General features: G+C 38.8%; 1 protein-coding gene across 2 annotated transcripts; it reads right to left on the bottom strand.

The window, feature by feature from the left end:
• Positions 1–72414: 72414 nt before the first annotated feature.
• On the bottom strand, positions 72415–236453 carry fibcd1b (fibrinogen C domain containing 1b). 2 transcript variants are annotated; one of them, XM_072674073.1, is made up of 8 exons: positions 235645–236453; positions 188449–188532; positions 174584–175063; positions 163089–163248; positions 160697–160833; positions 123844–123940; positions 83701–83880; positions 72415–76277 (listed from the first exon to the last, which is right to left on the bottom strand). In XM_072674073.1, exons 1-8 carry the CDS (start codon positions 235714–235716, stop codon positions 76009–76011), a joined length of 1479 nt encoding a protein of 492 aa, XP_072530174.1. In that variant the 5' UTR covers positions 235717–236453; the 3' UTR covers positions 72415–76008. The 2 variants fall into 2 exon arrangements, with proteins under 2 accessions (XP_072530174.1, XP_072530183.1); XM_072674082.1 differs by lacking the exon at positions 188449–188532.
• Positions 236454–288358: the final 51905 nt, after the last annotated feature.

The following is a 288358-nucleotide window of genomic DNA, read 5'->3' as shown; positions in this document are numbered from 1 at the left end:
GCAGTCAGCTACTTTACATAGCTTATCTAGTGCCTGTAGAGAAGTATAAGTGATAGGATAGGACTCACTGGAGCAGATAAACATAAACCTATTGGCACCATGCCTAATGCCAGGTGTGGCTAGAAGGGTATAAAAAGAGGTATAAAGGCCACCACTGGAATTCAGAGAGTTCTCTGGAATACTTTTAGGATTAGTTGGAAATCACATGGGGTGATGATCATCCAACATCCTAACTTCACTAACATTTTTGTCGCTAAATGCAATCAAATCCTCACTGCAATGCTCTGAAAATTGGTAGAAAGCCTTCCCTGGACAGTAGAGACAGGTACTCCAACAAAAGCAGTATAACCTCTATTTTAATGCTCTAGATTTTGGAAGAAACAACGAATAAGCAGATGTCCCAATACATTTGTCCATGTGTTGTACCTCATACTTCAGTCAACCTTTACTGTTATTCTGATAAAGCTAATAAATACTGCGCCCTAAGAATTACAGTGTTATTTAATTTGGTTGAACTCTTAATGTGATCAGCCTTAGGACTTAAACATAGGCTAAGTTTCCTTTTTTACACAGCCTACAATGCTCATGTCTATTCATCCTAGTCTCACCAACTAGGCACTTCCCCTCGTTTCCATTCTCCCACCATGTTAAATAACCTCAGGCTTAATTATCCCTTGAGTGGAGTTTCACACCGTTCATTTATAATGCAGAGTGGTCCTGCCAGGAACTGATAACCTTACTATTAGACCAGAGAACAAGGGAGGAGGGGGGGGGGGGGGGGTGTTGATATAGAAAGTACTACAGAGAGAGTGAGATTAAGTTCAGGAAGACAATGCAGGAAGAGAAAGGGATTGTTAAGGGGTTAACAGAAATAGAAATGAGAGTTAGTTTAGCAAGTAAAGTGGTACACACAGTAGAAACTTGTAAATGTGTGAAAGTGGACAAGGTGAGTGAGCATGCTGCATGTTCTGGTGCTCCGTTATCACAGAGAGAAGCACTGTACGTTCGTGTACACATTGACCTGCCAGTTAATCTGAAATTCCGCCCTTGTAGGTCCACCTCGCTGGTGTACAGTTTAGGGTTGAGGTGGTTTGCTAAAGTATGCATTTGAAGTTTTTGTGGGGGGTTTCATGTTGCAACAGCTGTAGTGCACCTAAATATATGTGTGGGTGTTTATTGATTGTTTGGAAATTTGGCATCGTTGAAAGCTCTCCAGTTTCACATTTGCTACTCCATTATCGTAAAAAAGCAACCTTTAACTTTCACTAGCTTATCATCGCATAAATCCTCTCGCATACAATCCTGACATAAATGTATTATCTGATCCATTACACTGTATGAAAAAAGCGACATCTTTTTTATCACAGTCAAATGAGCTCTGATATCTTAATTTAACCGATTGGGAAATATGTACCACCACCACCAGTGTGTCAGAATCAAACGCATTGCTTAGCTACTGATCTATTGCAGTTCATGATTCTGAACTATACAGACAATACTGTGCTGTTATGCAGCAAAGAAGAAAAGGATATGTTCTTAGAGCAGTGGTTCCCAACCCTGGTCCTGGAGGACCCCCTGTCCTGCACGTTAGTGTTTACACTGACCCCAAACACACCTGATTCAGCAAATCAGCTCATTTACAAGCCTTTCCTGGAAAAGGGAAAATCACATAAATGTGCAGGGCAGGACCAGGGTTGTGAACCACTGTCGTAAGCCCTATTCAGACATGATTATTTTTCCAGGGGGAGGTGGGGTAATATAATTATTACTAGAGTTACTCAGTGATTGTAGTCCCGTCTGAATGTGCCACGTCAGTCACTTGTACGGACTGTGCGCTCCTGCACTCCTGCGTCAGTAAAGATTCTGGCGCCTCTTACCTTCTGCACATAAAATGAACCTTAGGCTATATTAATCCCATGCAAATCGACACATGGGTAAATATTCCATCATGTCCAGTGGAAAAGGAGTTTCCATGGATTTTCTAAAGAATGTAGCTGCTCAAGGAGGCTTCTGGTTTCCTTGTGCATGCACAGATACTTTAGGTCATTCAGTCGTCTGTGGCAAACCTCTGGCGTTGAACAACATACAATACTCACATCCAGAAGACAGGCCAAAAGACCCCTCAGAGGTCTGATGCTTCTGTGTAGCGTAGCCTCGAGCCTACATACAGGTTTTGAACATGTATCTGCTAATTCTTAAACTAAAATTGCATTGGTACTATAATCGACTGGTTATCATCCTCCATTAATTTATCAGAGGTCACAACAGGTCATATGTGCTGAGATTTCCTATCGTGTGTGAATCTGTCAGAATTGTTACAGCTGTCCCATAGTAAAATACATTACTCCCCCTCCCCATACAAAACTAATCCTGTCCGAATAGGACTATAGAGCAAGTAAGTAAGAGTCTTAACTGTGAGTAACTGAAAATGAATCTAACTGAAGAAAAAGGTTAATTGGCCCAAACCAAACAAGGTATGGACGTCTGCCCTGACCGTAGTGTGGACAATATGGGATAGTTATAATAGGTAAGTAGGTCCTTTTATAATGATGTAAATATTTCCATGTAAATGGAGAAGGTATGTGTGTGTGGTGTTGTGTATTAGAGTGTGTGTAATAGTAAGCACTTTCCTTGAAGGCCTTAGTCTTACCAGGCTACAAAAGTGATTCAGAAGTATGTGAGAGAGAATGTGTGTGAAAGCACGGAAATGCATGTGTGAGTGTGAGAGTGAGCAAGTACGTGAGTAGGGAAGATGGATGAGCTGCGTTCGGTGCCGGATCTCTCTCTTTCCGCCGTCGGGAGGGAGGGAAATCGATGTTAATGAGGGAGATCGGCACGGCGGCGCAGGCCGATAAGAGTGGCTCCTGGGAGCGCGGCGGATCAGTTAACCGCTAACGGAATACCGCTGGAGCGAAGGCAGAGCGAAGGCAGGCCACAGCAACCATAGTCCCCTTAGGCTTTGGATAAAACACTGAGCAGAGCCTGAGATTATAGGCTCAAATGACACAGGATTAATTCCAAAACACTGCAACAGTATCGCCAGGGCATACATATGAGCAGGAACAACACAGATGTCAAACAATGTAAAACAATGTAAAAAAAATAACTGCAGGCATTCGGGATGAGACGGGGGAATGGTGAACTGTAAGTATATATATACTTTAAAAGGGCCATATCATGTAACATTGTGTTTTCTTTTAATTTAATTTAATTTAATTTAATTTAGCTTAAATACATGTTAAAAGGCACAGTGACAAAAACTGCTTAATTCAAAGGTATAAAGAGGTCATGTTAAAATAATAAGTCCTGACAACTGTATTTCTGGTAAAGCTGTAAACTTATGAAAACATACTCTTCCCCCTTATATAAAAGAATAAATTTCTAATTGATCCCAAATTGATTCCAAACTGTCTACCCAGTTTGGAAGACCAATTATCAATTCCCCATTTATGTGAACTCCCCCAATCACTAGCAAAGCCCACAACACTAGGAGGGTGAACATGTCTCCTTCGACACATGTGAAGCCAGCCATGGCCTCTTTTAGAACTGCGAGATGCAGCATCACTAGGTAGCCAGCAGGTTTGGAGTAAAACACAGTTCCCAAACTCTGATACAACAGCCAACTGACATCACTAAGAGTGATGTGGGAAGGAAGTGCCATCAACCCAACCACCCAGAGAGATCAAGGCCAATTGTGCTCTCTCTGACTTGGGCTGCTGATGGCAAGCAGCAACCCACAGATCATAGTGGCAGTGCAGTAGTCCACTGTACCACTCAGAGCCCCAGTCCACAGTTTTGTGGCATGAGTTAGCCTAGCCAAGCCTAACTTAACATGGCTTTTAAGATGGTAACAAGGACTTTTTGTAACTATTTCGGAGTCGTTGCTGTTGTCTTTTAGTCCCCTCTGTATTCAGTCGGCATGGTGTGCAGTTTGCTGGCTGAAGAGGTTCTAGTATTGTCTGGTAGCTATAGCTTTTAGCCAAACATCCCACTAGCACCAATTTAGCTGTATTTGCTTGGTCTCTTGCTCTCTCTGGCTGGTAAGCCATCGCCAAGCTAGCTTTAACCATGCTTCAACCAGTCAGTTAACGTTAGCTTTTAGCCTTCACATTCATAGTCACCTGAAGTAGCTGTTGTGTTTAGCCTCAAAGCCTTTTGCTAGAGGCTATATACATTTTGGGGGTATAAATATAAAGGGCTGAGACTTGTAGGTAACAGTAACATGTGGTTTTAGCTGGTTTTACTGCTCCATTTACTGCATTAACCAGGGCTTTCCTTTTAAAGGAGGGCACCACAGTGTCCCCAAAGTCATTAATCCTCATCTCCCCAAATGATCCCAAAAATATTGGATGGAGCATCATAACTCCAGAGAACACAGTTCCACTGCTCCACAGCTCAATGCTGATGGGCTTTATACTTCTCTAGCCCACGCCTAGCATTAGACATGGTGCCAATAGGTTCATGTTTATCTTCTCCAGAGAGTCCTATTCTATTGGTAATACTTCTTTACAGGGACTAAACAAGCTGTGTGTGAGCATTTGAATTTGCATTTGCATTTGCATTTAAAGTGAAAATTTAAATAGCTGAACTCATTATTGTTATTAAACTATGGCAACATAAACACAGTTAGTTAAACAGAGGGAAACCACTAGTCTCAGTGTAAAGATGTGCTTTGTATCTGTCTGTTTGTCTGTCTGTGCTCCTGTGTATTAGCTGTTTGTGTGGGGGAATACCAGGGGTGGTTGCCTCTGTCCGTCGCCTCTGTGTAAATATCGTCTCTTTCCTCCTTGGAGTTTTCTGTTTCACTCCAGAAAAAGAGCAGAGAAGGAAAACAAAGGGTGAGATGGGAAAATAAAAGGAGAAGAGCAGATCAAACGAATTGCTCTGCACCACTCCTCAGAGTCCCTCCTTCACCACTGAAGCAGCAACTCCACTTTCTCACATCCGCCTGTCCTCCCCGTCCTCCCTCATTCTCTTTCTCACTTCATCTAGACCCAATTGTTAAGAGGGGGTTCAGTGTGGTGTATTTCTGATCCTGACATATCCCATAGGCCCAACTAAGGGTGGCACTGGGTCATTCACCCCCTAAAACTGAAGGACACATTTCTAACTTACTTACACATTTTTTAATGTTTCCAATCTTTAAAATTTCCAGCCTGAAAAAAGGACGTGGCATGTATTGGCAAGTTATTGCGCCCTCCCCCGGGGCGATGCTGAGCCGCCGACCACAGGCCCAAATAAGGACTTCCGCCTCACTTCTGCCTTGTTTACATTCGTGTGTGTTTGGTTCAGTTCATTTGAATCGATTCATGTTCATTTGTGTTCATGTGTGTTTGGTTCTGTTCACTTGAGTTGATTCGTGTTCAGTTATAATCGTTCATTGTGTGGTTCATGTGTTACACCTGGGACTGGGGGTACTTAAGGAGCCTCTACAACGTTGTTTGCTGCCGAGAATTGAACCGTTTGGAACCTCTAGGACACCCTGAGGTTCCTTGCACGTTCCGGTGTGTCAAGGTCAGCTCCGGTGCTTTACTGACATTCAGGAGTAGGTCCCCCTGCTACTCACGCGACTAGCAAAGCTCGCTCGCTTCATGTCTGGATTCTCAGGTTACCCATGTCCAAGCAATGCTTGGCCTAGCGGCTGGTTCCCCAGCTCTCCTTATTTGTTTATTGAGCGCTGCTCTAGTTTCTGTTTACGTTAACCAACTATCACCCAGGCCCTGCCTGTAGGATTTAGTTCTGGTCCCATTTTGGTTTCCCCCCTGTTAGTATCCCTTTCACTCCTGCTTGGCTCCCGACTCCTCCCAGTCCCAGGTTTGTTGTGTTCGCCATTTCGTTTGTCATGTTTGAGTTTTGTTTGCTCTTTGTACCCATTAGTTGCTGCTCTTGAACATCTCTGCGAGTGTTCATCCATCTTGGTCTGGCCATGACAGACAGGAAGCTCAAATATCATCATCATCATCACAATAAAAATACACACACACACACACACACACACACACACACACACATATGAACACAATATATTTTGATGATATTTGAGCTACTTTCTGGTCCAAAAACACAGTCATGTCAAAATATAATGACCACCTACCTAATAGTGGGAACAACCACCCTTGGCTCAGAGGACACTAGCGAGATGACATGGCATGAACTATTTTAGGTGATGAAAGGTGTTCATTATAGAGGTTAACTGATCCATGGTGGTGCGCTGATTGCATTGAACCACTAGCCAGAGTTGTTGTTCCCTTCTGGTATTAATGGCCTGTGGGGCACCACTGTTATGCAGGTGGGAGACACTCAATGTATGTGACGTCTGTTCTTGGTACACCTTCAGCGGCTCTAGAACATCCCCCAAATTAGAGGTTTCAGAGATGCTACCACCGATTACCCGGGACGCTATTATCATGCCCTTTTGGGTTTCAGTCAAACTGTGTCCTTTGCTCTGTTATAACTTACTAATACGCTCGCTTGTTTATACATGCAGCAAAACCCAAGCAAGACACAAGCCTTAAACATGGGCTGAAAGATGTTTTACCAACAGAATAACACTACTTAAGCTCTCAGGACCAGACGCAAAGCAAAATAGGCTGTGATGCAACCCCAGAATGTGCTCACCGTCCATGTTTTTTTTTTTTCACTTCACAATTCCATGTTGTATACTGTTCAACCACAGAACATATAGATATGAATGTAGAATGTTCTAGTGGTAAAGAGCTTCATTTATCATCATGACCGGTATCTGTTCATCACTGACCTTTCATTTTATGTTTTCTCTGAAGCTTGTTAACTGCTGCAGTATTTCAAACAGCCTTCAAGTGACGTGCCTCTTGAGCGTGCTGTTGTAGGCGGGGCTGTGTGCAGATAATAGGATAAGCTGCAGCCTTAGTAATCTGAACATTCATTTCAGACACAATGAGTACATTCTGTGCTGAGCTTCAGCTCATACATCTGACACAGAGTTTCTCTCTGCTAAGGTTTATTTTAGAAGGTAGTCCCTTCCTTCCTCGCAAAATTGGGACAATGGAATTGGTACAATGGCGTCTTACATGTCTCCTTTTCTTCCCAGAACTCTAAAGCTATTGCGTTTAAAAAGCCTCAGGGACAAATTTGATCAAATAAACAAGCAGAAAACTCACTAAAATACTTTTTAATAAGGACAGTCCAATCAATAAAGCCCAAGCCTTTGAGTCTAAAGAGTGTATAAACGGAGGGCATAATGTGTACAAAAGGCCAACAATTCAGTATCTATCTATCTATCTATCTATCTGTATATATATATATATATATATATATATATATATATATATATATATATATATATATATATATATCTGTATATATATATATATATATAGAGAGAGAGAGAGAGAGAGAGAAAGACAAATCTGTACATCTGTGTCAGCAATAGGTGCAACTTAAAGTAGCTACATGCATTTATTTAAAGGGGTGTCCACAAACATTTGGAGACATAGTATACGTTAAATAATAATCTTATACCTCCACTGTCCACTTTTTCAGAAACACTTACTTTGTATTTCCCTTCACTGGCCTTGATTAAGTCCACACTGTAGGTCTGCAGTTACATACTGTTGCCCACCTATGTTCTCCATTCATCACTGCTCAGTGTTGACGTTTTATACACATCACTGTGACTGGTGGGGTGACAGCAGTCCATTATTCAAAGATATCCTGAAACTCTGTGTTCAGAAACTGATTACTGATGAAGGGCAAAAGGAGGGATAACACGAACTGTACTCCAACAGATGGGCAACAGGCTCTAAATGGACATCAGTAGAGGTTTCTAACAAAGTGGATGGTCACTGTTCCATAATGTATTCCTGCTCTTTGATGAACATCCAACCGGTTGTGATTAAAGCTCATGATTGTAGTTGTCAAGGACAAACATTTTTGTTAACATCACACAAAAAAATGCTTTGCTGATACTTAATATAGAAGTGGAATATGTTTACTAATCTAGTACGTGTAAGATGGAGCTGAAAGGCAGGTGTTTCAGACAATCTATTGATTCATCATAGTAACACATGTCCTTGAGTGAGTTCTTACTTTTGCAAAATGGAGATAACACACAGCACAGTGAACACACCAGTGAAAATGGCTTTCTAAAGTCATCTTTCTGATCAAAATTAAGGGCCCAGGACTATAAATCACATCACTCATGTTTTCTTAAGTGAAACAAACACTGATTTAAATTGAGCTCTGAAACATTGGTATGTCCAACAGGACTGAAAGTCTTGTACATTTAATGCAGCAATAAAAAGCGATTTTACATGCTGATCTATTTTACTATGTGCCGTGTGATAGCAGAGTTAAATCAGTAAACAATATTGGACCGATGGCAAGCGGGCAAACAGGAAAAGGCTACATAGCACATTTATTTCACTAAAATAACTAAATAACTAAAATAAATACAAATATTTTAACAATCGATTCTTATTCTATATATGTCTGGCACATACATATTCATTCTCTGAAAGACTTTACTGAACACCTTATGAGGCTTTCATAAGCCAAACTGACTGTGATGATGGTGGTGAGGAGGCAGGATGCAAATGCAATGTCCCCTTTTTCATATAGAGTTAAAGAGAGTTGTCAGGTCCATATTCGAAAAACACAGAAGAAACAAAACCCTGCATGTAAATGAAGAACAAAAAGCAGGCACCAATAACCTGCAGACTCCACACCAGTTCAGCTGTAAACTTTAACATTCAACAATGCAAGACAAAGGCAGTGCAAACACTGGGGTGTAAGAAGACAAGAGACAACCTGAAATACCTGGGGAGGATAACCGGAGGGCAGAGTTATAAAGCAGAGCCAGGTGGGAACACTAAAGACTGGGTGGGGCTGGGGCAGAGATGAGACCAAAACATAAACAGGGCAATGTGCAAGAGTACACATGATAAACAAAAACAAGCAGAGGACAGAAAACAGGGTGCACACAAGAGCAAGACTCTTGCCACTTTTCGGGTCTCTCAGTCTCTCTAATTTAACTGGAAGTACATGCACATTTCCAGGTCTTTGAGAATTTAGCTTTCCCTGCTGATTTACAGCTATTAGGAGTCCAAAACCTATGGCCAGCCAGGCAAACAATTATATCATGCCGTTGCTGGTTAACAATTGGTATCATTAAATAGAAAAAATAAAGAATGTATGTATCAGTATGATTTCTGTAGCGCACCTGCCGGGTATGTTGTACTGAATAATTGCATTTATTGATTGGTGATAAATGAATGCCGATTTAATTCCCTGTAGTTTTATTATAATGGCATTGATGCAGCATTTAGACCCACTTTCATTATTATGATGATGGCATAAAAATCACTTCAGTGAACACAATCTACTGTTTGGTACCTACATTTTGGGAAAATCCAGCTGGCTGCATTACACCTTTTGTTGCAGGCTGAACTGGGATTTCCTTGGCTTTTCATTACAATCCATGTTCTGCTCTTTCAGATCAGCATCAATACTCAGTACTCTGACTTTTACCATTATAACATTTTAACTGTTGACTTTAGCCTCCTTTACTGACCAGGTCCCACAGTTTACCTATTTTTATCTTCTCTGCAGATGGCAAAGGGTAAAGGTAAACTAAGGGTAAACTAGGGTTTTATTGTTGGACGAGAAAAATGCCACACAGAAGCTTTGAGGCATGGTAAAACTATTATTTACAATTAGCAGCAACAACACAATTAGGTCGGTATAATGACTGGACCATTATACCGGACTGGACCATGCCCCAAAATGACTATTTTTTTGTTTATTAATTTTAAAAGTTTTAAAAGTTTTTTTCTTCTACTGTAAAGTTACCATTTTAGAGATACAATGATTTTTGACAACATATAGTGATGAGAGTATTTATGTACAGGCTTATATCAACTACTATGTAAGGCTTACTGTAGCTTTATGAACACTGCCCTTCGGTAAAAGTGCTACCCAGGATTATGTGTGTCATATGTGTGTGCATTAAGTATGTATCAGCTTTGAATGTGACTCAGTCTGTTAGATTTTAGGACCAGAACCATCCATTTCATAAAACACCGCCATCTGCTAAAAATATAAGCTTGTGGCCCACTGCTCTGTCAGGAGAAGCTGAGACAAAGGCATTTTTTCTATTTATTTATTTAACAAGTGCCACCAAGTGAAGTTGTATAGTGCCAGAATTGTTAAATGAGCCACAGACATCTGCACAGTAGGTCCTGTCTAATGCCAGAGTATGACTGCGCAGCGCTGTGAAATGACACGACTTGACAGTTATTGAACACTGCATACACTTTGAAGAACAAAGAGTCACGTAACCTGAACGTTTCTGCCTCAATTGGAGGCGTAATTATGGTAATTCTGAGGTGAATGTCATTTTAATTGTGACAAGAGACAGCTTACTAGTGACAGGCAGGGTCCCCCACTGTACATCGACCTGAGACCTGTAATAATCTTCAGCAAACATTTATCATAATTAATTCTGTGATATGTAGATGACTAGTGGCAGAGCTACTTATTAGAGGATGTTTCTTTTTTTTGTGCCAATGTCCTCAAAGTAAGCTAAATCGCTTTTAAATAATAATCAGTATAATAAAGGCACAGTGGTACAACACTCAAATATTTTCTGGTGAGATATATTTAGTTTATAGGTAATAAATAGGTCATAAATAAATAGATGCGCAGCATTGTAGAACTAATAGGCAGAACACTGTTCTGATGATAACAGCCCATTCAGTTTACCCAGTTTTGCGTACTCTCATTGTTAGCTTTTGTGTCTGTTCTGCAAGCATAATAGACACATGCACACACACACGCACACACACACACAGTATACAACTTTAATTGGGCATGAAATTTCAATCCAGAGTCAGATATCAATGGACAACTTTCTGACTGCCTCTAATTTGACCAACAGTACCAAGGTAACAATCCAAACTCAGCTGTAGCACAACTATTTAAAAAATTCTCTCAGAGTGACAGAACAAAGGCAATTGAAAATTGAAAATGATTAAACACAGTCTACTTCAAAACCTCAGGATATGGTTTCAGCTCATGGCCATGGTTGGCTCTTGTTCACAACAAAGTTACTGATGTTAGACGATGGGTGGGATTTCAGTTCCATGGCCAGTACCTGGCAGCTCTGCGGTTGACTTTCCAGTTGCCCTTCAGGGATGATTGACCTGGCAGCGGTCAGAGCTAGACTGGTCAAAACAAGAAATAATTAGGGGGAAAAACAACAGCAGATACTACAGATAATCCCAGAAAAATAGAACTGAGAATCATGGTAAAACAGGAAAACAGGAATCTACAAATGAAGGAAACAGGAACAAATTAGGGAAAAAACTAAAAACAATAGGATAATAGGAACTAATGACCTTTGGAATTAGTAAGAAAAACAGGAAACAATTAATTGGGAAATCATTAAAAGGAAATAAAAAAGAGAAACAAACTACAACAACAGACAATTAACACATTAGACCCAGTAGCCAACTCTTCTTCACTTTCATAGCTACATTACTGTCATAATTAACATCAGTTAATTATAACTAAATAATAAACCTATGGTCCAGGAGGTGAACAGCTTGGAATAAACTGAAACTGGTAAACAGGCAACTAATAAAAAACTCAACTTACTCTTAAAAATAGGATCTTGGAAAGAGGGTAAAACAGGGAATCAGTAAGAAACAGGGAACTAGGAAGAAGGAACTAGGGGAAAGGGGGACTGAGGACCAAAAACAAGGATCTATAGAAAACAGTGAACTGGCAAAAAGTGCTATAAAGAAAGAAATCTGTCATCTGATGACATATTAGTATGCATCAGATCCTACATTAAAAATTACTGATTTTTTTGGAATGTGTTCATCTCCACATGAATAAAATGAAATAAGCTTTGTTTTGTTTTTCAGTTTGCTTGCTTTTGACAACAACGGTGCTAATATTATAGTGTATTATTAATGTGAATGAAGAGATATTGAAAAGATACTTCATCCAAATCAATCAAATGTAGAAAAGCACAATGTCCTCTAAAATGGAATGCAGAAGGCTTGCCCTCTTTAGCTGAGAAGAACTGACCCCTAGAGAGAGAGTCCGCACCAGTTCATTAGTTCTGAAGCAGAGCGTCGAAAGCTCATTAAAGGGCCGTTTCTACATGGCCACAGCAGAAAGCTTTACAGCTAAGAGATACAGAAGAAGATTGAAAGGGTGTTAATGCTCTGTGAGAGTTGTGAACTTCCATTGAACATGGTCGGTTTGGGTTGATGTTAACTTGGCAGCAGAAATCCACAGTGTTATTTAAGGCAGTAGAGCTGGTCTCACACTCATAACCACAAGGTTGCGAGTTCAAACTTCTTCATGGTACACCAAAAGCGAGGAGATTAAATGTCAGAGGTCTACTGCTTGCAATATCCCTGCCTTCCCTTCACTGTGCCATTCACTTTACTCTGCTGTTGAACCCTCAAGTAAAGTAGGCCTCAGAGTTAAAGGGTCCATATAAAGCAAAACATTGCTTTTAATAAAAAAAACACACAAACAGATAGATGTACTGTATTTCAAACCACATCTTTCAACCCTCAGTTCTTATGACTGTAAAATATGTATGGGAAAAACAGGCGGTGGTGGTTCAGTAGTAAGAGTTTAGCAAACCTGGGTATTGAACCCACAATCCTGTCATCAATAACCTAGTGCTTAGATTTAAGAACACTGGGTTATTCATGACCGGGTTCTGGGTTCGATACCCAGGTTCGCTAAGCTGCCACTCTTGGGGCCCTTGAGCAAGGCCTTTGACCCTGTCTACTTTCAAGGATGCCACTGTTTCACGGTGTGTGCTTACTCACTAGTGTGTATGTGTGTGTGTTCACTGCATGGATCGGTCTATCATGGTTGTGATGTCACAACAGTGAACACATTTCCAAATAACTGTCCAGTTTGCCTGCAGTGGTTTAGACCTGCCCAATGTGTTTATCTGCTACATAAGAACAGGGATCATTCACATATCATTAAAGGCCTGTAACTAAAACAGCTTGTTATATTTTGAGGTAGATATACACAATATTGGGAACGCAAAAAAGTAGTTTCATTTAGTATTCCAAACTACCTCCTTTCACTGACAAAGTAACACCCTGATGCAGCCAAATGAACAGTAAACAAACACACTGATGGATCTTTGCAGTATTATTAGTACCATTGTTGCTGGCTCTACATATTAGCACATCTTTGACTTACACATTAACTTGAAAGTAGCTCCTAATGTCCACCTGTCTTCTTTTGGTTGCCATCCTGACTAAGCATATCACCAAATTAGAATAATTACCATACACAAGTTGCCAGCAGTTCTGTATTACAGCCTATGGAATCATTCCTCACTTAATAATAAAGTGCACTGTCTTACTGAATCAGTATGAGATGTGATTTTTGAGCACACAGCTGTTGGATGGTGTCTCTCACTCAGCCTAAGTGCACACATAGTTGACCAAGCTTTGGATGCTTCTTATAACCACAGCCTTTCATATCTTAGCAAGAAACGGCAAAGCCATTCCTGTTAGCAATGTGGGTAAGGGAAGTGGGACTCACAGTGGAGAACGAGATCTGTTTGTGAATGAAATACATTGACAAGACGCTGGCAGATCGTTGTTTTGGATTTTTTTTTTAAACAAAATTATTGCTAGAAACAGTTTAGCAGTTGCTGAATATTGGTAGGGACATGTCCACACTGTCCCTACCCAATTCTACAACTTTGTGCACATACTATTCGATACTATGTATGTGTAGGACAGTATGGACATGTCTCTACCAATATTCAGTAACTACTGAATTGTCCCTAGCAACCATTTTGAGTAAAAAAATCCAATACAACGATCTACCTGTAAGGACATGTCCATTCTTTCCTACCCAATTCTACATGAAACCAGCAAAACCAAATGGAATAAAGAATACATAAATCTAAACTTAAGTAAGCTAATGAGGAGAGAAATACTAAATGAGCCTTGTTATAGTGGCCTTAAATAAGTGCATACATTTTTATGTATTTTATTATCTCTCTGAGGCCCACTTATAGTGTGTGTTTATGTACTAAAACAGTGCTGATTTATTTTATGATCCGTGGTGTATTAAGGAGAGGACGGGAGATGGCCATGAGTTACAGCCAGGGGTTCTTTTACTCTTGTGGTTCCATTTTGTTTTGAATAACAGCTATCCAGACATGCATAGTGCAAGCATGATATGTAAAGGTTTTGTTTTGTTGCTATAATGCCCTGAATATGTGAACTCTTAATGAGACAGAACAGTCCGTAACCTGACCCGTTCTCTCCTGTATTGAGCTTACTTTAGTTGTTCTTGCTTTTTTCTAGAGGTCACACCGTTCAGGTGGTGTCCTACCCTTGGATGAACAGCGTAAACCCTGGGGCATCCCTGATGCACCCTCATTGACTGCCTGTGCTGGAGCACTACACGTGGGAGTGTTCTCTTTGAGCACACAGGACTGGGCCGTTTGACAGCGGTTGTACAGTCAATCGCCTGATCCAGTACATCTTCTGTGACTCAGCATCCCAAGCGATCACCATGTCTCCGGTATGTAGTAATAGTGTCTCTACCCTGACCTTGGGTAGGACACTGGCCCTGTTTGTTCGATAATCATCCATTTGTTTCCTCCTCCTCTGGTATTCTGGAGACACATAGTATCGCCTACAGAGAAAGAACGATCTGCAGTTGTTTGGTTGTGGTAGAAGTTTTGCAGGTAATACTTCTCGCAGACAGTCACTGCTAAGTCTGAACAAATTAAATCCAGGTGAGTGCGTATGTGTCTGCTGAGGAACAAGTTCATAGGCAATTGGCCCGTAGAGCAATTTGGTGTTGTGCAGTACTGCACAAAAGAAGGAGAGCTTGTCCTCTATGTAAAGTGCAGAGTGTGCAAGCTTTTTCATTCCAGTACTGAATGTTTGCACATACCTTTCCACAAGGCTGTTAGTTGCAGGATGTCCAGGATTGCTTGTGGAATGAAGGATGCTTAGTTTTTAAAGTTCTCAGACATGGACTGTAAGTTTGGTCTGGTACATTTAGATTATGTCAATTAGGAGATCCAAAATGACTTACATATGTGGTTACAGAAGTGCTTACATGTGATACAGTGTGCTCAGGAAGACATAAGCAAGGGTAATTCTTCTTGGTCTTGTAATGGTGGCTTGTATGGCGATGTTAGGTATTCTAAACAGCTGCCAAGGTACCTGGTCTCGCAACAGTCTACAGAGTGGAGCTAGCATGGTGCTGTGGTTGAGAATAAATCATCTAGGAAAACTGACCAGCCCCAGAAAGCCCCCAGGTCTTTCACACCAGCTGGGGCCAAAGCATCTTCAATCGTCTTTACCTCGTCAGGAGATAGGTGGATGCTCTGCTTTTTCTCAAACCTACAGTTGAACCCTAAGCCTACTCTCTTGTAACCTCTGCATCACGCTTTCATTGACTATGGCAAAGCCTAAATACTAAAATATTCAAAAATCAAAGCTACCAGGGTGGCCAAGAAGTCCTGGGTCTTCCTCTGGCTCTTCTCCCAGTTTGCCGTGCCTGGTACACCTCCAACGAGAGGAGACCAGGGGGCATCCTTATCAGATGCTCAAACCACCTCAGCTGGCTCCACTCAGTGCGGAGGAGCAGATGCTCTACTTCAAGCCTATTCCAGAAAAAAGCTTCTGACGGAGCCACTTGACGGAGAAAACTTATTTTATCTGCTTGTAGCTGCAATCTCGTTATTTTGGTCATTAACCAAATTTCCTGACCATTTTTGAGAGTGAGGGTATGGACTGATAAATTGATAAATGCTTTATGGCTTAACTGAACCACTGCAGCCGATCTCCTCCACATGTTTGGTGTTACAGGCAAGTATGGATGCATGTACACACAGCTGATTAAGCAACATTTTTAAAATGGATCATTCGGATTTGTTTGGATTGATCCAAGCAGACTCCCTTAAGACAAACTAGATTACTTTAAAGCAACATTATGTAGAATTTTTACCTCCCATTTAAAATCTATTTGGTGCTCCACTGACTGGTGAATAGGGCGAATAGAATCTCTACTGTTGCTATCCTGCGCTTTACTCACTTCTTACTGCACTTTTGGTGCAATTTCGGTGAAGCGGGTTAATACAAGTTAATGCTTGTGAGAACTGTGTAACAGTGCCTATCCCTGTAATATTACTCTACCACCTCAGTCCACATGCTTCTCTCACATTCAGTTACCAGTTTTGTGTCTCTGAGTTTGTCAAAAAATGCATGTGTGACGCATATCCTTTATGGATCTCTCAAAACAAGACACCTCCAGCCTGTAGGTGGAGCCCAGCAGCAAGAAATGCCAATTCTCACATATTGCTGCTTTAATACAGAAGTCAGTATTGAGTGTGTTACAACACTTTAAACGAGACGTGGCCAATCAGATGTAAGGACAGAAATAGACTGAGGAGAGAGATAGCTGCTGCTCTCACATGATTTATAGAGATAAATGAAAAAGTTACCATCTCAGCACAGCCATGAAATTTGCATTGAGAAATTTGACTCTGGATGCCTTTCTTTCACTTTATCCATTTTGACAGTGGATGGAACTTCTAGTTACATTTGATACCATGTAAAATGTAGCCCATGTTTACCCCTAAACAGGTACTGCATGTTGGTAATCAATATATATGAGCTTATTAGTATGTCTATTCATTGGCCGTTACTGAGGTCACATGCAAAACAACAATGCAATAAAGGTAAGTGCGCTAAGATATGTCACCATAACTTTATAAATAGGACTTAAATACCATGTCTCACATTTTGCCCAGCGTAGCACCAGTACTGCGGAGTTTTATGAATCTGGCCCATTATGAGTTAATGTCAACCCTCCTTTACCGGGGTTGAGGTTGTGCCAGTTGAAAAAATAACATGCAGACCTACACCACACCTGATTTAAGGATGACACTTGGATGACCTTTGACCGTTGAGAACTGCCTAGGCAGCACTCAAGCTTCAGTCAGAGTTTCATCATACCGTCCTTGATGATCTCCAAAAACACACAATGATTTCTGAAGTAATGAGGGGCACAAAGAGGCAGAAGGGATGGGGGGGGGGGGGGGGGGGGGGGGTGGATTAGCTGTGATGAATAAATGATAAGTACAGTGAGAAGCTGCTGAAAAAGGAAAAAAAGGTAATTAAAAAGTTGATTAAAATACTCTCAATATTCATTAGAGTGATCGCAGCAGTCCTCCACAGTTTGTCTTCTGTGGACATATTTGCTTCATTCCCTTGTACACAGCATCTTCACTAACGCAGCCTGGCTTAATACTGTATGAATTTAAAACCATTAGGCCCCAACAATGACACACTGATCTGTGGAAGAAGTCAGGGGATTTTTCAGAGTGTGTGATGGCAAATTAATTTATATCTAACTCTAGACCACTCTCTCTTTCTTTCTCTCTCTCCCTCTCTCTCTCTCTCTCTGTCTATCTGTCTCTCTGTCTGTCTGTCTGTCTCTCGCACAAATAAAACAAGGCTAACAGTGTGTCTGCTGTGTAAGGAATGAGTTATTGGGCAGCCTCTTGGTAACAATATGAGCAGTTTTATTGCACCAACAAAAAGAGATATGGAATCTGATGTATGAGTCATAAATGTGATATAGCGCACACACACACACACACACACACACACACACACACACACACACACACACTCTCAAACACAGACAGCTTGCATTACTGTCCTTTGTGGGGTAGTTCCACTGGTGTCTGTATTAAAGCAGCATTATGTGAGAAGAGGGTATTGGGTATTTCTTGTTCTTGGGCTCTTCCTATAGGTGAGAAGTGGAATTTGCGCTTTGCAAATTGCATAGTGTAGTTAGCAGAACGTTGCGCCCAGAGTAGAGATGCTATTCTCTCTATTTCAAGTCAGTGAACTGTGACAATGATTTTGAGATAAGAAAGCTACATAGTGTTACCTTGATGTAGCTAAATACTGCTACAATAAATTCACCACAACAATCACATCATTCCCTTTTACTTCAGGAACCAAAAGCTCATTATTTTGGCTCTTTTCATTAAGACCACCCAAATTAAGCTGTCATTATACCAATTAAGGCCTATTATAAGTTAATGTCAACCCTCCTTTACTGAGGTTGAGGTTGTGCCAGTTGTAAAAATAACATGCGGACCACTGACCTGAGTCCTTATACAATAATTGATCAAATTGCATAAAATCATATGATAAATCTACAGTGGGTAGTTGGAAGTATGCATGATGGTACTGTATATTAAAATTTATTATGCTAATGTCTTTTAGGCCCTCTCCTCTAGGAAACTGTGTAAACTGCCTTAATAATTGTCCAATGCTAAATATTTGTTATTGTCTAACATAGCAGAGTGTGTCTGTTGTTGATTAGTTTGTCAATTATTAAAATGTGTATGTCTTCTGAAATAAAACAATGAGTCGACCAAAAGGTAGCTGGAGCCCATTTAAACCCAGTCCACTAAAATACTAAATTCCATAAGAAAAATACACTGATTTGCCATAACAGTAAAAGCACTAATGTTGTAAAAGTTCTCCTCCTGTCAATAAAAACAAGATCTCCTGCAGTGTCTGGCACCACTAAGACATTAGCAGCAGATCCTTTAAATCCTGTACGTTGTGAAATGGAACCTCCATGGATCACATTCAGTGAGCCTAGGACACTTAAGGCCCTGTTGCTGGTTCACCAGTTGTCATTTTGGTATGTAAGCTCCTAATTTCTTCATACTGCAAACACTCCAGATGTTCTGATTCAGTCTAGCTATCCCAATTTGGCCCAGATTCTTATGCTTCAAGAATTGACTGTTCACTGCCTAATATGTATTGTATGTCCCACTTCTTGATCACAGACAGGTGAAGTGAAAAATATTGTTCATCTCATTACAATGACTTCTTCAGAATGATATTTTTCACTTCACCTGTCTGTGGTTTTAACGTAAGTGCTATTATTAGAGGCCTTATCTTTGCATGTCCTTATTATGTTCACTCACACTATAGCTACTGTATCTCAAAACATATTGCACGTACATTCAAATACTGTACATACTGCAAGCAGGTAAAGTCATCTAGTCTTGTTAGACCTTTGTATATACACTATATGGACAAAAGTATTGGGACACCTGCTCATTCGTTGTTCCTTCCAAAACCAAAGGATTTGAACATGTTGTATTCTGCTTTTGTTGGACTGCCTCTACTGTCCAGAGAAGGCTTACAGCTAGATGAATTGCATTCAGCAAGAAATGCATTAGTGATGTCAGGATGTTGGAAAATCACCAACCCATCTCATCCCCAACTTATACCAAAAGTATTGGATGGGGCACAATTATTCCAGAGAACACAGTTCCACTGGACACAGCTCAGTGCTGTTTTTCTTTAGCCCTCTAGACTTAGGGGTTCATGTGTATCTGCTCCAGAGAGTCCTATTTTACTGACTGTGCTTCTCTATAGGGCCAAGACAACTAGACAATTATGCCAACACAAATAATAATGTTGATCATATATCATATAGTAATTCATAATATTAGAATATACTTACAACAGTCTCTAAATTAGAAGGAACATTTAGACTACATTTTCACCAATTATAGACATTTCTGATAAGACAAAATATGATTGATCTTAATTGAGATATTGCTTTTATTTCTATTTTATTTTTATTTACATTATTAATGTGTTTTAAAAGGGTCTATATGGTTGGTCATTGTTCAGGTCAGTCTATTTTAATTGTCATTTGACTGCTTAACAATGTATCTTAATAACCAGTAAATGACTCAAATATGATATAATATGATTGATAGTGACATCTGTAGCCCCCACAAAATCACAGTGTAATTTTTTCCATTATTTTGAACACTTTTGGTTCCCGCAAACACCTAAATGCACTCACATTTCTTGAGCTAGGCTCTCTAGGCATAAGGTAATATATTTGTGTGCTTGCACACATACACACACACACACACACACACACTCCTGCATACACACACACTCCTGCATACACCCTTGCTGCTGTTTCCTTAATTACTGCATCTGTGTGGTATAATTAATCTCATTTCATTTTACACAGCCACTGCAGCACCAGCATTTTCAATTAACCATCAATAAATCATTGAACTCTTACACGGCACTGTGCATATGAGGCCTATTACAAAATGCATATCAGCCTGATATGAAATCTATACAAGCTCCACAAGGTTAAACAAGTAATAGGACCTTTTCTACTACAGTCGGCCATGGCAGTTAACAGAAAATACGAATAAATACATGAAATTCTGCACATGGCCACACAGCTCCTTTTTCACATGGCTAGAAAGGAAGAAGGGAGAAGGGAGAACTAACCTGGGGTAAGATGTAGCCTTGTGCATTACCCAGCATTAAGGCATGTGCTAAGGATTTTTTTTTTTTGAGCAATGTCATAGAGGAACCACTTTTGGCTCTTTATAGAACCATATTTGTAGAAGAGATTTCCATCAAATTAAGGCTCTTTAAACCTTTAACCTTAAGGGTCTTCACACTCACACATCTCTATTACAAACATGATTCTTAATGGAACCAAAAGTGGTTCTTCTATGGCATTGCTTAAAGAACCCTTTGTAGCACCTTCATTTCAACGAGTATACTGAAAGAAAATGACTGAAGCAGCGGTGCTGATTGCCACCATCTTCAGCTCTGTGGTCAGGACAACAGCCAAGCCTCATGCTCCCCACCCATGCATGAGCAATTAAGTAAGGCAAGTGAAAATTACACTGCTTTATAAGGTGTTATAAAAACTCATACAATGCATGAACACTGAAAATAGAATAAGTGTATTTAAACAATGAAAGAGAGAGGGAATGTTTGGGGAAAAAATATTTTTGTCAGAATTTTGAATGAAAGGAGAAACATGCCTTTTGATTTTACTAGGCTTTACTGAATAACTCATTATCCAACCCTGTTCCTTCATTTATGGGGTCTGGATTGGCTGGATAACAGAGAGTTGCAATAGAACCAAAAACCTTGGATGTCAATTGTTGCTGTTTTTTATTTTCCTGACATAATTTGAATCTAACAATTGTTGTTTACATTGTGTCAAGATTTCATGATAAATGGACCTAATGGAAATGCTCTACATTTTATTTGGCTTTCAAGTTAAGGTTATTTCCTTCTCCTGTTGCTATTTTGGAGAAATGGAGTTGGAGACTGAAGATAGAGTTCAGCAGCTCTGCTGTGTCTGTAACACTGCAACACACACTAACACGTCAGCGTCACTGCAGTGCTGAGAATGACCCACCACCTAAATACTACCTGCTGCTGGAGCAGATATAATGGACAATGAGTTTAGAAACAAGGAGGTGGTATTACTGTTATGGCTGATAGTTGTATGTATGTGCAAATAAATATACACTGGCATAAAAACAAATCAGCATTGTGATTTATTGTGTGTGAGTTTAGTAGCTTATTTTTTTCTAAAGCTCTCTTTGAGGAAGGCCAGTATGTATAGTTACCATTCAATATCTAGTTTACCTAATTAGTTCTTGTAGATCAGGAGAGTTAACCCCACTCCAAGGGTTATTACACACTAAGGCATATCATTCCGTAAGTACAGGGACTTCTGTACAAACTGGTGGGGCCGTTCTCTGGGAATAGAAGTTTAAAAGAACACTTTCAGCCAAAGGATTTATAAGGGGTTATTAAGGTGAATCAGTCAGGTGAGTCAATCAGGTGAGCTGCTGGTGGAACCGAACAAATCTATACAGTGAGTTTATAGCGAAATCAGCAACCCAACCAGTGTTCCTCTAGTTGTGTTCATCTGACACATTCTGTCCCCTTTATGTGTATTTGTATTTATTTGAATATTAAAGTAGCGAAGTTGAATACTTTAGTAGAACTATAATCAAGAACATATAGATTATAGTTAATTTTAAAAAGCCTATGATGTACAAAGTACACCATACTCGAAGTACAAACTTCTGTTACCGGAGTTACTGAGTTATGCGCCTTAGTGTGTAATAAGCCTTTCTGCTTTTAAGGTGTTAAATTACTTTACTTATGCTAAGCATACAAAATATGGGACGTTTATGTGTACATTGGAAGACCAACATCACCTGCCAAGAGTAGCAAAGCCAGAGAAGTAGCAGAGAGCAGTTCATAATGTGAGCAGTATTTTAGAGGCGTTCTATAAACAGGCTTTGCATGAATGACCAAATGAAATACTATATGGCTTTTGAGCTCAAACACAATACCATTAGTATTCATGAAAAACCAACAATCCCCTGCTCCCCTCACTAACAGTCAGAAATGTATATGTTCCCTTTTCACCCTCATATCACTCTTCGCTTCCCTCTGTTTCCTGCCCTGCCCCCACTTCCACATCACTGTGCTTCTATCAAGCAGTGAAAACTGATCACCGCCATAAAAGCATCATCTCAGCCACATTCCTCTTCACATGGACTACAGTTCAAACACAAATACACACACCAAATTTGCATTCCTGAAATACCGAATATATGGGTTTGCTGGGTATTTGCAGAGCTAAAAGGCCATACAGAGACACATACCCAACAGATAACACCCTCTTTCCGCATAGTGATATAGAGGAAACCATCATTCTAGCTGTTAAAGTCTCACACATTTCACAGCTTTTACTCCAGCGGAGGGCAATATGTTATTGTAGCATTGTGGGGTAGCTAGTGGCAGCAGCATTGGCTGAGACAGAAACCAGAGCTTGTTTTGAGGCCTTCGTGATGCCAGATTTATTTTCAAACTAAACCCAGGGTTGTCCACAGAGTAAACAACAGAAAGGGGTGGACATCCACGAAAAGCTGTTACTCTCTCTGGACTGAACTAACTCTGCCCGAAACTCTGCCTTTCTTTTCTCTGCACTGCTGAACACCTCTTACACCACCCTCTTACTCATTAGATGTCTCCTCCAATAAAACTCTCATATATGCTAGAAAACGACTACCCTTCTCTTGTTTTCAGTTAGAACCAACTCTTCAGTTTGGCCTTCCTAAGCGGTGGCTTAGTGGCAGTGGTGGCTCAGCGGTTAGAGCACCGAGCTATTAATGACAGGCTTGTGGGTTTGACACTTGGGCTCAGCAAGCTGCCACTATTGGGCCCTTAAGCAAGGTCCTTAAACCTCTCTTCTCCCTGGGTGATGGCTGCCCACTGCTCCAGGCAGGTATACTCATTGTCACTGTGTGTGTTTGCTCAAGGGTGTATGATCACGGCAGGGATAGATTTAAGGCCAAAATAGGCCAAAATAGTCTTTTTTTTAAGGGTCCATGAACACAGCACAATACATTACAACACCAATGTACTAATAAATCATTCAATTATTAATATGGAGAAATTATTCTTCTACAAAGATTTAGAATTGAAGATTCTCAGAATTATAATCCAGTCTTTATTTTGAATAATTGTACTGGTACTTTTAGAACACAGCAGGCACCATAAAAATACAGATTTCTTATCTTTATTAACTGTTAATGACTACAACATGATCAAAAGTAAAATAACTATTATTAGAACAAGCGTAGAAAAGTAGAACATAGAACTGAAATGTAAGTAGTTCGCACCCACTTCTGATTGTGATGTTCTAGTTTGGGTCATATCTCCCACTTTTAACCTTCAGTGCCGGCCCATACTCAGCTCACTATTTTCCAAACTTCCAGCCATGCAATCTAGTTGAGCATTCTGGTGGGAGATGGTGAAATGCTCAGCTCCACCAGCTGCGTCCTTAGCGTCCCTGTGGCCACTGGCGATAAACAGCACAGCAGGGTACCTGAGCCTCTACCCCAGCTGCTGCACAGCACATTTAGCAGGTGCGCCTGCAGGGGCTGGAAACAGCTTTCTTATAGCATGACTGCAATGAAATCCCATTTGTTTCCAGAGCCACATCTTATCCGGCAGCTGGTATGATTCTCAAATCATATTATCAAAGTAACCAAACTATTTTTTATAGAAAGCAGAGGAAGAACTGGCTATTATCAAAGGTTAGCATCATTCAGTACTGTTAACTTTTTACTACTAAGATTGTGTCAATTAATCTTAAAATTATTTACTGTAATTCTGTTTTACTTGTTTTACTCTTTTCACAATATACATCATCGTTTTTAAAGAAATGTTGTCCAAGCACCAGTTATAAAGGAAAAGAAAACCCATACAGGCAATAATTTTTATCTTATTTAATCAAACTATAAGAGTTCACATGGCATAATGCATGGCATAGCTTCAAATTCCTCCCTTACGCATAGCTTACTTATGTAACCCACATATTTATGTAAACTTCTAAAAAGAAGTTTTGGTTGGTTTGCACCATGATATACAAACTCACATTATGTGGAGGTTCCTACAGAACCTAAAGGACCTGTTTTTTATACTTTTCACTAGTATTACCTTTCATTTTAGGGCATTTGGCTGATGCTGTTATATAAGGCCACTTCCATTTCAGCCATGTTACACAGGTGGGTAAATGTGGAGTTAGGAGCCTTTCCCATGGAGTAGTGTGGTGTGTTACCAACTACACTACACCAACCAGAGCATATGTAGTTAGGCAGTTATATCTAAATAATAATGAAATGTAAATGTAATGCATAGCAGAAGATCTTTGGATAGGAGAACATGGTACATAACAAGCTCAATTGGTGGCTGCATTTCATCTTCCTGAAGCAGGTTAGATCACGCACTGTCTGGTAGCTGGTAATGAGTAGCTATACTCTCATATTTGAATAGAAACACATAACTGAACAGGAGCTGTAAACAGGGGTCAGCTTAATTAAACTGAAGCACATTATGTGTGTATCAACTGACAGCAAACAATGAGCTCCTTGAGCAGCACTTTCAACACTGTCAGTTATTCCTGTGTGATTACTCTCTATACTGCCATTTACACTGAGTGAGCTAATCAATACCAGCTCTGTCAGTTTGCGAGGTGGAGGGGAAACTCATCATACACACCAGTGTGGATTTTAAATTAATTGGATTTTCTGCTGCATCAGGAATAGAAAGTATTGATCTTGCCCATAATTTCTTCTTCCTCATGAGCTTTATTTCAAATTATTGTACTGTTTTTTGGTCAGTTTGTATATAATTTATTTGTACGCCTACATACTTTATCAAATCAATCCTTGTTACACATGAGGAAATTATATTTAAAAAGCTATTTAGAGGCCCCAAGTGGTCCAGCGGAATAAGGCATTCTCAGTATGACCAGAGGAACTGTAGTTCCCAGTCATGCTGCTAGCCATCGGCAGCCGGGTCCCCGAGAGAGCACAATTGGCCATGCTTTCTTGCTCTCTCCTGGGTGTGTAGATGACACTTTCTCCCCATATCACTCCGGTGCAGCGCTGGACAACACTAGCGTCTGCTGGCCAATGCATCAGAGCCGGGTACATGGCGCTTTCCTGAACGTGCTGGTTGCCTGATGACAGTGTGTCATCAGCAGTTTGGAAAAAGAGGTGCTGGCAGGCTGTGCACATGTCGGAGGAGTCTCCGACATGTGTCTTCACCTCCCCAGTGCCAGGAGCATTCCATGTGAGAGGAGGAGAATATGTATGGGTTGGGTAATTGCGAATCCAAATTGGGGAGAAAATGAGTAAAAGTCTCTGTATAAGGAAGCCCACTAAAATCATCCAACACCAGGTGTGGTGAATCAATACTTCATTAAGGTAAATCAGGTGAGCCACTGCAGGTGGATTTAAATAGATCTGGGTGATGGTTGATGGTTAGGAGCGTGGTGAAGAAATCTGGGACAAAAAAAAAAAAACTTTTGTTTTCATCTCTACTACTTTTATCTTATCATATTTTATTGCATTAACATTAACTACTATACTACTAACTACTATCTACTATAGTGTTATATGGTGTTTTAGTCACTAGTAAATTACTAATATTGCCCAATATTGACATAAGAGCTAATTCCAACTAACCTCAGTTAGTCATAAAATATGCTTAAGGTGAAATGACGCCAAGGTAAGCCTTTATGAATGTTTATGTGGTTTAATATCAGTTGTCATTAAATGCTTATATAGGTGTCATGTTGCCTTAAAAAGCTCCCCTTCAGAAAGGAGTTATATATCTAAAATTGGTTCCTCTATGGGCACAGAGAAGGGTTTCAGCATCTTAACATGTAGAAATGTGCCAATAAAACATCTCAACTCAAAGAAACACTGCATTCTTAAATGGTTCTTTGTTTGGTTAAAGCTTTCTTTAATTAATGATTTTGACTGAATCATGTTTTGGTATCTTTGTATTCCACACACTACACAAAAACAATTCAATATAGTATTGAAAAGGGATACATTGGCTTGTAACACTGGTAGACTTTTTGGTGCTATATAGAACCATTTAAAAAGGTTCTGCTGTCAGGGTTTGATTGCATTCAGCGACAAGAGCATTAGTAAAGTCATCCCCAACTCATCCCATCATTCCACAGCTCAATGCTGGAGGGGCTTTTCACCCCTCTAGCCCAAGCCTGGCATTTGGCATGGTGCCAGCATGTTCATGTTTATCTGCTCTAGAGAGTCCTATTCTATTGGCAATACATTTCTACAGGGACTAAAGAAGCTGGGTGTGTGTATGCATATGCACGTCTGTGTCAGCAATAAATGGAATTTAAAATAGCTGAAAGCTTATTTATTAGAAAGGGTGTCCACAAACATTTGGACATATAGTGTAGAAGATTTCCTTTTTTTTTAGAAAGCATGTGGTTCATTTAATTTTCCATTCAAGGAAAAGAAAAACACATGCCTGGATTCTGAGCTGAGTCTATTTCTCCAGGCGTAATTGCCTCAATTAGCTGTGTCCTTATATCTCTCCAGTCGTCTCACTTCAGCTCTAAAGGACTGCTGCTGCAAAGTAATTATGAAGCATGGGACTCAATCAAATCTCTGACTAGTATATTTAATTACTGTGGTAATGATTGTTAATCACTATGCTGATGGATTCACCAAGAAGGCTGGGGGGTGTGGAGTACTGGGAAAAGGCACACATATGGAAAAAAGCATGTGTGCACATGCATTTGCTTTCCATTAGATAGAGGAGACATATTGGGCAGCACATAGGCCTTGCTGTAGCCTAGCATGGGGATTTGGTGTATTGGATTTGTAAATATAAGAGATTTGATTCAGCGAGTGCACTCATCCCCTCATGTCTTTATCTTCCCTTAGCCTTGTGAGCACAACTAAGCCATCAGCTTCCTTCAGCCACGCTGAAAAAATCCCTCTTTTTCCTGTTCGTTCAGTCGTACCTCGTTCTCTCCTTAGACTAGGACCTCAGTTGAGATGAAAATTCCTCTCTCCGCTTTGTGCCGCAGTCGGCTTTTCCTTCTGTTTGCCCAGATTTTTACATCTCTCTGCCTCGCACCTTCATCTGTGGTTTTAATAGCTTGGCTGTTTAGACATTGTCCTCTCTTGAACGTCAGCAACTCCAGACTTAATTTTCTGACCCTGTTAATGATTCCTGACCCTACTTTGTAAAGACAATTGATTGCTGTAAAGAATGATGCATGGGAGACACAGGCAGGGCATCTTGAATCAGAGAACTTAAATATTGGATATTACAGTAAACAGCTGTTTGCTGAGCACATTGGGGAAGTGTCCAGGACCGTCTCTGAATAGTATAAGGACGGACATGGCGTCTGTATATTTTGAATTTAAACAGATGTGGTCATGGAGGCCAGATCAAGGCTGGGTTTTCTAAAAGCACAAAGATGATTCTTAAATGGCAGAGCGAGCATGACACTGAACACTGTCTCTACTATTTAAGATGGTCTTCAGACTAAAATGCTGTTTGGAAACAGGGCTCTTTTTGATTAATGGATGGTTTCCCTCATCTAAAATTGGTTCACATCTCTTTAATATTGGTGTAATACAATTAATACAATATAATGCATTTTGTAATTCCAGTTTTGGAAGGTTGGTGTCTAATTTGGTGTGCTCAAACACACCTACAGAACATGGCAATTAATAGATGACCTTAGCCTTTGTGGTGTTTGAGAACAGAAATCGCCAAACTGTGCTGTACTTGAACTGTCCCCTCCAGGATTGTTATGTAGAAACACTGATGTCACAACCATGAACCTATTGATGTTGGGCTGTTGGCTATTGGGAAGCAAATGTATCACTGTAGGCTGAATGGGATTTTGTGCGAATGTTAAGTGAGGCTCATCAGACCCCACTGTCTGTGGGGTTTATAGGTGGAGAATGGACAGGTAAGTTCCATTTGTGGCATTTTACATTTCTGTATCTGTATTACGTCTTCTGAAATTGCTAATTGTGCTAAAACTTTTGACTGGCACTATGTGGTACCCCCGTGTCCCAGGTTGTGGCCCAAATAAGCCTTCCACTGATTTCCAATTCCACTGATTCCCGGTGCAAATGAGGCAGGCAGAAGGAATGACGAATGAGTGGCACAACAGACTCATCTGTTTCATGGTAGATGGACAGAGCAGGAATATGTGTGGGTGGATGTCTCTGTTTGTCTGCACAGACATTGAAAAGCTGGAAAGCTGGAAATCCCAAATCCTGTTTCCTTAATTCTAGTGTGTCTAGTGTCTTGCTGGTTGAGACATTTTTTAAGAAGCTTTCAGTATGGCTGCACATAGTATTAAAGGGCCAGAAAGGCAGAGAGAGATGTGAGTACTTGTTAGAAGAGAGTAACTGAGGTGAGTGAGGTGTATGAACATGATGTCTCACTGACGTTGCTGCATTTACTTCACATGTGGTGAATGTGAACTAACAAAGCTGAGGAATTAAAGCCTGACAAAACCCTGACCACAAACACACACACACACACACACACACACACACACACACACACACACACACACACACATATATATATATATATATATATATATATATATATATATATATTCATATTCAGTTCCATTCCAATGCACAGTATTTGTATAGCATGACGGTTCACAAAGCAGCTTTACAGAAATTTTGCTCACTTTGGCACCACAAAAGCAAGCCAAAGTCAACAGTAGCAAAAAAAAAAAGTTTCTAAGTTTTCAAAACTGCCCCTGAAAACAAAAGATGATGATATGTTACACTGGAAGACATTAATTTTTACAGATGGGTTTTAACAAAATGTGTGGTCATGCAAGATTAAGACAGATGCCTAAAGATAAATAAAATATATTAATTCTATTATTGTATTTACTATTTTAGCAGTCTGTGTGTTCTGTGTTTTTGTATTTGTATATTTATTTTGGCAAACTTAAGCACCATTCTGTAAAGTTTATAATTGTTTCACAGGTTCAAAACTAGCAAATAATAAAAGCCTCGAAGTGAATTATTGTGTCCTATGTGCTACCTCTTCTGTAAATCTACAAATAAATAAACAAAGTGAGTCCTAATTATTCTGAAAAATAATACCTGCGATCGGTCCTAATCACCTCCTTGTTTATTCTCACACCTCATCCTAACTGTGATTGGTTCTAACCACCACCTTGTTTATTCTGAATCCTCCCCCTAACACCTGATCATCTGACTACCCCCTATCAGTGCTGTAAATCTGATCCTGCCCATCAGTTACTTTGTAAATGATGATGGACCTTTGGTGAAACCCACCTTGTGTAGCCATTTGGTCCCAATCACTGCATCATTTGAAGAATAAAGTTTATTAAATCAGCATTTTAGAGCAATTGTCTTTAAAATAGGAGCCTAATCACTAAGCTGCACCACTAAACTGTAAAATGGAAAATAGCATCTCTATCATTGCTTCTCCAGGCTTGGCACGCTGCTAACTGAACTTGGTGAAGCAGGCTGGACAACACTCACAAGAACTGTGTAACACTGCGTAACTGAGTGATAATTGTGTAAAATTCTGGAATATTACTCTAATACCGTCCACATGCTTCTCTCATTTTATTGACTGTGGCCAACGGTAGGCAGCTAGGCTCAGCATACTGCTGCTTTAATAACCAAAATGCATCATATTTGAAAATTGAAGATAAGACTACATTTGAATAATTAAATATTATTGACTATTGTTACTAGAACACTTTGAAAACAACACATTAAACATGCTAGGCTATACTACTTAAGTACACTTTATAAAGTAGGACTGAATAAAATAACATAAATTTATAATATAGCAAGTCATTCCAAACATCTAGCCAGTAGTGCGTGTGTGAGAATACATGCATGGTTATAGAGGTCAAACGAAGTGGAATGAGGCAAATAATGATGCTGTTGATAAACACTGTCCGTGCAAAGCATCCCTAAGCAAGCTGCAGGTGAGAGAACATAAAATGAGAGTGCTGGATCAATGGGCAAACTCATAGAGATTAAAGTGAAGGTGAGGGTCCGCTTATCTTCACTCAGACTGGGCAAACAGATGTAGGACACCACCGCGGTCATGTCCTCATTAAATTCCAGAATTACACTGCCTCTTCAGTTTAAGGGGCAATTCCACTAAAAACTTGCTGGAGAATTTAGGTTGAGGTTTATGTTAGCTGGAGGTAATATTACCTTGCACCTGTATAAAAACAGATGCATGTAGACCTCTATATTACCAATGAAACGCACACTGTTCCAGCCAAGTATTTTACTGTGCAACCTGACCAGAAGTCATTTACATATATCAGTCTTAATGACGAAGTAAGAAAGTGGAGAAAATAAAATGCAAATGTGTCAAATTATCAGCACAGTAAACAACAACAATACACATTCTTTGGAAAGGTTTAGAGTCTTTTTTGACAGTAAATACATTAGCTTGTTTCAGTGTGTACAAGACTGAAACAGATAGAAGAGGTACACCACAAAAAGTAGCCTAAGTAAACTTAGACAATATGGTGTTATATTGTTTTGATGTGAAACTTAATCAAGTAAATTCAAAGAACTATCGTAGCTTGGGCTCGCTAGTTAACTTTCCTTTACCACTTTTCTTTGACTTACAAAGAGAGAGAAAGACTGCAAGGGAATTATGTGACAGAAAACGTCTACTGATCAGACCCATCTGAGAATTCTGTGGCTGTGCTTTTATTATTATCACTAACTACAATACAAAAGTGTGAAAAATGAGTAAATCCATCTCTTCAATATAGGCAGCTGGTGTAGACCCCATATTATTATGGTCTACATTTAGATAATGCAAAAAAGTCCCTGCAAAACTAAAATACATACTTATATTATATTATATTATATTATATTATATTATATTATCCAGCTTTGGGGTGAAGTGCTTGTTATTTTCTCTTTTTTTGTAACACTTGTGGCCTAAGGTCTACTTGGCATTAAGAGTGGTCAATCAGGATGCTTTCTTTGTCTCTCTGTCACTTCATATCTCTCTCTCTCTCTCTCTCTCTCTCTCTCTCTCTCTCTCTCTCTCTCTTTCGCCTGCTCTCCAAACAAAAATAAAATAAAGATTTCCGCTATATACTGAATATCATTTGTAGGGAGTCACTGTCTATATATGGGCGACTCACAAAATGTCCAAGAGTGGTCTGGGTTTTATTTGGAGATGCCTTGCATGGCTAGTTAAATGAATATACAGACAGATGGACCAGCTTTTGGTTACGAGCTGTGGCTTAGCTTGGGCTCGCTAGTTAACTTTCCTTCACCACTTTTCAAAACTCACAAAGAGAGAGAAAGACTGCAAGCGAATTGACTGTTCTGTTGAATTTGAGCAGAAACTGGGCAGAACAACCGATACCTGCGGTGTACACAGAGAGTTTCTTGCTCATTTATTGGTCTTTGGAGTGTTATAATAAATGCATATTATTTGCCTACGAGTGCAAAATTAAACCAATTACAAAGAAAACACGGATTTAAGTTCCCTTCGGATTTATTCATCTATTGAAAGGATCTTTCTGGGAACCAGAAATGAATCTTCTGTGGTCAAAGGACCCTTATTGAATTGGAGTACGCCAGAGACGTGGCACTAATGAGGTCCCTTCTGCACAACAGAAACAGCAGTTGAGGATGCAGCTGTAAGACGTCTCAGCTGCCAATTTCATTAGCAAGTCTCTCACTGTCCAATTCAGTGTCACCTTACATTAGCTTCATGCGTACACATTAGGTTTGTTGCATTTTGAAAACAAGAGGCCGCCTTGGTTTCTCCTCTCTTAACAAACTAAACAATAGAATACCATATACTGGTCCATTCCCCATGGCATTCAGCACCTTTTTAAGTATATGTCTTTCAACTCCTCATCTCAAGAGCTCATTTACTAGCTTGCTCAAAAGAGGCTCAGACCCAGATCCCTGTAAAGCTGCTTTGTGAGAATGTTTGTTGTAAAAAGAGCTATATAAATAAATTTGAACTAATACATAACACATATTATAATACATATAGTACATGTAATACATGATGTTTCAGACATCTCCTCTGCTGCATTCTCCTCACTGGCTTCCGGTAGCTGCCTACCGCATCAGATTCAAAACCCTGACGCTGGTCTACAAAGCCAAGAATGGACCAGCACCTGTGCTCGTGCTTGATGGCAATGGTCAAAAGCCGATTTGTACCAAGAGCCCTTCGAGCTTCAAGTACGGCTCGGGTTGACCCGCCATTCTTCATGATGCAGCTCCAGACTGCATCTCTGTCCTGCAACGAAGTGGTGAAACGATCTTCCCCCAGGTGACCTAACGCCAGACTCGCTTGCTGTCTTCAAGCACCGACTGAAGACCCACCTCTTCCGAGAGTACTTGGGCGAAGTAGTAGTGCCGAGTATCGTGGTCTCCATACTGACTTCTGTGTTTAGTAGCATCTAAGCTTTTGGATCCTAGTCTATAGAAACTAGCTAAGGGTATTTTCTGAGTAAACAGTGAAGCACTTGTGTGAAGTCGCTCTGAATAATAGCGTCTGCTGAATGCCTAGATGCAGATATAATGAAATGCACTTAGTTTGCATTCTGTATTGAGAGGTTCGATGCAGCAATTCTGACATGGTTATAATGTGAAGGATGTTTTTTTTCTTATTTGACTAGACTATGTGAACTCCGGATAGACCGGATTCATAAAACTAGATAATAATGCTGCGGCACGCAAACTGTGCAGCATGGTATTTAAGTCCTATTGATAAGGTTGCAGTGGCAGGTCTCAGATTACTACTGCCTTGTTACATGAGTATTTATTTTACCTTGGAGAGTAATAATACAGGATTTTACACAAATATGACTCAGGTTACGCAGCGTTACACAGTTTTCACAAGAGGTTTCATACAAGCTTCAGACCCAGAGAGGCTAGAGATGTTATTATCCCTATTACAGCCAGTGTACCAACAAAGTGAATTTGAAGCTGATATTTGAAGGTAAAATTGTTGCACATTTTTGCTTTAATTCATTCTGAAATCCCTCAGTTTGTCACAGTGGCAGTTTATCATAATGTTTAATCCAAATATTGATCACAAGTTTCCTCCATGATGATGCTACAGCCCTACCTTTTTCCTTATCACTTTTCATTTTTATTTATTTTTTATTTATCAGTTTTATTTATTTTACCCATTTTCACCCATGTTCTCCCCCATCACATGCCATGCTCCCGACACTGGGAGGGTATCCTCTATCACTTAACACAACACTAGTCAGTCTAGGCATCTGTAAACTGATGTACCAGAACCTAAATGTTCTCCTTCAAGCATGTTAATCTGTTTAATGACACTGCAGTAGAAGCAGTCTGAAAAGTCTTAGGTTGACCTCACACTACTGTTGCACTGATCACACAAATCTTCGCAAAGCCGGCATGTGAAAACACAGAACTGCTTAGAATCATGCATCCAACTCCAACTTGTGGCAGACTTAAAGCTGCTGTACACTATTCTAGTGAATGAATAGCAAAATAAATACACCCCTCCCTTTAGTGCTCCTTCAGAAGCTCCGCCCCCTAAATTCATGCTTGCACATATTGACACTAGGCTTGTAGTTGGGAGAAACAGCAACAATAAGTCAAGCAGGAATAGAGCAACATTCCCATCACTTTTCATGCCTTTTAACGTCTCTTTACTGCTCAGACTCCTCACCAGTGTTTACATGTTTCTTTTTGGTTATTTCTTAGCCATCTCGCTTTGAAAACGTGCTTAGATGAACATGATGAACAGATGTTTCACCCTATCACCCTATCACCCCTACCCCCTTCCTTGCCCTGTGCACGAGCCCCACTGTTGCTGATTGGCTCGGTTCAAGCCACTTTGCATGTTTTCCATTTACGGAGCCAGGGCTGAATACGAACACCAGACTTTTTTTCCGACACGTGAACAGGTCTGAGAGCTAGGGGACAATTTTCCAATTTTTAAAGACATCACAAAAAGTGTATTGGATTGAAATTGTATACAGAGCCTTTAAGCAGTCAACTTTTCTTCTTTCTGGTGCTGGGTCTGTCAGGCCAAATAGGTGAATCATCAGCACATCAGCTTTTTACCAGGACATTTACTGACAGGTCATGAATGCGCTATATATAAATATAAATAAAAACTTTACTCTCAACACAAATGTGGTATCAATAGAAAGCTTATTATTGGAAATACTCAGCAGAAGTTGCTCTGCTGGTTTCAATCACTCACAATGGACAAATGATCTCTCTCATTGCAACATGCTTTTGTTATTGCCAACAACAACAAACTTTCAGGCAGCCAAAAAGGAGTTTGAGGTAGTTAAGACCTGGAGAAAACTGTAACTGTTCAAATTCACTCATTTCATTAGGGTGTTTCGGAAGATGTGAGTGAGATGTTGGCGCGTGACTGTGTTGATCACAACTGTGGTGCTGGCATAGGCCATGGGGTCCACACACACACACACATGCACACAAAACCAGCATGATGACAGGAGAACACCCACTGGTAGCTTGACTTGGGGGGCACACATCTGCTCACTCTGGCTTATCTGCCAAAGTGTGACAGCACACTGTCGACAACGTAACAGTTCCACCTCCTCTCTGTTCCCTGCTTACCTCCAAAGCCCTGTCAGCCAAATGCCATTCAGTTCTAACTGCCAGACTAGTTTACATTTACAAAGGGCCCAAACTCATATTCATATTACATATTATGATTATTTGCAGGAGTAGAAATGTACAAAAAAAAATACAAGAAATATTTAAAATAAGTAAAGCAAAATATCTGTATGCGGATTTAACTCTAGTGGTAGTTGATGAAACCTGAAAAATACACTGAAGGTGAAACATTTACTGGGCTCTTTAATCAGCACTTCTTGCATATGCTTGTAGGATTCAAGAATAATAGGGAGTTACTTAATAAACAGTTACTATATGTTTTAAATGCATTTATTTATTTATTTATTTAATTATTTATCGATGTATTGGAGACCCCAGGAGAGCTGCAGCCCTGTGGCTGTATGGAGGACGTTTATGAAATACATATTAATCTGAAAATATGTGAATGAAACATTTATGTGAATTCTCTTGTGTACTGGGTCAGTTTGCAGAAACATATGGTTTAATTTTGGAGCTCAGCTTGACAAATTTTAGGTCAGACTACTGGACAAAATGCAAACAACTGAATTGTCCAGCTGAGTCTGAATACTGATTTTGTCTGATCTGGTAGCCATATGGATCCATTAGTTGATCAGCTTTGCCACTATATTTACTGAGGCCATGAGCTAAAGATCAGACAGAATCAAGGAAAGCAGACGGGAAAGAAAGTTTCAATAAACTTTTTTGACACAGGCATGTGGAGTTTATGCTGGTATGGAGTAGAATCAAAACACAAGCACGTCACAGACTGTTTCACTGGAACCTATTTGTTCTGAATTATGCATTCATGTTTGTTTACAGGTCCCGAATGTACACACATCTTAAAGCTTTTTTACACTGCTTATAGAATGGGACACTCTGGAGGTCAAAATGCCCAAAGCCAAGCAGCTACAGGGGTATTAAGGTGCCCAGCAATTGGCCTGTATAGTAGAGGACCTGTATTCTCTAGAACAACAGATTTTATTCAAAACCTTTGGGATGAGTTGGGGTGCAAGAACTAATCATCCAACATCAGTACCAGACTTCACTCATGGCCTCGTAGGTAAATATTTATGGCATCTAGCTGACACCCTTTCCAGAGTGACTTACATAGTTACCTATATTACAGAAGCAGGCCAATGCAGTGTTAGGAGTCTTGCCCAAGGACTCGTATTGGTGTAGTGCACCCAGACTGGGAATCAAACCCTGGTCTCCCACATGGTGTAATAGCTCACTGGCAGTTAGTGGTTTTATCTGTTGCACCACACCAACCACACATGCAACTAGTGTGGCCTTCCCAGATGATTACAGGGTGTCTCATATCATTTATTAATAATTTCTAAGTGGTTTTGACCAGAATACGATGGTCCATCCTTGTAAATCTTGATTCCATGCAAGGTTTCTTGCCACTGTTGTTATTGGGTTGCTCACTTTTCTGTGAAGCTGCTTTGTGACAATATCAGGTTGTAAAAAGTGATATTCCAATAAATCTGACTTGACTTCTGAAGTACAAAGGGGACAAACTCCCTACCAATGGCCTTGATTTGAGAAGAAACTTTGGATGATTAGGAGTGCATGAACTTTTGGAAATACAGTATAATGCATATATGAAAAGCCATCTGTAATTGGACTGGATGACAGTCTGTGAAAATTAAACCACACTGTGGTCTATAAACTTCTCTAAACTAATCATTAAATGCTTGTGTCACTTTTATACTTTTTATTAACACCTTTGAACCAGTGAGGCCACTCCTCCTCCCGTTCACATACGCATACAAATGCATCAAAGTGGATGCTGCTCGCCTTTACTCAAGGTTACTATTCATTTGTAAGTCTCTGTAATTGCATCCAGGGAAATCAGCAACTTGAAGAAAAATGCCCAAGCTGGGCGGGCAAATGCTGATTAATGTTATTAGAATGATTAAGGAGGATCACAGACTTCGTTAAGCTACCAAATGAAAACAAATAGTTTGCCAAGACAGAGACAAACATAATTTAGCACCTCTTAGAGGCTCTAAAGTAGCGTGTTGAATGATGTAGAGACACGAGGAGAAGTGAGAACAAATGCACACACTGAGGTAGGAATGGCATACAAATAGATGCAGTGTCTACTGCAGTGGAGAACTGGCGGCAATAAGTAGAGTAAGCACCTGCAGGTGCATTTTTGATCTGGTGGTTTGAGGTAGAGAAAGGAACCATCAAGGGGATAGAAAAATGCACACAGACCCACGATACCCAATGTTGGAAGCTACAATGTTAGAACACTGGTCTCTCTGGACCACTCTTCTGTGGCACTACTTTAACAAAAATAATAAACAAATAATAACATGTATAATATATAATGACTATGCAATATTCAATATACATCTATCTGTGTCTATCCCTTTATCTGTGTCTATCCATCTATCCATCTATCTATGTCTATCCCTCTATCTGTGTCTATCCCTCTATCTGTGTCTATCCCTCTATCTGTGTCTATCCATCTATCTGTGTCTATCCCTCTATCTGTGTCTATCCATCTATCTGTGTCTATCCATCTATCCATCTATCTGTGTCTATCCCTCTATCCATCTATCTGTGTCTATCCATCTATCCATCTATCTGTGTCTATCCATTTACCTACTGATCTATCATTATATATTCATAATTATTGATCTATCTGAGTCTAGCTATCTACAGTATCTATCTACCTATCTATCTATCTATCTGTCTGTCTGTCTGTCCATCCATTCATCTACTTACCTGCATGCCCATCTACTCATATACTCATCCATTCATCCACCCCTCTATCTATCCATCCATCCACCCCTCTATCTATCCATCCATCCATCCATCCATTTCCCATATTGGTCTATCTACCCATCTGTCTATCTTTTTATTGATCTATCTCTCCGTCTATTAATATGACTAAATATAACCAAACAGTCAAAAAGGTTTGTAACTTTATCCATAAATTTTTAAAACAAACTTTTGCAGTTTAAAGAAGGACACCACAAATAGAATAGAATACTTAAACTCTAGTTGAAACGTATAAATATTCAGAAGTCCTAGTCTAAAAGAGTAAAAGCTGTCTTTCCACTTTTTACCTGCATAGTAGGTATGGTCAGCACATTCTTGGTCCTTAGATGTACAGTTCTGTTTTTGTCATACCCAACCACCCCCCCCCCACCACTTCTGATTCAAGCTGTATTTACTACCAGTTCTCTTTCTTCTGCTGCTTTTTCTTTTCTCCTTACTACAGATCCTTCATTTAAGCCTTTTTCTCAATAAGCTGTTCCATTAAACCCCAATCTATGGGAATTTACTGCAGGAGTAATGTTATTTAGGCCTGTAAAGGTGACCTCAGGTAAGGTTGAGAAAACCTTTTGTGTATGTGTGTGTATGTGTGTGTGTGTGTTTCATTTTCTTGCAGTTACGACTGTCTCTAAGCCTACAGAGTGACAAGGGGACAAGCATGTATGTGTTTGTCTGTGTGTGAAGCAACAGCACATATTCAGTGTCAGTTGCTCTGTTTATTGGCCGAATTTTCTTCACAAGCTGGGTGGGTTTACTCAAAAAATAAGCATCGCCTTCAATTCAGCACCGGCAGCTTCAGTGTGCAAGAAAATAAATAAATAAACAAATGAATAAATAAATCCTCCCTCAGCTGCAGGTACCACCAACTCATATTATGTGTAAACAAAACAAAATAAAATCCAAAAGTTTAAGTCAATGTCACACTCAGGGATTCAGATCAAACAGAGGTTTCTATTCAATCCTAATTTCCCGTGGTACTGTAACTAGAAAAAAAAGAACAGCCGGAAAATTGTCATGACAAAAGAAAAATAGTGTCATCAAGTTTTTTCAGCCTGATGTTTTTCTTTTCATTTAAAAGTCAAGAAAGTCTGTTCATGATTGTGCATTGCAAAGCACCATTATTCTTCATTATTCTGCTGGATTTCCACTGCAAAACACATCCAGGAGTTTTCATGATATCGACACAGTTCCAACTCCAGATTGTTTGGTCTGATTGGTTGCGTGATTCAGGCTTGTATACAGTGTATGTACATTTCATGCGTAGCAACTGATTTTTGTCCCATAGAAATGAATGGTAGCGTATTTGTATCATTGTGACACTGAAGGGGGCGCAATTGTTTGCACCTTGTAAATATCTCGAAAATACGAATGCGCTAGTAACTCCCGACCATCAAACACTGGGTATTACACCAACTACTTGGCTACCTGAGCACCTATCTGAGACACCATAGCAACCACCTGGGATACCATAACAATCACTTAGCAACATCATACCAACTATATAACACTATAGCAACCACTGAGCAACCACTTAGCAACACCATCGTAGCCACCTGGAATACCATAGCAACAGTAAATCAACACCACAGCAACTATGTGGAATACCATAGCAACCACCAAGTAGTCACTTTGCAACACCACCAACAGCATAGCAGCTGTCTGAATGTGAGAACTCCTTTAGCTCTTAACTTTTTAAGCATTTTGTTTAGAAAATGCACTTTTCTAGTTAAATTATTGCCGCCTGGTGTTACTAAATCATCTTGGTCTGCGACAAACAGCATCATGCAATTTTATAAATAGCTATAATTACTTTATCAGGAACCCTCTACCTTGTACCTCCACTTAGCTAGTGTACAGTTAGAAAATATAGCTCTTCTGTGGTCATTGCAATTTAATGGCCATCTTTTCCCCCTCTGGCTAAATATACTGGGTTCTGTTATTATAGAATAAACATGTATTGGCATGTTACTGCTGTAATATATCACCAACTAACCTCTAGCATGGATTTGTCCTCCTTAAAATGTTGAAATGAATCCTGAAGTGAAGCCAGGTGAATGTAAAGACTACATGATCTTTCCCAAGTGCTGGATATTGCTGTGACCACAGTTATCAATATTAGAAAAGTTTAAGACTGTAGCAAACATCCCTGGACATGGCTGTGAGAGTAACACTGATTTAAGATCAAGATTAAAGAGGATGATTGTTCAAATTGTGGAGAAAGCACAGAGTAAAATGGCTCAAATTAAGGAGCAACACCAATTGCTGTGTGAGTGTAAATGTGCCCAAAAAGAGTAACACAAAAATGCACAATGTGCATTTTTGCACTTTTTTGGGGGAAATCACAGCAAATCTTCACAAAAATCATTTTGTAGCATTCAAAGAAAAGAACACCATCTCAGCAGTAAACAAGGAGGAAATGCACTAATGTTCTGGGTTTGCTTTGCTGCCACTGGCACAAGGTAGCTTGAATCTATGCAGGGCACAATGAAATCAGAAGACTATCTAGGCCATTTGAAGTGAAACGCACAGCCCAGTGACAGAAAACCATGTGTCAGTCACAGGTCATGGGTATTCCAACAGGATACTGACCCAAAACATCTCAAAGCACCCAAAAATGTATGAGAAGAAAAGACAATGCTACAGGTCCTGATCTGAACACCACTGAGCAGCTGTGAAGCACTGAAATATGCAGTTGGGACAAGTATCAGTCTCATTCAGATCTACAGAGAGTGGTTTACTGCAGCCTCAAAAGGCCATGAAAATAATGAAAATAGGCTCCCAGTGAAATACTGACCAACCTGATCGGACAATTGAGCATAAAATTGGAAATTGAGGTTTTAATAATAACTGGTCAGAGAACAGAGGCTAACAGTGAATGATACATGGGAAAACAACGAACAGGCCAAACTTTTGCGCTCGGTATGGTCTGATTCAGTGGCAATACTTTGCAGAAAATGATACAAACAGTTCAGTATTTATAAAGAAAGAAACTGTAATTAAAATTGGCGTGAACTGCTACTATTTTGATGACGTGGAGTGCTGAAGTGTATTGTAATTGGCGGACAGACGTGAAATAGATGACACGTGATCTCCTATGGAATACTAGATTGACAACAAATCAATCGAGCAAGCAGGTTAAACAAATTAAGGCAGATCCGGATCCATTTTCATTTGATTTCTTATTATTTTAAATAATATTAACATGAAACAATTCAATGTGAAATAAATGCAATGATTAATTTATTAAATTATACAGTTTTAAATAAATGGGTACAGATACTTCCATAGTTAGTAGTCCCATAGTTAATGTGTTCTCTACCACAGATGGGTAAAATGCGGAGAACCCATTTTGCTGTGCATAGTATAGTGACTAATACATGCACCTTTACCTTTACCCCTTTAGCTGTGCAAACTTTCTGCATTTTGCTTCTCTAGTTAAATTAATGCCGCCTGGTGTTACCAAATCATCTTGGTCTGTGACAAACAGCATCATGCAATTGTATGAACAGCTATAATTACAAAACAGCACTCCAACACTACTGAAAGAGTACTTTTCAATGTATCGCTCAATTTGCACTGATCAATAAGAAGCATTTAGCGATGACCGGTAGAAGATTTGATTGAGCTGCTTGATTACCTATAATGTATTAGTGTGTCTGTGTGTGTTTGTGTGCTGTGCATGCATGAGAAGCAGCATACGTGCCACTACTTCTGATTACAGATGTATGGACTGGGTGTATGGAACTGGTTATTTATTAATACATTGATTACTGATGCAGCTGCCAGAGCTGCTGTGGGCTAAAATGAGTTCCCACTCTCGAAGGACCCATAGGTATTGACTGAAGTGCCTGTTACTGCATGTGATATATGTTTTTTTTCTTCATTCGTTCAATGTTAATGGTGTTTGCAGTAAGTTAAGCTCACCAAGACACATGGGATTCAGTGTAGTGAAGGAGTGTGTTAAATCAACATATATCTGAGGGCAGACCCTGGTGCTGTGTGTGGGTGTGTGGGTGTGTTTGTAGACATGCTGGTAAAAGAGAGCATCTCTAAACTAAATTATTCTTTAGATATTGATGACTCATTTGCAAGACATCCTGCCCCCCCCCCCCCCCCCACAAACACATCAAAAATTATATTTAATGAATTTGATGCCATTGAATGCATTTAGTGAATAATTTAAGATGTTTGTTGATGTGGAAATAGTAATTATGTGACTTTGTGTTGAGAGAAAAATGCTTAGAGGCAGTTTCACTAGCCTATTTACCACACATGAACATTGTAACTGTTACATTGTTGCTGTCCCCTTGGTGTCCTCTATCAGCATGGTGTGGGGTTAGGCAGCTTAAGCAACTGTAGCTGGTGGGTAGGCTAGCTTTAAGCCTAGCTCCTGGCTTTTGTTTTTGTTGAGCAGTGCTTTTGAGATCCCTTCTGAAGACACTGGCACAGGCAAATCTGCAAATGTTGGAGAGAAGACATGTTAAATCTCTACTAGGCTAAATCTACGACTAGGCTAAATGTAGTCATTCAAGATTTGTCATGGTGAGGCTCTTATATTGAATTCTCATTATTCAGTTATGCCAAGGTAAATAGAGTTTTCCATTATATGACACCTTGAAACACTGCTTAGTAAAACTGAATGGAAAAAAAAGTCCAATTTGTAGACGTACATCATTCATAACATTTTTTCTGTTTCTCTATATTTGACAAGCTGTAGTAATACACTTTTGAGAAAACAAGAACTGCATAAAGCACACCATCGTCATGCTTAAATGGAGGAAATGGATGTGTAATTCACTTATAGTAGTGGGATTTTAAAGACTGATACTAGTATCAGACTACAAGAATTCAGCTTGATTTTGATGCGATTGTTTTCGGTGTCCGGCAGGTGCAACATAAGCAGTGCAACATAAGCAAAGAACAACAGTGTGACGTCTGTGACATCGCATGACACCCCAATGGAAAGTCTACTATGCCAGAGTGTTTTGCCTTTTTCTGCCTAGTTTGACATGTCCTACATTATTTTCCTTGACAGTGACCAATAGGCTGACAGAGTGCTCCCTCTTTTTTTCTCCTTAAGCAAATGTATGTAATGTTACTTGACATGCTACCTCAAGTTCTCCTTTAAGGATAGACAGCCCATGCTGTCCTCTTTGCGTCACCAAGACACTTGTCCACCGTCATTTTTCCTTATTATTCTTTTTACGCAAAACCTCTAGCATCACACACAGTGCTTTTATTGCCACGATATGACCTGTGAACTCATGCAAGAACGTGAGCGATGATTGGTCGCTGTTAAACATGTAGTGTTGCCTTTAATCTCCCATTCAAAACTACAAAAATAATGTGTTGTCTGATCCTTTCATTAGATCAGACACTTCACACCTTAACACTGTGGAGTGTTAAGTCAGTTGACCATAAATTGAAATTTGTAGGATATTTCCATTGAGAATTGTTTTACTGTACACAGATCAGTCACAACATGAACACCTCCCACCGAATATTGTGTAGGCCCCCTTGTGCTGCCAAAACATCTCTGACCCCTCAAAGCATGTATTCTATAAGACCTCTAAAGATGTCCTGTGGTACCTGGCACCAAGACATCCTTGATGTCCAGAAGCTTTTAATTCTGTAAGTTGTGAGGTGGAACCTTCATGAGCATCAATAACGGAAATCACAAGACCCCACAGGACCTGATGTTTTGTAGATGCTCTCACCTAGTTGTCTAGCCATCACAATTTGGCCCTAGTTAAAGTGGCTCAGATTCTCATGCTTGCCCATTTTTTACTTTCAGCAGATCATTGGAACCAGATTATTTTTGGAGAGGTGCAATTCAGGTAGAATAACAATGTGTTCAGTTAAGTTCAGATGTCTTCCATTTGATTTTTCATGTTTTCCTTCATCATGCAGTACCCGCAAAGAGCTCAATACATAGCCCCTCCAAACACACACACACACACACACACACACGCACACACACACACACACACAATAATACATGAATCCTCTGTGGCTGTGTGACTTCAACCTTGTTGCAGACTTTATTGGATGCTCAGAACCTCATTTTGTCTGCCGGACCACCGAGTCAGCTATTTAGCCACACACACACACCTGACTGTTTGACACCAGTGCACACTGGAATGTTGTTTAAAAGCTCCAGGCTGTGTGATCTGAAAGCCTTCTGAAAGAAAGAGTCAGAAAGGACAAGAGAAAGGCACTGTTGTCAGCAGCCTGCTAATTTACAGCACAGTGCGAGATCCACTGACTGCCGCCGTCATGCACGCACACACACAGAGAAATAGGCATTGATACTAACATTTATATTTTAGTTAGTAGTCTCTGTGGACTCTTTATCTGCAAAAACAGCCAATTCATCACTTCCTCGTAATTACATCTCTTGAGTGAAATCAATTCTTGGCTAATTTTGAATGGATCATAGCTATTCTAATAACACCCCATGTCTCCAAAATTGAAACTTTTCAAAAGAATCAGTGCTGGGGGGCTTTATTTCTCTGCAGCAGAATCCTGGCTTTGGACTTGGCATTGGGCATGATGACCTTCAAGCATTTCATTTAATTAGCACTGCTTTTCCACAGAGATTAAACAATTATATACAACAATACATTTTAAACAATATATGTCGTTTAGAAGGACATTACCCAAGCCTAGTTGTACTGTATAGTCCAGTATAGGCCTGGTTTTGTATCACTGAAGAATGCTATTCCATTACACTGTACACTTGTGTACAGGCAGGACAACCATGACATTCTGCTTGATCTTAATCATGATGACTGTGTTTGAAACCCTAACGGTAATGTGCAAAGATTTAGAGAGAATTTGGACTGTGACTTAAGCCATCACACATTTTGGCCACCACCTCTAAACAGCTGGAGCTGAATTCATGTACAGCTGGCAAAGGGCTGTAGCAAAACTGCTCTACCAAGAGCTAAACAAACTGCTCTACCAAGAGATAATAAAAGTTCATATCCTTCCATAATATACACTATTCATGATGAGCAACAGTCTGGTCTCTTGTCTTATGACACAGCCATTGATGAAAACACTGGTTAAGTTACATTTGCTTTTACTGACCTTCTTACTGACATTTGAATAGAAATGGATGGGGAAAAAATGAAGCTCCACTCTCAAACAGGTGTTTTATCCTTCCAGGGTGAGATGATGATTTAGAGTGGTGAGCCTGAGAGGACATGAAGAAGATCAAGAAGCCCTTCCTGGGAAAAGTTAACAGGCAAAAGAGAAGAACGTTTGATCACCTCTCTGACCACCTCAGAGAGGCCAGACCTTAACGTCATTAAATGTGTTTGGGATGGCTTCAATGGTGAGAAGCAAATGAGGCTCTGGCTTCTATGCTAGAATTTTGGAGGTTTAGGAAAGCCTCCCTGCTCCCTGATTTCTTGCAGAAGCATGCGAAAGCGGTTCTCCTGAAAAAATCTGAAAGACAGATGGTAAAAAGCACTTCCTAAACATAGCTGCAGAATCAATAAACAATGTTACCCAAGTGTTGAATAAACAGATGAATAAACATTAGATGGAAATCAAGCTGTGAGGTGCACATGGTTAGACGGTTTGGATGTGGAAAGCACTTCTCCATGTCATTAGCGTAGCGCTAGGCCAAGCACTGAGAGGAGGGGAAGAGGCTATAAATCGGCTTTAGAGTGGAGATCATGGAGATGTCCTGACAGCTTTATGACCCCCGCCATTGCAAACACAGTGGACTGTTCCACGCCGCAGCTTCTCTGAGTCATATTTATGGATCCTGACTAACAGTTGCCTCAGATCACACTCTCAGCATTAAATCTGCACAGATTTCTATCAAGATGGGAGTGCTCTCAGAATATCGGCAGAAAACCTGGAAGCACTGACTACTGATCAGCTGGAGAGGTGGAGCAGTAGACATTAAAATGCACTAAGAAGACTCTGAAATGAACAGCGGTTTTGAATTTCTGTTGCCTTAGGCCAACCATTGTATGACCATCTACTGTATATGCTTATAATTACTGCATTCATGCAAGTACGTGCCTTATTTCATAACTATTTAACTGACCTTGTAATTTATTCTGCATTTTTCTGGGACAAACTGAAGTGAGACAGTATTGCTACAGCATAGAGATTAGGGACACTGGCATTAGGGACACTGGCATTTGGCACCCATTTTGGCATCTATTTTTCCAGATTTTAACATATCACCTTCAAGAACTGGCTGTTCACTTGCTGCCTAATATAATATATCCCACGCCTTGACAAAGGCCCCTGTAGATAAAGATAATCAATGTTTTTCACTTTACCTGTACTAATGTTATGGCTGATTGGTGTATACATGCATTTACACCCACCATTGACTCCATCATTGACTGCAAAGTCTCAAGATATGAGCTCACCATGCATTCACTGCTAGCTGCCTTCATTTAATCACAGAACACCTGGGGAATGTTAGCAAAACTTCTCCAAACTTCACATCCAGGTTTAACATAATAAATAATGGATTTTGTTTGGAGGACTCACTTAAATCATGTTTCGCTGCAAGAGCTAAATAAGAATCAAACAGAATGGTATCTGTAGAGAATAGCAGGGAGAGTAATGAAAGGTTAAAGTAGGACGTTTCGCACAGGAATGCTAGCGTAGCATATATTTAGCATAGCACTGAATAAAAAAATAAATAAAAAAAAAGGTTGGCGCTTCTGGTTGAGCTGTTTAAAAATGAATGTGAAAGGGAAAAAGACGGCTGCCAGTAGAAGAAAATAGTAGAGACTGAGTGTGTTCTGTGGCTCCACAGCAAACAAGTTTTCAAGTAATGTAAGGAAATGTGACCTATAGGACGACGGATCAATGAAAGCCTTGGTTTAGCCAGCTTAATGCAACAGGATTGACGAGAGAGCAAAAAAAGAAAGCATGAAAGATGGATTGAAAAAAGAATGCTTGCAAAGAAGATGGTGTTGGATGCACAAAGATTTTCAGTGCATCATTTAATATACAATTTGCAGCTACTGTACATAATAAGAATGGTTTCACCAGAGTATCATTCATTCTACATCTTTGGTGCAAAATACATGGTACAAATGATATGTTGAGATAATGACAGGAACAGCACACAGATGGAAGGATGAAAGGTGGGAGGGGGGAAGAGAGAGACAGGGAATAAATAGTGATAGATGTGTTCCACTTGTTAAAAGAGTAAAAAAAAAATGAAAGAGGAGAAAGAGCAAGAGAGAGGCAGATCACGACAGGAGCAGCGAAGGGTGCCATCACCCAAGGCACATCAAACCCTGCCAAAGCACACTAGCGTGCGCACACACATTTTTGAAGTACTACAAACACTGAGCTGCAAACACTTCAGATACCAGCTCAACTTGAGGTGCCAAGATTTTTGGAGATTCCAGTTGTTGGAACATGAAGATGTGCATGCTGTGTGGGAATACATTACTGTACACACTTCCACTGAGTATATAAACTACTTTGAATATACAGTGGGTTTCCAACATCTAATATTGAATTGAAAATCTGGGTTTTGGTTCCTGGAAATAATTAAAAAGGTCTGAAGCAAGGTTTGACATAAAGAAAGTCTTTGTGCTGCGAATGTCTAAGTGTTGGTCCCATCACCTGTCTGGGAGTCCAAAGATAATAATTGGCCTCGCTGTCTAGCGGTTAACAAGATCTCATAAAAGTTGTACTTATACCACTAAAATACGCACTACAGATCCCATCCACTGGTGCCACTGTTTTGCCACAACCTGTCTGCCATGTCCTAGAATAAGAAGTGAGAAAACAGTGATGCCACAGCTACATTTATGCTGCTTTTCTCCTTAATGGAGCTTCTAAAGACCTGTGTAGGAATGGTAAGATTAGAGTTAGAGTATAGGGTTAGAGTAAGAGATAGGTTACGTTTAAGTTGGATTAGAATGAAGTTAAGTTAAGGTTTAGGTCATAGTTAAGGTTAGAATTGGCTTTAGGTGTAGTAGGTTAAGACAAGACAAGACGACCATACTCACCATTTGTGTTGGACACAGATGGAATTTGGCTTCTGCCAGTGGACGGTGAGCACAAGTGCCCAGAGCGGTGAACAGCCATTGCTGCGGCGCACAGGGAGCAGAGAGGGTGAGGGACCTTACTCAAGGGCCCCAACAGTGGCAGCTTGCCGAGCCCGGGTATCGAACGCACAACCCTGTCATCAATAGCTCTAACCATTTAGTCCACAAAACGTTAAGTAGGTTATTAAAATAATATTATATTTCAATTTTATACCATAATCATTCACAACTAGTTTAGACAACTCTCAAGCAGATTTGAATTACGCATCAGAGAATTTGTTCAAAACTTATGTGCACTCTGTCAGTACCTATAATTCCTATAATAATTCCTTTGACTCCTTTGGCAAACTGAAAATAATAACACAAACAAGCATTAGCCCAGCAGCTTCCATTAAACTGAATTTTGCTGATGAAATGTCTTTATAAAAAAGCAATGTTGTTTTCTGCATAAGAGCATCACATATGTTTAGGTTTATCAATTTAAAGCAGTTGTGTTTGACATGTCTATCTTTAATTCATATACATTGCAAGGTTTGCAACTTGTTTATCTTTTGCTTCCCTGACATTACCATTAACTTCTTTTCAGAGTAGAAATCGGTTGGGTGAATGTTTTTGGTGCTGGTTTAAGTCTGCTGCCACAGAAGAGTTTGTGGGCACATTTTCACAATGCTTTCATTTTAGTTGGATACACTGCGTTTTTTTTCCTGAATAACCATGCAAGCTCATTCAGAGACCAGTTTGGATTAGCAAGCACATTTGTTTTTTCATTCAGAGAAACAATAAAATACACATTATATGTTGCTTATATTTCTCATTCATATTAGAAATTAATTCTCCTTTTTATTTAAATTAATCTGCTGATGAAATAATTTGTAGTGGATGCCTTTGTATTAAATTTCACTACAGTGGAGGCAGACTTTTAGACCTCACTGTATATAACCTGTACACTCACTGGCCACTTTACTACAAACACTTCCCCACATACATGTCCAGTTAGACACTACAGTCTGGCAATCCTCCATCCTTTATAAGTTAGTTGACCATAGAGTTGCTTGTGTCTGGATATTTTTGTGTCAGGACTGCTGTGCTGAGAATAGTCTACAACCCAAATAATAATATTTTATAACCAGCAAGGTTAGTATTCTTCTGAGACCTTTATCAGTTTTTAATGGTCCTTTAGCTGTTGGTTTTAGGTGAGTTTCAGTATTAAGGCTGTGTGTGAAAGTTTCGATTGAGATTTTAGGTTTTATGCTAAAAGTAAAAAAAAAAACAGGTAAAATTCATAATTTCTATATACACATTATGTACTGTTAGCAAGATTCATATACACAGTTGTATACACTGAATTTACTGGCATAAACATGTGCTTAAGTCAGTTACACAGGCTTGCTGCCATCCTCATTTTTATGAAAACCTGCACTGGTACGTCTTTGTGCATTGCTGTTAGTGCACCACTTCTATCAACTCACTGAATGAACTGAAGTGGGTTGGTGTGTTTGTACAGCATACACCCTTTTAGCATTACTTTTAGCACTGCAGCATCTGATTTAGTCAAAAAACACCTGGACTGTAGTTTTGTTGTAGCAAGGCTACATTATCACAGCAGCAGATTGGCTGCAGCTTTCATTTAAATAAAACGACACAGAGGCGATCCGCTCCAAAGCTATCCTTAAAACAATCAAACTACGAAAACTAGCGTGACATTATAGTGTTTGTTTTTCAAATAATTTTGATTAGTATTTGTAGTCATTGCTGTTTTTTGGTTTAGTTATAGTTTAGTAGTAGTATTCATTATTATTATTATTATTATTATTATTATTATTATCATGTAGTACAGTGTGAAATTATTTTCCCCAATATTTAAAGTGGCCAGTAAGAGGCCAGTAGGAGGAAGCACAAGGCAGGTGTTTCTGGCCAGTAAGTATAAGTACTAAGAAGGTATTTCCAAAAGGTGAATGGTGAGTGTGCAGTGAGAGATGTGCCATTTTTTTCATGGTAGTGCCAGGATGAAGTTTGTCCTTTGGAGTGAATCAGATTTGGACACACAATTCCAGTTTGCCGGAGGCTAGAAGGGGCTGTAATTCTGATGCCAGTTTTTGTCCACTGTGCCAGCATTAGTGGTGCCAGCGGGTAATGTCACTGTCCATTGACTCAACTGTGCCTGGGCTGTTTGGACGTGTAGCCTCACATGCCATGGTCATCATGACTCAAAAGGTCTTGTGCTCTCTCTTTCTCTCATATATTGACAGCCAGCTCACCCACACATACACACACACAGAATAAATTACCAAGACAAAGCTGAGAGCTCATTTTGCATGACCTACAGATTTAATCCCATGAAGACAGTAGCACATGCAAGTATACGCAAGACTTGTACAATGATGTGGATCAATCTTTCCTTAGCTTTGGTAGATCTCTTTTTACTTGAAGCACATTTTGCAAACAATACAATTTAATTTTGCTGTGAATTCTGCTTCAAACAACTGAAGAACCAGCACCAGGCAAAGCCATGCAGAAACCATTAATCTAATTTTTTGCCATTTTTTACATAACATCAATCTGGCCATTTTTTTTTTGGCCGTTTTATTGTGCCATTATAGAGTTATATATAATATATTGTGACTTTACACTATAAACTGAACGTTAGAAGCAAATGCAAACTGAGCTAATTATATATATACACCCAATAATCTTTTAACAAACAAACAAGGAGATTTTTGGTCACTTTCATTCAAGATGTGTCTGTGCCTTTAAAACATATGTCTGGGTTTTCATTTTCCTCCCAGCTTCTGCTCTCAGAGGTAGAGGAAGATAAAAAGCTTTTCTTTGTATTCTAACTAATAACAGGAGGAAGACAAAAAAAAAAAAAAAAAAACTCAAAAAACAAAACAGAGAGCGAGCAACTTCAAAACAGGAAGTGAATTCATTACGACCTAGCATGATGTTAATTATGATACACAAATGTGAAAAGATTTCTAAATACCTGAGAGAAAAGGCGGTGGGGAGCGAGCGCTGAGAGAGCAATACAGAGAGAGGCACGTTGAGTACAACCTAAACGGAAGTTGTGCTAATTGAGGATTATGATAAGGTATTGTAATTAGGAAAGTGTTTTGTAGTGTTTAACAGCTCTCAAAATTGGTTTCTAAGTGCGTCTGACTGAGAACAATATGTGAAAGACTTCCTAATCATTTATTAGCCGGGTGTGTGCAGGTGTGGTAACCAGCTAGCATTTAAGATAAGTAAATAGAAGGTGATTAGACATGCTATTAATGAGGAATGCTGCTTCCAAGTGTATCGTGTTCAAATTCGTATACAGTACCTTGGCTCTGAAAGTGGATTTGTATTATAATTGCGACGTGGCACATTGCTAAGTGCTGCAGAGACTGACTAACTTAACCATTCAACTAAACAGCCAGTTGTCATTAACTGTAAGAAGCTGGTCAGGCATCTCAACCTCGGCAGCACCTGAGTACTGACACCTGTGACTCGTGGCCCCCCCCATCCTTAACTCTAATATACTCCTTGTCTGTGTTTTCTCTCAATCCATAAGCCCAAGCTTAACTTAGCCTTAGCTTTGTCGTTTGTGTTTATTAGTGGTAGCCATTATCTATAATCAGCCCAGAAGCCTTGATTGTTTTAGGCTTAGCTTTAGTTCTTTTCCTTTCTTTAATTTCTTCATTAATGTCTGTCATAGAGTGCAAAAAGAAATCTGCTTGCAATTGTGAGTTGAGCATTAGTTCATTAATTATATTAATTATATATATATATATATATATATATATATTTTTTTTTTTTTTTTTCTATGCGAGATATTTAATATTTTGTGCTGAACCTAATTGTGCCTTTGCAATTTTGTAGTTTGTTTAAAAGACAGGTTAGTCTACTTGCACATTCAGTTAGAGACACAATGTTAAATTATAATGTAACAATTCTCATATATTCTCATCTTTATCTAATATCTTATTTGCATCTCTAAATTTAACCAGCTATCCCTGTTGAAAAATCTAGCTTAAGACCAGCTTTTTGTCGGTAGCTGTTTTGGATGGTCTTAGCTGGTCTTTGATGGTCAAGGTGGTTTAAAAGAACATAACTCTAAGCTGGTTAACCAGCTTAGCTCTTGCCATAGTGTATATTTTCATTTAAGTTGGGTTGACTAGCTTGCACAAAACCATTACCTATGCCGGTCAATAGCTAGGTTGGTTATCCAGGTTAAGGTTTTTTTTTCTTTTTTTTTTTTAAACAGGAATGGCATTACCAATGTAGCATACAATGCTAAACCTGTCTGTTTAGCCTATAATTTTTTCTCTGAAAATCTTAATTACACAAACAAAATGAGATCATTACACACTTTTTATTTAGGTATTTTGACCTAAGTCCTAAAATAAAGTCTGTCACAATAATGTTTGCAATTATTTATACTTCTTAAAATCAAATGAGCAGTGCTACTTCTTCATGCCTTCATCCCCCTCCCTCCCTCAGCCCTACTATCCTTCTCACTCTATATATCTCTCACAGCCTATACTGACCTCTCTGCAAAACTAAATTCGCTCCAGGCACTTACTCTCACCAGCTATTGCAACTCCTTTATTTCCCATTTTAGAGTAGGAAAATGGGAAACCACCTCACGATAAGCCCTCACGGGGCTCGTGTAATGCCATTACTGCCGAGGCTGATTAAGGCCACAAAGGCACCGTTTGCGTAATAACCAAGCAATTGTCGTCACCGTTCCAGGAGAGAGGGAGAAAGAGTGTATGAGAGGGAGAAAATCAAGAGGAGTTGCGCCTAACTAGCTGCTCAATGGTTGCAGTAGCTAAAAGACACATTCTTCACTAACCCTCAGAAGGGCAACATAGCAGCTATACTTCTAAACCTCAGGAAGCACTTTAAGAAACGCTTAGAACGGTTAAAAATCAGGAGCACATAGTCAACCTTTGTCAGCATTTTTTTTTAAAGCCATCTGTTTTCCGGTTTGGACTACAGCACCGTCAGAATTTCCCATGTAGCCAAGCAGTCTTTTCTTTCATAAAATAAAATATTACCTCCTTCAAGACAAGACATTGCAAAAACTTCATGTAACTGTGGGCTTTCAGGGACTTTTTTCTACCTTCTGGATTGATTATTACAAGTCTGCAGGACCATCCTAATAGAGCAATGACCGTAATGACTAACCTAAGTGGTGTTTTGACGCAGTATTGCAAAGGTAAATAGACCTGCTCAGACCCCAATATCTGTGTGGAGCAACTCTACCTGATACCAAAGTGGCTCCCTTTTAAAGGTCAAACTGAAGAAGCTCTAAATTGTGGTACCTAGAACTTTTCGTTGTACACAGTACAATTGGTTGTACATCAGGTAATCTAATCTTATCTGAAATTGGATTTTCCTTCTGCTCGTTAAAGGCCAGATTTTTTTTTTTTTTTTTTTGATGACATGATGACATGACCGGGCACAGTGCGTCTTGGAGATGAAAAGGTCAGTGCCACCTTGAGAAGAATATGGCACTAGGGCTGCCACATTTTAGGTGGGGCAAACCCTGACCATTATGCATCTGTTTTTTACAGTTCAGTAATTGTCTGTGGTTTATTCTTTTTGTTTTTCAAGTGCAAGTGGTGTGTTGAACTTTAATTTAAAATCTAACCATAATCTATGTATTCCTTATTGCTTTCTTGAGAACACAATTGGTTCAATAAAATTGACCAAGAAAAGAGTAACTCTGTCAGTGTAGAGTACTTTATGCTGTATCTCAAGCCAGAAACTACCATACTAAACAACTTGGAGAAGCGGCACCTGCTATGTCCGTGTCGTTGGATCCATCCGACAGGGATTAAGCTCACTTCTACTTCCAGTGGCAAACTCATAGGACGCTAAAGTTAACCAATTCACTACTTCTCCTTTATCCATTAAGCAACAAAGTAAACAAACAAAGTAAAAAACTAATGAAATAAAAACACTTTTAATCAAATATTTAGATTTTATCCATTTTTATGCAAAAATTCAAAATTCAATTTAAAGACATAGATGGAAAACCCTTCAGAGAGTGTGAGAAGGTTAGAGTTTACCACATGGAATACCTTCAGTGTGAATACCAACCAGCTAACAGGACTCAAAATCAGCCTGGACACCTAACAACCCTTGTTGTCAATGTTTTGAACTAGAATTATGATCCCCCTGTCCATATATTTATGGCAGGATTTACTTATTTATTTACTTTTTTATGCCCTGGCCTATGACCTTCAATGCACTTCTAATGAATTTTTAGTCCAGCTACAGATTTCATGAGCAATGCTGGCTAAATTCTTCCAAACTGTTGTCATGGTTAATAATCCTATTTTAATTTATAGACAGTTTTCTAGGAAATCAATCAAACAGCTACTGAGACGTGACAAAGTGTGATTTACTGCTGTGCTGAGTTATTTTCCGTCATGCATGGTGTGTGCTACCAATCAGATTCGCTCCACTCCATTCCAAAACGAAAGTATACCATCTCCAGATGTCATAGCGAACTAGAACTGGAACTGAAAGTGGGGTTTAGAAAGTAATTTGGTATCAAGGAGGATCCTCTCCAGTAGGACGCCCTGTAGAGGGTTATATTAGAACCCACACTATACTCTCAAAAAAACTTCAAAAACATAAAGTGCTACAAAGTGAGTTTTTTGAGAGATACCTTAGAAACACATTTAATTCCATAATGAACTCATAATGGATTTCATTATTGTGAGTGTGAATACCCTTTAGATAGTTAAACAATTCTGTAATCAATTCAAAGATTCACCCCAGAATCTCATTATGAAAAGGTTCCTTAAAGTCAAGATGTTTTAGTAGCAAAACGTAGTTTCCTATGGTGTCGTATAAGAATTTTCTTTTTATGTGGAGGTTCTGTAAACTTTAAAAGGGTTCTTCAAATTTATTCTGTACCTCTTTTTGGGCACTTTTACATACAGCTTGGTGTCAAGAGGAATGTGTACATGTATGAGTAAAAAACCACTTCAGATTATTTATTAAATATCATATATTATTTATCAGATTATTGAACATATAGTTTAACCCTCATACAGATGAACAAATTACTTACAAACACTTACTAACTCAGACACACAGAAATCAAACAATTTGAACATGATTTTTAAAAAGCAACCAGTGAAATTTTATTACCAAAACCTATAACCTAAACTTACTCTTACCCTAAACATAAGCATGTTAGAATGTGAAGTTATTACAGTTTTTGTTTATTAATTCCTTTTTTTGAAGATCCATAACAGAGAAAAGAAGAATGATCAAGTACATGATCGCACCACGAGTAGACGGGAGCTCCATGTGAACTGTGAATTGTTAAATATAGTAATGTACACAATAATCGGACAGAAGCTGGTGCAAATGTTACAAATATCTTGGGATGAACTTTAGCATATATGTATGAATAGTATAAGATTTTTGTAACATGTAAAGGGCTTCACTTTTCAACAGTTTAGATGGTTTGGTAACTTTTATCAATAGTTTATAATTAGTTCTGACCAGAAGAGGATGGGCCCCCCTTGTGAGTCTTGTTTCCTCCCAAGGTTTCTTCCTCCAGCTCTGAGGGAGTTTTTCCTTGCCACTGTTGCAGTTGGCTTGCTCACTGGGGGTCTTAGATCTTTTATGTCTTCCTATGTTATTTCTTTTTTCTGTCATTTACTAATTACTAATTATGTAAAGTTTTTTTCTGACAACAACAGTTGTAAAAAGCTATACAAATAAATTAAAAATAAAATATACAAATAAAAACTTGACTTGACTTTTTTAAATAAATAAAATACTATTATTAAATCTACTATACAATTATAGCAACTTACAAAACAGCTTGTTTGAAATACCTTGTTTTCGAGAAGTCACCAAAACCAGAGCTACATTTATCCAAAAATGTACATACTCCCTAACCCATAAAAACTTGTTATAAGGAATGTTTCAAACCAAATTGATTTCTGAAGGAGTTACTATACAGGACAGCCTATTAGAGGTAATTTGTAATAGGTTATAATATATCAGAATATTCTGAATTTGAAAAATAATGAAGACTTATTTACTTATTATGTTTCACACATAAGATCACACATACATAAAAACTGAGATGTAAACTACAAGAAAGATGTAGGATATGGGCAGCTTATGAGTGTGTATGAAAGTATGTGCCTTTCAAAAGAATGACAACATTGTGTATATTCCATCAAAACCCTACCAATGAGAGGTTTTTTAGAGTAGTGGTTGAATTCTGCAAGAGTTCATATTAGCACTTTTTTATAGTATGTTTCCGGTATAATTCTCACTAATTAAAGTAACACTCGTGTCAGTGTCAGAATTTGAACTTTGTCTCAGTGTTGGTCTAGTTAATATGGTAGTGTTAAAGACACTCCAAACAGTGTTGTTTTGACACTCAGCAAGTGTCAAAAATATATTGTCTGGTGTCAGTCATATCACGTTGAGTTAACATCGCTAAACACCAACTCCCAAAAAGTGTTGGGAAATCAGAAATACACATCAGTGATCAATCTAAACTTAAAATAGACAAATACACTAATAATATTTAATTAATGCACTCAGCTACTTTAAGTTGCATTGATTGCTGACACAAATGCACACATACAAAGCTTGTCTAGTCCTCGTTTTGCCAGTATTGCCAATAGAATATGATTCTCTGGAGCAGATAAACATGAACCTATTGGCACCATGTCTAATTGTGTACTACTGTACTACTGTACAGTAATTGCCAAAGTAAGGTTTATAAATCTACAGCCATTTTGTATTTTTTTTATACTTTTTAATACTTTTGATTTTTGTCCCAATCATTTTGTCCATATAAAGGTATTGTCTACCTTGTATTGTTTTAAACTAAGAAACTTCCCCTCCCCATTTTATAATATATAAAGAATAAGAATGCTTAAAATAACATTAAATTAAAATAACATGTAAGTAAGTAGTGGATGATAATCATGTACCTAGAGAATTATTACTGTTGAGAAAAAAAATGAATCTCAATATTGTTTCACTGGTTCCTGAAATCTTTCTTCTTAAACCCCCTATGAGAAACAGGAGACATCAGTGCTCAACTCTGAGGGGTTCTGGACACGAATGAGAAAAGCATGAGCCCTCCTTCTGCTCTAATGGACTGCAGGAAGATATCTGAGAAGTAGAAGAGGGCCTTATAAGTAATGAGGAGATCTTACACTTGTCCTATATGAATCTTATTCAGCTGAAACTGAGGTGAGATCAGTCTGACGAAAAGGAGATTAAGCCACCTGTGAGAAATTAGTTTGATCAAAGTAAGAAAATCTTTTCTCAGAAGCTGAATTTCAAATAGTAAAAAGTGCTTAAGGGCATTTTTACACTGAATACATAAGTCCGCTCCCAGGACTGGGCTCATTTGGGGGATGGGTTCATTACCACTGGTTTGCTTTCACACGAAAGAATTCCATTCGAACCATGGTAGGATTTTGGTATTACTGTTTATTGCTTTTTTCTTATTTTCCATAAATACAAAACTTTAAGTGGTAGAGAAAAGCACTTTTTCAAGTCATAGAATTTCACTATGCAGGAACACCTGCAAACAAGGAGCTGTTCTCATAGGAGGTATTTGGCCATTTAATACACACAATACACAATACACACACTCGCTCCACAAAGGTGAGCTTATCACAGTGGTGGTTTAATTAGACATGTACCAATAGGTCCATAGCAGTCCTGTGACAAAAGTCAACTAACCATCCAATCATGCAACCTCACATGCAACGACAATTAGCTGCTGCATGTGGAAGCTAATTGTCGTTGCTCCAACTCCAAGCCACTGATTTCAGGAGGACCAGAGGTCGGTGCTGTGGACTGCTCCCAGGCTGGAAAACAACAAGTGATTCTAGGTCTATATATATATATATATATATATATATATATATATATATATATATATATATATATATATATATATATATATATATATATAAATGCTACAACAATTTTCAAAGAGGACTTAACATCAGTGGTTTGCTGACACATGCCTCCTCTGACACGTGCACCTATTTTTCTTCCGGGCAACCAATGCACTCAGAGGAAACCGCTGTGTACCCAGCCCTGATGCATTGACCAGCGGACACCAGCACTAGCCTGCATTGCACTGGAGTGATGTGCCATCAACCCACCCTGGAGAGAGCAGTTGTGAGCAAATTGTGCTCACTCGGGGCCCCAGCTGCTGATAGCTAGCAGCATGACCAGGATTCGAATAGCAATCCTCTGGTCATAGTGACAGAGCCTTATTCTGCTGGACTGCTTGGAGCCCCAACTGCACAATTTCTAACATCACTATTCTGTGCATATTTTTACAAAATAGTAGAACCTAGGTTCATCCGTTTATTACTTTTCATTACTTTTCTAAAATACAAAAACTCAAGCAGTAAAGAACACTGTTTTCTGAAGGCATGACATTTCGCTCTGCAGGAACGCCTGCAAACAGGGAGTCGTTCTTGCAGCCGTGTAGGTAATAAGTCAAAGCAGTCATGTGAAAAAACTAACCAATCACGTAACCTTACATGTGGGACTGGGAGCAGAATGATCCTGAAAACAGCTTTCACACAGTGAAAGCAAACTCTCACAGGGTGGGGGTAGTGTGAAAACACTAAGAGAACTGAATGAGATTCTGAGGAGATCTTAATTAGAACATCTTGTTCCTCTCGTTCCTCCTTTTATACCCTTATCTATACTCCAATCTTGTAAATGCTGGTGTATTATCATGTTGTCCAACCCAGGTAAGGCCTGTAGAAGAACCTGGCTTAGTTATAAATACATCATTCATAAAGGCAGGAAGGAGATACAGTAGAGACATGATCTATGTGACAGAAGGAGAGAAAAATGGAGAGATGGTGTGACAGCATATGTGTGAGTGTGAATGAATGGGTGACAGTCTGACAGTGACACAGCAGGCTGATTGTGTGTGATGAAGGAGATACGTGTCAATGGGTAGACGACAGCATGTCTTTGCAGGGCTTTGTTCTGTCGAGATATGGGTGCAGTATCTCTCTATCATGAGCGCAAGTTCATTTAATGCAATCCCCGTTTCTCGTAGGTGTCATTTTCCGCTTACACACACACACATATGCGTGCACAGTATGCTCCAGCAGTTTCTTCTATAGCCACCCACTGAGCACTTTGATCGCTCAAAAAACAGCAGCAATTACCTCTGCTTGAAAAGAAACTTTGTATTTGTTTTTCTCTCACACCCTGAAGTGTGTGTGTGTGCATATGTGTGTTTCTTTACCAAGAACACTATGGCTGACTATGGTCTAATGGAGCTATTTTAATCTTGCTGTTTTAGAGCCACCAAAATATCAAAGCCCAGCATTCTCCCTCTCTCTTAGCCATGCACACACACACACTTGGGCTCTTTTCACGCTGTCAGTGTGAATTAATGTACTAATGCAAGTATCAGTCTTTAAATAGTGTGTTTTGAATATATTAGACTTTCAAACTATATGTGCACTACTGTTCAAAAGTTTGGGATCAGTTATATTAAAATGATATTAAAGGGCTCATATCCTCTCTATCCTCATTTTTATCAACTAAGGTTTTGATGTAATGTGTGTTGTTTAACCTTCAAAACATGCCTCTCCAGTTCATATATGAAAACTAAGGTTGACAGCTTTTTTGAACGAGACAAAATTCATCCAATCAGAACAAAGGTTGCCTTTACACGCACATGAGCTTGAGTGACATCCCACTCTTAATCCATAGGGTTTCATATGACATCAGGCGGCTATAACAGCTTTGACTCTTCTGAGAAGGCTTTCCACAAGATTTAGGAGTGTGTTTATGGCAATTATTGACCATTCATTCTTCCAGAAGCACATTTGTGAGGTCAGACACAGATGCTGGACGAGAAGGCCTGGCTCGTAGCCTCCGCTCTAATTCATCCCAAAGGTGTTCCATCAGGTTGAGGTCAGGACTCTGTGCAGTCAAGTTCTTCTACACCAAACTCACTCATCCGTGTCTTCATGGACCTTGCTTTGTGCACTGGTGTGCAGTCATGTTGGAACAGGAAGGGTCCGTCTCCAAACTGTTCCCGCTCCCGTTGCGAGCATGAAATTGACCAAAATCTCTTGCTTCCTTTCACTGAGGGCTGAACCAAACTCCTAAAAAACAAGCCCACACCATAATTCCCCCCTCCACCAAACTTTACGCTTGGCACAATGCAGTCAGACAAGTATCGTTCTCCTGGCAACCGCCAAACCCAGACTCGTCCATCAGAGTGCCAGACGGAGAAGCGTGATTCATCACTCCAGAGAACACGTTTCCACTGCTCTAGAGTCCAGTGGTGGCGTGCTTTACACCACTGCATCAGAGGCTTTGCATCGCGCTTGGTGATGTAAGGCTTGGATGCAGCTGCTCGGCCATGAAAACCTATTTTAATAAAGCTCTCTACGCACTGTTCTTGAGCTAATCTGAAGGCCACATGAAGTTTGGAGGTCTGTAGTGATTGACTGCAAAAAGTTGCGCCTCAGCATCTGCTGACCCTGCTCGTCATTTTATGTGGTAAAGGTTGCTGTCGTTCCCAATCGCTTCCACTTTGTTATAATACCACTGACAGTTACCTGTGGAATATTTAGAAGCGAGGAAAGTTCATGACTGGACTTGTAGCACAGGTGCATCCTATCACCTAGTACCATGCTGGAAATCGCGAGAGTGATCCATTCTTTCACAAATGTTTGTAGAAGCAGTCTGCATGCCTAGGTGCTCGGTTTTATACACCTGTGGCCATGGAATTAATTAGAAGACCTGAATTCAATGATTTTGTGATATATTAAGGTATATTAAGGTATAAGTGTATATTAGAGATTGGACTGATACATAACAGATGGATGTTTTTAATAAAAATGCATCCCAAATGGATAGGAGCCATAATATATACATCATAATGCCAACAATATTATGACACCTGCTTAAAGCATTAGTTCTTCTGAAATCAAGACTATTTAAGGGGTTATCTTGCTTTTGTTGGAGAAACTGTTGGAGTCACCATCATTGCAGAGAACACAGTTTCACTGCTTCACAGCTCAACGATGAGAGGCCCCTCTAGCCCATATAAAGTCCAAGATTAATCTATTAAAAGTTAAAAGTATCCCCCAGATTAATGTCTGTAAACAGTGCATTCACTGTCTTCAGTCTCTTTCGATCAGTCTTTCATTGACTCTCTTCTTGTCGACTGGCAAAAGAAGCAGAGAGGATGTCTGACAGAGGCAAGGGAGGCAGAATTCTTAGTTGAGAAGAGATTATTGTGTTGTGGCTGCAGCACCTTGCAGTGTCTGCAGTCTTATGCCTATATTCGTCTGTTTACAGTGCCTGAGTCACATAGTTTTGTCGTAAGGTGTTGCGGTGTCATCTTGCTCTTCTTTGTTCTCCAAGGTGGGAACGGGATGGTGTCCCACGCCCGCTATAAGGAGAAATCTGTAAGATGCTAAGTATGTTGACCCAGAAGATCCCCCAGATAAGGACTTTTTTGGTGAGCTTATTATTTAGAAATATGCTGTCCAATTCTGGACTGGCGGTATATTTGACGAAGATGTGGAGTTATACCTGAGCCGGTTCTGTGAGATTCTGAAACCTGTTATTAAACCAGTGGATAATTTTGGAATTTGGTATGGTGTATGTAAATACCAAGTGAAAAGGAAGAGAGATGAAAACGGTCAGGTGATGATCTTACTAAACTCTGTTTCACTTGGTTTGTACAATAGTAAAATGACTTACCAAGTCCAAATAATGAGAGGTTTCATTTGTCAGTCAACTGAACATCAAGTTAAAGATTGCCAAGAGGTGAAATGCTGGCAGTGTGGAAAATTTTGCCACAAGTCCAACAATTGCAATGATACTGTGGCCTGTAGTTTCTGTGGTGACACGGGACACCACTTCTTTTACTGTCCACAGTCATATACTAACAAATCCAGAGTAAATCCACTAAAAGCCCAGGTAAAAAAAGCAAATCGTGAAAAAGAGTTGTTTCCAGTGAGATTGGTATGACAGGTATCAAGAAACGGTGGAAGGAGAATCATATGAAAGTGTCACTAAGGAGTGGTTTAGTGCGGATTCCTTAACTTCCAGTCAAAACAGGTTCGGGATTTTAACAGGTTTAACAGGTTCGGGAAGCAATCGTGGCGACTGAGAAGAAACTTTACAGGAATTTAAAATGGACGAAGAGAAGCAGAAACGGAATTCGCCATCTGAAAAAAGATATGAGGAGCTCTGGACATTTAAACATGGTTAATGGAACTTTATGGGTTGCCACAGCATAGCAGTTGCTAGCTGTAATGTACAGGGAATTCAATCAAAAGTAGCTTAACGTTTTGATGAATGAAAAGTTTGGCCCCTCTAGCTCATGCCAGGCATTAGGCATGATGCCAATAGGTTCATGTTTACCTGCTCCATAGAGCCCTATTCTAATGGCAATACTTCTCAACAGGGACTAGACAAGCTGTGTGTGTGTGTGTGTCAGCAAGTAGCTGAATTAATTCATTAGAAGCTGTGTCCACAATGGACAGTGTGTGTGCAAGAATGTGTATATTAAAGATCTTAAATCATCAGTAACACAAAAATGTTGGATCTTGATGTCATTTTTTTACCTTTATGCATGTTTTGAAAGCTCTGGCTACCCTTTATGTTGCGTAGATGTTGACATTTGTTTTCAGACAGCAATGAAATGATAGATAATAAACTGTAATTCTCTGTTTACAGTTATTTGTAAATGTTTTTTGACTTAAGACCTTTATGGAGGAGTTCCCAAATTACATCATCTCACTTTGAAGCCTTTCGTACTCCTAGCAGTGCCTCCTACCAGGTCTTGTGGTAGCAATGTCATGGAACCACATTACATCATGGAGAACATAAAACAGATGAAAGGATGGTGTAGGCAGCAAGAGTTCATTAAATGGAAAAAAAAAAAAAAACAAACAAACAAAAAAAACAGTGTCTTCAACAATGCCTGGAATAACAGGAACCGCTGGCAGGGTTTAAGGAGTGTATCAAAAGAACTGACTGTAGCCTTTATGCATTTGGATACCACTGGTGTTAACTCAGTCATTTGTAAGAGGTGTCCATGCTCTGCTGACAAATGCATATTTTCATAGCAGCTGTTTAAGGTTTTATACCATATTACCTAATGAGAAGGGGTCCCTTTTACTTAATGACGAGTTGAATTGCTTGAATCAGTTGAGGGTGATGATTATACATGTCATGAACGGCGATAAGAGCACATGTGAGTCCAGTTAAGGGCATCTTTGAGTCACAAATCAGTTAATGGTGAGTCAGCATCAAGCTGTGGATCAGTTAAAAGAGTCAGTAAGGGAGTGACAGTCAAGTGCCAAATAGATTCAGGGTGAGTCAAAGAGTGGAGTTGCGAGTCACTTGATGGCAAGTCTATATTGAGTGGCAAATCAGTTAAGGGTGAGTGTGAATGAGTTAAATAATCTTAACCATCAGAAGGTTCAAGTTAAACCACAAGTTAACAGCGAGTTGGATCTGAATTTCAGATTCACAATTCAGTTAAGGGTGAATCAGCTTGATTCGAGTTGCAAGTCAGTTAAGGTTGAGCTTGATTCATGTCACGAGTCAGTTAAGGCTGGCTCCTTTTAAGTCAAGAACATCACTTTACAGCCCATGGGTTTTTTTTTTTAGACATATTTTTGAATATCGTATTAAATATTAGATCAAACATGACTCAGGTCCTTCAGAGTCATGCAAACAGGCCAGTCAGATATTTCCCTGAGCAAGCAGTTTGTATCTTGTGTATGTTGCATAATCACTGACTCCATTTTGGAGGCTGGCTTTGGTTTAGAGCGTTGGGTCTTGCAGTGCCGCTAATCTGAAAACACCGAACTGCTGCTTCTCCCTTTGTTGCAACTGCTGACAGAAGACAGGGGATGGGGGATGTCAGAGTGAAATTAAAGGGATCGTAGTACAGTGACAGCTGACTGCGCATGCTGCCGGGCTTGATGTCTGTGCATGAGGGACCTGCATTAGCATTAGACCCTCCACCTCTACACCTCTGCAGGCTATTTCTTTGCAGTGATGTTGTTTTTCTTTAATTTGATACATACCTACTAGCGGTCTCTGTGGCAGAGAAGAGTAAATGAAGTCACCCATTTGGCATATGAGGAGAAAGGGGTATGGGTGTTTGTGTGGGTTTGTTTGTTCAGTAAGTCTATACCTCTGTGCTTATAGCATGTCAGCCTAAGGAAACAGGATCAAAGGCTGCTGTCATTTTTTGCGTATGAGATTTTACAGCGGTAGCCTCCAACTATGCTCCTGGAGGTCTACCTTCTGCAATTTTCAATTCTTACCCAAATCTAACACACCCCACTCAGCCAATCAAGCACTTCTGAAGGTGGTAATTAGCTGGATCAGTTGGAGTGGATTAGGGTTGGAGCTAAAGTCTGCGGGGGGCTTACACTGTAGGAGCAGGGTTGGAAACCACTGCTTTAGAGGCTCATGTCAAAACATTTGTAGCAGGGAGGAGCATTTTCTCACGCAGTAGGGGGAGTGTCCCTTCTGGTACACTGTAGCTCTCCCTCAGTAATTAGTAGCAGGTGGCCAATTTGTGACTGCGGGTTTGCTTTTAAGATTATAGCCTGCAGTTTGACTACCCCAGCATTTCGTTCTTTTGGTTTGATGGAGACTTTTAACTGAACTTTTGCTGCATTTGCTTTCAGTCTGAGCTCTTTTTTTACTTTTAAAAGTGATTTCTAAACTAAAGCTACATGGGCCTGGTGCTTGGTAATTGGCCATTTTGTGGGTCACCCATTAACTTAATAGATGCAGTACTTCTGCTTTGCTTAATGTTAATTGGTTCCCAACTTGTTTTTCCTCTCCTATATGTATCTAGACCTACATTTTACATTCCAACCATGACTATGGTAGCAGCAGCCTGCTGCTGGCCTTGCCCAACATCGCTACTGTGGCAATGTTTATGAGGTCAAGTCAAGTCAAGTCAAGTCAAGTCAAATTTATTTGTATAGCGCTTTTTACAACTGTTGTCGTCACAAAGCAGCTTTACATAATTATTACTTAATAAAGAACAGATTACTTAATAAAGAACAGGTCCTGTTTTCTTTCCAATTCATTTTGAAATAGAGCACATTATTTGGTCCCAAACTCCCCATTGTTGAAATTCTATTGACAAAATGCTAGCCCAGCAAAACTAGGATTGCCTGTTTTTTCTTTGGTGTCTCAAAACATTGTGCCAAGATGCCAAATAAAGATGAAGTAACACCATTGAGTAGTGGTCACCAACCCTGCTGCAATCAGGAGCTGTATTTTTTTACTTTCTGTTCAAGGAGGATTCCTAAATATGCCCAAGCTGTTGACCCCTTTTTTTCATTGCTGCACAACCCAGTCTTGACCAAAAACTATATAAGTGATGGTATCTGTATCGAGCTGATTCCCTCGGAAAATGCTGACTTGGATGTTGTCTGACCCAGTCTTTGACTCATCAGATTGAATTACTTTTTTCAATTTGTTCCTAGGTCCAGGGCTTGTGCTCCTTTCAGTAGGTTATGCATTTTGCGCCTTTTGGCCGTGGACACAGCTCTGCTATAAATCCCAAAACTACATTTTTTGTAACTGATGTAACCCCCTGTAATTGTCCCTGTAATTTTCTCATTTTAAGAGGTCAGTTGTTTGTACTGATAATTGACATTCAGCCTCATTTGACTCTGTTTATTGCATAAGTATTAAGTACCAAACCAGGGCGATCTCCTAAGAACATTTCATGTGAGTTGCTAGAGTTGCAGCATGCACTTGTCATCTTGATTGTTTGGTGTAAGGTGGTCAGGATAGCTGTCTTAACTCACCTTAATGACCCAAACCACAATATTGTAGTCTTGGCTCATGCAGATTGAGACACATGCTTGCCTATATGCTACTTGGGTGGGCCAGAGAACACTGACCCTTGAGAACTTTTGGACGTACATAATGCAAACATTGTGACATTCAAGGAGATTAGCCATTGGATATTTTATTGATCATGGCAGAAATGAGCTATTGGGACAAGCATTGTTGTCACTGCAGCAGCAAGGAAGTGCCTTTCCTCAAACCTTTCTGCCATTGTGATCCTGCTGAGTGCCTGCATTGCCCCTACTGTTTTTGTGTGCACTGCACCTTAAATACACATAGCATTAATTTCTAAGGACGTGTACAACCTCCGTACCAAACAAACACAAAATACACAAGGCAGTACTTAACATAGCACAGTTAACAACATACTACAACAAAGTAAACACATGTTTAGTGGCGGTGGCTCAATGGGTTCAATCCCTGGACTTGGCAAGCTGCCACTGTTGGGACCCTAAAGCAAGGCCCTTTAGCCTCTGCTCCCTGGCACCACAGCAATGGCTGCTGTTAGTGTATGTGTGTTCACTGCATGGATGGTTTAAAGGTGGAGGCCAAATTCCATATGTGTCTAACACAATTGGTGAATGTGCTTGTCTACATTATGAATGTAACTTCACATGCTTGCGTTATCGCTTGTGTGACTGGAGCTGAGCGCTGTTTTGTCTTCCTAAATGTCTTAGTGAGGAGCCTATAAGGAGCCCATCAATTCAGGTGGAGTTACATCTGTAACAGAACTGAATTTTAAACTTCTGGGGGGGGGGGGGTATCACACTAGCTACTAAATGCAATTTATCACCATACAATTGTGTGTGGAAAAAGTTTGTAAATTATCCAAAAAAACAAAAAAACAAAAAAAAAAAAAAAAAAACTTGGCTCCCTGAGGCATAGGCAATGACCTTTTCATCTTCATTGACAATCTGCAGTATTCCAATATGACTGGCATCCAAATGAACCTGAAAAGGCTACAGGAGATCAGGATGCACTAGCAATGGGGCCTGTTGAAAAGCCGTTTTCAGCTTGTCAACACTTTGCTGGCATTCAGTGGTCCATACTCATTTAACACCTTTACATTTCAGAAGGTTCAAATCAACTAAGTGGGGAATCAACTCACAATACCATCCCAACAAGCCAATAAATTGCTGCAAGGATGGTAGATGGTAGATTGTGAGTTGGACCCAGAGAAAACATAGTAGATATTTTTTTTGGGTCAACAGTGACCCCTTCACTTGACCATGTGTCCTAAAAACTTTAGCTCAATACATTTTCAAAAAGTGGCATTTCTTTAAATTTAGAGTGAAGTTGGCTGTCTCGTCAAATACTGTTTCAAGGTCTTCCAGATGTTGCTGTTTAGTTAGGGACTAAATGAGGACATCATCGACATAAACTCTAAAAGAGTTCCACCATCGCCTCCAATCTTTGATCCATGCATTCTCAGAGAGTGACGTCTCTGTTTGCAGCACTTTCACTTGCTTCCCCCTGTAAAGCATTCCTCCTGCAACCTCAGTCTTAAGAGCTTGAACTGACTGGGCAAGGATCACTGCATTGTCTACAGAATTCCTATCAGCACCTAGGAAAGTTTACTCCTCTTCTTCACTTTTTCCCAGCATCACCGTCAATGTACAGTACATTAAGTAAAGAGCTGATTACACCACCACCACCACCACCACCATCAGGATTAGGATCAGGACTAGCTTCTCCCTGGTGATTAATTATTGAATTAAAACATAACACCACTTAAAATCACAGTGTCTCAGTACAGGCCAACATCTGTAACAGTTTGACAGTTGGATTTTACTTTCCAAAGTTACTAAAATTCTGACACTGCTGGTGAAGTTAATTCAGTATTTTCTTTTATACAAACAAATAAATCAGTAACAAAAAAATGTCTGTAATCCTTTGTCTTTTGATATCCCCACACAAAACATACTTCCTCAGCAAGGCAAAAAACTAAATCCCCCAAATAATCTCACCCAGCTTTATGAAAAGACCACAGCTCCATGAATAGTCTAGCCACAGAGTCCAGAACAAAGGTGGGTAAAACATAGTCTGAAGGATATATTCCCTGGTGGTTTATCAGCCATGGGGCAAACATTTTCCCAATCTTGTAAATCTTCTTCTCAAAATGGCTGCCACCACCATTTCCTGTCCCAAACTATTTTTTTTTCATTCAAAATAAAAGTCTCTGCTTTATGTGAAACCAGGAAAAAAAGAAAATGTCTATATATCAGGGAAATAACCCCTCCAATGACCAGTTATATTAGTCATGGTTGACCCAGGACTTTAAACATGACTTATTTTGATGAACACATTTAAACTCAGTGCTACCTACGGATCATTATAAAATCATATAAAATCAGGTCCCAAGATGTGGCAGTGTCACAAGTTCATTTGCACTTGTATTGCCACTCCCTAAATCACAATAAGACAAAGAAACAAAAAACTAAATCTGATCTGACTGGTCAAGCATAGATAAATGTGGCTTGAAGCCGACTGGAATAGTCAGATTTCATGTGGCTTTCTACCATTCAGACTACATATAATGTATCCTGCTCAAACATTACATGCTAAAAAAAATCCCATTTCAGCTGTCAGACTGAACAAAACCTGTTTAGCCTTAATATGTTTTTGTTAGGCAGGAAAGTACACAGAAAAGCCAGCAATTCACGTATTCAACACCCATGCATACAAACACACATACAGACAGTTATACACATACTGCACAATATGCTACACATTGTATCAACAATCACACTTCATTTTTCCAGTTATTTAAAGCAGATAGAGTGATGCAGTGTTCTTGAACTGGTGCATTTTTGCTTTGAAATATCTGTAACATAAGCTTGATGGCAGTCACAGGCAGAGAGGAAAAGCGTGGGCGACTAGCGTCCAACAGAAAAGACCTTCTGACCGACCTGTCAGCTCCATGCAGAACTCCAATAACACTGCTGGACAGTTCTTGGCATTCCTGTTCTTCATGCCAGGATTCTAGAACCAGCCCATGAAGGCAAATGCACGAATCGATTTAGAAAATGACCCGTGAAAGAATGTCGTGGTGTTTTACTCACCGCAAAACAGTTTAGTTGTCAAAGCAGGGAAGCCTTATTGCCCTTTGTTGCAGATTTTGTCCGTATTGAGGTTGAAGGGCAGCTTATTGCCTGGATATTCATAATTCATCACTGTTTCCACACTGTGCCCTTCTATCACTGTTAGGAGAGGAAAGGGTGAGTGGTATGAGTGTGTGTGTGTGTGTGTGTGTGTGTGTGTGTGTGTGTGTGTGTGAGAGAGAGAGAGAGAGAGAGACCATTTTTAGAGCTACTGGTATGGAGAAACAACAAGCCTACTACATATTTTAGTGCAAAAACAGTGACTCTCTCTCTCTCTCTCTCTCTCTCTCTCTCTCTGTCACACACACACTATAAGGTTTTTAATTAGTTTTACTATAGTTGTGAGCATACAGCTATCATTAAATTATAGTTCACCCAAAGAGTAATCATTTTCCCAATTGTTTACTTTCCCCTTTTTTATAGTCAATCCACTAAGACATGTATAGTGTCTGCTTGCTCCTGTAGTTTTGCACTGGAGCTATAATGCTAATGTAACATAGCTTTAATGAAGTATTCATTAAATACACTTTTCCACTTGTCAAGTTTCCCTCATTGTTTACTCTTGTTCATGTTTATGGACATGCACTCCATTGTTTATGTCTTGGTTACTTGGTTGGTAAGTTTCTGCCTGAACCCTGCCTTAACATTAGTGTTCCCACATGTGTGTAGTTTACTACCCCTCCTACCAAGAGAGTTTCTAGTCTAATCTAAAAGTAAAAGCTGTCCATTTGGTCGTGTTCAAACTGTACGCAAATCAAATTTGCTTCTCAAGTCACATCTGAATCGAAGACTGTCCGCATTGCTATTTGCAAATGATCGTATCGGTTTGTGTGTCTGGACGTAACAAACCTTTCTGTGTAGGTTGCTGTGGTAACAACGTATGTGCTAATGAGCTGCTTTCATAAGCGGAAGCAGGAGAGATGGAGGTTGCTCTGGATTTGACAGGGTCATTGTTGTCGTGTTGCGAGTGATGCAAAGGAAACTTGGATTGAGCATCCAGAGTGTCTAGACGGAGACACATCTGCACAAATGGTACTGTACAATTGTAATCGCATTATTCATAGATTATTGTACAGCTGCTTTGTGATATCAGTTATAAAAAGTGATATATAATAAATGTAATTTAATTGTATTTAATTGTATGGCTAATCTATTAAACTGGACAATTTGATGTACTAGTGTCTTTTGTTTATTGGCCTCACTAACGCTCTTGTCACTAAATGCAATCAAATCTCTGTTTTTTTTTTATCTAAGACCATCTTTCCACTTAAAAGCATTTATGCAATTTCAGCTGTCTGAAGTTAGAAAAAAGGTGACTCTCATAGTAAGCTAGATGATAGATTGTTTGACATAGGCTACAGTGATAGGCCACTAAATAGTGCTTATAATGACATCACAGCATGTGGTTTGAGCTTGCGAAGACTAATTTAACCATCCAATTATTTAATAATTAAGTATTTAATGATATCACACACAAATAAAACCTCAAAGGTCTTAAAAAGCTTAAAAACTTGAGATAAACTTGAAAGTTGAATTAAATGCTTCATTTATTTTAGTGGACGGAATTTCACCCTTAATATAGTGCAGAAAAATGACAGTTGAAAATGCCTTTTTTGCAAAGATTCTAATGAATTGCTCCTAAATTATGAAATACACTGCCGTTTTGAGAGTTTCTGATTCAGTGGAGTATTTTAAACAGCAATCAAAGACTTATCTTTTTAAGCAGACATTTGGAAAATGTATCAGATTCACTGGGTTGTATGTTATGGGCTTATGACATCCATTTTAGGTTGTGTAGTAAGAGCTGTGTATTAAACATATAATATGGTATTAATCCCCACATCCTCAGGACGTTCTACACTTGCACTGTGAAGAGTACTCTGATGGGACTGGAACTGTACTGAACGTGAGAAGAAAGATCTACATGATGATCTGATCCCAGCACATCATGTAGGTTCAGCTTCCAAACCTTCTGAATTTATACACCAGCCACTGTCTGAGGAAATTCAGGAGGATTATTAAGGACTCCACCTACCCAAGCCACTGCCTGTTCTCACAGCTGCCCAGAAGCATGAAGTCCAGACCTGCCGGTTCCAAGACAGCTTCTACCCCCAAAAAAATGGACTGCTAAACAGCCAGTAGTACAGTGAATCAGTCCAGTCTATCACAAGCCTATCTCACCAGTCTCATCTTACAAGATACCTCATCACACCTTCACCCCATACACACACACACCCACACACACACACACTCTCTGCACCCTGCACTTACTTACCGGAACTGTGACCAGCAGCTCAGCCACACTGCACCCACCAAAGACTTCTCCCTACTCACACTACACCTGAATTCACATCTTATACGTAAGTTATTGTAAAATAGTTTCTAAGCCATTTAGAGCATTTTTATTGGTCTATTCATGCCAAATTATTCACACAGTGTACAGAGCAACTACAGGGTTCAAGCCATGGCGACAAACTGAGATACAAACATATATTCTGTTTGTGTGTACCATATTACATACAAACAGAAAAAAACAAAAGTCGGGTTAATAAGAGTTAAACATGATATGCCTTGGAATTCAGAAACACCCTAGTTCTCACTTAGTTGTACATTTTTCATAATCAGTATGGACTGTTACATTTATGATAAATGACAGCTCAGAATTCTCCTACTTCCTATCTGAAAGGATTTCAACAACTTGGCTGCTTGCGGTTGGGTAGAAAATGTAGGCCCTAGTGCTTGTTTGTCTGCTTTGTGTATCAAAAGTTTTTAAAAAGCATTTACATTTAAATAAAATAGAATTCAGAATAAGAAAAATGCACTACTGCTGTTTTCATTACAAACTTGAGCTCAGAATTTTAACTCCCTCCTACCCTCACACTGCCATGATTCTACAGCTTAGGCCTACTTGAAACCCCTTAGCAAGAACATCCTAACCACAACGGACGCTTGTGTGTCCTGTTGTTTGAAAAACAAAATATGGTCACCCTACATTAGGTAAATTACAGAGCTGATTTGTGCATTTTGACATCGAAATTTACAATAGCACCTTAAAGACGATCACTTTGCTTTGCTAAATGATGTCAGATTACCATTAACATCGAAACATTTTAATGTTCCTAACCATAAATTGATGCAAGTAGACCTTAATTATCACAGTGCAGATGACATCAGTTCAGTTGACGTCAATTTATGTCAGTTGACGCCTGCTACCTTCCACTCATTGTTAGCCATGTTAGCAAGCTTGGTTGATCTGTTCCTTTCAACATCTACACTTTTTTCAAAACCTCTCAGAATCCAGTTGTCACCTCAGGCACATTACAAGGGCACTTTGATTAAACTACACGCACTGTCTATTTTTCCAATGCAATTACCGCTCTTTCTTCACTGTTTGCACACATTCAGGGAGAGAAACTCTTCTGCTGTATCATGGTAAACAGCAGCCGGGGGCTAGCGGACCAGTAGGTAGTAAACAGTGATCGTTTTTTGCATCATTAAAAAAACTTTTTTCAATGGACAAGTAGCTATAGCCAGCAGAACAGAGCCACAATGGACCGAATGGACCAAAAGTACTAACAAAGTAGTTAAGAACTGAATGAGTTTAGACAAAGAACACAGTGTGAAGTGCAAGTGTGTAAAAAGTAGAGTTATGCAGCACCAAAGATCATTAGTTTATTCAGATGTCATTTATTTCAGTTCTTTAGTCGTCTGCACACAGTATGAAGAGCCAAAGTCTTACACAGAAATAACGGTTTACTCTTCTCTTTTACATCTATGTTCACTTGGTTTGTTCACTCGCACACATGTTCACACATACAAACGCTCTCTATCCCGCTCTCACACATACACACACACACACACACACCCACGCGTATCTTCAAGAGATCCAAGAAATTCATTACAAATAATTACAAAGTCTGAGCTTGTCTATTGTGAGCTGCACATGACTTATCCTTCCCTCTCTTCATCTTTCCTTGAGACCATCTTGCTTGATTATTACATCATTTAACACCTTTCTGTACGTTGGCGCTTTAGCAGGCAACCTTCACCCTAGCAATGCGTTGGTTAAAGTTGATTGGCAGGCGAAAGAAGGGAGAGGGAGGCAGCTTTGAAGCCAGCGTTGGCATGAAGAAAAAAACAACTGATTGAGATGTAATCCAACAAAGAGAAAGAGCAAGAGAGAGAGAGAGAATGCAAGAGAGAGGGAAAAGCAAATAATAGAACGGCCCTTCTTGCCTTTTTTTTGCAGCACAGAAGTCCTAAATGCACTGAGCTCTCCACAGACCAAACCAGACAGTTTTGAGCAAGGACAAGCACTTTGAAAGTAAAAAAAAATACTTTCAGTCTATTGTGGCAGCATCCTTTGAGTTCAGCTCTTTGTTGCTTTGCAGTAAAAATCCCACTGATGAAATATCCACTGTGTGTGGGTGTGGCCAAACCCACAGGCTCCATCTCTTTATTTACGTCCCGACCCACCTTAAACCAGACAAGCCAACCAAGCTACCAGAGTTCCGATCAGAATGTTGGCTTGGCTCAAAAACTTGAACCAAATTTTTGAGTTTTCATATTCATGTTCATTTTTCTCCTAAAATCACTGTGCTTTTGTCCTTTTTTAGGGTTTTTGGTATTTACATATCTATATATATATATATATATGTATATATATATATATAAAAACATTTCACATGCGCTAAACATTTCTATAACACACACTGTACAGAAAAAATCTACACGTCTTAAAGCTGTCAGTACGTTACAAAACAGAGATTCTGTTGCAGATCAAGGAGTTGCTGCCTTCAAATCCATGTAGGATGGATGAACCGATATCAGTGTTAATGTCACCTGTTACAGGAGACCAGTATTTCGGAGTTGTCAAATTTGACCTATTTCAGCAATTAACAGAGTTGGTATCGTTCCACCATGTCCTGTCAGTTGGTGGTACTGCTGCATTATGTGAAAAATGAGATAAATAACCCCAATGTTCCTTGTCCATCCTTGACCAATCGTTTGCTGGATAGAGCTTTCATGGTGCAGGTGGAGTTGCATATTACAACATTTTGAACTGAAAAGCTGTGTAAAGCACGTCTTTCTTAGAATTTCTGCATGTTTAGATTAATTGAATTTTTGTCAGTATTACCAGATTTTGAGAGTCCCACAGGGCTCTATGTTAGGGTCTATGAAACTGAGGTAAATGACTACAGTAATGAAGTGTGGGCTTACATACGAAGGTTAAAGGGTTTAAGAGGTTGTCATGAAACACCCCATTTTCCAACTGTGTGAAATAAGGGATATGAGTAGAGAAAAGTAGCAGAAACAGGTTCCTGCATGATTCTGGGTAAAAATACGTTTTACTTTGTATAGAACTTTTACATCAGTGGTTCTCAAAATGGTTCTCAGGGTCCCCATATGGTCCACACTTTTGCTCTATCCCAACTCCCAACACAGCAATAGACCAAAAATGAGGAATGTCCCTGAGGAGTGCTTTGAGAACCACTGCTTTATATTACATTTAAAGTCTTTAAACTTTAAAAAGATTTCTCACACTCGTATACAAAACAGAGCCATTGTTTGAGAACAATTCATGCCAAAGACCTCTTTTCGTGATCTTTATTTTTTAATGGGGGGCTGATTCCTTTCACTCCCCCAAAGGATGGCAGACGAGAGAAATAAGAGAAGTTAGCAGAGACTGGCTGAAGCAAACTGCACTAATCAATTCTTCAAACAAGAAGAAAGCAGCAGAGTCTGTAGACTGAAATACATTTTCCCGATATCCGTGCCAACATCAAGGTACATAAGCCTGAGGTCAGACACAAGCCCAGGTTAAGTGGTCGGATGTAGAAGGTTGGGTGTTCCATAAGAGGCTTGCGCTCCTTCAAGTATCTACCGTTTATAGAGTCAATTAGCAGGTCAGTGTGAAGCACCTTAAGACACGCTGAATTATTAATACACACACACAAACACCATCTGCAAAAAAGAGATTTGCTGGCTTGTGATCAGTTGGTTCTGGTGATCATACAAACCAGCCAATATGTTCGGTAATGGCCTGTCAAAGGAATCAACCCGCCCCCCTTTGATAAACTCCAGCGGCAGCACCTCAGTTTCCTCATGTGGCACTTTCTTTTCCTAGCACTTTCATGGTCATCTTTTCCTAGAGTCTCTCCTTTCTCTTCATGCTTTTTTTCTTCACCATTTATCCATTCCCTTTCTCAAACTGTAGTCGGTTCTGGCAAAGGGTCCCCAGTAGAATAGTGGTGTGAAGATCTCCGCCGTTCAAAGCTGTTACCCGACTTACCATCGCATAGTGATCTTTGTGCGTCAGTGCTTTCAAGAGACAAAGCAAGTTTTTTCTCCCCTCTCTTCTCCCTCTTCCCTCATTTCCGTCTGCTATCTATCCTCTTTTGTGGCCTCTCTCTCTCTCCCACACTTTATGCATGTGTCTAGTTTTTTCAAGCTATATGCCATTTTACTTGGAAAGGATTTTACAATTGCTCTGTGTGTTCTTGCACTCTCCAGTCACCGGTCAGCAACATAAGGGCCAATCATTACAGCAAAATGGAAACAAAAAACACTGTTGTGGTGTGTTTAGTCAGACAAATCTCAGACCTCCAGTTGGACAAAGGTTAGTGGCACCTGGTACACCATGTTGGGATACCTTCATTATAGAAATCACTATCATCCAGGGATTATATAAGTTCTTTGTCTGTATCCTCATCTTTGTATCTTGCTCACTTGATTGTACTTGAATGGAGCTCTTTCATTGGCTAGATGGATGTGCATGTGTTCAAACAATTGTAACTTTTCAGTTGAGGCATAAAATAAAGCACTGAAGAACCCAAAAGCAAGGAACAGTCTCTCTTCTTCCTCAACCGAGTACCCCCAAGAACTCACTGTTGGTTATCACCAGGTTCTGGTCTTTTTAATTTTCCTGCTGTTTCCCAGCCTTGATTCCCCCACATTTGAGAGGGAATCAGTGGTGTTCAACTTCAATCGCTCAACCAATCCATGACTTGAATGGAGCACTTTTACAGGGTGGGTGGAGTTTTACATGTGCATACAACTGTGACTTTTCAAATCCCAAAATAAGAAGCAAAAGAACCAAAAATGTGACCAACGTCATCTCTTTTTTCCCCCCAAACTAGCCAACATGTCACTGTCACTGATAGTTAGTGGCAATTCCTTATACATTTTCAATGGTGTTTTTTTTCTACAGTTTCCTATTGCAACCCCCCTTTTCATCTTTACACACTCATCCGCTATGCCATCACTTGCTTTCTCTTTCCTCACGCGTGGGCCGTATCTTCATTTCAGTGAACTTGAGCGAGTACTGCCAACCGGTCCAGGATGACCACTCGATGCCGTCTGCGTAGGAGGTGTGCTGACCGCGCAGGTACTGGCCATTCAGGTTGGACGTGTGGCAGTTGCGGTACCACCAGGCTCCGTGGTAGAATGAAGCGCAGTTATTCTCAGAGTGGTCATTGTCTCTGTCCTTGGTGGTGAACTTCATGCCATTGTGTTTCAGCAAGGAGTCACCTAGTGGTGGGATGATGAGCACACATACGCACACACACACACACACACACACACACACACACACACACACACACACAGGAAGTAAATGAGGGCAGGGAGAGAGGGAAAAAAAAGAACATCCTTTGAACAATTGAAATGCTGACTGGCATTTTTGTGCACAACTTCATGTAACTCACAGATGCTGCCGCAACCTTAAACACACTTACAGACATCATATGTAGTAATTTTACAGTAGAGTGAATCATTTTAATGGTCAGGCATGGTCGGATACTTCATTATTTCATGACAAATAAAGGAAATAAAATGTCTGGAGTTGATTCCAGGTATTGAATTTGCATTTGGTAACCATTCATGAGATCATATGAAAATATACAGCCCACAAAGGTGATGATGCAAGTAAAACAGGCCACAAAATAAACCTTAGTGAAATAATAATAATAAAAAAAAACCTTTATAACATCTACTTAAGCCAAGCATGTCTTAAAATAAAAAAAAATACTTACAATATACATATCAGTGTATTGCAATATACTTATGAAAAATACAGCTTGTAGAACCACCTTTACTAACAGCAATAGTTTGAGGTACTGGTTTTCTATACAACTTTGGCCATGTCTTCTTTACAATCACATCATTCTGGAGAAATTTTGACCCTCTCTTCTTTACAATCTTGCTTCAGGTCAGGTACTCTTAAGGTCTCACTACAGCATTTCAGTTGTATTTATGGTCTGGACTCTAACACCTTGATTCTTTTTTTTTGGCCATTCTGTTGCAGATTTGTTGGTGTGCTTCATTTGTTGGTGTGGTCATTGTCCTGTTGCATAACCCAATTTTACCCAAGCTTTAGCTGTTGGATAGATGGCCTCATATTTGACCTAAATACTTTGGTATTTTAAGGAGTTCATGGTCGACTCAATGACTGCAAGATCATTCCTCCTTGGCAATGTGTTAACACACACCTGAAACCAGCAAACCACAAAACCTCTGCTTTTAAAGGTGGTCACTCTTGTTGATGATCAATTAATATAGGGCCTTTGATTATGAGCAGCACCTGGCTGCTACTTTACCCTCTTATTTCCTATGGAAGCAGAAAGGGTGCACTTAATTTTTCACACACTGGAATCTGTTGTGTGTGTTTGTTCATCTCAGGATGTATTTACCTAATTTTTTTATTGTTTTATTATTATTATGACCTAGTACATAAAACCATAGAGTTCAAAGAGAGTGTACTTTTATTGTTGTTTTTTAAGTCTTGGTCTTGAGATTGCAATCTCTGTTCTATTGGTCTCAAAATGATTGATCTCAATGTTTAATTTTATGATTATTGAAAATTAACAACACATTCAAACAGATTAAAACATATCTTTGTATGCATAGTTGAGGTCCAATCTGCACACACATTGGCTAACAGCATTGTAGAGTAGTCCTATTTTTCTCTTGGCTTTTGGTCCTGAAAATGTATGAAAACACACAGACCCACAAACATGTGCACACACTCTTTACCCAACATGTATATGCCCTTATCGGCCTTCACCAAGAACAGCATTTTATCTCATTTCAAAGTGATTAATGGATGTTGACTTTTATCAATAATGTAAATGAAGAAGCAGAGATGAGAGAAGGCGAGAACTCGCTGCCTCCTTCCACTCCTGACTTAAAAAAGGAGGGATGAATCATTTTGTTGAGGATTTTATCAAAGATAGGATTGACTTTTTTATCTTTTTATACAAGCTTTTGAAATCACCTCCCAAACTTGCTCCCTTTAACACAAACACACACACACACACACAAGCGCATAATGAGATGAACCAACATGCCTTGCAGGTAATACACGCAAGAGCCTACCGACATCTAGTCTTAACGAAGCCGCTGACTAACGATGCACTTCAAAAGCTAACAGAATGAAACAAGGTGGAAACAGCCCAGAGATGATCGGCAGCCAATCAGAGGAGGGCGATCAGAGAAAGCCTGGGTGAGCCATTCTTAATTAATGTCAGTATGTATTACATTAAAAAGTCATTACTTGTTTTCCTTTGTCTTATATTCAATTATATTGTCACTGTGAGAATTTCACAACAGCATCAATTAATGTAACAACAATACTTTTATTTGTTTGTTGTTGTTTATTGTTGTTTATTTGTCACAAAACAGAATGCTCATCATCTGTTTTTCTAATATTTGTGTAGGGGAGAGCAGGCCACAAGCTAATGCAGGGTAAAAGGCAACATGGCCTTTTTTGTAGGTCCAGGTTGAACATGCTTCATGCATCTTCTTTTCCAATTCCCATAGCAGCATCATATTAATTACAGCCATTGCATAAGAGAACAATGGAATTTAACCACTGTATTTAACCCATCCATTTAAGCATGGCAGTGAACACACATACACTAGTGAATAGGGTGGAAAGTAACCCCCTCAGCGCCCCGGGAGCAATTAGGAGCCGTGAATGTTGAGGGAAAAGAAAGCACTGTTTCTTCACTTCCCTGACCCAACTTCCTGCCAGTCCAGGGGACTGAACCTATGACTTTCCGGTCCCAAGCCTGCATCTCTAACCTTTAGGCCATGGCTGCCTTCATGGAAAATATGGATTTACAGCAACCTGACAGATATTTCTCCATATTCTGCAGAATTGTGTGTATTGTTCTGTCTTGTGTGATTTTTATCTTGTCCTACTTCTGCAAGATTTCATCTGGTTTGTCTCACTCCCACCCACAAATTAAATGTTATAGCCCATTCCTGTCCATTCAGTCTCCAAGAGGCTAACTGGCATGAAGTATATGATACTAAATGATTTTTCAGCTAAAATAATGACATTTTACTATGAAGTAAATAGTAAAAATTATATAGTAAACTTTAATAGTAAACTTTACTACAGGCTTTTTATTCTCAGTCAGAACCACAGAACTTTATTTTGGTAGACGACACCCAGCTTTGACTGTCTCACCATTTTGACTGTCTCTACACATCTGTGGTCTACGTCTGCACCCAAAACCACACTCTTCTTTACATACTATACAAATGAATACACTTCTAATTGTACTTTGTTTTGTCCATATTATTACTATATATAGTGTAGTAGTGTTCAGCTGGAATTCAGCCAACAAGAATGTAATTGATTAATAAGCATGACTTTTTCTACATGTATGGGTTAGTAAGTAATCGCCTGCTCCAGTGACAGGATATTGTGGTGGGTTGTGCAGATTTCTGGTTCGAAAAGCATAGTGTTGCATTAAATTAATTGTGTTTGCATCGATTTGCCAGACTCTTAGCATTTGTTTCAGCTAGTCCTTCTATCGGTCACAGTTAATTAACCCTGCCTTTGGGGTAGGTCGTAATTTACTAGTTCAGACCATGCCATCAGCACATGATAATTTGGGAGAAGACTGAACTTAGCACTGAGAATTTAGAAAACTTTGGTCTGGAGTTCAGGCTGCTTCTGCTCGTGGTACAAAGCCAGTGCCCCCTCCCAGATAAGAAATGAGAAATGACATAGCTAAAAGGAGGACTTTATAAAGGCCTTGCTCAAAGGCCCAAAAGAAGTAGTAGACCTGGGTCAAACCCACAACCCTGTGACCAATAATCCAGGGCTCTATCCACCAAGCCACCACTGCCTCTAAAGCATTTAGCAAACAATGTGTAGTTCATGCGTTACATAAAATAAAACAAAGGCATTGCCTCTCCCACATTGCATTGCCATGCATTCCATTGCCACATCCTGTTTTGTTCAATAATATCTGACTAGTATTGTAATAATGCATAAAACAGCACTGTGAAGACCTAGAAAGAGCATTAATACAAGGCCTCTCATAGAAATTGAGTCATATTCCCTGGATATGCAAACAGAGGAGTGTTGAGGTGATAACACAGCTTTGTGGGATGCATAAAGAGAAGTAAAGTGAAAAGGTTGCAATTTGGGGGATTTAGAGGGTTATGGTAGTTACAACACCGTAAACACAATAAATTGAGAAAAAGTGGAACACAGTGTTTCATAAGAGGGAAAAGGTTGAGTATGCATGCGTCTAAGAGCAAGAGTGAGAAAGGCTACTTCAGAGAGGTAAATGTCAGGTGGAATAATCTATTAGCCCTTCCCTCGTGGTGAACAAAATCTCATCAGAAGCATTAAACGCAGCGCATATATTTCAACAAATGACGGAACAAGGTAAAATCGAAAACACAAGCCAGTGTAGATAACATGAAACTGATCAGTCAAGTCATCAGTGAGCTTTAAATGTGTGACCATGTACTATGTATTGGTACAGAACTCATTTTAGGTTGTTGGTACATGTAGGTGTTACCTATAATGCAACCCTTAACTTGAATAAAGTAGCAATTATTATAATGTCAGTGTACTAATACACAGCAAATATGCTAGTGTTCAGTCAACACTGTTAGTATTACTCACAGTAACAGTGTTGATAGTGGCTTATTTACTGTGCAGTATACTTGTGAGTGGACTATTTTAATACTTCTTGAGAGTAAATCAGTTTACTTTACAATGTATAAAATTATATTTTGCAGGACACTTTGAGAGTAAGAGTATTAAACTTTGAATATACAACAAGTTTACATTCATACATCTTCTTATCCATTTCTTCCTGAGGCACAATATTGCATTGGCCAATTAACCAACCATATGCATTTTTGGGGGGTGTGAGGTGGGATACCTGGGGGTGGGAAGCCAGCATACCCAGCAGAAACCTGCACAGACACAGGGAGAACATACCAGCCATCGCCACCTAGACTACATTACATTTATTTTTTTTTAGTTTTAATCTAGTTTTAGTCTAATTTGATCAGTATTTATTTTTAATACTTAATCAGGTATTAGCCACATTCTGGACAAAATCACATATCCATATGTCCATACCCTGTCCATAACCAGGACAGTTGTTAACAGGGGTTAAATTGTAATGCAAATAGTAAGTGCATAAAAACGTTTGATACAATATATTTAAAAATGCTAAAAAAATGTATTAGATTAGATTAAGGTGTAGATTAAGGTGTAGCTTTAGGGCAGGCATTAAGTTTAGCTGTAGGTGAAGGTTAGGTTAAGAATGGGTTAAGGTGTAGACTAATTTGTTGGCCATAGTTAGGTTAATGTTAGATTTTTGTGTAGCTTAAGGTATATAGTTCAAGATTAGGTTTAAGTGTAGATTAAGGTGTAGGTTAAGGTTATATTAAGGTTAGGAGTAGACTATGATGTAGTTTAAGATTAGGTTTAGGTGTAGGTTAAGGTTATGTTAAGGTTAGGTGTAGATTAAGGTCAATAACTCACATTTTACATTTTGATACATATGGTACATATATGATACATTTATCTTTTTTTAGTGACAGGAATGTTGGGTATGACGAGTCAACTGAGTTGTGAGTCGATTCTCTGTTGTGAGTCAACTCTAAGAGGAGTAGCCTGTAGTCTTTTCTTTGTGGCAAGAGATCACATTTCCTCTGAACATGGCAATGAGTCATTGTACAAGACAGTAATAAAAAAATAAAAAAAAACAATGTGGACATTGCCATTAAGAGATCAGGCTAAAATAGTCTAAAGTGAAAGAGCTGATCTAGAATCAGACCACTGATCTCTTAAGTAAGAAAATATCCCAGAGCAGCACAGTATAAAAACCAAGCAGTTGTTTAGCTTTCCTGACAAAGCTAATCCTCACCTCTCTGTCTTGACTATTTCTTCTTTCTACAGCCCCAGTCTACTTCTTCTGCATTTTCAACTTTTTGTTCTTATATTTGCTATGTATTTCTTATTGGAATATTAAACAACAGGCCAATGGGACCATGCTTACTCTTTTCTGCCAGCTTTGATTCATGGCTGCTACAGAATATTTTTGGGTTAGGGATTTTAACAGTTAATTTTTTCTCCTCACTACACCTCTATCTTTCTTCCCTCACTTTCACTTTATTGCAAGCCTTTTTCTCCCCCATTTCCATGCTAGCCATCAAACTGCTCCTCTCTTCTTTACCTCATGCTCCCAGAAGGCTTCGCTAAATTGGTTCTTTGTCATGAGGACACAGTTGTTTATGCTCCAGGTCAACGGCAGTAATTAATTGGGAGTCATTTAATCTCTTGGTGTTCGTGTGTGTGTGTGTGTGTGTGTTTGGAAAGAACTAGCACAGCACTAAACATGCAGTCACGTGACCCTTTAACTTTAGCAGAGGCTATATTATTAGCAAATTTGCATTTTTTCAAAATTACAGTGTAGTTCAAGTTTATTTCCATGATAAGGTGAAAATATTACAAAACGGTAACTCAGAGGTAAACAGAGGTAATCAGTTCTGCGTGGATTTGTTCCCCGCCTTTTAAAACCAGGTGTACATTTATGTGGCTCAAAAGCATTGGGCTGTGGAGTAGTGAAACTGTGTCCTCTGAAATTATGGTGCTCCATCCAATACTTTTGGGATAAATTGGGGAGTTAGGGATGAGGTGGGGTTGAGGTCATCTGACATCCTGACCTAACTAAAGCTATTCGCACTGAATGCAATCAAATCTTTACAGCAATGCTGCAAAATTTAGTAGAAAGCCTCTTCTCTGGAAGCAGATGTCCCAATACTTTTGTCCTTGTAGTTTTCTTTTTAACTAGTGATAGCGTAATACCTAACTGCTGCAGTTACATTTGACTTGATTCAAAATGTATAGATTATATTTTGTTAGTGTCAGATTATCATATATTTTATCATGACCTAAAGGTTAGAGAAGTGGGCTTGGGACCAGGAGATTGCCAGTTCTATCCCCTGGACTCGCAGGAAGTGGGGGGCGGGGTGATTCGAGGCTGAGGTCCTCTTGAGCAAGGCACCTAACCCCAATTGCTCCCCAGATGCCGAGGTGGCTGCCCACCACCACAAGTGTGTGTTCTTACAGCCCCAATTCATTAGTGTGTGTGTACAGATGGGTTACATGCGGAGGTTGAAATCTGTTGTACTATTATGCAGCAGCTGTAAATTGTGTCTCTTATTTTAATAATACACGGTTAATAATCCAACGTGTCCTCAAAAGGAGCTAGTTCACCCTGGTGATTAACACACTGACATTGCTCTAATATGAAGTATCATATTGATCTTTAACCACAAAGCCCTAGCAATATATTGGGGGGTCCCAGCATCTCACTTTGAGAGCCATGGTTTCGTACAGCTAGAAAGTGCTGATTCTACACATCTATTTTACTATGCAGTGTGACCATGCACACATTGTAACTGCTATGGTGGCGGATTTAAATCAGTAAAATATATTTAACCAGTCTATTTCCATTGTGATGGTCAGAGTGGTCACCAAGGGGCCTGTCGAAAAACAACTGTTTATTCATCTCATTACAGGCTATTCAGTTGTGAATGAATAAGGTACTGTTTTGATGGCATCAAAACTGGTACCAGTACAAAAAACAAAAATTAGCATTGATCCAACACTAGCATGTGTATGTACCTGCAGTGCCAGTGTAGTCACCAATGGTCAGTGGGTAGCCGTCATCTTCAGGGTCCACTGAGAACAGTCCTACTCCAAACATGCCGTACTGTGCAAACGCTGTACTGTTCTCAAAATCTTCCAGATCTATCCTCAGCTCATAGTTGCCCTGGATGGACAAGGCATGGATCTGCCTCAAACCTACAGAGAGAGAAAGAGAAAAAAGAGAGAGTTAAAGAAAGCTAGTGAAATAGAGAGAGAGATAGAGAGAGAGCCACCGCAAACACAAGCAGAATGTTAGTCATGAAAAAGCTGTTACAGGAAACATCAAAAGCTGCACTTAAACTAAGAAGAAAAGCAAATGGGAACCAATTTTTCCCGTGCAGTCCATCTCAGCAAATAGGGGAGCAGCACTGATGTCCTGAGGAGATTGTACAACAACACCCGAGGGGTAAACCTACTTCTTAGAATTTTCAATTCTTTTCTTTTCTCTTGCTGTTTAAGTGGCTGATGGACAGCAATCACGTAGTTCTTGGCGCTTAGGCCATTAGGCACAGGCAAGGCTGTCAGGATCCGTATTTTACGGTTTATTAGCCTCGATTTTCAGGGAACTCTGTCGCCTGGATCTGCTGTATCGCAGAGCTGTCACAGGTCCTCGTTTTTAGGGAACTTTTTGCTCCAGTACACAAATGACATACCCATGAAATGACTGCATGCAATTGTTACATTACTGATTTCATCAGAATCCAGACAAAGTCTATAGTTTGGTTTACATTCAAATTTACACAATTTTACTTCTACTCCAAATATGGCTGAAAAAAATACAGCACTAGCTAAAAAAGAAAAAAAGCCTATAACCCTACATGGACAAAAGTTTTGAGACAAATTCATTGTTTCTTCTAAAATCAACGTTACTAAAAAGAGAGTTTATCTGGTCTTTGTTGGAGTAAATATCTACTGTCCAGGGAAGGCTTTCTACCTTTTTTAGAGAATTGCTGTGAAGATTTGATTGTATTTAGCGACACAATTGTTAGTAAGGTCAGGATGTTGGATGACCGCCGCCCCATCTCAGCCCCATAGAACTGGATGAAGCATCATCATTCCAGAGAACACTCTTCCAAAGCACCAGAGCTCAATGCTGGGAGTCTTTATACCCCTCTAACCCACACCTGGCATTAGACATGCCAGGTACATGTATATCTGCTCTAGAGTCCAATATTCTATTGGCAGTACTTCTCTACAGAGACAAGCTGTGTGTGTGTGCATTTGCACATCTGTGTCAGCAATGGGTGCAACTTGCAGTAGCTGAATGCATTCATTAGAAGGCATGTCCACAAATATTTTGACATATCAGTGTATGCCTGTTAAAAAGTAGTCTGTTTCCAATATTCTGTCATATCAGACCACATTCAGAAACGGCCTGAGACAGATCCTGCCCACATTTTACACCAGTGTGAATGGAATGGCGACCCTTTTATAGGTTTTCTGAACGTGTCATATTGTGATGTGTCATATCATATAAAAACCAGAGGGGTACAAATTACCCTTAATTCCTACCCTGAGGTAAGGGGAAAGTTATGTACACTCTTAACACTCCAAAAGTGTTTATTCTGTGGCAATGCTCAAAAAACATTGAAGGCACTGGTATTTATAAAAGTGTAAATTAGATTTTTGGTGGAACTGTAGCTTCAACCTGGGCTCCTAAAGTTACAAGGCTTTGGTGTTAAAGTGTTCAACAGAAGGCAGGGTTTGAGAGCTCAGGTCAATCAGGCTTTTTAACACTGAAGTACAATCACTCCGCTCACAATCACACAAATTCCACTGTAATCCATTCCACTACAGAATGGCATCATATCCAGACACATTTCCACAATCCAAAGGGAAATGGGTCTGTCAGCTTATGAACCTCAGCAAACAGTTCAGCATTGAATGCCATGTTAAGCAGCTAAAGGGTAGGGAGAAGTGAGTGTAAACATGTATTCATCTCATTGTAAAAAAAAAAAAAACACTTCAAAAATAGGGTGGGGTGTGGTGGTGGGGGTGGAGGGGGAGCTATTTCACACTTCTTAATATTCACAGCACAAGCACGGTTGAAAGATTCATCGCTGACTAGGATGTATTAAATTTGCATGGAGGGATATGAGGGCATTGGGGACATCCCATTCTGTTCACGATTTGCCGTATCTAGCGCTTTGACTCCAAATCAGCGCTACAACCCGTAGCCACCTGACAGGAAATGATGTGTCCTCCTGTAGGAGATGCTTGTTTTCCTCATTTGGGCCCACTGCCTTGCTTTCACACACACAGAGAACTCAACTTTCAAGTATGAGTGTGTGTGTGTGTGTGTGTGTGTGTGTGTGTGTGTGTGTGTGTGTGTGAGAGAAAGTGCATACTCAGTGTGACGGGTGATTCAAAGCTAATCCAAGGACAAACATTTCATGCTATTGTTTTGATGTGGTGCTGTTGACGTTGTGGCTAAGCTAACAAGCACACCAGCAAAGTAGCACATGCAGACTGTAACACACTGAGGCCTGCCAGCACGAGTGCACTTCATTAGGGCTTTCCTATGAAGCTTTATCAGCAAACATCAGTAAAGTCAAGAAACTGACTGACGGAACCGTGTTGGTCTTATGTACATATATATATGAATAGCATGCAAGAACAACATAGTCTTAGAAACTTGACCCTTAGAAATAACACAAGAGACAGTGACTAAGGCAATGTTAAGCATATCTTTGCAAAGCTAACACACAAATGCTTGCTTCTCAATAAAGCTGAAATCTTCGTCTTGCCTTTGTGTTTTTCCCTGGTCTCTGGTCTCTGTCTCCCTTCTGCCCTGCCATGTGCACATTAGCACATGGCTCTGTTTGTAATTTGTCCTTGCCTTCTCCGTAGTCCCAGCCTTTGTCCGTCCTGTAATTTTGTCTCGCAGGTGTTCAAGTACAACTCCATTGTAGCCCTGCCCCTTTGTTACCTTTTCTCAGGTGTTCCACGTTTGTTTCAGTAGATATGTGGTACCTTTGTTGGCTGTGGTTCTTGTTGGTTGGTTGGTTGGTTATTGTGTTTTTGAGTGCATGTCTTTTGTGCTCCTTACGTTTGGTCTCCAGTCAGTTATCTGTAGTATCTGTAGTCTGATTGCTTTCTCTGTTTGTTCCAGTGTTTGCTTTGGTTATTTCCTGCTTTTGTTTTGTGTTTAGCTGTCTTCATTTAAATGACCCTGCACTTCTGTCCTCCTCATCCCTGCCCGCCTCCCAAACGTGATAAAAGCAATTATCGGGAGTTATTTGTGCTAAACATGATAATTGTATAAAACATATCTCTTAGCCAGGTTGTTGGAGAAAAACAACAACAACAAAAAAAACTAAGAAATAAAAATCACTTGATTAATGTTTTGGACTTTTGGGAAATGTCAGAATCAAGAGTTTAGCACGTGAAAACATCTTAAAATCTATTAAATCCATCTCACAATTGTCATTTTGAGAACAGAATTACAACAAGGTTATAAGACATGTTTTTTCCTCCTATCTAGTATATTCTACTGGCAGATCATTTTACTTGATGTGAGAAATAATTTTTTGTATAACAGAAAATAATTGAAACATATGGAAGACATTTAGAACAACAGATGCTCGAATACTAAAGGCCAAACTCCACTTCTGAGTCTGTGGATCTGCGATGTCCTTCCAACATACTTGCACATACTCTATATGTCCAAAGGTTGTGGACACACCGTCTAATGAATGCATTCAGCCACTCAAAGTTGTGCGCATTGCTGACAAGATTTATCTTGTTGAGAAGTATTTTCTGTAGAATAGGACACTCTGGAGCAGATAAACCTGACTGTATTGGCACCATGCCTGATGCCAGGTGTGGGCTAGAGGGGTATAAAGCCCCACCAGCATCTGTTCTTTGGAATGATGGTGCTCCATCCAATAATTTTGGGATGAGTTGGGGAGTTGGAGGTGAGGTGGAGTGCTGATCATCCATCATCCTGAACTCACTAACACTCTCGTCACTGAATGCAATCCATTCCTCACAGCAATGTTCTAAAATCTAGTAGAAAGCCTTCCCTGGACAGTAGAGACAGTTACTCCAACACAAGCAGAACATACTCTTTTTTTAAATACCCTTGATTTCAGAAGAAACAATGAATGAGCAGGTGTCCCAATACTTTTGTCCATGTAGTGTATTTTAAATGAGCAGTCTAGGGGGCAAACCAGAATATGCTCTACAACTTGATTGTGCAGTACTCTATAAAGAGCTAAAGTGATTTTTGATTTTAATCATTATACAAGAATTGTGTTTGTTGATCTAACCTGTTTATTTTTACTGTTTTCAATGAACTAAAGCTGTAGCATTGGTCTATCGCAGATTCACTCTGCAGAAAACTGGTTCACGCAATTATCACACTACTTTAATGCCATGTGGTAAATCTTCACTGTAGCTTTACTCTTAGAATAAAGACCAATAAAGACATGATAATTTTAAATTATAAATGGTTGCATTTATACACAGAAAAATGAACATTTTGGACAATCCAGTTTTACTTGCTGTGTACAATACACAATTTAGAAATACCCATCAGAAGACCCTTAATCTCACCTTATTCCTATGCTAGCCTATTTTAACGAATGAATGTTGACAATGAATTATAAAATGTATAGTAACTGTTTCTATACATGGGGATTGCTATATACATATATTCATGGGATATACAGGGGAGTTCTAAATGTGTTACAGTGCATTTCAGTAAAAATAAATAAATAAATAAATAAAATAAAAATGTATTTCTGACACAAACTGTAATTTAAACATTATTGAGTTTTAAAAATGGAACATATTGCCTTTGTTAATAGAGATAACACACCAACTTTATTTACAATAGTGCAATGTCCTTTACTAGAATGTGATGTGTTGTTTTTAACAGTGTAATCACTGATTAATAAATAATAATATGTCCTTATCCGGAATGACTTAAACCTGTTACAGAAATGTATAAAACAGGTGTGCGTGATTGTGGGAAGAACAGCACATAAGGACCTAGACCACTATAGAGGGCCATTCATCCCACTTAAGAAGAGTATACCAGTGTGTATAACAGCTATATTTCCTACAGCACTGAAGACCTGATCTGAAGACTGCTGAATATTTCTTATTATAAACAATATCACAAACAAACCCTCATGGCAGATGCCAGTTATGAAAGTGAGCTGCGGCAGGTTCAATGTCTTAAATAAACTTGTCAGGATTTTCTCACCTGGCACTGTTTCTGAACACTGTGCCATCAATATGAAACATATTGTGTTGCCAGATCTTGAAAAAAAGACCACAGCTAAAAACGTCTGGGATAAGGCAGGGAGTGATCCTGTTCTATTCTGGGAAGTAGCACACTGTTTACTCAGATCACCCAGATTTGTGGGCAATGAGCGATATCGTTCCAATTTAGAGTCCTTTTTTATTTGAAATGATGAGTGAAGAACAGAAGCTTAGAAGTCTGGGGTTATTGTTATTGCTATACAATGTAATAACATAGCTAGTTAAGTGATTAGTCATGTATTTTTATAATTAAAATGAGTGACATGGCCAGCTATGGTAAATAATTAATTACACAGGTACATAATTAGCTGTGTAATTATTTATGCAATTATTGACATATATAGTCTTCTAATGAAAACAAAAATTCAGAATCATAGCCCAGCATACCACATTGAGGGCTATATACATTATACATTTTTTCATTCATCTACTTATCTGTCCGGAGCCAACCTGAAATAAATGGGCATAAGGCTTATGTACCATATGTTTGAGAGGTGTTACTAATAAGTGGCCTTATTAGTATAGACTTATTAGTAGAGTACATACAGGGTAGGTGTATCAATAAAGTGGCCACTGAGTGGAAGTACAAGAAAGGGGTTTCTAATAAAGTGGCCAATGAGTGGAAGTACAAGATAGGTGTTTCTAATAAAGTGGCCAATGAGTGGAAGTACAAGATAGGTGTTTCTAATAAAGTGGCCAGTGAGTGGAAGTACAAGATAGGTGTTTCTAATAAAGTGTCCAGTGAGTGGAAGTACAAGGTAGTTGTTTCTAATAAAGTGTCCAGTAAGTGGAAGATAGGTGTTTCTAATAAAGTGGCCAGTGAGTGGAAGTACAAGGTAGTTGTTTCTAATAAAGTGTCCAGTCACTGGAAGTACAAGGGAGGTGTTTAAAATAAAGTGGCCAGTGACTGAAAGTACAGGATAGGTGTTTCTAATAAAGTGGCCAGTCAGTGGAAGTACAAGGGAGGTGTTTAAAATAAAGTGGCCAATGATTGAAAGTATAAGATAGGTGTTTCTAATAAAGTGGCCAGTGAGTGGGGGTACAAGGGAGGTGTTTCTAATAAAGTGGCCAGTCAGTGGAAGTTACTTATGTAATTAGTTACAAAGGTGATCATGTAATTAATTCCATTTGCAATTCATTGATATTTTGTATGGACAGGACTCTATGGGAGTCTATGCTGTTGACCTCTTAAAGTTTGTTCTGATGTCAAGGAATAACAAAAAGAACATAAAGAACAAGACTGTTCACACAACTATAGCTCTATATTTTACGTTTTACTGAGAGAAAGCTGCAGCCCTCAGCCCAAATTTCCATATCTTTAATTCTGACTTAATTAAAGCCCTTGAGAATCTCCCTGAGGCTCGTTTGGAATAATTAAACGTAGAGAGATGTGTTTTCTTCTATCTTTCCATTTTACTTTTTTTCCCAGAGATAGGACTGCACCACTGTGTCTGAGATTCAGACACTCAGGTGTGCCCCAATTTTAATTAAGCACGATTGTTAAGTCTTTCTAAAACTGAGGACTAAGCAGCATTTTGGTTTGAATTATCATACTGATTGCTCACTTAGCTGGTGAGAAGTCGGTGTATGTTTGTGTGTGTGTGTGTGTGTGTGTGTGTGTGTGTGCGTGCAGGTGTGTGTGTTTGAATTGCTCCACTGGGAAGGCGCTATTTTCTCCTTGATGAATTTTAACTAAAGCTGAGAGAAAAATAAGAAGTAAAACTTTTGTTACCCTAAAGATATTTAAAAGGTGTGTAATTGTAAATTGCAGTGGTTAGTCACAAAGTATAAACACCATTATCTTTGACGCCACACAACATGGAACACACAGAACTTCAGTGATTTTTAAACAAAATCTTGAGGGTTCAGAAGGTTACTTAAAAAATGTATTCTGGTACAAATGACTAATTACATTTTTAAACATGTAATATGGAGCCCTGTGTGGCACAGCTGTCTAAGCGTTGGCCCTGTCACTGAGAATTAGCAGGTTTAATGGGTACCTCAGTGCTCAATGTCTCGATGCTTTATGTACCACAGGCATGTGAGAGAGCTTCTATATGGGTTGAATGAGGAGCAGTTGTACAAAGTAGATGTTTGGCGATTAGCAAATACCAACTGAGACACTAGTGTTTGTTACCTGATGTAACAGAATTCCAAGTAAGGGTTCTCCTTGCATTCAGCTATCCAATGATGCTGCGTTAGTGAGAGTTTAAAAATAAACAATTGACTGGCTTCATGTGTTTTGGAACAAGTGCAAATGCTCGTCCAAATGCTAGAAGTAAGAGGACAGTGCTAGCTACTGGGAACTGGAAATATTTATTAAAGGTGACTTCATTGCCAAACACTGTACACACAGTAGATACCAAGCAATGTTATTTCTTTCTTTATTTATTTATTTGTAATTGAATTACATTTTTTTTTAGTAATATTGTTCATCTATAAATGGCTAAGAATGACATAAAGTTGGCTGTTTTTTTTTATTAGGGAAAAGTTAAAGCAGCATGGACATTTTCTCTTCCTTATGTAGGAGGTGAAACGTTTCACTCACTGCTCAGAAAAACGGGATGGCTCCTTTTGCTGAGCACAAAAATGGCAAATCCTGAAAATGATACAATATATCAAAAGTGTTTGCTTTTCATGAACCTTTTGGACAACATTCATATTTTAGCAAACCAACAGAAGATCAAACACTGTAGGAATGAACATCATTTGCGCCTTACAAAAATGTGAAAACGGCATTTACTATAAACCCTAACATGAGGTCAGCAGACCTAAAAACACAGCAGAGAGACACCAGCTCCAAAAGTGCCATACTTTATTTATTGGATATTATTAGGTGGTGGACCATTCTCAACACTGATGTGTATAACAACCTGAGAAACACCACTGTGCCTGATTCCACATACACACACAGTCACTACTATTGTCACTGCTGTCCTGAGAGTGATCTACCACCCATCAAGATTATCTGGTTGACAGCATTTTTTCTTTGATCAGAAACTGGCCAGTGATATTTAAGGTAGCAGGGTAGCTGACGATTTATGCATGATGGAGTATTATGTGTCACACTACATCTATATAACAGATCTGTGGGGTAGGTGGACCTCATATCGTGGCCAGAGAGTGAAAGAACAATCTAGTTGCTTCTAATGAAACAGATAGCTAATGTGATATTATCATTAAATTAAAAAAATATAATATATTGTTTTTTTTATTTGACCCAACAAATACGCTTTTGAAAATTAAACCAACAACTAGGCACATAGAAAGGAAGAATATATTGCTGTTTACAGTTTCTAATATAAGCATGCTTTCAAAGTCCTGCTCTGTGTAATATCATAATTGCATTATGCAACATTGGTGGGCGTTTAATGTGCATTCTGGGCACACATCATTAACCTGCAATCAACCTTTCATCAACAAGCATGTAAACAACAACATGTTCTATGGCAGAATGTATTTATGCACAACAAATGTTTAACACCCAAAATTATATACAAAAAACAAACTATCTGAGGTTACTGAAACAAAATCACTGAAAAACATGCACAGCAGATGCTTGTAAATGTTTCATATGTATTATTTGTATAATATAGGTTATCTGTTATATATTATACTTGCTTTACTACATACTTTCAGAGTATGTAGTTACACAGTGTTAGATTATACTTCCAGAAAGCCACTCTGTTTAACCTTCAGCTCAGTATCTAACAATAGCTGAGCAACAGATGATTGAACACAGTAGAAATGAATTTCATTTGCGCCTTACAAAGATGTGAAAACGACATTTACTGTAAACTCCACATGAGGTCAGCAGACCTAAAAACATAATAGAGACTCATAAAACGATTACTTAGCTTCTTTCTAACTTTTATTTTTTTAAATATATGTTTATGTGCCTAAATCATATATATATATATATATATATATATATATATATATATATATATATATATATATAAAAAGGTAAAAACATTTGGTTTTTCTTTATATTAGGATATAATATAATATAAATAATATAATATAATAATATCTAATATAAAAATTCTAAATGCAACCTTCAAAAACACACATCCTACTTTACATTGTGCAAAACATTAAAATGAAGACTACGTTGTTTAACCTTCAGTTTAATATCTAACAACAAATAACCTTAGTTTTATTCCATTTAATAACAACCTGTTATTGGTTATTTGTTTATTATTTATATTATATGTAAAATGTATTCCGGTCATATCATGGCTATCCACCTTGTAAAATTACAAAATGAAATGTACAGTATTTTAGATATAATATTTTGTTCTGAACAAGGACAAAAACATATACCATACTCATCACTACAAACTGAAGCACTGAAGCACCTTTGGGAATTACACCTCTGAGTGTTTCTAGGTAAGTCCCTTCCAGTGTGACATAATGATTGATTCTCCAGTTCTCATGACAAATTTGCTCAAGCTCTCTTGGCCAGGTCTCTTTTGCTGAAGTTACTCAGCCAAAGCTAATAGGAGGTATTCCCAATGGGATTCTGTTTAAGTCCACTTATTGTGAAGGCCAGTTCACACTGGATGCATTTCTGAAGCAGTTTTTAGTCAACCAGAGTTGCCAGGTTCACGATTCTCTGCCAAATTGGGCTACTTTCAAAATGCAGCTGCGGGTGAAAAATGTAGCGGGTGCAGTTTTTTGGGCTACTTACAAAATGTATAGTGGCCGCCAAAGAAATAGACTGTAGACAAATGAATTATGTTTAGTGCATATTGACTCCTGGTTTACATAGCTGGAAGCCTAAAGTCTGACAGTCAGGCAGGTACAGCAGACAATTGTGGGAGAGATAGAGAGATAGAATAAGAGAGAATGAGAGTGTCTTTGATCTACATCAATAATTCTAAATGTAAAGGTATGACAACATGTACTATCCCAAAAAACATCTCAGCAAGTTAACGCCTAAATATGAAGCCTCCTAAGTTTGTTTTCGATTGGATGTGTACCATAGTATAGTTCTACCAAACTACTGCTTTATGTAGAGGTTCTTTAAACTTAAGAAATGCTCATCAGGCTCACACAAGGGCATTACCTCCACCTCTGAATATTATTCAAATATGAAGATCAAATGTCCATATGTTTACATATGTCAAAAAGATAAAGATTTTCATGGGGTGTCTTAACTTTTTCACATGACCGTATGTTATGATTTTTCCAGTTTTTCTGTAATCTGCCCACAGACAATACAAATATAAATAATAAATAATGTCCAGCTGCTGTGTTAAACAGACTTAAGCAGTCCATGTGGCCCACATGCACATGCACTCACACACCGCCTGGACCAACAACACCCTACATATGGCACCCTTCTGAATTGAGCCAGGTGCAAACTAGGCCACAGCCGTCCAGAAGTCATTTTGAAACCTCATTCTTCAAGCTGGACACTCGCACGCTCAAACACACACACACACACACACACACACACACATTTAGGCACACATATAGACAAAGAAGTCTTTTATCACCATGCATGTTGGGAAATAAAGTAAGGGACGAGGCCCAATAATACCTTTCCTTTGAACCAGTTTCTTTAAATAAATAAAAACAAAATCAAATTAAATCGGTTTAGTTTGTGACATCCACAGTACAATTAGCAGTGAAATACTTTGGCGACTGTCTGGTCACATTAAAATCAAGAAAGAAACAAAAAGGACAGAAAATAGTAATATATAAAGAAATATAAACAATTGAACAAATTGCAATAATATAAAACAATAAAAAAATGTATTATATAGACATAAACCTAAAGTAAGAAAACAAAAGTATGAGATAAGTAAGAAGTATAAACGCTGAATCAAAGTCTAAACTAGATATTTCATATCCATATGGTATATCACATTCTACTGTTTTAACTATGCTGCAGCAGTGGAGTAGCCAGAAACACATTTTAGGTCTGTAAACAAAAAGCAAGTAGGACACTGTTTTGCTTTGGAAATGGGTATATTCCTCCTTAACGGGTGTGCCACTTTGGATAGATTGGAAAATGCTAACAAAAAGATGGTAAATAAGAAGCCAACCAGAATTAACCAGAATAAAGCCCTATTCAGAGCGTAAATAGAGTAGTCTCTCCCATCTCAGTCATAACATAGAAATTTCTTATTTGTTTAATTTTACACGTCGTAGTAAAATTTTACTTGTAGTAAAAATATATTACTCCACTTCCCCATGTAAAACACATCCTGTCCGCATATGGGCTTATGACATACTCTGCTCTTTCGGGGACAGTATTTCAGTCAGGTCTTCCAGTCAGGTACATCTTTTGATCTGCTGGAGCTTCAAATTCAATCACTGGCGTGCTGATAAAGAACTGAAAGCTTTAGGCAATGGCAGATAGCAGCTCTTGCTAAGCAGTGATTGGAATGTTGAGAGGATAAGATTGAGCTTGGGAATGGTCAGTTAAGCCATACCGTACTGCATATTTAGGAATGATGCTGAGAGCCTAATGATTTTCCTTACCTGTAATACAGTGACTATGCTCACTTAAAACAAAACAGATTTCCCTTTCCTAAAATAGAAAAGACTACATAACACAATTTCCCCTATTTGATTGACCAGGCCTGGGTATGCGCCTGACCTACAGCTGCAACATTACCTGAAAAAAAAATAGCAGATGTTTCCTTCTGTCTTCTGTCATGTGCGCTTAGAGAGCGGGCCCTCTACTCTAGTGAGTGAAAGTAAATGGACATTAGACTAACTCCATTATACATGAAGTAGATGAAAATAAAGCTGACTTGACTCATGAATTAATGAATCACTGAACTGGACACTGGACAAGTTGTTATATTAAAAAATGGGTTGGGTGAAATTAATGGAATGCCCCATACCTGGTGACAGGGTTCTTTCAGCACAAGGAGAACCTCTGGTACCTCTGGCTATATGGTTCTTTAAAGACCCCTTTAAAACTGGTTCTACATAGCACCAAAAAGAAGTGAGTCAAAGAGCACTTTTCTGTACTACATGGATCTCCTTTTGGCTGAGAATATATTTATGCTTCTACTCTTTCTTTTCACTGTGAGAAGTGTAAGATTCAACACTGTGGGTCTGAAAGGATGTGGAGCTGATCAAGAAGCTTTTACTGAGAAAACCAAACAGACAAATAAAGTACCTTTTATTAAACCGGACTGCTGTAGCTGCAGGTGCTCTCAGAGCAGCGGGAACATGATTAGTGTGGTTTGGCGCTCTGTGCTTTTGAGAAATGGGACTGATTAGAAAACACATGGATACACACACAAGCACACATGACACCAAACGTGAACTTTGGGTGGGGTGGGGATTTTATCTGACAATAACTGTGTGGGCGGAGCGTCTGAGAATGAGACTACACTCTAAAAGTTCTTTACCGAAACACGGTTTATTGACTCGTCATGACATTGTAACCCTTTTTGGTGCCATATACAAACAAATTGATATTTACAGGTTCTTTAGTTAAGGCAACTGAAGGAACCATTTGAATGCTTAAAAGTGGTTGTTCACTGAGCCTTTTTAAAGGGCTATAAGGAAAATATAGGTTTGCCACCAACGACCTGAATTCAGACCAGGTCTTCAGCTGATGATTATTTGGGAGAAGACTGTGTAGTGTATTTGTTAGCTATGCAGATGTTCAGAGGCCTGAAGGAATGGTATGGAGTTGATGAATAATATAGTGAGGCCTATGGGTCAGACTTGGGAAAGGAGAAGCAAGATCCATTCCCAGGCCTAATTTGATAAACTGTACATGAACTAAGTAAATAAAGACTATTGTGTAGACTGGACATACTTTCCAGTGTACGTGACAGGGATGTTAAGGGGTCAAGCTCTGTCTTCAGCACGAAGACCATGTATGTTAAACAATGGTGGGCGCTGGTTTATATCCCTTATGGATAAGATGTAGACATCCTGCATATGGGAACAGTACAACAATATATGACGTGTAGTAGGGTATAAAACGTGAGATGTTCCTCTGTCTAGGGAGAGAGAGCAGAGGGGCACCTTGAATTGGCGGACTCTCTCCACATTGTACTTTTGATTGGAATAAAATGTTTCATTGTCGCAACTGAAAGACGGTGGTTACAAGTCTCCTTTTCAAAAGAAGTCCTGCAAAGAACACCACAACTGTAAGAGAGGGGTAGAGCTCAAAGGACTTTTAGGCTGGAGTTCGGGTGGCTTCTGCTTTGTGGTAGGAGCCAGTGCCCTCTTTTGATATGTGGAGCCAGAAATGATGATAGGATTAAAAGGGATGTGACGGGGTGGTAAAGGGAAGCGCAGACTTGTTGTAAAAGACAAAAAGAGAAGGAAGAGCATCTCTGTAAGCAGGCGAGGCGTGTACACGCTCCGAAACTCTACAGGGACTGTTAATTTGTCTGCTCGTGTCCTGTCAAGCCGCTCTTTTGCTACGTCAGACAGACAAACAGTGAAGTTCTGACACTGATTAAAGTGGCGGCGGCGTCCATTTCTGTTTATCTTACCTCCGCGTATCTAATGAGACTGACATCAGCGTCTGACGCATAAAAAATTCATCCAGTCGTGCAGCGGGATCGCTTTATTCTTCATTCCGTCACACTAAAAGGTTCAAATATTAATGTTTTATTTGCTTTGATTCAAAAAGTATGTTGTAGCGGAGGGGAAAGGATTGTATTGAATGCTTTTAGGCTTCTTAGAGGTGGCACAAATATGTTTTTTTTGTTTCTAAAGCCGTCAGGAGAAGCCAAAAATAGGGGAAAAGGAGAAACTGGCACAGGGCAAAGAAATGCGGCACTATTTTCTTTCTCCCCTCCACTTCCGTCCTCCTCTCGCGGTGATATTTTTGCGAGTTAAAATATTCATACCTCTCTTTCTGCGTGCCCCCCTCCTGTACGGATTGGCAGGAGGAGGAAGAAAGGAGGGAGTGAAAAGGGGAGGGAATGTCTGAAGGAGGAGAATGAGAGGAGGCAAGAGGGAGAAGCGCGAGGGCAGAAAGTGGAGCCTTTTGAACACGTTGCCTGTTTTTCTCTGCTGCTGTCAAGAGGAGGCGCGTGGAGAGGATCTCCCACTGACTTCAAAGGGAGAGGAGCATAGGGGGGCAAAATGCAGTGTGTGTGTGTGTGTCGACGCAGACAAAATAAAGGTGCACAAGGAAGCCAGGGAGCTGACTACAGCATTCGGAGCACACTTGAGCGCGCACACGTGCACTTTCCGTCTTTTGGCTCAGCTGGTCTTAAAGTTCATTCTCATTTCTCCACTCCCCCGCCGAGATGAGTGTATAAAGCTCAGGGAAGATGCTGAACTTCTGACACCTTTGCCTCTGCCTCGCCTGCTCCAGAACCACTCATAGAGTTTTCACTATGCACAGAGAATAGGCAATATACTACCACAGCCTCTACTACACCGATCAGTTCATGTGTAAGTGATTCCAATGCAAACACTCCTTTTACCTGTCCTTCAGATACGCTTACATTAAATGTTCCTCTCAAAGTTTTATTCTCACTTGGCCTAGCCCTCCTTTCTCATCTGCTCATACATTTTTGGCTTTTAGCGTCTGAACTATGAATTATGAATGCTCTTTGAAATGATTGTCCTAATTGATCTTGGCAAATCCGTCTGGAGTCAAAGGTGTAAGAAGTCTAATGGGCACATTTAGATTGGTGGCAAAGATACATCAATATACTTCTCAAATAAAGAAGGTAACACAGTTCTGAAGAGGTAGCATCATTAAGAATGCTACACTCACCGCCCACTCCAGTGCCTGGTGTTTGCATACACTCAACATGAGCATCAGTGTCATGGTTATCAATGATGTCTTTGATATGTTCTTTTTCTGGGGCAGAATGAGTGCACCACATACATCTTTAATATTTGAAATCACCTCAGGGACAACATTATACATAGAGAACACATACAATTTAGTTAAATCCCACTTTTGCATAGTTTAACCTTGACCAGTGTCTTTTGGTAGCGATCACCTAGCTTCTGTCAGAACTGGGGTTGAATATTTGACCATTCGTCTAGGAAGAATTTTGCCATTCCAAAAGCTTCTTATTAGCCTGCTTTGTACATTCCACAACTACCTTTGGTGTGAGTTTGGGGTGACTATCCTGTTGGAATACCCATTTGTGTTCAGGTTTCAACCATCTAGCTGATACGTTGAGGTTGTTCTGAAGATTTTGACAATTTTTTTAAACCTTTTTAACCTATTTTATATTGCTAATTATCCAACCCACTCTGTAGTACTTCTCCCCTTATGACATGTAAAGTAATTCCCCTGACCCATGCAGAACCTGTTCCCACCTCTTTCTTTTCTAACTGCCATCGATGCAATGTCACTGGGCAACAAACGTACTCAGAGGAAAGCGCTGGATACCCAGCTCCGATGCTTTGGCTACTAGATACCCATGCCAGCCAGCATAACACTGAAGCGATATGGGTTGAGAAATGAGAAGTGCTATCTACCCATATGGAGAAAGCAAGGTAAATCGTGCTATCTCAGGCTCCGCCCACTCTGAGACCCATTCCACTTTGTGCAATGTACCAGTTTCACTGCCAGCATAAACATTCCCAGAGCATGATGCTCCCACCAATTCATTTTCTCTTGTTCTCTTTGAAACAATTTTTTTGGCTGATGATGATCTACATACAATGCAGTATTATATACTACAGACCATTTCATGTCATTCACAGTTTGTCAGCCACCCTTCATACCAGTCAGTTTAGGTCAGTTTAAAACATTGACAGATTGGCAAATACAGCCCTTGGGACAACTGATGCTTATTGTAAATAAACCCTTATATTTGTATTTGTGTAAGTGTCTGCCATTTTTACTGTCAGTAAAAAAGTGTTGACTTATTGTCTAGTGCCAATAAGTTCTGATGAGCAATTTTGCCTATATGTCATTTACCTTAATAATAAATAAAACTTTCCCCACGGATACCATAATACCAGTTATGTAGAATATTTGAGGCATACGTATGTTAGCAGTCAGAGTTCTATATTCCAGCCTCAGTGAAAACATGCTTGAAATGTCAGTCTCTTCCCTCCATAGTGGTACTGGGACAGCACAGCCATCCTCAGAAACTAATTAAGCTAAATCTCATGTTCAAATAAAGGCTTGTTATATGAAATGTCACGGGCAACAGTAAACCCGCAAGTCTGAATGAGGAGAGGAGCCATCAGTCTCGAAAGCACGCTCCGTGCAACCGCGTGGCCATAACAACCAAGAGGTGAATGCAGAGATAGGAGGTGATGATGTCACTGGGGCCATGTTTACAAGATCAAAGGTCATGCGGGTTAGTGGCAGAGACAGAGGGAACATCAGAGAGAGAAAGGATGAGAAAGAGGGATCACATACTAATGGGGGTTATTAGAGCAGAGAGAAAGGGAGAGGGAGAGGGAGAGAGAGAGAGAGAGAGAGAGAGAGAGAGAGAGAGAGAGAGAGGGCGAGAGAGGGAGATTTCTGTTTTCATTAGTGGCTGCGTACCTTCCGACCAAAACAAAGCTTTGAAGCATAATGTTTGGTAAGCAATTATCTCAGATGGCATGCACCGTATAGATTGGATCACAATAAAGAGATGCTTTTTATTCTTAAATTAGCTCGGCATAATTACAGCCTGGGTTGCGATCAATGCCCAAGTCCTGGTCTTTTTTAATTTAATTCAGAAATGTCTGTCTGGACCGTCATTGCTGCTGCGCAGGAGCATAAATCTCTAATCTAATACTGATTCAACAACGGTTCTTTAAGAAACAATTCATATAATTATCATTAAATAAAGCAATATGCAATAAAAGAGAAAAATACAGTGGCATGGTTAAAATCGTATTCGTAAGTTCGGAGGCACCTGAGTAGCTAAGCTTTGGCCCATCACTGGTAATACCACAGCTCTGTAGTGGGAAGTCAAAGAGTGCATAATTGGACTTGCAAAATGTGGGCGTCTGCTTGAAGACATTGATTTAGATAACATTTGAAAAGATGCAGTGATGTCTTTAATAGCCATCAATGCAGCATTATGCTCCCCCTGCAGTCGGGAAGCGGAATTTGCTCCACAGCCTTCCCTACCCACATGCATTTCTGGACAAGTTGAGAGGTACAGAACCAAGAGGCATGTGGATTTACACTTTCCCACAATTCAAACAGAAACGAAGGAGCTGCAGTGGAACACATACAATGAAAACAAACTAGCATGTTTCTTTTGTTCTTTTTTATTTTTATGTTCTATTTTGGCCAGGAAAATTGATATCTTTTACTGAGTAATATTCTAATACTTCTTAAAATTGTAAAACTCATACGGTTGAATCTTCCAGATAACTGCGTCATGTCATAACACATCAATGCATTTTACACCCGTAGTGTTTGTTGATCAGAAGCTTTGAAGTGGCAAGTACAGCCAGTAGCGCTTCAAGAAACACTGCAGCAACCAAACAGTAATGACAGCGCTGACAGTGAAGAGTGTGTGTAAAGCATATAAATGATGGATGTAAGCTGCACAGTGTTTTGCCACAAGTCTCTGATTTGAGAGGCAGGCGTAGCATGGGGTTGCAGCTAATAGGCCGACTGGAACCAGGCCAGTTCAGTAGATTTGCCTTTGGCTCAGATTCTACTGCCAATTTAGAGATCAAGCAACTTGTAACTGCTTTAGATTTTCCACTCTGTGTACAATGCTAGTTACAAGTTTGGGCCTACCCCTTAAAGTGTTGTCTTTATTTTGCTGCCTTTTTGAGTATTAGTAAAGTCATCAGCATTGTGGAATGCTGTTTGTGGAAATATGCAGTAAAACATATCAAGTCATAGCTTTGAACTCAAATTTATCTTTCTTAAATTTGTCCTCTTTCTTATCTTACATGTAGTTATTCAGCCAAGACATTTGGAATCTGTAGATTCTGTGGATTCATGTTGGTACACTTGATGTCAGAAGCTGCATAGCTAATGTAGTTAACAAGTAATGAGAGCTTTTAACCGCTGAACTGGATATCTGCACTTTCTCTGGTCGTGATGGAAGTCCAAGTATCTATTTCGTCCATCATAACACTATAAACAAGTGTTGCCACTTGTACATGATCAAATGTGTAATATAAGGTCTTTAATAAAAGGAGATTTAATGTATTGTAGCACTGGTGCCCAAGTTGCTCCAAACAGGAGCTGAGCTCAGGGATGGACTACTGACTGGGCCAGTGGAGCTTGTGACCAGGGGCCTCTGACTTCCAGAGACATCAAGGCCTCCGATAAGAAGAGGTGGCTCAAAAAGGTGGATCAAATACTTCGGAAAATGCACTGCATATATTGACAGTACATGAACAAGTAGTCCTTGAACATATTCAAATGGGGCTAAGAGGGGTTAGAGGTCTAATGCGCCCAATGGCCTGGGGGTCATGAGTTCGAATTCCAAGCCATGCCGCTTTGCCATCAGCGGCCAGAGCCAGAGAGAGCACAATTGGGTGTGCTTTCTCCAGGCAGGTAGATAATGCTCAGTTTTGGTCGGGACTTAATCTCACAGGTACTGCTCAAGTTTAGGTTTTACTTCCATGGCCATGTAGACCTCTAGTGCATAGGACTACTTGTGTGTCGGCCTTACAAGAAGGCTTAAAAGGTTTGAGTTTACTTTTGGAGTGCATGGGGGCTTGAAAGATGTCTGTGCTCTGGTGACTTTTAAAACCATGATGGCACATGTCACAGGATGGAGTTGTATCAGAGAAGTTTTGGGAAATCTCAACATTCATCCAACTTTATGAAGCCACTCCTTACACCAAGATTGTGCTAATTGTTTCCACTCTGACTTACTTACTTAATTACTTAATGTAATGCAACTGGAGCTATTAGATGATGTAGTCATGCAGTTTGCACCAATGCTAACCGCATGGCTATTGCGGTCTTACTCAGTCGATTTGGTTAATTTCTCAGATCAGAACTGAAATTCTCAAAGCTGTTCATTCAGTCTCCACATCCCTTTGTCACTTGTTCACATCATAAAAGCATTTTTCATTGTGTTTAGCAAACGCTTTTGTACATTCATACAAATTGTCATGTAAAATTGTCTGCTGTTTTTTGCATTATCAATAGCTTCTGTAATGTTTATCAAAATTTGTTCTACTGATTGTCTGTTGAATTGTCTTACCCTTCAAAACATGTAGGCTTTAGGTCATTGCCTAGGTCATTACATGCAAAAGTGCTGAACATGTCATAATCTCTCAGGCATAATTTTTACATTTCAATGAAACAGAAAGACAAAGCCATGTACAGGGTGAACAGCTAAGAAGAGGGGTAAGGCTGCATGGTGGAAGGCTGAGGGGACAAAACAGTGGAAGAGGTAGGACAGTCAATGCCCATACGGTTTAAAATAGCTAAGATTTAAGATAGGTAGATGTATGGATATATGGAGAAGACAAGACACTTTTCTCATTAAACTTAAAGTCAGCTGACACCCACAGTCAGTGTGAATGGTGCATTACATTAAGTGCACTCACTTTGTAAGTGTGCATGCATGAGAGAGAGAGAGAGAGAGAGAGAGAGAGAGAGAGAGAGGGAGAGAGAGAGAGAGAGAGAGAGAGAGAGAGAGAGAGAGAGAGAGAGAAATGTGTGAAATATAGAGATCGTATGGCTCTACACAGGTAATGGATGCTCTTTGGTCAGGAGCTATAATTCATGGAGGTATAATTGATCAGAGAGTGAGAGAATTTACAACCAGAAAAGAAGATGAGCAAATAAAAGAGAGTGCACAGAGGACAGAATGAGTGAGGGTGGGGGAAAGAGGGAGGAGAGACAGAGAACTATGGAAATGGTAAAATGCATGAATAACGACCATCAGATTTTCCTCTCAACTTCTTTAAATCTACCAACCTGTCAGGACCAACAAAATAAAACATGGACTTTGTAACAGTAGAATGACATTTTTTACTCTTTCTTCCACGCAAGGCCATAATGGTCGATTTGACCGTAAACAAAATACAGACATCTTGTTTCCCTTAAGCTTCTCTTCTTGCGATTCTAGCGCATCTGTGCTTACTGGCAGTGCTGCTGTGTCTGAAAATACCGTATTTTCCAACTTCACAGAGTACAACTTTACCAATTTACCAACTTGCATCAATATTATATAATCAGTCATAGTAATTAGTGAAGTATCACAGTTAATAAGCTAAACTAGATCAGACAGGATGATGCAGCTCACCAGAACAAGTTAATAAAACATATGTAAAAATAACATTTTAATAAAATAAATAACTAGTTCAAGTTTTATTAAGTAATAAAAAATGACCGCTATGGCCATTATAGCAGTTATGGAATTCCAGCCTTTCTAGTAATAATGCTACATTAAATAGAATGCATGTGGGACATATTACACACAGGGCACACATGGTCAAAAGAATATTGAATAGTGGATTTCACCATGGCAGCCCCACTTACTGCTGAAAGGTACATGCTATCCAGCACACAGCCCTGCAGTCTTAATAGACAAACAGTAGAATGGGTCATCCTGAAGAGCTTAGTTGCTTTCAATGAGCCACTGTTCAAGAACGCCACCTCCAACAAGTCAGTCTTTCAAATGTGTGACCTCCTAGTGCTGCCCAGGTCAACTGTAAGTGTTGTTATTGTGAAGCGGAAACTAGGAACAACAGTTGTAGCACAAAAGTACTGCAAGTTCAGCATATATAAAAAAATCACCTGTTTGGGTTACTTTACCTTAGCAGCCTCACACAAATCTAAAGCAGTTTTTACAGAAATTTTCCATGTCAGACAAGGGGCAGCACCTATGTAGTGTAAGCAGACAGGATATGAAAAGTATGCTGCCGAAATAGCAGTGTTTGTTTACAGCAACTCTGCGATGGCGAATAAGTCTACCGACTCGTCCATAATGATGTCATCAACATCCTCACTGTGAATTCTCCAGTGATTACCTGCTCTAATCACACATGGGTTCACTGAAACATTACATGGGCAAAAAATGGGTAATGCCTGGTACAACTGATCCGTGATCCGTTTGCATTCGCACATACAGATTCTCTGGGTAATGGGGCTTTAGATTACCATGCACAGTAAGATGCGTTTACTGGAGTAGCTGCTATTGAGCTCTGAAGAAACAGAAACACATTGTCTGGAGTGATGAATCACGCTTCACCATCTGGCAGTTTAACAGATTTGTCTGGGTGTGGCGAATAGTAGGAGAGCACTACCGGCCCGAACACATAGTGTTAATAGCCTGGAGCTGTTTTTAATGGCAAACATACAGTATATGCCTGTGTTGATATTCTATCAAATGTTTGTTGTGTATAAGTTTGGTACACATTGCAGCAATACTCTCATTTTATTAACAAGCTTTCAATGGAAAGGTTAAAATCCTAACACAGTAATCCAGGAATGAACAGGAAATTGTCCAATTACAACACTGCATCAGTGACAGTGGAAACCTCAAGTTAGGCCTCTAAAAGTCTTAGGCCTTTTTTTTCACTGCAGGGTCATTTTTTTGCTAAGGACACACCATACCGTTCTGCCCCAGTGTGGACTTGTTAAGGTTAAGGTGCAAGTGTCTGTCACTGTACTATGTACAGCAAAATGTGTCCTCCGCATTTGACCCATCTGTGGTAGTGAACACACACACTAGTGAACTAGGGTCAGTAAGCACACACACACATACACCCAAAACGGTGGGCAGCCAACTCCAACGCCCGGGGAGCAGAGAGGGTGAAGGGCCTTGCTCAAGGGCCCAACAGTGGCAGCTTGTCGAGCCTGGCTATTGAACCCACAACCTTGTCATCAATAGCCTGGAGCTCTAACCGCTAAGCCACCACTACCCAGTTAGTATAGTCTTTAGTCTACAACTACAAGGCTAATGCAGCTGGCTATTCTGTTAGCATCATGTAATCTTCATGCATTTATCACACACGGCTCAAACCACTTAAAGGAGGACATTTTATAGATGTAGTATGCCAAGTAATGCTGGAGTCCCCTTAAACAACTCTGTTTGAAACTAACTCGATGAGGTTTGACGTGAGTGTGTGACAACTTCAACATGAAGTTAGCACTATGGTAAAGGCTAACTAAAGCCATGGTTGTGGCATGAAAGACAGATACACGTACAGTCACAAAAAAAAAAAATGTAAACAGTCCAGCATAGGTTTCCAGAAACCTGCCATTCACTTTTAGGGGTTTGCCTAGTGAAGATAGTGCTAGTTTCCACTAAGCGAGACAGGCCATGCTAACACTCTGGTAGTGATGTTGGACGAGTCTAACGCTAACCCAGCAACTCTAAAATGTCTGCAGCCAAGGGCAATATATGTTATCTGTTAAAAAAAAATAAAAATAAAACATATATTTTACAAATGTGTGTTTTTAACATACCATAGAATAGCCAAAAAACATTCTCATGCATTAGCATTAGCTTAGTACATACTAATTCTCATCAGGGTTCCTAGCACAGAAGTTTATACATTTATGGCCCAAATCCATACCAATAAAGATACATGGGTATGCCAGTGTATGTATGCAGTGAGGTTCACAATAGATATGCTGGGCTTCAAGGCATGCCCCTAGCCAGCTTTAATGTATTTATGTAAGTGGTTGTCTGTCTCTGTGTGTTGCGCATTGGCAACGTCAAAACTGTAAACTGCTGGCACTGCGTAACTGCATGTTTTTTGTTGGAACATGACTGCAGTCCTGATGCCCTCCACTGATAAATCTAACCCTTGACCACAAGTGTGTGTTCTGTGTTCATGTGTGAATGAGTATATGCAATATCATGGTTTTCTTGTCTGTTCTGACTGCAGCCTCCACCAATTTCATGGTCACCTTGTGAACGTGCATACACACAGGTGCAACCACACACATATATCCTGAAAATAAACTGCAGGAGCTGCAACATTAGAGATTACCTCACTTCACCTCCAAGTAGCCTTGAGGTGATGATTGATATTATCAAATATTGTGCTAATTTAAATTTGGTATTTAGTATCATGTATTTTTTACTGCTCTCAGCAAGGGTGCTGTTAGCTTACAAGCTGCTTGTATCTGTGTAAAGGAACAGCCATGAATCAGCAGAAGCTCACTAACGATCAAAACAAGTACCATCGCCAGTCCAGAAACAGTGCAAATGTGTGTCTCTGACAAACTAACATGCTGGCACATCGTTCACTGAGGAGAAAACATCTAGACATTAAGACTACAATGCTTCCTTATTAGCATGCACTCTTACTGTCCAAAAAGACAAAGAACATGTATATGTAGTGTACATGTGGTCACATAGTAGGACAGATGAGTTTAGATATCTATTAACCTTACTTTCCATGACAGCAATGGGGGAGATCTTTGACTACTTACAACAGTGGATCTGTTGGTGTCGTAATAATTGAAAGGAGAGGAGAATTTCACCATATAACTTATATCCACTGTCTTCTATGGAAGAGGACCTGTGTCTGTGGTTAAAAGCACTACATTTAAAACCTTAGAGCTTTGACCCTTAATGCATATGCAGTTATAGGAGTTATGATGCCAGTTGCTATGCGTTGCTAGTTTGTTGTGGACAGACTGTTAACACATTGTCTTAACCTCTTGAGACCCTGTGTCCTCATATGGGGACATTACATTTCTGCTTCTCTGCACCATGATACTTAATCCTCATATGAGAATATTTTTTTTGCAAAAAACAAAGACTAAGTTTAGTCTGGCAGGCTTGCTCAGCCGTCCAATGTGCTAGCTCGCTACATGTGACTTGAAGGAAGCGTTGGGATTAAATAAATGTGGTCAGAAACTGGCTGGACTCTGTACTAGACTGGATCCTCACCAGCAAGAAGCAAGGTTTTGTTTAATAATCTAATGGTCAGTGAACGTAGAGTCTAGTGACACTGTGAGCGCTATGGTTTCTGTTGTCTTAATGAGGCAGACAAAGAAGATATGAGGTCCTGTACACACACTCGCATACTGAGAGGAGAATACTGCAGGAACAGCAACAGTTAAGCAGAGATGTGGGCTCCGATTTCAATCGGGGTCAACGCAGTGGGATCCGTCCTTCCACGCAGAGATTATTTTAACACAGAGCGCTCAGGATTCGCACAGAGCGCTTTTGTGTGCTTAATTATTGATCATAAAAAGAGAGAAAGCTAACAGAGCTCGGGCAGGTTCGCAAAGTCTTACAGAGAGCCGGTGAGAGAGCGAGATAACAGATGTGCAAGAGACAGAAAGAGAAGGAGAGAGAAAGTGCCGAATTATTGATGAGATGGGAAGTCGGTGATATTTTTCTCTGGCGCTCGTTGTGTCGAAATAAATCACGTTGAGTTCACATCTGTCTTTTCTTGTATGATGCCACATGGTACATGGCGGGAGATGATAAATGCGATTGGGCTGGAGACGCGACTGATGTTGATGTATACACACAAAAACACACCAGAGATCAAAGCATATCATGTGTTTGGAGTGTTTCACATGCGTTTTCTTGCCTAGCCGATTCAAATGAAGTTACCATAAACACCTGTGAATAGGACTCCACATCAGTCCTGTGGCAATGGGGAACACTGTCTTTAATTAAATGTAACAGACTTTAATTCCATGTCATTTTAAATATTTCAATGCTATTTCAGATATATAATTTATTATGAATGGTTCACATGATGCACAGCTGGTGTTTTCAAGTGATGCAAAACAATCTTCCTCCAGGTTGTCCAGCCCCTCAAGCAGCACAACAGCTAGGACTATTTGCATGCACATATACATAGTGAAAGGCTTTTTACACTCATAGATGGAAATTTAAATTATAATTCATATTATTATTAGTTTAATATTACTATTTTCACAGTCATATCAGAATCTTACGACCACCCCCGGTTTGGCACTAACTTTGCCCTTTTTATTGGTGGTTTCACTGACCAAACAGGAGCACTTTGTTTTTCTATAATTACAGACTGTGGTCCATCTGTTTCTCTGCATACTTTGTTAGCATCCTTGTTAACAAACCGCCTTGTTGTTACCCTGTTAGTTAATGGTAAGGACCCCACAGGACCACCACAGAGCAGGTATTATATGGGTAGTGGGTCATTTTCAGCACTGCAGTGATATTGACATGGCGGTGTTGTGTTAGTTTGTGTTGTGCTAGGACGAGTGCAGCAAACACAACAGCAGCTGCTGGCTGCAAATGACTGCATATTCCAGTCTCTAAGATGTATGCAAAACCATGCAGAGTGGTTTGCTGTAAAATGTTTATTGTGAAGAAACATAACTGGCTCAGATTTCTTTATAGCGGTGGTGGAGATTTATTCACTATATGAACAAATGTATGTGGACACCCTTTCATGAATTAATGCATTCAGCTACCTTAAGTTGCATCCATTGCTGAGTGTTCTCTGGAATGATGGTGGGCGCTCCATCCAATACTTCTGGGGTGAGTTGGGAATGAGGTTGGGTGGCCTTCATCCAACATCCTGACCTTACTAACACTCTTGTTGCTGAACGCAAATCAAATCTTCAAAGCAATGCTCCAACATTATTCCCTGGACAATAGTGGCAGTTATTCCAGCAAAAGCAGAATAAACTGTTTCTTAATACCCTTGATTGCAGAAGAACCAATGAATAAGCAGGTGTCTCAGTACTTTTGTCCATATACTTTTGTGTATTTAATTGTTGTTATTTTTAATATATACTGTAGATTCAATGCACACAGTTCAAATATTACCATGTGTTTGCTGTGCATCACTGGCATTGCATAAGTAAAGCATTAAATTCTTATCCACAGAGAGAGAGAGAGAAAATAAATAAAGACAGAAATATCTGAAATGTCCCCCGATGGCTCCATCATCAAACAGAGCAACATGAAGTGCAGAAGACATGAGGCAGCTGACAATTTCTGCTATAATACACAGATGATCTCAGCGGGGCGTTTGCGATACAATTCCACTGGCACAACTTCTGCACTTTAGGGGTCTTATTAAGCCCATTATAAAAAGAAAGGGACTGAAGCAGGGGATCTGACATCAAAAGAAAAGCTTCACTTTATGACCTTTCCCTTTGGCTAACATGACTTATCAAACAAGCTGGCATGAAAACAGTGTTCATTGTGCATCTGTGTGTGTGTGGCAAAGAGTGTCAAGTGTAGATAGAGGAGGCAAAATATACATCAGAAAGTTAAGCTCTACTTTACACAAACAGTGACTCAATACAAATTTAATAAATAATAAGTTTTAACCTGGGATCCCAAGTGGCATAACTGTCTAAGCGTTGGCCCAGAGATTACTAATGATATCACAGAGTGATCCTTATGAAGAGTCCATGAAGAGTGGGCAGAATGGCAGTTTGGAAATGAATGGCCCTCATTCTCCCCCACTTATCACACAGTACAATGCTAGCTGACTAACTAAATGGTTTAGCTGACAATGTTGCACAAGCTGCAGTGGCTTGCTTCATAAGTCTTAGACTTCATTCATCCTAGGTAGTAGCTGGGAAATGCCAAAATTGGGGAGAAAAGAGGGAGAAAAATGGTGCTTTTTGGTAGATGTTGATTGAAATGAGATATTTGGGAACTCAACAGCAAAAGATAAGACCCCCTTTTTTAAGTGTTTTCTCTACAAAATCTAAAAAAATCTATTGTTTAAATTAAATAAGGACAATGCAAATAAGTTTGCCTACCGTTTGCAATTAGCAAACGGATTGCCATCGACTCAATAAAGTATTGAGAAAATTATGTGGAATCAATTCCAACAAATCACCAGAGAACCAGCGTTGACTCCAAAATGCATGCAGCCTAGGCTAGAATGTACAAATGCTAGTGGTGTTCATCCATCGTCCTGACCTCATTAACGCTCTTATCATTGAATGCCATCAAATCCTCACAACATTGATCCAAAATCTAGTAGAAAGCCTTTCCTGGACGTTAGAGACAGTTATTCCAACAAAAGCAGGATAAACTCTTTTATAAATCCATTGATTTCTGAAGCAGCAATGAATGAACAGTGTCCCAATACTTTTGTCCATTTAGGGTATCTCTGATGTGGATCAGTGTGTGTGTGTCAGTGTCTCTTTAGTATGCTTTGCTGTTCTGCTCTCCTTTGCTCTCCTTCTTTCTGTTTAATGAGCTGATGGGGTCTTTGGTCCATTAAAACAGAAAAACTGAAGAAGAAAAAAATTCTCGCCACGATCGATTCCACCAGGTTCCCTTCTCTCTCCACGCTCACCTCTAATTGGTCCTGAATTATGATCTTTGACCTCCTCCTTATTCCTCCAAAATCCAAAGTGCAGAAATGCAAGATTTATTCATTACATCTTTACGGACTTCAGTAACATAACCAAACAAATTCACTGAAAAAAACATACCCTGCACCATAAAGTATCTAAAAGTAGGGAAGAGCCTTCATTAATAGTGTTTTATAAGGATAGGTCTTGGGGGTCCTAATTAGGACCTTATTAGCACAGAACAGAGTGTTTGGAGTAAAGCATAATGTTAATGGCTAGATCGACAATTTAAAGTGAAGCATAGTCAAAAAAAAAAAATAAAATAATAATTCCATACCTAGAAAACTCCTTATAACAACATCTGTAACCCCTCATTCATTTATACCACACATGCTGAATGTGGTGACCTTCCAGAATTTAGCATTTCAGCATATTACGTACACCTTATTATACTGTATGTAGTAATCTTCTCACATGTGGAAGTAGCTAGAAATATAGAACAAAAAACATAGGAAAGCAAATATGTCATTATGTGTTTTTTGTATTTTGTCTGGAACAGCCAGTTCCATTGTTTATTTATATTGTTTACATAAAATATAATTTTATTTAAAATATAATCATATTTATAAAGCTAAGAGAAAAGCTGTGTGATTTCATGCTACTGCATCATTTTTTTGCGTACATTTTTTAAATTCACATCCAGGTTCCTGGAGTGATGCTTTACTCCGTTGGTAGTTTGGTATCAGAGCAGTCTAGTTTTCCAAATACTATGCACAACTAGTCGGAGGTGTACTATGGAGGTCAGGAGATGCAGCACTAAAAAGATATTCAATGCAAAAATAAATGACAGAAATGTTCATTGATTAAGGGCCTCAGTTTATCTATTTTTTTTTCTTTCCTCTTTAGATAGCAATTGAGAAAAGCACTGGAGGAAAATGCTGGGTACCGAGCTCTCATAGCTGAGAAGGTTTTTGTTGCTGTGGCTGACTGTTAGCTACTGTACTGTTAGGCAGAGTAAACAGAGCTACAAGACTGTTTAGTTAGCTTTCTAATATTAGGTATTGCTACTATTGCCATTTTTATTGTAAATGTAATATTTTTTTTTTAATAAATGAAAAATGGTCTATATTTTGCAGACAATTTGTTTTAATTGTTAGTCAAAAGATTATAACAGCGTAATATAATCGTAAGGCAAACAGTAAGAAAAAGTGAAGGAAACCGGTGTAAGAGAACACAAAATAAGACATTCATCAAAAGGAAAGGTTTTCTTTCACATCCCTGTCTTGCACCCAGCCAGTTTGTAACATGCAGGGCAGTCGCGACAAATCACCAGTCCCAGACACAAAAATACACTTTAGGGCCCCCTAGACCTCTGTGCTACCAGCAAGACAAGCAAACATAAATGGGCCTCGGCCCAGACCAACATGCTTACAATCATTATGCAGAGACATTGCTTTTCACATCAAGTTTACACACACAGGACAAGTCAGCAAAACTCAGTAATTACAAAGCTTACTGTTCCACACCAACCACGTTGGTTGATCCTTTTCAACAGGGCTCATGCACAAAATAGCAGCAAACCAAATGGCCAACCCTCTGTTAAAAGGCTGAAGCTAAGAATATGATGGCTTTTGGTTGGATAATGATCCAACATATACTGCAAAATTCACCATGGGCTACGTGATAAGACACATGGAGCTTTTGGAATTAGCCTAACAGTCCCCTATGCTTAATATGATAAAAAAATGTGGACAGACGTTCTGCACAGATCAGTGAAGAAAATAACCAACAAGAACAGAGAGACTTTTAGCTGACACAAAATGCAGTGTGAGGTCCAGGCTCTGTATGGCGTCCAAATTGCATAGACTATATTGATAATTTAGATTGAAGAAGGAGTAACTGTATTAGGATTAGCTGAAAATATGTGTTTAATGTTTGACCAATTCGAGGCTGTGTTTACTACTTCTCAGTATAAAATGATAATAAAATATATAATTTGTCTAAGGGTGTCACTTACAGCTGTATGGATTGACCCCACATACTGTAGATGGGCTTATGGTCCTGGCAACATGCAGGAGAATGAAATCTCAAGCAATGCAAGAGACACTGGTATGGCAGTATTTCTATGACATGTTCTGCAATTGCTCTAGCCCGTCTTGTTCTTTTCCGTCTAAATCCCGACCATAACTATGCACGAGAAATCACACAGAAAAACTCTTATGCATGCAAGGGCAACTTGTATTAATACCATAATACCATAATTATTATGTGATTTTGGCCCTTTGTGGCACCCCACACTGACAGTGGGTCAAGGGTAAAGAGTAAAAATGGGATGGGTTTTTGTCGAGAGGATTGCAATAGGAGCTTTATTCAAATCTCCAGAGTGGTCAGCGTGTGTGTGCATGTGTGTGTGTTTATGGGTGAAAGACAGAGGGAAAGCAAGAGAACAAGGTTCATGCTGAGACTATGATGTTGCTGTGGTATTTCACATAGCCTGCAGGGAGAGAACAGAACATTATGATGCTACGTGAGGGGAATGGCTATTCTCTGTTGCACTCACACACACACGCTTACAGTATGTGGCAGCTGGATGGATGTATTATGTGATGAGTAAACATGTTCTGTATGAACAGTAAGTTCTGACTCAACGGCCATCTATTAAATCCCTTGTAAGAGTGTTTAACCCATTAAACGCCAGATTTACTACGGTCACATAGCTCTATTATTTATGATTCCACACTGGCTGACCTGATTGTAATTGGGAGGGACAGAAAACTTTTGGTATTAAAGTGGGAGAGTGTTAAGAGTCTATTATTATTATGAGTCATTTTAGTTAATATAATTTTTAATATTTTTCATTACTTTAGTATATTAAAGCAACACTATGTGACATCTTTACCTTAAAATAGCAGCTTCAGAATCATTGGGATGCTGCACTGACTTGTAATTGGGACATGACTAATTGCACTATGTATCTGCACTAGGGAGAAGTGAGCAGGACAGTGCTCGTAAGAACTGTGTCACGCTACATAATGTGGGTTAGATTTGTGTAGAATCTTATAAAATTACTATTCCACGTCAGTCCAAATGCTTCCTTCGCTTCCAGTGATGTTTTAGTATCTCTCAGCTTGTCCAGAAATGCAAGCAAGCATGCTAAGCAAAATGTGACTTTAAGCAGTCAATAATCCAGAGGGTCATTTGAGTTGTCATTGTTCTGTATATAATTACAGAATCATTGAAGAACCCTGTTTCTAATGGTTTAAGTAGCTATTTCCAATCAAGTAATCTCCCTACTACTTATGTAAGTCAATGTTTTTGTGTCAGCAGTATAATGTATTATTTGTATTAATTTGGTGGCAATGTGAATAGAGATAGCTGCCCAAATTATTAAAAAAGGGTTTGTTCTTCCTTGGACTTATTGTGATTCTTTGTAATATTAAAGAACCCTTAAAGATGTTATTTCTAATAGTTTAAGTAGCTATCTCTATGCAAATTGCCTTCCTACTACCATTATATGGAGTTACTTATGCCATGTACACACTACATGACTTCCACAGTTGTCAAATCACTGTACTTTTCTTTGTACTACACGTCTTGACTTTTAATAGGAAATCTTTTAGGGGTTGTGGTTTGCATACTACATGACTAATCAGCAACACAGGGACACAAATTACCAGATCATTCACCAGGAGGAGTCTGTGTGCTCTCCACAAACATGTTTTGTCACCAAAACACATGGGAAAACTGATGCAATGCCATACACGAGTTTGAGAACATGTTTTTTTCTATATAAATAGATGTCTGTACGAGGTGAGTAATAGAAGTTGTCTGTGTGCTGATTTGCAGTGAATATGGGTGAGAAAATGGATAAACTCCATCCTTAGCTTTCTTCTCATACTGTCTTGGACTCTCATTGACTATAGCTGATAGCTGTACAAACTTTCATATTAAACCTGCTAGGTATTTGTGGGGGGCTTGCGAGGCATCAGTGATCACTAGCATTGTGTCTTTCAGCAGTACACACAGTGACTGAGCCAGAACCTGAGGCTTTTGCTGGCGATCTCCAAAAACTGTTGGCGACTCGAAAATCAGTAGTGTGAACCTGGCATTAGGTGACACAGTTTTGTTAATTTTGGAAATGCCAGATCAACACCATTACACATCTAAACTAATGAATTTCTACATGTAATTTAACTACTTCAGAAATCTGCCTTCCACAGTGCTTTTTTTTCTTTCTTTATTTATTTTTTTATGAAGAGTAGATTATGAGCCTTTCTGGTTGTCATTCGAAACGGCCGCTTGATGTGTGCATACATTACGAAATTATAGCGAACAGCTGCTCAGGAACATTAACACGAGAGCCTGCAGAAAAAGCTTTGAGAAAGCTTTTTGAGATTGCCCATCAATGTAATGTCTGCTCAACACTTTTGTAATACCCTGTTTAGGCCAACACAGTCCCCAGATTACATATTCAAAACAGACGGCACATGAAACTCCAATTCAATCTGTGCAGCCTGCGATAAACATGCAGTCCTAAAGTCCTGAAGGATAATTTTTAAGAGCTTTACATTATATTAAAAAGGTTCAAATGCACCTGCTCAAGATCCTCAGATACACTCTTGTATGATATACTTGTAATTTACAGTGTGTTTCTAATATACTTTATCTCCTGTGTGCACAGAAAGAGACCATGCACAGTTCCTGCTACTCATCCTCTACATTTACATTTACATATATGGCATTTAGCAATTACAAAAGAGCTTCGCTATTTACTCAAGAATGACTTTAGATAGTTTGAATAGACTAGAATTCAAAGATATCTCTAAGCTTAGACACTACTAGACACAAGTCAATATGAAGACCATAATACTCTACACTACACTTCGCCCAAGTACTCTGAGAAGAGGTGGGATTTCGGTCAGCGTTTGAAGACAGTGAGTAACTCTGCTGTTCGGACACCCATGAGTTTGTTCCACCACTTCGATGCCAGGACAGAAAAAAAGCCTGGTCTTGTCTTCCGTGATTCTTAAAGGATGGCGGGTCAAGCCGAGCAATACTTGAAACTCGAAGCCATACCTCTAGCTCTAAATCAATGGTCAGTTTTAGATGAGCTTCATCAACGGTAACTGTTGACCTGCATCAGGTCACTGTACACCCATCAGGTTAGCAGACCTCATAATGCAGTGTAGGTAGATGTTTCTGGAGTTTCTGGAGTGGCTGCCATGTGGACATCAGCATTCTAAACACACCCAATCCTTAGAGACACATTCTCTTTGTTACATTCCAGTGGCAGATAAGCGCCTATGCTAACCTAATTAAAAATTGTATCGGAACACTCGGAAATGGAACCACCAGCCTACATACACAATATGGACAAAAGTATTGGAACAGGAATGAACGCTCATTCATTGTTTCTTCTGAAATCAGGGATATTAAAGAGTTTATTCTGCCACCTCATCTCAATCTCCTCAACTTAGCCCATTAGATGGAGCACCATCCTTCCAGAGAACACTGTTCCACCACTCCACAGATCAAAGCTGGGGGGCTTTATACCCCTCTAGCCCACACCTGGCATGTTTATCTGCTCCAGTCCTATACACTTGGTTATACTTCTCTACATGGATTAAACAAGCTGTATGTGTACATTTGCACATCTGTGACAGCATGGATGCAACTTTAAGTTGCTGAATGCATTCATTACAAGTGGTGTCCCCTCTGGAGCCTATGAATGTTTCTTAGTGTTGTTATTAATTATTAATTATTAATTAATATTGTTGTGATAATTCAGCATATAAATACAATTCAAACTCCTGGAATCCTGAATCTGTAGAGTCGATCCTTTAGATTCCATCTTCCATCTTGTTTGTAGTCATGCAAATGCCAGGGACAGGCTTTAGTCCCTGTAGAGGCGTACTGCCAATAGACTCTGGAGAGCAGATATACATTAACCTATTGGTACCATGCCTAATGCTAGGCACGGGCTAGAGGGGTATAAAGCCTCCCAGCACTGATGGGGTACTGAAACTGTGTTCCTCACAGCAATGCTGCAAAATCTAGTAGAAAGCCTTCCCTGGACTGTAAAGGCAGTTAGTCCAAGAAATACAAGACAAACTTTAAAGACCCTTGATTTCAGAAGAAACAATAAATTAGCATGTGTCCAAATACTTTTGTCCATATAGTGTACATGGATGTATGGTGGACGTGAATCCACATGGCTGCCAAATCAGGCAAAAATCAAGGAGATTAGACCGGCTGAAGAAGATTCATTCGAGTATTTGGACACAGCCTGGCATTTGTGATTCAAAAAAAGAAAATAGACTAACCCATGCCATATTCCTTGTTTTTATTAATAGTTTCTTCCCTCTTAAAGACATTTTACCTGTTTTCTCAATATGTTTGCAGTATTTGGGCAAACTTTCCAATAAATATATTGCATCATATTCAGTGATTATTTAGGCATTTTCCATGCTGAGTAATAGTGGACCTGTATAGAGAACCTAAAATGTGGGCGTCGTGGAAGTACAGGGTAGATGTTTGTAATAAAGTGGATGGTGAGTGAAATTCGATTTGATCCGAGTACATTCTAGTGTTCATTATAATCTCTCTTTAGCTCATGTCCTCGCAGTCCTATTGGCTCACGTATCGTTCTTTCTCTCCTCCCTGTGTTGTCTCCCTCTCTTTCGATCAGACTCCCTTATTTTCTGGCACCCTGAACTCCATTTATCCTGAAATGCACTGAAAAGCCTGTCATCTCTGCTCATCCCTCCACACACACACACACACACACACGCAAACTCCTAATCACCCAGTTTAAACCTCTCCGCAGTGTCCTTCAGTAGGAGAAGGATGTTCCAAAACAAAACAGCACGTACCAAGCCGGTAACTCACCATGCAGCGACCATCGCTGTAGGCTTGGGTGACAAAATAATAAGGATAATTACTATAATCAAAACATTATCTGGGTTTGAGGCACTTTGGCCAAGAGGGTTACGCTGCATTGTTCCTCAATCCTGTACTAGCAGCAGAGCTTTAAACTTTGAACAACTGCTACTGCTACGGCAAAGTTTTCCACTTAAAAGTCTAGCCATTCACTCACAACAGCATACCTGTCTTTCAAGACAGGGAGTGGAATTGTTTTAGCAGAGATTTGCTGCATGTCTCATCACGCTGTTTTCGAGATATCAACACCATTCCAACTCCAGATTGTTCGCTCTAATTGTGTGATGTGGGCTTTTATACAGCCTTTGGATCAAACACACAGTTTCTGTGTAGCAGCGGATTTGTGAGAAAATTTCCCATAGGAATGAAAAGCGTGCAAAATGTTGGCATCCTTCAAATGTAATGAGGATACAAGCAAACTTGTAACACGCAACCATCAACGTATGGGACAACAGCAACCAATTGACAACACCTGAGCAACCACCTAAGGGACAACAGCAACCACCTATGCCTGAAATACCAAAACAACCACCTTGCCACACTGTAGTACCATCTAGCGTTAACTTAAAAGCAACCAAGATACATATCATAGCAACCCCCTCAACTCCATAACAACCTCCTGGGATACTATTCACACTTTCCAGATGGCGCAATTTATCTGATTTTTTTTTTAACGATAACAAGCCAGAATGAAAACAAACCGAAATGAAATAGGAGTAACGAGGCTATTTATAAAATGTAAGGAGTAGAAGGAAAAAGTCGGCTAAAAATTATAACTCCAGTAAAGTAGAGATGACCAAAGTTTCTACTTAATTTCTAAGTAAGGTAATGAAGTATTTGTACTTTATTACCTGACACCTCAGGAAAAAAAAAAAAGAAAAGTACGGGGAGGAAACAAACATTACACCACAGATAAAAAAATGGTACTAACCAAGATTTGGATGATTTGTTGAACCGGAACCAAGGTATATGCAATCTGACCAAAATCATAAGATAATACTACTGGAGTAATTCAAAATTTTACTTTTACATTAAAAGACATTAATTACAGTGGGTACAGAACAATTACTGCAATGGGAGAGCAGTTAAACCAAGGTTATACCAAGCACATTTGAGAAGATGTCTCTAGCTTATTAAAAATTTAGAGATTTTACATTTCAGATATGTGAGGTTTTGAAATGATTACAAAATTAACATCTTTTTGTATGTCACTTTATTTATTTGTGAGTTAATATACTCTATAATCTTTCAAAAATGTGATTTTATATAATGTGATATAATATATAATGTGTGTTTTTTTTGTATCATCTGTGTTTCAGGTTCCTATATATTTTTCTCTTTTCTTCTTTGGGATCCTACTGCTTCTCACTCCAGACTTGAAACAGCGCTGATGCAACCACAAGAATGAAGACCTCCTTTGTTTGAGGGGAAACTTTCTCACCTTGCTTCCTGTGCTTCATGCCCTAAATCTCTGTTGTGTAATCTGGTTAGAGAGTTTAGTCTTTGAAAATTTAATTTGCACTGCTCTTATATTGATTACGAAGTAGACCTGTGGGGCCTCCATTGATCACATCAATAAGTTTTGGGCACCCAATGACCCTGACGCCGGTTCTAGACAGGGTCATAACAATTATTTCTCCATACCGTTTGATTTAATATGTAAAGAACTTCATCTGTGTCAACAATAATCTCTTGCCAATCAAAGAGTTTAGTGTCCTCAAAGTGCATCCACTAATATTCATTATGCGTCTTTAATCTAGCGGCAGAAAACACACTAGCAAATAAAATGCTCTAATTCAACATGCTGATCTTTTTTCCATACCCAATATAGGTATGAAAACCTCTGCAGTCATCTCAGCCTGGTCTCAGGAGGAAATCGTACACATGTGACTAAAAGGCCATGTTTTGATGAGACACAGAAGCACATTCAGTGCAAGACTCATTCCACCTAAATGCACCACAGAGCGCCACAGGAGGTAATTCCTACCTGTGGCCTTCAAACTCCTCCCTCAATGTGTGACACTATGGTTAATACTTACTAAAGCAACCCAGACAAGCAGAAATCAAACAATTTAAACAGAGAATGGTACAAAGCAGTAACATTTTATTATCTACATTTTACCTGCTACATCTAAACCTCATTTTAACCTAAATATAGGCTAAACTTACCCTAAACTCTAACCTTAAATATAACCATAGTAGAACGTGAAATTCTTTTGCAGGAGTTTCTGTCCACGGATCCCTTTTTTTAAAAAAAAGCCCCATGATGGAGAAAAGCAGAATGCTGTGACATGTCACTAACTAATTTTAATCAGAAACACGATTTGGACAACACATTTTATTTCTGCTATTTATAGCTGCTGCTGAATTTAGACAACGCATGCGTACATCACACAAGAACATTATTGCAGCCCTTCAGAACCTTGATTGCACAATCTTTATAATTACTTATCACACATTTAAGTGATGTTTGTTCCTAATAAATAAGCAATAACTGATAATCAAAATGTGCAGCAGTGGCATCACCATGGAAAACAAAAACACCCCTGCATCAGTAGCAGTGCTAGTGTCATAAAAGACAACAGTATCTAAAATGTTAGCTAGTGATGTTATTTACCCTTTCACAGGTGAGTCATGGCTCTCTGTAATGTTCTGCACAGAATCAAAAGGCAAAAACCGTGCAGATCAGATTTTCAGTATTTTTAGTATTATAGCCATTTTTTGCAGACATTAATTCACGGATTCAACGCATTTACTATTCAAAGGTTAGCTGTATGCTTATCTCGTACTGTGGTGCTATTTTAAGGTGGAGTTTCAGCTTCATACTAACTTCTAATGTTAGTTGTGTGGTGGCCATGTAAATTCTACCACATTATTTAAGGTGGAATTTCAGCTTTGTGCTACAATTGTTGCAGCATGAAGCTGAATTTCCACATGAAAATAGCACCACAGTTTGTTGAGAAAGAGAAAATTCAAGTAAGAAGCTGAAGAATAACATTTGTTTCCAGGGTCATAAGCACATTCTGAAAGTTGTTAAAATGTAGCAGAAATGACACTTCTTTTTTTCTTTTGATTTGATTGTTTTCACAATTCTTCTTCAAGTACACAACAGGCTGGGTTGTGAACAAAGTAAGTACGAAATCTCGGATAGGAGCTCCTTGATCTTCGCCCAAATGTTCCAGAAATTGTTCGGGTTCAAAGAGTCTATAAGATGTTGTTGGTCATCTTTAGCTCTTGCTTGTTTTGGGGCCTTGTTTCTCAGTTTTTTCAGCATTTAGCTAGATAGAACTACATTTATCATTAGGAAATACATTTACTAATGAAAATAATAATAATGATATGGAAAAAAAGCTTGTCAGAATATGTTGTTTTTTGCCATGCCACTCAGAGCTACATCACCAAGGTTCTTTACAGTCTTTTTTCAGTCCTTTTCAGATGTCCTTGGTGTTCACCAACCTCCCCTTACTGTAATAAAGGAATGTGCCCAATTCCACACCCACAGTGATATGGGAACAACTTTTGTCATCCATTAAAATGCCCCACGAATTAGGCAGGCAAAAAAATCCAGCACGGTCAATTAAACCTGGGTCGCTGGACCAGATGGGGAGACAGAAACAGCAGTGTAAAGATCAGCCGGGGACAGCTTTTAAAGACATGCAGGCTGAGCCACCCACGCTGGATGGTGACACCGCTGGGTATCCCATTGGGCATAGTCGTCAGGGAGAGAAACGGAAAGAGGTGAATCGCAAACACAGAGGCATCTGGGGATATGCATGATCAAGACTGTACCGCCTACACCAAAACCAATACTTCACACAGCACGTCTGTAAACAGCAGTGCGCCTCAACAGTCACAGTCGGAGCTTTAAAAAAAGGAAAGCTCCAACGCTGGAGAAACAGTGTCATCATTGGACGCAATGGGTTGCCATCTGCAATCAAATCTGGCCATTGGTATGTGTGTGTTTTTGTTTTTTAAGGCTAGGTTGTCCTTTTGTTAAACATTAAACTCACTTTACATAAGGATTTACATATCACTAATTAATGGTATTATATTAATTGCATAGTTGAATACAGTGGAGCAATGTGATTTTGCCTGTCAAATATGACATTACGTCAGAATAAAGTAAAAATGCAAATACAGCACAAAGTAAGACTTTTTTGTCAGTAATGGCATTGATGTTACACCTCTCCTTAAACTTCAGACACTGTATGAATTAGTTGAGTTCACAAAATCTGACAAATAAACTCTGTTAAAAGTAAGTGATAACAGTCTTAATACTTTTACTGCAAACATTTAAGTCAGTTTAATGATTTTTTATAAAACTGATACTGATACAAACAGATACTTTTTTGCTTTAAAGAAACACAAGATGACATCACTTTTTTCCAGATGCAATCAGCCAGATAATACATGTTTGATATCTGATGCTTCTTTACTTTAGAACAGGACACTCCAGAGTAATGTTGCTATCAAACTCTGGGCTTAGACTGTTGCCAGTCAAAATCTCTCAAACACTGATCAAAACACATCCAGCCCTTAATTTATTTCAAGCAGATAAATCTACTATATGACTTATACTATATGAAATACACACATCAAGCGATTATGTTGCCTGGTAACCAGAGCCTACTGTTAATAAATTACACTGCTTGGCTGAATAAATGTAATTATTTATTGAACAATGGGGTACAAACAAATGAGTTTGGTTCCCTATAGAACAGGTCAGTGAACATTTCTTTATATAACTGTTTTTGTAATAGGAGATGTGAGTGTGAAGTGTGTGTTTTCAAAGTTTGTTTAATGTATTAATAATGTAAAGTTTCTCTGACACGGGAAGTTTCTTAGAAAATTATGTGATTTTTAGCCTGATTTGTATTCTGGACTGTCCATGCTGGTTTCCTGAAGACTGCAGTCTGAGTATTTTCTTATTGTTAAACTAGTTTCTAATGGTATGCAATGGTAAATCCAAGGAGTGATATGAAACACCGGAGTCAGAGGAACAAGCTGTCGCTATTGGAAACATTTGTTTCCAGTCAAATCTTGACGTGTGTACGGGCAACACTGATTTCTGTCCTCATGTCCTCTGGACCCTCAGCGTCCAAGAAATATGTCCCTCTTCCTTCTCTTTGTCCTCTTGACCCCTCCCACTCATCTCTTTTCTGGCATTTTTCATGCCATTCATCCTGATACAGTAAGAAAGGCCTGTCATCTCTACTCAACCCTCAAATATATGCAGAAATGCACATATACACACAGACACATACACACACATGCAAACACATTCACACACAGGGTACAATCAGTCCGTTTAAGTCTCTCTGCAGGGTTAAGGGCTCGATTAGAGGCTTTGACTGTCAAAAGCCGGTCCAGCTCACAAAAAAAGAGAGAGAAAAAATCCAGTTTATTACATGGAGAGAAAGGAACAATAGAAGAAAGAAAGCAAAGGCACCCTTTTCACCCTTGCCCATTTTCCCCTGTGGCTCCTAAAGGGCAAAATGATCAACTTTTACAACTAGGCCATGAGTCACTCTTTTACCAGAAAAAGAAGGGGAAATGCTGCATATTATAACAATAAAACTGGCAGCAATTTTGAAGTTGGTCAGCATATAAAAGGCACTCTGAATATGAAAAGATTTGATTGTAAAGTGGGCAGTGCAGCCATCTAAGAATCTTAGCTTTTTAGTTTTAAGTCAATAGTGAATTGTAGACCACACGTTTCTCCGGTTTCCAAAAGCGTGGACAAAGTTTGCTTTTGAAATTGTATGTGAACAAACAGAACTCACCAAGCCAGTGTTCGCCAGTTATCTTGCCAAATCCATCTCTGTAGGAGTCCCATTCCCTGAAGAAGTTTACAGACCCGTCCTCGCGACGCTGAATTACCTGAAACAAAATTAAAAGGTCAGGCTTGATGAGCGACCAGGTAGCGAGATTAGCAAGTAACACATCCATCAGGGCACTGGTCCACACCAGCAATTCCTGTCCCAGAGTCATTAAAGTAAAGCTGCTTAGTGTTGACTGGAGACAAACAGACAAACAGACATATAGATGAGTTTACAGAAAAACAGACAGACAGATAGATTGATAGATATACTGTGCTGTGGAGCAGTGGAACCGACTTCTGTTGAGTGTTAGAGCTCCAGCCAATACCTTTTTGAGCTCTAACTTATCAACCATTATCAGTACCTGATGTCACCAATGCTCTCATAGCTGACTGCCGTCAAATCCTCACAGCAAGTGTTTCAAAATTGAGGATAAAGCCTTTGCAGAACAGTAGTGTTGTTACTGCAACAATTGAAAAAACAAACTCCCTATTAATACCCTTAATTTTAAAAACAACTTTGGAGGAGCAGGTGTATACAAAGTTATAGTGCATCTTATACACAGCTAAAATCTAGAGTACAAGTTCCAAACGAAGGGAAAAAACACCACTGCTTAACGTAAGCGATTTTAAATCATCCTCCACTCCACACTATTGATTAGTGCTGGGCTTGTTCATAAAGTCTTTCCGTCAGGCTTTCTTGGACTGAAATGAACCCTCAAAACTGGACTTCACAGCTTTCTTAGCAAAACTCTAAAAAAGAAAAGGTCCCTACATGGCTTCCAGCTCTGCAGTTCATTACATGCACTTTATATGTGTACACATACATTCTTGCACATCTAAGGGTGTTTTCACACCTGTACTTTTTAGTATTTTCAAATAGGAGTCTGTTTTGTTTCCAGCCTTCCACCCTGCTTCATTTGGCAGGTGTCTCGCACCTGTCCCATAAGAACTCTGGAGCAGCTTGTTTGGGGTGAGATTGTGATCCAGTCTCAATCCGACCCAACTATCAGGTGTGTTCTACGAGTTTGAGCTAAACGGTAGTTTAACCTGTTATATTGCCCAGATAATAATTACAGCTATAATTACCATAGCTATGACCAAATGCCATCTCTGCCGTTGTCAGGTCTGATCAATAGGCAGAGAGAACGTTCTTATGTGGTTTTTGTGAAGCATTTTGGTGTGCTTTTTTTCCTTTGTGAAAATGCTCCAAGTTTTCAAACTCATTAACTGATTTGGACCAGAGCAAACCAACAATAGGTGCGAATATGCCCTAAGGCTGCTTTCACACCTACCTTGTTTGCTCCAACCAAAATGGCAGGTGTGAAAGTTGCCTCTGACCACATTCTAAACCAAAGGATCCAACATTTGGTCTGACCAAAAGAGGTGGTCTTGGTGATTCAGTTGGCACTTGCCTGATGGCACTTGCTCTGAGAGTTTGGTATGTTTGGTCAAGTGTGAAAGCTGATTTCGAGTCCGGGAATTAATCTCTTGGTCCTCCTAAAATTGGTGGTCTGGGGTTCGTTTCAAACAAATTTTGGTTTGGTTTGCTGCTTGTGTGGAATCAATCTGCTCCCAGTGCCACGGGTGGGGTTGTGTGATTGGTTTATTTTTTCATGTGACTGCTTCAACATACTGCCTGAACAGCTGCAAATCTTCTCCTATGACTACTTGTTTGCAGGTGTTTCTGCACGATAAAATGCCACGTCTCCAGAAAGCACTGTTCTTCTTTTCTTGAGTGGTTGTATCCCAGAGAAATAAGAAAAGCGATAAACGGATAAACCTAGGTCCGACCATTTGCAAAAATGTGCACTGAAAAATGATGTTAGAAATCAAACATTAGCAGGTACACGTGCAGCCAGGGGGCACTAGACCGTAATGTTAGTCAACTGCTGTAAAGTCTTGTTGACTCTATAAGAAAATATAGTCTAGATAGAGTTGGATCTGTTTCCTATAATTTTTGGCAAAGAGATGTGATCCCCTCAGAATATGAAATATTTCCCACCCATGTTCTCTATGGTTGGTTTAGTTTACTGCTCATTTTTGCTTGCTAGCATGAAGAGTGCTGCCTTCTGCCCCTTGGTTGTGTGTGCAGCTGTGATGACGTTACACAGAAACCCACCTACACAGTTAAAGGAAAAGATCATTGAGGAACCTTTGAAGGTTCTTTAATGTGAAACTGTGGAGAAAACTCTTAATATGCCAGAAAAAGTCTTTGGATTAAAAAAAAAGGTTCATTGAAGGTCCTTATACTTTTAACAGTGTATGATGAGACTAACTAGCAGAACTAACTAGATCAAATGTTTATAATGTAACAAAAATACCAAATTCAGAAACAGGGTTAATTTGAAGATTATTTTGGGAACCAAAATTGGTTTATGTGTGGTTTGTTTCAAAGAATCATTTCTCACACCTTTATGTTTGGGAGTGTGTGTTTGTCCATAAGATACATCGTCAAGCAAAACTAGTTTCTTCTACCAATTGTCAATCCACTCACACATCTGTGATTTGATCTATTTTTCATGATCAAACTGCCCTGAATTCTGAAGCTGATAACAAATTCAGGGGGAAGAACACTGAAACATAGTTCAAAACACACCTTTTTTATGTGAAAACACAGGCAGAGATTCCGTTTTGATGCTTTTAACTCTCTGCAAAATCCAAGTCAGCTTCGACATTGATTGTGATGTGCAGATCTAATCTGGTTTTTGCCCAGCGGAAGAGGAACGCAACTTAAAAGGCGAAAGGCATCGCTTCTCTCCTCCCTTACAGGATGGTTTGTGATAGTCTGCCACTTCTTTTCCCCCCTGTTTCTTACTACATGTGTGTGATACAAGAATGCAGTTTCATGTGTGCTGTCACAAGACTAATTTGTAGAGAGGGGAAGAAAGATGGATAGACAGACAGAATTCAGGAGAAACACAAACAGAACAAAGAAAATTGGTTATTTCTGTGTGTAGGCCTTTTTTCTTTTTTTTGTGTGTCTGTCATTATCTAGTTAAGATAATAACCCCTTCGTTATGTCCACTGCATCTACTCCTACAGGTTCATCTTCATTTGTTCGTCAGAGAACTATCTTTGTGCATGAGAATAGTTAGTGCTGTGCAGTTAGTGCTCTGATCCATTTCACTATGCTCTAGGTGGACATCAACATGAAATAACTGCTCTGAGGGAAGATTTTACAGTTTAAGGGAACAAAGACAAGGTTTCTGAATGTACCACCACTGAGACGCTAAAATTTGAAGCACAAATAGATAAAATGTCGAAACCCATCAGTAGATCCTCAGCTCAGATGTATGTCCTCCCAGTGTATGATATGCCTCATTTAACCTATTTTCTCTCAGTACTCTCCTTTGCAGACTGGGAGAGTGTGAAGAAAAACTCCATTTTAATGCTTCCTTGGTTTCTTAGCCCTATTATTCTCCCCCTGCGCATGAAGGCGATTAAGATTTCCTGACAAGAGGGAGAAGGATATCGATGTAAATAGAGTTCAGTCAAACGTGGAACTATTTTGCACTTTTTTGCACTTTTCTGATAGCTGACAGAATTGTTGTCTATGTTGTAATTTCAGAGAGAATACATTCAACAATTAGAATCACACACAACTACACAAATATCTTTAAGGCCATTTAACTTTACACGCATTTGAGATATTAACAAATGGCAAATTCTACCTAAACTAGTTAGGCGTCTTTGTAATATGCCGTATGTGTTTACTATGTGTCATATTTTACCTCTTACCTCGGCTTGATCTACACTACTTCTGCATGATACAGATACAGACCCACACTGTACAATGAGAGATGAGAGAAGACTGCATAACAGACAAAGAGAGAGAGAGAGAGACAGTAAGAAGAGGGCAACTTCCAAAAAAATACATACAGGGTCATATATTTATCCTTCCCAAGGCCTCTTAACGCCCTGTTAGTGATGATTAACTCCAGCTTCTCTGTGCCAAAATAAGAAGGGTATGTTCAACAGCACTCATTGAATTGACCAACACACAGTATAGTGTGAAATTAGAATGAGCTCTGTGCAGATCTGAAGGATAGATTTACAATTCAAACAGTTGTATTTAAGCTCAAGTTACTGAGAGGTGTAGCTTCTTTTCCAATGTCTGAAAGAAGAGCCAAACATTCACCTTAAGCTGAGAGGAAATGAGTTTAGATGGTCAGGAATAACCCAAAAACCACCAAATAGCTGGCTTGTCATGAACCGGAAGCTGCGGGAAGACCAGTAACACTGTCTACAGTTAGGCGTTTTTACATTTTCATGGACTGGGATGCTGCCATCTGAATAATAATGCCCTGCTCCAATATCCACACCTTCAAGCTCGACTAAAGTTTGCAGCTGACCACATGGACATAGAAAAAGCCTCCTGAAGAAACGTTTTATGATCTGCTGAGACAAAGATTGAGTTGCGCAGAGGTATGTTTGAAGGGGTAGAGGTGAGGCGTTAAACCCCAAGAACACTGTACCAAATGTTACGCATGATAATGAAAATATCATGCTTTTTAACAGGGATATTGCACAAAGCGCAATATCTATTAGGCCAATGAGAGTGGTCAAATATCCAAAATATCCAAGCTTGCTTTTGGCTACTGATAGCATCTGGTCAAGGCACGACTTACTTGTAGACATGTAACCAAATATAAGGGGTATATATTTTTGACCCTGTGTTTTTCAGAAGATTCAACAAAGCATTCAAACTTGTCCCCCAAATGGATTGACCATAATGACAGTATGCAAACTTCCGACTACTTGTAAATGTAAAATCTAAATGGCTTCCAAATGCTAGAATATACTGACTGTACAGTGTCTACTGTGGAAACATGTAATCAGTGTCATTTCTCTGCATTTTAGCCCCTAAAGTGAGTTAAAAAGCATATGATTATACATATTACATTGAAATGCGTTTAAGTGTTTCTAAAAATCTCAACTTGATGTGAAAAAGAAGGAACGGTTCCATCAGAAGAACATATGTCTATTATATAGTTGTATAGTCTGAGATTTTTTTTAAAATAAATGTAATGAGATTTTAATTAATTCCATAGTTGGACATATAGTGGGTTAAACTGTTTTTACGGTCCCAAAAGTAACTACTTCACTACTCCACACACTACATTATTGTTTCACCACATTCAGATCATAGCAAAAGGCTGGCAAAAAAAAAAAAAAAAAAAAGGGGGGGGGGGGGGGGGCTATTAAGTTAAGTAGCACCAGAAACAGAAGTGAATTTGGACACTTTCTCTTATTCATCATGTGTCAGCCCTGGCCACATATACAAACAGGTGAGTGGCTGAGACTGTGTTTACTGTGCTGCTCATGGAATAATCTTTGACTGTTAATAAGCCTTACATTAACCAACTACATGGGAAAATATGTGAAATTCACAATGCCCAATGGCTTATAACTGTCACGTGCTTAGCTATGTAAGAATATGTCATCGGCTCTAGTGCGCTCCACTGTCTTGTTTCTTAGTACCAAGAGACTCGCAATGCATTCTGGTTCACATTCAGCAGATGTAGTAAGTGACGAATTCCACTTTATGATTCGGGACATACTCAATAGAGCCCTAAAACATAAATAGGGAGCCATTCGATCTGAAATCTCTGCTTGGTTTGATGAGCAATGAGTGACAAGTAATTCATATAATTTCCACCATGATTTTATTGTTGTCAATGTTAACCGTGTTTACTATGGTGCGTTTACACCAGGCAACAAGCTACCAGTCATATCCTGAAGAAGGACGCAGTTTGCTGTTTTGATTATTTAAATCATTTTGAACTGAGACATTAAATACACATATTAAAAACACAGAATTTTTTTGAGTACTAAATTTTCTTTTCGGAAGCTGGACCTTCTACATGCCCACACACTACAATGCAAGTGGCCTCCAACACACCCACAAGAGACTAACCTGAGGCAGCGTAAGCGACTTGTCGCCTGCTAGTGTGAGTGCAGGGTAAGAGTTATAGGGTACTGCCCCCTTCACTGTACTGTGGCCGTACTGACCGCCCCAGAACCTTCGGGGATATCAACCTGAGCACAAGAGTGAGTGAACCAAAACAGGAGCCGCTGTCAAGGTGGAAACCAGACTCTCTCTCTCTCTCTTTCTCTCTCCCTTACTCACACATACAGTTCTTTTGCTTTTTGCTGATTCAAGACAGGTAAAAAGTGAAGGTCAAAAGGGCTTAACCATCACTGTCTGACCAGAGAGAGAGACAGAGAGAGAGAGAGACAGAGACAGAGAGAGAGAGAGAGAGAGAGAGAGAGAGAGAGTACAAAGGAAATGGAAAAGAACAAAAGAATAATTCTTCAAGCGGTTGCATTTGTTTCCCTACTGTCTGCAGTCCTCATTCAAAAAACAACAGTTACACAAAGTATATACACACACCACACTCACACACCACACTCTCTCTCACACACACACCTCCCTCAAGACATACACATTAATTCCTTTCCTTACACCAAAAGGTTCAGCTGTTCAACTCAATAGAACTTTGTCAATAATTGTAATTATATTAAATACTCTGCTGATTTAATGATGAAAGGAAATTTACATTTTAATTGCTTAATATTATTTATTAACACACATTCACTTAAATATCAACAGTATGTGTTCAAATGTTTGTGGACACCATCTAATGAATGCTTTCAGAGTTGGTAATATTGCCAGAGTGGAGGGACTACACTGCCTTTCATCTCTGGATGGTTTCAAATGCATATTTATTTTTACATTTATTCTATTTATTGTTATTTTTGTAATTGTTGCATAGTATTACTGTGCTGCTGCTTTGTGCAATTGCTACTGGCTGCTATCTGTCTGTCTGTCTGTCTGTCTATCTATTGATCTACCTGACTACTTGAATAACCACAAGCTCAAGCTTCTGGTTTGGGTCACAGTTTTTTGATTAGACCTAAAAAGAAACTGTGCAGCAAGACGACCCAAGGATGTCTGAGGTAGAGGCCTTCTGCAAAAAAGAGTGAAAAATAATCCAGCTACAAGAACTGAAAGACTTTTAGCTGCAACAAAAAGCATATGACGCTGTGATGTCTCTCAAAAAGGCCGTTATGTAAGTCCTGATTCTGTGTCCATGGTACCCAAACATTTGCACAGACCACATTGATTATTATTATTTTTTACATTTATGATATAAAAGATAATTAGTGTTTGCTTAAAATAGTATGCTTCATGTTACAGATGCTGTGTTTACCAGTTACTAATTTGTCATTTGGCCACAGGTCCTCAGATTTTTGCACAAGATTGTATATAGTGAGACAGTTGCCAGTGAGTGAAAGTACAAGGCAGATGTTTCTAATAAAGTGACCTGTAAGTGGACGTGCAAGGCAGATGTTTCTAATAAAGTGGCCAGTGAGTGGATGTACAAAGTAGGTGTTTGTAATAAAGTGGCCACTGAGTGAAAGCAAAAGGTAGGACTTTCTAATAAAGTGGCCAGTGAGTGGACGTGCAAGGCAGATGTTTCTAATAAAGTGGCCAGTGAGTGAAAGTACAAGGCAGGTGTTTCTAATAAAGTGGCCAGTGAGTGGAAGTACAAGGCAGGTGTTTCTAATAAAGTGGCCGGTGAGTGGAAGTACAAGGCAGATGTTTCTAATAAAGTGGCCACAGAGTAAAAGTACAAGGTATGACTTTTTAATAAAGTGGTTAGTGAGTGGAAGTACAGGCAGGTGTTTCTTATAAAGTGGCCAGTGAGTGAGAGTACAAAGTAGGTGTTTCTAATAAAATGGTCACTGAGTGAAGTATAAGCCAGGTCTTACTAATAAAGTGGCTGGTGGTTAATTTCGCCAGATTAAATTTCTTCTCACTGCATTCCTTCTTTTGTGTTGCGACACCGATGACATACAGAAAAGCTTTCATCAGGCTTCAAACATTAACATCATCTCAAAAACATCAATTAGCATTAATTACTGGTAATGAAAGATAAGCTCTTACTCATGAATGCTGATTAGGGTTAATTACTGTTAAGATTTTGAATAAATACCTTTGTCCAATGACATTCTTATAGCCGCTAACAGTGCTTTATAATGCAGTGTGTGTCAGCATGAGCATATCCATTAGTACTTATTTAATAGATGGATATCTTTTTGGCATCAAGGCGTTGACAGTAACTAATGTGGAACACTGACTGAACAATAATTTATGATAGTCGCTTTGAATACTTTCTCTAAAGATCCATTGAGTTGCCATTTCCCTGCAAATGACAATCATCAGGCTTGAGAAATGTCAGCCCACACCATCATACTAATTAATGCTGATTTTCCATTTAATTGACGCTAATACCTAAAGACTGCAGATGCTAAAGTCACTGCAGCCAAAGCTACTTCCACTGCTGTTTGTTTGATTGATAAAACTTTGAAAATGAACTATGGCTCAAACATAGCAATGGTCTGTGCTAATTTGGATACAACACTAATCCAAATCCATATTATAATGACTTAGCTGTACGTGTGTTTGCCAATATGTCATTTAGATCCTCCAGCTACTTCTGTTACAAAGCTTCTGAAAGAAGAATTGTTGGAAAAGTAGTGTGTTGCATTTATTAAAAATTCACCAATTGTAATCATTACTCCAAGGATAAAAGTTAAGCAGTATTTAATTTTAATTGAGTGCTCGGTGTGTAATGAAATGACTATTTCAGTGTATCTTAATGAGCTTACATTTTGCCTGAGGGTCTATTTCTTTTCTTTTTTTTTTAAATAAGCCGAGGCGCTAAAGTGTGTGCGGTACTTTATTGTTACTGCAGTCAATGAAAACCAAAGGTATTCACCTACAGTAGACACGCATACCGCTGTGTTTTCTTCATTTTTAGCACATTACCATAATGGTAAAAAACGTCAAAGCTGTAAAATACCACATATGGAATTATACAGTGACCAAATAAGCGTAGAATAAGTCAAACTGTCTTCTGTTTTAAATTCTTCAGCAGTAGGTCTCTGTTGCCTTAATTCAGCCTTATATACTTTTGCCATGTCACGTAGGTTCAAATTGAGAACATTTGGATGAAGATATTTGATACATATATTATGATTCAAAAGGAGCTACTGTCCATTGGTTTGCCAAATACACACAACCCAGTTGTCATGTACCTGGAGAATAAATGAGAAAACAGTGGCACCACAGCATTCTGATTTTCTCTGTTATGGAGCTTCTACAAAAGAAATTCACATTCCACTATTATTATATTTAGAGTTAGGATAAGGGTTTTGCTAAATTTATGTTGTGTTAAGGTCATAGTTTAAGGTTAGGGTTAGGGTAAGAGTGTAGTTAAGGGTTCAGTTAAGGATGTAGTTAAGTTTAGGTTAGGTTATAGTTATAGTTATGGTTAAGGTTAGGGAATGGGTTCAGTTAAGAATTCAGTTAAGTGTAGATAAAGTTAAGGTTATGGTTAAGTTATGGATAGAGCTAGACATAAAGTAAGGTTAGGTTCATGCATACATACAACGGTCAACCTATATTTAGTCACATATGTACAAATTCCTCATAAAACCAGGCTGCAATAATACCTACAATAAATAGCAGCTTAAGCATTATCTAGAAGTTTGTTAATGACTGTTATGCTATGGTATTGTTATGTAAGCGTTGAATTATGTAGCAACATATAAACCTTAATTTTAACGATATATTAAAAATAACCATTATTCTGAATATAGAAACAATCAATATTTTTTTGTTAAGATTGAGTGAATAGTCAATCAATACAATGTCAGGCCTGTGTTGTCTGGCGATCCCTGGACTCTGCCCCCAAGCCCAAATAAGGAACTGGGGATTCCGGAAGTTAAGCGAACAGCAAACACCTGGGACTGCGGCTTCATAAACCGAGATCTATGGTCTGCTCAAAGGGGAAGTACATAGATCTTGCTATTTCATGTTTGGTCTGATCTGTTGTCATCATTTCCTTGTCTGCCCTGTGTTTGTCACTGTTTCTAGCTCTCTTGTTTTGCCCGTAGCCTTGTTTTGTAGTTCTTGGTTCATTGTTTTGTTTTGTAATCATATCCGAAGCCTTGCTTCGCAGTTTTTGGTTCATTTGTTTTCCAGTTTTTTTCCAAAGCCCTGCTTCACAGTTTTAGTTCACGAGTTTGTTTTCTTTTGTAGCCCAGTCCCTATCTCTTAGAACATGTTTGTTGCGTTTTATGTGTTCCCTGTTATACTGTTCAGAGCCCTCCCAGTCCCAGGTGTCTTACATTGCCAAGACTGTGTTGCCAAGTTCAGTTTGTTGTTTTCGAGTTCTGCCCTTTAGATTGCTGTACCTCTGATTAGGCTCTTCTTGTACTTTGTTTCCCTGTGTTCCGTTTATTATTCTTTTATAAGTCTTGCATCGTCCAACCCTGCAAGTGCTTCCCTGTGTGTCACTGCCACGCCTGACCCAGCATGACACACAGTTACATAGTGGCAGACACTGAATTTATAATGATGAGCTACTACTTAAGGACTGTCTGCTGTGAGTTATGAGCATAACTAAAATAACCACAGTGATTACAAATGAGGGTTAATTTATTAAAAATAATAATTTACATTAATAAATTTACCACTAAATAAATGGTTATTATTTAAAATGGAGATATAACTATTACATTTAAAAGCCAAACAAAACATTTGATAATGCTTAATTTGCCATATATTGGGGGCTGTAAGTATTACAGTTCTGCATTTACACATCTGTGTCAGGAATGGGTGCACCATAAAATAGCTGAGTGTCCGCAAACATTTGGACATATAGTGTTAAACACTAGTACACCATTACCATGTCAATATTCCTTTGAGCTGAGAATGCTCCACTACCCAAACAATAACTTGTCAGCGATGGCCCTGAGGCCATAAAGGTCTTTGCAATCTCTTACTATTGGGTGATAAAATGCAATGAAGATGCCCCATTAACCCAATTAACCCTATCAACTCCATTAACTCCACCATCTCCATTAACCCCATTTACTCCAGACAGGTTTCTACCTCTAGCTCCTTTTCATGATACAAATACTGAAGTAGCTGGAAATGTTCATCTGTAAACCCAAGAATAATGCATGATTTTGCTTCACTGTTAGCAGTGCTACAAAAGGAGGGAAAGTTTTAACACTCCTGTATCTGTTCACTCTCTCTGACACACACACACACACACACACACACACACAAGGTGGATGTTTCAGGTATGTCACCCAAAAGAAAGAAACAAAGCTTCCCCAAAGGATTTAACTTGAGTAATCCTGCTTTAAGCACAGACAACAGGCACTACTTAAGCCTCTCCCTCTCTCTCTCTCTCTCTCTCTCTCTCTCTCTCACACACACACACACACACACACACACAAACACATCTGTTACAGTCCCCCAAGCAGAGGCAGGCTTGGGTGGTAAAACATTTCATGCTAATGAATGATAAAGATTTTAGTGAATATAATGCATTTATAATAATATTTTGTTTATAATGATAATGATAGTTATTAAATAATTTTTATTTTAATATTCCCTTTTTAAATTGAATTCTGTTCCTTAACTCAGTTTTAAGACAATATACCCATATTCTCCATTTGTGTTGGACAATGGAATTTGGCCTGAACACACATGTACATGTACACACAGTGACAGTGAGCACACATACACAGTGGGCAGCCATCGCTGTGGGGCCTGGGGGGTTTAAGAGCCTTGCTTAAGGGCCCAACAGTGGCAGCTTGCAGAGTCTGGTGCTCTACTAAACCACCACTGCCCACAGTAAAATAATTTAAAAAAACTTTTAGCAGTAAAACTTTTAGCAGTAAACACTGACATTTTACATTAAGCTTTAATGTTGTTACTTCAGTAAACTAGATAATGATGTGCACATTGTACTCCATAGATGGAGAGAGAAGAGGACTAGCCATTCACTTACAGCAGCACAAATCAGCAGTTTAGCAAAGCTTTTGTGAATTATATCAGTATAAGCCATTTATAAGTCATACATAAGCCTTTGTTTTCCTCATTGTTTACATTTAGAGAATAAGGGTAGAGTCCATGTGGAGCCTATATGCTTAGCCCAATTGGGAACCAGACAGTTTTTTCCTCTGATTTTATGATGGCCCCATATATGGATGCCCAACAAGGACAGGGATAAGGGTCAAAAAGAGGTTTTGCATGGGCTTTGTCTGGGTCGTACAGTGCAAATGGGGCCTAGATTGGGCCCATGTGAGATTAAGGTGGGCTGTAATAATGGGAAGCCTAACTGGGTCCCAGTAACAGCACATGTACAAACCCACTCAGAGCCCATACTGGAACCTACCTACCTAACCCATGCCCCACAAGAGCCTGCTGGCTGAGTGTGTGATGTTATATAGATTCCCATTCTGAATGTAATTAGTGACATAATAGTGGATTAACATATCTCTGCCTCTTCAGCCTACAGCTGCTTAGCCCCACCTCCTCAAAGAGAAGTTATAAGCAGCATTTCAGTCCAGACTGCTTTTTAATGAAACAAACAAGGCAGCCAGTTAGAACACAGATCATTTACATATATAAGACTTAAAGGCAATGCAAATAAAATGAGAAGTTGGAAAATGATCAAGTCCAAATTATTTATAGAGTTCACAAGTACATAAACCCACACAAATATTGTCAGGTGAGGAATAAAATGCAAGAAATATGTAGAAAATGGGCTCTTTAATAATTGCTGCTATCAAATGATGTGGAAGTACAGTTTGTGATTAGGCTTCTGGGCCATATTGCTTAGCCTTAGGTGTTAGAGTGACATGCATCCAAAGAGATCTGGCCAGATCCATGCCTAGCACTTTAAGCTGCTTTTCTGACATGCGGTAATTAGGTTGATCGCTGTTTGATCTACAGCGATACAGGCAAAGAGTGAGCTGCCATCGGGACACAATGCGAATTTCACAGACGCTCAAACAGATGCCTGGCACTAAGCGAGATGGCACTGATTATTGCCACTTACAGCTTACACAGTACAGCAGGGGGGAGGGTGAAGAGCGAGAGAGATAAAGAGTAAGTGGGAGGGAGAGAGAGAGAGAGAGCTCAGAAGGCCAGATGGAAGGAAAGGAGAGGATGAATGAAAGTGACAGAGAAAAGAGTGTTTAGACAACAGCTTAATGGTTTTCTGACACAATCTTGTTGCACATCAAGGTTAGGGGTGAAGTCATGAAAGGATGGAGCATATGCTGTTTTAGTGTAGTTATAAATCTGACACTCGCATTGCTCTGCTTTCTGCCTTGCGGTGCCTGGTCCCTCTTTCATTTCTCTTCTCGTCCAGATCTCCCCCCTTTGTAACACAGTCACACATACTTTCTCTTTTCTATGGTGTGTCACTGACAATCACTTACTCTCTCTCTCTCTCTCTCTCTCTCTCCTTCTCTCTCTCCTTCTCTCTCTCTCCTTCTCTCTCTCCTTCTCTCTCTCTCACTCTCTTTCTGTTCTTTTTCCTAAGGCATCCTTATTTCAAAGCCTTGCTTTTAATTTAGCACACACACACAGTCTACACACTAGGGGTGTAAAGCAGTGCAATTATCTGCCTCTGGGTCTGTTTAGTGATCAAAATATTAGCATCTGTCTTTGGATTTAAGCTGGACGTGGGCGTGGCCCAAACCTGAATTCTGCGATTTAGGCTTCCCTTATACCTGTATGGTTTACTAACAAAGCAGAGTGGTGAACAACATGCTTAATTTTCTGTATTATTCTTTATTTATTAAGTTGAGAACCCAGCAAAGTTCTGTTCCCATGCACAGGGCCGCTGGAAAGCGTCCAGGTTTTTTTTTTTTATATATAAAGGAAATCTTAACCTAAAATTGTTTTTCACTCAGTAAATACAAAAAGGATGCATGCATTGTTTGTGTCTTTGGGTCAGTTTGTGTAGAAAAAGGGATTTATTGTGGATGGCTCAGTATGGCTACTGGGGCTGAGTGCTGTGACAACTGGCTAACGTGTTTTGTAAAAGCATCTTAAAATAGTAGTGATTCAATAATAAAATATCAATTATTGGGCCACTGTATTAATTGCAATGTTAATATTCTGCTGCTGTGTGGGCTCTGAGTGGCTTAGTAGTCTAATGTGCTACCACTATCACCTGGGGATCACTAGTTCACATATTGAGCCATGAGGATTTGCCATCAGCAACCCGAGAGTTTGAGAAAGCACAACTGGCCGTTCGCTCTCAGGTTGGTAGATGGCGCTCTTTTCCCTCATCACTGCTAAGCCAGATGATGTTGGTTGGCACAGGTATATATGAGCTGGTGCAGTGGAGTTGGGGACCCTTTTCCTTTCCGAGGGTTTCGACTGTCAGGAAATACCACAGTAGTGGTGGTTTGAAAGGAGGTGTCGGCTGGCTTTAGACGTATCGGAGGTGACATGTGTCCTTACCCAAATCTACCTTCATTTCTGTGTCTCTGCCTTGGTTTTAATGGCAGTACGGACAATCTCCTCTATCTTCTCTTTTATTGCAGATGTTTTAGTAAAAGTGAAACCAACTAAAATCTAGCTAAACTACAGCTGAAAACTGAAACAGACCCCTCTACGTTGGGTATGGGTTTAATGTAGATTTGCTATGCCGGTTGTGCTGTCTCTTTGGCAGCTGTGGTTTTCAGGGCACTTGCTAATGTTGCTAATGTTTACATGGACTAAGTTAGTGGAGTCAAACATGCAGGAAATTTTTTCTCCTCCAAAATAAAGCTCAGTAAGTGCGAATCTGTAGGCTTTATGGGGCAACATAAAGAAATACTGCTCCTTCTCTGCTTTGCAAAACTTGTTACAAGTGGATTCCTAGTGGATCAGACTCTTATACACGCCACCATCTGAACGTTGCTGCTTTCCACACTGAACCTGTTCACCTCATCATTCAGTGATAAACAGCATGCTGAGGCAGACGTGCAGGGTCAAACATGTTTTGAACTTTTGCACAACAAGCTTTGACCAAGTCAAACTAGCTGGGGGGACCTCCAGACAGGTTAACTACCCTGCTGTTAGCTGTGCTGAATTCCAATGAAGATTTTTGAGGGAAGTTAAAAATCAGCAAGCGCTCTGTTAAATGGTGCAGACTGAAGTTTGGTCACACTACTATGCAGAGCCGGACATGACAACACAGTCACTGTGATTAAGGTCTATTATCTTCTCTTAGAAACTTAGCCATGTATGGCTGTGGCATCAAATGCACAATAGGCACACCACCTGGAACTCCTGAACCCAAGAGCTTTGGCATGCAGAGAGCAGCAGCAGTGTTACCCACAATATATTAAAAAGTGGATGATGATTTCGATATGTAACAGCATAAGTGGAGTTATGACATAACAGAATTTTGGGTAAAGTACCAAACCCCACCCCTCTTGGACCCCAACACCCTTATATATCTCCACTTCTCAGTTCAACTTGTTAAACAAACATTGCACCCACCTTCACCCACCTTCACCCATCTCCTCCCTTTTTTTCCATACTTCCATCATTTACCAGCTTCATGCCCCAGACCACAGGAAAGCACCCCCCTTCCAAGCCAAAAATTATATCTGAGTCTGCCCTGTTCCGTCTCAGGGTGTGAGCTAGCAACTACCACTAGCACAGTATAGTATATGTTAATACTGTGCAGCTCTAACTAGACTGTTTTTTTTTTTTTTTCAAATACTGCAATCATTATCACAGAAATACACAACATGCACTTAGTACACACACACAATGAGCAGGGAATTAAAGGATTTGTATGGCATGATGGAGCAGACAATGGCATGTGTGATGTTTCATTTGGAGATTAATGGACTGACACTGAACATCATTATAGTAGCAGTCTGGGGTGAGTTAAGTGTATTATGCTCATGAATAATAAAATATAGTGCCAGATAAAATATAGTAAACCTCAGATCTTACTTCATCTCCTCACCAGTCTACATTAACATGTGAAATTGCTACATTCACATTCTAAGGTCTTTGCAGTGCTGTTTCCCTTGACATTTTCAGCACTGATGATGTTAATCATTGAAACTCATCAGAAAAAGCTGCTGCATTTTATCCTTTACTTTAAAAAGGCTCCCTTACAGTGCTTCTACAAAATGCGATAAACTTCAAACTCAACAGGTAAACCTATTTTTTGCCCATTTTAAAAATGTTCAAAATTGTGAGCAGATCATTACACAAAGAATCATTACACCTATATCAAAGGATGGCGTAGGCAAGCCATATGAATCTGGAAGTGGGGAAGCAGTAAACTTGTTTATGGAAGGCCACCCTTAAGAAGATCCCACCAACAGCACCACCTTTTTTGTCCAGTGTTATAAACCCACAAGACCTGTCTGATGGTCTGACACAGTCATCTAGCCAATATAATTTGGTTCTTGTCAGTAGTGTCTCAGATTCTTATGCTTGCCCATTATATTGCTTTTAACACCTTCAAGAACTGACTGTTCACTTGCTGCCTTATACAGCCACCCACTGAACAGACACCAGCGCTGTGAATGCTCACCTGTAAGTGATGATAATCAATATTTTCTGGCTGATTGGTGTATGTATGTTTGTATGAGTGTCTTTTTGTATGTAAGCAGCTTCTAAATATGATTGACACTTCCACCATGAACTGGATTTCTGAAATGACTAGCCTTCAAATGTGTATCTTACCATAAGTCTTTTTAGTTTATGTGAGAGTAATCTCTATTCTGATTGGCTGCCTTATATAGTGCCTTTCTCAAAATCTGTCTTGCTCACCAAAGTGAAGACATGCATTTAAAAAACACAAAAGTGAATTATACACTTGACACTAGCTTGACACTAGTCTAACATTGCAAGTTGTCTCCTAATTTGTAGTCTTGTTACAAGATCACGCCTGGCATGCTTGTGTGTGTGAACAAGTGACAATGTGTGTATTCAATGTTATTATATTTTAAAACAGATGTTGTATTATCAGTCTCACTCCTAATAGAACTGTTAAAATGCAGCATCTTGTCAGTGCTGTGGATGGCTTCTTTATTAATGTTATTAAAGCTAGCAAATCATGTTCTGCTATGGCAAAACCTTAGCAATGCATAGGTCTAGGTTTTAAAGCATGCAAGCCTTGATTGCATTAGGTTAATACAATATACATGCATATGGATAAAAGCGAGATGTAAGTGTCAGAAGGAAAACTAAATCTAACTGGAATCAATCTAAAAGCACCTTGTTCAAAATTTTAACGTATTATCTGCATATGCTGTGTACTGTAATATACTGTATGTTTGAAAATGTGTGTAGCTATTAAGATGCTAATAAAAACAGTGAAGTATCTGAATTGAATTGAAAGGTTGTAGTGTTAGATTCCTTTTTTGTGCTATTTTTATACAAAATATCTATCACAAGTTAAAGTGCTGGTAAAAAGTATAGAAATCATGCAGTTATGTAGACACACAAGTACCCACTTACTGAAGATGTTGAAGGTTTACTATAGCTTTAAAAAAGTACTTGGGTAAACATGTTAGATGAGACATGTATAAGACATACTAACATAACTTGCTAGTAATCACTAGCAAGGATGTATTAGCCTCTTGAAGCCAGGTAGGGTTACAGTTTGCAGTAGCTAGAAAGCAGTCTCAAGGACAGTGGTGGCTCAGTGCTTTAACCACCAGGCTATTGATGACAGGGTTGTGGGTTCGATATCCAGGCTCGGCTGTTGGGCCCTTGAGCAAGGCCCTTCACCCTCCCTGCTCCCCAGGTTGCCGCTCACTGTCACTGTGTGTGTGTTTGATCACTAGTGTTAAGGCGGAGGCCAAATTCCATCTGTGTCTAACAAAAATAGTAAATTTAATGTGGAATGGAAATTATTATTTGTTCTGTGGTTAAATATGCAGCTAGAGTATTTACAGAGTGTGCATGTTCACACGTCATGTGCTACCATGGTTTTATTGCTGTATAAAACATAAATGAGACTTTTGTTCTTGTTGGATACACTGTGTTTTTTTTTATATAATTTGAGAATGCAGAGTTGAGTTTCAGACTCTTAGCTGTTCCGTGTTTTTTCCCAGTCAAAACAAAACAAAATCTTTATTTTGGAGTTAGATCACATCCTCCAGCTTTAACAACTAGAAGCAATCACAGCCCACTGTTTAAAGCTTAGTCACAAGAATGTGTTGAGTGGGAATAATTGGAAAGTTCACTTCCTTCTAAACACTGAGTAGGACATGACCCCTCTCTCCCACCATCCACATGAATCTACACTTAAAATTACTACAATTTTTAATCAAATTGCAGTACTCAGTCCAGCCCAATTAAACCCTTATGTACACATAAATGCAGCACAGTTTTCAATGAAGTAGAACATGTACAATTTTAAACTGTTTCAATGTTTTAATGATAATTAATCTCTTAATGATTAGGGGAAGGGCGTGTTAAGAGTGTGCATATGTAAGTAAAAGTGGAGTGTTAACACTGATTGTTCTAAAAAGATCATGTCCAGCACAACCTCAGATAAACTTACATGGCTAAGTAAAAAAATGCTTTCATTTTCTCGCACTGTCGCTTGTTCTATACCCACCCATCTCTCTGAGCCTCTCTCACACACCCACACATCCATAAAAACACATGCACTCTCCACTTTTTGGCACTCATCTCAGCCCTCATCTAAGCACTCATTCATACTGACCATTAAACACATGTTCAAGCAAGAGCTTCACAATATAGTTAAATGCCATTTTGTCAGTAGACTGTTGCTGATGTGAAATGACTTGCAATAAGACATGACCATATGACTTGCATGGTTAACATCTGGTATTCTATGAGACATAGTTGAAGATTAAAAGCTTGATTGAATAGGTTTGCCAGTTTGCATGATGCTACTGGATATTCTGACTTCTCTTACAGTGCAGAACAGTCTCATATACAGTCAGACATTTATTTTGTGATTAATAGAAAGGCAAATTTCCTCTGAGGAAAATGTTAGGATACCTCACATTTATTACTACTACTACTGCCTATAAATCATGGTCAGAGACTTTTTAAGGGCCTTATCTAAACCTCAGATGTTTAGTGTGGTTTGCCCTTGATTGTTGAAGTGAGTGAGATTACCATTGTGGGATTCAAATAGCTTGAGATGCCTTCAGAATGAAGGCTGTAGATGCATAAAATTGAGGAAATGGAAATCAGACAATTCACTGTCAACAACTGCCAACATGATCTCAGACAATCCAAAAATGTCATCATGGGACACACACGTAGATCTTTCCACAGTTGATGTCAAAGTATAGCATTTACCATCAGAATAGTTGGTTTTTAAAAACCATGAATTCAGCACTGTTCACATAAAAAAGGACTTTCCTGAATGATAACAAACTATAAACAATATATAGTATATAGCCAATGCTTAAAGTTCACATTTTATCTTTAATGGGTCCTTGAAGCACCATTTCATCACATTTATATGGTTGAAGAATGATAAAGATTGCCAAAAAAGTAGCATTCAATAAATAAACATTCAAGTAAATATATTAAACATGCAATTTTTATTGTATAGCAGTGTTTCCTTACTTCTGAGAAACTCTGTATATATTTATTTACTAGAGACTGCAGCAGAGATATACTGCCTGCCTGCCTTGGCTATATGGATCAGCGTCGCAGCTGGGAAGTGACAGAAGTACATTTAGTAATTAAGTATGTGAATTTTTAAAGATTTATTTGAAATTTTACAGTCCTTAGATTGCCCCTTTTTTTCTGAAAGAAAGCAAGGTACCCTAACAGGCCTAAGCCATTTGTGATGTTCATAAATCACGTCATGTCAAGTAGAACAAACAAATGGCTACATTATTTACGGACGTAATTAACATAGCCCACTGGACGAAATAAGGACATAGCAGCTTCAGACATGATAAAATGTGGCATTACCAGCCGACAGGGGCTGAAAAACAAAAAAGAAAATGCGCAAGGGAGATGAGAAATCAGAATAGTTAACATGCAAGTGGAGGGCTAAACGTCTGGGACTGGACCTTGACACTACAGTTTGAATACATCACCTATTATTTCATCACTATGTAGTCCTGATGTCTTCACAGACTTTAAGAGGGTTTTTTCATCATATACTGTGAACTCTGTTCTTTTTTTTTAATTCTTTTTATGTATTCAAAAAGGAATAGCACATTCAACCCAGCAAGCCCAAGGCAACTTGTATCAGGGACAGTTTTGTTTGCATGATTAGAACATTTAATAAATGTTCAAGGTCTTTCTCTATTCTGTGATGCTGACATATCTGAAGCCTTGCAAAGCAATGCAATGACTGCAGTCATGTCCAGGTATAGGTTCAATGTATTTTTTATTACCCACACTGAAATCTATACTTATATAAAATACAGCTCAACAGCAACATTCATGACTGTACATTCATATGTATGTCATAATCTCAGTTCCTTTGTAAATGTGTATCTATACAGCATTCAATGGACCTTTCTAAGACCACATTTGACAAACACTGCTATGGAATCTAAACCTATTGGAAAAAAGTGACCAAAGAATAGAGCATCAAGATGTTTTTTTCTGTTCAGCATCATCCTGCAATTTCTTTTTTGACCAAAAACTACATCTGTTGAAATATAAAATGGAATATATGCCACATATTAATTCATTTTTTTTAAAGTTAGGTTAACATTCTAATGATATATTTAGTTGAATCACTAGTATCTATTGGTTTAGCTTCAAGATGCCACATTCAAAAAAAAATGACTGGATTTGAACAATCTCCTTTACTGATTTTTCTTAACAAATGCAAATAACTGAAACAAGTCAGTCATGTTGTTTCAGTGAACTGAAATATGTATTATGTGATAGTCGGTCAGTACAGCTCACATTTTTTATGACTCCTGGCACTATGTATTTGAATATTGCGTGACATCCTCCCTCTTTACTGACCATCTGCATGTTGTCATTTCTCCAGGCTGCCTTCCCCTGTGTACACACTTATGTTTTATATTTGGTCTGTCTGATCTTGTCTGTTGTAAGCTGTTATAGCAAGATACCATAGTCCCTGGTGCTTGTTTTTCTTTGCTGCAAACATAGCTGTTAAAGTACATAGATCATTAGAGATAGGGTTTTGAGTATTGAGTATTAATTAATTGAGTATTAAGAATTTAAGTTACAGATGCATAAAGGTGCTTAAAGGCTTAGGTACACTCCCTTAACACTTAAAAGCATTAAATTACAGTGTACTTTTAAGCAATTCTTTAATGAAAAATCAATTGTCACAATTTTCCCTCAATATGTTGTTGATCAGCTAATACGCATTTGGTGTCTGAAGCTTGCTTCTTTAGTTTTAGACTGAAGCTACAAAGCCAATGTAACTAATAAGTCATGGAAAATCATGACTGGCAAATAGCATTGTGCCATTCTATTTTATTTATATTAATATTAATATACAAGCCATTAGCACAATGCTAACTGGTTACTCCATGTTTTAGCTATGCTATGTCTCACAGTTTCAGTGCAAAGACAAAGAAGATAAAGAACATTTTACATTTACATTTACATTTACATTTACGGCATTTAGCAGACGCTCTTATCCAGAGCGACTTACAAAGTGCTTTGCTATTTACCCAAGAAAACCTCAGCTAGTTAGAATAGACTAATAATTTAAAGATACCTCTAAGCTTTAGACATTACTAAACACACTACAATAAGGTGACCATAGAACTATTTTACACACCAAACACGACTGAGGTAGGAAAAACTGTCTACATGTTGTTGTTTTTTTATATAGGGAATATTCCAGCATGGGCATTTCGTGCTTAACCATGGTTTTGCACCTTGGCTGTTTATCTAAGACTTAGTCTTTTAATATGGATAACTCTGGTTTGAAAATCTGATTGGCTGAGACATGTTTGAAGCTGTTGTAACACATATACATCCACCTATGACCACCTCACAAAAACTGAATTCTGTATTAATGTGCCAAGTTCATGTTTGTGCTGTTAATGGAATATTAAGCTGCTCATATGGTCCACTGAGTGTACTAACAGATGGTGTTGGAACTCATTTATGTTTGTTTTGACGGACTACCGATTTTTTTATTAATTTAAACAACAATATTAACATATACTACTTGAATGACATACATGCTTTAAGTGATTATGGTTAGAGTTGTGTTAATCAGCATTAACCCTCAGGCTAGATGTCAAATTCCTACTCCCCACATTGTCCATTGTGTTAGTAATAAAATGTTTTATTTTGCACCTAATCTGTACATTAAATATCCTGTAATTGTGGGCATGTCAGAATAGCAGATCTCTGTCTTAGATGAACTATGCACAGTTTAGGCATTGTATTAACACTTTAGCAAGTAGGGTCCCCACCAGTGGTTTCTACTGTGGCTGGTCCCTGGTTAGTATGGTCCCACGGGTTGGAATGTAGAACGTTCAGCTTAGAACGTGATGCAACAATCAGCTTTAGTTCCACTAGTTCATCCAACCAGCTTCCTCCAGCAGACAGCAGACAGTGTGTCTCTACAATACTGCAGAAACATGGCAACACCTGAGCTCCCCACTGTTTTCTCATTTGGGATGTGTTCAATTTATGAGGACAATGAGTGGTTTCTGTGGTTTGAAATAACATCTTCAATCTGATGTAGACATTTTGTTAGGACAAAAACAAATATAATAACATTATTTTTCTTAAGAAGGATATTGTTGAATGAGGACCTCTGTTCCTATGAACACCCTTCTCTGTAATCAAATCACTTTTTGCAATGTACAGCTTCTCATGGGTTATTGCTTTGATGTTAAAAACAAATTTCAACATGTAGAGGTGAAGCAGTTTCCATACTGCAGGAAATACTAATGGTTCAGAAAAGTGTTACACCAACGCTGTACCTCTGATCTACCATTGCCATTCACCTTACCTGTAGATTTTTGCGGATTATTGGCTAAGTTATAGAGAATACGTATCAAATCCACCAGGGTTTATGCAAGCAAAGGTTCTGATTTGAGGGATTTTCTGTGATTCCCAGTGTTATCAGTGTGTGATGGGAAAAAATGTTTAACAAAACCTCACAGGCGGCAATCCACTAATAGGAACAAATTCTATATACTATGCTTTATTGCATACAATTTACTCACTGACAGGGAATATAGTTAAAGTAAAATATGTATAAAATAGTAAACATAGCAATTCCACACATAAAAATAACACAACATCCTCTTGATGCACTTCTATCAAATTGTTCTATCTAATTGTTTTTAGTAGAATAACTGAACCTAAGTAAAGAATAGCAAAGCAAAAACTTTCTCCTTACCCCACCCAACTACCATACAACACACCTGACTCAACAGACTGATTGTTGGCAGCAGCCATGCATCATCATGTAAACAACCAGCCCCAGTGTTAGTAAAAAAATAAAAAAATAATAATAGATAATTATTGGGTGGCACAATTGTCTAAGTGCATCATCAGGACATCACAAGTTAGATCCATAGTAATTCCACAACCATCCATACCCGTAAGTCCAAGAAAGCATCATTGATTTTTCTGGATAGGTAGGATGGCCCTCCCTCTTTCCCCAACATTCAATACGATGCTAGACAGACATAACTGACATAATTGGCAGTAAGCATTCTCCTCCAAGCGTGTTGAGCTGTGTTGAGTTGTGTTAGTGGCAGTAGAGAAGAGATGCAGTGGCACTTTGGGTGACTTACAGGAAGCACATGCAAACCTTTACCTTCCAAATGCTGGGGGATATAAGTGATGATGTAATTAATTTAATACAAATTAAAGTAAACAAACAAACAAACAAAAATAAAACATTTCATGCACACCATAGGAGGGTCTAAACTGTGACTGTTGAACTGCACTAGTTGAACTGGCTCAGAGCTGCAGATCATGCTGGTATGGTGCAGTGTACATTTCTGGATATTCACAGAACACGGAATCAGGTTTCCCACAGATTTGGCTCTTGGAAAACACAACAGTTGTGTTTCAGCACTCTTTATTATTAGATCAATTACAATTTCACTGCAAGATTATACATAACATGCTATTACAACTACAGTTTTTATGGAACTCTGCGTTTACTATGTTCTTTTTAATTGGACAAAGATTAAGCTTCCACAAGCCAGTACAGTGTTTGCTCCCGCTGCTGGTTCTGAGTCTAGCAAAACAACATCGGGCTGCTTTGGGGCACAGAGTTCCATGCGTTAAATCAACACGTGCTAGGTGAGGAAAAAATCAGCGTTAAATACATGCATGCAGCATAAAATTCAGAGTGCACCGTTACTCAGGGTTTAAAACTTATACATGCACACATATGAATTGTTATTTGAAATAGCAATATTTCAATATTTAATTTTATTTACTCAAATAGCAGCTTCAAAATCATTGTGATTCTCTACTCATGTGTAAAAGGGAGAATAGCGTCTTTATTGCTGCTACTGGGGGCCTGGTATGCCTCACTATGTAACTTTGGTCATGTAAGCACCCATATTCTACCCATATATGTGTAAAATATTTATCCTGTAATATTACTCTGCCGCTTCAGTCCACATGCTTCTTTCACTCTCAGTGACCGTTCTGGATCTCTCAGCTCATGCAGAAATGCATGTAATGCATGTTGGTTCTTTAAGGGAGGCTCAAGACACGAATTTCCACTTCCCCACTGTAGGGGGAGCCCAAGAGCAAGAAATACTAATTGTCGCTTAATATCTATAGATGCTGCAGCCCCCTAAGAACCCACATCCTGTGTCCCTGCTGGTCATTTTATCTTGAGGCTAAGCCTTTCTTGTGTTCAGATAGAGGCTGCAAAATCAGTGTAAGCTATCCTCTAGCCCCTCATTAGCGGTCAGTTTCTGACCACAGAACTGCTCTCAGCTCAGATATTCCAAGAAGATGGGCCTACCTTAAGGGTGATGTTTCTGCTGAGGGTGTAGTAGATTTCAAATATTGCGTAGATGTTAACACTTATCAACCGTTAAAGGCACAACGCGTTGCTGAGAACATGATCACTGTGTCATAGAACTGTGAAATATGCATACTCAGTACAACACAATGGTGTTATCTCATGCTGACAAATCTGGTCCTACATTTGTAATTAATGAGGCATTAGTGAATTTGACTCTGCCCTAACTGGTTTCCTGTACCTATTAAGGCATAATGTGCTCAGAGTATTTCCAGTGCGCCGCCATTAAGAGCACCATGATATTCGGTGACCTTGCAGCGCATTACCCAGATTTCGAACATTCACAAAGCTCATTTATGATTCATACTGTGGAGATAGAGCGAGCGCAATCTGAAATAAACTTCGCTCTGGACGCACAATTCAAAAAAACATAACGTGAGTTTTAAAATATAGATGGGTAAAGAGGAGAGAGATAGAGAGAGACACTGAAAAGCATTTGAAAAAGCATTCTGAATGCACTCCGATTGAACAAAAAAAAAACCCATAAAAACAAGACGGCGTGTCAACAAATCGCAGCTCAATCTCAAACTTTTACATTTCAGTCCAGAGTCCTTTCTTTTTCAATATTTCAGACAGTGCGCTGCTGATAAAAGCACCATCTGATAATGTGAGATCACGTAGCACTCTAATAGATCAGCTCCAGTAAATCATTTATAAAGCATTGGGTTTTAGTCTCCGCCTTTTAGCAAATAAAATAATAATACTCAGATACATTAGCTTAGCCAGAGCCATCAGCAAAATGCTGTACACCACTGCACTGCTACTGCTTTCTTTCCCTCTCTCTGTCTGAGAGAGAGAGAGAGAGAGAGAGAGAGAGAGAGAGAGAGAGAGAGAGAGAGAGAGAGAGAGAGAGAGAAAGAAACTGATGGAAAAGGAGTGAGAGAGAGAAGGGAAAAAGAGAGGGGGAGACAGGGAGAGTGAGCAAAACACATTACGGAGAGAGAAAGAGGGGGGCAAGACAGAGTAAAACACCTGAGAGAGTAAGAGAGAGTGAGAGGAAGAGGGTGTGTGTGTGTGGGTGGGTGTGGGGGGAGAGAGAGAGAGACAGAAAGGGACAGAAAGAAAAAGAGAGAGAGTGAGAATAAAAGAGGGAGAAGGAAAGTGAAAGAGAAAAGGAGAGACAGACAGAAAGAGAGAGGATGGGAAAAGGAAAGAAAAGATAGAGAAAGGGAGAGAGAAATTGTGGGAGACTGAGAGAAGGAAAAGAGGAAACTGTGGAAAATGAGGAAGAGAAAGAGAAAAAGGGAGGATGAGCAAGACAGAGAGGGAGAGACAGACCTGAGAGAGAAAGAGAGAGAGGGAGAGAGAGAGGGGAAGGGAAAAGGAGGAGCAAGAGCTACACAGACTGTGAAACAGTGGGGGTGAGAGAGGGAAAGACAGAGAAAGAGAAGAGGGGAGGAAATAAATAAAGAAAGAAGAGGAAAGAGAGATGGATGAACGAGAGGCAGAAGGATGCAGGGAAATAATGAGAGAGAGAGAGAGAGAGAGAGAGAGAGAGAGAGAGAGAGAGAGAGAGAGAGAGAGAAAGAGAGAGAGAGTTACATAGGATCTAGAATTAGAATCATGTGAAATGTCTAACCTAACACACACTTCTCCTCAGCTTTCTCTGATGTGTGAAATCTTTCCCAAACTGTAAAATGTGCCTGTCTGTGAGTGTGTGTCTGTGTATCTGTCTGTATGTGTGTGTGTGTGTGTGTGTGTGTGTGTGTGTGTGTGTGTGTGTGTGTGCATGCACATGTGTGATACGGTCTCGGTCTGCGCTAGTAAAATATGGCAGCATTAATATGGAGGGAAAGTGTCAGTGTGTGTTTTAGTGGCTCATGCTGTCTGACAGACTCGTCTCTCCGAGTTCTGCTCCCTGCTGAAAACTTGTCCTTAAGAACAGAAGCAGAGCGGGAGAATGAGAGGAGTTCAAGGAAAAAAAACGAGCACGACAGACACGGGAAGAGTCCCCTGAGAGGTTCGAGACTCAAATTCTTTCTGTAAATATCTGATTGGAAACTGAAGCAGTGTTAAAAACAGCAGTGCTGATGGGTGTAGACCACCACATCGCTGTCATGTTCTCTGTCAGTATATAAAGGGAGAACTATGCTGCTGTTGCTTCTTTTTCTGAGTGTGCACACTCCAAGCCACATAAAAACACCTGGTTTAGCTAAAATACGTCATTAAGTCAAATTAGGTATGCAATTACAGTCAAAATTGTGCAGATGCTTCTCAGTCTGAATGCTCTGGCCCCTCAAATCGTATTTTAAAGTGTCTTTTGTGCAACTCGTAAACACGGCAAACCCCGCAAAACCCCAACCACGTCAAATCCAGAGTGACTGGATCCAAGAAGAGTTCCACAGATGTCCAGACACGCAAATCCAATCTGGTCACTTGCAAATAACACTGCAGACATCTTACAAGATCTGATTTGAGAAACCAATCCGAATTGCCCGCAATCTAAACATAGCTGTTTTGAAAATTACATTTTAAATATGAATCACTTCATGCTTGTTGATGTCTAACTAACCTCTTGTGTCAATTCCTTAATACCAAACAGTGTTGTATAAATTTTGGCTCAGTGTTGTATTTACACTCAGTTTAAAGGTCAGTGTAGACCAGTCAGCTGTTAGTATTTAGTGAGCAATTCCTTTCAACAATGCAATTTAACCTGATATAAGCAAAACCTTAACTGGAGCACTGGTTTAAAATCCTGCACAGTTGTAAAAATAAATGGATGTTTTTGCTTGAAGTTTTCCATTTTTCAACTAAAGCTATTTATAAGTTCAGTGGGGTCAGCCCTGTGCGATGAAATGAGTAGGGATGTGCTTAAGTGTTTGAAGGCAGTGAGTTGGAATGGTCATTCCCTGCCAGGGCTCCTCTGTTGGGAGGTGCCCTGAAAAAAGTGAAGGCTTTGCTTTGACCCATTTTTCATTTTTAATGTGGAGGAATGAATGGGTTGATGCTACCTGCAAAAAGCTATACATCATCCATGCCACCAATTACCAGATGTGTGTGTGTGCGTGTGATGTCTCATCCACGAACACACACAAACTCATGCAAGCATATACACATCCACACTACCTTTAATAGAAAAATGGCATAAAGTAAAGTCATAAAGAGGCCAATGCATCAGTAAGAGGGTTTTCATATGTGGATAATTCTGAAAGCGTTTTCTAAGAGAATGCACTAACACTCCAAATCAATCTCACAGGTCTGATCACCCATTGTAAAGCAACCTGTGATAGAACTGCCAAAAAACACTGTCATAGAACAAATAACCCACTGTAATAGATTCCATTCACATAAATACACTTTATGTCCAAATTTTTGGACATGAAGTGACAACACTTCTGATGAATGCATTCAGATACTTTAAGTTGCTAACATAGGTGTGCAAATACACACGCACAGCTTGTCTAGTCTCTGTAGAGCAGTTCTGACAAGAGAATAGACCTCTCTGGAGCAAATAAACATGAACCTATTGGCACCATGCCTAATGTCAAGCATGGGCTGGGGGGGGGGGGGGGTATAAAAGACCCCCAGCATTCTCTGGAACTGTATTCTCTGGAATGAGGTGGGGACGATGTGGGGTGATGATCATACAACATTCTGACCTCACTAACATTCTAGTTGCTGAATGCAATCAAATCCTCACATAAATGCTTCAGATTTTGGACAGTAGACACAGTTACTCCAACAAAATCAGGACTAGACTGTTTTTTAAGACATTTGATTTCAGAAGAAACAATTAATAAGCAGGTATCCTAATAATTTTGTCCATATGGTGTAGTTCAGATCAACTACTGTACTAGATCAGATTTATTTATGTGGACAGACTAATCTATAACAGTGGGTAAATGGATCTATGACATTGTGAGATCACCAATTGTACATAGATCTGATCACTCAATGCAAAAGATTAGATCAGATCCATTATATTAAATCCAGTCCACGATGTTAGATCAGATAATGTACAGTGTGTGCAGAATTTTTAGGCAAGTTGTATTTGAGTGGATTCTTTTTATTATTGAACAATAACTATGTTCTCAATCAACCCAAAAGACTCATAAATATCAAAGCTTAATATTTTTGGAAGGTGGAGTGGGTTTTTTTTAGATTTGGCTATCTTAGGAGGATATCTGTTTCTGCAGGTAACTATTACTGTGCAGAATTATTAGGCAACATAATAAAAAACAAATATATACCCATCTCACTTGTTTATTTTCACCAGGTAAACCAATATAACACAAACTTTAGAAATAAACATTTCTGACATTCAAAAACAAAACCAAAAACAAATCAGTGACCAATATAGCCACCTTTCTTTACGATGACACTCAAAGACCTCCCATCCATAGATTCTATCAGTTGCTTGATCTGTTTACGATCAACATTGCGTGCAGCAGACACCACAGCCTCCCAGACACTGTTCAGAGAGGTGTACTGTTTTCCCTCCCTGTAGATCTCACATTTTATGAGGGACCACAGGTTCTCTATGGGGTTCAGATCAGGTGAACAAGGTGGCCATGTCATAATTTTTTCTTCTTTTAGACCCTTACTGGCCAGCCACGCTGTGGAGTATTTGGATGCATGTGATGGAGCATTGTCCTGCATGAAAATCATGTTTTTCTTGAACGATACTGACTTCTTTCTGTACCACTGCTTGGAGAAGGTGTCTTCCAGAAACTGGCAGTAGGTCTGGGAGTTGAGCTTCACTCCATCTTCAACCCGAAAAGGTCCCACAAGTTCATCTTTGATGATACCAGCCCATACCAGTACCCCACCTCCACCTTGCTGGCGTCTGAGTCGGAGTGGAGCTCTCTGCCCTTTACTGATCCAGCCTCGGGCCCATCCATCTGGCCCATCAAGAGTCACTCGCATTTTATCAGTCCATAAAACCTTAGAAAAATCAGTCTTAAGATATTTCTTGGCCCAGTCTTGATGTTTTATCTTATGTTTCTTGTTCAAAGGTGGTCGTTTTTCAGCCTTCCTTACCTTGGCCATGTCCCTGAGTATCGCACATCTTGTGCTTTTTGATACTCCAGTAACGTTGCAGCTCTGAAATATGGCAAAACTGGTGGCAAATGGCATCTTGGCAGCTTCACACTTGATTTTCCTCAATTCATGGGCAGTTATTTTGCGTTTTTTTTTAACACGTTTCTTGCGACCCTGTTGGCTATTTGCCACAAAACGCTTGATTGTTCGGTGATCACGCTTCAAAAGTTGGCAATTTCAAGACTGCTGCATCCCTCTGCAAGACATCTCACAATTTTTTACTTTTCAGAGTCCGTCAAATCTCTCTTCTGACCCATTTTGCCAAAGGAAAGAAAGTTGCCTAATAATTAAGCACACCTTATATAGGGTGTTGATGTCATTAGACCACACCCCTCCTCATTACAGAGATGCACATCACCTGATTTACTTGATTGGTAGTTGGCTTTCAAGCCTATAGAGCTTGGAGTAGGGCAACATGTATAAAAAGGATGATGTGATCAAAATACTCATTTGCCTAATAATTCTGCACACAGTGTACTGTGATAGATCACATCACCCACTGTGATAGATAACATCTCCTCTAACAGTATAATCAAAGGTCATCCTGTTTAATAGATCAGATCTTAAATTCCCTTCTATGAATGATCTCCTTCTTCAAAGGGTGACTACACTCAGAGACAGCTAGTGTTCTTGTATGCTATGACAATGCCACAATTGATTCTGTATTCAGTCATGATCAAAATTCTGATGCCATAAGATTAGGTTAGGATTTAGCTTATTAAACCACATGCTTTAGGCATCAAATTGCTTCCTGTCAACAGGAAGCAGTGATAATAATGCTGCAGCTCCACAATGCTGCCTCAGCCTGCTGTCACTGTTTTTAGATGTGATGCGGCACTTTCTGTACCTGAGTGTCAGACCAGATTTCAGAAGAATAACATCATTTTTTGTTGTTGTTTTTATTGTTTATTATTTTTCTGAAACAATTATTTAATGAGAGCCAGGCTAAGAGTTAATTTGAGTTTAGCATGTAGAGCAGGGATGGCAGTTCCAGTCCTGACTCCATTTTGCTGTTCCCGCTCAAGTAAACCTCATTCAACCCACGTCTTAATTGCTAGGTTTAGTAGGTCTGTTAGAGCAGGGAAATCAGCAAACTCTGCTAATAGAAACTCTGGACCTCAGCTAGATTTCTCTATAGGAGACATGAATGGGTACGCCACTGGATGCTCTGAACTTTGTTCTGAAGTTTGTTAATAAGAAATAATAATGCTACATTCATGCTATAAGCATACTAACTCTACTGCACACTGAGAATGTTGTCATTTTAAGTACATCAACTTCAATACTGTCATATCATATAAGGAACTTAAACTGTACTGTACTAGTGCCAAAAAACTTCACTAATCTCATTTGTCAAAGGTTGCTGGTGTGTTTAGGGTTGTTTGGTGAGGTTGCCTGTCCTTATGGTCAGTTCAATGCTCAGCAGTGTTAGCTCACATGTAGAAGAATATGTATTATATCTCATAAACAACCTTATATTTCAGAGAATCCAGTGACATTCAGGGGAAAAATGCACACAGGATGAAATATTGAAAAGACCACAGTATGCAGTATCAAGCAGTTTTCAAAAAATATCCCATTCTGTTCTACCATTCAGAAATCCAGCTTAGACCCATGAGTTCCTATATGATTTATCTATGTTTATATTATATTATATTTATACTTATAAGATGAATAGCCAACCTCATTGGTATATTCATGACCAGAGCAAATAAAAACAAACTGTATTTTTGTCATTTTTGACAAAAACTAAATTGTGACATGTCTGTTGTGTCCATTTTTTGTTCTGTCTCTATCTAATACATGGCCAAATGTGTACTTAAGAGAGGGTGAGGGTGATGCCTTTGTGGAAGCTCACTGATCGGTGGGGAAAAACAAGCCCACCATAGTTGTGAGTTTAGCAACATGCTGAGTTCCATTAAAAGGCAGAGCAAGCAAACCCCGATTAACCAGTCTGCTAAATGTGCCTGGAAACAGTCGAAAACAAGCCTAACTCTCAGCTATGAGGCTTCATCCTCTACAGGTGTGTCCTGAGCAAAAGTTAGCTGCCACATGGTCTGTGCTGTGGGATTTTGCATGCTAGCTAACTTATCTATGCCTGGATAGCCGGCTACGAGTCCAGACATGGCGGAACCTGTCTCATTTCGCCTTTCCGTAACTCCAACACCAAACGCTAGACTTTGCTTTCTTAAACACCAGATTTATAGTCAACTCTTGTGTTGGTAGCTTAGAAGTTAGACAACAGCAGATGTAATGGGCTGTCTGATACTCTGTGGAGCAGAGAGTAGCTTAGCGAGTAGGCTACAGGTGTCCTTTCAACACCAGTCGCTTGAATCATTCTGGTCTAAACGTTAATAATTGTGGTTTCTATCAGCGATATTTAGATTAGTTCTGTGGTGAGCAGATTGTTTTCCTGCTAACTAAGCTAATGCTAACTATTTTGTTGCGGTTTAACACTTGTAATTGTCAGACTGACAGTTAAACATTTATTCAATGACTGATATAAATTGTGTACGGTTTTCATTTAGTCACGTAAACATAGAACATTTAACTTATGCTTCTTCCTATCCCTAATAATATCCTGTGGTATTATTTTGAGACGTTATGATTGGATAAAGCCTAACCCTAAAGGGCACAATAATATATTGGGCATAATAAATAAGACTACAGGCTACACACAAGTGGGGGTTATGATAAGGAGGAGGGACAAGGTCAGAGTGACAAACCAAAACACAGATAGAAGCAAATGAAGCAAAAGGGTGATTCAGAAAAAAAGATTTTTCAGTTTAGCCGGATGATTTAAGTCTAACATCAAGCCTGTTTAATATGCAAAGAGCAGAGCGAGATTCCAACTGGACTATTCTCAAATGTGGGCTTAAGATATGATATGGCTAACTGAGAAGATTAGATGTCAACAAGATTACACTGAGGATTAGTGACTGTGTCAACAGTATAAGGTGACGAGGCCTGCCTGTCATATCCCAGAAAATAAATAAGAATTGCAGAAGAGTGTTGATGTATGGTAATATTTATTTAATGAGCTCCATCTTTTACAGACATGATTATGCAACTGTTCCTCTTTTCAATTTCTATTTATCTTTTAAAATTGTTATTCTTATTTATCTCCCTCATCCTATATGGCCAACTTTGTTAAGTTGTTTTTCTGTTTCCTCATGTGTGTCCCACTGGAGGTACAATATGTCTTTCTGCTCTGTTTCATTTCCCCTCAACACACACATGCACAAACACACATATACACACTCATGCACACTTCTGGACAAACACATCATCATCACCACCAGCTCTCAAATGTTTTACCCCTGCTGGTCAGATTTCTGATTAGCATGCTAATCATGGGCTCACTTACATATGATAGCGAGCATTTGTGTATGTGAATTTGCATGTGTGTGTGTGTGTGTGTGTAGGTCCCAGGAGAAAGAAAAGTGGGACTGTTATGAGCAACTAATAGCGCAACTGCTTGTATGCATCATCTGTCGCCTGAAGCCATTTCTTTTTACTGTTGTGTATGCACACACACATACACACTCACACACACCTCTGTCGTTTACGTCAGCACACTTGCAGGTTCGTAATAATATTAGTTTTCAGGCTCTCCCACACATACACTCACACATGCAAATAAGTCACCCCAACATGGCTTTGTGTCAGCGCTTACAACAATGTAATCTAGATTAGAGACTATTACAGTCCTAAACTCTATTACAATGCAGCATCAGTTTAACACAGTAAATCCAGTGAATCAGTGAGAGCATCACCTGACACAAGCCGTACAGATCTCTAATAATGGTAATATTAGTTACCTGTCTCTGCCACAAGAACTCTTGTATCTTTGAAAATATAGATATATCTTCTTATATATCTCAAAACCTCAATATCGTTACGTAACAGTCCTAACTTTAAGTCTAAATGTTTGTGGACACCCCTTCTAATTAATGCATTCAGCAACTTTAAGTTGCACCCATTGCTGACATTGAAGTGCAATTGTGCACAAACTCAGCTTGCCTATTACCTGTATAGAAGTACTGCCAATAGAATAGGACTCTCTGAAACAGATAAACACGGACCTACATACCCAATGCCAGGCAAGTGCTAGATGGGTATAAATGATGGAATTATGGTTCTCCATCCAATACTTTTGGGATAAATTATGAGAGTTTTGGAGCAAAAGGGAGTTTGTGAGGTGAAGTGTAGGGTGATGGTCATTCAACATCCTGACCTCCCTAATGCTCTTGCTGCTGAATGCATTCAAATCCACACAGCAGTCTTTCATAATCATAAGCAGAAAGCCTTCTCTGGACAGTATAGACAGTTACTCCAACAAATACAGAAATATATATTTTTTTAAATACCCTTGATTTCAGACAAAAAACACTGAATGTATACATAACAGGGTTGTAAATATCAATTTACAGCCCCCCATTGGAGGCCCAACCAGGTAGTTTTAAGTAGCAAAAACGGTCACAATTAACATTTTTCCAAATGACCATTTTCCAATCTCATTCTATCCATCAACATTAGGCCAGAAAAAAAAATACCTTACGCAAGTATGTGAAAGCAGATTGTCCGAGCTATGCAGACACTGTAATTCATAACGCAACACAAGCTGCATTCTGAGTGAGTCAGCATGCTCAGTACTTCATTGTTGAAGGACTATGTGACTGCAGTGCATTAGCCAAGCGGTATCACGTGTTAGTTTATTTGTGGCAGTTAGTATCTTTCTGGTGTCTTTAAGACCAATATACATGAAGTTCTCTGTTTTGAATGGGTGTCCTGTACTGTGCTTCATTCAAAAAGCAGTCTGACACTTTTTGTTTTTGAATTTTGCTGCAATTTATGTGTTAGTAAAATTCACTGTATTTCCAACAGCACACATACTTAATTGCAGGCCCTCCGACATAACAGCAACTGATAAAACGCTGCAGATCAAAAGACAGAATGCTCTTCCGGCATGATCAATCTGGTAGCAGAAACAGGGTGATTACCTGAATAGCACCGCACACTGAGTGCGTGAACATCACTGTTTAAAAGCCTGAAATCACAAGTCATATGAACATTTGTGTGTCTGTCACAGGTCTATCAAATGACATCTTCTTTAAGGTTGTTCACCATTGTTTATCATTCCTTCCTAATCATAATGTCCGTTACTGTGAATTGTAAAGTAAGCAAATAAAGATGAACTGACCCCCCAATATTTCTTGCAGCATTTTAAGCAAGACTAGTGCATTATCTTTGCACTGTATAAAAAAAGAAAAGGATTACCATGCAAAAGGTTGGGCACCCCAAGAGAGTAAAGCTCTCAGATAACTTGTACTAAGGTCTCAGGCCTTAATTAGTTTGTTAGGGTAATGAGAAAAGACCAAGTAATGCAAATTTCAAAGCTTTACAAATACTCTGACTCTGCAAATCTTGTCTTAACAATCAGCAGCCAGAGACTGACCTAAGCAGCTGCCTAGCACTCCAAATAATTTATGCCCACAAAGCAGCAGAAAACTATTAGAATATATGAAAGCAATTTCAGGTTCAACAATTCCTTTTTTCATTTTTCCATTTTCAACAATTCTTCATTTTCAACAGTTTGTTATGTTCCTTCGTGAAGATTTAGGGGACTCTGGAGAGGTGGGGCACTGTTCTACTGTGCAGCTAAACCTGATCAAATACTGCATGACTTTTTTTTTTGAAAGAGTCTTTAGATAAAAAGCCTTCCTGCATAGTCAACATGTAATATAGCATCAGAAATGAATGTTTGAAAAAAAGGGTAGAGAGTTTCATGAAACAAACACCTTTTCAACTGTTAGGCAGGACAGACTGATCATAATTTGGGCTTGTGTTTCAGCCAGTGGCACAGGGAACATTTCAGTGTTATAGGGAGAAGAATGGATTAAATTAAACACCAGCAAATTATGGAACCAAGCATCCCACCATCTGTTCAAAAGCTGAAAATAATGCATGCTTTTTTTAGCATGAAGATAATCCTAAGAACACCTCAAACAACAACAATCGAATACCCTAAGAAGTGCAGGATGGGTATTTTGCAATGGCCCTTACAGTCTCATAACCCAAACAGCATCAAAAATCTATTAGCCCTTACAAGAGTGGTCCATGCAAGGAATCTTAAGACCTATAAGCCTTTTTCACACATTATTGCAAGGCAGAATGGGTGAAAATGCTCCAAACAAGAACTGAAAGATTCTTAGCTGCTACATAAAGCATTCACAAGCTGTGATATTTGCCAAAGAGGGTGTTACTAAGTAATGAACATGCATAGTGCCCAAACTTTTTCTGGCCCTTTTCCTTTCATTGTTATATTTAAACTGTAAAGCATGAGAATGAAACAGGGTTGCTTTAAGTATTAAATATATTCTTTAACTTTATGCATTTTGGAAACCAGATCAAATTTTACTCACTTATTTACAGTAAGATATTATGATAATCTTTGACCCAAACTGCTGAATGCACTTTATATTTCATTCTGAATGTCAATTAATTTTATTGTTAAATTCATTCTCAAAGTTCAAAGAGTGTTCCTAGGTATTTGCTCTGTTTATGATTCTGGGCATTTATACTGTTTCTTAATTTTTCCAGTTTTCTACCAAATGGAATTGAATAAATGAAACCCATAACGTAGAGACCTAGAATCCTGTTAGAGCCTATTAGAGTCAATACTATTGAACACAGTGACTCCCAAGCTTTAAACATTACTGTGTATACTCAGACTGAGCGTAAGTGTGTTTGAGAAAAGTGATGACGTGCATTGAGGGATTATTTTCACCTAAGCAAGCAAAGGTATGCAGGGCAGAGTACGTTTACATAAAAGAAATGCTGAGTGGTGGACTGTGCGTCACTGTGTAGAGACAGTGTAGGGGGAAGAGCGTGTAAGCGCACATGTGTATGACTCACCGTCCAGCCCCCTCCGTCCGTGCTCATATCGCAGTAGACCTGAAAGCCTGCGGGGTAATGAGTGGGAAAAACAGAGTAGATGCCATCTTCACGCTGACCACTCGCATGTATATCGCTACAATCACGAGGACGAGAGCCTGAGATAGAGAGAGAAAGAGAGAGAGAGAAATAACAAAAGATATATGATTATCAATTGGGAATCTTCAGGGCCTTTTATCTGCAAAAAGAACCTAATCATTTCTGAAGACTACACGAAGAATCATATATTGCATTAATACTCCTGTTTTATTGCTATGTCTTAGTTTGAAAAAAAAAAATGGGTTTAATTATTGAAATGACACATGGAAAATGATCCAATTACAATATTGTTTGCAGGGAAATCTAGTTAGATACAGCTAAGTGAACTCTTTGATTGGATAGGTCTTTAGGAGCTGGACTAAAGGCTTAACATACCAGATTAACTTTCAATACACTTAGAAAGTAATAGTGAAATCAACCAATTTCATGAGTTCTGAATTTCATGCCCTTCTGGAAGCTCAAGATACGTTACTGACTATGAATGTGAGCGGCGGTCTAATCAGGTTTTTGTCAGTTGTTAGAACAAGTAAAACAGCAGTGGCAGCTATGCGTCAGGATTGACGACATGTGACAACAGTGACAACATGAAACTGCAGCATACAATGCAAGGGTGCTTTCACACCTGTCTTGTTTGGTCCAGACCTTCAGACTATTTCGTTTGGTCCAAACCAAAATAGCTGGTGAAATAGGTGTGAAAGGTGCCTCGGACCACAGTCTGGAAGAAGAGTTTGTAAACTTGGAGAGTTTTCACAGTGGGAAAAATTGAAGCACACTACAATGCAGCCCTGTGAGTTCCTGACCAGAGCAGGGTGAAAGGTGCCTAACAAAGTAGGCAGAGAAACAGATGGACTACAGTCTGTAGTCCTAATTACAGAACTACAAAGCCCACCTATATGGTCAGTGGGGCTGATATAATGGACCAAATTCATTCCATGAATTGGCATGAATATAAAACCACAGATGTTTCTGTATAGAATTGGTTGTACCATGTCTTAAACCGTTGTACCATGAACAATGATCCTGATTTAAAAAAAAAAATGATCTACTTAACAGACCTCTGCTTTACTGCACAAAAATCTTTTTTCAAATGCACGTCGAGGAAGAAGCACATCTGTGCCCCAAACAAAAACATTAGGATCCAGTAAAGAAAAAAAAAAAAAACTTTCTCAGGAGCCTCATTTCAGCTTCAGTGGCTTTTTTCAGCCCCCCAGCTATTCTGCTAATGGTTCAGATGGGGCAAAGATGGGAAATATAACAGAATAATTACTCACTCACTTTAGATGCAGTTTTGCATGAAATTGTCCTGACGTTCTTCACTTTGCAGAGTGTGGCTGAGTTAATAGTGAAATGATTATGAAGCATTTACTTGGCTGACGAAACTGGAGCATGGATTAGAGTGTGTTTTAAGATGGCTGGAAAGATGGAGGAAATGGTGGGGAACAATTCAGAATATCTTGGCTATTTTTGACTGTACACTGCAAGGAGATTTAATTCAGTATATCAAAAATGAACAGATGGATGAACCAGTGGATGGTTGAAATGATTAATGGACAGACAGGTGAACAAACAGAGGAATAGATAGATGGATGCGAATACATGGATGCGTGCATGAATGAATGGAAGGAGGAATGCTTGGGTAGCTGGATGAGTAGCCTGATGGATGAATGAATGAATGATTGGATAATTGAACAAATAGATAAGTGGATGGATGGATGAGTGGGTGGATGGTTAAGTAGTTGAATGGGTGGATGGAGTAATAGACAGAGGAATGAGTGGACTGATGATTCGTTGTTCGATAGATTAATAGATGAGAGATGGTAAGTGGTAACAGGATGGTAAGTCCAGCAACAAAATAGGGAAGATTAAAAATGACTACTAAATACCTGTTGCCACAAATAGTATCTGTCCAGCTGAAATATATTAAGATTTGTTTTCAATTAAAGTGATGAGTTTTTGCAAGCAGGCTCCCTAAAAAAAAATTTGTTTTCGAAAAAATATCCTCCTTAAAGCTGTGTGATGTTGGGTAAAATACTTTTCAGTTTAAATTGGTGGTTGGGGGATGTATGCAAGTGACAACGTCTATATGCCTTTTGACTTTTTGGGTCTGGGTTTGGGTTTGAGTTGTTATATGTAAAACCCATCTGGTGTTGTCTAGGGTGGCAACATTTTGGCAGAAATAAAAGTGCAAGTACAAAAAAGAGACCTCTGTTGACCTCTGCAACACGAGTGGACACATGAGAAAAGTTGCTGATGAAAGATTGGTGAAACAGAATAACAGACAAACAAACAAGCAGAAAGTTGTTGCAGGTCTTACCGTTGGCGCAGCCTTTGAGCCGGGCTCCTCTGACTGGAGCTCTCTGCAGATCCGCCTTCACCCGAGCCTTAAGGCCTCCATTCTCTTTCTGCATGGAGTTCAAAGCATCGCTTACAGAGTTCACCACTTTCACCATGTTAATCTGGCTCTCTGAGAGAAGCTGGAAAACACAAATGCACATATAAGCACTGCTGTTACAAGGCTATTGTGAAATGAAATAACATGTAAAACAAGTCTCAAAATTCTAAACAAGATTAAAACTTTAAAGATGGACTAAATACACATCATGTGCAAATGTACACAATAATGAAAGTCCAACAATTTTAAATTCAACTTACAGAAAAAATGGGACACATGAAAGTAACAATATATTTCTTTGCATTATTTAGACCTTTATATACCTTTTTTAAAAACTTTAAGGGTTTTTTTAGTGAAGGCAGTGGTACTAAAAATTATTGTGACAACTTAAAGAACAGTTTGAATCTATATTATTAATATGTAACATATATTAACATGGTTCTTAAAAGAATCCTTTAAAACATGAATGCACTATTGCTACGGGTCAAAGAACTGTTTTCCTGTACTGTATAGAATCCTTTAATGTTTAGACTGCATTAGCTTATCATTCTGTTGGAAAGTATTTATAGTATTATGGGCAACACTTCTGCTATTCATGTAGCAATAGGTTTAAATGTTGATATAAATTACTACTTGGCACTTGGCACCACATACAGCACTGGCAACTCCATATTACCTATACCTGGCCAAATATCAGCACCGTGGACAGCAACAACACACAAACACCGGTGATGTTGACAAACTTCAGCACCACGGACAGCGACATCACTGCAGCTGCAAGGGTGAATATCAGCACCACTGACAGTGATAACTCTGTTTCTAACAGGGCAAATGTCAGCAACATGAACAGTGTCTGCCCCACAGCACTATTGAGACCAGGAAAAGTATCAGCATCATGGGCAGAAATTTAAAGACATTGAGGAGCATTTTTTCCTGAAAGACCATCTCAGCACCCTGAACCCTGAACTTGGAAAATTCCTATGGTTCCATGGACACTATCAAAAGCAGAGATAATATTAGCACCATGGGAGAATTTTGTTTTAAAAAAAAATCAATACAACAAATTTTCCATGGTGCACCACAGGTCATGCTCTAGTGATGGTCAATATGTGCTGTCATGCCATAATAATGTCATTTTGTCAGACAGCAATGTTCAGAAGTGTACATATACTAGCAATAGTCGTCTCCCATGGGCATGTGCACAGTTAAACCGACACACACATGCAGTGATGGCTTTCCACTGAGTAAATCTGGAATCTGACCCATTTTAAATGGAGAGGAGTGTGTATGTGTGTGTGTGTGTGTGTGTGTGTGTGTGTGTGTGTGTGTGTTTGTGTAAGTATGTGTTATTCAGTATAATAAATGAGTTGCCTCTTTTGGTCTCAAATTGGAGTTAAACTTAGTGATTTTAAAAGGACCTTTTACACCTGCACAGTGAAAAACTAGGATGAAGGACCCTACACACACAAGCACACACACTCTTGTTGATTACTTGACGGACTTAAAGACAAGAATAACAATGCAATCAGCCTTAGCATTCCTTCACTTTCTCTAGGCAGGAAAATAGCACTGATGTAGGTCTCTAATGTCAGTGTGCATGCATGTGTGTGTGTGTGTTTATCTTCCAATGAATTTAATTGCATTTAATACATATAAAACATTGAAAATGTCCCCTATAGTAAGAAATCATTGTAGCACAGCAATGCTACATTTATGGGAGGAGGGTAAAAAAGTGTATGTGTGTATTTGTGTGTATTTTTGTATGCTGCATGCTTGAACCTATGCAATATCCCAGACTTTGGCCAAGCGAGTGTCGTCTATCATCCTCAATGTTTTGGACAGGCTACTGGTCTGTTACGTCAGACACACATGAAGTGGAAGCATTCTCATGGGAGAAAGGCAGAAGCTAGGGCCATTACTAACTGTCATCAACCTTGTAATGTGCCACACTGAATCACGTCCCTTTGCCTTTGGCAGAAAAAAAGTGAGAAAACGAAGCACGCATTCATATACAAACACAGACCAGGGAACAAGGGGGACTCCATGGAATTTGGTATGAATTTCTAATTTTACTCTATAGACATACTCAGGTTTCAGGTTTGCTGGGACTATTATATTTATGACTTTATATTTTCAGTTTATGCTTTTCTGATCACATGATGCTACCAGTACTAGGCATGTAAAGGCTAGCATGTGATCCACATTAAGCCAGCCAACCACATCTTTTTGAACTACTGCTAAAGCAATGTTATTGGACAGAGGACAATGGTAACTGCCAGCTCTTTTACATCAGCTAACAGATGCCCATGCTGGTTAGAATCATGCTGAGTGACCTGGAAGACAGAGGTCCATCCTACCCACCCAGAGCTCTCTGGGACTCTCAGCCAATGATGGCTGAGGCATCACCGGCATCACCCAATTTCCCAAAAGCATCTGCTAAGATCATCTTAACTGGTAGAGAGAGTGTTCAGTGTGATGCTAATTCAACCATTTAAGCATACTTTTTGAGCTGAGGTTTTCTTGGAAACCTCTACCCTGAAAAAGTTTGAAGTGCAGACTCAAAGCTGTGCATACTGAACAATTTGTAATTTGAAGGTGGATGTGAGGCATTGTGTAATTCATTTGAACTTCTTCTCATTTACCGGCAAAGATTTTCTACCAACAACAACCACTCGTGTTCATATTTATCTGGTAGTCACTAAAGACATTTGCTTGTTATTCTTTGTGATAAAATACAGAACTGTAGGCTTAAGAAAAAAACTTATATAACACTGTTAGCAGCCATGACAACAACTAAGTTTTCTTTCCTTTAAATAAAATGATTTTATTTACAGCAGCATTATGTGAGAATTGGCATTTCTGGCTCCTGGGCTCTCTTTACAATCCGGCAGTGTAATTCATGTGTTGAAACATTTCATGATAAACATGCAACATAATGTGGCTTTAATGAAGAATGGCCAATAGAGTTTATCTAATCAGTCCACTGGTGGATCAGCTGGTGGAACTCAACAAATCCATACAGTAGTTAGAGTTCACAGAGAAGTCAGCAACACATTGGGCAAATAGCATGTTAGGGTTAGCCAATCACGTAATTTGATAACACAATATAAGTTCTGCAATCTATATGACCTAATTTTAATAATTTATCTGTTAACTATCATTCCTGGAATGGTCTAGGGAATTTCCTTTACACAGAAAGGGGTCCTTTTTAGCAAAACTCTTCTGAACCTTTTTGGGGCATTTCATTTAAATAGTGTAGCTGGTGGGCTTGGTAGGGTTGTGGGGGAGGGTCTATTTCTAATAATCTAATAACACAGTGAGGGGCCCTGAAGTTATACACCAGAGAAAAGGGGCTAGCCTGAGGGTTTCACATATTGCACTGGGAGTGCCTGAACGTCACATTGATTGGCAGCACAGAATTAGTTTCCTTAGTACAAGGGTATAAATGAGCCACTGGTGACACAGGAGCCAAAATGGGGTCACACTAAAGGTCCAGGAATTTATGCTTCATCTCTCCAAGCTACAGCTAATGTCATTTACACTGAGGCAACACAGAGGTAAACGTAGTAGAATTATACATTCTGCCGGGCTGAGCACATTTTCTGTGCATTTAACATCACACAGAAGAGGCAGTGATAGATGGATTCATGCCAGGGGAAGAAAGAAGACTGAAGTTCTATTTGTTCTACACTGAGGGAATCCACTTTATGAAAATTGACAGTATTTCTCAGAGCAAGGACTCAACTGAAAGTACAGAGATTCTTTTAAAATACTCAAAATAGGCCTGCAAGCAGACGAGATGTGGCAGCAAATGCTTTCTGAAACCAAGATGACTGAAAGATAACTGGACATATTTTGAAGACAAAAATGCAGGGGAGAAAGAATGTGGGGTATAAACACGGGGTTCAAGCAGAATGTGCTTTTAGTCATCTACGCATTCTCATTGCAACATCATCTGCACTCCATATTTCACCCTATTTTGACAGATATTTCTGCAGATTCCACCAAAACTGAACCATAAAATAAACTTTTTTTCATCATGAGTTGTTTTGATTACTGAATTGTGATTAAATATACCGAATTCATTCCTATATCTTTAATCTCCATCTTGTATGTTTTATTATGGCACTGTTTTAAAGCATGTAAACAATTCACAGTTAGTTAGAGAGCTTGTCAGGCCTTTTACACCGTGGTTAGTGTTAGTTTAACACAGTGGTGCAACTAATCCTCCCTAGAGAAACAATACAATAAATCCATATATCCATACATCCCTCACATACGTTCAGTTAAATGTAAAATGTTAATTCAGTTAAGTTCAAATCATATCAATTTGGATGCATAGATTTGTGTTCAAGCTTGGATCACTTGGCTCATAGAACACAGAACTTTAACATGATCTCAAGAAACGTCCAAATATGTTGAGTCCAAAAAAACAACCTACTTGGTAATTTTTTCACCCTTCCACTTGCAGCACTTTTGAGCAAAACGCACTCATACAACCTGTCTGACATGTACATGCTATTTATGAACTATACTGGATATTATTAAAGAGGAATTATTGGATCAACATCAATGGAGAAATGGGTAAGGATTCATAGTTTCACAATGATTAGGTTAAGACTGGGTTAAGGTGTAGATTAAGGTTAGGTAAACGTATAAATTTAGGTGTAGGATAAGTTGTAGGTCAAGGGGTAGGTTAAGGTTAAGGTTGGGTTTAGGTGTAGATTAAGATTAGGGGTTAGGGTTAATGTAAGTGTGTAATGTAAAAGTGAATCGACTCTAAGAAGAGTCACCTGTAGTATTTACTTCGCTGCCAGGTGTCAGGTTTCTTCTGACCATAGAAATGAATTGTTTTACAAGACCAGATAGATCAGATATCCTGATGAAAATAAAATCATTCTGTCAGTTGTTCTTAATCAGCAATTGTGTTGTGTTCCCTGTTTATGCTAATGTAGAGAGTTCAACCACTTGATCACCACAATATCAAAACAGCAACATGCCAGGATCATGCTGTTACACTGTATTTGCAATTACAAACAAATAGGGCCCATGTTGACATTAAAAATGAATAAGGTACAAAGAGCTGGGTCAACTTTGCCTCATGGTGTGAGAATGTCATCTACCCACCTGGAGAGAGCACGGCCAATTGTGCTCAATCAGACTGTGGCCGCTGATAGCAAAGCAGCATGGTTTTGGGATTTGAACTTGCGAACCCTGGACCATAGTGGTTGCATATTAGACCGCTGAGCTTAGAAGAATCTTTGAACGCTTTAAAGAAGTGGAAAAGTTGTAAACACACACATCTCATGCCCTTTAAGAGTCAAGTGCGATCTGAGCGGGGTTTATGTGAGTTGGGCACGCGCCTGTGTTGACAATTCACTGCTAAGATAGCAATGACCATCTGACTGTTGACGTCTGACTAGGTTGTTTTCAGTCAGTGGCACACCTGTCTTTTCTGTTGCTATAATAGAAATACACCAGAAATGTACCTGAACATACCTCATTTGGAGACCACCATGCCCACTGGCGTAGATATATTCGCAAGATAGCAATGAGCATCGCAATGCACCTTGGACAGGGTGTAAGATTGGGCCTAATATGTCCTCTGTAGTGTCCTTATATTTATTTCCTCTGTCGCTTCCTCTCTCACTCTGTTGTCAAAGAACCTTTCTCACCCAAACCCTTACAAAATCAAAACCAACATTCAAACACTCAGAGCTAAAAACTGTACATTTATGGACACAAATACATACTCACACACATACAAACACACACTCTCTCAGGTCACCACCCTTGTCAAAAAGTTATCAGAAAATGAGGGATTACTTTCCATTCGGGGGGGATTTTGTAGCTGCTTTTTTAGGCTGCGCAGGTGTTTTGTAGTGATAAACAACTCCCTTTCACTCGTGTGTGTGAGTGTGTCTGTGTGTGTGTGTGTGTGATGGGCTTTAACGTGTCAGAGCTTGTCAGTAACTCGCATGAGAGAAAAAGGGTGTTAATCCCAAACCTTAAGTCTAATTCAGATTAAACTTAGGCTTTAAGTCGGTGGTAATTCACTTAACATGAGGCAGCAGACAGCACCTGCAAATCCAGTGATTAGAGTTTTAGATTTCAGTAACATGCAGACGGGTGCTAGGTGACTTCCATTGTGCTCATGTTTATCCTCCTATCACTTACTGCAGTTTATTATATTGCAGCATGTTACAGCTGTAGCGACAGCAAAACAAATATTCATTTTTCAGGATTATGGACCCACAACTATAAGCCACATGTATTACTTACTGAACTAGTGAGCTACTGGATGTTTTCCTTAACATCAATCTAGGCTTTTGTATACGTCCAATTACTAGGATCATACATTTAATATATTTCTTAAAGGGACTTAATTAATAGGTAGGTCGACCATAAGACAGCTGTGAATTCACTTCAGTTTAGTTACAAATCATTGAGGCATAAGTATACTTTACAACAAAGTTTCACTTATTAAGTTTACTTATTTTTTAACTTAAATAATCAAAGTGTTCATAAATTAAATAACAATATTCTCGCTAATATTGAATATTGAGAAATCTAAACTTCAGAATGTGTTTACTGCTGTATTTTAAAATGAACAAATATGTTTGTTGTGAAATTAATTTGTAGACTTTACCTGAAATTAACTTGCAAATAAACTTATGTGTAAGAAAGTGAGGCATTATGCATCCTCATGAATGATCCTTGATCCATATGATGCGTGACCCCTGCAGTTCGGGATGCATGTGGACCATGAATTAATCACCAAAGTTTATCACCCATAATAGTGTAGAATACAGTTTTACTGCCACTGTTACTTTTAACAGTAACAATTTCCTCAGTCTGGACACAGAGCTGTAATGAAAACACACCGACTGAGAAGCTGACAGACAAAGTGGAGCATGAGGATAAAACCATTATGGTTTGTAAACATTGAGCCAGGAGAGCCATAAGGCAACAAGGCCACCCACCTGCAGCGACATTACTCTGGTGTGTGAGTGGAGAGCTGATATGGACATAAGCTGAGTGTAAACAGGAGGAATCTTCAAGTAGGTCAACTTTAGAATGATAGACACTTTTATCTGTTAATGCGGAATGGGATGAAAGAAAAAAAAACTGCTAAACTCAACTGCTACATCACTTACTGACAACATCAAAATAAAAGTCACTAGTTTCATAAAAATGAAGCCTAAAAAAACAACAACAAAAAAAAAGCTAAAATTACTGTCTCACATGTGTCTCTATTTTTTCTTTTTTTGCTGATCTAAAAAAAGAAATCCAAGCTAAACCGTGAGTTTTGTGATCTGTTACACCACTAGTTATGGCTAAAGCTCCACTTTGGAATATGAAACATATTTTTAAGTATTAAGGACTTTTTAAACTCTATTTAGCTCTAAACAAAGTACTATAATGAAATAAAGTATTATATCCAGAGGAAATAGAGGAATCAAATGCTGCCAAATATGATGTCATCAGAGGATAATATGATGTCATCTGTGCCCCTCTAGGATTTGTTTTAACAGCGGTGGCAGATGTCACATGTACACAGTTAATATTTAATATGTGCATTGATTTACCAATAACTATTTTATTACAATGCAGTTATTAGTTAATTTATGAATGTTTATTATGAAGCTGTTAAGCTGAGATTTGTTTATTATTTATGACTGTAATGTTTATTCTCTTATATGTTTTGGTGAAGTATGGGATCAGTAACTGAAACTGTTAACTATCAAGTAATCCCTTAATGCTGCCTTGGCCAAGAGAACAAAAAAGGTCCAGTGTTTTAGTGGTATCAACTCTGACAGCCTTTCTGAGTTCTTTTGTCTCAGATAACCATAACATTAATATTAAATGGGGTTAAACTATTTCAGTTAATGTTGTGAAGCCATCTTAAAGACATTACTAAAACATTTATATATAAATGTAAAATTTAAATGCAGCTATTAAGTTGCTGATAGCAGCTTTTTGAAGCACTCTGAATAGGTCAAAGTTAATCCAATAGGACAGTAGATGGGCCAAGACCATGTAGCTAGCATAAGTTAGTACAATCTTGTAATCAGTCAGTGGGCCTGTATACAGGGCTGCTGTTTGGTGACATGGTGTGTACCACACTCAACATGGACCAGAGGAAACAAAGGAAAGAGTTGTCTCAGGAGATTAGAAAGACAATTATAGACACACATGTTAAAGGTAAAGGTTATAAGACCATCTCCAAGCAGCTTTATGTTCCTGTGACTACAGTTACACATATTATTCAGAAATTTAAGATCCATGGGACTGTAGCCAACCTCCCTGGACGTGGCCGCAGGAGGAAAATTGATGACAAATCAAAGAGACGGATAATATGAATGGTAACAAAAGAGCCCAGAAAAACTTCTAAAGATATTAAAGGTGGAAAAATGAAGCATATTAAGAAAACAACACTGTTCTTGTTGTGAAACACAGAGGAGGTTCTGTTATGTTCTGGGGCTGCTTTGCTGCATCTGACACAAGGTGTCTTGAATCTGTGGAGGGTACAATGAAATCTCAAGACTATCAAGGGATTCTAGAGAGAAATGTGCTGCCCAGTGTCAGAAAGCTTGGTCTCAGTCGCAGGTCATGGGTCTTGCAAAACACCCAAGAATGGCTAAGAGGAAAACATTGCACTATTCTGAAGTAGCCTTCTATGAGCCCTGACCTAAATCCTATTGAGCATCTTTGGTTGAGTTGAAACATGCCGTCTGGAAAAAACACCCTTCAAACCTGAGAGAATTGGAGCAGTTTGCTCATGAGGAGTGGGCCAAAATACCTGCTGAGAGGTGCAGAAGTCTCATTGACAGTTACAGGAATTGTTTGATTCCAGGCCTGTTTCATAAGTTTATTTTTTAAAAATAATTCTGTTGAAGCATGACTGAAAAGCAATGTCTGGCTTTCATTGGTTAATTTTCATAGCATTTTTATTTATTATTACTTTTGTCAGATTCAAGTTATTTCTGTGGGTTTTTCTTTCATTAATTGAGGGGTACCAACAATTTTGTCCATGTGTGTAGAAGACACAAGAAGGTCCACTTCTGTTGGCCAAGAACAGAAAGCTGAAGCTGCAGTGGGCAGAGGCTCTCCAAAACTGAACTGAAAAAATGTAGCCTGGTCTTTTGATTTCGGCTTCTGCAAAGGCACACAGATCCTAAGGACTTCCAGCATGATAATGCACCATGTCTTCTCAAAATGGTTTCAAACTGTCTGGAATATGACAATGTTCTGTATTCTTCAGTGGCCATCCCATCTAGATTTAAATGCCAAATGCTAAATGCCAAAGCATTGCATTTGACACAACCCCCTTACATTTCCATCACTGTCAGTGACACCAGCTTATAGCATTAAAGGGTCTCCATCATGGAAAACTGAAGTTTGAATTACATAGGCCTACTCTTTCTTCCCCAGCCTAAAATGGCTTGTTTTAAATCCCAGTATCTCTCATGTCACAAGATCCAACTCATTTACATATCTCTGCTCGTTCAGTCAACCACAGTTTATCCCTGATCATTCACACTGCAGTTCTCAGGAGTGTTTCAGCTCTAAGTGCTTTTTGCATGAGGAATAAAGTACAGGACAGCTAATCAAAACAGAGCCCACTGATATATACCTAGTTGTCCTTTATCTGGGACACCTACTGTATAGGTTCACTTCATAGGCTCCCAGTCACTGACTTTAACCCATCTGTAACATTGGGGCACACTTACTGGCCACTGTGTTACACATACCTAAGCACCCCAGATAAATTTAGTCACATGCATAATTTCTTCTCTGATAACTGGTCACATGTCCTCTTGCCTTATTAATGGTGTCAATCCTATCAGGTACAGATTGCACCAGTCCCCTGGGAGGTTCCTGTCAATTTTAGCCCACTCCTTCACTGACTCTGTGCTTTATGCACAGGCAGAATGCAGCACTGACACTCCTACATTCCAGGATGACACATGTTGGGTAAATAGGGCTAGATTTGTGTATATGCCAGGTTCAACAGACATGATGGAACATTGAGATGCAGTGGGACTACCCAGCAAAATCACCACACTTCCCAAATCCTCATTCTTAATTTGGAACAGCAGGTGAAATTCTGAAATAGGCAGACTTGAACTCTAGCTGAAATGTTCACCCAGGGGTGAATGAAGGGGTGGGCTAAATCAGACAAGAAATAGCTCAAGAGACTGGTGTAATCTTTATAGAACAAGGCCGATGCTATTATTAAGGTACAAGGGTGCTTAACTAAGTTTTAGAAAACAAATGATGCATTCAACTAATTGTTTGTTTGGTAAGCTTATCTTGATAGCGTTTGATACTGTGGCTTATCTTCTTTCTTCATCAGTCACTCTCTTCCTGGATATTTTTAGTTAGTGGCCTGTCCTCAACTCAACAGGGATTCTGAGGTGTGCAAAAATGCTGCTGTGCAGCCTCATACACACCATGCAACTACCATACCTGTCACTGCTGCCGCCCAAATAAAACACTATATGGCCAGATGTTCATAGACACCGGCTCACACAGTGTTTTTCTTAATATCAAGACTATTCAAAAGAAATCGGAAGGTTTGTGGACACCTACTCATCCAATGTTTCTTCTAAAATTCAGAGTATTAAAAAGGAACTGGTTTCCCCTTTGATGTAGTCTTTTCTCAATTCTCAGAGAAAGGCTTTTCACTAGATTCCACAACATTGTTGGAAGGACTTGCTTGCAATCAGCCACAAAAGCATTAGTGCAGTCAGGCACTGATAACTAGTGATAAGCTCTGGATCACAACTGGCATCCCAACTTATCCTGAATGTATTGGATGGAGCTCCACTACTCCAGAGAACAATGTTCCACTGCTCCACAGTCCAATTCTAATAGAGTTTTACCTTCCAGTTTACACTCCTCCAGAGCGTAATGTTTTATAGAGATTATACAAGCTGTGTGTGCAAGTTTGTGGACATTTACTTATACAATGTTTCTTCTACAATCTAAAGAATTAAAAAAGGAACTGGATCCCAACTGGCACTCCAACGCATTCTTAAGGTACTGAATGGTCTTCCATTGCTTCCCAGTAAAGAGCAAGTGCAAGAGGTTTTGTAGGCCTCTAACTAATGCATGCCATTGGAGAGCATGGCCGTACATGCACACGCATCTCCTCTAGACCATTCCACTCTATAGACACCTATAGACATTATACAAGTTCTGTAAGCACAACTGAACACTTGTGTCAGTAGTCAGTGCTTTTAAGTAGTATTATTAGTAGTATTGATGGATGATGTCATTGGCTAAAGAAAATAGTGCAGCAACTCATTCGTCACAATCAGTACTTGAAAACCTCCCAAATGCACCTATGTGGCATGTGTATCTGATCTGACACTATACATATATAAGCATGTGTATGGGTGCACATCTACCTGTATAAGCCTTCCTTGTTCACTCTGCAGCGCATTGAGGTCCTGTCCAAGGTTGCTTTGCCCTCTCCTCAGGGACTCATAGTCCATCTTCAGTTGGCCAGCATGGGCTGAAAGCTTGGCCACTTCCTCAGCCAGGTTGACCAATAAGGCGCGGTCCTGGCCTTTGACTGATTTGAGGTCTGAGTCATGGTCTGTGAGGGAGTGCAGCAGAGATGTCTGCACCCCTTCTAGCCGCAGAAAGTTGCTGTTGTAGTCTGGGCAATTGGGGTCGATGAAGATATTGATGCGTGACCCGTCGCCCCTCTCGACAGTCACCAGGGCATTGGCCTCGTCCTGGTTGGTGGTGATGTGGGGTGGGCCATCTGACATGGGTGGGGCCTGGTAGTGGTTCATGAAGAGGATGGTGCCGGTTACCGTGACAGCGAGGAGGACAGCCACAAAGAGAAGGATGGTGCAGAGCAGGTAACTGCAGCTCATTCTCTACAGGGAGAGAGATAGAGAGTGTTACATGTAAGGGTGGGTGATATGGCTCCTGAAGGCAATTTTAGGACAGGACATTGATCATGATAAAATAAAAGCAGGAGAAAAAAAAACAAAAATATGGTAAAATGATAATAATAATATTAGTTCTCCAATCAGCTACTTGTTTCAATGTGGTTTATGCTGTTACTACACACTGGTTGTACAGTGCAGCGTATCCATAAATGCACTGTTTTAGAAGCTGTTAGAAGGTTAGGAGCTTTACAGTATGCTGACAATCCATTTCCACCATTTACATTTCCAGTTTTTAATTTCAAATACTGCAATAACAAGCTGTGCTATGTTGCTGTAGTCAACTACAGTTAACTAGGCACAGTTTCTCTATGGTAAGAGAAAATTGCACATTAACAACTATACACGCATATAATGTTGACTAACTGTTATAAATACAATACCTTATGACTCTATATTCATTCACCAGCCTCCCCAAGAATCATTGGGTGCAAGTGCAGGAACAGCTACTTCCTAGCCAACATGCTCACGTGGGGCTTACATAGGCGGAAAGTGTGCAGTGTACAACCTCGTTGGGGTCCGTGCTTAACCCCTCCTTGACCCATCACTGACCCTGGTGGGCATTCATATTTGGGGCCAACATGGAACCTGAGGACAACACTTTCTGTTTTCTGGCTACCCATACGGGTGCCCGTATGGACATGTTAGTTGGGATAGACAGGCCGTCAGTACATCCTAGGGTACCACACCCATTTACACCTAGGGAGAACTAGCATAGCCAGGCCACCTACCATCTGTGTTTTTGAAAGGCTGGAGGAAACCCACGAAGACACATGGACAACACAGCACTCACAGACAGTGACCGTGATGAAGGTCGAACCCACAACTCCAGGCCCCTGGAGCTGTACGATACAAACACTATCTGCAGCATGCACCATGCCATGTAACTGCCATGTTACCCTCTGTAACTCTATAGTAATACTTTATAAAGTAATACTTTAATCTGTATTATTTCACTATACTTTCAACAGTCATGTTACACTATAAATCTCCCTTTGATCTGAGCTATACACAGTTATTGTGCGTCATCATGACAGTAAGTGTCTTATTTATTAATGTCACTAACATTAGCTTTTATATATAACCCACGTTACTGTCCCCCCATGATATGCACTTCATTACCATAAAGCTTTATATTTATTTATATACTAAGACACTAAGCGTCTCTGACTGATTTTCTGCATGTCAAAACTTATCCTTACACCCAGAAGTTGCCTTTGATGCTAAAAAGGTCCTAACGTCAGGTTTGCTTTTCTTCATTACCAGTTGCATGCCCAGACTTTCGATCTACTGTTGTACAGAAGATGATTATATATCAGATAGCAATAAAAGATGATTATATAACAGATAGCAATACACGGGTGTCATCCAGACACACAAGTGTACATTTAGATGAAGAAGCTATTTAAATTTACACTTATGGAATTTATCTGACACTCTTATCCAAGGAGACTTTCATTTGAATTATATACAGGTAGGTTAATACAGCATCCATGTAGAGTCTATTTGTGTAGAGTGGTGTTTCTATTCCAGCAGGGGAATTCTAGTTTGCCATAGGAAAGGCAGTTTGTTACACACTACATTACACTAACCACTACAGATACATGGCATCTGTTAGAAAGGAAATCTGCTAGACCAAGTAAACTAATAAGCTCAGGCTATTATAATAAAGACAGTATGCTGTTTTATCCTTGGTGGTTACTATGGTTTGCTAGGTGGTCACTACTGTTTCAAGTGGTTGCTAGGGTATTGCTATGCGATTGCTTTGATGTGCCAGTTGTATGCTAAGTTGTATGCCAATTGTATGTTAGATTGCATGCTATGTTGTTCCAACTAGCAGTCAAATGCTTTGATGACTGCCTGGTTACTAGAAATGACAATATAAAATAATAAAAAAGAAATACTTTATAAAAAAACATAAAGATCAAAGTAAAAAAAATGCAAAGACATAAAATGAGATAAAAAAACAGACATATGTACAGAATATATAACAGAAAATATTATGACAACTCTTGCTTTTTATCAGCTCCACTGACCATATAGGAGCACTAGTTCTAAAATTAATGACTGTAGTCCATGTAGTTTTTCTGCATACTTTGTTAGCCTGCTTTTACCCTGTTCTTCATCGTAGAGTATGTCGTGTTTTAGTGGTGGCAATGGCACTGACACTGACATGGTGTATATTGCGCTGGTATGAGTGGATCAGACACAGTAGTGCAGCTGCTAAACACTGTGTCCACTCACTGTCCACTCTATTAGATACCCCTATGTAGTTGGTTCAACATAGAAGATGTAAAGAGACAAAAGCTCATCTGTTGATGCACAGTTTGTGTTGGTCATCCCCTAGACCTTCATCTGTGGTCACAGGATGCTGCCCACAGGACGCTGTTGGCTGGAGGTTTCTGGTTGGTGGACTGTTCTCAGTCCAACAGTGACACTGAGGTGTTTAAAAACTCCAGCATCACTGCTGTGTCTGATCCACCTGTACAAATACACACACACACACACACATATATGTATATATATATATATGGTTGGTGGGGTGCAACTAGTTGCCTACTCTCATGGTTACTATTGGGCCAAACACTATTGGCCATATCACACTGTTAATATATAGTTAAGTTACAAGGATGTATTGAGCAGCAGTTACTGGGAAGGACACAACCTCTTCTCTTGCTTCAAATCTACGCCTATGAGCGATAAGAGAGGCACACAAAGAGTGAAAGATGGAGATAAAGGAGATAAAGACGATGAGGAGAAAGCGATAAGGAAATGATAATGAGAGATAAATCGAGTGACAGAGGAGGAACAACAGAAGGAGGACGGTGGGGGGAGGGTGGGTATTAGCCCTGTCATAATCATCAGCATAACAGTTTCGACAGCAGGGAGAGTGATTTTTAAAAGCCCCTGGAAGCAATTAGCCTAGCGAAGTCCGACGAGGCAAGGAAGAGAGAGAAGAATAGATGCAGGTGCGCTAACCATCGATCCATCGCTCTTTCGCTCTCCGTCTCCCAGATGCTACCCAGCAGATGTGCCCTCATATGGTACATGGAATAACATCTGATTGCAAAACTCAGAAGGATCATCAAGTCTGTGACTGTGTCGAATGATCATGTATCACATTTATTTCTCCTTTCCAAACTAATGCAAGCGCTGATCATACTAAAAACTGACTGCCACATCTCAAAAGTAACTGTGCCAAAAGTCTGCTTTGGAATTATGCCACTGATGAACCGATAATGATTTCCTGAAAAAAAAAAAAAAACCTTTAGTAGGCGAGATGTGTGAGTGTGAAAAACCTTCAGTGTGAACGTTCTCTACTAAAAAATTTACGTAGAAGCTTTACATTATGTGTAGGTTCCTTATACCTTATAATGGTTCTTCACATATACACTTCATTTTAGTCATTGTTCTTTGAATTAAGAGTCCTTAAGAAAATAACATCTCTGACAGATGTTTTTAGGGTCTAGGTAAAAGTTTTATGTTTTTATGTTAATGTAAGCTCGCTGGACAAATAAAAAGTCACCCTGTGCGTTTAAGGTGGTAGTAACTTCAGGCTCCTGCAAATGAATACCTGCTGGGTGTGCGGTGGGATTTATAGATTGAGAAGAGGAGGTACAGTGAAATGAATGTGTGTGTTCCATATGTGAAAAATGGGTCGCAAAGCAGATGCTATTGATTGTGAGAAAAGAGTGATTGCATTTGGGCATGTCAAAGATCATAGTGTGAAGGAAGTAGCTGAATTTGTAGGTGCATCAAAGCATATGGTCATATGGGTCTACCAGCAGTGGCAAACATCCCAGTCTATAGGAAACAAACTACTTCCTGGCAGGATTGCTTCTGTCACCTGATAAAATTACATGCTGGTGCATGCCATATGAACAGTGAGACACTATGTGCCTAATTAAAGCTCTCATTTCAAACACACACCAATGAACCACTGTACAGCATCAGCTTAGCATTAGTCACAATACTGTCTCTAACTACCAGCATGTCGCCAAGTCATCATTTCACTTTACCTGTGACCCTGCCTTTTCACCTTCCTCTCCTCTGTCTAAGCTACTACACAGTCAGGTTGTTTCTGTCACCAGACAAAGTAACACAATGATACAGCCTTTTGAACAGAGAGCAAACACATTTATAGATTTGTTGAGCATTATTATTACCATTATTGCTGGCTCTACTCATTAGCACTGAGATTTATTTTTCTTAGACTATGACTTTATGTAAAGTAGCTTAAGATTCTACAATGTCTAAGTTTCGTTTTTTTTTTTTTTTTTTTTGGAAGCTATCCTGACTGAGTATATCACAAATTAGGTTAACCGCCATACATAATCACACACTAGCACACACTATCATTTAGGGTTGCCAGCAGTTCTGTAATCCATCTGCCAGAATCGTTCCTCATTTAATAATAAGTAATAATAATAAGTCTCTTACTGAATCAGCACAATATGTGATTTTTGAGCACACAGCTGTTGGATGGTGTCTCTCACTCAACCTAAGTGCACATCTAGTTGACAGAGCTTTGGTGCTTCTAACAACCACAACACTTCAGTTGGTTAGCAATAAACAGCCATGCCATTTCTGTTAGCGATGTGGGTTAGGGATGCGGTAGAGAATTAATCTGTTAGCCGGTTGTGTGCCAAATACATTGACTAGATGCTGGCAGACCGCTTTAGGACCGCTAAGGACAATTCAGTAGTGGCTGGGTATCCCTCCCTAATTCTACACCCTTGTGGCAACAGTAGAGCATTTTCAATAGCTACTATCAAAAGGTGATAAACGACAATGACAGAACAGACTTCTCCAGTTCACAGAATGCAGGGCGACTTCACTTCACATTAGAATCTGTATTGTTGTGACCATTAGGTAATATTCATTTTTGCAAATGTTTAGTCATCTTTTTTATTAGAAAATCTGCCTTATTAAAAGTTTAATTCTCTGAAACTGTAATTATAATATATTTGCCTAATCACTCTCTGTGTTCGAACAGATACTGGTGAATTATTCAATCACTTCATTACCTGCTTCACACAATTAATCTATTCTCCTTCTTTGCTCATCATCCACCTCAGTTAACAGGAGGGGAAATTAAACCACTGTGTGTGAGTGAGAATGTGTGTGTGTGTGTGTGTGTTTATCCTAGTTTCAAAATGTTTTCTAACATTTTGTATGTGTAACAGTGTGTATTAACCATGAATGTGTACTTCGCTTAATTAATACCTGTGCATGTGTTCCCTTGTGAAGATGGCGAATTAATATGCAAATTAGCTGATTTGGCTTATTGGCCCATGCTAATGGATGGATGGTTACTGGTTCGCAATTTGATTGGCTTTTATGAGCAGCGCTGGGAAATGAATGGATTTCTTGGAAGCACTTATGAAAGAATTGTTAATGCAAAGAAATCTCTCTCTCTCTCTCTCCCTCTCTCTCTCTCTCTCTCTCTCTCTCTCTCTCTCTCTCGTTCTCTCTCTCTCTCGTTCTCTCTCACCCCCTCCTGTTAAGTGGAGTTTTATGATGTATATTCCTATATCACAAAGAGCCAAACCAGATCACATATTGCAAATACTGACATGGGTGTTTAAAAATAACAGTTTATTCAATATAATGCATGGTGTGTCACCTCATGCAATATGTATGACATCTGTGGTTGTTATAATGAGGGGAGGAAATGGCCTTGACTTAAAAATGGCCACATGCATGGCAGGTGACATGTGGTCCACAAGAAAGTAGCAATGAGACTTTGCATACTTTTTCACTTCATAGCAATATGTGGGTAGTTCTATAAAAGTGGATGTTGATGTATTTGTGATGTATACATGTTCAGTACCTATTAATACTTCTCAGTATCTCTCAGTAATTAAGGATGTGCACACATGTTTAGACTGCTCAGTATTTCAAAGTGGATATATTTTAAGGACATATATAAGATCACAATAAATTTTCAATACTTAAGTACATAAGTACCAGCTTCAACAGTAGAGAATTTTCAATAGCTGCTAACAAAAGGTGATAGACAACAATGACAGACTTTTCCAGTTCACAGATTGTAGGATGCTGAATGCAGGATGTATCCTTTAATCCTTTAAAAATGGCATACAAGTACTTTTCTAAATTTTATTATGTATGAATTAAAATGTTGATGTATTTTATATTTCAACACTTTAACAACTAGAGTATTCAGACTGTAAATAGTAACATTATTTGCTTGTTTATTTGTGTCTATCATAACAAGTAAAAGTTTATACAGTAAAACAAAATATATATTTGAATAATGTTCTCTTTAGTAGAACTTTGGAGGGGAACTGTTTTTTTTATTTTTTTTATTTATTTATTTATTTTTTCTCTCCTGTGTTCTCCTGTGTCTAGATTTTTAATTAAAAATGTTCTTCATAAGGGACTCATTTTGGCATGTATTAATCTATTTAGCATATCTGCATTGATGCATGCCAGCTTGAGGCATCACATTACGGGTCTTATTCCTCAATACACACTTTTTATTCCTCAGATCTAACTTTTCTGACTTCATGGTTCACATTTGTGTTGGTAAGTAACTGTATCTGTTTATAGTGTGTTAAACTAAGACCCTGCCCCAAATGATTCTGTACCCCCAGGACACAGTAGATTTGTGAAACAAAGTTCTACATCTAAAATGTGAACTATATGTCCGGTAGGGATCTGTGCACATGGACTGAATGACTCTTTGTTAGACATGTAATGCACTTTTTGTGTCGGAGTGCTCCAGACTTGACAGTGAGTTCTCGCTAATGAGAGTGCCATTATTAGAGCAAAATAAAGGTGAGTAAGTTCATGCACTTCTTTTGCAAATACTTCTGGCATTAACTTTTAGCTAGGCGCTACTGACATGTTGATACTTTTAATTAAAGTTTTGTAGCCACAAATTGCATGTGTTTCCACTCTAGGAGCACATATAAATGTGGTCCATTCAGTGTGTCAATTAGAGATACAACCAAATCTAAATATTCTATTCACAATGAACATGTAATACTTTCTGCATTCTTTACTGAAGGTCCTATTTTTGATGACCAGGAAACAACTTGCTACTTGTATGGCAAGTCGTTTTGTCCCAAAATGTCATCAATTATACAGGCCATTCCTCAATTTCGTCTAGTAAACATATAGATTTGAGACCTAATAGAAATTCTAATTTCTGATATCGACTATGATATCAGCTACTACTCTGACTAGTTATATTGCCAGGATGACATATCCTTAATGTAATTCTGACTAGTCATATGTTACCACTGATTCATTCAGAATCTCATTCTATCTTGTCTACAATTACATTTTAATTAGTAAAAACTCCACTTGAAGAGAGCTATAATTTTTGATGCAAGTACAAATTGTAATTCCAGATATCCACACTGTAATTCTGACTGGTAACAATCCTGCTGTAGATCTGTCATTATTCTCCTTTACAAGTCACTGTTAATCTAGCTTCTTACTCTTTGCGCTGGATTCATTATGAAAGCCACAAAAAGCTTTTATCGCTTGACGTAACTGAATGCAGGGTGTAGAAAGGTTTATTTTGAAGCGTGCATTATCCTCTACGCCCTGAGGATTCACTAGCATGAAGCAGCTGCTTATTCGTGCTGACGAAGAACTACAGTACTTGAATCATGTGTTAATCTTCCACTCGAAGGACAGTGAGAGGGTGAGCTTATTATAAAGACAAAGAGAGGGATTTTGCCCTCAGTTTGATCTTTTTGTCACTTTGGGTTTTCTTTTTTTTCCCCTCATGCTTTTGCTGCAACTTCCCAGCTGAGACTCACTGGACTGAGGGCTATTTTTATTCCCATCTGTTTCCTTGGTATTTTATTGGGAGTGAAAATAGAAAAAAACATAAGGGAATTCAACCCTTCCCAAAAGTGTGCCATACACACATGTGCTGTATTTACGACAACATACATATAGTGAAATATGAGTCAACACTGTGTGTGTTCAGCAACTATCTGAGCAGATGGGGGTGTGTCTGTGGTGGGTGAGAAACATTTTTCCTGCTTAAAATATTCATAAACCTTGGACACTTCAGCTGTTATGAGATACAGTATAATTCAGGGGGGATGCCTTTATTGAAAAACAGAAGATTAAGTGTGTGTGTGTGTGTGTGTGTGTGTGTTATGGATGGGCAGCAAATTGAATAAAATGAGATATTATCATATATAGTATTTAAATAACACTGCAATAGTCTAAACTGTTGATTATTGGCTCTTGATACTTGACACAGCAACTGCATCCTTTAATGTATTACACACCTCAGTAGATTATAGAGGTTACGAACTAGTAGTGCAATAACGAAAGATCACAAAACACTTTCCCAATTACTGACAATATAGTGAGATGCTGCTGCTATCAGTGTTGCTTGCACTAGAGTGGAGGTAATGGGTGTTAAGTCTCTTAATAATAAAAGATCTAACATTATACCAAAGTGTTTCAATTTGAATAGGAAAAGTATTTAATTAGTATAGATGCTTCTCATGATTTAAAGTGTGAAAATATTACTGGATATAGGAAGCCTGCAAGAAGTTACATGGATATTATGTCTGCACTATTATACCTGCACAGCCTCAGCAGTTGCTGCTCAAATCAGCATCACCACTTGAAGCACAACCCCATGATCCTCACTCACGCTACACAAGCTGTGGTTCTCATGGAAAACTGAGTGCCACAGCTGTTGAAACCCCCGGAACCCTTAGATTTATTATTCAGTTATTTACACTAATACAGAGACTATTGTGAATTATTGGTGACAATTTGGATTAGTATCTACTGTGGAGTCCCACAGGGTTCTATTGTAGGGTTGAAATAGAAACTGAATTGAAACTGATTTTAAATATGTCAGTAATGCAGTTGTGAAAATGTGTAGGCTTACATATAGGGTCTAAAGGGTTAAGCATTGGCCCGGTCATCAGGAGATTGTGATTTTGATGCTACAGCCATCCATAGCCAGTAATGATTAGATGATTGTGTCTGTCTGTTAACATTAGGGATAATGGTCTGTAAGCATGTTGAGGCTGTTGGCTTTATGTAGCAAAAAGAACTTCAAGCACTGAAGACATCTTGTGTTTGATAGCTGGAATCCTAGCTAGCGGGTGGGAAGTAGCAATGACCAAACTGGGGAGAAAATTAAAAAGACAACAAAATAAAAGTGGTAGTGGTTCTCACATTACATCCATCAGAACCACCAGAAATGTCTTGTGCTTTCTTTGCCAGTTTGAGAACCAAAACTTTAGAGAACCATTCACTGAAATCCACTGAATTTGAGATTCATATGTTTTTCTTACAAGCTTTTACAACACATGTGTTGAAAGTAATTGAACAATTCTGCTATGCAAACACTAGTGTAATCTCTTTTTAGCTTCATTATTGACTGTGCTACAAAAAGAAGGAAGGTTGTCAGGCACACACACACACACACACACACAGCTCGCTTGTTCTTGCTGTCTCTGTCACACACTGGTAGATGGTGTCAGGTACGTTACCCAACTAGAAGTTAACTGTATTGGTACGTTTATTCAATGGACCTATACAGCACAGACAGGTGACAATTACAACATTAAGTGTCTGAGAAATGGGTTGGGCCACAGTAGGCCCACCAGAACAGATTCAGTGTGCCTTGGCATAGACTGGGATGCATTCTCCCAGAAACTTTTGTTAGTTTTGATGATGGAGGTAGAAAGTGTTGTCTAACATGTCAGTGCAAAATCCCGTAGAGTTTATGAGTTGGGTTAAGATTTCGGGCCTTATTTATAAAAAAAAGATTTATAAAAACCATGCATTTGCACACATGCACACTGTTTTCTGCTTTATAAAACACAGTCTTTAAAATAGTAAAAGGTCAACAAAAATTCCCTCATGAACACACTAAAGAGTGTCCTATTGATTATTAAATGACAGTGTGGCGAGGACTGCAGAACAGAGGTGAAGAGCTTTGAAGAATAAAGGCTGGGGTTCTTTAGCAAGGGGTAAAGCAGCAGCTCGATTGCATAGCCTAAAGGTAAAGCATTAATCAAACAGCAGCATGCCATCAACACTTGGTCTAATCTAAGCACAGAGGCTAAACTATAGTATTTCCAATGTGAAGTGTTAAGAAATGTCTGAAATGCACTCCAGTTCCCCCATTAGTGTCCTATGGCACAGATCTCAAAACAAAGAGTCAAGTTACTTACATACATAATTACATATATACAATTTAATACTTAAATGCATTACTTATGGAGGAACACTAGGAAACAGAAACTTTTTTCCAAACCTAGGGGAAAACAATAATAATTCTTACACTACTTTAGATTTGGTGCCTCTAATTTTATACTTTTCTGTGGGAAACAAATATTGGCCCTACATTTTTATAAATAAGTAATGCCATGTTCAGTAAAGAAACAAGTTTGTAGTAGAGACATACAAGTGTGAGAAACCTTTAAATTGGTAAAAAAAAACAGACCCACGGATTACTGGGTCGAATCTCGGGTCACTCTGTGTGCCATCAGCAGCCGGGGCCTGAGAGAGTACAATTGGCCTTGCTCTCTGTGGGTGGGTAGATAGATTTCTCTCTCCACCGTCAGGCCTCTGCAATTGATCCAGAATGCAGCGGTATGGGTCGTCTTTTAATGTTACTAAGTTCAGCCATGTATCTCCGCTGTTGTGTTCTCCTCACTGGCTTCATGTAGCTGCTGCCCGCATCAGATTCAAAACCCTGACTCTGGCCTACAAAGCCAAGAATGGACCAGCCCCTCCATACTTAATGCCAATGGTCAAAAGACGATCTGTACCAAGAGCCATTTGAGCGATGTATGTATGGCTCGGCTTGAACACTATCCTGGCACCGAAGTGATGGAGCAAACTTCCCCTTGGTGTCCAAACCGCAGAGTCACTTGCTGTGTTCAAACACTAACCGAAGACCATCTCTTCCAAGAGTACTTGGGTGAAGTGTAGTGTCGAGTATTGTGGTCTCCATACTAAGTCACTCTGGATAAGAGCATTTGCTAAATGCTTTAAATATAAATGTAAAGTGAAAGGGGTGTAGATGGGTTAGGTAAATTGATTAGGTAATTGGCTACCTAAAATTGGGAAGGTAAAATAAATAACTAAATAAATAAATTAAATTCATAAACTTTATATCAAGTGGACAAGCTGTGACAAGCTGTGTGTGCATTTACACATCTGTGTCAGCAATCGGAGCAAGTAGCTGAATGCATTCATATTTGATACTAAACACCCTTCGTTTAGTATAACCTACTTATAAACCGTTTTAAACAGTAGTGTTGCTATTTCTAATAAAGATGGTGTAATCAACAAAACAAACAAACAAACTCACAGCAGGCAAAAAAGGCTACTCCCATGGACGTACTGAAGTTAGAAGCACAATTGTATGGAGACATCAGGGTTTCCTTTACTCATGAATTCTACTTTATTTTGAGTCTGGAACAATTGTATGCATTAAGCTTGCCTTAATAAAATGCATAGAAATTAAATGTAAGCTCTGAATCCCAAATGGAAGGGCAATGTTCAAATCTCTTAGCTGATATTGTTTTCCTGTGCCTTTATATAAAAGCGAGAGAGAGAGAGAGAGAGAGTGTGAGAAATTGAAAGAAAATGAGTCTGCCAAACAGACCCCTGTGACTCAAAAAGAATATTTCAGTGGAAACAAACAAACAAACCAACCAACCAACCTTGGTTAATCTCTGTAGAACAATGTTTTCTTCAGTAAACACCTATTAGAGATGGAATTAGGCTCTGGAGTAAGAACAGAATGTTGTGGGTCTCTCTCTCTGTGTGTGTGTGTGTGTGTGTGTGTGTGTGTGTGTCAGAAAGAAACCTTCACATTTTCCAACCAAATTATGAAACATAAGATGTACTAATCCTTTTCTTTATAGAAAGTAGAAGTTCAGTAATTCAGAAGCATTGTGGCATAAAATGTAATCCTTCATTTAACATTCACTGTGTATGTGTATGTGTGTGTGTGTGTGTGTGTAAGAGAGAGATGATCCAATGCTAAATTCATTACATGTAAATTCACAGCAAAATCGCCAGTGTTAAATTAACTCTGGAAGTGTTTACATATTATTTCACTATAATTTCACATCTTCAGAGCAGTTGCGTCCTCTAAGAACAGTACATTTAATTACAGAGCTTGCATTCTTCTTCTTCAGGATCAGAATCTTTTCAGAATTTTTCTATATTTCATACTTCATACTTTTTAAGATTACACAAAGCATTCAAACTGCACACAAATACACTAAACACGGACACTGTGGGTTTAAAAAAGAGCAATACTCACTAGTAGTGTAGCTAGGTAGATTGTACAGGGTACATTTTGCGGTTTGAGACACTGAATTAGATCAGCCAATCTGAGGGAGCATTATCTGCTGCACCATTTAAGGTATGTGAATACAGAGTAGGCAATATGAAACAGTATTCAGCTTCTCACAGAAGTATGTTCTTTATATTTAGCAGCTTTGGCAGTGTGTGTAGCAGTGTGTTTAGCCATGATATTAATATAACCTGTAACACTGCCTTTGTTTTGGCTGCTACTTTTAACCCTGATGGTGACATTATGAACTGTTTCCTCGGCTATTCTGACTAAAGGGTGCAGTCTGATGTTGTTCATGCAGAGGGATGACTGATGGTAATTATTTTACCTTGAAGAATATTAATAAACCCAGGTATTTCTGTCCTCTTCATCTTAAAATGAATGAATGACAAACAGCAATAATGGAACTGTGGAATAATTGCAATAACACACTCAAGGTTCATGCTATGATGTGGGATATTGGCACTGGTGTACTGTGCCAATATCTCATGTTATAGCGCTGCCTCTTGTGTTTTTACAGTGTTTTTATTGGCACAAACATACTTGCTGATGAAAGACATTTTGCACAGTACTGTACTAGTGCACTTATGCACTGAAAATTTAAGGAATGTCATATTTATATATTTATGTACTACTGAAAATTTGTTTTTTTTTATCTTAGTGATTTACAAAATATAAATTAAGACATCAGATTTTAGACTTCTGCTGACATGCTTACATACTAAATATCAAAATATACATGTATTTTGTTTTTGCTTATATTTTGTAGTAAGGATTTTTGGAAAATGTGCTAAAGATTCACAACCACCAACTCGGCTGGAGTGAGCTGAGTAGCCATCAAATAAATATGTGCTCTTCTGACCGACATATCAATAATTTTATGGAACAAAATAAAGTATTGTTATACTGTGTATTTTAATTCTTGTCTATTTCTTGCGGTCTAAGTTGGTTTGAGATTGTGTGGTGGGTAAACCCTTACCTTGGGCGGTGTTTGTCTGACTGTGTCTGAGTCTGACCATCGGTGTTTGAGCTGGGAGGAGTTGGGTACGCACTCACAGAATGTCTGCATCAAACAAAACAAAAACAATGTTGTTTTTGCTGTCCATGTTTGGTGCCAAGTCACAGAAATACAAATGAACTGATTTGACCTTTGAAGTAGGTTTCTTTTTTTCTGACCGCTGGTTTCTGGCCATAGAGGAGCCCCTAAAACAACCTTTCTGTGCACAGTTCTTTAGAAGACCCTTTAAAAAAAATAGATGCATGGGTGAAGAACCTGTATGGGCATTTTCAAACCAGAGCTTTTTCTGGACTCAGGTCTGCTTGCTCCATAAGTTGGGTACATTTGGTCAAGTGTGAAAAATTTGCATTAGATTTTAGAAGAGTTTTTTTTAGCAGGAACTGCATGTGTGAAAGCTATCTGCTCCTGGTGTTGTGTGTGGGGTTGCAGGATTGGTTCATTTTGTTTGCAGATGTTCCTGCAAGGTTAAATGCCACACCTCTAGAAAGCACTGTCTGAGTGTTTGTATCCAGGTCAGAATAATGAAAAGCAGCAACCGGAAAAACTCCCTAGGCTTTACCATTTTGCAAAAAAAAACAAGTTTCCCAAAACAAGCCCAGAATCGGTCCTGAATACAGAAAATGACCATTAACATGTATCAATATGTATATTATGTGGTAATGGGGTTAAACCTTTAAAATGTCTCTCAAACGTTTTGCAGTCAATGACTCCTTTCCTAAGTACATTTTATAAGCCTAATTCTGCTGTTTAAATGTAACAATTTTTATTTGATTGGAGAATGAGGTCTACTCCAGTGATATGTGCTGGTACATATACTGGTATGATCCAGGTTGTTCTGTAACCAGCTAGCTTAGGTAGCTTCATTGCCAAATTTTCTAGATCATTGAGACAGATTATATTTTGTTCCACTGTCCCTGTTCACACAAAAAACTAACTTGAACTTCTCATTAAACTTGCAATTGGGTCATAGCTTGGATGCATGTCATGGACCACTATTTGAGAACCAAAAGTGGTCCTTGTATTTACACTGGAATGACTGACTTGGAATGACTGACTTAAAAGTTTTTAATCTGTGACATATTACCAGACAATACCTTCACTGATATGATGTGAAAACACTGGACCAGGGATGGGCAACGGGGGGACAGAGTCTACAATTTGTTGAGTTGCCTGCTCTAACAGACCTAATAAACCTAGCAATTAACAAGTGAGTTGAATCAGGTGTATTTGAATAATTGGCCACCCCTGCACTAGACCAATGAACAGCAACCCTAGTTCTGGAGATCTATGCTCCTATGCTCCTATCCTATGCTGTCTAGTTCCACCCTCAACCTGCAGCAACTGTACTAATCAACCGAACTAATCAACTCCGTCAACAGTCTCTGATTGGCTGGATCAGATGCATTAGTGTTTGGTAAGAGGAAGGCAGCAGTCCAGAAGTCCAGTCCGGTTCTGCAGTCCACATCTGTGCATGCCCTTGTTGACCTTAAGTGTTGTAGGGTGTCCTATTTCTTATGTTGGCAATCAAAAAGGAGTGCTCACATGTCCTCTACACTCTTTGAGTAATGCCATAGATGAATATGAATATGAAATATGTGGGAGTGTGGAGAACCTTTAAATCGATAAAGAACCATTACATTGAAGGCTCTTTAGACCTTAAAAGCTTATATCTCTATTATAAATAAAAGTGGTTATTCTATGTCATGGCTAATTTGTTCACTACAGTGGCACAATCACAATACAACCCTAAAGCAGTGACTAGTTAAAAAAAAAAAAAAAAAAGAAAGATATGTATTCTTTCAATGTTGGCCAGACAGCTGTGAACAAATCCCTCCACTGAGATTGGTCCTTACTCGTATCTAGAGGAATTTTCAGTAATAGGCCACTTCTGAGTTTACATAGAAGGCTGCAGTAAGGGTACATAGAGGGCACTGGTGAGAATCCCCTTGATCCCCAAAATAAAAAATGGAACACCCTACAGCCTCGCTGTTCTTGCATGCACATGCAAATGTGGATTGCAGGACAGCAAATGCAGCATTTGGGATAGGACAAATTTAAACTCAGCTGCAGCCTCAAAACATTTTGTGGCAGCCATGGGCCAATCAGAGTACAGAGGTTACAATACGCCACTGTAGGTCAACAAATTAGCATAAACAAATTATCAGTATAGAACATGCAGAACCTACATGTCACATGAGGCTGTGCATTTTTACCAATGCCGTCAAGGCTTCTTGCCGTATAGATATGCATGTTGTTTACTTCACTTAAGTGTGGACTTTGATGAGGGCCGCAGGGCTTAGGGTGCCGTTTGGGACAGGACTGTAAATGTAGGTTGGAACTAAACTCAGCAGGAAAGAGGATGTCCAGGAAGAGGTGTGAGAGAGTGAGCAAGGCACCCTACTTTTATAGGGTGCTACAAAGGTGCTACAAAGGGCTATTTCAGCAATGGCATTGAAGAACCACTTTTGTTTCTTCTATGTCAAGAAGAACCATGTTTGTACAAGAGATGTGTGAGTGTGAAGAACATTTTAAAGGTTCAAAGAACCTTCACTTGATGTAAAGGTTTCTATATTAAGGTATAGGACCTTCACACTCACACAACTCTTTGTAAACCAAGCTTGCACTGGTCAGTACTAAATTTAAACTAACAGTACTAATAGTGCCCACAGAACAAAACAAAACGTTTTGAAGTCTGTAGACCAGGTCAGCCTGGTCGTATCCATGTTGCTCTCTATTGAAGTAAGCATTTCAGTGTATCACTGTGCAGTTGTAACTAGCTAAATGCTATCTAAATGATAGCTGTATATGACATGGCCTTCATAATAACTGAAGCCATCCTTATATCCAGTGACTGACATCCAACTTGAACTTGAACTGGTAAGATTTTGTATGGATTATTGGTCTCATGTTAGTTCCCCCAGGAGAAGCTTTAGTGCTTTAGTGCTTACAGCAAAAGAACAGTGCACAAAGCAACAAATGCAGGGATCCCAACAGTGTTTTCAAGAAATATTCTTAAAAATTGCAAATTTTGTATATCAACAGAGATTTACACTGTGTGCATAATTCACGACAGGTGGAACAACATGATCTCACATAGATCCATATAACTGGATTGTTCCAGTCCAAAAAAAAGGAGCACTGTGGAGTGGAATACATACAAACACACACACACACACACACACACACACACACACACACAAAACCTGTCTCATGTACTCAAAGAAAAATAACAGAGCTGGAAGATAATGTTGGAGAATTCTGCTGTTTATGAATTTTTTGGAGCTTAATGGAGAAACTGTAAGAATTCATCATTTCACCACAGTTAAGGTTAGGTTTAGAATGAGGGTTAAGATTAGGTTTAAAATAAGGGTTAAGGTTTAGGTTTAGAATAAGGGTTAAGGTTTAGGTTTAAAATAAGGGTTAAGGTTAGGTTTAAAATAAGGGTTAAGGTTTAGGTTTAGAATGAGGGTTAAAGTTAGGCTTAGAAGAACGGTTAAGATTAGGTTTAAAATAAGGGTTAAGATTAGGTTTAAAATAAGGGTTAAGGTTTGGTTTAGAATAAGGGTTCGGGTTTGGTTCAGAATGAGGGTTAAGGTTAGGCTTAGAATAAGGGTTAAGGTTAGGCTTAGAATAAGGGTTAAGGTTAGGTTTAAAATAAGGGTTCAGGTTAGGTTTAGAATTAGGGTTAAGGTTGGGCTTAGAATAAGGGTTAAGGTTAGGTTTAAAATAAGGGTTAAGGTTTAGGTTTAGAATAAGGGTTAAGGTTAGGTTTAAAATAAGGGTTAAGGTTAGGTTTAGAATAAGGGTTAAGGTTTAGGTTTAAAATAAGGGTTAAGGTTAGGTTTAGAATAAGGGTTAAGGTTTAGGTTTAGAATAAGGGTTAAGGTTTAGGTTTAAAATAAGTGTTAAGGTTAGGTTTAAAATAAGGGTTAAGGTTTAGGTTTAGAATAAGGGTTAAGGTTTAGGTTTAGAATGAGGGTTAAGGTTAGGTTTAAAATAAGGGTTAAGGTTTAGGTTTAGAATGAGGGTTAAGGTTAGGTTTAGAATGAGGGTTAGTTTTTCTAATACATTTAAAGGTTCTATTTTTTTCCAGTAGTGATTTCTTCTTTTTCTACTCTTCTTTACAGATTAAGTCAATAATTCTGGGGGGCGCATGTATAAGATAAGCCATTCAGAGGCCAAAGTTGCTTCTTTGCCGGGAGCACTCCAAGTGAGAGACAGGTCTGGCAGTCATTCATAATTCGCAAGATAACAAACATGTTAGTAACCAGCATCCAGTTAGAAAAAAGCAACAGAGCTGTCAAGAAAGTGTGAATGCCGATGGCCTGAGTCTCTGTCTGAACCTTTTAAAGGTTAAAGAAACCTTTAGCTGTTGAAATGTTCTTTATTAATTTAAAGGTTCTTCACACTGACACTTCTACATCACAAACATGATTCTTTATAGGACCAAAAGTGGTTCTTCTGTTGCATCTCTCAAAGTACTTTCATATTTAAGAGTGTACATTAATATCATTTACATTGACTGGAATTGACCAGTGTCATGTTCTGGCTCAGGAAAAATGGGACTTGCCAGAGTTTACCATTTGTACTTATGACCAGTTTCCTTGTTCTTAGAAACTCAGAAAAACACAACTTTCCATACAACTTTCCATCAGGAAACACTGTAACTGCTCTATTGAATCAAAATGCTGTTTGGGACTTGAACTGTTTGGACGATGAAATACATTGTGGTTAGCCGTGATGATCTGTTCTTGTTTCAGTAAAAAAAAAAAAGTCCCTCCGAACTTGAGACAAATTAGAAAGCTCTTACATTGTGGGGATATGTTGTTGTTAGCTGAGAGGAAAAGTAAAAGTAAGTGCAGGAAGTGTGACTGTATGTGTGTGCTGGGGCGATATAACGTTGACCTGTGAATCACCCCTTCACGCTCAATGCTCTTTTTTTCTAGGTGATGTGCATGCTCTTATCCTACACACACGCGGTCAGCTTACACTGCTTCCCTAAGCACATCCGATCAGATTTGCCTCTTTATGTTCCAGCCAATAAAAGCAGAGACGATTCCATTAGCATTAAACCTTAATGGGGCGAGAATTAGATCAAAGAAACATTAAGCCGTGTCTGAGGAAGCATGCTTGTGTGTGTGTGTCTAAGAGGAACAGCCAGAGTGTTTTCAGGACGTTATGTATTTTACTGAAGGGAGACTCTTTTATATGTTAATGTGCGAGTGACGTCTATTGAAAGAGACACTGTATGTGTCTGGTAAATGTGTGTCTGTGTGTGTGTAATCAGGCTGCTCTGTAAGCTAATTAGAAAAAAGAAGCTTTCGACATATTCTTTTCCCCAGGAGGTGTAAGAAAAGACAGGCAGCTATAAGGAAGAGACCTGGTAGACTAGCCATGGGTATATACATATATGTCTACTCAGGCTACATATTTATTGTTTAGTTTACTTTTTTCCCTTGACTAATACTTGTGTATAGTCTGTATGCTTGTTAAATGTCATACTTATGTTGCTCTCACCAAGTACAATTCCATGAATATGATACATACTTGTCGACTCATCAAGATTCTGACTCAGATTCCTACTGGCCTCCTAGTGGCCATTTTGATTGCCACTCAGATATTTGTAATTAATATAATCAAATAAAAAAAATTCCCTTGTAACTGTAACTCTTTTGTAACTATTTTCAGATTAACTTAAACCCTGTTGGATGTGTCTACAAAATGCTGCAACTGTGTTGAGCTGCCAGTGAGCAATGAGGGGAGGGCTAAGAACCCCCTGTATGAAAACAGGTCATATCTCTCCACAACGAAAGCCATACTGAGATGACAGAACTTTCATCATTCTGTAAGACGGCCACACTGCAAAAAATAGCATTTCAACACAATGTTGAAATGTTGACTTTGTCTTTTGTGAATGTCAGTGTTCGCTTCTGGTGTTAAAATGCAAATTGTGTGTGAAGTGTCTGTGAAGAGTTAAAATGCTAACGCATGTGGATAATGAGGACAGTACACCGCTGCCCTGCAAAATCATTTTGTGAAGTTCCCAATATTCCATATTTTGAAATCCCATATTTTGTGCAAACCACTGTAAAAATGTGATCCTACCAGCAGCAAACTAAATCATAGTTCATGTAAAAGTGGGCCAGGAACTGTGATTTTTATGCTGTATTTATTCACCCAAGAATGGTTCAAAGCGGACTGAACTCGGATGAAGGTCCATAGTCCACATGAAACAAGAAGCATTCCAAAAGAAACATTTTTGTAAATGGAATGTGTAAGTGCTTTACAAGGAGCCATGGGGGGCCCTTCTTCCAGAGAACAAGAAAACAAAAAATCCACGTAAGCTGAGTGCTTGATGGCTGCAGAAAATTATTTTCTTGGGGGGGATTTAAAAATGTTTTAGGAGGGGTTTTACATTTGTTTTTGTTTGTTTTCATACAGCCTATATTCCAATTACTACATATATGAAAAATATGTCACATCTTAAACTGTTGTAAGCAACCAATTGCTTTTATACCATAGAACATGCTCAAGTCTGTCTAAATGACAGCACATATAAGTGTTTAGACAAGAATGACTTGGAACGAGCGTCTGGTGCTGGATAGACAAAAAGCTCAATTTAAAGTTGTTATTTATTTCATGGTGTTGGTTCTGTAGTCCACTCGCTAAGCCAAATATCCATCAAGTATCAGACAGCTCAGTGCAGCTGTTGGCTTACTGACATGAGTATTGACATATCCAGCCAGCTAGGCTCAGAGAAGTTAGCTAGGTATCTAACAGGCTAAATGCCACAGCATAGACCATGTTCCAGCTACTTAAAGCTCAATTCCCACACGTTTAGAGGATAAAGCTTCATACCAAAGTTGAGGGAAGAATCTTTTTGACTGTTTTAAGGTACATCTTACAGACTTACAGGTTTATCCAGGTTTGCTTGCTTTCCCTTTCATTCAATCTCAACACATTGCTAAGCTTGGAATTACAGTGGCCTTTTTTTTCCCCACCTGTTTTTAGAGCATAACTTTACCAGTCACTGAGCCCCCGCAGTGCCCTCACCATGTGGCTCTATTAACTAGATAGACACAGAACAGAAATCTGACACGTCATAATTTTTAAATACTGTCCTCATGCTTTTTTATATAAAGCAGTATACTGTGTTACCTTTTTACAGCCCAGCCATACATGTGGCTCAGTCAAACAGATCTTAGAGACAGAATTATTTAAATAAATAGTTTACATAATAAATAATTATCTTTATAATTATATTATAATATAATAATTCTATTATAAATAAACTATCAATTTTATAATTAAACTGTGGTGATGGTGATAATAAGCTCAACCCCACTGTAGGTATGACATAACCATGGTACTGCAGTGTTATGATTATCATCTAGCCACTTTTTGTACACACCTTAGCTACTTCTTGTAGAAGAGAATCTGAAAAGCTGTCCATGAGTGAGAGGCTCTCTCTCAGCTCTCTCTCTCTCTCTCTGCATCTTCTCTCTTACAACAGATGGAGCAGCACATTCAGTTTGCACGACAGCTCACACTGATGAATGTGCACAGTGTTGCGCAATGTGTTGCCAAAGACCAATCACTAATCTGTAGTTCGCTCCTACTTTATGTTTAGTTAATTCCCATCCCAACTTCTGAATTGAACATGTTTGTGGGACTCATTCAAATGCATACAGCTCACTTCTGTTAAAATTGATTTATTTGCATTTGCATGTGTGAATAGGCACGTAAATGCTACTTGATATCACAAATATCCAAATTACCACACTGCATCTTTTTCAAACAGGACTTAGCCACTTTCCTCTGAAAACGGTTGGTAGTACTGCTTCTTTCCATATATTAGAGGGTAGGTGTCCTCACCATGTATTAGACAACTAGACAACATAGCACAGCTTTCACATTAATAGACATTATGTGACTAGTTTGTTGATGTGTGTTTTTTGTGGTTTGTCTTAAAGCTCATACATTGGTCTTAAAGCTTCTAACCATTAAATGCCACCAAAAAGCATTTAAGACACTTCTGTCTTTGGTTTTTGTCTTCTTAAAGAATTTTGAAAAAGCTTCCCTGGTGGCTCCTTGTGAAACTGCTTGAGAGTATGCCAAGAGTGTGTAAAGCTGCACCAAAGGCAAAGGGGGATACTTTGAAGACTCTAAAATAGAAGATAGCTTTGATTTGTTTCACCCTTTCTGGTCATTGCATTATTCCTTAGATGTGATCTCAGACTGAGTATGTCTTTTTATTATTCTGATTGTTTGGATTTCTATGACATAGTCGATCCATTTTAGCACAGATGCTGAAGGTTGGCAATTAATATGCATTATTCTATTAACATGATGATTTTAATTGGTTTTCACTCAAGGTATGTATAAAAGTACTATTACAGAATGAATGGAATGGTATGCTAAGCACTACATTGTAAAATTTTGAATAGGACTTACTACTTTGCATTTTGAGTTTTATGACTCTGCACCATAGTTGGATCTGAAGTTCTTACAAATAACTGGCACCCTTAATGAAGATGAGTTCAACTTCAAATTTAACGCAAGAATGATCTGGTTAGATTTTGTATGGATGTATACTCTCAGGTCAGTTTATGTTTTACCTTATTCTTATCTTACTTAGCATTAAAGGAGAAAATTCAATGCCAGCAAATGGGCAGTACACAAAGCATTGCAAATGTTATACATATCATTGCAAATACTGTATTAGTACATTGTATTATATTTCATTTATTTTAAGTTTTCTTTCTTCATATACATTTTTCTGCTCATCTGTACAGATGGAGCCAATTATTCTGGGGGGGCACTGTATAAGATAAGCCAGTCAGAGGCTAAAGTTGCTCTTTTGCCAGTAGCACTCTATGTGAGACCCTCTGGTAGTCATTCATAATTTGCAAGATAACAAGCATATGTGAGTAACCAGCATCCAGTATACTTTGCCTGATGACTGGCTAAAAGGTCATGAGGACTCAGGGCACAATTGCCACAGAAACAGGTCTCAGGATGTTTGGGCTCTATGAGGGTTAGATGACCTTATAATAATACAGAGTAATAACTGTAAGAAAAAAACTGATTAAAGCATTTATTTTATTTGGAACACATGCTTAACACAAAGGCCTTTTCTGATCACTTGGCCAGTCAATGTAATATTCATCATCATGGTTAACTATTAACTTCTAGCCGCTTGAGCTAATCGGCTAGCTGGCTGACATACACTGGAAAACATGTACATTTCTTAAAAAACAAAGCAAAAGTGCATGCCAGCCAGCCAACCAACTATCTTAAGTAGCTAAAAGTTGTTAGTTAACTAAGATGATAAAGATTATTTTGTTTATTTATGTTTAGTCGGCTAGCTGGCTAGTATGTTCACTATCTACAGCTTGTTTACTTGCCACAGAAAAGCTTTGCCAATGTAAAAGGGTGCTAAGGAGTAGCCACGCATGAGTCTAAAGCTACCATGCTCAATGCCATCTGGTAGCCCCACAGCTCTAGGGGTAGGTTTGAATTTGGCATTTTTGCTCTATAACTAATTATCCAATATCAGTACTTGACCTTCCTAATGCTTTCATGGTCAGATGCCATCAAATCCTCACATCAATGTTCCAAAATCTAGCGTAAGGCCTTTGCAGAGGAGTCTGTTACTGCAGTAAAGGGAACTCCTCATTACTACCCTTGATATCAAAAGAAACTCTGGACAAGCCAATGTCTACAAATTTGTGGACACATATTGTACTTTTAACATTTCTGTTGTATTTCACCAGTACTGTATTGCTCTCCTTGCGATGTGGAAGGGGCGGCCCTAAAAGTGGGTTAGGTTTTTGTCAGCATACCCCTGACCAATCACCAGGCTAACCTGGCTAAACCCTCTCTTTGAGTCTGAGCAACCTGAAGAGCGACAACTAGGGGAACGGCTGCCCTACGTGTTCCGTTGTCCTTTACTGGATGCATGGGAGGTCTTGACGTAGCACTGTAGCTGGGGAGATCTGCTGGACGTCTGTCACTTGTGCCCTGCCCTACCAGCACAGTGCATGGCCAGCCTTCTCTGAGAAGTGCATTTTGGATGTGCATTTTGGTGATTTTTGAGGAGTGGTTTATCTTATTTCTGCTTTATGTTTTTTGCTGAATGCTAAATTTACATATCTCCCATGTGTAGTATTATACATAAATTCAGTATATCAAAAAGTGGCTTTAGTGGCTTTAAAGGTAATCAATACTTTAGTTACATGTGTAAATTAACACTGTTAAGTAATGTAACCATATAGCTGTCACCTTATTAGTAAAATGTTTTAATGTATTCACCCCAAGTACAATACACATCTCACAATGATAATGCAGATGTTTTTCATAATATAATTTGACTTGTAACCCATTTTCTAGAAGCACAAGCTGTGAGGCAACAGTTAATCTACATGGCATGCAGTGCATGCATGGAAATATGGATATATTACAACAGGAACTCCACTAAACTCCATTAAAAAATCCATAAAAGGAAGATTTTGTTCCCTGTGTAAATGGTTCCATAGCCAGTATAGTAGGAAGGAGGAAGATGCACAGAGTTACAGAGTACAGAGTTACTGTACGTAGGCCCAGTTAAACCAGTTTCTGTGAACTGAGAACGGAAAGCAAGAAGAAAAACAGAAGCAATACTTCTACACAGATAAGACCCATTTTAAACTAGTCTTGAAGTCACTCACGGCTCTTTTGCCAGAAGGTAGCTTCCAAATGACAGACAGGTCTGGCGGTTATCCATAATTCACAAGATCATGGGCATATTTGAGCGACTAGAGTCCTGTTTCATTTTTCTAACTGCTGGAGGTGAGGCTTTGGAGGTGTGAATGATGACTGCCAAGGAGGCCATGAGAAATCAGAGCACGAAACGGGTCATAAGATCTTTGGTCACTATATGTTGGAGGTGACCTTATAGCCTAATATCAACAACGAGAGGTCGACTCTACTTGTAAAATGAGTCTACAGCCAACCTCATGGAGAGTGTCCTACTGACATAAAGTTAGAAAGTATTTCAAAGGATAAAGGGATTTTTTAAACAACAGATATGACAGTGAAGTGAAGTAGATATGCCAGCTAAATATAAAGACCGCATACTGAAAAAAAATGAATTCTATGAATTTGTTGTTTAATCAAGAAAATGACATACACAGTTAAAATGAATAGATATCTTAGATGTTGAAGCACAAATCCAGCAACTCTAGCACTAATCCATCAATTAGCAATATCCCTATCTGGGTAATATGTCTATAAATCTGTACAAATATAAATACAATAATAATAAATAATAAAAAAAAAAACAAGGATTGACTTTTAAACTGCATTTTCATTGAAAACCCAGGAAACATGCATAATTTGTTGCACTGTTCTTCTCATCCCAAAACAAAGCATACCTATATAATGAGTGCGTTATATGCCAGTGCCTGTATATGTATCTGTTAATTGTTGAAAATATTCTTCTGTATTTAGATTTGATCTGAAAGTGTTGGTGGACTAAAACTGAAGTTTGTGCTTAACCTTTGAGTCTTTTACGCAGAAAGAATGACAGAAACATTCACAAAGAAAATTTAAAAATAACACACTTACCAAGAACTTTATTATGAAGACAATACTAATACTATGTAGGGCTTCATTTGCTCTCTAACCAGCTTGTTCTTCATGGCCTGAATTCCTCAAAATGTTGGAAACACTCCTGCTGATCAAAAGCTCTTTCATGCTGTGAATCTCCCAATCTGCCACTTCCCAAAGGACATAGATTCAGAACAGGTGACTGGGAAGGCAACTGAGAAACACTAAACTCATTGTCATACACGAAACCAGTTTGAGACAATTTTTGCTTTGTGACATGATGCATTATCATGCTGTAAGATAAATTGTGGTCATGAAGGGATGCACATGGCCAGCAGAAATACATAAGTAGGCTGTTGTTGGTATTAGCGAGTCTAAAGTGTGCCAAGAAACCATTTCCCAGCCCATTGCCCCACCTCCACCAGCCTGATCTGTTGACACAAGGCAGGTTGAGTTTTCTTATAATTCTGAACCTACCAGCTCTATGCCTCAACAGAAACCAAGATTCATCAGATTAGGCTTCATTCTCTAGTCTTCAGCTGTCTGATTTTTTTGTGATCTTGTGCCTACTGCAGCCTCAGCTTTCTCTTCTCGGCTGACATTAGTAGAAACTGTTGTGACCTGCTGTTGTAGCCCATGTCTAAATATGACCTGCAGTGCATTCTGCGATGCTTTCTGCTCACCACAAATGGTTACCTGTGTTACCATAGCCTTTCTGTCAGCTTGAAACAGTCTGGCTGTTCTGAACAGACCTCTCTTGTCAAAATGTGGTTTCCGTCTGCAGAAGTGCTACTCCATTGAAGTGCTGTTTTTGCACCATTCTGAGTAAACTCTAGAGATTATTGTGCTAAAAACCACAGGAGATCAGCAGTTCTAGAAATCCTTAAAGCAGCACTGCAGATAATTGGAATTTCTTGCTCCTGGGTTCAAGTCAGGCAGAGAAATTTGTGCTTTGAGCCACCACTAAGGGACATGTACTTCTGGACAAGCTGGGAGATCGAAGCATGTGGACTGTCGCAGTAGGGTGATATTACAGGATTTCACACAATTATGACTGATTTAGAAGCTGTTAATTTAAGGTAAAAATAGTACATTGTGATGTTGTAAACCAGCCCATCTGGCACCAACAAGCATGTCACACTCAAAATGACTGAGATCCCATTTCCCCCCTATTCTGATGTTTGATATCAACATTACCTGAAGCTGCTGGAGTTTATGTGTGGTTTTGAGTGAGTTTAAAAAAAAACAAGTGAGCAACAGGGTGTTTCCAACCAATTATAAACTGGGATCCACACAAAACAAACCATGCTCCTGCTACACATATCTGTACTTGAAACTGTTCAGAGCATATTATCTGTTCATTCTGAATAATGTATTCATATTCGGTTACATCCATAACATTTAAAACCTCTTCCTATTTGACATACAGTATAGTGCATTGTGTAGGCTGTCAAAGCCATTAGCTTACACCCTGAGGTCATCCTAGACACAATCGCCTAATGAACAGAGCTATTAAGGATGTGAAGAGAGTGGTCTGGTATCGCAGAGCTGGTGGAGTACGTGCATCTGGGTCACTTAGCATGAGGTGTGTTAACATAACATTGAGGTACTCTGGAAGAAGAATATAAATGGATGTCTGGAAGTGGGCTAATTTTCAGAACTTAGATTGAAGACCATTGGTGCAAAGTTGACCATAGTATAGTTGAAGTGAACTAACTCATAAGTAGAAACAAAAATACGGACACAGGTTCTAAAATTGGGTCGAATTAATTATGGACTATTGTTTAGGTGCTATGAATGGCTGAAGGCCATGCAGTCACACGCACTGGAAGTTTAATGTGCAGTTGGAATAAAAGCAGGACATACTGAAAAAAAAGAATAAATGAGCTCTGTTGACCGAGTCCTCTCAGGAAAACAGTTTTTTCGAGTTCTCTTTATGCTATTACTGGATATGTAGCTACACCGGAAACATCCAGTGGTGAAAAGCAAGAAATCTAGAACTGGATTTTCAGACACAGATTAATGCCAACCCTGGAGTACGGGTCTTCTCATTAATCAGTACAGTACATGCTCCCTTTTGAGCACATGAAGAGACCGGCTACTTTAGAAACAGCTACTTTCCTGGTGTACAGCTAGATACTGCAGCCCATCTGCTAGTCATCCTTGAGCCCTTCATCAATGGTCAGTTTCCACAGTGTCCACATGAAATGATTTTAATTTAAAATGAATGACTGAATTGGATCTGCCATGGCAATGTAGCATATCTCTTTTACATGCTGCATCCTAGAGAGATGTGATTAAACCCTTGCAATGTATAGTGTGTAATTGTGCACCTGTATTGTGAGGTTTTAAGGTAAGTGGAGCTCAGTAAGTGACCAGCGAGTGGAAATAAATGATAGATGAGGTTGGTGTTTCTAATAAAGTGGCTTGTGAGTGGACATACAGGGTAGGTGTTTCCAGTATGTGGAAGAATAACATACAACACTAAGCTATGTTTGTAGATATAACATATAGATCATACAATTGTCACAGTCACTTTGAATTGGTATAGAGAAGAAAATATTCCCAGTCTAAATAATTATTCTTACATCATAACTGCAAAAATGTAATTTTCCAAATATATTGTCCTCTTTTTTTCATGAAAAGTTGTTCAGAGTGCTATTTTGTGGAAAGGAAAAAAATTCCTTTATCTTTGCCATAGTTTGACATCGAAACGTAATGTAAATGTACTTTTCTTGCAAACTTATATAATAATATGCATTGAACATAATTGATTATGCCTTGTAATTTAATGTAAGTTTAAGTATTAAATATCAAGCAAATATCAAGCTTATATTGAATAAAAATGGAATTCATTAACTAATCAATTTGATATGGCTGCAACAATAAGTTTAACATTGTAATATCATAATGCAAAACTGTAACATTGTGCAAGGTAAAGAACAGAATTTCTGTCAATTATGATTTCTTATAGAGCTGCCTTTTTATAAAAACCACCAGCATCAATCAACAAGCCCCTTCAGTACGGTCATGTCATGTGCTTTACTCCTCCTGCCTCCCAGATCTGGTCTCTTTAGTGGATTATGCAACAACATGATTACAGTATTGATTTTTCTTCATTCAAATTTTGTTTAAAATATCATGACAGTATCGACTTGTAAACCCATTATCGTGGATGTAATCTAATCATGGGCTGAGTATATTATTGCACCTCCTATATATTGGAATACAACCGGAAACTAATTATGGATCCTGACAGAAAGAGTAAACAATCTTTTTAAATGGCACTAAAGAGACCTTTAAGGACTTACACAGAAAACAGTTCTAGGCGGCTACTGTTTAATCCTTAGCTGGATGTTAACACATGGTCTTAACTATCAAAAGAGTGTTTGTTTATCTGTTTGTTTTTCTTTAAAGAGAGCAGTATGCCTAGGGAAGCATTAAGGAGATGAACATCAAGAAGCACAAAAATAACCACTCTTTCTTGATGGCAGCCAAGGCTTTGATTCTGACTCCAAGGCAAAGGCCATGTATTGACTGGTTTGTCAAGGAAAGGCCAAAAAAACACACACACAGCTTAAATGATGCTGTTCTACTCAGCAATTCCTCCGTGATCTATGCTGCATTTATACTAATATATACAGCATCAGTGTTTCGTGTGAATAATGCATGTAATAATGTACAGAAGAATCAATACCATGTGACCAAGAAGTTAAACCAGACTCAGACACATATCACTTTCTCCCTCTGACCTTGAAAGCCTTCGCAGTCCTTTAATGTCTCCATGTCATCTTGAAACTCAAGTATACACTTCCTTTTATGTCACTTATGTCAGCATATACATTGTGGAACAGTTGTATAGATGAATTTTAATACTTATCATGGACTTGTCTTGCTTACAGTAGCATAATAAAGCACAAGGTTCATAAGGCCATTGTATGAAGGCCTCTTAAACATGGGAAAATTACACCTCAAGCAGACTGTTAATCCATTTTCCTAGTTTAAACCCTCAAAGCATCCACATTTCTAAGCTGAAGCATGTATTTCTATGCATTGAAATGGTTAGATCTTTCCTAACATTCCTTGCAGTTTTATTGCAGTTTTTTTCACATTAGTGTTTTAATGTTTGCATTGTCTTCATATCCAAAGGATACAAATGCTTTTCCTGTTTCAGTTAACTAGTTCATCTTGTGGTGTTATATTTAAATGGGCAATTGAAACAAGGCCCCTGTTAGTTTTGCCTCACTAAAGCTAATAGCATTCACAATATTACAATGGATGGTAATAACAGTAAAAGTAATAAGAATTTCACATAATCACATGACTGTGAATTATAGCATCAGCATAGTACAATGAACTGTCCTATACTGGAGAAATGCCAGTAAATGACTGCAATTCTATATGGTATTTTTTTACAATGTGGACAATGCTGTCAGGAGAACTTTAAATGAATCAGTAGAAAGCAAGTTACCAAAGACAACAGCAAAGGGAAGCTCCGGGTTGTTCAGTGGAGAGAGTCACATCACATAGATCACTTAAATTCCATCACCACACCTGATGCAACACACTAGTGCTAATTAGTCAAACAAGATGTTGGAAGATAACTACAGCAATACTGGGCCCTTATATGAAGAGTTTCAGAAAAGGTAAACAAATATGACGTACAGACAATCACTACTTTATTTTATATACAGGGAGTCTTTGGAGCAAGCAGCCACTGTTCTTACTGGACCCTGGAAGGTGTGGACATCATGTGATTTTCATTTACAGGTGTAGAAGAATACAAATGATACTAAATGCATTCTGATGAAGCATATTTAGTCGTGTTTTTAAATGGAAACAAATATGACAAATGCGGTTAAACCTAATAAATAACAATTAATTATTTGAAAAGTTTGATATAAATATCAAATATCCAAGAAATGTATATATATATATATATATATATATATATATATATATATATATATATATATACATTTCTTGGATATTTCTTGGATATTATTGTATTTTACAATACTGTTTTCTAATACTTTATCGTATTGTAATAATAAATTGTGCCTAACAAACCTAGCACACCACATTTGCAGTAAAATCACAAATCACTATAATGTATGGCCTTTTATGACTTATGACATATTGCTTTAATTTAAATGTTCTACTATCTTTTTATTAATCTGTTATATTTCTTTGTTGCTCTATTTGTTCAGAGCTGTTGTGTTGTAGCTAATCTTGCCATTGCCTAGTTTTATTCCTTTATTAATGTTATATCTGTATTAATTTCAGTCAATGTATCTTTATCTGCATTTTGTCTGTATTTTATGTGTTTTATGTGTTATGTGCTATACTGTATTTCTGGCCTCACTGTATGTGTGACTATTTTTAACCCCACACTGAGCTGTGGCTAGTAGATCTCACATGATATTGGGTGATAAGTGCTAGAGAGCAAGAACTATGAGAAAAGAGAATTAACCAAAGACACGCATTCACACACACATTTGTTTTTATACAGTGCCAGGACATGGAGTCATAGACACACTATATTGACAAAAGTATTGGGACACACCTCTTAATCAATGAATTCTGGTGTTTCATTCAATATCATTGCCATAGGTGTATACAATCAAGCACCTACGCATGCAGTCTGCCTTTACAAACATTAGTGAAAGAATGGGTGGTTCTAAAGAGCTCACTGAGTTCAACAGTGCAAAAAGTCAGTTGGTGAAGTTTCTTCTCTCCTAGATATTCCACAACTATGAGTGGTATTACTGAAAAGTGGAAGCGTTTAGAAACCACAGCAACACAAAGTGGTAGACTACGTAAAGTTACAGAGCGGGGTCTCTGAGCGCTGAGTATCATGGTGCATATAAGTCAACAACGCTCTGCTGACTTTTATAACTGCTGAGTTCCAAACCTGCTTTTAGAACAGCAAATGAGAACCAACTCCATGTCAATTGCCATAAACGCTCCTGTGGATGTAATGTGTAGGTGCGCCAGTACTTTGTCCACATAATGTATGTCCCATATATAGTTGGAAGTTTTCTGACAGCATACCTTTTGTCTTGAAAACATACTAAAACAAACACACACACACACATATACTTCTCCACTGGCACACTGAACTGCCTGGATAAGCCTTCACTTGCAAAAGGCTTTGGGAGAATGGGAAAAAAAGAATATTTGCACGGTCAGTCCTTTAAAATCATTCTCAGCATTCAGAGGGAGTGTGTTCAGAGGCCAGAAGACGAGGTATAGATCCATGGGCTGGATGATGTTCTTTTTAGGATGTTGAAAATGAGCAAGGGAGTATTGATGACCCTTCAGCTTAGGTTAGGACAAAAAAGCGATGAAAATTTTCCACAAGTAGGGCTTAGCTCTGCTTAGTCTTTAGAGCTTTAGTGAAGGTGTGTGCATTTGGGGATCAGAAAGTGACACTCAGGCTGAAGCCTGCTGGCACCAAACGATGCAGCCATACAGCACTAAAATTGTACTGACTTTCCTCTTTGACATCCATTCTAAATCCAGAATGAACATATGCCCTAGAGCAGCGCAAATCAGGCCTACAATCAAGCCTTTTTTTAAACAAGAAAATACAGGGTTTAAGTTACAGGGTATCGTCATAGGTGGGCATACTGTGCCTTTACAAGGACCCCAAGCTAACAAAGGACCAACATTTGCACTTCATGTCAACAGATGTAAATATTAATATATTTTTAAAAAGAATAGGTATGTTTCATACAGTAAGAGATGTAAGTGTAACTGTTTTCAACCATTCAAAATATGTTTCGGGAAAATATTAATTTAATGAATCTCAAATGTATTTGTTTGTTCAGGAACATGACAGCTTTTACTTTTACCATACTTTGTACCTAACTTTTATTTTTTAATTGTGCCAAGTACAGTAGTAAAGGTTATTCTTAGCACTTAACACAGTCAAGTCACTGTTATTTTGCTTGGTTGTCATGTTTGCTCTAATCACATGGCTCTGTGTCTCAGCCCTTGTCCCACCTACTCCTCAGTGTGTCCAGCTGTTCTCTGTTAAGGGTGCTTTGTTCTATGCCAGTATTTATAGTCCCGTGTATGTGTTAGAGGTTTGTCTGATGTTGTAAGTGTTAAATGTCCTCATACATGATTTTCCTCCTTTGCATTTGTTTCAAGTCTCCTGAAAGTCTCCTGATCATTAAACAGCACTGTATTTTTTATATAATAACACATTAAAACTAACAAACAAATCTGATGGATGGGGACCGCTGGCATATTTTATGGCTTGTGAATGAAAATTGCTTTTAAAACTAACAATACTTCTAGGAAGAACACTCTGCAGGGTAAGAACATTCTGCAGGGAACAGCATACCATGAACATATGGAGCAGAGTGGCATGCTAAAGGCATTTGACGGCCCCATTTGACATACGCTTTAAAACACCTGCAAATGCAGCTACTTCCTTCACACTATGGCCTTTGACACGCCCAAATGTAGTCACTCCTTTTTGCCAATCAAGACATTCTCTGCAATGCACCACCACCTCTTCTTAATCTGTGAATCCTATTGCATACCCTGCAGGTACTGATAACCAGATCATCCTTGTGCAACGCCATCTGCAGGAGCCTCAAGTTTCTACAACCCTTTAGGTGACTAATATTTTCTATATATAAATATATATATACTATTATATACTAATGTACTATTCAGGTGCTACTATGAAATGAATGTTAACTAAGGTTAGTTATGAGAGTAAGGAATTTAGTTAGGACTCCACATATGAGGCCTGCCCCAGTCTTGCAGGATGTTTTTTCACATGGACCTCCATTCACAAAGCTGGAGTGCTTCTTTGACGGGAGAGACGTAAACAAACATGGAAGGTTCTATTTCTTTGGACATCTGTGTATTATTTTCCTTTCAATCCCTGAAACTGCGAATTTTCTTTACTCAACAACCATAATTCCCCACCCTGTCTGCTGCCATTTCCTCCTTTTCCCCCTACCTCTCTCCTAAGCATTTATCCAAACCTGCCTCTACTTTCAGCTCCTGAGAGGACGCCTACCTAGCTGTGGGCGGATAAGTGAATGGTAAGAGTGCTGTGTGTGTGTATGTGTGTATGTGTGTGTGTGTGTGTGTGTGTGTGTGTGTGTGTGTGTGAGTTGAAGCAGTGCTTCACCCACATGTCTGCATTAAACTTTGCCTCAAACGGCACAGGAACTCTTTTAACTGGCATGCTGGAGGCTAGGACTTGGCCCAAGCTATCACATCCTGGGGATTTTTAACTGAATCACCTCTAAATCACTCATGTACACAGGCTGTAAGTGTCGGAGGCAAAGGAACTGCCACTTTGTCAACTGACATGAAATTACGGCACACTGCAAGAGTCATATTCTATAAAACTTTAGATTTGTCGCTGGCAGACTGTGGTGGAAGAATTCACCACAGTGATTAAACCAGAGAACTGAAGAATTCATCTATCTATGCTCTGTCCAGAAATGCATTCTTTCATTAAAACTGCTCAAGGTTGTTTTACAACAAGCTGCTAATAAAAATCTAATTCAGCTGAATGAGAAGCACATTGACATTCACAGTGAAATTCATTTTAAATGATGTTTATGATGTATGTCAAATAGACATCTTTACTTAGAACAGAATAGAAACAGATTATGCAAGATTAGCTTGTTGCACAATCAAGCTAATGTTAGGCTGCCCACTATTTCAGAATTAAGTCTTTAGCTGCTCCCTATTACAGAAATAGTATACTATGTAGTGTGTCAGTATTTTGTTTTGTAGTGTTGTAACATTTTCCTCGCTATATAGTTCACCATCGAACACCCATAATGCATTGCAAAATGTAGTGGACAGACAATGCAATGCAGTGGTGTCTTACTACTAGAAGAAAGTGTTGTGTTGTGTCACATGCAAAGTCCTTTGGCGGTCCCCAAAGGCAGTTATTTCCAGCCACAAGAGGCTCCTTTCATTGTGGCTTAACAAGCAAGCTGACTGGCTTGTTGTTGTTGTTTTTTTTTTTTTTTTGGTTCCCCTTTGCTGTTCCTCCCATTCATATTTCAACCAGTGGCCAGTCTGCTCATTAATAACGCGGTCAGACTTCAGAAATAAACAGATGGCCCAGGACTGCAGTTTTGTATACATTATGTAAGTAGATGTAATTTTCATTTAAATAAATAACAATGCTTATATTAGTGAGTGCTTACTTATTAAGCTATCCGGAGAAAAAATCCATATAAAACTCCTAAATCTCCTCCAATATAAAAAAACCCTGAAGCACAAGTATTTGGGTTCCTTCATTTAAACATAACTTGTGTATAAAGATAAGATAAGATAGGATAAACCTTTATTAGTCCCACAGTGGAGAACTTGTCACAGCAGCAAAGGGATAGTGAGACACTCAGGTACACAAAAGTAGACAAATTACCAGTATACAATTTCAATAATAAAAAATAGATTATGTACAGATAATTGCACATTGATGCTTAATTGCACATGGGAGTGGAAAATGTGATAGTGGTTAATTACAGCATGTATTTTCCAGAACCAAGTACCAAGTAACGGTTGGTCACATTCACATAGTGAAATACCTCACTACTTCATATGGCTGTGTATTTGTAACTGTGCCAGAATATAAATGCACACACAAATGTCCATCACTTTTTTATGAGCCATGTTGCTGAACATAGTGTCTAAAAAGTCTTTGGGTTGTCCCCTCGTCAGTTCACTATGCAGCACATGCTATAAAGTGAATACGGAATGAGTGAGCCATGCAGAATGCAGATTTTGACTTCCAGGCTCTTGACTTGTCTTCCCAAAAAGGACCCATTTCATGCAAAACTACATTTTCCTCTGTTTTAATAAAGGAGCATTTTAAGTGCAAATGGTGAAATTTTCCAAAGAACACAGGCCATACATGAAAAACACTATGCTGTTTCAAATTGATGTCACAAAAGCATAAAAAGTTACATATATCTGCACATCTGCCTATTCATCCACAGCAGTTGAACCTTACCAGTTCACAATGTTAGAAAGCTAGACGTGTATTAGCACAATACAGAAAAGACAATCAGAACCAACGCCATTTGCATATATCAGTCTCAAAGGCAAATAAACAAGTATAATGGATCTTGATTTTGTTTATCTATTTTTATTTATTGTACATTAAACCACACAGACATCATAGGTGGTCCTCATGGAAGTAAACACAAGGGAATGTAGGATATGAGCCCTTTAAATTCTGAACATGACTGTAAGGGCTGATGTTACAGCTTTAGTGTCCTTGCTCCTCAGTGGGGGAACAAACTCCCCCCTGAAGACCTGCCTGCCTTTAAATAACCTGGTTTGCTCAAATAATTAATTCTGTTCATGTTCTTTTTTTTTAAACTGCACTAATAAAAAAGACAAAGATCGCCAAGGGTTATTTAAAGACACTTGTTCTATATAGTACTATGAGAATTTAGAAAAACAATAAAAGTCTAAATGGCTGATATGAAAAGCTAACTTCTGAGACTTTTATTATCTGCTAAGGTTGGTTACTCAGTGATAACATGACTACAGCGATACACCCTTAAAGTTTACCCGAAGTATTTTTAGTACAGACAATGGTTCTATGTACAACTACAACAACACAGAGAATTCTATCAATTGTGTTCAGTGGTTTTCCCCTATGATGGAAAATCTCTTATACATGTTTTTAGGAGTGAAGAATGAAGGTCTGGAATCACATGAAGTTCTGAGGTGTTTTAGGAGGTTGTAGGTTTCTTCAGATTGGTGGAAAACCTTATGTAGGACATTTTCAAAAAAGAACCCAGTGTGCTTTGAACACTTTGTTCTCACAAAGCCAAATGCAAATCACACCATTAAGTTACAGATGTAACATATATCAGTCATGTGGAACTGATGTGGAAAGCACCCATTGGCCTGTCCATGGCTATTAAGCTATAAAGCTATTAAGATCGATTCAGCCTGAACTGCCTTTTGAATCAGACATTACGCAGGTACATCCTATCACAGCAGAGCTTCTTTATATACATCACATCAGACATAAAGGCACAGTAATAAAAAAGTGAAGATTAAATTTAAAAAGATAAGGAAAAGTTGGAAAATGGAAAAAAATAATGCAAAAATAGAAAATCAAAAAGGATGATAGATATGGGCACTTTAAATGCAGAAATGATGCACATAATTAAAACAAGTAAATTCAATGCATCACTTTTTTCAGTCTTGTCATACTGAAACTATTGCACCATGTTCATCTACCACAGCAGAGAGAGAGAGAGAGAGAGAGATACAGAGAGTGGGTAGGGAGCTTCGTTAGATGAAAATGAATACTTGTGTGATGGTAATTATACCTTTAGCAAATACGTATTTAACCAAACCGCTTTTGACTCTGCAGTGCCATCGGCATGCGGACACGGGACACACTATTAGACAAGGTTATTATGAGGTTGGTGTTTTAATTGGGGTTTAGGAGAAACCAGAAGCTTATCAGTACATGACAATAGCTTACCACACACATGCTGTGCTCTGACTCCCAAACATTGTGTGATAGAGGACTCCTGGGTAGGGGGTGGTAATTGGACACAAGTAAATAGGGGGTGGGATGGAATGGCCACATACACGTGGGCGGCTTTTATCTGCTTCTTTCTAAAATCATATACAGCATACGTCTCTGTGGTGTTTTCAGTTGAGCAACTCAACTGTTAAACTAACCCGACCCCGAAATGTTCCACTTTGCTGGTAGATGTTACTTCATTCCCCTCTGATGTATCAGCGCCTGTACACACAAGCCCTCCCTCCTCTGTATTACCCAGCAACTGTACAAGGTCTCGTACAGGTAAATTGTCAGGTCAACTTTACTGGGTTTTGACTCCAGCTTGTGTTCACACTTAACCTCTTCCAGCTTAATCAATGTTGAGTACTGTTGCAAATGTCAGAAGCCACTTTCACACATTTTCATACATGTGAAAGAACTTGTATGGAATGTAAATGTAAATCCTTACTACAATAATTGTGTTACATTACTATACTTAAGTATTACTTAAGATATGTATTTTCACTCAATTATTACTAATAACATTAAAATTACTACTATTTTATCTTCAATTGACTTTTTACTTATTCAATTACAGGTCCAAGAGAACAAATACACTTTTTATTACTTATATTTTAATACTTTCACTTCAAAGTACTTAAGTAGATAAAAAACATTTCTTCTGTTTTATGTTACGTATTCACCAACCAACTCTCTATCTGATGCAATCTGCCAGATGAGTAATAGGGTAGAAGGTGGGTGACTAACTGTGCATGAAAACAGAAGGCCTATTGTGCGTAATTGTACATCTATACAGTGACTTAGAAGGTAGGTGTTTCTAATAAAATGGCCACTGAGTGGAAGTACAAGGTAGGACTTTCTAATAAAGTGGCCAGTAAGTGGCTGAGTCACATGACCGGAAAACCTTACAAATCCCACAAACACACACAGACCACAATGTGACGCCACCACAAACATCTATTTATAGGTTGTGCCACACACTGCAAACCCCACACATAAACCCTCAATGCAGCCCTGAGTTCTGTCTCTTTTAAGGACTCCTGTCTTTAGCCCAGTGCCTCTAGACTCACACACCCAGTCCTTTTGTCTATCTCTGTGTCATCTCTGCCTCCCTCTCTCTGTGGGTGCGCTGGGCTTTTTTGTGTATTAACAATACAAATAAGTGTAATATCATTTATAACTGTTGCTTTAACCAACAGAAGTGTTTCTTTATTTAGTGTGTGGGTGGATGTTTCATGTCAACAGCATAACAGCAAGTGGACGGTAAGAATGTATCAGTTGTTAGTAGTTTTAATTAAGGAACTAGCACTTTTGCATGACTGGTAAAGAAACACAATGCAGGTCATTAAGAGTTGTGTATTTGTAACTCCTACTAATACACATTTCATTTGTACATAGTGTAGGGAATAAGGTTGATGAGTTGAGTGTAGGCTGTAGTTGTAAATAGCACTGCATCTTGTAAAACTGAATGGCTTTACCACTAGCTTTTTATTACTAGTGGTAATTAACGCATAGTTATTAGTTATTAATTTTAATGAATTCAATATTATCATAGATGAAATCCCATAAAAAGTTGTTGAAAAAGATGTTGAAGTGTTGAGTGATAGAACTTGGTGTTCTAGACAACCAATCAAATATGAAAGGATATCTATGTGACCTTTACCATACCCTGGGAAGGTGCTTAGACCAAAAACACACTTAAACAGCTGTACAACCATCAAATAAAGCACAGTTGTCAGAGTGCAGTATAATAAATGTATAGCTTCAGAATTTCCACTTTTCTGCATTTTACACTTGTAGCACTTGAGACATGATAGTTATACATGACCTTCACATACAGTCCAGCGCAGGATCATAACCAAAGGCCTAGTCAATAATGTCAAAACAGACAGCTTTTTGCGCAAAGATAAGCAGTTTGTTTTCCGACTGTCAAGTCAAAGCCGTGCTGACTAAGACACTCAAGAAAGAACAACAGGACCAGCAGAAGGGTAAAGAGATTTGTCTGGCATTTATAAAAATGTCAAAATTGGTAATATCCAGGAAGAGGCTAATGCACGTTGAGGCTTCAGCAGTGGAGTCGGATTATATTTATTTACAGAGGTGATTAAAAGGAAAATGCCTGAGAGGATTTTGACCGCAAACCATAACAAAACCCTTAAAAAGTCAAAGCCAAGGCTCTTTGCACCAACTTATTCCAAACAGCCAATACAGGAACTAAGGTCAGATTAGATGGAGACTTTAATTTAGTTTTTTTCAGGCATCTATTGATTCTGAGGTTGTCAAGGAAACCTTGCTTAAAAATTGGCTTACCAATTCAAATTTCAAACATTAATCACTTATCACAACAAAACCACACTTAAGCCTTTATTAAAGGATTAATAAAATGCACATGCCAATGCCTGACATCCGTTCTGTCTTTTCTGGGACATAACTAACAGCTAGAGCAGTGTTAGAAAATAGAGTTATTAAAGCATGTTGTCCTCGCTTTATGACCAGAGTGAAGTGGTGTTACATGGTCATCTATACATTTGAACAAATTGCTTTGTAATGAAACAGTGTGGGCTGTGAGACACAGCTAAGAAAAGCTGCCAGTTTAGGTGAAACACCTCCCTTATATGCATATTCACAGTGGCCAATTTATAAGAAACGCTGAAGGTGTGTATCTGTTGCTGCACAATTTATCTGCCCTCCTTTACCCCATCAACCGGTGGAAATGGATGCTTATAGAATCCCAGATGACCAGATATTATTTGAGTGGTGGGCCATTCTTAGCATAGAAGTGACACCGAAATAGTAGAAACACTAGCCACATTGGGGCACAGCAAGCATCTGCTGGTGCTAAATCAACACTGTTAGCGTTAAATTAACACTGTGATGGTTATGATTTAACACTAACAGTGTTGATTTAACACCAATGGTGTTGTTATAACAGTGGCAAATTTGCTGTGTGTGTGCTGTAATTGTTACAGCCTCAGTATTTACCAGTGTAATAATGTTATTAACCATTCATTTTGATAATTGGTAATCAGTACATTGTTTGTGACAACATGTCACAAACATGTTATCATGTGTGATAATGCAATTAGTAATTAATTCATTGATCATTCAAAGTTCAATATGCAATTGTGATAGTATTGATTTATTTTGTCTTATTATATTGGTAGAAGAATAAATAAAAATAAATAAAAATAATATTTTTTTCTGCCTGAAAGCTTTCTAGAAATATTCTAGAAAAACATCGTGATTTTTCATCCAGAAATAAAGGATCCGCCCTGTTTTTTTTAGATTTTATAATGCCTCAGTTTGGCAGAGGTTTATTTTATTAGGGAATTATTATCATTACTATATTATCTGACAGTAACAAACACTACGGGCCCTATCTTACTGCTCATTGCTATCTTACACCAAACAGTCTTTTTTTTTTTACACCTTCCGTCTGCATCGCTTGAATAGCAATGGTGTTTGCGAATATATCTATGCCGATGAGCGTGGTGGTTTCGAAATGAGGTGTGTTTAGGTTCATTTCTGCCATATTGCTGTCTTGGCAACTGAAAAAACACAGGTGCACCACTAAAAAACAACCTAGGCAGACGTCAACAGTCAGACGGAATCGCTATCTTGGCAGTGAACTGTCAACACAGGCGCGTGCCCAACATGGGTATACCCCTGCTTTGCGCCAATGAAATAGCAATCCGACAAAGTCTGCACCTGGCTCTTAAAGGGAATGGCAAGTGACACCCTGATTGTTTTTTTGCACGTTATGCTCAAAACACACCCATGATTAATTAAGAGACTAAGTACATGCCTTTTGTGTGTTTCAAGCCGCGCAAGCCATACTTTTCCCATCGTTATGATAGCAAAGACACACTGACACAAGCTGTGCAGTGCACAGTTGACCAAAAGAATGCTAAAATAGGGTCCTTAGTACTGGTAGTAATTAGCAGTCAATATGAGTGAGTTCAGTTCTTCAGTTGTTTGGTTCTCTAGTCTGTTACTTTTGTAGGCTTTTACTGCTGGTCTCGTATTTTATGGCTTTAAGATGTATTAAATCTGTTGAGAAGAATGCTGTTGTCTTCTTGAGTTGTTCTCAAGTAGACGCCCGATAGTAAGAAGTTCAGTCTGACAAAACATATTGATGGGTCAATTTCCCCCTTAACGAGATGTCTGTGAATCTGGCAAATTAGTCAGAGTAGTTAATGATCACATTACCATTTGACTTTTCTCTGCTAATTAGAGTCATCTGAAATCCCGACAGCGTATCATTAAACACTCTCTGCATCCTACTTTCAGTTCAGCTGAAACATCTCTCTACTTGCTATCGTATTGAGATTATACAAAGGAGAGAAGGGAGCCATCAATGCAATGTGCTGTTTCAAAAGTCACAGTGAGACCATTTCAGGTAAACCAAAAGATTCTTGTAGAGATTCGTGTTCTGTTCTAGTTCCTAAGTGGATATCATCACACCTTGAAAGGTAACAGCTGTTCAAGTGTGAATTTGCTTCCTTCTTCCTCCCAGTAGATCTCTGAGGATGTGCATCATTTTGTAGTTGCAGACAGACATGTCTATAAGGACTCTGAGTCCAGACTATGCTTTGTCTGTGGAAAGAGTGAACGACTTTTTAGAATATCATGCCTTTTTTAAAACACAACAAAAACTGTCACAGGACTTTCTGGATGATTGGGTTAATGAGGTGAAACAGCTGAATAGGCATCTTAATGTATCTTTGACAGTTGATTTACTTTTTGATGTTTTCATCCAGGTGTGCAAATGGTATTTTATTTAATTAATCATGCATGCATTTATTTAAAAAAAAAAATCAATCCTTTACAACATCCATCCACCCAAAACTTTAGGTAGGTCTAGAGCCAAACCCGGAATCACTGGGCGCAAGGCAGGAATATCCTCTGGACAAGGGGCCAGTCCATGGAAGAGTACCACACACACCCATTTACTCACACCTAGAATGTGTGTTTTTGGAAAGTACAGCCTTTAGTGTGGCTAGAATTTATTTAAAAATCAAGGTAAATTCAGTAGAACTCTAGATTGTATAGTTCTGAATGCATTCAGGTTTGGCATGGTAACAGTGTTTTAACTGTAAAATGCAGAGGGATGTAAAAAAAAAAGTCAGAAAAAATGTGCCGGAAAAATGTCATTTCAATCTAGGAAGCAACACAGTAAAACCCTAACACGGTCAATTTTGTCTCTCTAATGGGATTGTCCTCTTGCTGATATGGGTCTCCAGGATCCACCCCGAAAACCCCCCTCCCCTGTTCCTATGATGTAAATTCCTGTGATGGGAGGCAAACAACAGGAATAGTATAATCTACACATTAATACACAAACACACACACAATTGCACATGTTTTTGTGAGACCAATTTCACTCAGTTAGAACCATTTTCCCTGCTCTACCAAATGTCTGCATAGTCAGCTAAAGCAGAACTGCTGACCAGTGCTATAATTCTTTAGTCACTATTTGAGTTTCCATTGCATCATTCTTGTGTGCTAGCACTTTTAAGTGTTTTAAAGAGCCCGTATAACAAAAACGAAACTTTCCTCATTTTTTTTTGCAATAAAAGACTTTGATCTCATTTGTAACTGGTAGTAAAAAAAATATTGAAAGTAAGCTGTTTTGTTTCTGTGATGTCACAAAAATGAACCTTTTTAGATCTGCCTCTTCAACCTACAGCAGTTAGGTCTGCTTATTCACTCTGAAGTCTGAAGTTATAAGAAGTGTTTCCGCTTTTAATGAAGCGTAATAAAAGGCAGCCAATCAGAATGTATATATATATATATATATATATATATATATATATATATATATATATATATATATATATATTAAAGGCACACAATTGATAAAAAAAAACCCAAAGCAAACAAAAGTAAAAGTACCAAAGCACACCTATTTTAAAGGAGGGGAACTTTAAGGAAATTGCAGGATTTTAGTTTAAAATTTAATATGTTGTAATAAGACTCTATATTGCAATTTCCTTTCAAATGACTTTTTAGAAAAACTGTCAGTATAAAAAACCTAATATACATATAACTGCAATAAAATATATTTTCCACAATCAAAACAGTGGGATCCTAAGGCTTATGTCAGCCATCTATGTAATAGCTATCTAATACAGAGGCCTTTCTGAGCCCAATATCACTCCGTTAGAACCATTTGTCACTCCTGCACCTAGCTTTTGCATAATCAGCTAAAGCAAAACCTGCTGACCAATGCTCTAATCTTTAGGTTGCTGTTTGAGTTCCCATTGCATCATTCTCGTATGTTAGAGCTTCATGGTGAATTAAAAACGGAGAATGTAGTTACACTCAGGCTCTGTGGATTCATGAAAGCGTTGTGATACACTGTGAGGTCATTAATTAAAACAGAGAGAATGGGGCGAATGCATAGTGAGAAAGATAGCTACAACCATTGAGAATTACTTCTACCATACCCACACTTCCCACCCTCCCACCCCCCATTGCGTTTTGCTCCTTTAGCATTTAGCAGCTGGGTGCGTCAGGGCTTTTACAACCAGAATTTGTCCTGTTTGAAATTTTTTCCCCTGCTCTGCAAATCATACACTGCATCACACCCAAAAAAAACATATTTGTGTTTGTGTATATGTGTATTTTCACCACGTAGCAAACAGAACAGATGTGCAGAACAGTTTGTATTTCCATGTATTAAAAAAAAAAGAACCAAAGTGGCTTGATTACTGCACTTACAAGCAAGATTAACTTATTTTTTTATATTTTATATTGGCCTAAGTTATTTTATTTATGTACTGTACGTAGAATAAGACACATAACAAAGGCTAACTGTTTCGGATAACAAAGCAGAATATGCTCTGTCATGGTTAAAGAATTAGTTTTTTTTATTTAGAGTGGTTCATCATAGAGAAATCCACTGTCTTATACTTCTTTATACTGGTAGTGATTCTGTAATATTCCTCTATGTGTCGGTCCGCAAGCTTTTTTTTACTTTCAGTGAAAATTCTTTATCTTCTAGCTCGTTCAGAAATGAATGTAAGCGTATCCTTCTTGAGGGTTGGCCCACAGTATAAATTACAGTTCCCAACATAATGCTGCTTTAATTTAACTAGCTAATCAACTTGTTAAACTAACTGATTAGTAGTAAATATGGTGCACTAACAAGGCCATCCTCTCCACACAACCATCTTCCATTTTATTACTCTGTTTTATTCAATTGTCAGTTGACACCATGATTACATTTCTATTATTTAAATTAAGAAAGTTGAGAGATATGCAACTGTTTCAGTGGATGGATTTTTCGGATATAACTTTCAAACAACTACATTAACTTAGGAAACTGGCATAAACCAGTTTAACCTGGCCTAGTGCTATTGTAAACTACACTCTTAAAACAAGGAAGGATCCTTTAACAACATCAATGGTTCTACATAGAGCCATGACAGCTCAAATTACCATTTGATTTACATTAGTTTGATGGTATGAAGGATAAAGGTAACATTTCCTTAAAAATAGAAACAATATAGGTTTAATTTATCTGTTTAATTCATGCAACATTTAACACTTTTTACTTAAAAGTAAATTTCACACATTTTTTGGAGTGCTTGTAATATATATATATATTACAACGGTAGTACAGCGGTAGTACAGATTGTTCTGCGAAACTATCAGATAAATAAAGTGCAGTACAGAGAAAGAAGAGTAAGAGAACATCTGGATAGGATGTATGTATGTAATAGACTGTATTTAGAATGTAGTGTTGTAATGTTCAGCTGTTCATGAGTGTGATGGCATGTGGGAAGAAGCTTCTCTGTAGTCTGGAGGTCTTGATCCTCAACTGGATGAAACACCGACCTGAGGGAAGATACTGGAACTGGATATTTTTATTATCGTTTTATTCTTTTATCATTCTAAAATAGATCCAAAGCTGCAAATGTGAGTTAATTAATACAACACAGAATATCTAATTAAGCAAGGATATGTGTAGTGGCTTCATATAGCCATTGATGTAGCATAGTGAGTATCAACACTGCCGTCATCATGGCAGACTGGGGTTCTATTCCCTGGCTTTCTTCATCTACCTACATAACTTGAATAAAAATAAGTGGGTCTGAATGAGAGTGTCAGATTTTATTGTGTCATGAACACTGATATGACAGGAAAAATCAAGCTAGGATACTAACTATGCTAGCTTGTGGAATAGGCTGCATTTTTTCATCACTTCATGAAAATGTGATGTTGCAATAAAAAAAAATCTGTTCAGAATTCACCATCAAAGCCAGCAAAGAAGCGACTGTGAGTCACTCTGATTGCATCTATTAATTGCGATTAACAGCAGATTGTGCACTAAAGTGCTGTCACACACTCTCCACAGGAGTGGCACTGTTCATCACACTGCTTCAACACCTGTGTGATTCATCCGCGCACAACACACACGTAACGCTCAGTGGAAGCACCAGAGATAGAGCAGCATGCTCACAAACCACACAGCTATTAAAGAAGTGTTTCATGTGTTTTTTGTCCTATTTATAACTCATTTGATTGTCTGTTACATGGAAGGTGTTAATTGCAGCCTCTCCAAATGAACCAACTGTACAGGACCCAAGATCATGGTAATGTTCCACTAATTGTGAAGCAGTAAAGAACATGCAAAAAGAATGTGCTATTTCAGCTACAGCTCCCTAAAGTCTTCATATCTCTTATTTGTTAAGTCCCAAATGTTCTGTTGTGCTAACTCTGCTCCAGCACAAGTCCATTTACATGTCATGTCTGCAGATATTTCTGTTTAAAATCTGACTGGTTGAGAAATACTCATTAGATGCACACCTGTAAACACATTTACATGTAAGGCATTTAGCAGATGCTCTTCTCCAGAGCGACTTACAAAAGTGCTTTGCTATTTACCTGCTATTTTAGGCTACAAATTCAGATACCTCTAAGTTTAGACACTATTAAACACAAGTCAGTAAGGGGACCACTCTGCTATTCGCCCAAGTATTCTCGGAAGAGGTGGGAAGACAGCGAGTGATTCTGCCATTTGGACATCCAGGGAAAGTTCGTTTCACCACTTCGCTGCAGGACAGAAAAAAGCCTGGGTGCTTGTTTTCCGTGGATTTTGAGGGATGGCGGGTCGAGCCGAGCCGTACTTGAAGCTCGAAGGGCTCTAGGTGCGGATCGGCTTTTGACCATTGCCATTAAGTATGGAGGGGCTGGTCCTTTCTGGGCTTTGTAGATTTGCCCCAACTACTCCTATAGAGAGGCTGCAATTGCTCATTATTTCCTATACTATGTTTACTATGGCACTGATACACCCATATTATTGTGTATTATATGTCCAACAATGAATTGTGAACACTGCTGTTTTATTTAACATATTAATCAAGTTAATCAAGTGAAGCAAAATGTACTGTTTGGATGCAGGAGCCAAATTATGGTTAAGGATATTAGCATGATCATCAGGTCAGTGGTAATTTATTATTACAAACTTTACTTTAAACATCTCCATGAGACATTGCTATATTATGATATTTCTTATGATATGACAAAACAATGTAAATGTTAAAGAAAGACAGCACCGTAGAGAGGTTGTATGGCTACAGTAGCATACAATAAATGCATTATTTGCATTACTTGCTGGAAAAATGTTTTATAGTAATTTGTACTACTAATAGCTTAAACTGTTATTTATATTGAACCTGTTATTTTTATTTATAAGTCCGCAAAATGCCATTTAGGCCATGAGTAAACATCAATTATTTATGCATAAGGTATTAGGCGCTCATTAGGCTTTGCATCATGCTTAAAAATACCCCTTACCTTTGAGAGAAGCACAGAAATGCATGGCATCCCATGGCTTACTGCTTTAGTATTAAAAGAAATCACCAATTGATATAATTTCATTATCAATTGATAAACAGATTTAACATTTAATTAATCAGTGAAACTTTCAGCAGCACGGTTTCTTCCCAAACACTGTATCACTCCGCTGGGCGCTGTTAACTAAATAGTAGCATAACTGCCCTGACCAACAAAAAACAAGAATGACCTAAAACAACACTAAAAGAATGAAGACAAGAGTACACAATAATAAAAAACAGACAGACAAGAAACAAAGACTGTGCAGTGAGTGGAGTTCATTACCGTGACGTAGCAACAAGCTGCTGGTTGGAACTATAATTTTGAGGAAAGAAACGATTTCATTAAAACATATTAAATGCAGGCATTAAAATGGCCTGTTACTCCCTATGCAGTTCACTGGATTGGTCTTCACTAGATTTGTTGTTCAGCCATATGTTTCCCTACTAAATGCATATATATATATATATATATATATATATATATATATATATATATATATATATATATATATATATATATATATTGCAAATAAGTGCAGTATTTGGGTGCAGCCCCAAAATGATATAATAGTGTACTACATAAAGAGTACAATGTCAACTGGAGATGCAGCCTGGGTGTAATATTACTTCAAGCAGATCTTCAGAAGCTGGTAATGCATTGAAGTAACATATTCTGTGTGTTTTATAGAGTGCAGTTATCAGCGAATCACTGAGAAAATACTTATATTTTAAGTCTTAAAATCTATGTAAATAGAGGATCTGTTTTGTAGCCAAGCTGATCAGCCTATATTTCCTTGTTAAATAAATAATTTGTTAGTTCTTCAATTTCAACCACACTGCGCTCTTTCCTACATCACCTGTCAATAGACTTGATTGTCCACATGAAGAAAAAATAATCTGAAAAAAAAATCAACAGTAAATTTAAAATGGCAAAGCTACCATTATGTCTTACAATTTGACAGATTTTGAAGTGTTTCAAAATCTGTCAAATGTACAGGAGCCTTGTTCTTGGAAAGAAGACCATGATAAACAACACAATTAAACACAAGTTCCTATGGATTAGTTACATATACAGTCACTCCTTTCTCCTTTATCCTTTTCTCCTTTCTCCTAACACTTACTTCATATTTTCACTCACTCCCTATGAGACCAGTTTGTCTTATGAAACCCACCCTGCATTAAAAGCATTTTGATTTTGAGTTACTAATGAAAATGTACCACAGTGAAAATAACATCAGAGCAAGACAAGATTAATCTGTCCACAGCACACTGTTCCAGACATCCTGGTCTTAGTAAACTTTTTTTTTTCAAATCTCTTTCTGATGGTAGATGCTGTACTTTGACATCAGCTGTGGTAAGAGCTACCTGTAAGTCTTGTGCATACATTTATGGAGTGTTGGAGACTTCTTACCGCATCTTGCTTTTGGGCTGAATTTGATAGGGTAACCTGGACATGCTGGCAGCAGTTGTAAATTATTTAGCAGACAGTGGAACATCTCATTTCTAACAGTTCTGAGATCTTTTTAAATCCCATACTCGACATCTACAACCTTCTTTCCAAAGGCTTCAGTGATCTATTTGGATCTTGCCATAGTAATCTTGCTCACTCCAACAATCAAGAGCAAACCAAAGGAAATGAGGTTAAAGTAAGGTTTGATCCCCTCTAAAAGTGTTCTAATCTTTTGCAGTATTGTACCTTGACTCTAATGTTATGACTTTTAAGAAGTAATACATGTGGCAGTGTAATTTTTAAGACAAGGAGCAGATCTATTAGGCAGCAGTGATAATGATGAGTTGTTAAATGGTGATGATTTTATGGCAAGCATAAAAATTTGAGCCACTCTGACAAGGGTCGATTTGTGATGGTTAGATGACTTGGTCAGAGCATCTCCAAATTAGACAGGTTGTGTGGGTGTTTTGTGGTATGCAGTGGTCAGTACCAACCAAATATGCTCCACGAAAGGACAACCAGCGAACCAGAAACCAGAGATCCAGCAACAAGTGAGCCGGTCATGGGCACCAAAGGCTCACTGATGTGATCCATAGAGGCCCCACCTCACAACTTACAGGACTTAAAGGATCTGCTGCTAACATCTCTGTGCCAGGTCCCACAGACCTTTGGAGGTCTTGTAGAGTCCCTGTCTCGAATGCTTAGATCTAGTGTGCCTAGTAAAATAGACAAACTTCCTGAATGACCAAAACTTTGATGAGTGGAATTCATAACATCACAACACTAAACACAAACATTTGTATAATTCAGTATTACAACCTGTTATGAAGCCATTACATACATGTACAAAGTAAGTGTACGGAGCACACTGGCGTTTCAGGGGTTTATACAAAGGTCACTGTCACTACCAAGTTCAGAGTGGTCCACCATGCAAAAATACCCAAGATGCTTGAATCTAGTTTCCAGTTCTGGATCCGACAACCATTGCATTCAAAAGATGTGGAGGAGGAGCTACCGGTAAGTGTTTCTAATAAAGTGGTCAGTGTGTTTTTTGTCAGTGCCCGTGATCTCTTTTTCAAACGAGGAACGGAAGAACTGAAGAACAGAAAGACGTGTTTTTTTTTTTGTTTTTTTGGCCTGACTTTTTCCTCTTTTTGACTCTTCTCGCCATCCGCTCATCCCAGCCAATCCTCGCCATCCTCTTCTCTCGGCTCCTCCTGATTGATTTGATATTTGAATAATTTAGTGTTTGAATGTGGAATAACATCTTAAACTGCTCATTTATTCATCTGTTCACTCCTTATCCTCCCTCTCGCTGCCTGCCTGCCTCCTGTGGCCCGAGGAATTGCACTGTGTCAGTTAGATTGACTTTAGATGCGACGTAAATAATTCATGCTTTGGGTAACTGTTACTGTGAGCCATGAGGATCAGCAATGACTTTCTCTCTCTCTCTCTCTCTCTCTCTCTCTCTCTCTCTCATTCTCCCCACACCTCTCTCTTTCTTGTGTTCATGCTCTCTCTCACACATTCTTTTCACATCCCTGCTCTTTTTTCTTTACCTTCTCTCTCTCTCTCTCTCTCTCTCTCTCTCTCTCTCTCTCTCTCCATCTGTTTGTCCCTCTTTTGATTACTCTGAAACAATTGCTGGGAAATTTATTTCCCACAAGACTTCCCTCTGTCCTCTCACTGCTAGGCTATGTGTCTGTGTTTTTGTGTGTGCATTTTGTGTGTACGTGGCTGTAGTGTGTAGGTGTGTGTATGTGTGTGTGTGTGCATGTGCACAACAGGTCAAGTGCATCAACCAACAGATGCAAACACCACACACTTCATTCTCTCTCTGCCAATTCCTACCCACCCACCCCCCTCCCCCCATTTCTCCCACCCCTGACTGTAATTAGTCCGGTGATTAACCTTGACACTCTTGATCACATCAGCCCGCCTTAATGATGCTATAACTGCTAGGTTCTAAATCAACTCACCCACCACTACATACACTTTACACTAGCTACAGTATCTGTAGTATCCGTAGCAGTATCTGACTCTCTTTTTGTTTTACTTTACTTAATTTCATTTTGGTGCTATTTTGTTTTACCATTTATTCATTTGCTGTTCATTTACCTTGTATGCACTGCAAATAATACTACTGCTGCTTCTTCTCCAGATAATTATTGTTTATTCCAACATATTATTATTATTATTATCATTATTATTATTGTTGTTGTTGTTGTTGTTGTTGTATATAAGTCATATTATCATCAACATGCAAATCCATTGTAAGAAAAACTTTTAGAACCCCTTTTAAGCTGTACCCCCTTAACAAAGAATGGCTTATTACACACTAAGGTGTATTACTCAGTAACTACAGGGCTTCTGTATAAACTGGTGGTGCTATTCTTTAGTAATTAAAGTTTGTAATAACACTTTTTTCCTACCAATGGTCCATAAGCTGCTTAAGGGGTTAAAACCTATATTCTGTAGTCTCTGTGATACACTGTTATACACCTATAGGCTGTATTGTCTAATATGGGACACTTATTTAGTGTAGGTGTTCCTCAAGTAAATGAACGTTTAAACAATAGTGCGTTAACACATGCGATAAGATGTGATCAAAATCACCTAATGTCTCAAATGGCTAATATTAGATTAGAATGGAGTCATTTTCAAATAGGAAGCACTCAAATGCCAAAATTATTCAAATTAAAAACATTTTTGTTTTTCAGCAGTTACAGTACACTCCATAATATCCATAATAGGACAAAAACTGTCTGTAGACATTTCTTGATGTCTGTATTCATAGACATCACCAGGTGCAGAGTATCTTCTCTGATGATGCTTTGCCAAGCCTCAATAGTGAGGATTCTTCTGCCATCAGCAGTGGAGGTCTTCCTTGGCCTACCAGTCCATTTGCGAATAATGATTTAATGATTAATGATTTATTCTTGTTTTTCAGACTCATAGTAGCTTCTTTGACTTTTTTGATTGGCAAAGCTCTTGTCTTCATGCTAAACAGTGGCAACTACAGACTCCTAAGGTGTTTGAAAGCTTAGGAGCCAGCCTAGGGATCTTATTCCTGCACTATTGAAGCAAAACAACACATTTGGGTAATCATAACACCATATAAACACCTGTGAAGCCAAATGTCCCAGACATTGTGGTGCCCTTAAATGAGGGGAACCGCATAAAAAGTGTTGTCATTTCAACATGGTGAAACTGAAATGTATGCAAATAGCCTTCAGTGAAAGTCTGGAATGTGTACTTTAATCAAGCCTGATTAGTTGGACAGGAAACTGTGGTGCAGAGGGATATATCAGGCATAATGTGTCTTTGTAACAAACATAGCGGAGGGCAAATGTATATTTCCTGCTTGTTTGCACTGAATCTTTCTATTGTGTCATTGAGACTATGGGCATGACAGTCGGGCCTCATATCAGCAATGTAATTGGTCACCACTCAACTCATTTGCATACCATTTTTCAGAAGGAGAGAACACAGTGTGCAGGCTACACAACAACAGGTTAATGTGTCAATAATATGTTTGTTCTGTCATCTCTCGTTACATTATTGTGCGCAAGGACACATTTTATTTTGTGTAAATAATCAACAAAAAAGTTCACAAAAAAGTATTTTGCATGATATCACAGTGAACGTCACATGTCTGACCACCACCCAGCACTGAAGATGACGCATGTGATTAGTGATTCCAAACTTTTGAACAATAACATAATAATGTTAGCCATAAGAACAATCAAATTATCTATTAATCTATTTTTATCACCTGCATCAAAACAGTCAAGCTAAGAGACAGCTAATAGCCACAAATGAATTTCTTTCACTTTTCACTGGGGCCACATTGCAGCATTTCTTCTGCTCTCTCTCTCTGTCTCTCTCTCTTTCTCTGGGAGATTAAACTTTGTCATTGTTCATAAATGATTCAGTTATTGTGCTGTATTAATTAGTTCCCCTATCATTGCTGCTCAGGGGGAGCTCTCCGCTGCCATCCCTATTCAAATTTATCCTCGTCGTGTGTGCATGTATGTGGCTTCAATGATTAATGGCTTGCTCCGTTAATCAAAAAGGCCATGCTCTGACATTGTCATCAGTGAAAGGCTTGGCGAGGACGCTTGAATCAAGAGCAAAGCTGCTCCATTACTTTGGCTAATCGCAAGGAGAGAGAAACATTTGTGTTGACAATTTACAGCGGCCAATAACAAGCAGACGGGGGAAAAAAATTAAGCTTTTTAACAAAATGTCAAGTACAGCATTCTGGCATTTCACCCAGAACGTTCTTCAGAACATTAGCTGTTGGTGGTATGTACTCAGCGGAATAAGTACAGTGGCATGTACTCTTTGAAGTTTTCAGTGGATTTTTTGGGTGTATTTGTATTAGTTTTTGGGATGTTTTTTTTTTCAGGGAAGTTGCCATTCCATCTTTTTGGACTGTCACTATCAATGTCACTGCACAGCACAATTGGACAGAGGATAAATCGAACTGTCCAATTCCATTGGCTAGCATCGGGAGAACAAAGGCCATCACCCAGAGAGACCAAAGCCATTTATGCTTTCCTGGGCTCTTGGTCATGGAAGGCTGTGACCTCCCGGTGGAGGAATGACTGCCATTTGGGAGTCTGTTTGCAATGCAAATAATCTTTCTTATCTTTACATTCTTTACTGACAGATTCTGAAAATAAGATGGACATTTCTGTCCTAAAAAAGACTGCACACACTGCAAAGTAATATTTCATAATTTTTTTTTTGAATCATAATAAAACATCTCCTCCAGTAACATATACTAACACCATTTTTGTATCTGGTGGTAACTGCAAGTGATATGATGCTGCATAAATCTTGTGCTAAGCCTAGAACAATGCCAGCCCAGCATCTTGGATCATACATACACGCTCAGTGTGTCTTCATTTCACACTTTTTATTGTTTGTAATTAGTAAATAGTAATAGCAATTACTGTAGAAATTGCTGTAATTAGCAATGGCATTATTAATGCTGTACTAACGTGGCAGTACACAGTAAGGTACAGTACACACAGTTTCAGATGCACCTGCAGAAAACAACTACTCCTGGACTGAAAACCCCTAACAGTATGAGGGGGCGGGGTGATCTCTGAGATGATCACTTGAGATCAAATCACAATCTGCACAGATGGGTGCAGTAAAGAGAGAGAGAGAGAGAGAGAGAGAGATAGAGATGCAATGACAGGGCTAGAATATAGATAAACATATAATTGCCAGAAAATTCGAATTCCAAAGAATTCCAAAGAATTACCTAATGTAAAAACACTTTGCAGATATGGCTTGTATTTTGTTTCATATTTGATACATCCAGATTTCTTTCTCAAAGCAGGTTTTTCAAACAAACTAAAACATATAACACTTAATTGTTAAAACTTAAAACGTAATTGTTTAAGCCTTTATATCACGAGAGGCCTTTAAAATTTTACAAACTTAAAAATCTGCATTTATTTGCCTGGTACATACAGTGCAAGGATTATTCACCACATATCTGAAATTGTTTACATATTAATGTAATTGATTCTTCATTATTTATTCTTTATATTTGTTATTCTTTTTATAGTGTCAAAAAATTTGTACTGGCTAATAAATAAAATGAAACCACATTCATGATAATGTGTTATTTCATTAGCACACTGATGTTGCAGAGGCCTCAAAAAAATCTGTCAAATATGATACAATTAGTTTTAAATAATTAAATAAATGGGATGTAATTACAAAAAACAAAAAATACAAACACTGGAAAACAAGGCTCAAAACTGGACTGTCTGGGTTAAATCCCTAATTCCACATATTCGTATTGTTGTTTATTCATGTTGACCTTAAAGGTCCACTAAGTGTAATTATCAGTCAATTGGATCAGTTTAACTTCTGTGTTTTGTACATTTGTTGGACACTTTGTTAGAAACCCCTACCTTCCTGCTTCAACTTGCTGGTATACAGCTTAAACTGTAGCCCTGTATGTCCTCTAGCTTTTCATTGATCATTTACAACATTCTAGTCTAGACTCTGAACACCAGCAGATAAGCTATGGCCTTTACCGAAAGAAGAGCCAGATAAAGCTACATAGTAAGGTGGTGGACAGTGTGAAAAGTGGGTCTATTCGCATCACAGGTTCTGTAACGAAAATTGCTGACAGAATGTTAGTTTAAGACAAACATGTGCCTGTAAGGGTCATCTGCACTACTTCATTCCCCGTTGTGTCAGTATTAGTGTGTGCGTGCATATGAGAGTATGTGCTTGTAAAAATCATATGAGGAACAAACACACAGTACACAGAACATATGTTTGCTTAGTGTGACTATGTGTGTGTGTGTGTGTGTGTGTGTGTGCTTACGCCTAGAGCAGATCAGTCTATCAGTGTGCACGGGCACGACTCTCAGGAAACGATCAGCAAAGAAAATCTCAAGCCTTCATTTTACCCCCCCTCTGGATATGTGTGTGTGTGTGTGTGTGTGTGTGTGTGTGTGTGTGTGTGTGCATGTATGTGTGTGTATTATGACTTAATGCTACAAAGACAGTGAAAAAGCAGGGCTCTACAGAACAGTTGGAGACAGACAGATTGCTAGACAGATAGGTAGGTAGGTATGCTATATGTCCAAATGTTTGTAGACACACCTTCTAATGCATGCATTTAGTTACTTTTAGCTGCAGCCGTTGCTGAGACAAATGTGCAAATGCACGCACACACACACACACACACACACACACACACACACACACACACACACACACACACAGCCTATCTAGTCCCTATAGAGAGGTTCTGCCAATAAATGCTCTTGTTGCTAAATGCAATAAAATCCTCAAAGCAGTTCTTCAAAATCTAGTAGAAAGCCTTACCTGGACAGTAGAGACAGTTGTCCATATAGTGTATATTGTTCATAGTAGAGCAGAGTAGAGAGGGAGAGAGTATATGATGTGAGTGAAAGGTGTACAGGAGGTGAAATGAGTGAGGTGAAAGACAGGAATGAGAAAATGAAAAGAAAGAAAGCAACCACAACCTCCCTGGGCCACTATCGACAGAACTGTCAGAGTCTGACCACATGGAGAAAGAAGGGTGAGGTGGTTGAGACAGATGGATCAGAGAAGGAGTGTGAGTGAAGAAGGAGAAAGACGCACAGAAAAAAACAAGAACGATTTCTAAATGGACTCACTTAATATTTGTCGCCATCACAAAACAACCTCTGAACTTCTGCCTTTTACATTGTCTGATAAAAACGTGAATCAATAAACTTCAAAGTAATGCATCTCTTAAAGTATGTACGGAGACACTACATGATATATAAAAAAAACAGAGAGCAATTTCTTCTTTCTCAAGGAGGTTTTGGGAACTAATCAAGCAATGGCTGGGAGTGCAGAAAGAGTCAGTTGATAAGAAGAGGATGGGTTCCACTTTTGAATCTTGGTTCCTCTCAAGCTTTCTTGCTCTTGATCTGAGGAAGTTTTTTCTTGACACGGTCACCACTGGCTTGCTCAGAAGAGGCTTGGATCCAAGCTCTGTAAAACTGCTTTGTGACAACATTTGTTGTGAAAAGAGCTATATAAATACATTTGAATTTTGAATTTGGGAATTTGGAAATTTGAGAGCCGTCTCAAAGACTTTGACCGTGATATCAACAGCTGGTATGTATTTTACTTTACTTACACGATGAATTAAAAAGGTGAAATGAAAAATATTTAACCCAATAAATGTGGCTCATACTGTCAAGAAAGTTTTCTATACATGCACTTTTTGCTTTAGCAATGTTGTGTCTTTAATACATATAATATAACTTTACCCTCAAAAGGTACAACATGGTTCTACTACCTTTAGTATTCCAGGAGAAATAGTGTTTATCTGTAGGTCTAAGTATATTAGGAGTGTATATTTACCATCATATATTCTAAATAGAATAATAAAATAAAAGGTATAGAGTCAAGACTGTGTATGGGGTAACTGTCTTGCTATGCCCAAATAAAATTAACCTGACATCTTGTGTTCTGATGCCTTTTAATCTTTCTTTAACAACAAAGTTGCCATCAGCAGCCAGAGCCCAGGAGAGCACAATGGGCCTTACTCTCACTGGGGGCTCTTTCCCCGCATCACTGTAGTTTGATGCTGGCCAGCACAAACATCTGCTAGCCGATGTATCAGAGCTAGTTACCCAGCGCTTTTTTCTGAGAGCACTGGATGCCCGGTGTTGCTGCTTCGGTGGTATTTCGAAAAGAGGCAGTGGGTGGTTGCGCAAATGTCAAAAAAAGTCACGTGTCAGGCCTCGCCCTGCCAGTGTTGGGAACATCACATTTGATAGAGGGAGAGTACTAACGAGTGAGGTGGGTAATTGGCTGTCTAAAATTGGGGAGAAAAATTGGGTAAAAAAAAAACCAGACGGATCAAATAATAAAGACGGATCAAATAGCAAGTCTGATTTTGACAATCTGCTCTGACTTTTTTCATGCTCTTAAAATTGCCCCAAAAAAAGCCCTACATATATGTGCCTTGTCTGCTTTGATACAGTATCTCAACTTTTCTCAAATATTCATTTTATTTTGAATTCATTTTTAATATTGTACAGCTTTCTCAGCTTTTCTATTTATGACCCTGTCCTTACCAGAGGCAGGAACCCTCACGTCATGCAACAACATGAGGCTGACCTGATTGCGTCCCATTGAACCACCACAAATTCATATTCATCACTTAGATTAATTCCATTCAGTTGCCCCAACGGACCACTTTTGCAGAAATGCAGGTCTAGACCAGTAACGAGCAAGCTGAGGAAAACCCCTACAAGCATGGGAAGGAAACACTAAGAAGACCCACTGATTTTTTTCAGACAACAAGTAATACGAGTTTACATTTTACTTTGGCACTCAGATCCTACCAAAAGATCTGTGAAGTAAGCTGGGTGCCAGACAGGTGGCAGACAACATATGGTAACTGGTGGAGTGATCATTTAGTTTTATGTCACACAACCATGGTTTAAATGCAAAGCTATTTTCATCTTTCATATACACTGTTTTATTATATAGCTCAAACATATTATGAGCATGTAATTCTACACAAAAAAAGTGCCACAAAGGGTTTTTGAGGGATGTCATGGAAGAACAACTTTTGATTCTCTTAAGAACCATGAGTTCAAAAGAAATTAAAAGTTTAAAGAACCTTTACATAATGCATATGTTCTACACTAATTCTTCCTAAAACCTGTACTTTATCTTGTACAAAATGTAAATATAAATATAGAATAATTAAATATGACTATAATATGACTTATTTATCATTAAACCCTACTCCTCATGGGGTGAGTGGCATGTACATGGTGAGTATTTCCAGCCAGTAGGTGTGCAGTCTGTAATGTAGATGAGAACTTTAAAGGAATTTAAGTTTGTTATGAGTGTAAGGCAGGATATTACAATGTACAACAACCAGGTTATGATTATATATTGAACTCCACCATGTTCATCTTTCAGAATTATTACAGAGCACTTTTGCACACTGGCATTTTTCTATGGCCCATTTATGCAAATGCTGAACTCTTGAAACCGCTATAGTTGTAGTATGTTATTTTAATCACTCTGCTGCATCATATGTGCACTTTAAGCACAAAGAACATTTCCCCCAACTCTGATCCTAGCTTTGGGAACACTGAAAGATAATAGACATTGAAAATGGAGGCTGTAATTTTGGGCAATGGCTTTAATAATTAGGTTGGGAGGTATCAAAAGCCTCAAAGCTCTGCATGGTGTTGAGTTAATACCACATTATACAGCATTACCAGGGCAAGATTTTAGAGGTAAGTTTAATAGCACATACAATTTTGATTGAATAATACACACAATAACCACACAGAGACTGCCTAATGCATGGTAGGCACACTCCTGAGGATCAAAGTGTATAGATTAGTGCGTAAAACTCACCTCAGCATGGCTAAAAATAACTTTTTTTTTGTTAAAGGTCTCTGCTTTGTTCTACTATTACTACTGTTATAGTAATTCAGATCTGTCTGTGTAACACTGTTTGTAGTTTTATCAGCACATTTGAATGCATCCACACTACTATTACAAACCTTTAGCTCAAACAGTAAACTGTGAGGAAGAGCTTGTTTGATGCTGGGAAAGATCTTACTTCTGGATTAGGATAGAACACAGTAGGTTGTAATTCACATTGTAATGCCCAAATATTGTCTAATTACTTAAATTAACATATTGGAAAATAGTTAAACATGGAATGTGGCATGTTCAAAGCTTGTGTCAGTTGTGGTTAGTTTAGTGTAGTGGGTAACAACATCCTTGGTAGACTAGGTAGACTAGGACTCGATTCCCTACTTGTGTAAGCACACCATCCTACACCAGTACGAGTCCTTGGGCAGGACTTCTCATGCTACATTCAAATACCTGTGTTAAATAATTAAAATATAAGTTGCTCTGAAAAAGAACATCAGCTAAATACCACAACAATTGTTTATATTATGTCTTTTTTTTACAATGTGTTGTGCAAAGAAATGTTTATTTTCTGTTAAGGGCCATTCCCTTATTTTTAGTTAAAAAATCAAGAAAGCATGCAATCTGTGTGGCATTTGGGGGGTGTCTTTCATACAGCGCTATAGATTTTCAATCATAATTCCATAATATTAAAATATATATATTTTTAATTCCTATTTAGCATAAGACTTTTGTTTACAATGAGCCTACTGTTACATTCAGAGCATGCAGGCACTGTCCGTGGTGCTGAATTAGCTTGTTTTATTGTGGGAGCTGTCTGTTATTCTGAGCTGCATGCTGTAGTTGTTTGATTCAGATATTATTTAAATCATGAACAGTGATGCTGTGTGTATGTAAGTGTGTGTGTGTGTGTGTGTGTGTGTGTGTGTGTGTGTACAAGCAGGTGGTAGGAGTCTTGTAAAAAAAATCTGTCTGGAGATCACAGCAGGAATGCATTCCTTTAGGAAATCATAGAGCCAATGAACCAAGAACACCCCTGTGCCTCAGGGGGAATGTGTGTTTGTGTGAGTGTGTATGTGTGCATGTGCGTGTGACTGTCTTGTCCAGAGATTCTGTACCATAGATTTTGGAATTTCCTCTGGAGTAAACCTGTTTTTTTAATAAACGGGTAGAGTGCCGAACAATGACTGAACCACAGTGATTGTGTGTGTGTGCTCTCCTGCACTTATGATTAGGTGAATTAGGTGAAAACCTCCTGCTCCATATTGATCTGGGCACCTCATTACTGACCAGATATTGCATTCCGTCCATTCTGATCTTGCACAGTGCAAGCATTACAGTTTAAACTGATCCAGAGACAGCTCTCTCTCTCTCTCTCTCTCTCTCTCTCTCTCTCTTTCACCCGCCTCATGAATACAGCACCTTATCTCCTCCAGAATGAGCACAGAGTGCTGCAGAGGCAGTATTGTAGGCTTGAGAGCTTAGCGCTCTTATCCCAACAGCCAACAAACCATTACGGAACGCACACAATAGCCACACGCACATATTCCACTCTGAGAGGGGGTATGGTGGGGGGTGGGTCCAAAATAACCAATGAAGGAAGAAAAAAAGTGAGTAAAACAATTGGCAAAGGGAGAAGGGACACTGGACATTGGCTGCTTCATCTAGTGTGTACATGTGTGTGCATATAGTTGTATAATGATGTGGGTGTGTACTCAGGGCTGGAGGGCTTTAAAAAGTGTTTAAGGTGCATGTTAGTTATGCATTTTGGGGATGACTAAGTAAGGCATCCAACAACCAGTACAGAAGGGGAGGATAGGGGGTGGCTGTGTGTGTGTTCCCTTCCTTAATCACCCCTTAAATCACACACACACACACACATATATATATATATATGCACGTCTTATGCGCGCCTCAACCACAGCAATACTGCTTGACTGCTCATCTCACTACTAAACCATTAAACCCTTTACTGGTCCAATACGTTAAAATAAACAATGAATGGCTACATGAACTGAACTATGCCACCCATTCCCATTCATATTGTATAACATAGTCATTTAGTGGAGCATAGACATATAGTATAGCAGTACTTCGCATAGGCAATGCAGTCACACACTGTTATCTCAACGTGGTAACAATTACAAGTCCAATAAACGTCGACATATTTCTCAGTTTATAAATCAAATCCTTGACTGGGGATTTTTAAGCTCTACACCCCCCCCCCCCCCCCTCCCCAAATCTAATCTCGTCTCAGAAACCACAGAGGCAGACTAAGCTCCAAACGAGCAGCCTTAAACCACCTCACAGCATATGGCCCCCAATAAACAGCCAACAAGTCGCGTTTCAAAAGCCCTGGACCGGCACCAACGAGACCCAACCTGATCTGCGGCTTTGCTCATACGGAATGACAAGAACATGACTCTAATGCGCTATCCACTGGAGTTGAGAAGTGCACTGCACACGAGCACACACACACACACACACACACACACAGACTCTCTCAAAACGCCATATCAAGAGAGCCACCTCAAAACCCACTATACACACTCCCCCAATGAATCGATCCAAAGTTAACTTTGGCATCCTTTGTTTTTTTAAAGCAAGCGTAATCCAGGAGACTGGAGTCGCACAGTACGCGCACAAACGCGCATGCATCCACTTAACCAAGTGGTGCGTCAAGAGATCGCCCAATGCTCTATCCAAAGGGCTCATCCTTTCAAAGTTTAGTCGCCTATTCAGTGGGGTAGAGCCCACAGGAATCAGCTATGCGTTACCTGGTTTTTACCGCGCGGTCCATTTTCGAGTTCCGAAGAGCTGTTCATGATTCCCCATCGATCATTGACCATCCTCCGGAAAAAAGTGTCAATCCAGAGCCGCCTGTTGGTTCACAGACGAGAGAAAGAGGAGAAACACCGTCTTTCAGTCGTTTCTACAGCGAGCTATTCCACAGAAAATAAGAGGGATAAGCCGTCGACTACTGGAGAGGAAGAAGGGTCTACTCCGGGACCGTACGCGCCACCGGCGCCCTAAAAGAGGAGGCGGGGGGTTCTAGTGGAAAAGGCATGGTGGGAGCTTACGCACACGAGAAAGACGAAAGAGAGGACGGGAAAGCGAAGAAAAACAGCCCCAGTCTTGACTGCCTCGAGGACTCAGAGTTTGCCGTTTGCCGTTTTGGGGGGCTCCCTCAGCTGGGACCGCCCGTGTCCTCTGAGATGATCCCTCACCACAACCCCTCCTCCTTCTTTTCTTCCTTCTCCTTCTCCTCTTTCCTGCTCTTCCTTCTCTCTACGTCTTCAGAGTATGAGGGATTAGAGGAGCTGGCGCGGCGGAAAACGGCATGAAATGGCCTCGGCGGATGCGCGAGGATAATCCCGAGGCATGGCGCCTTGCGTTTATGGCGTCTCGGAAAAGAAATAAGGAAATCAAAAAAAGTTGGAGCTCGAAACCCGAAATGTGTGACTGATAAAAACACAAAGCCTTGTTGTCTTTTTTTTTTCTTGCAATGGAGTGAATGGCGGGGGGGGATGATGTGTATTCCTGCTGTGGTTGTTGCACCTGTCCGGGAGAGACGGGGACTGGGATGCTGTCCTAGTTGAGAGAGAGAGAGAGAGAGAGAGAGAGAGAGAGAGAGAGAGAGAGAGGGAGAGAGAGAGAGAGGGGAGGGAGGGAGGGGTGGATGGGGATGGGTTTCGAGCTTCCTTCAGCAATCTGGAGATGTCAGTACTCAAGCGCGCTCCCGCGTACGTGTGTAAATTTGGTGAGCGCTCGTACACTAAGAATCTTACTTGGTTCGTGCACGTACCTCGTCTGGAGATCCTGTCATACAGAGTATCTCCATGGGGGGCGAGAGACGAGTGAACGAGGGAAGAAAAAGGACAGACACGAACGCGCTCTCTCTCTCTCTCTCTCTCTCTCTCTCTCTCTCTCTGACTTCTCTCTGAAGTCATTTACTACTCTTAACGTCATGCATTCATTTACACCACATCTCCAACCATTGCTGTAGCATTTGAATGCATTCTGCCACAAGAGCACTACTAAGGTCAGGTACTGATTTTGGATGGTTAGTTCTAGATCACATTGGATGGAGCTCCAGAATACACAGTTCCACTGATCCACAATGCAGAGCTATCATATGTGCTAACATGGTACAGTCCAGGCGGCCCCACATTTGTGGTGCGTGAGCAGGGCATAAGCAGGTGGGAGGCTGAAGGCCTGCACCTGTATCCTCTGTGTTACATGAAACCAGCCACAACATCTTTAAGAGCTGCCACCGGCACTGCCAATGTCATTGAACAGCTCAACATGCTTGAGGGAGAACATTAACTGACAGTTCTGTTACCTCAACTAACAAACACCTGTGCTGGCTAGCACTGTTTTAAATAACGGGAGGAGCAAGGCAAGTTAGGTTCCTCTTAACCCGCAGCTACAGATGGCAGGGCCATTGCTGAGAATCAAACCCAAGATCTTCGGATGATAGATTTCCTGGATTACCAGTTGTGATATATCATCAGCCAAAAGGTTCTTTGGTAAACACAGCAGAGCAAGCTGGTGCAGGCCAATTCCAGCAAGTTTACTTGCCAAATACAAACAACAGGGAGTTATGACTTATTAGCAGTATAATAATTTTCTGACTTTGAGTTGGCAAGGACTCTCTGAAGCTACCAAAGCATTTCAGAACAAAAGCTATCCCTCATTATGGGACTGAATGGTGTCACCAGGTACTTGTAGTTTACACCATTAAATAAATCCACAGTGTTCTTTTGTCTGATGCCACAAAGTGCCTTTCAGTTCATGGCTCTTTTAAGAACAGTTGTGATATAAAGTGAGATAAATCATTCCTGTTTTGTTTACTTATTAGTTTTTACCATGTTAGTAGACCTCCCTGGTTGTACTCAGCACAGATCCTCTCATTTCGAAGACAGCATTCTTGTATACTCATAATCTCCCTTGAATGGTGGCACTTAAAAAAGAAAAGGTGCCAAAAAGAACCGAAAGTGGGTTGTTGGAGAAATGCCATAAAATAACTTTTGGCTCTGCAAGTAAATGTTCAGTGAGTAGTTCTATAAATCATAACTTCTGTAAATGAGAATGTGAAGGATCTTTAAACTTTAAAGACTACAAAAGTTCTGTAACTGTACACCCAAGTCAAGAACCATAAATTTAATTCAGTGCAACTTTATTGTCATTATACTAATACCGGCTTGTACAGTACAACAACACACTGTTAGGCTAAGTCTCTGGTGCAGAATAGGGAGGACATACAGCAGTGCAATGACAAGGTCAACAGACAAAACACGTGACAGTGCGCATAGACAATAAGTACAAAGACAATAAATACAATAAATGCAAAAATATACAAATACATATATGTGCATGTGCAAATGTATGTATGAGGCTAAGAGAACACTCTACCTTTGTGCATAGTACTTTATTTCAGATGCTAGGCTGGGATACTCATATCAACTTGCTGCAGATGTAGAGTGGCAGCAGGGGAATAAAACATGCTTACTTCTATGTTTATGCTGCCGTGTGCAGGTGTAGCCTGCTGGTGTTGGGGTGGGTGTAAACCTCCCCAACCCCCTGCTGTGATAATGAGCAGGCCATGAGCAAATGCCATAATTACTGCTCTTCACGCAGTTCTCTAGTGCTGAGAGGGTAGAGGTACTTAGGTCCCCTTTAGAATCTCTCAAATTCACCCATGTGTTTTATAGGCGTACTGCATTGTCAGAAGAAAAGGACAGAAATACATCTACATTGTGTTTGGGAAGCTTTGTGAGTTATTCACTGATTGAAGTGCTTACAAACATTAAATGCAACTCACATTTATGGCTGGATAGGAGCACTCCTACATCCTACAAGTATTCCGCTTATCAGCATTTATGGAACTCCATTAAGAGCAATTAAAAAACACAAAGGTGCCAGATATGGTCAATTGGAGTGAAGAACCTTTCTCCACTCTAGTTCCAGTTCTTTAAAGAGCCATTGCTGTAAATGAGATGTGTGAGTGTGAAGGACCCTGTTTAATATTCAAAGAATCTCCACATAATATAAAAGTTCTATACTAATTAAAGGTATTGCCAAGCCCTGGACCATTTAGCAACCTTTATTTTTAGGTTTTGGAAAAGCCAACGTTCTGATCCAGTAGCAAGAACTCATTTCATTTACATTTCCTTCCTGATCAACGATTAACAGAAAATGTTAGTCAGTTAAAAACTACATTATACAGGAATCCATTATGCAAAACAAATCCATTATTTCATCTGCTTAGGAAATCCATTTCATTCCACTGAACAACTTTGGGAACATCTTAAAAGGAAAGAGCTGAAACAATTTGTGCCATCTCAGGACTCTCTCTCTCTGGGGGTGAGCTGGAATAATCTGCGGTTCTGCAGAAACTTGAGCTTTACAGAGATCAAGCTGTGACTAAGACAAATGTAGATATACCAACTATCAAGACATTTTGACTCTCAGTCAGTGTAAGGAAAAAGGAATGTCATTTGAGACATTTGACAAAAATGTCATTTCTTTCAACTGTTGAAATTTAAATTAGTTTTTAATAGCAGACTCAGATGTTTAGAGATTACCTTATTTTTAAATTTACTGTAAGTCTTTGTGTACTGAGGAGTGTGACCCAACAGCATCCCAAAGTAATCAGTCTTCAAGAATGTAAAAATTGTGACTATTGAGAAGTTCTGAAGAACTGTTTTGATTGGGTGGAGATATGTACTACAATCTATGAATCATTGTGCTGCATTGGGAGGATGCTTTGCTACTTATAAATCTTTTAACATATACAAAATACTGACAAAAGTTTTGGGACACTTGGGTATCTCTTGCTTTTGTTGGAGTACCTGTCTCTACTATCCAAGGAAGGTTTTCTGCTTTTTGATTTAATTGAATTCAGCAAAAACATTAGTGTAGGTGAGATCAGGATGTTGGATGATCACCACCCCACCTCACCCTAAACTCCCCAAATCTTCCAAAAGTAATGCCAAAGAACACAGTTCCATTGCTCCACATCTCAATGCTGGGGGCTGTCTGCTCCAGAGAGTCATGTCATATTGCCAATAAGCTCCACAAGGACTCGACAAGCTGTGTGTGTGCATTTGCACATCTGTGTCAGAAATGGTTGCAACTTAAAGTAGCTGACAACATAACAAAGAAAAATGACAACACAGCATTGATGTTATTTTAAAAGAATTTTAGATTTGCCCAGAATCATTAGCATCTGATGATCCGATAATAATTGAGAAAACTGAATGAAAGAATAAAGCTGTAATAAACGGATATTCAGAATGCAATGTATCTAAAAGGTTGGGATAAAGGGCAGAAATGAACAAGAAACCTTTTGGCACCTGTTTTCTCAGTTCAGTCTATATTCTATGTACAGCTTAGTTATAACAATGTTATAAAGGTATAACAGGTTTATGAATTGAATTTGGAAATTATAGGATTTTCCTCAAATTCTTGATAATCATGTCAGGATGGTTGAAGCTGCAGTTTAGTTTAGGTTAGAAGTAAGATAAAAATATATAACAGTAACCTCACCATGTATCATTTTGTCTAAAGGTGCTTTTGCAAACTGTTTTGTCTCTTATACTGTGATAGTTAAAATGCAGAGAGCATACTGGCTTGTTTCATTTTAAATGCCAGAAGTGCACAGATCAGAAGAGAAGGAGTGACCCATTCAGCTGCAATCATTCACCCAGAGAAAGTTCAGATTAAGTTCTCAGCAATGACAGACACTGAAAGTCCCTTATCTTATGCAAAGCTCAATTTTATGGGTTTGACTATGTTTCTTTTTTCTCTTGTTTTCCCTTTTATATGTAATGGTGTAATAATTCCAAATTTACAGGTGCCTGGAAGGATAGGCTCGTATTCCTAATGACATTGAAGAGTCATTTCTGAATGCCATTCATTAAAAAAAAGACAAAACATATGGCATGTTTTTTTCCATGTGACAAAAAAGGAACCCATGAAGCCTTTAAATCACCCACCAGTCACCAGTTACCCAGTTATATTGGGATGCATGTCCATGCCTTCATTAGGTTTGACAGATGTTTTGGTATTGTCTTGGACCATGAACCTTTCCTTTCCTTCTGCATACTCAAGTTTTATTCAAATAATAATTTTTCAGAGCTGGGCAGGATTTTGAAAGGTAATTTGTAGCAGTCTAATTTGATCTTTCTGTTTTAAAGTGTTTTACCACATGTTTGCAGGTTATTGAGGTAAACTCTGAATTTGCTTTTATGAAGGCATCTCTTGATTGTCAACTTTGACAATGAATGTAATGAAATTCTGAAATGAAAGAATTCTGGGATCCTCTGTTTTAATCATCATGTTGTTGCTAAGCTCACTGGTGTATTATTTTTTGATTGGTACCATTCTTAGTGTTGTAATAAGTTAATATTTCATCTTAGTTTTTTAATTCTGTAAGCAGTTAAACTCAATATTTAAGAGGTGTCTTTGACGGTGACAGATTTTTAAAAATATAAAACCTAAGACTGGTTTGATGTGCTAAGAGTTGCACCACCACAAAGATACTGTTAAAATAAAGGTGCCAAAAAAGTGCCAAAAAATGAGTTATGTCTATAATGAAACATACAGTTAACATTCCATAAAGTGCACTTCATTGGGTGGTTCCTTATATCCCGTGGATCCACTGGTGGTTTCTGGCTTTTTTCCTCACTGTTATCTCATCCAGTTTGTACTGCTTCACATTTAGTTACTGATTAGTAATCCTTAGAGTGCAATAAATGTCACAGAGCATAACGGGTTAAAAACAACAAACATAAAATAAAGGCGCTGGACATGAAATACATATCATACCACACACTGCTAAAACTGCAGTGTTTCATCAGGCAAAATACCCAAGTGAGAAAGAGCAGGTATTTATGGGGGCCAGCTAGAGATATCATCAATTACACCTGCCAGTAAACAATCACATGACTGGAGACATACCAGACAATTGCCTAATGACTGTTAATTAAATAATTAAATAAATAAAATTCAATAAAAACTAAAACAATGACATACTAAGCAACACATTACTTAATGTGTTATGCTACCTAGAACACTAGACAGCCAAATAAACCATTGAGTCATCTTAATATCAAATTCCTCATTAAGACCACATGGTAATACAGTAGTTAAGATGTACACCACCCAATAACACTCCCATTCTAGAAGTTTTCATTTTGCTTTCTGAATCACCCATGAAAAGTGCACACATTCATACAAAAACTTTTTGAAATTGATTTAAAATATGAATCAAACTTCTTTTGACACTGCCTATTGGATACAGGGAATGGAGGGTGTGTGCATGTGTTGGTTGGAGATTCCACTGAGAGCAACAGCATCTCAGCATCTCAGTGTAAGCAGTAAACATCAGAAAGAGAGAGAGAGAGAGAGAAAGAGAGAGAGAGGTGTAAGAGGAGCAAAAAAAGAGAAAGTAAGAGTCAAATAGAGATGTATAGGAGGTAAGAGAGAGACGAAAGAGGGAGAAAAGTGAAATAGTAAAAGACAGAGAGAGAGAGAAAGTAGGAGAGAGAGAGATGTATAAGATAGAGCGGGGGAGACAGATGGAAAGAAACAGGAAAAGGACAGAACGTGAGAATGAAATAGAGAGAAAGAGACGAGACAAAAGAGCAGAGAGAACGAAAGTGTGTGTGTGTATGTGAGAGAGAGCTAGAGGGAGAGGGAGAGAGAGTTGGAGAAGTAAAGAAACTGAGAATGCAATAGAGACAAAAGACAAAGAAAGAGCGAGCACATGTGAGATAAAGAAATAGAGAGAGAGAGACAGAGAAAAAGAGAGAGACAGAGAAAAAGAGAGAGAGAGAGAGAGGCTTCACTTTTAAGCAAAGACAACAAGTTGATCTCTTTGATTAACTCTTTCTAAAATATGGTCACTAGCCTTTGTTTAAATAAGTGTGTGTGACCATGGATGTGTGAATCTGCGTTACGGTCGGTGCTTTGTGTGTGCGTGTGTGTGTGTGTACTGGCTGTGTTGTTGAGTTTTCACGCATGGTCGAGCATGAGGATAGAGGCAGAGATGTGTGAAGAGGCAGTGGACTGCGATGCCCTTCCTCAAATGGCATTTGTAAAACGATTGGGAGACGGAAAAAAAGAAAAAGGCAGGGCCGGCAATGATCGAAGGAGGGGAAAAAACACAGGAAAAAAATCACAGGAAAATGAGGGGATAAAAAGAGCACTTCCTTCACTTCTCAAACCTGCATGTTAGAAAAACAAACACTGTGTCTTAAGTTGTACAAAAATGGTCATTATGGCAATCTTCACATGTTTGTATTTCTGTTATTACACTTTCAAACATCAAACATCTATCTGCTGCACCTGTATCACACAGTCGATTACCACAGACCATCATTTCCCTATACTGAGAAATAACAGTCATTTTATAATAGCATACTCTTAACAGAAATCAATGAGCAGGTGCCGAAAACACTGAAAACACAGTCAATGAGAATCTATTATAAGCGAGAGTCAAATAGTTCTTCGCTATTTTTATTAATTACAGGAAAACATGCTAAAAACAATCTGCCTGACACTTCAGTGGCACACAGTCAATGCAGGCTCAATCATTTCAACACTCTTTCCTATACAGAGAATCCCATTGATCTGGAAACAAATTTAAAATAGAAGCTGTTGAGTAGTTCGTTTCAACTCATGTCCATTGGCTTCTGTTATAAGTATATTTAACAACAGCAGTGCTTATTTTGTTAATGTTTAAGCACAGTAACACTACTGTGTTTGGTAACTGGCTGCTACTATAGATGTGGCTACAATTAGGTTTAGAATGCCTGAATATTCCCTCAATCCATTTCATGCATTTTAAATAAGAAATGTTGCTGTAAAATGTAAACATTGGCCCATCTCTATGGCTGTTTGAAGAAGGCTTTAGTCCCCCTTCTAATACCAAAACAGCTCCACCATTCTAGGGATAAACTTTGTGAGACATCTGAAAGTGTCCCACAGTATCTGGCATCAAGACATGAGCAGCAAATCCTTCAAACCCTTGGACTCTAGGTTTATTATTCACTATTAATCTTATGTAGAAACTATTTTTAATTATTTGGAAACTGTTTGGTTTAGCATATAGTTTAAGTCCCACAAGATTCTATTTTAGGGCCTTTGAAATGGACCATGTATGTGCATGACCATATATGACCGTAATGTAGGTATGAGAGTGAAGAATTGAATTGTGGTCCTACCAACAGGGTTTAAGGGATTATGCCATTATGTTCCATGCCTCCATGGTTTGCATCAATGAGCCTCTTGCACCCATGATCTCTCACTCTCTCTCTGACTGTATCTGGTTAACCGGTTGGTCCTTTCTTAGAGCACTTTTTGTAGATACTGACATCTGCATACTGGGAACACCCCCACAAGATGTGTCTGATGTTTAGGAAATGTTCTGACCCAGATGTCTAGCCATCACAGATTGGTTCTTGTCAATGTTTCTCAGCTCTATACATCCCCTATATGTTCTGATCCAACACATCAGTGTCAAGAACAGACTGTTCACTTGCTGTTCATTTGCTTTATTTTTCAGTTGTTTTCAAGTTATGGCTGATCAATGCATATCAATCTAACACATCTGCAGAGAGGCCAGGAGCATTGGGTCCTGAAAACAATTGGTGTTTTTTTCCTGAAGTCAGGGCATTTTTGTCCTCAAAATGTACAATAACAAAACACACACACACATACACTCACACAAAAGATATTTCACCACCAAAAACAGAAAATATAATCAAAGTGGACGGCACTGTACTCGCTTTCAAACAGTGAAAGTGGAAAAATCAATAGAAGGCCCAGGTGTACAAAGGAGGCTGTGAAAGACTTCAGCTCTATTAATATATAATGATTGTGGGGAAGGAGAGAGAGAGAGAGTGAGCAAAGACACTAATCTAAACAACAATAAAGTAAGACAGTAAAGGAGTTGTAGAAAAAAAAGGAAAAGAAAGAGAGTGAAACGGCTGCCTTCACTGAGGGAAGAGAAAGAAGAAGAGTGAATAAAAGAAGAGAGGGATGCTGGGTGCAGAGTATTGGCAAATAAATAAAGAAATTGAGAAAGAGAAAGCCTATTGATTCTCTTTTGCATTCATTGCTTTCACCCCCTCTCTCCGTCCACATTCCTGCATACAGACACCTACACGGTAGCTCTGAGTAGAAAGGTGACATTCACTGATGGAATAATTAGGGGATGGCTGATCACGTCAGGCCAGTGATGCTGATAACGATAATTAGGTGAGTGATAATGGTACTGAGCAGTGTTATGACAACAGATGACAATGACGGATAGAGAGACATAATAATAATGTTGATGATGATTATGATACTGTTTATTGTAAATGAGCTGCTTATAATCATTGAGAAACTCATAAGAGCAGTTCATTTACTGGTGATCAAACGAGAGTCTAGTTCTGAAATAATTGGCTGTTCATTGAAGAAATAAAGGCTTTTAAGAGGCTAAATAACATTTCATTGATATAAAGGTGCTTTAGCAATTAAAAGGTTCCTCACACTCACATATCTCTACTATTAACATGGTTCTTCATTGAGTCAAAAGTGGTTCTTCTACACTGTAAAACTTGCTGAGTTATCTTAACGCAAGTGGTTTTAACTCCTAAACACTCCAAGGGTTATTACACACTAAGGCATATTATTCAGTAACTGCAGGGACTTCTGTAAAAACTGGTGGGGCTATTCTTTGGAAACATGTTAAGTGTTATATGCAGTTAAGTAAATTAAGTCAATTGTAGTTACTCTGTTTAAGTTGATATTACTCAGAGGTCTTCACAACTGGATCGCAGGGGATGGCAATTAGAGTGATAGTCCAGCACAGTTTACTGATTTCCCTGCTCCCTGCTGAACCTAGCAATTAACAGGTGAGTTGAATCAGGTGTGCTTGAGCAGTAACAGCATTCGTGCACTGGGCACATATGGGAAGGTAGCCTGGGGGGAATGAATACACAATGATGGTGAACGTGGGGAGGGTATGCCCAGTATGCAAATACATGGTTTTACTCATCAGGTTTGCACTGCCCAAACATAAGGCATACTATATCTCTAACCATGGTGCGGAAAGTGAGAGAGATAGAGAGAGTAAGAAAGAAAAAGAGAGAGAGCGAGCAAAAACGTTCAACAACCATAAATTAAAAAAGTAATTTTTTAATAAATTAAAAAAGACAGTAAAAAAGTAAAAGGGAAAAAAAAGAAAGAGAGTGAAACGACTGCCTTTACTGATGGAAGAGAAAGCGAATAAGAGTGAATAAAAGAAAAGAGGGATGCTGGGTGCAGAGTATTGGCAAATAAAAAAAAAATAAAGAAGGAGAAAGCAAGGCACAACCTGATGCCTTTAGGCTAGTGCTAAATAATTTGAACAATATCTATACATGTATTTTTTTTTAAATATGAGCAACCTGTACATCTTTACTACAAATGAACGAACTTTGTTTGGAAGCAATTCAGCTGAAAGGAACAAGTTCAGGTGTTACTTCTTACTACTAAATGCTACTTGGAGGGAATGTGATTGCCATGACAACAACTTGCAACCTACTTTTGTTATAAGTGCACCCCACAACCACAAGACCTCTACATTCATTCCACTTTGTCATTAAAGGTTCCTGTTTATCTGCTCCAGAGGGTCCTATTCTATTGGCAATACTTCTCTACAGGAATTAGACAAGCTGTGTGTGTGCATTTGCACATCTGTGTCAGCATTGAGTGCAACATAATGTTGCTAAATGCAGTAATTAGAAGCAATTGGACAAACATTTGGACATATGGTGTTAATACCACCTCTCGTCAGACTAGCTTCACCCACAACTTAAGAAGTATCTTAGCAAAGGTGTAGCATTTTTTTTTTTCTTACAAATGCCAGACCCGCTAGCATTATGTCAAAGCTAATAGTTAGGCTCAGTTGTGAGCTGCAGAGACCAGCACAAATCACTACATCACCTGCTTCCAACCCCCGAGTACAAAAGAGCTGAGTGGATAAAGTTTATTTTTGATGGCAGGGTCCCAGCTACAGTTTGCAAAAACCCGCAGGCTATGTGTGTGCTTACAACTTTGTGCACGCCAACCTGGGTCAGTTCAATGCAAGACTGGCAGCAAAACTTTCCGAAAAGACTAGAGGGATTAATAAACTGTCTGTGGCAAAACTGCAGATAAGGGAAATGTATTCTTAATAATGAATTATGCTAGCCATGTATTTTTTGTTCATTTTGCACTAGCTAAGGCTAACAGCTGAGGTAATATATTAGAAGTCATTTTCGAGAAAGTTAATGGCGTTTCTTGCTTTGTAATGTTAACCAGGGTGGTTCTTTAGGTCTTGTTGGTATTATCATTAACATTAGCTTTCCTGTTGTGGCGCATACAGCAACACGTTGCCTATGTGTTTTCAGCTTCGCACTGTGAGTTCGCACTGTGAGAATATTTTTGTTTTGTTTACTGGTTTTAATTTAACTCTGTTGAGTTTACTGAAGGAGTCAAAATTCAAAGTTCACCACTGTTGACTTGCTAACTTAGTGTCTTACTGGGGCTAACATGCAAATAAAAGCTACTTTCAAAGGAAGAGGACCAAAGCAATTGTTGATATTTTCTGACATACAAAGCCACACCCATATCCTGCCCCCTCTCCTAGGACAGACATTGAGAGCACTGGTCAATGATATACAAAATCAACACCCTCAAAATGACCTGTTTGAGGAGTAAATGCCAGAGTAGAACACAATTCAAACCAGAATCAAAATCTTTAGAATCTAAAGTAAAATATGTCTAATTTAAAGTATGTTAGCTTGTGGATCTGTGCTTACATCTGAATAGTAAAATTAGTTTTCTTCATCTGTAGCCCATGGCCTGATATACTAGCAGAACTGACTAGATCATAGATCCACATAGATATAAAATTATGGCTCAATTACATTAGATCCACATGTATCAATTAAGGGTCTACATAGTACTGAAAAGAGTTATTTAATTTGTGATGCTATGTAGAACTATTGTTTTGAAAGTTAAATATTAAATAAAGTATTACCGTTGGGCTTTGGCTACACCCATGTTCGGTCCAAATTTTTATTTTAATATTAAAAAGTTATTGTTGTCAAGCAAAAACGCAAAAACACTTTCCTCCTTAACATTTTAATGCTAAATCCATGATGAGAGGACCAATATAAATAGTCTAAAATGAAAAACGAAAGTGGATAATTGCATAAGCCAAGATTCACAGCAATAGGTAATCATTTCACATAAAACACATTCCGTTTACACTTGTATTAAATGTGGACAGAGATTCGTCTCTGATCACCTTCAAATGTAGTTTGACTGATCCGCTTGTTATCAGATCACAATGCAGCTTGGGGGTGTTTACACGTGGCTTTTAATGCAAGTGAAACCCAGACATGATCTGATCATCAAACACACGTTAATGCCTGGTGTAAACAGGCCCTTATACTTATATATTATATGCTCTAGTACTTTAAATAGAAATGCAAGCTTGCTAAATATGTACTTGAGCCATTCTCAAGTAGCACCACTGGCAGGCGAGTTAGAGCTGTATAGTCCCGCCCGAATCAAGCAAATGAGATGAGATGAGATGCTATGAGAGGCTTAGTTGACTCGCCAGTCATCTACACGTCTGGAGGTTTCCTGTGTGCTTCTGGCTAGACAGCCTTGTGCTGAGCAGTTGGTAATTATCTGTGGGGTTCCTCAAGGGTGTGCTTCAGGGCATTTGAATGAACTGGCTTTCTTCTCAGTGTCTGCCTATCAGTGAGGCGAGGGGGTGGGGGTAGGTGGGGGGATTGGCAGTGTAAATAAATGGCTGTGTAAATGAAACCTGAACAAATCTACAGTGACTGGGGTGAGATCTGCTCTTTAGCTCAAGACAACAGAAGTGAACCATCTACGTTTAGCGTTTGTCTTCTAGCGTATAGGCATATGTCTTCTCGCATTGTTCTGCTCCAAATGCTGCACCCGCCAGATTGTTCTTTCCTATTTTACTTTTATTTTTTGTTAGGAATTCTTGTATTACTTTTGCCCCTTTCTCAGACCACAGTCTACTTGCTGCTTTCATTTTCTTTTTTACAGATAGCATTGCTGATACTAAGATTTTAAATCATTTGATTGACCCATGTATACAAAGAATCATCAAGCTTGATGGTTCCTTTCTTGATCAAGAGACTTCAATATTTAATGCTTTCTTTTAAATTGGTACAGTCTGTGCTACATGGGCTAGCAGGCTATTAAACACGTTTGAGTTTCAGACCTTAAGTAGCTAGTTAGGGCTATTTATTGTGCACAATCATCATTATAAAAGGCCAGGTCATGCACAAGCTGTATTAATACTCAGACTAAATGCCCCCACCCTCCATGAGTATAGGAATAGGCTAGGCAGCTCCTGCAAACTGTCATGGTGATGTAAATCAACTAATTAAAGTACATTTGCATTTACAAGCGACTTACAAAAGTGCTTTGCGATTTACCCAAGAAAAACCTTAGCTAGTTAGAATAGACTAATAGTTCAAAGATTACTCTAATCTTTAGACATTACTAAACACAAGAGAATAAGGTGACCATAGTACTCTGCTATTCGTCCAAGTATTCTCTGAAGAGGTGGGTCTTCAGTCTGCGTTTGAAGACAGTGAGCGACTCTGCAGTTCAGACACCCAGGGAAAGCTCGTTCCACCACTTCGGTGCCAGGACAGAAAGAGCCTGAAAGCTTGTCTTCCATGGATTTTGAGGGATGGCGGGTTGAGCCAAGCCGTACTTGAAGCTCGAAGGGCTCTAGGTCTGGATCGGCTTTTGACCATTGCCATCAAGTATGAAGGGGCTGGTCCGTTCTGGGCTTTGTAGGCCAGCGTCAGGGTTTTTGATGCGGGCAGCTACAGGAAGCCAGTGAAGAGAACGCAGCAGTGGAGAGACATGGCTGAATTTAGGAGCATTGAAGACAACCCGTGCCGCTGCATTCTGGATGATTTGCAGTAGAGCTTGTAGGTTTTTCCACGAGACAACTATAAAAGGAAAATCAGCATGTTTTATTCTGGAGCAAAAGAACAGGTTAGGCATCTAAAACTAACCAAAGTCACATACTTACTATTTATACAGCAAATGACAACTGAACAACTGAAATCTTTGGCACCTTCCATGCATGGAAGTTTGTAACTGGAGTTTCATTGTCTTTTTCAAGTAATAATGTTTTTCTAATTATTGGTAATTTTCTAATTAAAAAAAAAATGAAAAAAGATATCCACCACGTAAATTGAAGGAAAGTCATATAGGCTCAAGTCAAAGAGCACATTCTTATTGGCACAGGCATGAGCATCATGAGTTTGGAAAAAAAAATAGTCGTAGAAATTGAAGTAGACCTGTAGAGGAAGTAGAGGAACCTGAGGAAGGCACCAACCCTCAAAGGTTGGCAGCAATAATAGAAAGTGGTAAAGAAATAGAAACTGGTTATGACTAACCTTGCAGGAATAATAAAGGAGAGCACATTTCAAGACCAGGTCTAGAAGTATTAGCTGCTCAGTCACACTTACATAAAGGAAAGCAAAATTACATTAATATCAGGAAGTTGTCTTCTTATGACACACACCTACACACAGTATGTGTCAAAGTACACAGTGAACTCTTGTCATAGATGCCTCTGTGGGAAGAACGCCAGATGAAGCCTCTCGTTTGACTCCCTTTCAATCTCTCATACACAGGCAAGACTCTATAAAGTTCATAGTTCTTCTAAAGTTAATAGGCAAAAAGTTTCCAGCTCCTGACTCACACTAAGTGTGAGAGTATTATTCATGGTATATATTCACACTGAAGCTGTTGTTCAAAAGCAGGTTTGACTTTGATACAAAGAAACTACATCTATATGCTTAAATATAACACTGCCATAGAAGAACCACTTTTGGTTCTCTTAAAAACCCATTAAGTGGATGATTGTTTTAGAGAGCCTTTTTATTACATTCTACAAGGAAAACAAACTGCTTGCACTATATTTGAATGGACACAGAGTCTTGACTGAGGTCTTCTTCTTTATTCAATAAAGCTAGACATTTTCAATTAACTTGACATGTTTAAATAGTTTCTTGACTATTAATAATGATTTATTCATTGTGTCTTGTACATACAGTCCAATTAGTTGGGGTCAAATGTATGTCCCCTTGAGCAAAAAAAAAAATCTTTTCTGTTTTATGCAAGGTCTTTTATAAGTGATCTCAACATTTATTTTATCAAATACAAGTTTAAGTCTGAACATAAGTTTTAATGTAAGACATTAATATTATAATGTAGAATCTAATAATGTTGAGTTTTAGTGGTCATAACGTTCTATATTTTCCATATAGAAAGTATATACATTATTTTACAGTCTGATTTTTATGTCTACTCTATTATTTCATGTTTTAAAAGAAACAAACTTATGTTATCTGGAAATCACTAACAATTCTATTATAATTTATACGTCCAAATGTTTGTGGACACTCCTTCTAATAAATGCATTCACCTATTTTAAGATGCACCCACAGCTTGTCTGAATAGGACTCTCTAAAGCAGATTAACATGAACCTATTGGCACCATGCCTAATGCCAGGCTAGCAAATATCAACACTGACTCCTAACATTAACTCATAAATATAAAAATATAAGTTTAAAAATTGCTGCGCATTCAAGGAGTAAAAGTTGGAGACGTCACAGCATGTGGTCCACTGACACCAACATTTCTGTACTCTCCACATTTGTTTGTGATGCCTACAGTGTGGACAGAAGGCAACATTTTACACTCAGAAGCAAAAAGCCAAGATTCCATAAGCTTAGCTGAGTCAACATTACTCTTCTACTTATTTTGTAATGAGGGATTTTCCATTTAATCTCTCCAGCACTAAATGTCCACTAACTGTTAAGCTGTGTCATGAAAAACCTGACAGGTAAAGACTGATTAAAGTGTGGACTCTGAAGTCCTGTATAACCTTCCCTGTTAGAAATAGAATATATGGATAAAAGTATTAGGACATCTGTTCATTGATTGTTTCTTCTGAAATCAGTGGATTTAAAATAAATAATGTTTATCTTGCTTTTGTTGAAATAACTGATTTTTTCAATTGCTGTTAGGATTTTATTGCATTCAGTGAAACAAGTTTAAGTGTCAGCTAGCAATGCATTTATCAGTGCTTTGTAGATTTGCAATGGGTGTGTTATCAAAAAAAAAAAAAAAGAAATCAGAGACAACACTGATAATCTGGATTTTTGAATGACAAAAAAACAACATTTTTAATTAAAAAAATGTAAAAAACGTTCAATAAAAAAAGGGAACTAGGAAATTCTAAAATACATAAATGCAAACTAAAAGCACCAGCGTTTTTCTAGTTTAAACCATAACTTTGTTTAACAAGTATAAGTATGTCTGTAGAGATAAAATGATGAAGGAAGCTGTTCTTGCCTCAGCGTCAAAATGCAGCTTCAACCTCTTTATGAGCACAAATGATATTTTGCTTGTCTAATTTGCACAAAGCGCCTAAAGCATTCTCTTGTAGACACCGACCGTATGCCCAGAAGCACACTTAGAGACAGTCTGTGGGCTATTTAAAATTTCTCTAATTATATATCTAATTGGCTCTCTTATAGAATGCACCACATTTAACTGATTTTCACATATTGACATTTTGTTTTGCAGACTACAGGGCCACATAACTGGACATTTCAACACTTGATTAAAGGTGCATCATAAAGGTTTTTGAGTAATTTTCCCTCACATCTCAGCAACAGATATTCATGATTAAAAAGTGATAGTCATTTTGATTCCAAATGCTATGACAAAGCAGAAGTCAAATTTAAATGATTTACTTTCAGACTTTAGATTCAACTTATAGGTGCCTTAGAATGCAATTACACAATGCTTAACTTGCTATTTAATGTATAGAAATTATGTATGTGACTTTGGTTGGGGCAAGAAATGCAGAGATTCAGTTTTAAACTTTTTATCTTAAATGGTGGATGAGCTCTGCTCTGATTGGCTGGTCTACCTTACCACTACAGCTCACAGTACAACAAGATCTCATAAAATGCATAGATATACCACTAAAATACACCCCAACAAACTGGTAACATTTGCAAAAACATATTTCTACATATTTTACCATTCATTTTACATAAGTTTGTCAGACAAATCAAACAATATTTGAGCCTTATTTCCTCAACATACAACGTGCAGACATATATTTTTTTAAAGCTATACAACACCAGTTATAAAACAACTTCAGTGACAGTTCGCCAACCAGTCAGCACTCAGTTGCAGTAATGCTAGCGTCTCTATTGCCCCTATTTATTTCCTTATTTTTATCTGAATTGCCTCTGATGCAACATCATTGGGCAACCAATGCGCCTGGAGGGAAGCGCCACATACCAGCACCATAATGAGATGATTTGTGCTGCCAATGGCGAGCAGTTTGACTGGGATTCGAACCAGTGATTCTTTGATCACAGTGACAGTGCCTTAGTCCGTTGGACCACTCATTGCCCCTCTTTGCTTGTTTAGTGAAATACATCATTCTACTTTCCGAAATTAAAGGAAGATCCTTGGATCTTCATGCATATGTACGTGGGTCCAACCATATGGTCTTATAGTCACATATGTACAAATGCTTCCTGAGACCAGGCTGCCTGGAACCACATAGCATAGTCATTAGCACAATTCACATTGTGCACCATACTACATGGCTGAAAAGTTAAAATAGCTGCTTGTTTGTAGTCTCACACAAGAACATGCTAAACATCCTATAAGTCAAGTCAGGTCAAATTTATTTGTGTAGCACTTTTTACAACTGTTGTTGTCACAAAGCAGCTTAAAATAATTAGTAATAATAAAAAATAAATAACATAAAAAGATCCAAGACCCCCAGTGAGCAAGCCAGCGGTGACAGTGGCAAGAAAAAAAACTCCCTCAGAGCTGGAGGAAGAAACCTTAGGAAGAACCAAAACTCACAAGGGGGACCCGACCCATCCTCCTCTGATCAGAACTAATTATAAATTAATGATAAAAGTCACCAAACCATCTATACTGTTGAACTGATCTAATCATAATTATAATATAATAATCATGGTGTAGTATAACTTATATGGTCATGGCAGTGATGGTCAGAGTAATGAGAGTAATGATAGTTAATAGTGGTAATATTAATAGTGGCAGATTGTTAAGAGTCCATTTAGGTTTTAACATGGTCATTAGGTAGCAGTGGTAGGAGGGTGTGCTGCTGGTCTGGCATGGGTGGTTGTGGGGAGTCAGCCTGCTGGTCGGACTGGTAGGTGGAAGCTGGTCTGACGCAGGTAGAGGGGACCTCAGCGGGCAATCTTCCAGCAGGTCAGGCTGAATAAGTGGGTAACCATTTACTAGTTAGTTCTGAATGAATTTATAGAGAGCATAGAATGTTAAGCAGTATCACTGCTGTTCATCACTGCCTAAAAAAGAACTACAATAATGAATGTATCTGTTAGCTATTGGGATCTGATGATGATCAAAAACAGTAAAGGGATCTGCTATGTACGTATGTATTTTATTAGTTCAGGTCCTGATCTCACTTGGATCAGTTATGGATCACAATGCATCTATTTTCATCAAGTATTTAGTTTGATACATCAAAGCAGGCAAAAGAAGCCTAGCTGTTCTCATTAGTTATGACCTGGGCTGTGTTCTTTATACTAGCCCAGAAGTTATTAAATAATATTTTCAAAATCAGAATTTCTTGTAATGTTGTTCACAACTATTCTCAACAAGGGTTGCTTGTATTTGAACCTTTAAACCAGGTAAAACCCATTTATGCATTTACTGATTCTTTGAGTTACCATGGTTCTATGTAGAACAATTGCCTTACTAAAATACAGTTAGGAGTGTACAGTCCAAGCAAAAAGGATTCCATATAACACTGAAAAAGTGTTCACTGACTCATAACAATAGTAAAACATTTAGAACTGCTGTACCACACAGAACCATTTGTTAAAATCCTCTATTAAGAAACTTTTACAATATATTTTTCCATCGTAGCAAAGAACCATTCCAAACATTTCTCTGAACCATTGCAATGGTTCTACATAGACCTACATTCTCTGTACCTTTCCAGCTGTAACAGGTCCTACAATGACACTGAAATCACTTTGAACGCTGTACAGAGGACTCAGGACACAGCTGAAGCAGCATCCAGGAGTCCAATTGGATCCAGGATTAAACTGTGCATGGAAAAATACCACAGAGCAAAATCTGAATGGTGAATTTGAGGCACACCTGAAGTGATACATGACCATCCAAGTGAATTGACCAGTTTTACACAGTTGGAGAGAGTGACTGACAGCAGCTTGGTGGTACACCAAATTGAAATCAAGGCCAAGCTAAAAACAACTAATTACTATGTCAAACCCACCCTCCTCCTTTCCCCCTCTCCCCCCAGCAATAGTGCCTTTTGTTTTTGCTGGCACGTCTTTGTCTCGACTGTTTCCTCCTCATCTTTTTCCCCCAGTGGTTAACACAAGGTACTCTTTTCCAGCAAATCAAATGTACTGGAAATAACACATTTCCATTTTAAAGCATAATGGCTGACAACAGATGAAAAAAATGCTCAGTTGCTAGGAAACTTCCATTCTGGGTGAATGAAAGTGTATTTGGGGAAGAAATTGAGCAATTATGAGTGTGAGTGTGTTTGTGTGAGTGTGTGTGTATGTTTGTCTTTGTGATTTTGTTGAAGCAGATTGCCCACTTGACATGAGTGTGTGCAGTTTTCACAGGCCAAATGCTGACAGTGTGTGCACTGTCACACACATACACCAGCACTATGACAGGTTGTCTAAATTGGTAGCAGCACATCAAGCGAGGTGAGGGAGATGAAGAAAAAAGGGTGAAAGAAAAAAAAATGAATGAAAGAATTTATCTGTGAATAAATATCATTCTTTTATGGTCATTTAAACCATGGTGACATCAATAAATGTCAATGATGAGTAGTCTGGGTCTGTGATGAGGTCTTCTGTTACTCACAACCTTAAAAGCATAAATATGAAAGCCAGGAAGGGTTTCTAGCAACAATCTTTCGATTACTATTCCACAGTAAAGTAGCTTCTGTAAGTATCATCCAGTACTGTTTCTGCAGAGGAAATGCTAGAGTTCTTTAAGAATACCATGTCTTCAAGTCCATTTTGATGGGATCTTATTAATGTTTGGAGTAACACTAATTAATTAACTGGTATTAACCAGTAATTGGACAACAGTGTGCTGAGCAGTGGTGCAGTGATTTTTGTATGGCACATTTTATGTTGCCATTTACATAAACAAATCCTAGAAATGTGTGTTTCATGTGTATTGTTACCATTGCTGCTGTTTTGGCATGTTCAGCACATGTTTTTGGTTAATTTTGATAAATGTAAGACATTTAGTTTTTGTGGCTTTGTCCGGTGTGTGAGTGTTTCAGTCACTGCTGAATGAATCAACTGCACCTCTGATTCATATATAAACCCAAGTGAGGCATTCTGCCCAGCTTCATACTAAAAGAGCTTCCTGCTTTAAATTACATTCAGTAACAATAAAAGAAACAATAAAAACATTGACTGGCACAGTTGTTGTATTTACAGTGGTGTATGAGAATTTTTGTAAATATGTAGGTGAAAAACACTGGACTGGCTAAAAGATTTATTGTTGATATTTAATGACTACAGCTACTACTACAGTGTAATGGAGAGTGATTACCAATGCATTCCATGTATCCTAAACATGATAATTTTTTCAGTGAAAGGGAAAAAAAAACATTCTAAACTTTTCATGAATTACTAACTGTCTATATAAAGTTATATAGACAGTGGGTGCCCTCATTATCGCACGCTCCCCCGTGATGATCCTGAGTCGCTGCCCACAGGCCCATATAAACATATTCATGTGTTGCGCCTGGGACTGGGAGCATTTAAGGAGCCTCCCTACAGCTAGTCACTGCTGTGAATTGAATTGTTTGTGGCATGTTCCTGTTGGCTGGTATGTTGTCCTGTTCAAGTTATCTTCAAGTCTGGTTCTCAAGGCAAGTTCGTTACATTGCATCCAGTTCATGCTCCCTGGCGGCTCAAGCTCACAAGGCAGTTTCACGGCATACTCAGGTTGGGCTTGCCCGGTAATCTAGTTCAGGCAGCTGGTTCTCCAGCTACCCCTTTGTTTACATAGAATGTGGCTGTAGTTCTCAGTTCTTGTTACCCTTTAATATCACCCAAGCATGGCTTGTGGCTGTTCAAGTTCCCCCTGTAGTTTCCCAAGCTAGGCTTGTGGTTTTCATTTGTCCCCTTGCCACATTCTGATCTCGGTAGTTCATGGATCTATCCCTTGTTGCTCCCTGCTCCTCCCTTTGCCAGGTTTGTTGTTTTCAAAGTTTGTTTGTGTTCCAATTTCACCCCTTAGATTGCTGTTCTTTGTGTTTTAATGTATTTGTGTTTTTTATGTATTGGTGACTTGCAAATTGTCAAGTATTCATTTACTGCTGCTTGTACTACTAATAATTATTTAATAATTAATTAATAATTATATTATTAAAATATATTATTAATAAAAATAGCACCTCTGTAAAATTTCTCATAATTTACAACTGTTACTTTATCCAAAGTGTGTGTGTGTGTGTGTGTATGTGTGTGTGTGTGTGTGTGTGTGTGTGTGTGTGTGTGTGTATTTTAAGCTAACCCCGATGAAAGTATCCCAACTGTTTCATCTCATGCAAGACTAACAAAGGTAGTATATAAAAGAGGGAAATGGTGGAATGGTTAATAGAGGGCAGGGCACACGTTAACTGAGGTGAAGGAGAGAAGAAAGAGATGGTAAACAGCAGAAGAAATTATGGAAATCAAAAGAGAAAAATAATACTGCTGAAACGAAAGGGAAATGCTTTCTTTTAAAAATGTTCCTTTCCATTTTTTTCACATGGTTAAAAGGTTTCCATCTTATTTTTCTTATCTTTTCTGAGGAAGCCTCCTGCTTTTAAACTGTGCTAAAAGGTTAAAAAATAGTAATTGTGTAGAACCAAAGGCTTAATAAATATATTAAATAAATGATCCCATGCAGCGGGGGTGAATGCACATACAACACATTACATTTCTTTTTGTTTTCATTCAATCATATACAAAATATTGGGCAAATTATATGATTTGTTGATTTATGACATTTTCTCTGCATAATGTTAAATGTCTGAATTTAAAATATTAGGTGAAAATAATTATTGTGCATTATAATGGGCAGAATGTTTGCTCTGTTGAGAATTTGTTTACTAATTTTCACTTTAATCAACAGTACAAATAATGTGTTCAGGGGTGCCCAAACGTTTGCACGTGACTGTACACACAAATGTTAACTGTTCAGTTATTGTTTCTTATGTCAGAAACTACTCTGAATATTTTCCTTGTGTTTGATATATACATTAACCCTATTCAGATTGGATTAGTTCCTCAGGGGAACGTCTGTCAAATATATTTTTACACATCTCCTCGATGATAAAACTCTCACATCCAGACTGCAGTAGAATCACCAGAGGTTGAGCGAGTTTAGTGGTTTGATTTATGTTGTCTCATGATCACAGCTGTTTTCAAACAGTCAAAGTGATGCTGGTTCCAACAGAAATTTGATTCATTTTCATTTCAGAAAGTTTTTGTTTAGCGATTCAGAAAGTGTGGCAACAGCGGCCAAAACCTTTTTTCTGATGTGAAGTGACATCTGCCTGGAAAAAAAACATGTTAAATGTTAATCCAGATGGGACTAAATTTATCAAATGGCTGCTGAAACAGTAGGTAAATCAGCCTGTCATTTCTCAGAGGATGATGGAGGAACACAGACATGGCTGATCTGGATGAGAATAAAATCCCCTATGAAAGAGAGACTTACCCCATGTAAATGTATTCTCTTTCTCATTGGAATGTATTGCCATTGTCCTCACTCCCCAGCTCCCAATGGATATTTTTAATTTAAAAAATATATACGTATATACATACACTACATGGACAAAGATTTTGGGACACCTACACATTACATCTATAGGAGTTTCTAGGACATCTCATTCTAAATTTATAGGCATTAATAAGGAGTTGTTCCCCTCTTTGCAGCTTTAACAACAGGGTCAGCAGGGCGTTGGCAACTTTCATGTGCCTCAGCATTCTGTGACCCCACTCCGTAACTTTGTGTTATTGCCGTGGTTCCTAAATGCTTCTGTATTTCAATATGGAATATCTAGAAGACAGGAAAGGGCTGGGTTGGGTCCCAATACCTTTATCCATGAAGTGTATATCTGCGCCTTTATCCTACAGCAGTCCTCACTCATTCACATTGAAGTCATAAGCAATGTTTCATACTGGATTGCTTCTTTTGCACAAGTAGAATGGAGGTAATTCATGTATGATCTTAAAGGCACAGTAACAAGAATAGGCTATTTGATTCTAAGGGTTAAAGAGAGGTTGTACCAAAAAAAGATATTAGAACTGCTTTTGGTGTTTCAGGTCATAAGAGGACCTCTGTGGAATGTAAGTGGAAAAAATAAAAGGCAATAAAAATGTAAGATATGGGCACTTTAAGCATTAAAATTACGAGTAACTCCATGACATGGCAGTAAATTTCAATGATTGTCAGTCTGAGACAGAATGTACGGGAATGCGTTGAGCTTTATGCACTATTTATGAACTCCCATGCATGTGTGCCTGTGAGCAAATGTGTATGTATGTAGCCCTACATTTCAAACTGCCCCTGCTCTACACTGCATAACTGCAAATTAATCAGACTAATTTATCTCTAGAGTAGAGATAAAATTGATATCTCATCTCTCGTCTTTAAGAAAATATACTACACTATAATATACTAATATAATATACTACATTAACTTAAAAATACTGCCTGCAAAAGAATCCCACCCCTGTGCTGTGGAAAGTATGAAAATATGCCCTACCCATCCACCTATCCACATACAGTGCATGTACATTTGTAGAGTAGTTTACTTCAAAATGTAAGACAATCAATTGCAAAAGAAAGAGGAACATCTAAGGAAAATAAGTTTAAAAAAATTGAGTGTAGTGAACTGGTGTTAATAAATCACTAACAACTGTACATAACATGTTAGAAAAAATTAAGAAAAAATATCTAAATCAGAAAAATAGTACTTATCTTGAAAAGAGAGAAGAAAATCTACAGTCACTGTAGATAAATCTAACGTTCTACAGTCACTTCAGACCTGAAACAAATTCAAAGGCATTTCTGCCTTTTCTTTTACTGTGAAAACATGACTCACTGGGGGGCTGCTGGTGTTCTCAGAACAATGGACTCACCACCCCACAGTGCAGACCTCAACACCATTCATATGTTTGGTATGACTTGGAAGGTGAAAAGCAGAAAGGGCAGAAAGTTCTAAGGCTGGTCTTTGAAAGTATGAAAGATTTCTGCAGAAACTCTAATTAAGTCTCCAAAAAAATGGAGGATGTAATAAATATAAAGGGAAACATCTGGTGTTATATTGCATTGTTGAAGCTTCTGTGTAATTTTCTGTTAGACTATTTTTTCTGTTTTGTTTCCTGGTGCTAAAAAATGAATATGTACTGCATGCCTTTAAAATAATTCAATTCAATAATTCACCTTTAAGATTTGTGCTTTGAAAATGCGTCCATTTCTGGACGTTAAGTGATTCTTTAAAACAACAGCATGTGGTATTTTTATCTTAAAATAACAACTTCAAAATCGCTGTGATGCTCCACTGACTTGTAATAGGTAGATAGTCTGTATTGTTGCCACTCTAGGCTTGGAATGCCAGGAACGGCACTATGTAACTCTGGAAAGGCAGGCAGGACAACATTCATGAGAACTGCTAATTGTTAACTGCTAATGCTGCATTACCCAAGTCATATTTGTGTCAGATTTTGTTTTATTGCTCTACTGCTTCAGCCCACATGCTTCTTTCACTTTGAGTGATGGTTCTGTATCTTTTAGCTTGTCCAGAAAAGTTTGTGTGAAGCATGTTCCTTAATGGTGGCTCAAAGCATAAAGCTTTAAGTTACTAGGTAGAGCTGCCACGGACCAGACTTGCTCTAGCCAATCCCACAGGTAAACAGTGCACACATACTTGGCCATACATGTGATGCACTAGATGGCCTAGTCTTTGTGGTCATCATGCACTGATAAATCTTGAGTGCTAAACAACCTTTTGGTTGTTACTCACCACTGCTAAACAGGAGCACCCCATAAGACTTATCATTTTGGAGATACTCAGTAATGCTTTTGGCTTTTATTTTGCACTAAATACGGCTATGATTGTACTCATGTTTTACTTGATTTGCTTGATATTCAGGCAAAGTGTAGTATATATTAGGTATTGTGTATCTCGGTATCCACATTGACTTTTGTATTTGGCAGCATCTAGCTTGAGGTATCTTTTGGATCCGTGCCTATACAATCAGCAAATCAGCAAAGCACTTTTGTATGTCGCTCCGGATAAGAGCATCTGCTAAATGCCTTAAATGTAAATGTTTCAAAGGACAAAATCAAGAATTGAAAGCCCAACTGCCATATGTGTATATTAATATGTACACAACAGAACTGAATGCTTCTCTAACAATCCTCAAGTGGTGATGTGAAGATTTTGAGAACATTTGCTCAGAGGTTTTTGGAATGTACTACATTGGTAGCATTGGCAAGTCAGTCTTCATTTTAGTCCAAGAACATGGCTGCACAGTTAAAAATAACTGTTCTTTAATGGTTCTTGGCATTTTGTATAATTCTTGTATAGTTCTAGAGAAACAAAACATTATGTGGAAGGTCTTTATACTCCACAAACGTTCTTTATACTTACACATATCAAAAATGGGATTAACTGAAAGGTTGTTGGGCAAACCAAAAATGTGTTATTCTATGGCATTGACCCAAATTATATTTATTTTAATCAGTTCAAGGCTTTTCTTCTAATTAGTAACTTCTGGGTAAAATTTGCTAGCAATAATTTCCTATTGAACTCTGAGCCCGCACACACTAAATTCAGGGCTGAAAAAGATTCAATATTCAGTACTGAGTGGGAGGTAGTTACACTAGTTGAGAAAGAATGCACTCGACACACACACAAACACATTAGAACATTTCACCTTGTTTTATCTGCATTTCATTGAGACTTAGGCTCACAACTCTGCTTTCACTTTTTCTCTGCACAGTGACACTCATCCCATCAACAAACAGCAGACAAATGGACACTACTGATTTTGCAGTAAAGAAAATAAGTTCATGAACAATGGGTCCAGGTTGAACAAAATGAAATGTACCTCTGAAATGTACCATAACCAGGGTGGACAAGTGTCCAAAATGTCCCATTCCACTGTAAAAGAAACAACAATCACATTCAGGTGTCTGTGTCTTGGTGTTAACGGGGGCCTGGGGGCTTACGGTTTGTAAAGGTAAGCATATGTCCAAATTGTACCATAAAAGCATGAATATTTGTCAAAAATGAACCATAAACGTGTGCACCTATGTCCAAAATGTCCAATAACAGGGAGGACAAGTATCCAAAAAGTACCATAACAGATTGGACAAGTGTTCAAATTGTTTCTTATGCTTTATAAGATGCAATTACTAGTGGTTTGTTACAAAGCATTTGGGGAAACCCAGAGCTTATTACCTTTGGAAGACTATATATTAGATTAACTGCAAGACAATGCAACCAAATCTGAGATCGGCTGTTCTGAATTCAGAAATCTGTGAAATGCTGAAATCTCTGTCTGCTGCATCTGTAGCATATGGCCAATTACCACAGCTAATCATTTTAAGGCGTTAATCCATTGACTCCAAACACATTTACCATGTTAATCAATGGGCAGCTGCTTTGGCACCCACTCACTGTCTTCTATAATTACTTTAAAACTTGGATTTTAAACAAATGGATTTACAGAATCTCCCAGATCACTGTTCAAATGCTTACCTGTATCAGAGATTTAACACACACACACACACACAAATGAAGAAACTAGTGACTAAGTAATCCTATAATGAGCATGGTGAAAGAGAAGGAATAAATAGAGTTGGTGAAAGAGTGGAGAGGGGGATGAGGAGAATCGATTAGGCGGGCTTGCAGAGGAGGGGGAGTTAAGACATCAGCTGCTTGCTTCTGATAACAGCACAGCCATGCGTCCCCTCAGCTCTGTAATGCACCCACTGATCGTCACTTGGCTGGTATGTGTTTGTCTGTGTAAGTGTGTGTGTGTGTGTGTGTGTGTGTGTGTGTGTGTGTGTGTGTATTTGATGGTACTGTTGGAGTTCTGCTCATTAAGTAGCTGAGTGATGCCAGGGCTTTGTTCTATTGCCAGCTTCTTACCACATTTTATAGCAGGAGGAGGGGATAAGAACACACACACACACAGACACACATACATACATAGAAATAGAGGAAGGGGGAGAGGGATAGAGAGAGAGAGAGAGAGAGAGAGAGAGAGAGAGAGAGAGAAAGAGAGAGAGAGAGAGAGAGAGAAACAAATACATTCATAATGTTCTAAAATAAAAGTGCAAAAGTGCAAGTAAGAGGGTTCCTCTGAGGAATGAAACAGACAAACATTTTAATGGTTGATTCTTAACATTTTCTTTAAAACAATTTTTTGTAAATAACTATTTTTAAGGTGCACAAGCATTTAGAACCTTGTTCAGCAGTTCAACATGAACTGATGTTTTCACATCTACAGCTACTTTGCTCTGGTCCAAATCAGTTAATACGTTTGTAAACTTGAGATGTTTTCACCTTGTTTTGCTTTGTTTTCACACAGGGAAAAAATCAAACACACCAATAATGCATCACAACAAACCATGTGTCAATGATCTCTCTGCTTATTGGTCAGACCTGTCTGGGGCGGTAGCAGAAAAGTACATTTAAGAAGAAGGTCCTGTGTTTTGGACAAGTACATATTTCTGTGGAGTTTAGCATGAAGCAATGACAGAGATGACATTTGTTCATAGCTGTAGCTATATACCAGGTTAACACCTGACTATGGGAGCAGTTTAGCTGAAAGAGTTTGTTTGAAGGTAGCGCTGTAGGAGCGGGGTTGGAGACCACTTCTTTACAGAATACTGTCAAAAATCCCTTGTGATCTAATGAGGAACTGTAGCACATAACTCAGCAATCGGCAAGCTACAGAATTTATTTATGCATTGTTGTTGCAAACATATACAAAATAAATTTCATTTGAAATGTAGGAGACCTCATATGGACTGCAAATATTTTCTGGCATTATTTCTGATATTCCAAAATCAAGGGTATTCAAGCACCATTATTCAAGAATTGGCATTTCTTGCTCCTGGGCTCCCCCTACAGTCGGAAAGTGAGCCACTACTAAAGGACATCTTTTCATGTGCATTTTACAAGTTGAAAGAAAGAAAAACATGTGGACTGATATTACATTATTTTGCACAAATATGACTAACACAGCAGTCCTTTAGTAATGCATATTTGTTACTGCATAACTTTTATTTATTGTTATTAATTATTAATTATTTTTGTAATTATTGTATTATGCTGTATTGCGCAATCGCAAGCAGTTCTCACAGGCATTGTCCTGCCTGCTTCACTGCAGTTTCATAGTGCAGTATCTGGTCAATCAACTTGATTTTAAAGCTGTTATTTTCATGTAAAAATGCTACATAGTGCTGCTGTAAAAATTTGTTGCTTTTTTTTTAAATAACTGTCTCTACTGTCCAGGGAAGGCTTTCTACTAGAGTTTGGAGGATTGCTGGGGGATTTAATTGTATTCAATGACAAGATCATTAGTGAAAGCAGGATGTTGAATGATCACCTCCCCACCTCATCCCCAACTCTCCAACTCTTCCCAAAAGTATTGGACAGAGCACCACCATCATTCCAGAGAAAACAGTTCCATTGCTTGTCAGCTCAATGATTAACACCCACACCTGCCATTAATTATGGCAACAAAGGGTTCATGTTATCTGCTCCAAAGAGTCCTATTCTATTGGAACTGTTTCTCTACAGGGACTAGAGAAGTTTTTTTGTGCTTTGTATAATGTAAGAATGAAGTGAGGAAAGGAACACCATAAAAAAAGATTTTTAGCTTGCAGATAACGTTTACCAAAGTCGCAGATGTTAATTAGCCTGTTAGAGATGTGGCTTATTCACAATCATTGACAGGTCCTCAAATCTTTCCCTGCAAGGTTTGGAGGGGGGAAATTTGCCCCAAATAATTCCTGCTTCCAGCATCCTTGTTTTATTTAACAGTGTGATAAGTTTGCCTTGGCTGTTACATTTGGCAGAAATTTAAATTATTATTTTTTTATTATGTTTTTATACAATTTGTGTTGGGTACTGGTCTCTGACCAGTTCATGCTGGGTTCTCCTCCACTGAAAGACTGTAAAAAAGGTGGTTTAGAAGGGTTTAAGGCACTGTTTGTGTAAATAAGGCACACTCACACTGGTGTATGTGTGTGTAAGCCTAGCATGGTCCAGTCATTGTGTCTCACTCCCCAGGCTGAGATCACAGTACTTGGATTTTCTTGCATATTCTGTTTCTAAAATGCATGGATTCAGGGTAATAAAAGAAACATGCTTTCCTTCTCTGAACAAAATTGATGTATTCAATATATTTAATCAATAAGAACTATTCATAATAAGAAATAATTACAAATTATGAAAATTAAGTTTAGTTTTTTCTAAAAATAATTTCCTTAAAAGCTGTAATCACTGTGAGATCAGTAAATTACACCACTACCACAATGGTGGATTGTGATAATGGAAGATTTTAAACATTTTAACATTTCTTTTTTTTTATTGTATTTATTCACTTGAGACTGAACTGAGATGCCTGCAGATTATTATTAATATTATTTGTCTGTTTGTGTGTGTGTTACCTTTTGGTAACTGGTGAGTGTTATTTAAGCTGTTAATTTATTAAAGCTACTTATTTATACTGCAGGCCCTGTTTATAGTTCTTTTATTTTTATGCAAATTTTCTGTCAAGACTGTGGGCGACTTTGAGATCCTAACAATCTAGAAATGAATTTAATTAGTAATGGATCCAATTGCAAAAGTCTTATGTTTAGAATATTCTCATATACATTTTTTATTCAAGGTAAGTATATGTGTTAAATATCACACTTTTGGCATTTCTTGTGTAACATATCCTATGTTAAACCTATGCCACTGATAAACTACATTGTTTTCATTAGTCTGAATGGGATTTTTGCCAGTGCCAGGATTTTTGCCAGTACTCTAAAACTTCAATACTGTAGCTACAAAAGCACACATTTGTGTGCTGAGCACAGAAAAATCAATTAAGGATTTATCTTAGAACAGTATGCCCAAGCCAAAAACCATTTAGGAACCTTTATTTTTTATGTGCGTGTCAATTTTTATGTCAATGAGATTTGACCCGTATGCTGTATGGGTGTAATGTGTGTGTGTGTGTGCCTACAATCCAAGCATTTAATCGAAGCAAACTAAAGAACAAAAAGTTCTTAAAGTGATGGAATAAAAAGAAACAATAGTAAATATCCATGCCACGTACAATGCAAACCACCCAATCAGGGCTAATTTGAACAGCTTGACACAAAAGACCTTTGATGCAATCATGTTCACATATAATACAACTCTAATACGAACCAAGGCCTCTGATTTGATACAAATCACACACTTTGGCATTACTCCTACAAGTGGAAGTAATCCTTTTCAGTGAGACCTTTTTAAGAGTACGAATTGGCATCCCGTCTATTCACAGAAAGAAAATTGGCAGCAACGGCAATCAGTTTGTGTAATGAGGCGAGAACAGGTGATATTCAAAGGCGCAGTCATTTGTTCAAAAGCTCAGGCTTGATAAATATGCTGTATTCTGAGCTGTACTGGCAAATGCCATTGCACCAGCTGTACACACTCACACACACACACACACATACTCACACAAAATATTCCTATAGTGACAGTTGGATAACCCACACTTTGAATGCACACTCCTACACACACACATACATGTAAACACACAAACGCACACATACGCCTTTGAGGAAAATTGAGGATGTAACAGTCTTAAAGTTTTAAAGGGGTGGATGGCGGAAAAGAGTAGTGTTGCAAAGAAACGCATGGTTAGTATTTTACTTAAGCAACACATGAGCCCTAAGGCACTAACAACCTTCATCATAAAAAGATCAAAGGCAAATTTAAAATATTCCAAAGTTAATATACAGTTGAAACCAGAAGTTTACATACACTATATAAAAAGACACAGATGCATTTTTTCTTACTGTCTAACATGAAATCTTAATACCAGAATAATGAGAGATGGAATTTAAGGCATGTTTTACTTTCTTCAAAGTCAAAAGTTTTAATGCATTTCATTAGTATTTGGTACCATTGACTTTAAACTGTATGACTTGGGTCAAACGTTTTTGATATCCTTCCACAAGCTTCTCACAATAGTTGACAGGAATTATGGCCCATTCCTCCTGACAGAACTGGTGTAACTGAGCCATGTTTGTAGGCAGCCTTGCTCACACACAGCTTTTCAGCTTCGCCCATTAATTTTATATAATAGGATTGAGATCAGGGCTTTGAGATGATGGCCACTCCAGAACATTGACTTTGTTTTCCTTAAGCCACTTTGTAACCAGTTTGGCAGTATGCTTTGGGTCATTGTCCATTTGAAAGACCCATTTGCGCCCAAGCTTTAACTTCCTGGCTGATGTATTGAGCTGTTGCTTCAGTATTTCCACATAATGCTCTTTATTCATGATGCCATCTATTTAGTAAAGCGCACCAGTCCCTCTTGCAGCAAAACAACCCCACAGCATGGTGCTGCCACCCCCATGTTTCACAGTTGGGATCGTGTTCTCAGGCTTGCAAGCTTCCCCCTTTTACCTAAAAAACTTGACCATGGTCATTATGGCCAAACAGTTCTTTAGAATTTTAGTTTTGTCAGACCACAGGACATGTCTCCACAAATGAAGGTCTTTGTTCCTGTGTGAATTTGGGGGCACAGTTTGGACCAAAGCACGTTCATCTCAGGGACACAGAACCTGTCTCCTTCCTGAGCGGTATGATGGCTGGACATTCCTATCTTGTTTGTACTTGCGTATAATTGTTTGTACAGATGAATGAGGCACCTTCAGGCATCTGGAAATTGCACCCAAGGATGAGCCAGTCCACAATTCTCTTCCTGATATCTTGGCTGATTTCTTTCGACTTTCCCATGATGTTACACAAAGAAACAGTGTGTTTCAGGTGTACCTTAAAATACATCCACAGGTATGTCTCTAATTAAATCAGAAGCTTCCAAAGACATGACATCATCATATGGGCTGTCTCAAATTGTTTAAAGGCATAGTAATCTTAGTGTATTTAAACTTTTGACTTACTTTTGAAGAAAGTAATAAAAATTGTCTTAAAATTCCTTCTCTCATTATTCTGCCATTTAGCAATTATAAATAATTTTGTTAATCCTAATTGACCTAAAACGGATTTTTTTTTTTCTAAATTCATGTCAGACAGTGAGAAAAAAATGAATATATGTCTTTTTATATAGTCTATGTAACCATACCAAAGTTAATCATTTGAATGACCAGAAGCCTAATAAGCAATGTAGTTTCTGTCAGCCCCTCGGTATCACGTCCTCCCCCAGGGCTATTCCGAGTCGCCACCCACAGGCCCAAATAAGAACTTCCTCCTCATTTGTGTTCATGTTTGATTCAGTGTGTCGATTCATGTTGATTGGGTTCATGTGTTTCACCTGAGAGGTATTTAAGAAGCCTCGACACCACCATTCAACGCCAAGAATTGTAGCGTTTGGGACCTCAAGGTTTCACAAGAGGTTCCCTGTACTGTAGAAGTGTGTTGAGGCCAGTTTCTGCTCAGAGTTCACATTCAGGAGCAGGTCACCCTGCCAATCAAGTCATCAGTGAGGCTCGCTTGCTCACGGCCAGGATTTACTGGCGACCCACGTCTCTGCTAGACCTAGCCGTTTTTGCTCAGTCAGCACTTCATTGGCTCCCAGTTAAATTTCGTATCGAATACAAAATTCTTCTATTAACATATAAGGCCCTACATGGCCTCGCTCCTGAGTACCTGCAGGATCTTATAGTATATTACGAACCATCAAGACTACTTAGATCTCAGGGTGCTGGATTCTTACTCGTTCCCAAAATTCAGAAAACCTCAGCAGGGGGAAGAGCCTTTTCTTATAAAGCCCCCCAACTCTGGATAACCTTCCAGATAATGTTCGGGACTCAGACACAGTCTCAATCTTTAAATCTAAGCTGAAAACTTAGGGTTAGGGTTATATGTTTATATGTTTAGTTTAGCTTTTGGTAATTAATGTTTCTTAGATAAGGGCTGCAGGTCCAGGGGTTCGTGGACCCAGGGAATTGTAGTACACTGAGATGCTGGAGCTGTCTTCTCTCTGCTTACACGCGATCACTCAGGTTTGTTGATGGTGGAGCAGATAGATGCTGGTGTTCTCAGGGTGCGCCCGTGTCCGTGTTACCTTCTGGCTCTCTCCTTTTAATTAATCTGTTATAATCAGACCTGCCGGAGTCGTCAGACATACCCTGATGCTGATGCTCAACATTCTCTGCCCTCCATAAAATTCCTCTTAGAACTAACTTTTCTCTTTTTACCTTCTTCGAGTAAATGGCCACCCAGCCCGACCTGCTGGAAGATTGCCCGCTGAGGTCCCCTCTACCTGCGTCTAACCAGCTGCCACCTACCAGTCCGGCCAGCGGGTCCCCCCCAACCCGCCACCACCCATGGCTCACCCGCCTGCCGCTGCTGCCTGTTTGGTGGCCGTGCTGAAACCTAGATGGACTCGTGTCTGTCTGACACTATTAATATCACCACTATTAACTTTCTGTTGTATCTGCTTTGGTAATTTTTATCATTAATGTTTAAATAGTCTGGCCAGAGGAGGATGGGTCCCCCTTGTGAGTCTTGGTTCCTCCCAAGGTTTCTTCCTCCAGCTCTGAGGGAGTTTTTCCTTGCCACTGTCGCCGTTGGCTTGCTCATGGGGGTCTTTGATTCTTCATGTTATTTCTTCTTTCTTCTCTGTCTCTGTCCTTTATTAAGTACTAATTATGTAAAGCTGCTTTGTGACGACAACAGTTGTAAAAAGTGCTATACAAATAAATTTGACTTGACTTGACTTGACTCAGTAGCTGGTCCCCCAGCTCAACCCCCAGTCCCAGGTTCGTTTTGGTTCGTCCTCTTGTTTGCCACGTTCATGGTTTTGCTGATCACTGTTGTTCATGCTTTGCTGTTTTTTTGCCTCACTTGCCCCCTTTTGTTTATCCCCTTGTGTTAATAAATCTGCTTGCTTTGACATGTTTCGATGTAAGTATATTTATTAACAAAGGTGGGTAAACGTAAGAAAAAGTAAGGCTAGTACTGAGGGAAGGAATGGGATGAGGAACGATAATAAAAAAACAACAGGCAGTGCCTGGGGAAATACGGGGAAACTAAGGCTGCACTCGTCAGGCGCTAGGGAAACTAAGAGATGTGAAAACGAGAGCTGAGAGATCAGCTGCAGAACCCGAATGGCAAAAGTAGAACAGACCTGGTAACGAGGCTCGCCCATGAACGGTAATACTAACCTGATCCTGAATAGAGAGGAAGCCCCTCTGACGACCTCAAGGTTTCTTGGACCGCAAACGTGAACTCTAAAGCACTTGGTTAGTTTAGTTTAATTTTCGCCGTCGAGTGGCAAGTGATAGCCCCTTAAATACCCCAGCCTCAGGTGAAACGCATTAACTAAACAAGAATCAAACACTGGACATGAATCAAAACACGTGAACAAGAATCATGACTCTGAACTGAACACACATGACTGTTGAATCAAGTCTGTGAATCAAGACATGAGCGCAAACACAAAACAAAAGTCCTCGTGTGAGCCTGTGGGCGGTGGCTCGGCATCACCCTGGGAGAGGACGCGATACAGAGGGGCTGACACTGTGTAACATTCATTGTTGAATATCTGGGTTGTGTCAGTAATTTGTGCATATGTATGATCATCAAACTACATACAAATCTGAAAATGGTCTTTGAATCATTCATCATTTCATGTGAAACCCCTTTGAATGACTTTGTTTAAATCTCAGCTATGCATATTTACATCTGAGAAAGGCAGCGATGTTGAAAACAATTGGTAAACTTCTCCTTGCTTTGTTAAGTGATGATTTATAAACCATTTTTTATTAAACTTGTATGAATCATCCAAATCATGTACTGAAAATTTGTGTATGAGCTGGTTCTGGTTAAAGGGCATTGTTTCACATCAATCCCATCATGTTTTTCAACCCAAGTAATCCAAATAGTGTAATTGTATCCATTTTTCAGCAAGCTGTCACCCCCTGCAGCATCACGTCAAGTGATTTGATGAGTATCTAACACCCAAACAGCTAAAAAAAGCACTACAGTAACACCATCCGAGCTTTAAGAATGCAGTATTCATGGACTAGTTACTGTTTTGTAATGCAAAGGCTGAACATCTGTAGATGCCATGGTTGGCTGATTGACTGACAAGTATGTCTCATTGCTAGAATATTTAATACTCTGTTCACTGTGGCTAGAAAAAATATAGCACTGTTACAATACTTAGTTGGGTGAGTTCCAGTTAAAGCAAAAGTTTGATGTTTATATACCACAATTTAACACTACGTAAATGACATGCCTAAATCACCACAAACTTACCCAAAACTGCATCAAGATGTTACTGTACATGTTATCTTAAACACATCTGCACATGTGGTTTTAAGTCTAATAAGATTTGATACAGAGGGAAACTTAAGCTTAGTTCAAGACAACACTGTTGCTCTTTACAGCCGCTAACTACAAATGTTGCATTAATTCCATATGAAATTGACTTAGATATTTCATTACATGTGCTGAATATGAATAAGTGGGACTTAGATGTTTTAGTACAGGTGCTGAATATGAATATGAAGTATCACTTAGCTGTTTCAGTACATAGATGCATTATCTAACATAAAATATCTTAGTCAGAATTAAATATGTGAACGTAGTTTTTATCAGGGCAAGAGAAAACCCCCAGCTGGACCTTAGGAACTGTGCTGCGCTGCTAGCCACAACTTGTGACTCTCAGCTAAAGGTTTTCCTTGAGGAAGCAGTGGAAGTTTCCAGAACCCATTTCAACATTGACATCATCCAAGCGGGTGGTTCTACAGTCACTCAGCTCTGGGAAGAGCAGACAGAGGCCCACAAGCACAAGAAGGCAAAATACCTCCAACTGGTAGCCGAGTTCAGAGGGAAGTGATGAAAGGCCTGCTGTGAACTCATTGAGGTGGGCTGCAGGGACTTTGCAGGCTAGTCCCTCCATTGGACATAAATAAAAAAATGTAATGGTGGCTGTGGATCAAAAGAGGTAATACATGGGGTAGCACACTACTTGGGAATGGTCAATCCCAGCTGGGTTCCCCCGGGGGAAGGTGTCTGATTATCTAAGACCCAAAATACCCTATGACCTTGCATTCTTCACTGATGACGCATTTAAGTTGGCACATCCTGTGAATAAATGAACACATCCAAAGGCCCAACTAAATTCTTGTTTTCAGTAACTGGTACCTTAATCCAGACATCTACAGTAACTAATGGTCAGTCCAACATAATAGGTTGGAGGAATGTGGACCCATTCTTTTTTTACACAACTGATTTAACTGATGTTAGATGTTTACATCCTTCCACAAACATTCTGTTTTATAGACTTTCAGTCCTAAATGTTGAATTTCATTTTACTGTCAGCTTTTACAATTTCTTAGTTGACTTATTTGTTTGCTTATGGTTATTGTCTTGCCGCATGGCCCATTTAAAATAAAGTTCAGTGCATGGACAGATAGCATGACATTCTACTATAGAAGTTATTGATACAATCAAGATTATATAGGCCCATCAATAATGGCAAGCTGTCCTGAATGTGCTACAGTAATGCAGCCTAAATCAAGATACTGCCACCCCCATGCTCTTATGGTGAAATGCAATGTTTTGAATATGAATGCACTTTTTTTTTTTTATGTTTTAGTGGATGTGGTCAGATCTTTACTAAATTGAAATCCAAAGGTCAAGCTACATTTCTTTTCTCAGTAATTATGATATAAAATCTGAACAAATTATTTATTTATTTTAATTCATTTACATTGTTTTGTAGAAGAGGTATCCTTTTTAATATCTCACCTGTACAGACACTATGTCTCAGCAGTTATATGTACAAATATGTTCATGGTTGTAACATCACTATCATCAGTCACTATCATCTATCATCAGTTAGCTTAGCTTCCATTCATGGACTGGGTAGCGAACAGTATGTTTAGAGACCTTCACAGTTTTTTAAATTGCACATGAAGGTGTTTCAATATAAAAAAAGCAAAATCAATTTCCAGGATATGGACCCTTTTAAATTAATTTTTCACAGTTTGATGCTCCATTCTTATGTCTCTACCACAAGTTACATGAATTCATCAGCCTGACACATGGAATGCTATCATTAATATCCAAGAGTGCTACAGGCAAGACTGTGGGTGAGAAGAAAAAAAGGAGCTTTTGATTGAATCTATTTTACTTTTCAGTCCATCCCCAAGAGTTCATGAGTCACTGTAATATGGAACAATGTGCCACTGTGCAGAGTGGGCAGAGCTATTGCAGCAAACTGCAGTTAACAACCTTTTAAATACAGGAGAAACCCTGTTGACAGGCTAACATATAATTTTAATGGATCACTAATACACACTGGTGGGAGTTGCAGCAATAATAGCTTCTCTGTCCTTCTTTTTAAAACATGATGTATCTTGTTATATTGAGTAACACAGTAAAATTAGCTCAACTGAGGAAAATGACAAAGCCAATGTTGTTGGTTGTGGCAATTTCATAATGCATATTTTCACTTTTGGAGCATGGTTAAATCAAGAGGAACATTTACATATGGTAAGCATCAAGGAAGTAGATCAGAGTTCACCGCACCAGGACCAAAGGACCCCTCCAGGTAAGTTCAATGTGCACAATGTTATCATAGACAAATGGCTTTAAAATGCAGCAATGGTTATAAGGACTGATACAACCTTATGCATTGATCTGTAGTCCTACAAATTAGCACTGGACCAGACTTCAGTGCCAAACATTATAAAACTCATGTCAGTGTGAACACCATCATTACCGTGCACATTGTTTTATAGGTTTCCATGACTATCACTTCAGTACATTTACCGGTAAGTACATACATTTATTAACAGTCTAGCTCCTCCCTCTCTTGCATGGCCATTGGCCCTTGGGACCAGTATAAGATATTGGAACTGGTCTTGCTGCCACTCAAGGAAGCAGGATTCCAGGTAAGTCTACTTCTTAGTTTAGTAATAAAACTGTGTCCAGTAAATAGATCAGTGATGGGGAAAATCTCTGCCCTCATCACAGCATAACAACACAAATATGTATAAATACAGCTCCATATGCTTCACAGTATAATTAAATGAAAGCATAATATAGGTAATAAATATATAAATATCTATTATAATATACAATAATATAAATATAGGTAGAGCCTAATCAAATTATTTATTTTTGACAAATCCATTTGTTTGGAACAGCGGTGCCTGGTCCTGATGATTCACCCTCCTGCACAGTTTAGTCAAGTACTCTGCAACACAAATAATAAAATAATACACTATTAGTTAAAGTTAGCCTGAATTAATCATGTTAGCCAGGGTTAGCTTGTCTTAGCCTGAGGTAAACATGTTAGTCAGAGCAGTTAAGTCTGTCTTAGCTGTAGTTATTAACATGTTAGTGCTTTTAGTCTGAGTTAGTGCTGCTTGAGCTAGAAGGGCTGGATGTCTCTTTTTCCCCAGACATGTCCTCTTTTCAGTCCAGCCAGGCATGTGTAAAATATCTAGGAATTAACTTTTGTATCTGTTGTTAACTTTTGATTTTGTATCAGTGTTTCCTTCTGCATTTGCCTCATATTTGCTGTATATATTTTGACACTATCTTTAACTTCTCTTACAATTCCAACCTAACCACAATGCTGCAGCTTCACTGTTATGCAAAATACTCCAACTCAACTCTAAAAACTTTACAGGAGAAAAAAAAAACTTCTCAACTTTCAATGAAAATCTATGTAAAAAGATTTGATTCCAAGTCATTTTGGAGCATTTCTATTGGTCCAATCTTTATGAACGTCTACCACAACAACAGCTGGATTCACTTTATATCAAAATGTAATATTCTGAAACATCCAAATCAATAATAATCAAATCAGTGTAACACAGCTATTGCCTGTCGCACAGAGGATTAAAAAGTGTCCAGTAAAATAGTTTGTTTAAAGGTAGCTGATTTTATTTTATTTATGCATAAATGTATGGATTTATATATATATATAAATGAAAAACTGAAAGGACATTATTTGGCCAAAGAGCTTATTAAGGAAATTTAGTGGTCTCGGTAGATGAGAATATGTTAATGTACTGATATAGTTGTTTTTTAAATGTATTTAAGTATCTCCCATCCTCACACATGCACATTGCTATGGTACTATAATTTAGGCCTAAGCCAAGTTCACAATTCAATACAAATTCTAAATGAACCAGGCAATCAGTGAAATGATGCTAAAAACAGGTTCTCTCTTTTTTGTATTTGTAAGTACTCTGGTTTAGTCAATCATGTGAATAATGTGTTAGAGTAATCTAGTCATGAAAAAACTAAAGCATGGGTTTAATTATTTAGGGTGCACACTGCCTACTCACATGTAGAGCCTGTAGCATGTAATTTCATGGCTGTGATTAAATTACAGGCACTTTTAAATTACTCAATTACTCCTTACACCTCATCGGCATAAGTTAATTTGGTAGAGAGTCTGGTGGGGGTCGGGGTAGGAGTAGCCATGTAGGGTGCTTGATTGCCTGTTGCCATTCTGTGTTTTAGATAATGATGAATGCATATGCAGAAAATGATATGTGCACTTTCCGTAGTAAACAATGTGATAAAAACAAAATTAGAATAAATCTACAGAACAAAATGGCAATAAAATGGGGGAATGAATAGATACTAAAGCAAAAAAAAACAAAAAACAAAGTGTGTAAAATTGATCAATATAGCTGTTGGGTGAAGCTAGTATACTACACAACTTCTGCTCCTTCATCTTCTTTCTCCATCTTCTTTCATCTTTTTATATATTTAATACCACACAGTTTTAAAATCACCATTCAGATTATTCAAATCATCATCAGAAATGTTGGTTGGCCTTCTGAGCTGCTGTCTTTCCTGAAGAAACTCAGTCCATGTGTCTATCTGCAGGTTGGGGAACTGAGTGATATAAAATTTTGCATGATCAACATTACACTTAAAAAAAATAAAGGTTCTTTGAGGGATGCCATGGAAAACGATTTTTTAGTCCCATAAAGAACCATGTTTGAAATAGAGATGTGTGAGTATGAACAATCTAGAGGTTTGAAAAATCTTTACCCAATGTAAAGGTTCTTCATAATCACACATCTCTATTGTAAGATCTCTATTAAGGTTCTTTATGGAACCCAAAGCGGCTCTCCTATAGCACTGCTGAATGAACTACTTGGAATACCTTTATTTTTAATTGTATCTGTCATTTTTACCGGCATTTACTCACTAAACAACTATGACTACTGATTTTAAATATTGAAAAATAAAAACATAAGTAAAATTAAAAAGTGATATTTTTTGAACAATCAAATTGTCAAATCCTATTGATAAAAGATAAACCCAAAGTCAGCTAGCTAACGATCAGATAAGAACTGGTCAAAGCTCAATAGCTAGCTACATTGGCCCAATAAATGTATATTATACATATTATAGCTATAGAAGTATCTCACTAACTGCGATTAGAACTTTTGATGGCAGGGTTGTGGGTTCGATACCTGGGCTCAGCAAGCTACCACTGTGGGGCCCTTGAGCAAGGCCTTCTCACCCTCTCTGCTCCCCGGGCGCCACAGCAATGGCTGCCCACCGCAAGAGTGCTCACTGTCCACTGTGTGTGTTTGATCACTAGTGTGTGTTCACTGCTCTATACAAATAAATTTGACTTGATAGTTATAGTGAAGGGAAGGTTGAATTTAAAGAGAAGTTGAAGTGTTTTAAAGCTGTAACAATTTGTTTACTGAATATGATGTGATGATAATGAGGTAGAGGCAAACACTGATGTAACATCGACGTGAATTGCTGGACATTTAGTGCAATTGCAAATTCGTAGGCGGACGTATTTTTCACATCATGAAAAAATGACATGGCCAGAAAAAGAAGGTCTGGTCACCCTAGATAACATCAATCATTATATTTGTGTTGGTGTAGTTCCACTCAAATGTACCATCATATGGTGTTTTTTTTTTTTTGTGTGTGACAGAGTGGTGTTATGAAATGCTAATGGAACATGCAAATGAAGGAAAGTGCAGGACTAAAAGTTATTATTTCTTAAAACACGCCAATTATCTGCATCTAGTATGTACAGTTTCTCATTTGCTCTAAATGAAAGGAGAGAAGTAATTTAGAATACAATATCCTGGTGCCACCCCTGGCAAGTTGCTGCCCGAAGCAATTCCTAATGTTGACTTTGTTAAGGATTGCTACTGGGACAGAGTTGTGTGACTACTCATTACTCTAGTGCCATTTTCCCCAAGTCGTCTTTGTCTCATCTATCTATGTTCCTTCCAACTGTTTCCAGATATTATTTCTGTTCCAGACACTCGTCCACTCTCTCTCTCTTTGTCTCTTGGAGTAAAAGCCTTCCTCTCTCCCACTTATCCCTCTCGCTCTCTCCCTGTGAGTCGACGGATGAAGGGAGTTCACCAGGTTTCTCGCTCTCCTTGCCTCCATTCCTCTATTTGCCAGTTCTATTTTTGCTAGCTGCCTGAGGGTTCTATTAGTTTCAAGTAAAGAGCCAAGTTCTCTTCTGCTCTCTGAGCATTGCTTATTTAGCGGGAGGATGAGAACTTGGCGAAGTGAAGGATTGCGGGTGATGAAGTAAAGAACTAGCAAGTTTTATTAAGTGAGTGAACAGCCACTGTAGCTGTAGTTTGGCTAAACCACCTTATTGTCAAGTTGTTGTCAAGGAATCCAGTTCAGCCCTACAGCATGTCAGGATGTTAAGTGATCTCAAATACATTTTATGTTCCAGAGCTAAAAAGCAGCAGCCAGATTAAAACCTGATTTGTTCTACTTGCATAATTTTTCCTTTAAGGTTTATGTACAGAAGACAATCTAAAATTACATTTAGAGCACAGCTAGCATGGTGCTAGCATGATGCTTGCTGCTGTCTATAAGATGTTTTAGCTGTATTAGCCTTTTAGTTTCAGTGCAAAGATAAATAAGCATATTGTCACTGTCAAAAAACATTTCCAAAATGGCAACTTTGCAGGAGGTGGAAAAAACCTTCTTAACATTCAATGGCAGTCAATGTAAAAATATTTTAAGCCAAGTCATTTAGAGCATTTTCATTGGTCCATCGATCCAGAATTGTTTACACAATGCACAGAGCAGCTACATGGTTCAAACGATGGACAGAACTAAAACCTGACAAAAATTGAGTTAAATTGATTTTATTGGACAGCAGCAATATGGTGAACATCAAACAGATTACGGCTGATACCTACATTTGAAAAATATAAACAATTGACTACATTAGATCTGTAGAATCTAATACATCTTAGCTGTATTAGATTACAGACTGTAAAATGTAAATAGAATGGCACTGGGAATCCATACATATTAGTGTGATTTTATGGTTGCTAATGTATTTTCCTTGAAGTAATACAAAAATAGAAAAAAAATAGAAAAAATACAAATAAAGCAATACATGGAACTGACTGAATTTAATTGAGTAGAAGAGACTAGGACAGGTTGAAACACTGTTTTACTAAATAAGTTGATGTATCATTCACTCTGTAATAGGTGTTGCATTGTGTATTACATGATTGGACAGGTCCTACCTTGCACAAGTTCATTCCTTAATTCATCTTTTCACACATCTTCAACACTGAACAGGTTTAAGTCCTTAAGCAGAACTTTCCTGCCCTTAGCCTTATGGTGGAATCCTGATCTTTGACTTTAAGCTGAGGCAAGACAGGCTGCTCCTTGGAAGTTCTCCGAGGGTTTTTCACGGCTTGGCGGATAATTTTATGCTTTGCTGCCGAGGAGATTTTGGCAGTAGAGTCACTCCTGGGAAGATTAACTACTGTTGGAAAAGTTGCCAGTTCTGACAGTATGTCTCAGGCACTGTGGTTCAGTGGAGAGTGGAACCTTGAAAACGACACTGTAGCCCTTTCCAGGCTGATAAGCATCAACAACTTCAATTTTAAGAGCAAGCTGAACTCACTGTTATGGTAAAGTTCATCTGACAGCCAACCACCTAACGTTCTCAAAAATATAGGTTCCTAAGTGGCTCATGGCATGGAGATGTCCAGAAAGGATGGCAATATTATATACCATCACATATTTAAATATAACATCATGTAGTTTTTATTCCAGCCTCTAGAAGGTAGTTTACAAATAAAAGTATTTGGAATGGTTACTGGAATGGTAAATGTCTATATAGATTTATATCAGCTTAATAGGTGTTGTGTAGGCTATGAATGCTAAACATGCAACCTTTCCTTTCAAACTGTCTGCTCTTCTTACCCTTCCATGACAACCAGCTTTTGGGTTTATTGACAAATCTAAATCCTGTATGCCCTCCTTTTGTTTTTCTCTCATTTTTCCAGCTGTGTTTCTCTCTTGTGACCTCTGTGCCAAATTACCTCTTGCTTGTGCCAAATTGGCAGCAACCACTCAGAAACATTAGCAGTGTGGTCACTCTGCAAATGTTAGGAAGGCTAATTGTCTAACTGGCTAATTGGTAGATAGATGACACATGCAAACAAAATACTTTATTGTGCGTGTTGACTATATTTCAATGTTTCATCCTTCCATTAATACAGTTATGTATGCATGGGTTTATCTACCAAATGTTTTAGACATGAGCTTCATTCTCAGATTGAAAAATGCCCATACATTCATGTGAATGGGAGCAGTTAAATTGCTATTGGTTAAATAGGTGGACATACAGTGCCTATAAAAGGTTTTTCATTTATAAAAGAAATTAAATGGGAAAATATTCAAAAGGGCTGAATACTGTATATAAATGCATGTTTCTGACAACATAAAACATTTGCTCAAATATGTTCCATATGGAATACATTTTATAAATAGAATACATTTAGGCCCTGAATGTATGCATATTTAGCCAAAAGCAAGTTAACTTTATATAGCAATTTTATATTTAGATACTGCATCATTCCTTCAAAAAAATTAATGATAGTGGCCCTTTAATTAAGATTAATAGTTAAATACTTTGTAGACATGCATAAAATGTTAGCGGTATAGATCTGCCAGTTTGCTGAAATGATATGCTAATAAGCATGTCCTTTCATCCGTGCATAACAGAAAACACTGTATATCTGTCACAAGCCCCTCTGGGCAGGATCACCATGTAAACGGAGACTATATACTGTGATTGCACATACACACACGCACGCACACACACACACACACACACACACACACACACACATTGTAAACTAATTCATATAAGCAAGCAGTAATAAACCTCATGTACATACCATTACATCCAAATGAATCTGTATATTTCTAGTACGAAAAGATTTTTTCTGTTATTCTTGGTAGCTTTTATTTATAAATGATGGTACAAAATGCTTAGATTTTCAAAAAGGAAAATAATTAACAAAGAGGGGAAACAGCTGGTCTTGTATGTTTACATTGCTGATGAACTGCTTAATCTGGTGAAAGTTTTTCAAGAGTTTATTTTTGAGCTGATTATTGTTGTATGTCTAGAATGATGCTAGAATTACTGCACTGCTGGGATTTTCAGCACAAATAGAATTTACTCTGAATCCTTCAATAAAAAAAAATCCAGTGAGCAGCAGATCTGCTGACAGAAGTACTGTGTTGATGAGAGAGGTCAATACAGAATATCAAGACTGATTTGAGCTGATAGAAAAGCTACAATAAATCATTACAACTGTGGTGAACAGAACAGCAACACATTGGACCTTGAGGCTGATGGGCTATGTCTAGTCTCACTTCTGTCAGACAAGAACAGAAAGCTGAGGCTGCAGAGGGCAGAGGCTCACCAAAAAGAAGACAGCTGAAGACTGGGTAAATTATTTCTGCTGAGGCACACGGATGGTAGGTTCGGAATAAGGTACCAACAGCATGAATTCAACAAAATGATACAACCTGCCTTGTGTCAACAGTCCAGGCTGGTGGAAGTGGTGTTATGGTGTAGGGAATGTTTTCTTGGCACACTTTGGGTCTGTTGAATCATGCACAGGCTGTTTAAGTATTGCTGCTGACCATGTGCATCCTATCATGACCACAATTCACCCTTTTTTAGCTAGGCTACTTCAGCATGACATGTTTCATGAACTCGATAATAAGTTTAGTGCTCTTCAGTAGCATGCCAAATCACCAGATCTGAATCCAATAGAACACTTTTGTGATGGATAGAACAGGAAATTCACAGCATGAAAGTGCTCCTAGAAAATCTGCAGGAACTGCGAAACACAATCATGTCAACATGGACCAGAATCTGAAAGGAATGTTTAATCATTTTATCATAGTTTCATCATTCAGTTTCAACATCTTATGGAATCGATGCCACAAAGAACTGTTTTTGAGAGCAAAGAGAGGCCCAGTATTAGTATAGTGTTCTTAATAAAGTGCTTAGTGAGAGTATACATACTTACTCAAATACTTTGAATCAGTTTTAACCTCATAAACAATTCAGATCATTTGCCTGTTTGTTTTTTACAATAATGCATGTACAATAATAATAATAATAATAATAATAGTAATAATAATAATAATAATAATAATAATAATAATTGCAAGTGTTATGTTTAAGTAAAAAAAGTAAAAAAAAAAGTGACCTTTAAAATAGTGTTTCCATAGTGTCCCCCCCACCATAGTTCAGTAGTCTGGAATAATTTCCAGACTACTGAACACAAACCATTTTCAGCTCTAAGATCGTGAGGCAAAATTCACCAAAGCATTCTGCTCATAAGAAGCCTTTCTTGTGACCATGCCTAACCTTTTCCATCACTCATTTTCTCTGAGAGCGGTCCATAAAATTCTTATGCATAGAGAGTAAACTGATATGCATGAAATATAGCATCCTTATACTAAAGCAAGGTTAAAAGAACACTTGCTAATTATAACTGCCACACAAACTAGCAGGTTTTCTACCTGATCTGATTTCATGCCCTCATGAAGTGGAAACACACTGGGGGTTCCAGTAGAACATTAATGAATTAGTAATGATGTTTAATGAAAGCTGTACATTAACTGTTAAGGTAACACTCTGCATGAGAGAACATGCACTCCTTGAGTCTACATAGCAGTGAATCGTTCACTAATCATTAGAAGTCATGCATTATGCATTAAATTAAGGTGTTATGAGTATAATAACTTCTTGTGTGTACACGAGGGGTTTATTAATTAAAAACTCCAGTGTGTGAATTGAGGAAAATAGCTTATGTTAACTGTTAATTGACATGTGTGCACAAAGTAACACACATGAAACACAAATATATGCATCCACATGCTTTATATCCACATATATATGCAAAGGTGAGACTTAACTTAACATAACTTATGACCACTTGCCCAATATGCTGTTAATACTCCATGTGCCACCAAAACAGCTCTCTCTACAAGACCTCTGAAGGTGACCTCTGATATCTGGCACCTAGAAGTTACCTTATCCCTTCTTTTCCTGTGTGCCCACCATTTCCTAAAAGGTTCAAGAACTATAGAGCTATGTGGTAAAAGACACACCTTATCTACTGTATGGACAGATAAAATCAGCTCTGGGTCAGAAACTGACCACTGATGAGTGGATAGGGACCAGCACAGTTTAGTGAATGGCAATGCCCTGATACACCCACTAAACTTGGTAACTGAGTTAAATTGGGTATGTTAAGTAGGAACTTTACCAAACTATGATAGACACCTCCCCCTTAAAAACCAAACCTATTGACCTAATGGCATATTTACTGTTCTGACATTGTTTCTGAATTTGTGTTGAATATAAGCATATGTAGCCCAATATGCTGTTAATACTCCATGTGCCACCAAAACAGCTCTCTCTACAAGACCTCTGAAGGTGACCTCTGATATCTGGCACCTAGAAGTTACAGCAGATCCTTTAGGTCCTTGTCAGATGTGGGGTTCCAGCGTATCACACAAGTAAATGAGTGTTAAATAAAAATGAGACTCATTGGACCAGATGGCCTACTTTCATTGTTTCAAGGTCCAGTTTCAATGCTTATATGTTAAAGGAAGGTGCAGTGGACAAAAGTTAACATGGGTATTCTGACCACCCTGCAGCTCCATGGCCCCACAGTAGTCTTGGGAGCCCAACACCCTGTTGGTAGGCTCTCACCCCCATAAGATTCACCATTTTAGAGATGCTCCGACCCAGTTGTCTGGCCAACAGTTTTTTTTACTGTGTGAGTCAGAGTGAGGGACAAAAAATGACCAGAGGGGAAAAAAGGAAAGCAAGGGAGGAAAAAAATGAAAGAAAATCATTAATTGTTAGTGTTTGCTTTTCTTGTTCTCCAGACCTTATGACCCGGTTGTTCCCACTGCTATTTCTGATCAATGTCTAAGATAAATATCTCTGCCCTCTGTGTGACCTGTGGCTGCATGTAAAGTACTGTTCTGTTTTTCCCCCTCATTAAATAAAGAAAAAAACTATGCTCGTTTTGGCAAAAGTTCAAGCCCCTGCACCATCGATTTAACGCAGTGTGTGTGAATCTATTTGTCTTTGCTGAGTCAATGATTTCAATGTTTGAATTCCCCTTCTGACCATACAGATATTATTCTCAGTGCCTCTGAGAAAGCAAATTGATCTGAAAAGAGCACCCCCATTGCCAGCTGCTTTATGAATATGGCCCTTGATTTTAGAGCTTCTTTAGAGCTCAAGGACTCCAATATGACTGCTGGGAAGTTTAAGCCTCCATATTATTTATGATGAGAGGTGTATGGAGAAAATAAACTCTAAACACTAATAATGTACAATAATAAATAAAGAATTCTCTGCAAAAAAAAACATCACATACCTTTGTGGATTTGTGGACAAAAAAATGTCTTTAAATGTGTCAGATTGTTCAAAGTTAATACCTTTTTACAACTTTATGAAATATGAACAATTTCATTTACAATAGAGATACTGTTTCTGATTAAGTATTCAAAATGAATCCCAGTGAGATGATGAAATTTCAATTGTAAATTACACCACCTTTCCTAGCATGAAGTAGACAACTTTCCCTCAGAACTGCAACTGAAAAGCGTGATGTGTCCCCAGGCTCCTTTGCAACCCTCATTTCTCGTTCACAGATAAACAGCAGTTCAGTGAGAACTGTGCCTACAAGGGAGACATTATCAATCAGCAGCCGCCTCGAAAACCAGTCCCACGCTCCAAAGAAGTGCTTGTCAAAACCAGACAGGATCCCCCTGAGCTTCCTTAATTCAGTTTTGTCTACCCACTACCCAAAGCCCATCCCTGAAGGCATCTCCTTATCCTTCTTGGCTCGTAGTTAATTCCTACCTTATCCCTTCTTTTCCTGTGTGCCCATCATTTCCTAAAAGGTTCAAGAACTATAGAGCTATGTGGTAAAAGACACACCTTATCTACTGTATGGACAGATAAAATCAGCTCTGGGTCAGAAACTGACCACTGATGAGTGGATAGGGACCAGCACAGTTTAGTGAATGGCAATGCCCTGATACACCCACTAAACTTGGTAACTTAAATTAAAGTTAAATTGGGTATGTTAAGTAGGAACTTTACCAAACTATGATAGACACCTTCCCCTTAAAAACCAAACCTATTGACCTAATGGCATATTTACTGTTCTGACATTGTTTCTGAATTTGTGTTGAATATAAGCATATGTAGCACTTTGGGAAGATTTTTTTTTTAGGTAGGTGAAATGTTTTAAGAACAACCTCAGACATGTCTGAAAGGCTGCAGACTTCAGACCAGGGATGGGAAATTCCAGTCCTGGAGAGCCAGATTCTATCATGTTTTATATATGTTTTGTGCTTTTCTTGGTCAAACAAATCTAGTAAAATCAACTTACCTATTAATTACCAGGTTAATGGGCCACTTAGAACACACAAACTGTGCTGAATCCTGGCCCCCGGTTGCTCACCCCTGCTCAAGAGGTTTAATGGTAGAAACCTGTCTAAGTTTGATAAAAACCTTCAGAATAAAAATCATTCAGCCAAGAGGGTGCAATTTACAGTGATAGACGGTGAGTAAAATATAGTGCTAATTAATTGCTAATTAATGTTCTGCGAAAAACTCCTAATGTCAGAGTTCGACTTGGGAGTAGCCAGGTTACATGGGTTCAATAGATGATGACATAGAAGAAGCCATCTGTTAACTCTTTTTTAAATAATTTACATTCCATAATATACCCACATCTGTTCAGCTCGTTCAGTGTTTAGATGGAAGATACAGCTAATACATACAATACAAATTACATTATTAGTAAATTTAAGTTATATTAGTGTAACTGTTAAGTAATTGCTAAGTTAAGTTCTTACTTAAGTTCTTATTCACAACTAAAAATAAGCAGAGAAATGCTGTTGGAAATGTGGGAATTTATACTCTGTATCACTTTTGAGTTTGTCAGCAGTACTGTACTATGTGTATAGTCTTGATATGTAGAAGGCAATGCCATACATTTTGCTATTTTTTTTGCTCACAGGTTTTGAGACTAAATTAAGACAAACTGTTTGACAATGGAAGCCTTTGATACAGCAGTATCAATATGTCTCATAGAAATGTAAGTCATAATGCATCTCAACATGTGATTACACGAGTCATGTAATATGAAATAAATATTAGAACTAATAACAGTATGTTTATGGACAGGGTTCTGGGGACGCTAAAAGGCTTTGAAGAGCTTTGTGTGTGTTGTGTACATGAGCGCGTGTGAGAAAGAGAGAGAGAGTGAGTGAGAGAGATAGAGAGCAAGAAAGAGAGAGAAGGTTCTCTTTCAACAAGACATGACCTATGATCATTGCATCCAGCACGCATTTGACATTAAAAGTCAAGATGTACGAGAGCGAGCGAGAGAGCCAGAGAGCGAGAGAGCAGTTAATGAAATGATAGGGAAGTGCTGTGACCTTTTTACTCAAACATTTCTCAAACTATCATGTCACTCGTCCTCAGAAGGTCAAATTCACTCTTGGTGCTTAAGGTCAGAATTTTGTAAACAGAAATTAGCAATTTTTAAGATGGATTTTCAGTACACGCAAAGGAAAAAAAAAAAAGAACAGACAAAAAAACCCTGCTTTTACATCCGACTATTTGCCAAATACATTTAGTGCTAACCAAAAGTAGAACATGGGCACAGCATTTGACCGGTCAATATAACATTCAATGATGTTGAGGTCTGGACTCTGAGGTGCTCAGTCCATTGTTTTAAGAACACCAGCAGCTTCATCCATTTATTTGCAGATTTTTGTCTGTTTGCATTTCTCAGTAAGCGTTGCCTTCAGACCGACAAAGGTAAGTTGTACTGGTTGTCACGGTATGTGGAGCTTGGAGGCGGAGGCAGATGTAAGTGTATGTACTTTATTAAACCCAAAACCAAACAAAGCAAACCAAGGTGCAAATAAACACAAAAGAGACCAAAACATACACTGGAAACAGATCAAGCTAGCAGGTCATGAAACATAGAACAAGAACATATCAAGAAACACTGCAACAAAGGGACTACTTGTACAAAGACCAATGAACAACACCTGAGACTAACAAGAGGGCTGGGCTACAGAGGAGGTACAGGTGGAACACTAACAACAAGGCGTGGCTAGGGCGGAGACAAAAAAACAAACAAACGGAGCCATGTGCAACAGTGCACAACCTCCTCTTTATAGTTCTGAACACACTCTTCAGTACTGGTTTAGAACCAGAGAAATGTTTGCAGTACTTCATCTATAGAGTTAAACCGTTTCAAATATTATGTTAAGTTTTCATGTTCCACTGTAAAATAATAATAATTGATTCTAAGCTGCAGACTGTGAATGATGTCCAATAATGGCACCATGAGGACAGCAGATTGTGAAAATGAAGAACTGGAACTAGATCAGGCTTAAAATAGCTGATATCCAATCCATTAAAATATGCCTGGATTGGATCGAATTGGATATCTCTAATTTTATGTCTTGCATTTTGAGCAGAAAATAGATGGAAAAATAGCTGTAGACTTCAGGAAAGAGTGAAAGGCTGCTTTTTTTTAAGCTACAAAGTGCCTTTAATTAACACTTTTTCAAAGTCCTTCTTCCAGCTTGTCCTCCATTTCTCCCCTTGTAGAAAGCCATAGTGCCAGCATATTTCCTCTTGATTACCGTATACATCATTTCTCCAGCCTGACACCACCCCCCCAACCACTTTCTCTTTCTCTACTTGGAAGGAGAAATTAGCACTCACACACACATGCTCATAAATCTAAGCCGCTTAAGCAGGGCCAGTGATCTATGATGGTGATCAGCCTGAAGCAGAAATAAACACCCTGTCCATAGGCACAACAAGAGCTTTCCTTTTAGTGTGGCAGTAGGGTTTATTTTCATAAACGCTCGTTTCTGGTGAGTGTTATTTTCCGTAAGTAACGACATTTTTCAGCCGGCTGGTGGGTGGGTTGTGTGTTTATGTGTGCACACATTTGTGTGAGATGCAGGTGGATTGGAAATGACAGCTTCTTTAAATTAGCGATTCCTGTTGCTTTTTCAGAGAAAATGTAATGACATAGGTGTAGGAATAATGTATGCTGGAGGAAAAAAAAAAGACTGTGGTAATTTATGAGGCTTAGAAAAAAGTATGTGTTCTGCCAGGAATATTAAGCAAGCAGACACTGCGCAAAAGAAAATATCAATCATCCTAAAGGTGAATCAGATTCAGCAGCAGATGAAATATCAATAGTTCCGAATGCTGAAGGTTTTAAGAGACCACACCCACTCTGCGTACCCTGCTGGAAAATCCAGCTAAATTGGTAAATCTAGTGGTTAATCTTTTAGCGAAGCTTAGCTGGTCAATCAACACAGAGTTTTGAGTACATTTTTTAAAGTTTGATGGTTTAGCTTGTCTACCAGTATGACTAATATGATCAGGCGTGTTGAGCAGCATTCTTTTTCAATCTAGTCATACTGCTCAACCAGTTTATACAAGCTTGTTGGCCAGCTTGGTCACACTTGACCTGCTAGGTCATCAGCTTGGCCATGCTTCTCCTGCTGGTACACACACTAAAAAAGTTAGAAAAGAGGGCATTGAGTGGTCCAGTGGAATAAGGTGTTGTCACTATGACCAGAGGATCATTAGTTTGAATCCCAGTCATGCTGCTAGCCATAGGTGAATCCCAGTGTCACTGTAATAGTAGCAGAGCAGAAAAAAAGCACAGGT

This window comes from Salminus brasiliensis, chromosome 1, assembly GCF_030463535.1.
Source record: "Salminus brasiliensis chromosome 1, fSalBra1.hap2, whole genome shotgun sequence".
Classification (NCBI taxonomy): domain Eukaryota; kingdom Metazoa; phylum Chordata; class Actinopteri; order Characiformes; family Bryconidae; genus Salminus; species Salminus brasiliensis.
The sequence above is the reverse complement of the archived record's forward strand: the minus strand, read 5'-3'. Positions and strand labels throughout refer to the sequence as shown.

Bases quoted from the DNA above. Each gene is read 5' to 3' on its own strand.
- fibcd1b (XM_072674073.1), bottom strand. From the start codon at position 235,716: ATGGTCAATGATCGATGGGGAATCATGAACAGCTCTTCGGAACTCGAA. The intron at 188,533-235,644 runs GTAACGCATAGC...TGTTTGATGCAG, and splicing joins GACCGCGCGGTAAAAACCAG to ACATTCTGTGAGTGCGTACC. The intron at 76,278-83,700 runs GTACATACACAT...TCCCACCACTAG, and splicing joins TGACTACACTGGCACTGCAG to GTGACTCCTTGCTGAAACAC.